The sequence below is a fragment of the Oenanthe melanoleuca genome, chromosome 28 (genome assembly GCF_029582105.1).
Source record: "Oenanthe melanoleuca isolate GR-GAL-2019-014 chromosome 28, OMel1.0, whole genome shotgun sequence".
Classification (NCBI taxonomy): Eukaryota; Metazoa; Chordata; class Aves; order Passeriformes; family Muscicapidae; genus Oenanthe; species Oenanthe melanoleuca.
Window position 1 is genome coordinate 2,388,080 of NC_079361.1, and position 218,770 is coordinate 2,606,849.

A 218,770-nucleotide genomic window follows, 5' to 3' on the forward strand; every position below is an offset into this window, starting at 1 on the left:
ACGGCTCGGGGCTGGCACGGCACGGGCATGGGGTGACATGGCATGGGGCTGGCACGGCTCGGGGCTGGCACGGCACGTGGCATAGGCTGATATGGCATGGGGCTGGCACGGCATAGGGCTGGCGTGGCACAGCACGGCACGGGGCTGACATGGCTCGGGCTGACATGGCATAGGGCTGGCACGGCGTAGGGCTGGCGTGGCACAGCACGGCACGGGGCTGGCACGGCACGGCTCGGGGCTGACATGGCATGGGGCTGGCACGGCATGGCACGGCATGGGGCTGGGGTGGCATGGCACGGCATGGGGTGACATGGCATGGGGCTGGCACGGCACGGCTCGGGGCTGGCACGGCACTGGCATAGGCTGACATGGCATGCGGCTGGCACGGCATAGGGCTGGCGTGGCACAGCACGGCACGGGGCTGGCACGGCACGGCTCGGGGCTGACATGGCATGGGGCTGGCACGGCATGGCACGGCATGGGGCTGGGGTGGCGTGGCACGGCATGGGGCTGACATGGCATGGGTCTGGCATGTCATAGGGCTGGTGTGGCACGGCATGGGTCTGGCATGGCACAGCATGAGGCTGGCACAGCATGGGGCTGACGTGATATGGGGTTGGCATGGCACAGCACAGGGCTGGCACAGCATGGCATAGGACCCACATGGCACAGTGTTAGAACAGCACAGCACAGCATGGGGCTGGCACAGACTGAGGATGGCATGGCATGGGGCTGGCAGAGTACAGAGCTGGCATGGCATGGGACTGGCACAACACAGCATGGGGCTGGCATGGTACAGTGTGGGACTGGCATGGCATGGGGCTGGCACAGCACAGCATGAGGTGGTGTGGCACAGCATGGCCTGGGGATGGCACAGCATGGCATGATACCCACACAACCCAGGATTGGAATGACACAGCACAACATCAGACAGGAAGGCATGAGGCTGAAATGGCAAGGGGCTGAAATGGCATGAGCCTGGCACAACATGGGGCTGGCATGGCATATGGCACAGGACTGGCACAGCATGGCAGGGTGTGGGGGTGACAGGGCATGATACATTCTGGGTTTGGCACAGTCTGCCTGGGTCAGTACAGCCTGGTATGGCACAGTCCAGCATGGCATGGCACAATTTAGCACATGATGGGTCGGCAAAGGCTGGCACAGTCTGCCTGGCTCAGCACATCCTGGCACTGCTGCGTCATGGCACAGCATGGCAGAGCACAGCCCAGGCCAGCACAGCACAGCATGGGACAGCCCAGGCCTGGCACAGCCTTCCTGGCTGGACACAGCCCAGCACAACTGCTCTGGCACACACATGATGGCCTGGGACTGGCACAGCCGGCATGGCAAGGCCTGGGGCTGGCACAGCAGGGCGTGGGGTTGGGAGCTTGGTGTGGTCCAGCCCAGGTCTGTCCTGGTTGCCACAGTGTCTCACAGAGCGTTTGGCCTGGGGCATCACTGCCCGGTACAGTCCAGCACGGCACAGCCCAGTCCAGCCCAGTCCAGCCCAGTCCTGCTTCTGTTGGGGCACAGCAAAGCCCACACTGTCCAGTCGGCACGGCTTGGTGTGTGCCCCCACCCCGGGCAGGACAGGGGGACACGCAGGGAGGGTCAGGAGGTGCCAGGGGACTCTCTGTGCCCCCAGCCCGCCGTGCCCACGCTGTCCCAGCGCAGGGACACTCCCGCCACCGCCGCCCTCCGGCCCCGGGCAGGCGCCACACAAGGGGCCGCTTTCTGCGGGAACAAGGGCACTCTGTGCGCGGCCTCGGTGCCACCCGGCCCCGCGTCCCGGCTCAGCCGCCCGTCACACGGCTCTGGTGCCACCGCGCTCTCCTGCCTCACTGCGCCTTTGTTCTCCGCCGCAGGCAGCACAACAGACGCCCCCCAAAAATCCCAGAGAACCCCAACCTTGGAGCAGCTGCTGGAGATCCAGTCAGTTACGGGCAGAGGACCAGAAACATAATGTGTGGGAAAAAAAAAAAAAAAAAAAAAAAAAAAAAAAAAAGGAACAAACCACCCACCAAAAACCCCAAGACTCATCTTTCGCTTACCTTGCGCTTCTCCTGTGCCGGGGCACGTGGCGCGGCCGGGACATGCGGTGGGACAGGGCTGGCCTCATCCCGGCAGCCGTGCCGGCAAAAAACGGGGATATTTTGGTTGCTTTCTCTTTTGTTTTTGGTAAAAGTGGGGCATGCACTCACGTCTAGGGCTCTGCCCTGCCTGGGAACGGCACACTGTCAGCAGAAGAGGAAACCCCAAGCGCGGGAAGCTGCGCTGAGCACCGGGGCTGCCGGCACGCCCGAGAGGGGCACCCGGGGGTGCCGGGGGACTGGGGGGCAGCCAGGAAGGGCAGCGGAGCACGGATCCGCTGCGGGACAGCCCGGCTGGGCCATGCTGGGGTGGCTGCTGGCGGCGCTGGCGGCGCTGGCGCAGGGCGGTAAGTGCTCCTGCGGTGCTGGGAGATGAGAGATAACTTCAGAAGACTTTCAATGAATGATTCGGGGGTGATAAGACCTGGGGAGCTCCCAGAGAGAGATGGAGATACTCACCCAAAACCACAGGGACGGAGTAAAAATGCTGAATCCCCGCTGGCAGCGAGTGGCACCGGCCAGCGCCGCATCACCGGGGAAGGGGAACACGAGGGGCTTGGGGTGACAATCGCCGGTACAGCTGCTCTGATTCCCCATTTGAGCAGCATGGCAAGCACTGCTCATGGCACCACTGCTCCCTCCACGCGCGGGATGGGGTTTGGGATGCAGGAGCCTCCAGCCACTGCCCTGTCCCGCAGGCGCCGTGGCAGCCCACGACATCTCCTGCTGGAAGAAATGCGGCACCCCCAAGCTTTTGCACTGCTCCTGGCCGCCCCTCGGCCCCGCCGGCAACACCTCCTACGTCCTGAACCTCTGGTGAGTTGGGACAGTGCCGCGGGGAGGGGGAGCCCACGGGATGTGCCCGGATCTCACCCTGCGCCCGCTCCCTCCCCAGCTCTGAGAAGCGCAGTCAGTGCCGCCGGTTCGAGGTGGGCGCGGTGACCAACTACAGCCTCCCGCATGGCACAGTGTTCATCTTGGAGAACACCACGGCCTGGGTGGAGGCACGCTGGGGGGACCAGGTCCACAGGACCCCCAACCACACCCTTTACAGCAAGGCTGGTGAGTGCCCCAGGGACCAGGCTGGCAGCCAACACCGGCCCTAAAATCTGCCAGACCACCCAAAAACGCCTCATCTTTCCAGTCAAACTGGATCCACCTCCTAGTGAGATGCCCTTCTCCAAGATTGGTGGCCAGCTGAGAGTGCAATTGCCAAAGCTACGGTGCTACGGCTTGGAGCAGCCGCCACAGCATGAGGCTCGCTTCTGGAGGGTGGGAAACAGCAGCTGGACACAGGTAAAAACTGCACACAGGTAAAAACTCTGTTTGCTGGAGCTGGCAGTGACTGACAGGACAGTCAGGAGCACCACAGCAGCCCAGGGAGTGTGGGGGCTCAGTGATGTCACTGTCCCCCCCAAACCCAGCTGTGTCCCATCTGCTTCTCTGCGTTATCGGCTCTGCCTTGTCCTCTGGCCGTGGGATCCTGCTGCTGCCCATAACAGGATTCTCAGGGATTACACAGACAAAACCCCAGATTATACTAATGACGACAACAGATCAAATCCGGATGCTTGTCCCCAGTGAAGCTCTCACAGCTGGGGACCCCTCATCCCTCTCAGTTGCTGCTGGGAGGGTCCCAGAATTGAGGGGACCGCTGACCACCGTGTCCCCTGCACTGTTTGGCTCTCCCAGCCCTGGGGATGGTTTGGGATCACAGGGCAGCACTGATGTCCCAGTAAAGCACTGGTTTTACTGGGTGGGTGTCTTCATGCTTGGTTCTCTCTGCAGGTGACATGTCAGACTGTGATGGTGACAGGTGGAGATGTCTCAGGTTGGTTTGTCCTGTGGGGTTGTTGGGACAAGCATCTCCCGGGGGTGCTCCTCAGCCAGCAGCCTGTGATGGCCAAAAGTCGGGGAAAGGAGGGGTCACCCCCCAGCTGACCCTGCCCCCCCTCTCTAGTGACCTGTGCCCTGGGGGTCAATGGCTCCTTCGTGGTCCAGCTCCGGCGCAAGTCTCCCCACTGGAGCAGCTACTGGAGTGACTGGAGCAGCAACATCTCTGTTCCCGAGGGTGAGGAAGAGGAGAGGAGCCTGGTCAGATCCCAACAGCTCCCAAAAATACTGATGGCTCAGTCAGGCTTGTTCCTCCTGCAGAAATCCTATGGAGCCCAGTGCTGAGCTATCACCTGGGCAAACTGGGGAGAGATGGGCAGCGGGTGCTGAGGTTGAGCTGGCAGGTACAGTGGCATCCCCGGGGGCCCTCCTGCATGTCCCCCACAATTTAATCCCCTGAGTCACCCCCTTTTCCTCCCCAGCCAGTCCTCAAGGAGCAGAGGAATGTCACCTACAAGCTGGACGTCCACATGTTGGCATGTGGCTGTGCAGAGTCAGATGAGGAGGAATCCGTGGAGCTGGACTGGGAGGAGACAGAGCACAACCTCACCCTCTCCGGGGCGGAATACGAAATCCTGCTGACCGCGGTCAACGCCGCGGGGCCGGGGCCGGCGCGGCAGCTCCGTGTGCCGGCAGAGCAGCGAGAGGGTACCTGCCCCTCTAGAAATGCTGAGCTCCCCTGGCAGCCCTCAGGGCGTTATTTCTTCCATCTACCCCGATTATCCCCTGTTTCATCCCAGATCTCAGCTTCAAAGAGATCAGAGTGGCCGGAGGCGCCGTGACCGCGCAGTGGGAAGCGCCGGTCCCTGGCGATGCTTTCTGCTTCGAGCAGCAGACGCTGCCAGGGCCTCCGAAACAGGGAGTCTGCATCCAGCAGGAATTCCCTGCCAACAGCAGCCACGTGCAGAGAGGCAAGGGAGCCCCCCAAGCCCCCCGCTGTCCCCCCAGCCGGGGGCAGAGGGTGTAAACAGAGCCCCGATTGCTCCGCAGGAGCGCTGGGAGCGCCGGGCTGTCACCGCCTGGCCGTGCACGGCCGGGACGAGGAGCGCGGCTGGGCCACCTTCGCCCTGTGGCACCGCTACCACAGCAACGGTGCGTGTGCGAGCACGGGGCACCCGCGCCTGCCTTCACTCCATAGGGGCTCTCCTGAAATAATCCCCCGCGTTTTTGCACGCAGATTCGCTGTCCGTGCCCATCAACATCAGCAGCGGAGATGTCGCAGCTGTCCTGCAGTGGACACCGTCCCCACGTGCCGCCTGTCCCGGCGCGCTGGCCAAGTACCTCATCTGCCACTCGGCCGAGGGGGACAACGAGACCTGTGAGTGGGGCTCCCCATCCCAGTGGGGCTGGAGGAGAGTCTGCCCCCAGGCAGCCGCCAGACTGCCCCACGTTCCGTTTTGTTTGCCCAGACAGTGAAGTGAATGCCACGGCATCAAACTACACCCTCCAAAACCTCCAGCCTGGCACAGCCTACAGGGTGGGTGTGTGGGAGGTGCCAGAGGACAGCGAGGGGACCTGCAGGGCTTGGTGGCGCTTCCAGACCAAGGCGCTGGGTAATGGCTGAGACCTCGTGCCCTCCCCACTCCCCATGGGGTGTTCTCTCCGCTGTGTGCTCGCCCTCACCCCAAGACGTCTCCTGTGTCCCTGTTGGGGGCAGGGATGTCACCACCCAGCCATGCCTATCCCCAGGTCCCCAGGGAGCAGTGTGGACAGGCAATCTGAAGTACCTGAGCATCTCGCTTGGTCTCCCCGCCGCAGCGGCCATTTACCACCTGACCAAAAAGAGGTGACGGAGCACCCTCGTCCCCAGAGCCGCTCAGGCCACCCCCACCATTACCCACCCCCTCACCTACCGCTCCCTCCCCAGGGTTGGCCGCCTCCTCTTCCCACCCCTTCCCAAGCCCGTGGGCACCAAAGCCATCCAGTTCTCGGCCGCCGAGATGAGCCAGGTGAGGTGTAAGGTGCAGGAGGGGGCAGATCCCACAGCCCCAAACGCCCATGGCACAGCCCTGGCACGGGATATCCCACCCCAAATCCACCCAACCCTTAGGGCCAGCCCCGCAGAGGCCTCCTGGAACCCTCGGAGAGGTTCAGCCCAGCCGAGCTGCTGCTGACGGAGCCGAACCCCAGCGAGGAGACGACAGACACGGGCACTCAGACTGCGGTGCCACCGCCCGATGTGGCACAGCCCGGCCCCGCGCTGGAGCAGCCGGCGGCAGTGGCGGTGACCCCGCCGGGCTGTGCGGACGAGCTGCCCTTCGCCTACCGCAGGCAGGACATGCTGAGCCCGCTGGGATCGCCATCCTCCGGCAGCACCAGCTGCAGCGGGCACCCACCCGCAGAGGAGGAGGAGGAAGAGAAGGAGGAGGAGGGAAGGCAAGGGCTGCACCAGCCGCTGATCCCCATTGCCCTGCTCATCTCCGACAAACCCATTATCATCAGGGATGGGGAAGGATGGGATCCCTCGCCGCAGAAATCGGTGCCGTAGCCGTCGCCAGGCGGGAGCAGCGGGGCTGGACGGCAGGAAGGGCACGGGGGTGTCCCACGGAATGCGGAGTGGCTGTGTGGGATGCTGAGTGCCCAGTCCGTGGGTGGCACCGGCACTTTCAGAGGTTTTCTGGTTTCCAGGACACGGAAGGCGATGACTCTGGATGCAGCATTGCACCGGGACAAGTTTTGGCCACGCAATTTGCAGCCTCAACCTGTCCCCGGCGATGAAACCCGAGCGAAAGCGGCTGCAGAGTCTGGCCAGGACCGAGGGTATTTCCATGCCTGGATTGGGAAGAGAGGCAGAGCTCCATCCCAGCCGGCTGCTACCTCTGGAACCAGTATCCTGGTGGGGATGCAAAAAGCCCCAGCATCAAACACCAACTACCTGCAAAAAAAAAAAAAAAAAAAAAAAAAAAAAAAAACAGATTTCAAAAAAATAAATTAAAAAAAAATCAAATAACTGCACAAAGCAGCAGGGCTGAGATGGTTTTTCCTCGCCTGACCCGAGCAGATTACAGCAAACACTTAGAGCCGAGGTTCAGCCCACGGCACTGTGGAGGATGCAGCCAGGCAGCCGGGACGGGGGTGATCCATGGGGCCCCCCCAGCCCCTTCCCGTGGGGCCACGCCGCCGCCTCGGGCCTTATCTGGGACAGCACTGGAGATGAAAAGCAATTTGTGGTTTTGTCTGCCTGGCGCGGCGATGTTTACTTGCTGAGAGAGCAAAAAACCAACCTTAAAAACCTAAAAGCTACGTGAGTTTAGTAACACGGGGAAATCCAGGTGCAGCAGCGGCGTCTCAGCCACTGACACTCGCGACACTGACACTTGGCTGCTGCTCTTGGCTCCACTCGTGTCTTGCAAAGTATTTCGCTCAAACTGCGCTCGCAGCAGCGGCACCCGCGGGCGGAAACCGCGGCGGTGCCGAGCGCAGCCTCACCCCGGGCTCGGCCAGGCTGGGGCGGGGTGGGTTTATGGCCATTCCCAGCGCTCCAGGGATGAGGAGGCTGCGGGGCTGCGGCTCATCCCGATGGGCACACGCGGGTCCCATCACCGTGTCCGGCCCCGCGCGTCCAGCCCGGCTCCGCCGCCGGTGGAGCCACGAGGTGGCACCAGCCCCACGTCCCCAGGGCGATCCCGATCCTCTCGGCAGAGCGAATCCACCGCTCCCTCCCTGTGTGTGCCAGGAGTGTGTCAGTGCCTGTGCCCGGCCCCTGTGCCCCGCAGCTTTGCCTCTCCAGCCCCCCAAAATCCCTGGGGTTCGGCTGGAGGGGGAAGGTCTGGCACCCTGCCACACAGAAGCCCAGAGCAGAGATCAGATTTAGGGATTTTGTTGGGGTTTGAGCGGTGCCAGGCTCACTTCAGAGCACACCAGGCACACGTGGAGGAAGTATCTGGTTACGGGCACACTCGGGTTTCAGCCCCGTCCCTGTTTACAGCCGGTTTGGGGGGTCAGGGCCACAGGGAAAGCGCTGAGGGTCACTGAGAGCTCAGCACGGTTGGGTGGCAGCAGTAAACACAGCCAGAGCTGGTGCCAGTTAATCATTCCAGCTTGTGGAATAATATCACAGCAGGACAGCCAGGCCTGGCCCCTGCCTTAAAAACACTCTGGGCAGGGAGGGGACACCAGACCCCCCTCACTGTCCCCATGGGGTCACTCTCAGGGACCCATCCCATCCATGGTGCCACTCACATCCCCTCTGACACCTCAGGGATGGATGGCCCTGTCCCCACCAGTGGCTCTGCCCCCACATGTGCCCCAGGCTGGGCAGTGCTCTGCCAGGAGCACGGTGCCATGTGGAGCCACAGACGTGCTGGGGAAAACTAATCAAGCCAGGCTTGCCAATTAGTGCTAGTGAGCAGCTCAGGACTTGCTAATTAGTTTAAATTTCACAGGACTGGTTTCCAAATGAGTCCCCAGGCACCATGCTGAGCTTGGTGACCCAAGGACAGCTGCCAGGATATGACCTTGCCTGCCCCTCTAGCCCAGCACAGCACCCATTCGTGCCACAGGGCAGTGGTTAGGCCTGGCAAGAGCCACTGCCACCCACAGCCTGAGGACAGCTCATTACACCCAGCAGGGACTCATTACACCAAAGGGGAACTCCTTCCAGGACAGCTCTGGGACAAGAAGCCAAAATCCATCCCAGAAGGGAAGACAAAGGTCAGCCCAGTGCCATTAGTCACTCCATGGAGTCTCCTGTTCATACCCAACGGTGCCAGCACTGCCCACACACCACTGGCTGCAATGTCATCTGCTGGCATGAGTGTGGAGCATCCTGCCCTAAAGGGGAAAACCCCTATTCTCCCAATTCTCATGGGTCCCTGTGCTCTGTCCCCAAAAGCAAAGGGCACTGGGGACATGTGCACACGGATTGACCTGGCTCCACTTGCTCTTGTGGAGTGGAAAATTCAGCAGTGCATCCCAAGGAAGCAGGTGGGGCAGCCAGAAGGAGCTGCAGGGAGGTGGTGGCAGCCTGAGGGTTTGCTCTTGGCTCTGATTTTATAGAACCACAGGACTGGAGGTTGGAAAAGCCCTCTAAGCTCATCTAGTCCAACTACCAACCCAGCACTGCCAAGCCCACCACTAACCCATGTCCCCAAGTGCCACAGCCACACAGCTTTTAAATCCCTCCAGGGCTGGTGACTCCACCACTGCCCAGGGCAGCCTGCTTGACAATCACTTCCATGAAGAAATTTTTCTTAATAACCAACCTAAACGCCTCCTGGTGTGACTTGAAGGCATTTCCTTCTTGTTTTGGGGGATGAGATCTCAGATATAGAACATACAATAGCCAGAGGGGTTTGCACAGCCCTATCAGCATCAGCCCTTGGGGGGTTGGAGCCTCTGTAGAAGGAGAGGCCCATCCCTGCAGGCCCAGACTGATATTTTAACACCAGATTACGATGTTTTGCTCCCAGGTTGAGAAGTCTAACCTGTTTTCCAGTCTTGGGGAAACAGCTCTGCAGAGCCACAGCCTGGTCACAACTCTGCAACCCCCTCCCTCATTCATCCATCCCCTTTCCCAGCCCCTTCCCTCATCCATGCATCCCTCCCCCAGCCCTTTCCCTGCACCCAGCACCATTTCCTGCTCCTAAACCCCATCCTGGAGAAGAGCTGGTGCCAGTGAGAGGTTTGAGCCCAGCCTGACCACCAGCCATGGCCGGGAGCAGGATTATTTGCTGGGCAAAAAGCCATCGCTGCCACCACCTCCACAATGCCACCCGCTGCCAGGCAGATTAGGTGACTTAATCCCTAAGCAAACAAACTGATCCCTGGGATTTTTTTATTATCATTATATTCTAAGCAGAATTCAAGGGCTGCAGACAGCTCATCTCATCCACCTCCCAAGAACTGCAAAGCTCCCCTGGGCAGGATACCTGGCAGTTCCCTGTGGTAGGAAATCTCTGCAGATGGGGAATTGGGGCTTTTCCTCCCTAAAAAAGTCTTCTGAGATTCTTCTACCCCCAAAAAACCCCAAGAATTGCTGGTACAGACAGCCCAGTGGGGAAGGGGCTGCAGTGCCCACAGCTGGACAGCTGGACACATGTGGACAGACAGCCTCCAGCTACAGCTGGGCTCAGCTTGTTTTGAAAGTCACGGGTATTTCAGCGCCCGCGTTTTGCAACCATTCGGTGTCACAACAACAACAACAACTCGGTTCTACTTCGCAAACAGGCCCCGGGGCCGCCCCGGCTCTTTCCTGCTCACGTCAGCTGCAGCAGCCTCACCCGGGCTCGGCTATTTCCAAACCCAGCCTCGGAAAACGGCTCGAAGCAGCAGCGAAAGTGAATATTTCATCTTCCCCCCCCCCCGCCGCCCCGCACCGAGAGGGGCTCGGAGCTGCCCTCGGGCCGGCGCTGGATGCTCAGATCACTGCAAACCCCGCCGGGGTGCTGCGAGCCCCAGCACGCCAGCCGGGAGAAGTTGAAAAACCATCTTCTCCCTGCCCGGAACAGCCGCCCCATGGCAGGAAGCGTTTTCTTCCCTGCAGTTCGAATGTTCTCGGATGGCTGCTCGCAGCCCCAGGGGCAGCTCAGCCCCTGGCACGGCCGGAGCTTTCCAGGCTTTGGCAGCTCTGCAAAGCGACAGCTATTGAATTATGGTGGTATTTTTTTGGTTTTTTTTTTTTTTTATTTCAACGGAAACTTTATAATAATAGTAAAAGAAATCATAAACTCAGGGTGTCGGGAGGCGGGCGGCCGCCTCCGTGCGCTCCCCTGGGTATCGGGAGATCGGGAAGGGGAGGACGCTGCGCCCTTATCGCCACACGCCTTCCCTGCCCCCTTGGCAGCGGAGCCGGCCAGAGGTTTTGCAGCATAAACATATTTTGCTCAAGCAGACGGTCAGAGTTGAGCTAAGGACAACTCGATAACCAGAGAGCCCCCAAAAAATCGCCTTTTCCCAGCAGCCTCCCCCCATCTGTCTCATCCCAGCAAGGCGCCAGCCCAGCTTTGCAGCGATAAACACAGGACCAAGAGCAACCCCCCTTCTCGCAGATCCGCTCCCAGGGTGTTTACCAGCTCTGTGCAGGCAGATTGACTCTCCCTCATTTTTTCACACGCCAAAACCGCCGGGAAAGCGGAGGGAACCGGCTCGAGCCCCTCCGGGACCGGCCGGCAGCGCCGCACCGCCCTCCCCACCGGCACTGCCCGGCGCAGCCACCTCCAACCAGCCGGGACCCCCCGGGCTATCGCTGCCCCCATCGCTGGGCCGGGATGCGGTGGCATTTACACAGCTGCTCAGCAGGAAAATCCCTCTCCCTGCTCCACATAACCCCTCGCGCTTAAAGATAACGCCTTCAGGCTTGCTAAAGAGGCTGGGAAATGGGAGGGGGTCCATTGCAGGTGCTGGAGATGTGTGCGCATCCCTGCGAGCTGGCTCGGACCCTTCTTCTACTCCCAAACCGAGCTTGGTCTGGTTTATTTGTTTGTTTGCTTGTTCTTTGTTTTGTTTTGGTTTTGTTGAAATCAATTCAAATTTCCTGCTTCTTGCAGGGTGATAGGGAGTTAAAAAGGAGCACAACCCGGTTTCTGAAGACTTTGAGGTCGGGGCTTGGGCGGGATCAGAGCCGTGGGGTTTGACAAGGCTGCCCCATCAGTGCCGAGGTGACAACTGTGTCCCCACCGACACCCAGAGCAGCTCACCAGTGACCGGGGTGCCCCTCGCTCCTCCCTGGTGCCACACGAACAAGGTTTTATCTGCGGGGTCAGGGATGTCACCGTGCCACATCCCCCCGGGCACGGCGGGGGCCGCGCACCCACCCGGGGCTGGACGGGGACTTTTCTAGGATTTGTAGGAGGGACAAACCCAGCCGGGGCGGGGAGCGGCGCCGGGAGCAAAGTCCCGTCGCGCCACATCGGTGGCACAGGGCACGGCCGTGTCACCCGCAGGTGCCAGCCCGTCCCCGCGCGTGGCGTGGGAGCCGTGCCCCGTCCCCAGCTGTGCGGGCGCTGTCCCCACGCTCCCTGTTTGTGTGCCAACACATCACGTGCCGCCGCTGTATGACCCGGGAGGGGAGGACTTTTTTTCTTTTAAGTGTTGTTGTTTTGGTTTTTTTTTTTTTTTTAACAAAGCCAAAATATTTGCGTCCCCACGAGGACGGCTCTGGGTCACTGAGCATGGCTCGCCACACTGGGGTCCTGGCAGGAGAGGGGACACCCGGCTCCGTGAGGAGGCTCCGGTGCCGGCGGCTCCATCCCTGGCGCGGTCCCCAGTGTTTATACATAGACATGTTTGTGCGCGGCACCGGCCCCTTCCTCGCTCCCAAACAACTGGAGGAAAGTCAAAAAGTCACAAAAATTTTCCATTGCCCGAGGAGGGGAGAGAGCGAGGAGTGACTGTGCAAGGGACCGGGCAGTGCCAACAGCGAGGGACCCCAAATGCGGGCTCAGACCCGAAAAAACAAATGGCTAGTTTTGATATAGTGAATAAAGGTGCAAGTTTGCTGCAAAGACAACACCGGCAGCACCGATGACCATCGGGGTTTGTGGGGTGTCCCGGTGATGTCACCATGCTGCTGGCACGATGCTCACAGGAGACGGGACGTGTGGCACGTGCAACACGGTCATCCAGCTACTCCACACCCGTGTTTTAGCATTAAAAAAAACTGGTTTGGAATAAAAAAATCCTGCGGTTTCTCTGCAGGTTTTCCCCGCAGCCGGAGGGGCTCGCTGCCCGCACTAGGCTGGGGAAAAGCTGCGATTCCTGTCGAGCAGGAGGGAAAAGCCCCGGCGCAGCGATGCGGGGACTTTGCCTGCGGTTTCCGTGGGCGGGAGCAGCTCCGGCAAACAGGCGGCTGAGTCAGCGGGCGGAGGGCGATGCCGCCCCGGCATGTCGGGGTGCACGGCTGCTTCCCGCAGCTCTGGCAGAGCTCTGCCGCACGAACGGGAGACTCAGAGTCCCCGACCCCAAAAATGCTGCCAGGACCGAGCCCTGGAGCTTCTGAGGCTGGAGCAAACCCAAAGCAAGGCCTGGTGCTCAGGGACCCTGTAAGTCGGGCTGGGCAGGTCCCCGTGCCCCTCTGTCAGCACCGACTGCTGCCCCCCAGGCTGCGAGTGCTGCGAGCCCAGCATCCCACCGGTGCAAAGATGCTGAATTTGGGCGGTGCCTGAACCCCGACAGAGCGGGGCACTCCGCTTCGGCCAAAATCTGAAGTTATCATCACCGCCCGTGCCCCCTGCAAACAGATCAGCCCCCAGTGGTGCCCCTCGGCAGGTTCTGGGGTGAGCTGCACCCCGCAGGGCCCAGCCCAGCTGGGATGGGGGAAGGCGGTGCTTGTTTTGGGAGCTGGACGGGCGCCCGGGCCGGAGGCAGCAGCGGCGCAGTTAATCCCAACCTTCGCAGGGCTGCGCCAGCCCCGGCACATTCTGTCCCTGCCATAAGCTTCGCGTGTCACCGTCCCCCCGCCACCGACCCCCAGGCCACAGGACAGCAGCCTCAGCTGCGGGCTGGGGCCACCGGATGGCACCGAGCATCCTCCGGCGTCGGGCAGGGCTGGGGGAAGGGGGAGCCCCCCAAAATGCTGCAGAAAGGGGCCGCAGGACCGGGGTGTCCCAGCATCCTGCAGTGGGGAGAGGGTTCTCAGCAGCCCTGAGGCCCAGGCAAAGGGGTCCCACAATTCTGGGACTAAAAAACAAAAATGACAGGCTAGAGGAGCAGAGCAGGGGCTGGAGGTGTGTTTCCGTGCCCCTCGCAAAGAGCAGATTCTGACGGATGGTCTGGGCAGCATTTTCCAGCGCACGGGGCCAAGAGCTATAAATAATCGCGGCACTGTACTTGCATCACGCGCCTGCTGCCCGGGGTCGGGTCTCGGTGCTGCCGCAGGGCACGGGGCCGTTCCGGCTCAGCAGACCCCCGGGGAGCCCAAATCCCCCGTGCCAATAAACCTGGAACAGCCCGGGCTGTTCAATCAGGACTTTGGAGCCGGGGCAGATAAACAACAGAAGGTTGGAGGCAGCACTGCCAGCAGTTGTGAAAGCACTGCCTGGAAGGGTCTGCACCGTGCCCTGGCTCCAAATGTCCAGAAGAGGTATTTTTAGCCCCCCCAGGGTTCGGGATTCAGGAGTGCAGCCCTTTCCTGGAAGGAGCCCCAGCTTGGCCATGCCCTCCCAATCTCTCTGCGCTACTGCCCGACTGTACGAGAAGAACCTGGAGGCGTTCACAAGAATCCCGGCTGGAGAGATCGGTCCCACAGGCTCGGGGTTCCCCGGCCGGGCACGGCCTGTCCCCGTCACCGTGTGACGCGGGTGCACAGAAAGACGCAGCGCGACGGGCACGGGGTGCGGGGCGCTCGCCTCCCCCCCTGCCCGGGGAATAAACATCTCCTTGTGCAGCCGGGGCAGATGATCCGGGGCTGACCAGCAGCCCCCGGCTATCCCCGCTGCTCGGCGTTTGCCGGCACAGAATGGCTCCTTGTGCCAGGCTGGAGCTGGCAGGGACCAGCCTGGTCACAGGGCTGCCTTCGGGGCCATCTTCACCTGCGGGGTGCAGCGCTGGGCTTTGTGTCCCCTTTGATGTCACCAAAAAACCCTCAAGAGGCCACGGCTGCTGCTGCCAGCGGCAGATCCAGACATGATCCCCCCCAAACGGGGATGCAAACAAATTCCCTGCGAGGCGGTTAATCCTCCCCCGGGAAAAATTAATCAGAGCACCAGGGATGCCAAATAAAAAGCAGATTTGAATAAAGGTTGCAGGAGCACCAGGTTCTCACAGGCAAGCACAGGGCCAAGTTCTCTCCCCTGGCCCAGGGCAGGAGCACGTGCTCTGACACAGCTGCAGGGCTGAGCAGCTCAGCAAATAAAAAAAATAAATAAAGAGGGGAGGGGGGGAAATCACATTCCAGTGGCAGTATTTTTAAGCAGCACAGTCCGTGCAAGAGAAAACTAATGCCCTGATTCAAACCCTGCCCTGCATGCACTCAGATTTGCCATGCCCAACAGAGATGTGGAGCACAGAAATGCTGTGAAAAACCAAATTCCAGCCCAAGGAAGCAGGTGAAGCAGGCTCCCTGCTCTTCCCACATGTCAGCAGCTCCCAGCCAACACAACATGGGGCTGATCCCAACCCTCCTTGGGACTGGCTGAGCCAACACAGGAGTGTCCCAGCTCCCAGCCGGACCTGCTGGGTCTGTGCCAGGCTTCTGGCATGGAGGAAAATGTGTCTGTCCTCAAGGAGCCTGGCCACAAACAGGAAGCAAAAGTGGAAAAATACAACAGGTTTACTTGCAGCCCTGCATCCCAAGTAATGGGAAAAAATGCCAAATCTGCACAGATGTAGAGGAGCTGGAGGCTCAAGGGACCAATGCTGTGGGAAGCAGTGCTGGCCGAGTGACCCAGTTAATCCCAGTACAGGACTGGGAACAGGGTGGAGCTGGGTGCCTGCAGGGCTGTGAAGAGAGAGTAGGGAGCAATCCCACATCCCAACAGCCACAGCATGGCTCCAGACTACAGGAAGCAGAAAGAGGAACAGAAAACTATCCAGGCAACAGTTTGGTTTAAAGAATTTATTTCAGACAAAAAAAATTCCCCACCAAAAAGTTGTACAAAAAGAGTAGAGACAAAGAGTGGTCATTACAAAAGTGTTCACAGATAGAAAAGACTCATCTGAGCAACCCCAGCACAGAGCCCAAGGCACGCTGGCTTTGGTTGTGCATGGCCAGGGATTGTCTCAGTGAGGGAATGCAAAGGTCCTCGGCCCCCAAACTCTGCTCAGGTCCCCCTGCAGTGAGCAGGGTCAGCCCCTGGCTCCTCACCACAACATCCAGTTCACCCTTCTCACCCTGGTTCCCACCCCAGTGAGCACAGGCTGCTGCTGTGTCCTCACCCCACCAGGGCCCCCGAGCCCTTTATGGCCATCAAGGACTCCCAGCCTTGAAGGATTCATCCCAACTCTACATTTCCCACCAGTACCTGTGGCTGCCACCAGCCTTAGACTGGGCTTCCCTCTCTCTCCCTTGGCCACTTGCCACAAGTCCAACCCCCTGTGCTGGTACCACAGTTTGGGGGCTGGTTTCAGCCCCATCTTGGGCAGGCACCAGCACACTGTGCAGGTTTGATGCTGACATTCATGAACCAGCTTTCTTGTTCTTAGTAAATAGCACCAAAACACTACCACAGGTCATAAATTCACCCACTGAGTCCTTGTATCAGCCCCTGGAGGCTTTTAGAGTTTGGTTAAGTGGCTCAAACCATTCCCCCCGCAGGTACCCACAGGCTTGTGGCAAAGATTATCAGCAGTGGCTGAGCCCTCTACTTCATCCAGCCAGAAAAGGACCTTTCACTGCCTGGGGGACCTGCAGTCCTGGTGAGCCACAGGCGAAGGGCTGCACCTGCATTGCCCCGGGGCCCAGCCCTGAGCACCATCCAAACATTCTCCAGTAATCCTGAGAAATGCCTTTGAGCTCCTGTTTTCCACACCAGGAGCTGACAGAAATTTTGGAGTGTGGCACTGCAGGCAAGGGGAGAGCAATCTGGGCTCGTATTCCCTGTTCCAACCCCAAAATCCCGGGGCAGTTCTGAACCCTGTGTGTCCTGCCCAGGCACACACGGAGCCGCTCCACACGCCAGCCCCTCGTGTCCTCCCACCATGGCCGCGCTGGCTCTGGGCCCGTGGCACAGTCACGGCAGGAGTGGCCGAGGGCAGTGAGCGGGGTCAGGGTCCCAGTCCCCGTTTCCAGACCCAAGTGCTGTGAGGGTGCAAGCTGCCATCCCCAGGGATTGTCACGCTGTCACACAGCCCATGCCTTCGCGAGATCAGCAGGTCATGCAGCGCGGGCGGATGGTGTCTGATGAGGGGTTTGGATCCACCTGCAGAACAAAGTCCAGAGTCAAAAACCTCTGGTTTTGCAGAGGCACATCCCAGCCTCCAAGGCTGGAGGGATTAATCACCTCTGAATACAGCGGAGGGGGTCGGAAGCGGAATTCCTGGATGTAGGCAAAGAAGGGACCCTCCAGGATGTCCCCGAGCTCACTGCGGCACGGAGGAGCCAGGCTCTGCTCGGCCTCCGGGCTGGACACGACTGCCGAGTACTCAGGGGGGGCTGAAGAGAAAGGAGAACCATCAGGGAACAGCAAACACTCACCATAAATGGGGTTAAAAGGGCTTCAAACCCACTATATCCCAAACCCTCCCAGTTCCCTGAGGAAGGAACCCAGGCGATTCAGCGCCACAATAATAAAAATAGGTTAAAAAAACCAGCAAAACTGGCCCAGTTGAGAACTTTGCATCTCACTCTCCTGAGCAGGGGGTTTATCCCAGGGAGAAGGAGATGCTCACCCTCCAGCTGCTCTGGGATAGTGCTCAGCCAGTCCAGGTTGACGCTGTACTGGCTGCTGACGCTGGAGGTGCGGCTCCCGAAGGGATGCAGCGGGATGGTCCCGATGACAAGTGGCAATTCAAGGAGCAGCTTGGACGTCCCAGGAATATCCACACAAACCTGCCAAGACAGACAGCAGCAGGGAAGCTTAGCTGGTGGTGTTCTCCCAGTCTGGAGGGGCAGACATCTCCCCTGAGCTGGAGGAGAGCTGTGCAGGAGGGAATTCCCTCACCTTCAGGGAGTATTCCACCTGGATGATGCGGCACTGGAGGATGGAGGGCCCCACGGGCGGGATCTTCAGCGCCCGTCCATGCCACACCTCCCTCTTCCCAGCTGGAATGGGGTCCCCAGTGATGCTGGTCACCACTGACTTCTTCTGCTTCTTGGTGCCCCGGGCAATGAAGGTCTGGGTCTGGATTATGGCTGCCTTGGGCACCACGGCACGGCTCGTGCAGTTGTCGATCTCAGCGAAGATGGGGATGACCTCACCTGCCAAACGAGACACACACACACACGTGAGGAGGGGAGGCACAGCCCAGTCTTGCCTTGAGGAAATGCTGCACAGGCCCACCAAGGGTTGGCCACGCTGCCTGGCAGGGCAGCAGGTGGGTTCATCCAGGAGGAGCGACCCAAGAACGCTGCCCAGATCAGGTGCACACAGTGAAGATTTCCTGCCAGCTCACAGTGACCCAAAGCCCCTCCTCTGGCCTCTACCCCAGAGCCCACTGAGGTTCAAGGGCCCCAGCACCTGGTCTCACCTGGGGTGTAGCCTTTTCGGTCAATCTTGGCAGTCACAGATACTTGGCCACGGTTGCAGTACCAGGCACGAGCAAGTTTCTCCTTAGCACCTGCCTGGGGAGCCTGGAGAAAGGGAAATATTTAGGCTATTTAGTAACTAAGGATGAAACTCAAAGCAATCACCTCCCTGGCACCAAGAACCTGCCGGGGAGCATCAGCAACTTCTCAGGTATCTGATGTAAGAAGCTGTTGCAACGCATTAAAGTTTCCAAAAACAAAGAGGCACAGCTGACCTCTGCTCAGCCCAGGTAATGCTGGAGGGCACAAGTTACAGGGGGCAAAATATTCCCTCTGGAAACCAGGCACTGTAATGCTGAAGGGAAGGCAGACACTTTCCCCATGGGCTTCCTGGGTAAGTTTTGGATGCCAGAGCCCCGGGGTGGAGCAGGGGGAGCTCACCAGCAGTGCAGGGGTGTTTATGTCGATGGGTTCAATCACTGTGAACTCCTTCTTTGCTTTCTTCACTGTTGCCCAGGGTCTGTGCAGCTTGGCCTTCACCCAGTAGCGCACACTGCCGTGCTTCCCCTCGAAGGAGGTGGCCAGGGTCCTGGGCACAAGCAACAAACAATTTTAGAAGGGTTTCACTCAAAAAACCCCTAATTTTCAATATACTGTCTCCACCCAAAAATGCCAACTTACTCAGGGAGCTGGAAGGTGAAGGGGAACTCGTGCTTTCCTGCTGGCAGGACAGTGGCCTCACCATTGTCTGTGGACAAAACAGATTGAGCAGGATTAGCTCCCTTCCTGCAGAACTTCCTCCCCAGGCAGGTCACAGAGGTGTGCTGCACCCAGCAAGGAGCAGCACGAGGGCACAGTAGAGTTTCTGCCAGGGCTGAGCAGCTGTGACACAAGAGCTGGGCACTGTCTGCATTCCATGTGTCTGCATGGCCCAGGAGCACCTCCTGGAGAGCTGGGCAGCTGCCCCAGTTGGGCTCTGCTTTATCCTGCAGCCACCCTGCTCCACAGCTTTGGTGTGAGAGCCCAAGATGCCCAGCTGGAGGCAGAGTGGCCAGCCAAGCCCCCATGCCCCTCAAGAGTTTGCAGAGGGGATCATTTAGACCAACCCTTGATACTCAAAACAAGCTCCTGAACCTCCAGTTTTCCAATGCGGCTTCCCAGCCATGAACAGCTCAGAGAAAAGGGGGAATCTTGTCCCTAACGGAGGTGCCCTGATTTCAGGGTGCACTCAGAACATGTGTGGGGACCTACACAGCCCATTCCCAGAGCGCTCAGACCCTAAAGCACCCCATGCACCCAAATTTCAGCTTGCTAATGTGTCATGCAATCAGCAGCCAAGCTGTCCCTGGCCCCCAGATTTCTGCAGTTTTGGGGTGCCATGCACCCAAGCATCATCACTTGCCCCAGGCACCCAGATTTCAGCCGGCTGGGGTGTCTGGAGCACCCAACAGCCAGGGTGCCCAGGCTGCCCCTCACACCCGTTATTTCAGCCCCGGGGGTGCTGCAGCCCCTGGGGCAGGGGGTGCCGTACCCAGGGGGGTGCCCGTACCCGGGGGTGCCCCTCGGTCACACGGGTGCCCGTACCCCGGGGAGTGCCCCTCGGGCACACGGACACCCGTACCCCGGGGGGTGCCCCTCGGGCACACGGACGCCCGTACCCCCGGGGGGTGCCCCTCGGGCACGGGGATGGCCGCACCCGGGGAGGTGATGCCGTACCTGGGGGTGCCATCAGCGTGTCGCGGTGGCTCAGAAACTCCACCTGGTCGCTGTAGCTCTGCGTGTAGGCGGTGCTGGAGCCGGCGCTGCGGGACTCGGTCCAGTGGACGCGGGCAGCGCCCATGGCCCGCAGCCGCAGCGCCCCGAGCCGCGCGGCCGCCGCCAGCTCCAGCACCACGCGGCCCGACACCGCCTGCCCGGGGCTGAAGGCGGCCGGGCCGTCCCGCTCCGCGCCCTCCAGCACGATCGAGAAGCGTTTGAGGCGATCGAAAATCATGGCGCGGCTCAGCCCCGACCGGCGCGATGCGGCTCAACCCGGCTGGGCTCGGCTGGGCCCGGCTTTAAGCGCCCGGCGCGGCCGGGGGCGGCCCCGGCGGGGCGGGACGGGCCGGCCCGGCCCTGCAAAACAAGGCAGGGAGCATGTGCGGATCGGCCCCTCGCACGGAGCGGGGCTGCCGAGAGCTGCCCGGGGGGTTGGACCGTGCGGAGCCGGGGCCGGTCACGGCGGGGCTCCGCAACCCAGAGACATCGCCGGGCAACGTGAGCTGAGCCCTGCCAGTGACCCCCTGGTGCTACCTCCCCAAGACTCCCTGCACTCCCATCCTTGGCCCCCAAGCCCTTTTCCAGCTTCTGTCCTTGCCCCGCAAATTTCCCTTCCAGCTCCATCCTTGCCCCTCCAAATTTCCCCTCGAGCTTCATCCTTGCCCCCCAAAATTCCATTCCATCTCCTATCCATGACCCTAGAAATCCCCTTCCAGCTCCCATCCTTGCCCCGCAAACTCCCTTCTAGCTCCTAATCTTGCCCCCCAAAATCCCCATCCTTGTCCCCCAAAATCTCTATCCTTGCCCCTCAAAATCTCCATCCTTGTCCCCCAAGCCCTCCTCTAACTTCCATCCTTGCCCCCCCAAATTTCCCCCCACCTCCATCCTTGTCCCCCAAAACTCCTTTCCAGCTCCCATCCTTGCCCCTCAGACTCCCCCTGCAGCTCCAGTCTGACATCCCACCCCATCTTTGTCCAGAATCCCCATTCCCAGGGTCACAGCCGTGGGCTGTGGCCAGGGGGGATTCCTCACTGAAGCCTCTCTCCTTCCAGTGCCCCCAGGTCAGAGCCAAGGGCCACACCACACACTGACCCACATCCTTCCCTTCCCAAGAGCCATTCCCAGGGCTGGGAACAGGCCACAGCTGGATCTGGGCTCCTGACACAGCCAACTGGCGATGCAGTGATGTCTGGGACATCACTTCACTTAGTTCTAAGAAATCAAGAACTGGCTGGAGTTCAGCTTGTGCAACTGAGTGAGCAATCCTCTTCCCTGTGCTTGTTAACCAGGCGAGCGCCAGTTTTCCACCAGAGCCTGCTGGGATTGGTATCCAAAACCCTGGGATAAATTCCACCTGCATGGGCAGGAGCAGCACGGGGACTGCTCCATCGGTGGCATCCATGGTTGCTGGTGCTCAGCTGGGGTGAAAGTGTGTAAACTGGGAATTGATGATTCCCAGAGTGGACATCACTCTCAGCAGCACCCCGAGATGTTGTAAAAGGGAGGAGAAAGGAATCTCTGCCCCCCAAAAGGGTTAATGCTGACTTACAAACTTCCACTTAATGATGACTATCGTGTTTGCAGAGCACCAGAGAGAGCCCTGCACCCCTGGCACGGACGGGGGATAAGACAGAACAGGCATTAGAAATGTTACTCAGCATTTGGCTGCCTAAGTTTTGGGGATTTTTGAGTTGCTCACAGCCATGCCAGGCAGGACCTGCTAAACTGAACTTGGTTGATCATAGCCACTTAAAAATGGAGCTAGGCTGAAGCCTGGCACTGCTTTAGCTGTTTCCAAGGCTGGACTGGAATTGTCTGTCTCCCTCCCCAGGGGAAGGGGACTGTGGTTTGTTTTATGTGCAGACCATTTGCAGCCATGGGCAAACATGAATCATAGCAAAGGCTCTGAGGGAGAGGGAAAGAAGGAAGGAAGGCACGTCACAGCGCGAGTTAACTGGTGACACCAGCTCTGGGAAGGCGCCTGCTGTCCCTGCAGTGACATTCGAGGTGGGGAGGCTCTTGAGAGGGGCTGGAGCCTTGGCTGGGCCCCTCTCTTTGCTTGGCATCCTCCTCCTCCTCCTCCTCCCGCCTGTCGGCACACACCCCTGGGCCGTGACTCAGCCCTCGCCCACGGGACGATCCTGCAAACCAAACCCCAGCGCTCGCTCCCGTGGCAGCGCACGCGATGCCCTCGGCCGTCCCTCGCTGCCACCACGTGGGGACCGAGGCTCTGTGCCCTCCCTGACCCCTCTGGGACCCCTGCACACAGACAGGGTCTGTCCTCTCTCCTGGGGTCTGCAGGGGAGCACAGCCAAGGGCTTTGTTTTTGGTTTCACCCAGGAAAGGTCCTGGGTGCCCAAGGCAAAGCCAGCCAGGCCGGGCACAGCGCTCAGGGCACCATCTCCAACTCTTCAGCCCCATCTAGAGTCTGGCCAGGCCAGAGCTGCTCCCAGCAGGAGCTGGGACAGACAGACAGACAGACACAGACACCCTGCCTGGCTTGTGGGGAGCTGACCCTTCCCTGACCTGCTCTGGGACCTGGTGGTTTCTCCCCAGAGAACCAGGGTCACACATAGTGTCCTGGAACGCCAGGGAGAAGGGAATGCAGCAGGTGAACAGGTAAGGCAGCAGCCCAGTGTGGGGTGAGATGGCACAACACAGAGCCTGGCACAAGCACGTGCTCCAGACTGAGCAACTAGCTTCATCCCTGCCAGATTTGGGACTGCTGTGCATGGACAAGGATTAAGGTGCTGATTGAGGAAGGAGGGCCCTGATGCCATAACTCTCCTGGATGTCTCCATGAAAATAAGATGGCTTCTGGATGTTTGCCTCTCACCAGGGCAGGAACTGCACCTTTGGGGAGTGCTGCAGGATCCTTGGACAGAAAAGATCACTGCACAACAATTATTTATGTATCCTAGGGCACCCTCCCATCACCTCATGCAGAAGAGTCCAGGGCTGTCTTTGTGCTGCCTTTGCCCATTCACCCCTGTCTTTTCCTCTCCTCCTGCTCCCTCTCTCACATGATTACACAACACACGTTTAAAGGCCCTGCCTGAACATCCTCCTTGCACACTTTTTTCTTGTCTCTCAGTGCAGCACCCCAGTGCCAGCACTCACCACCCTGCCAGGAAACTGCAGATAAACTCAGCTGAGGGGAGAGCAGAAGGGAGGGCGCTTATCTGTGCCTGTCTTCCCTCCTCTGCACTGCCTTGTTACCATGACAAAACCTGCATTTCTTAAACACCACGCAGACACAGCTGATCTCGTGGAGAAGCAACAAGAAAGGAGCAGTCACAGGGACTGACTGTCGGATGGTGGCACGTTTCTCACCAGCTGACATCAGGAAGGCTCTCACGCTGCTGTTGGGGACAGAACAGGGGACAGCAGGATCCAAAGGAAGTTATTTTGGCTGCAGGACAGCCTCTCTCTGCTGTTCCCTTCCTTAAAACCCCCTGGTGATCACATGTGTCCCTCTCACAAGGCAGAAAAGGAATCTATGTATGGACAGAGACAATAAAATCGCAGCCCCCAAATTCTGGTGAGGCTCTGCTGCCCAGGCAGTCCAGCTCAGCACTGTGCACAAAGGGAGGGCCAGGAACCATCAGCTCTGGGCTACAGGTGAGCAGGGTGCCTGTGGGGCTGAGCAGCTCTGCAGTTCCTGCAGCCCTTGGCCAAGTGCCCTTCCCCTGATGGCTCCAGGGGCTCCTCTCACACACAATCCCAGCAGCACAATCCACACGTGCTGGCAGCAGCTTGTGGCTTCCCTGCAGACATTCCTGCAGGGATGATGGGGGATAGAGCTCATCCTGCCACTCAGAGCAGGTGCCAAGTGCTCAGCACCCTCACTGCTGGACTCCAGGGCAAGGGCTTAGTTGGAATTTGGACACTTTGTAGAGGTGCAGCTGCCAAGGGGACATCCTTAGGCACAGCATGGAAGAGCTGCTGCCAAAAGACAGAAACTCCAGAGCAGTGCAGGTGTTTGGAGCAGATGGCAGGGCACAGTCATCCAGAAATAGAGAAAATTACCTTCCCAGTGCAGTGCAGAGACAGGAGCACCTCCAGGAAGCCAATTCAGGCCCTCTTTCCATGCCTCCAGTTTATTCCTGCAAAGTCTACATTTGCCAGATTGGGCTGGCACCACTCTCTGGGTTGCACTTGGCCACTGACACAATAAAATGCCCTCAGCATAAATCCTAAAGCCATCTCCAGAGCTGGGCAACCAGGCCACAGGTAACAAAGCCATGAGAAACAGGGAAAGGGGGAGAAAAAGCAACAGAAGAATGGCTGTGACACTGTTATTGAGGGGAGGATAAAAGACATGCATGATCCTAAGAAAAGCCAGAGTTAATGAGTAGATGGACAGTTGAGACATCCCATATCCCTCAGCTCTGGATCATTTCATCCCAAGCACACAAAGAATGGCTTGTGGCATGCAAGTGGCCAGTGCTCTTGCAGATCTAAGCAACGTGCCAGCTGGGCACGCGGGGCCAGCATCAGGGACCCGAAAACAAACACTGCCTCAAGCACTGAGTGCTCTTTCCTCACTTGTGAACAGACACCCGTGTTTGCTCTTCCCTGTGCAAACACAACAACAGCCACAAATCTCTGGTGCTCCCCAGCCCTGGTTTTGCCAGCAGCCTCCTGAAGACCAGAGCCAGAGAGAGAAATCCTCTGCCGAGGTGAGAAGAGGAGCAAACAGCCCTGCATGGGTCAGCAACACCCACAGGGGCAGAGGTTCCTCTGAGGGGAACCCGCAGCCTGAGGGGTCCTGACCCACAGCCTGGCACACAGACCCACATAAGGGGGTTTCAACCCCACAGCCTGGCACACAGACCTATCCAAGAGGGTCCCAACCCCACAGCCTGGCACACAGACCCACCCAAGGGGTTCCAATCCCACAGCCTGGCACACAGATCCATCCAAGGGGGTTCCAACCCCATACCCTGACACACAGACCCATGAAAGGGGGTCCCCAGTCCCACAGCCTGGCACCCAGACCCACCCAAGGGGCCACAACCCCACAGCCTGGCACACAGACGCATCAAAGGGGTCCCAATTCCCTGCCCAGCCCCACAGACCCACCCAAGGGGGTTCCAACCTAATACCCTGACACAGAGACCCATCCAAGGGGGTCTCAGTCCCACAGTCTGGCACCCAGACCCACCCAAGGGGGTTCCAACCTCACAGCCTGGCACACAGACCCCATAAAAGGGTTCCAATCACCTGCCCTGGCACACAGACCCACCCAAGGGGGTTCCAACCTAAAACCCTGACAGAGAGAGCCATCCAACGTGTCCCAGCCCCACACCCTGGCACACAGACCCACCCAGGGGGCCCCAATCCCACTGTCTGGCACAGAGATGGCCCAGTGGGGTGCCAATCCCACAGCCTGGCACACAGACCCACCCAGGGCGTCCCAAACCCCCAACACCCTGGCACAGACGCTTACCGGGGATGAGCTGGCGGTGGCAGTGCAGGAAGGTCTGGTAGGCCGTGAAGTCGCAGTAGACGACGTTGAGGCCGATGCTGTGGCTCTCCAGCCAGTGCACGGCGGCCAGGCCGCGGGCGCACACCTCCAGCGCCCGCACCCGCAGCGCCCCGCGCAGCTCCAGCTGCACCCGGCCGTGCAGCGCCTGCCCGGCGCCGTGGGCACGGGCCTGCTCCAGCCGCACCGCCAGCCTGCGCACCCGCCCCGGCGGCTGCATGGCCGCGCGCGCCCCGTGCCTCAGCACGCTGCCGCCTCACGGGGGTTCGCAGGGAAAGGAGCAAGAGCAAAGGCTACACCAAAATCCTTGAATTTATCCTGGCCCCACCCTGCAGGCCTTCCCGGGGGTTGGGCTGAGCCCCTGCTTTGCAGCGGTGCGTTAGCGTTGACCTCGTGTGCGTGAGGCTGGCGATGTGTCCGTGGTGATGAGGGACGTGTTTTTAAACTAACGGAGAAAAAAAAAAAAAACGACGTGAGTTCATCTTATCTCCGAGGCGCAGACACTGGCGACGTGACACCGGGACTGCGCTGGCAGGGAGGGGTGTCACGCAGCTGGCAGATTTCACACAGCAGGGCAATCAAAGGAAGCCTGCTTGGCCTTCCTGGTTCAGCCTTCCTGGGGCACTGCTGGAATGGCAGAGCAGCTCAGAAAGCAGAGGCCTGCACTCCAAAAGCCAGCTTTGCTTTCCCTGTTTGAAGTTGTATTAAAATCCATGTGAAAAAGAAAGTGAATAATCACAAGGGACTCCCAGCAGCAGCTCTCCCACCCTCCAAGGGTGATTCCAATTCCACCACTTCTCCCTGTGGCTGTTCCTGCAGCAGCACAGGTGGCAGTGCCACCTCAGGGTCACATCAAAGTAATGGAGCAGACCTGGAGCAGATGCAAGTCCCTGTTACTTCACCAAATGATGCAACTGAGGTGTTTGACTGGAGGTGTTTAACAACATGCTGGCATGAAGGACTGATGTGAGTGCCTGTGTGCGCTTGGAAGATGTGAGTGCACAGTTTCTTTGAAGCACGTGTGGAGCAGAGACTGTCCCATTCCTGAAAGATAAAGAGTCAAATCCATAAAGGAAAATACAGGGCCTGTGGGCCCAGGCACTGCTCACACACAGACTGAAGCAGTTGTGAAACTTCACTAGCCCTGTGCCCACAGGAATCAAACCCTGTGCATGAGAAGAGCTTGTGAAGTGGGAGCTGTGCCACCCTGCTCGCTCAACCCCCACAGGAGGGGGCTGACCAGCCCCCACTGATCCCTCTGGAACACACCTAGATCCCAAACAGAGTTAGTGCAAGCTCAGCAGTCAGGACACCCATGTGAGTGACCAGCTCAACAAAAACACAGGGCTCACCTCTGGGAAAACAGCCCACTCATCACAAGCTGGGCAGAGCTGCCTCGCTGTCCTGCTGTTCACTGACCTTTGGTTGCAGGCCTTGACACCAAAATCCAAACAGATAATTAGGGAATATTCTATCCCCCACAGAGCCCTGATGGTGCCTCTCACTCTATTTGATCTCCTGCCCTTCCTCTGTGCTCCCTCCCACCCCACCTGCTCTGTTCCACCCGCTGCCTGCCCAGAGGCATTCCGTGGGTCCTGCCATCCTGAGGGATGTGTCACCCACGCCTTTGGGCTAATCTCCTAGTGTTTATTCTTGCTGTCACAACACCTCCTTGTGTCCTCATTCAGTCTGAGAAATAGATGTTCCCTGTGACAGCACAGAGACGGGCCAAGAGCAGAGCACAAGGGCGGCTCTGAGATCCCACGCCGTGTAGGCAGCTCAGAGTGCGTCAGCAGTCGCTGGAGAAGGGAGGACATCACCTTCCTCTGGGGACAGGGCCCTTGCAGGCTTCCCATGGGGACACAGATCACCTGGGAGTTTGCCTTTTGGATTTCAGTGGCCTTTGGGCTTGGGTGTGAGCTCACCTTTCTGCTCAGCCCTGCAGAGGTTCTGTGCCCTCCTGGGCAGCCCCTGGGATGAGCATTTCATCTGAGGAGACAAAACAGCTTTCAGCTCACTGGGATGGGGCTGAGAAAGGGGCAGGTGGCACCACTGAACTTGGCAGCCCCAAGACCTGAGCCCTGTTTTGTCACCCCACCCGGGCACTGCAGCATCCTCTGTCCCCCATACCTGGCAGACGCTCAGCTTTCTCTGCTGGTGCTACAGAGATGTTTACCCTGGCTGGGCACCTCTAGTCATGACAATTTTCTTCCTCTGACCCTCTGGGGGGAACTTTAGTCACCTTCTACCTCTCTCCAGCATTCCCTGGCTTAGGGATTTGGTTGCCTGTCCTTCCTGTCCCTTCAAAATATTTCTCATCTACGACTCTGCTCCCACCTGAGGCTGGAGCAGACAGGGTTTGGTGCTCACTGGTCCATCTCAAGTAGCTCAGGAACACACTCCAAGGGGGGTTAAGGGGAACTGGAGCTTTGCTGGGTATAAATCCATTCCCCTGTGTTAATCCAAGCCTGTTAAGGCTGGGCCTGCTGTAGCACGTCTTTTGGGAGTCCCCCTGCTGCCTGTGTGGCACCTGCATGGCTGGCATGGTCCTGACAGAACTTTCATCTGCTGACAGATGGAATCAAAATACAAATTAAATTTGAGGCAGTAAATTGGGAGGCAGCACCAGGAAAGCTCTGCAGTCACAGACACCTGTGTGATTTCCCCTGAAGACAGGAAAAGGCCGGCTCTGCCGTCAGCACTTTGCTGAAAACCTTCACCCAAATAGAAAACAACTCTCAGGGTGAGGAGGCAAATGAAGAAATTCATGTGTCAGTTACGGGAATATCACTCCATATGGTAGTTCTGGAGCTGCTCCAGGAGTTTAGGGCCAAGGAAAAGACCAATTCACTGTGATCTGTTCCACATTTAGCAAATCAAATAGCTTAAACACAGATCCATGGCATGAAGGGACGTCTCTCTTAACTTCTTGAGAAACAGGAGGGAATGTCAGAGGAGGATTTTCTTAATGCCTTCCATGACCAGTTCTAACCACATCCCTTCCTGAGGTTGCATAAGCACAGCTTTTGATCAAAATCCTTTCCTTCCTCCCAAAAATAAATGCAAAACAACTTATAAAAACAAACGTAGTGATGGAGAAAGATCAAGACACTGGTTCATATCCCAGAAATTATTCATTTTATTCATTTTACGTAATGAAGAGGCAGAGGGATTGACACCAGATTGCAGTGAGGTGAGTCATGAGGATGTGGTGCATCAGGTGGGATAACTGCAGCATCTGAGGGTACAACAAGTGTAGAACAATCAGAATCACTGAATATCCCAAGTGGGAAGCGACCCACAAGGATCTCAAGTCCAGCTCCCAGACTGGAGAGGCTCTGCTTAGTGCTATGAACCTGTTCCATGAAATCAGATTGATTTACTCAAAAGCTTGATTTACTCAAAAGGTTCTTCCCCAGGAGGGTGCTGGGCACTGCCCAGGCTCCCCAGGGAATGGTCCCCAAGGCTGCCAGAGCTGCAGGAGCGTTTGGACAGCGCTCTCAGGGATGCTCAGGGTGGGATTTTGGGGGGGCTGGGCAGGGACAGGGGCTGCACTGATCATCCCTGAGGGATCCAGCTCAGGATATTCCAGGATTCTGTGATACTCGGGTATAAAAAGAGAAAATGAAATATCCAAGTAGTTCTTACAAACTTAATTATGACAGCAGTGTGAGTGTGACTCTGTGCCGGGCACTGGAGCCACTGGAGCCCGGGAGGAAGCAGGTGGGACCCACGTGCTGAGTAGGGAAGGTGTAGGAGGATGGAGAGATTTCACACAGAATGTTCCCCTCCCATCACTCAGCCGGGGGCTGGGAGGGCTCTGAAGGTGGGACAGGGAAGATCTCCCTGTTTCCCAGGTGACACATCCGTGTGCAGGGGAACACGGGACCCTCGGGGAACAACGGGACCTCTTAAAGTAGGGTTTCCCAGATTTCTTTGAATCAACCCCGGCCCGACCCAGCACCCCCGCAGCGGCGGGGCCGGCCTAGAACCCCCAGAGCGGGGAAACCGGGCTGAGAAAAGGGCTGGCGGAGGATTCGGTGGAGGGGTGAGGAGGCCGTGAGGGGCAGCGGGACCCTGCTGGGCACCATCCCCGGTCGGTCACCAGCCCCTGGTGGGACCCAGCCCGTTTCGGGCACCATCCTCGATCGGACACCGGCCTCTGGAGGGACCCAGCCCCTTTCGAGCACCATTCCCTGGCAGGGCCCGGCTGGACCGCAGAGCAGCCAGGCCGCGTTGCCATGGTGACGCGTCCGCCTCCTTCCCGGCGTGCCCCGCGTCCGCACGTGACTTCATACCCGGAAGTGTTGCCATGGCGGCGGGCGCGCTCGGGGGGCTCGTGGCCGCGCTGGAGACGCACCGGGGCCGCGACCGGGCGGTGAGTGAGGGTCTGATCCCTCCGGTACCGAGCAGTGAGTGAAAGTCTGATCCCTCCGGTACCGGGCGGTGAGTGACAGGAGGGGTTCTGCACCCTCCGGTACCGGGCGGTGAGTGAGGGGTCTGATCCCTCCGGTACCGGGCGGTGAGTGAGGGTCTGATCCCTCCGGTACCGGGCGGTGAGTGAGGGGTCTGAACCCTCCGGTACCGGGCGGTGAGTGAGGGTTCTGCACCCTCCGGTACCGGGCGGTGAGTGAGGGTTCTGCACCCTCCGGTACCGGGCGGTGAGTGAGGGGTCTGATCCCTCCGGTACGGGGCGGTGAGTGAGGGGTCTGAACCCTCCGGTACCGGGCGGTGAGTGAGGGTTCTGCACCCTCCGGTGCCGGGCGGTGAGTGAGGGGTCTGAACCCTCCGGTACCGGGCGGTGAGTGAGGGTCTGATCCCTCCGGTACCGGGCTGTGAACGACGGGAGCCGACTGTGCTGTAGCGACCCACCCTTAAAGGGAAGGAAGCACCTGAGACACCCGTAAGTGCTTTCCACAGCGGTGGGAAGGAAGGACAAAAGGCAGAGAGTCCACAAACAATTCAAGTTGAACCGGTAAATGACGCGCGGGAGGGAAATGGGAGTCCCGGAGCACAGGGCAATGGGGTTTGGGTAAAGGGAAGCGAAGCTGGGGAGGGGGGAGCGAATTAGAGAAAGGAGAAGAGAAAGAAAGAGGAAAAGAGGGAGAAAAAGAGCTCAGCAGCGCTGGTTCCAGCATCACCTCCCCTGGTGCCCGCAGGTGCGGGCGCTGTGCTACGGCTGCCAGCTGGCGGGGGCAGCGCTGCCCGGGCCCGCGGGGCTGCCCGGGGGGCTGCTGGCCGCCTCCGCCCAGCTCAGCTCCTGCCGCACCGCCCTGCGCCTCTTCGACGACCTGGCCATGCTCCGGCACAGCTGCAGCTACGGGCTGGGCCCCGAGGTGAGCGCGGCCCCGCGGCCCCGCAGCCCCGGCCCGTGTGCCGCGGCCGTGCCCCATGTGCCGCTCCCCGCAGGGCGAGGACGCGCTGGTGCGGGGGCTCTCGGTGCTCTGCAACGTGGCCAACCAGCTCTACTACCCCTGCGAGCACCTGGCCTGGGCGGCGGATGTCGGCATCGTGCGCGCCGGCTCCCAGAAGTGGTGGAGGCGGAGCACGGCGCTGTGGGGCTGTGCCCTGCTCCTGGGCATCCTGCGGTACGGGCTACAGCAAAGCTCTGGGAGGCTCCTCCTCGCTGAAACAATTGGTGCAAGAGGAAAAAAAGCCCCCCTGTTTGGTGCTGTATGAGAAATAACTCTGTTCTTTTCAGATCCCTGAGAATCTTGTTCCAGTTGAGAAGAAAACTGAGCCAGCACAAGTGGTATGGTTTCCTTCCGTGGCTGTAGAGCTGATCGTGCAATCCCAGAATGGTTTGGGTTGGACAGGACCTTAAATCCCATCCAGTGCCACCCCTGCCATGGCAGGGACACCTCCCACTGTCCCAGCTGCTCCAGCCCCAATGTCCAGCCTGGCCTGGGACACTGCCAGGGATCCAGGGGCAGCCACAGCTGCTCTGGGCACCCTGTGCCAGGGCTCCCCACCCTCCCAGGGAACAATTCCTGCCCAATATCCCATCCAGCCCTGCCCTCTGGCAGTGGAAGCCATTCCCTGTGTCCTGTCCTTCCATGCCCTTGTCCAAAGTCCCTCTCCATCCTTCCTGTAACTCACCCACATCTGTCAGTTCTCATGTGTAGCCATCACAATTATTAGGATATTCTGGACTGTCACTAATATCACCTTTCCTTCCAGCAGCACTTCTTCACCTCAGAGCCAGCAGAAGCTGAGAGCCCAGGTGAAGGCTGAAGTTCTGAGCATCCTCATGGAGACAGCAGATCTCTCCAATGCAATCCACTGGCTGCCTCCAGGATTCCTCTGGGCAGGAAGGTTCCCTCCATGGTTAGTAGGACTCCTGGGGACCATCTCCTCCCTGATTGGAATCTACCAGGCATCAAGAGGAGCAAATTCTGAAGCTGCTTAAGCCACAACTGAGCTTCACAGGCCCAGTTTTCACATGGTAAAAGTGCCTTTAGTGAGGCAGGGTGTATTTTAACTTTCCTGGGTCGATAATTGTCATGCCAGATATCCCATAATTGGGACTGGAATCCAGATGCCTATTGCAGAGGGGATTGTTTGCAGCTGACAATTTTTATCACTCTTCATCAGAGAAGTAATTCAGGTGAATCCTCTGAAAATCAAGAATCTCCTACAGAGAGGGGAGGGGAAAAGAGTTGCTCCTATCTGTCCCAAAAGACAAATGCAACCTCCCAGTGTTTTCTGCCACTTGAAAGAGCACAGTGGGCACGGTTCTGTCACAGAGAACTGGTAAGGGATGAATCCTGTGAGTTCACCCTCTGAGCTCATTTTTTGGTGCTGCATCTGAGCCAGGGATGGGAGTTCTCCAGGTATTTTGGGGTTTGGGCTCAGAGCTGATGCCCAGAGCTCAGGTAGGAGTGAGCAGGGGGGCTGTTTGTGACAGCTGTGTTTCCTCAGAGGCGAGAGGGGCAGGAAATTGCCACTGGGAGCAGCCTGAACCTTCCTAGCCTGCCTTGCCCGTTTAAGGAGAAATGTTGGAAGTGGAGACTTCCCACAGAGCTGAGGCTCCAGCTGTGCCTTTGTGGAATGCCACCGGGTGGAGCTCTTCCACCAGGCTCCACCAGCTGCCAAAGGACCTTTTTTTTAATTTAAAAAAAAAAAAAAAAAAAGCAGGAAATGTATTAATCACCTTTCAAAGGAGCAATCAAACCAATGCCGAGGTGGGGTTTGCAGTTACAGTTCTGGGCGTTGCCAACAATAAACGACACAAATACTTCAAAGATGGCCTTGAGTGATCATTCCTCCTGATAACAGGGAGAAGTTCTTTATCTTTGGTTCTGGAAAGCTCCAAAGCATTAGTGCTGTGTGAGCTGCAGCTCCACATGTGTCACCAGCCTTCCTCCTGCTGAAATAATTCCCAGCCCCTGCCTGACTGCCATGGAAATGCATCCCTTGAAAAGAGTTCTGCTTAGTCTGCGTGTCCCTGCACCCAGCATGGCACGTGCTGCACTTCCAGGAGGTTTGACCTTGGTTTGTGTTGTTGTTTTTGGCCTGGACACGGGGAGCCTGTGTTCAAAGAGCAGAGTGAAGCCTGGATACTCTTTATCCTTTGCCCTGTCCTTGGTGTTTATCTGGACCTTCACCCTGCAGAGTGTCCCTGAGGAAGCCTTGCTGGCTGTGCTGGGGATTTGCTGCCACACTGACTGGTTTTGGTACAACTCAGGGCTTACCTGGAGGAGACTCTTGTTTTCTCTCTCATTTTCTCAGTCCTGTATCTGAACAGGGGGAGCACCCAAGTCCTGCCTAGGGACAGCTCTGGCTGTTGCCTGGTTCTGTCACCCACTTTGGTGGCTCCTGCTGCAGTTTAGTGCTTTTTAATAATAAACCAGATTTATTTTGTATTCTTAATTCCACTGAATCATTCCTCCAGGATGCACAGTACTGCTCAGGACAATATGTAGCTCTGCCAATTTAAAAAATAAAACAAAACAAGAAACCCCACATAACCTCTAATGCGAAATTAATAAAATTTTTAACCATGCATTAATTTTAGTGTAGAGAAAGGACATTGTAAACTGCTCTAAGTGGATTTACTTCATCAGTACCTCAGCAAGTGACCTTAATTTGCAGCTGGTAAAGCTGGAACGTGTAGAGATAAATCAAAACTGGTTAATTCAGAATTCCTGGAATTTGGGTTTTTTTTTTCTTGAGGTGGTTTTGATATCTGCTGACACACAGTGTTTAAACACCTGTGGTGGCTGCTGCCGCCTCTCCAGGGCAGCACTCGCTCATTTTTAGCACAAGATCTTGTGCAGGCAGATCAAATCCTCCCAAAACTTGGTGGTTTTTTTCTCTTTTCTGTTGTGACCATCAGCCCAACTCTTGTCTTGCTTCTGAGAGAGGGTGACAATTCCTTCCCTTGGCGAGGAATGCCCCCTGTGCTGGTGCTGCTGGTGCAGATGATGGGCAGGGCTCCGCTTCTGCGAGGTGGGCTCCATGCAGGAGAACATTTGCTGAGCAGGGCTGGTTTGCTCGGCCGGGACCTGCCTTTGTCAGCAGCCGGGATCCAAAGGCCGCTGATCCCGGCGCGCTGTCCCGTTTATGGCCCTTTATGGCGGGGTGAGTCCGTCCGCAAGGCTCCGCCGCGCTCCGGAGCCTCAGATCCGCCGTCCCGGGCCCATGGCGCAGCTGGCCCGGGCCGTGCCGCGATGTGGGAACCGGGGGACACCGGGGGGACACTGGGGACACCGAGGGGACACCGGGGCCACCGCACACGTGGGGAGGGGACACGGCCACGCTGCCCGCGGGCAGGGCGGGCACAGCGCGCGGCGCATGCGCGCGGCCGGCCCCGCCTCCCATTCACAAAGAGCGAGCGCCGGGCAGCGCGGCCGCTGATTGGCTGCGGGGCGGGCGGGGGCGGGGCCAGCGCGGGGCGGCCACGCGGCGGCGGCGGGGCGGCGGCAGAGCCGGAGCGGAGCGGGACCGGGCGGGACCGGGCACCGAACCGGGTACGGGATAGCGGAGACCGGGTACGGAACCGGGTACGGAACCGAGTGCAGGATAGCGGGGACCGGGCACGGAACTGGGCACGGCACCGGGTGCGGAATAGCTGGGACCGGCTACAGGATAGCGGGGACCGGCTGGGACCGGGTGCGGAATAGTGGGGACCGTGCGGGACCGGGTACGGGATAGCAGAAACCGTGTACGGAATAGCGGGGGCCGGGCGAGACCGAGTACGGGACTAGGTACGACACCCAGTACGGGATAGCGGGGACCGCGCGGGACCGGGTACGGGGCTGGGTGAGGAACCAGCTACGGGACCAGGTACGAGATAGGACGGACCGTGCGGCACAACCGGACCAGGTGTGGGACCGCAGGGCCGGGTGCAGAATACCTGAGTCAGGCGCGGAACAGCGGAGCCGGGTGGGACACGGCGGGTCCGGGTGCGGGACCTCTGAGCCAAGTGGGAACCCGCGGAGTTGGGTGGGGACCCTGAGCTGGGTGCGGGACCGCGGGGCGGGCTGGGCGCGGGCATCACCGGCAGCGCACCTCGCCCCCTCCCCGGTACTACGCGAGGCACGGGGGAATTGTGCACTGTTTGTGCAAGCTCTGTACACGCTGGGCGGGTGTTTATGCGCGGTTTGTTCACGCTTTGTGCACGGGAGTTTGTGCACGGTTTGTGCACGCTGCACGGGTGTTTGTCCGGGAGCTCCCGGTGCCCCGTTTCGGGACTGCCCGTGCTGACTCGCCGGTTTTGCCTCGCAGAGCAGCCTCAGCACTATGTCCGTCAGCAGCCACGAGAACCGGAAATCCCGCTCGAGCTCAGGCTCCATGAACATCCACCTCTTCCACAAACCGGGCCACGCCGACAGCCTGCTCACCCAACTGAACCTGCTCCGCCAGCAGAACCTCTTCACCGACGTGGTGCTGCGGGCAGGGAACCGGAGCTTCCCGTGCCACCGCGCCGTGCTGGCCGCCTGCAGCCGCTACTTCAACGCTATGTTCAGCGGGGGCCTGAAGGAGAGCAGGGATGCCGAGGTCAACTTCCACGACTCGCTGCACCCCGAGGTGCTGGAGCTGCTGCTGGACTACGCTTACTCAGCCCGGGTGCTGATCAACGAGGAGAACGCCGAGTCCCTGCTGGAGGCCGGGGACATGCTGCAGTTCCAGGATATCCGGGATGCTTCGGCTGACTTTCTGGAGAAGAATCTCTACCCTGGGAATTGCCTGAACATGCTGCTGCTGTCCGATGCCCACTGCTGCGAGCGGCTGCTGGAGCTGTCCTGGAGGATGGCCTTGGCCAACTTCACCTTGCTCTGCAAGACTGAAGATTTCCTCCGCCTGCCCAAAGACAAGCTGCTGGAGCTGGTGGAGAGCGAGGAGCTGGAGGTGGAGGATGAGACGCTGGTCTATGAAGCCGTTATAGGCTGGATCCGCTATGATTTGCCCCGACGCCACGAAGTTCTGCCCGAGCTGCTGCGCTCCGTCCGCCTGGCCCTGCTGCCCGAGTCCTACCTGCGGAAACAGGTGGCCTGTGACAAGCTGGTGACCAGCCACAAGCTGGGGGAGGAGATCGTGGCCGACGCCGTGCGGTGCAAAATGAAGATCCTGCAGAACGACGGCCTGGTGACGGGGTGCTGCGCCCGGCCCCGCAAGGTCAGCCAGGCCCTGCTGCTGCTCGGGGGCCAGACCTTCATGTGCGACAAGATTTACACGCTGGACCACAAAACCAGCGAGATCATCCCTCGCGCCGACATCCCCAGCCCCCGCAAGGAGTGCAGCGCCTGCGCCATCGGCTGCAAGGTCTACATCACCGGGGGCAAGGGCTCGGAGAACGGCGCCTCCAGGGACGTCTGGGTGTACGACACGCTGCACGACGAGTGGGCCAAAGCTGCTCCCATGCTGGTGGCGCGGTTTGGCCACGGCTCCGCCGAGCTGGAGCACTGCCTGTACGTGGTGGGGGGTCACACGGCCATGAGCGGGGCCTTCCCGGCCTCTCCCTCCGTGTCCCTCAAGCAAGTGGAGCACTACGACCCCCAGCTGGACAAGTGGTCGCTGGTGGCTCCTCTCCGGGAAGGCGTGAGCAACGCGGCCGTGGTGGGAGCCAAGATGAAGCTGTTTGTTTTCGGGGGCACCAGCGCCAACCAGAACAAGCTGCCCAAGGTGCAGTGCTTCGACCCCTGCCAGAACCGCTGGACGGTGCCCGCCAGCTGCCCCCAGCCCTGGCGCTACACGGCCGCCGCCGTGGTGGGCAGCCACGTCATCGTCATCGGCGGCGACAGCGAGTTCTCCGCCAGCTCCGCGTACCGCTTCCACAGCGACACCTTCCAGTGGTCCAAGTTCGGGGATGTCACCGCCAAGTGCATCAGCTGCCGCGCCGTCACCTCGGGGAACCGGCTCTACGTGGTGGGGGGCTACTGCGGGGCGCAGCGCTGCAAAACCCTGGACTGCTACGACCCCTCGTCCGACACCTGGAGCAGCGTCACCACCGTGCCTTACTCCCTCATCCCCACCGCCTTCGTCAGCACCTGGAAGTACCTCTCTGCCTGAGGCACCTGCAAGGTAAATGCTGGTGGGTCAATCTGAGCTCCTCTCCATCAGGTTAAACCCGAGGGGCTCACATGGCTCTGGGCTGGAGCTGTCCTAGAGAACAGCCTTGTGTGAACAGCTCCAGAACTTCCAGGCTGGTAGTGTGGGATCTAAAACCCCTGCAGGAGAGAGAAGGTGCTGGAACGCTGCAGGGAGAAATTCAGTATAAATAACAAGACTCTTAACCTGGCATCTTGGGCTGTGCAAAGATTTTGGGGAATGCTGTGTGTGAGGATTGGGTGTCGCCCTGGGCCAGCAGGCTGGAGCAGTCAGTGTTTTTGCAGGCAGGCTGTCTGCAGGAGCTGGGACAGACCCCGTGGTGCCACCGGCTCCAGCTGCTGCTTTTAGCACAGCCTCCTCCTCCTGGTGCCACACTTAATCTGCCAGTGGCACCCAAATGTCTTGTGGGACGCCAGGGCTGTGAGCTGGTGCCAGAACAAGATTATAGCTGGGATTTAGTCCCAGAATGGTGGGTAATTGCATTTATAAGACAAGCCTTGTCTATGTATAAACACAGGGTTTCTCTGCTTCTAATTATTCCCTGGTGTCCCTTTCATGCCATTGCTTTTCTGCTACACAGAGATTGACTTTCAACATTTGCAACTGGAATTAAACCTTTCTAAAGGCTTTTGGCAGAAACTATGCCAGTGAATCATAGACCCTGCAGGGTTTTCCTTTTCTCCTTCCAAGAGTTTTACTGCCTAAATAAAACTATTTACTGTAATAAAATACCCAGTGATACCTTTAGAAAATTCCTGGTGTAGATGGAAATCATCAGGCATTGCTGGGATTTCTGTGGGATTTGAGGCTGAGGAGTGGGGCTGGGGTTGCTGTGCCCTGGTCTCACAATACTCTGCTCTGCACCACAGGCTTCACACCTGATTTTGCCAAGTGCCTTCCTTGACTGAGGATCCAGATGGAGCAGGCAGGCAGCAGGAGCACCTCCTCCCAGCTGGAAGTCTGTGAGCTGGGAGCCAGTGGAGCCCATCAGCACCAGCAGGGCTCAAGCAACTCAGTTTTGGCTTTGAATTGCTTCTGCAAATCCATCCCTTGGTCATGCCAGGGAGGGAACAGGCACAGAGGGACCTCGTTGGGCTGGCAGCTTGTGCTGTCCCTTGAGACAGCAAAAGGTTTCCAAGTTTTCTCCTAACTTATGTGATCCCCAGAACCAGAGGGATTATTTTGGTTTCAGTGATATTAGAAAGGAGAAAGGACACTCCTGACCTGCTGCAGGACTGCACTTCTGGGACTTGTAGCACCCAAGCAGCAGCCTGGAATGGCAGAACGTGTGACAGTACTTTGCCCATGGGCTGGCTCTGTACATTTATTTGTTTTTTATACAGCAGTTTTGTGTGTTTATTACTCAGCCTGGAGCTGCTTCAATAAATCTGAATAAAATCCACCGTGTCCCTTTCCTGTTCTGTGTGCTTGAGGTGCAGGTTTTCCCAGCCTGGCAGAACAGTGAGGAGCATTCCCTGCTGCAGTCCAAGTCAAGGGCTCAGATCTTCTGTGTCTCTGTACCTTGGGACTGAGGAAAGTTCAGATCTCACACTGCCTTCTAGCTTTGAAGGAGACACAAATCTCTTCAAAGCTTCAAAGATTAAGGTATTCTCTGCCCTTTCCTGGTCACTCTCCACAGAGTGGGGTTTCCTCATGATCCAGAAGAATGGGAGAAGGTGCTGCCCCTTCTGTCCCAAAGGGCTGTGTGCTCCAGGTGAGGACAGGCAGTGCCTGGGAAAGAAAAGCTCTGTTAAGGGGAGGAGGTGAGACAGGAACCAGCATGGTCAGAGGAAACAGGCACCAAAGGTACAAGCAACTGTCTCACCACAGAAGCATGGTTTGGGTGTGATCCATTATTTCAGAATTAAATAAATCAATGTCACAACTCTTCCGAGCTGCTTGCACAGGCAAGAGCTGGCAGGATGGAGAGGAAGGGAGCTGCCCTGCTGCTGGGGGCTGGAGCAGATGCTCCAGCTTCATTTCCACCCCCTTTTTTGATGCTTTTGTCATTTTAATCCCCCAGGCTGGGCCTTTTTTCCTGCACCCTTGCTGTGCCTCCTCTCTGTCACTGGCTGAGCCCAAGGGGAGTTCATCAGGCTGCAGGGAGAGGAGCCCAGAGCCTGCCTGGAGCACACAGGCAGCAGCAGGGAGACTCCTTTTGATGAGAAAAGGCTGTCAAGATCATGGGATCCAACCATGCAGCAGCTCCCTCTCCAAGGCTGGCTGTGCCTTGCAAGCAGGGAAAGTCACAGCACAGGACTCTGTGGGACCAGCAGCTGTCTGGAAGTGTCTCCAGCCCTGTTACCCAGCCAGGAGCTGCCTCACCTTTGTCACATCTCCAGCTACTCCTGAGGCTGGACAGAGTCTGACTGCGCTTTGGTTTCATTCAGGTTTGAGCAGCAGCAGCTGTTCTGTCGAGCAATAATCGCTGGCTGCTCGCCACATCCGCCTCCTGCAGCAGCAGGGCCCGACTGCCCGGCTCCTCTGAGCCTGGGGAACCAGCCCCAGCCCTGCTGCAGCCTCTGCAGGGGCTGGGCATTGGTCACTTTTCAATCCAACCCCTCTCAGGGAAAGCCAAGCACACCTGGGCTGGGCTGGGCTGGGCTGCTCCCTGTGCCGGCAGCAAAGGCAGCCCGGGCTGCATCACATCAGTTCATCCTCCTTCACCTGGCACAGAGCCCCGTGTCCCTCCTGCTCCTCCTCCTGGCAGGAACCAGCTCCCAGCTCCAGGAGTACCCTGGGGAACACGAGGGAGCCTCACTGGTGCACGCCTGAGCTGTCCCAGCAGACCTGTTCTCCCAGTTTGACATTTCCATGTGTGGATCCACTCTGCTGCTTCAGTGCCAGGGCCAGAAGGTTCAGGCCAACTGAGCTGTAGGTGGATTTGGTTTAGAGGTGAATTTGGTTGCTGGGGTAGAAGTCCTCATGAATTAACAGAATTCATTTGGAATCTCAGCATAGGTGGAACCTAGACCTCTCCTAGCCCAGACCCCCACATTGTGTCTGCACCTCCAACTGCATAGTTAGACCCCAGCCCAAAGTCACATCTGGAAGAGGCAACTCACATGGGCATCACTTGGCTCAAGGGCAAAACGATCCTAGTGTGATATCACTGTCCCATGGGATGTCCCTCTTCTCACACAAAGCTTAGAAGCCACTACAGGCAGAGAAGTTTGGAATCAGACTGATCACCTCCCTCCTGGCCACAAGACAGACAGGGTTCATTTTAAGGGAATTGGTGCATGAGTTCATAGGTACCTCCTGCTACCAGACCACCAAGACAGCATCGTGGCCTTTCTCCTTTCCAAGCACAGCAGTGGCTGAGAAATTCTCCTCCCTGGTTAAGATGGGATATGGATCATGAAAATGTTCTGCAGCACATCCACCATACATCTAGCAAGGAACTATTACAATGATAATTCATGGCAGCCAAGGAAAGACAAAGTTTTAATTACACACAATGTGGTTTTGTTCATGATTTCCAATGTTCCACGAGTGAAAAGGGATGTTGCACACCTGAAATTCCCTGGCAGACCTGCATTTCATGTGTAGTCATCTGGGATGGCTTCAGGTCTAGCAAGACACTGTGCTCCACACAGAGAAATGACACAGAAGAGGCACATCCACACTGAGCTGTCAGTGACGAATTTTCATGGTCCTGTGCACAGGGAATCCTGGAATGGTTTGGGTTGGAAGGGACCTCAAAGCTCATCCAGTGCCACCCCTGCCATGGCAGGGACACCTCCCACTGTCCCAGGCTGCTCCAGCCCCAATGTCCAGCCTGGCCTGGGACACTGCCAGGGATCCAGGGGCAGCCACAGCTGCTCTGGGCACCCTGTGCCAGGGCTCCCCACCCTCCCAGGAACAATTCCTGCCCAATATCCCATCCAGCCCTGCCCTCTGGCAGTGGAAGCCATTCCCTGTGTCCTGTCCCTCCCTCCCTTGTGCAAAGTCAAGGAGCCCCAGAACAAAATGATGCTGCCCTGTCTGAGCCTGCAGTGCCTGTGATAGTCCCAGAGCTGGGGACCCTGTGTCCCATTGCTCCAGCACTGCCAGCTCCAGGAGGGTTTGGCTTTTATCCTCTGCCAGGTCCCACGGGCACAGCAGCAGCAAACTATGTAGGACAGGCCCCACATCCCTGTCTGCTGAGCCTTGGGCTGGCCCCATCGCTGGGATGAGAAATGAAACCGGATTTGAGTCACAGGGCTGAGGAAAGGGAAAGGCAGCAAGCAGCACATTCCCACTGCTGCAGCACACTGTGGAGCCAAGATCCTTTGTGCATGTTTGTCCTCGAGCATCTGGCTCCCAGATGCATGTATGGGAACCATCAGCCTTGTCTCACCCACATGAAAGAGAGAGGTTTAGCATAAAGCTGGTCATTGCCGATGGCCTCGGCGTGATTCATCCACAGAAAGAATGTGGTTTGGGTTTCGGGTTAATTAGCTACAGATTGGAGAGAGAGACAAGGCAGGGCGGAGCTGCTGGAATATCGGCGTGAGCAAGCGAGCAGCTCTGAAGGCACCGCCGGTGTGTCCTCAAGTCACACCCTGCTGAAATCACACCTCGTGTCTCACACAGCAGTGACAGCCTTATCAGTGCCACTGCCAGCCAAGGTGTTTGCAACCCCCAAGGAATGTCTGCCCCGCTGTTGTGGCAAAAACTGAACACAGCAACACCTACACACCTTTGAACACGGATGGCTGCAGCAGCACCAAACTTCTAACAGATGCAAATTCTGCCCAGGATTTCAACTTGCCTCTGCTGAGCTCTGGGCTGCTGCAGCTGGGCAGTTCCCAGTGGGAATCTGTGCTGCAGGGATCCCTCCTGGCCATGTTAACCCTGGATCTCCCTGATCCAGGCTCTTCTTGTCTTCCTGGAAACAATTCTGCAGGTCTGACATGAAAACAGCTGCACAAGAGTGCAGTGCAGCTCCTCTTAGCTTCTACCCTAGACTCTCCCTCAAAAAACCGCTTTGATTCCACTTCTTGCTGCCAAAAAATATTTAGAAATGGACATGGAGTGACTGGCCTTGCTGTGGTGACACAGACACGAGGTCTGGAAGCACAGAGACAGTGACTGATCTCCAGTGGGCACTGTGGCTCGGCTCCCAGGAGCTCCACAGATGGAAGAAATATTTTCCTAAAAAGAGCACAAGCAAAAGCTTCTACACACACACACTCTGAGACGTCATTCTCTCACATGACAGCCTGTTAGCCCCCATAAAGACCAAATTTTAAACACTGGTCTGCCTAGAAGTCTTTGATTATTTATGTATGTGGAAAAGTAGAAAAAAAATTGTTTTTCCAGTGGAGTTCCAGTTTGTGTCACAAGCCAGATGTCACATGCACTTCAGAGGCTGACAAATGCTGGCTTGTTTTACTGACTCCTGCACACAAAGGCCAAGAGTCCTCACAAAGCTGCTTTGATAAGCCCCAAAGGCAGTGACAGGCAGACCCCACTGCTGGCACTGCCACCAACCCTGGCTCAGGGTTTTCCTCACCCCTGGCTGCAGCCAGGATTCCATGATCAACCCCTCCCTCTTCCTTGAAGCACCAATCCAAGGCCCAGTTCTCCCACTGTCTCCCTGGTTTTGCATGTTCTCCTCTCTAGCAATGATTGGAGGTTACAGCTCTTGCATTTGCTTGCCAGCTGTGCCACGGGTGGGGATTTCACCAGGAAGCTCAGCCTGCTGCAGCTCTGGGAAGAGCAGCCCCAGCCAGAGGCTATGGGATGGTGCTGGCAGCAAGGGCTGCCAAACTGGCACGAGCACTAGGGAGAAAGTTTCTATTTTTGTTATCCTTGTTCCAAGTGGGAACCGATACTGCCTGGGACAGAGCCAGGCATGTCTCAGGCTGGCACCATGCAAAGCACCTCCATGCTAATGTAAGCAGCTTAACCAAGCTCTCTCTCTCTCACCAGCAGAGTTCAGATGTTTGGGAGCAGCTGATCTTTCCCTCAGGTGTTCACCTCACTGCCAAGGGCTGCAGCTATTTGTATTCTGCACTGAACTCCTCCTATGCTCTGTACTCTCCTTCAGGAAAATGTCACAGATTTGCTCCTGTGGCACATAATTTCTGTCCAGGATAGAAAATGAGAAGCACGTGAGAAGTGGCAGCTGCTTTGATCTTCATTCAAATAGAAAACAATGAATAATTATACAGATATAAAGGCAGACAATTTTTAAATGTTCTTTTTTTTTATTGCTAGAAGTTGGTTTCAGTCCTATTGCAGCTCTGAAATCCTTCAGTGGAGAAACATTGCAATCATTGTAAAAATCATCATTTGGTGTGCTAAGATCATGTTTACAATTAATCAAGAGTGCACAATTCAACAGAATATTAACATTTAACCATCAACTTTACAAATAAAATAAAGACTACAGAGATGTTGCTACTGCAGTATCAACAGTAAAGGAAATATTTACAATGTTTACACCCTAACGAAAAAAACAAAACCAAACTCTTCCCCAACAAAATGGTCAATTTAACCATGGACCATGATTATTTATTAAATCTTTACAGTGCAAGGTGGCCCTAGAAACCAGACCTAAGACTAAAGAGCGTCAAGAGAGTTCACAGCTCTGAGTGAGATGCACAAAGTTATGCCAACAGGATCTACACCCATGAGAGATCTCCTTCTGGCTACAGACAGAAATGGAATTTGAAATCAACTTTTCTAAAGTGCTCCAATTTCTTTCAGTACAAAAATATAAAAAACTGATTTATAAACATGGCACAAATGTATGAACCAGAGCTCGCACAGATGCTGTCTGTGGAGGATGGTGGATGAGGAAGTCGCCAGTGGTTACGAAGATGTTGGGTCTGGTCTCGAAGAGAGAGCAGGGGGAAGGCTTTGCTTTGCCTACAGCACTTGTGTAACCTGGCATGCAGATCTGTTTCCTGGTAAATGTGAGAACTGCTGGGGAAGACAACAAAATCTCCAAACTCCCTTGCATGGGGGGCACAACACACAGGGACTCCACTGAGCAGCACCGGGGAGCCTCGGCTCCCATTCCGCAGAGTTAGAAGTAAAATGAAATAAGTATTTTTAACCCTTTCCTAGTTTAAGTTTCGACTCTCATTGTAAATGCAAATGACAAACACCAAGCTCCATGTATGCAGAATCATCTGACCACTACTCAGAAAGACAAAACTGCCTGCAAATTATTTAGGATGACTGCTAGCTGTGCAGGAAGGCGAGCGTCTCTAGGAACACCAATTCTGCCTCACGCTGGGGGATGATCAGCGACCTCAACTCGTGGGACATGCCACAGCTACAATCCACAGACAGCACAGTTAAAAACTAGGGAAGCACCCACAACACACACAGGGCAGCTGTGCTCAGCACTAGTGGCCATGGAGGCATCCTCAGCCTGGAACATGGAACCTCCACACTCCAGATGGGAAGAGAAAGAGGAAGCCTCCTTAACACCAGAGTTCAAATTGAAATCAGAACCATAGAAACAGCCTCTACACTGCAACATCACAATACTGAAGCACAAACAAGCTGATAATTTTAAGGCTGTGACACCAAGCAAGCATGGTGGCAGTTCAAAGCTCGTGCTGGCATTTCCTCCACACCCCAGCTCAGAAAGAAGCCAAAAGGCACCTGGAGGCACAGAATTTTGAACTGTCTAATCCTCAGAAATCACTTAAAAGGAAAGTTTTTTATCTGAAGTGATCAAAAAGTCCAATAGAAGGATATGACTCAGAATCAATAGCAGGTTACTTAGCCCAGGACACAGCAGTACTTTGCAAATTAATTCACCTCGAAGAGTTATTTTTCTAGGAACAAGATCTGAGTGAAGAGTCCAAAACCAGTTCACTCAACTGGAGTGATTTGTTAACAATTTCACAGATTCAGTTTTGCACAAGTGAAGAGACCCATGATTCATTTAAAGAAAGTCATATTCATTAAAAGAAAACAATTCACTTGCTTCCCTCAGCCTTCTACAGATCCCCTGCCCACGCTCTGGTAGCATTGAGGTATCACAGCACCTGCTAATTCCAAAACCTCCTCCAGGCTGACCCCAGTGACAGAGGGCACTGCCTCTGCTCAGGGTGCAGACAGGTTCCATAAAGGCAGCTGCAGCCAGACACTGAGGACAGAGAATGATTTCTAAGTTAATTTCTCAGTTACAGATTGAAGACCCATATTCCAAGGAGCTTTTGGAGTTTGAACCAACAGCCTGGCCTGTCACAGGCCTGGGTCCATTTATTATCAGCCAAAACTTATTTCAAGCACTGCTGACAAGAAGTATTAAAAAAGTTACATTTCAGTTAAAACATTAAAATAAATGGGACCTCACTGCAGACTTCATTTTCCACATGTGACTGTTCTATATTCGAATTCATCCATTGCACAGGAGAAGAAAGCAGCCAATGAGCTGCTCCAGCCCTTCCAACACTCCCTTCCATACTTTGGGACAGGCACAAAATAAACCTAAATAAATGTTTCCAAAAATTGCTTCCAAGCACCCAAACTGACATCCCTTTTTGGCTGAGGTGATTTACTGCACTGATGCAACAGCTTTAGGCTAAAACTCCTAAAAACCTGGCAATTTAAGGCAGCAGGGACACTGAGTTTTCACTAGGAGTGGCCCAAACCACAGCATGAAGGAGAGATCATCCTGTGCATTCCTACTGCTTCCCTGTGTGCTTCCAGGGGAAATTACAGGGGACCAGAGGTGACTGGAAGCTGCACATCATCCAGTGGAAAAATCAGTGCCAGTCCTACAGAGCTGCTAGATCCCACACTGCTGCATGGATCAGGAGTTACACTGATTTTAAGAATTCCCCTCCATTCCAAACTAACTTTTTGGAATGCAAAAACTGAATGTGGAATGGAACTCTGTTCTAATCACCAAAGAAATGGTATCCCAACACCACCAAATCATCAGTGGAACAGTCCCACTCTGTTTCCTGCTGACAATCATTCCAGGCTCTGCAATGCTGCTGATTTACCAAGCAGTTCTTTGTTATAAAGCCAAGTGTGTCCAATTTCACTTGTTGGGGCTGGGGGAGCATCCCCATGTGGTGAGGAGCCAGTTTGGAGTTTCCTCTCACTGAACTCAGTGCCAGGTTTGTATAGCACCACTCAGCTAAGAAAAAGACCCTTAAACCCAAGAACTGTTCCAGCAGGAGTGCTTGTCCCTAAGACCTGTTTAGTATTTTGTAGCTTATCTTTCCCCTGACCAGTAAATTTGGGTTTTTCAATTTCTCATCTGAAGGCAATAACCCAAATTATCACCACTTAAAAATATAAACTGCTGTTGTTTTCTGCTGAAAATTGATAAACTTTCTTGCACTTTAACTACTGAAATAATTTTAAAACTCTCAAGAAAAGAGAAGTTATGGCCTTAAAGTCATCACTAACATCACACAGGGCTTAATCACAGGGACAGATCAGTGATTTGAGGAGACTGGCAAACACACTGGATCCATTGCCATGAGACTAGATGGAGCTGACCAGGCCTTCCATTCACTGCTGCTAAAATCACTTTAAATCAGTTAAAGATATTAAAAAAAGCTATTATCAATCATGTCCTGAAAGGTATTAATCCAAGATTTTAAGCTTTGAGATCCTGATTCCTTTAATTCTGTAACAATACCCCTAAACAATCTCTCCTGTGCATCATTATCTGACCAGGCACATTCAACACACACCAGAACACACATCCTTGGGTGAGGGAGGGAAAGGAATCTGAGACAGAATGAAAAACAATACAAAATGACTGTGCAAATTACTACAAAGGGAAATAATGCCTTTTCAGCAGAACACTTAATGTCACCACCATTTCATGATCAAGAACTGACCCATTTCACAAGAGGTATCAAAGCTGGTTTAGCTGAAAGCAGCTAAACACAGGTTTAGCTCAGAGTACTTTTTTATTATAATTATTTTTAATTCTAAAACCAAATACCTCTTATTCCCTTCATTCCTAACACGATGCTGCAGAGCAGTCTCTGCAGTAACAGCAGCTTTGATATCTTCTGGTACTGGGAGTAAAGTCCCAACAAATTAACAGACAAACAAAGGATGCAGAAAACAGGATTAAACAAGACAATAAATTACTGCATTTGAACACTTCTTAGACATGTCTTCAGCAAAGAACAAAATCCAAATCTCTAAGTTCATTCTGAACCAACCCACGAGTTTGTCTGGGAACCTGTCCTGCTGTCCCCAACAGGGACAAAGGATCCCAGTGACGCTGGTGGCCAATGAAATGTGCATTCAGTCCAACTCTTCATCATTACTGTGACTTCTCACAAGTCCAAACACAAACAGGTGGAGCTCCTGCCCCTTGAAGATGCTGTCAGAAGCTCACCTTACCTTCTCTTCCACTGTACCTGGCCATGGGGTTTGTGCCACTGGGTTCACGGTGCCTGGCACACCTGGCTGGGAGGGGACTGGCTTGCTGTCACCTGGTTACCAACACACAACCCATTACTGACCTGGACCTGGGAAAACAGATTTAAAAATTTGCAGCCATTTTGGGGCCTACTACTAAAACTTTTTACATAAAAATCAGGATGGTTCAACATCAACGACAACAATTTACAAGATGGTGCCCATGAACAGTTACATTCTCCAAAAAGAGCACATTATAATAAATGTCAGAATTTTAACATGCTCTGAATTGATATAGCCATGCCTTGTGTCAATACACTGGAGAATTTAAAAGCAAATTGTTACTACTGTGCCCTCATTCTGAGCTGCTGGCAGAGAAGCCAACAAAGCAGGACAGGAATCCTGGTTTGGTCCTTGCTTGTAGTAACTGGGCAGGGATCAGAAGACATCCATGTTGGGTCTCCATCACGGTGTACACTGGGGCCTGAGTTCTTGAAACAGTGTGTCAGGTGATTCATCTTCAAATGGAAACAATTAGAAGAAAATGACATCTTCTTTGCTGGTATCATCTTGCACATTCAACAGGCTGGGCTGAGAGGGCACCAGGGGCTGAACCTGAACGTTATTAGGCTTGAAGAGAGTCGCTGAGGCAGATGAAAGTGCTTCTGGCTGAGCATCTGTAGGGCCATACAGTTCTGGAGTGGAAAAAATGGAAGAAGACACATTGATGGCACTGCAGAGAGAGCCTGAGGCACATCCAAGGACAGGCAGAGTGGGCAAGGCATACCTGGCTGGAATGCAGTGGTCTGGCTGCTCGGGAGGGACGGGCTGGCTGAGCGCCGGCCTCTCAGGACAGCCTCCTCTCGCCCAACGAGCCTGGAGGGAAGCAGCTGCTTCTGATCAACAGAGGCTGAAGAAAATATTTCATAAATTAGCATTTGAGGCGAGCAGCACTTTGCAAATGTCACTACTTCATGCTGGCACCACTGGACTGACACCTTTACACACCCAAGAAAGCTGTAAAACCACAAAGAGCTGGTCCTACTTAAATTTTCTCTTCAGCTGTTTAAACTATGACACTCAAAACTTTTCCTTGAGACTTTTAGTTCAGTTACTGGCAGACCCTGACAATCTCAGATTTAAAACCCAGTATTATCAAGCACAGCAGAGAGAGAGAGAAAAAAATCTTTGTCTGTAGAATTCAAACAGCAAATGGCCATTTGTGCTACTTCTAACACGCAGAGCTGTGATGAACTTTTGTCTCTGCTCTCCATCTGTCTCACAGCTGCTCAGCAGCACAGCCCACTGATTCTGGCATAACACCCTCCCACTTTCTTAGTTTCAACAATGAAAGCAGTTCATGAAATGACTATTCTGGATCTAAAGAACCTCTCTCTTTCAGTACACATTCCTTACATGTCACAAAACCCAAATTCAATACACAGCATTTTGCCTCTGGTACAGAAAGTTTTGTTCCATTTTATTCTAAGATCTACACATGGGCATAGCAAGCATGAAGCCCACTAATGCTCACAAGAGAATAGAGACCAATATATTTGTGGTTTATACCTTTCATATAAATTACAGAAAAACACCATTAAGTCCATTTCCACTGCAGAGACCATTATGTAAGAGCTATTAAAAATAAACAGGGGAGATGTGGCATTAGAACTTTATATTATCAGCATTTGGCATGCAGACTAAGAGGATACATGCTTCATTTATGTGCAAAAACCACAAGCAAGTTTGCAAAGGCACTAAACTTTATGCACGACAGAGACAGATGTTTGTGCAATGTGCCAAAGCCCCTCCCTCTGCTCTCTCTCTCAGGTTTGGCTTGAGTCCTCTGTAGCAGTGCAGAGTGATGGACAAGTTTGCCAAGTCTGAATCCAGCACAATGCTAAGAAGACAATTTTGTAATTTAAAATTACAGGCTATTCCCCTAAGCTGGCAGTGGGGCAACTTTAAGTGGTAAAGATAAAATGGTTTTTAGTGTGTCTGTCATTGGCAAAGATCACTACTCCAGAACCCAGCACTTAGAAACAGAAATTACACCAGAACAGGGTGACTGCATTCTTGCTTCTATTTGTGACAAAATTAGCCCCTTTCAACTCTACAACACACACAGCATCTCAATTTTGGCCTGGAGATCTGTATTTAATGACGGACTCGTGCTAAGAAAAGCACTGCATTCAATGTCACTACAACTCTGGACAGACAGCAAAAAAAAGGCTAAGCCAGCCTCAAAACATTCTACTCATGCACAACAGCCTTTTTTTTTTTTTTTTTTTTTTTTTTTTTTTTTTTTGGTTTTGCTCTTTTTCTTTAACACTACAGTTAGACAAGAAGATTTTACATCCACGTTTACAACCTCTTACCACCATTCTGCTGTGTTGGAATACATAACTCCATTTTCAACATTATCCCTTTGGGTTATAATTCCAATTCCAATAGCACAGACATGGAACTCCTAACAGGATTTTAGGAGGTTAAGAGATTTTAACTGCAGCAAACACACTAATAACTTGCAGCTTATTAATTTCTGGGTTTCATAGAGAGGTCTAAGTGCAGGGTTCTATCTCCCTGTGATCCTGCTGGAGATCAGAAACGCATTTAAACAGACTTAAAATCACACATACCTGAACTGTCTGTCCTATGAGATGCTTTGTTCTTGCCACCTTTTTCCTTGCTTCCTTTTGTGAAGGTGGCCAGCTTGGTGGGGATCTGCTGCTGGACTGCAGCAGGTTTCTGGATCTGGTTGGTTGCACTCAGGAGATGTATTGGCACTTCGTTCTTGAGGGAGGCGCGGCTCTCCAGGCTGGTGCTGTCCCTGCGCACCAGCTCCGGCCGCTCCAGGAACTCCAGCCCGGCCACCGAGCTCACTCTCACTGAGGATTTGGAGCCAGCTGCTGAGGGTTCCACCCCTTCTCCATTGAAGCTGATGGAATGGCTGATCATCTGGCTCTGCAAGAGGAAAAACGCATTCTAAGTCAAACTGGGATTTCCACCCTCTCCAGCACAAGGAGGAGAGACCATCCCCAGTCCTGAGAGCATGAAGTGCTTCCTAGTGCAAAGCAGAGCAGGGTAGACAAAGCCTAAAGGTTCCTGGGGAACAGAAAGAAGAGCAAGAGTGGAAGTCCTTGGACACTGAAAAGAACCTCAGCAGCTCCAAACTGCTTAACAGTGCACCTAGGAAAGAGCAGACTGCACAGGGTGATGACAGAGTGGAGAAAACAGGACTTTCAGAAAGCTTCAATGAACCAACTTAATCAGACCTCCAAATTTCTATTTAAAACACAAGAAATGTTTTAAGAAATCAACTGTACAAAATGCTGTTGATGTAGCACAGTTTCTGCAATCACTTGCCTGCAATAGGATAGCTCCTGAATTTGAAAACTACTGTCAGCCACAATTGAAAATAACTTATTTCTATCATTTTAACTCATTTCTATCTTTTTAAAAAATATTCTCATTGCCAGGCATCTGGGTGGAACTTCACAGACACACTGGGAAACTGCCAAGCTCTGATCTCTCTGTGTAGCCATCACCAGCTACTTCAGGTGATGGTCCCAGGAGGCCAGTGAAAGGCAAGAACAGGTTGGTGGTACAGCAAGTGGGTTAATAGGAATAAAACTGGGAAAACCAACCCCTCACCTGGCCCATTTCTGGGGAGAAGGTGCCTGACACCGTGTTCTGCTTCTTCAGCTTCTTCAGCTGGTCCAGGCGCTCCCTCTCCTTCTCGACAGCTCTCTGGGCCTCCCGCAGCCTCTCCAGGTCGTGCTGATAGGCCTCCCTCTGCCTCTCCAGCTCTTCCCTGTCCTGGCTCAGCCTCTCCTGCAGCTGCCGCAGATCCTCCGCGCGCTCCTGCTGCCGCGCTTCCGTCAGCTCAAATTCCCTCTGCTGCCGGCTGCGCTCCCGCTCCAGCCGCTGCTGCTCCAGCTTCAGCTGGCTCTGGAGCTTCTGCACGTTCATCAGTTCCTCCCTCTGCTTCTCAAAGTTCCTCTGCTTCTCCTGCTCCAGCAGCAGGTTCCCTCGGGTGGACTGCAGCCGGTACTGCTTCTCCCTGTCTGCCATGGTGGCTCGCTGCACCTCGATGCAGCTGTCCTGCTGAGATATCACAGCCTGGAGGGGATAAAAGTCCAGCATGAGGCATCCAGATTCAAAAACATGCCCAGGTAAGCAGGAGACAACAGCATCTGCCAGGTGAGGTCACAGAAACTTTTTCTTCCAGAGTGTATCTTAATTCCAGCTCTTACAGCCCATGGTGACTGACACGACACTGAAGATGGCCAGGTAAATAAATTATGCTTATGTGTGTTAAATTGGACATTTCTTGTACTTAGAATTGTTACCCTGAATCAAAACAGTCAAAATATTGTTGATTACAAGGTAACAGTAAAAACAACTAATCCATACACACGTGTATGAATAATGAGCACAGAGAGCAGACAGAACCCAAAGCAGGTAAAGAATTAAGTGAGCAGGAAAAAGGAAATAATTACTTAAGACAACACTCTAACACTTCCTCCAAAATATGAGGCACAGCTTCCTTGAATCTCAGGTCTAAATTCTGCACTTCACTCCAGCTGCAGGGGGTATTTTCAAGGTAGCTCCTCTCCACACCTGCATAAATTTTATTATATTTAGTGCCTAACAGATCTCTTGGATAGTAAAGAGTGGTTTACCTGAAGACTGAAGAGCAGCTGTAACAGTGTCTGTATCCTCTGGACAAGCTGAAGAGGAGGAAAAAAAATTAGGCACTTGAGCTTCATACTTTTTTATACTTTACATTTTTTTTTTATTTTTAAGCAGTGAGAATAATCCATGGTATCAGTACAAAAACACACACAATGGAAGCAAGGCCACCAGAGTACTCTAGCATAGCAAAGGCCAACATCCAGGCACAAAGAATTTCAGTTTATTATCCTTGTGCAGATGTGAATCAGTGCCCAGCAAATCTCCCTGGGATTCCATGGAGAAGTCCTCATCATCTTCTCTTCACCTGAGTTATTTAACCATCACTTCCTCACATGCCCCAGCACTGAATCATTGCACAGGTCCAGACCTCACAGGGCAAGTTTGGCCAGTGAGCTGTTAATGTGCTGGGTTCCACAGACATTACAAACACTGAGTTTTGGAGGTAGTTTGGTTTGATTTTACATGCTATTATTATACTATGTCTATTTGCCACTGGATTTCTTAACAGCAGAAATATCATACCTGAGACTCTATGGTGGGCTGAAAACCACTGCTGTCATCCAGCCTCGTCCCATCACTCTGTAAGGGAGACAAAACCAACATTTGTGCTAGAGACACTTGTTGGGCACTGGCAGTGCTGCCAGAAAAAGCTGGGATTGCTCCCATGCACTGAAGGACATACATCAAAAATACTGAATTCATAAGCCAAGCTGAAACAGCAGTGTGGTAATTAAAGCCTGTGTTAATGGCACAGCATCAAATGAGTAAATGGAAAATGGAACTATCTTGCCTCTCAAGTGCTGAGCTACCAAGAGGCCCCACAAAACATCCTTAATAGAGTCAAATAAATTTACAGACAAAGCTGTTCCAGTCCAGCCCTGCCAGCTATGACAACTTTCAACTTTGTGTGATTTGTTCTGCACCACTATCATGATGAGGAACACAAGGAAAAGCATTTAAATCCCTCATAAGCTCAACATACAGTTTGAGATCCTTCTTCTGCATCAGAAGAGAGCTCATGGAGTTGCACATCTGAACTCAGTGCAGGGCCTTTCCAGTCCCACTGCCTCTGGTCACCACCACTGTTCTTCCTGCCACCTGAAAGAGGAGAGGAGGATGAGGAGCTCACACCAGCACAGGGCCTGGGATAACTTAGTGAGTGCCAAAGCAAGAAAAATATGGTGACTTTGAAAAAATGCAACTGCATGGCTTCTCCATGCTGATCCCAAGTGGAAAATCAGGCAACAGTGACACACAGGGCTGTTGAAAAAAGTTTAAAACTTGAGAAGACCAGGTTAAGATAAATAGGGAGGGTAAGTTCAAATTACATTACACTATTTTAAGTGAAGAATGAAAACACAATGTCTGCATGAAAATACACAACTCCCAAAATTGCAAGTTCATGACATGGAATACTGGTCAGCAGGAATACTGCAGTCACAGCAGCACCACTGTGAATGTGGAAGGAGGTAAGGGGAGATGGAACCCTCTTGTAAAAAGTACATGACAGATGTATGGAGCCTTCCAGAGACACCAGAAACTGTCCCAGAGATTAACTGCCAGTGAAATAAGGGCCATTCGCATTTTCACTTAATGCATGAAGCAAAAATGGAGATAAATAGTATCTGGTCTTTCCTCTTATTTCATTAATTAACTGATAAATCATCTGTGCCAAAAGGACAATTAATATTATCTAAGGATTCAGCAAACCTCTAGTGACTGTGCAGATACAAAGTGGAAAAAAGTGTTCATGACATAATGAAAGCAGACAGCTGAATTCAAATTTTCTAGGTTACTAAGTCAAGCTTATTTTTTTTTAACAAAATTAAAGTCTTGTGTGGAATAGTGGTGATTATAAAGAATAGGTTAAAGTAATGCCCTTAGCATAACACTGAGAGCCCTACTCTGCTCTCTAGTGTTGGTATCAGGAGTAAAAGATCCAACATGCTGGAGATTTGCTCTGATCTTCCTTTTAGAGCCTGGTGAAGCTTCCTTATATGAGAGCCTCAATTCCTTGTTCTTATTCTCTGTACAGTAATCACAGTAAAAGAAAAACGGTGAATGTTCCCTTTCTTACTTTTATTTAAAACTGAGGGACTACTGTCATATCCTCCAAAGGTCTCTGCTCTCCGGGGCAGTCCTGAGCCATCCTCAGGCTGACTGGATGCACTGCCAAAGTGAGTGAAGATAAAGTCCTGGAGATTTTCAGCTGGGGAACAGGAGAACACATCATGTAAACAGCCATGGTTATGCAGCAATACAAGTTATCATGATAATGAGTCTAACAAACCATTTCAACCATCAAATCCACTAAAAGTTCAGCCAGTCTGAGATGTCCTGCAGGGCAGATGAATTTTCCCTTGTGAGTAGCTCTGCATGACAGGCTCTTCATATGAAGATGAGCTCTTCCTTAATTGCAAGTTAAGATTATCAAACCTTGAGTGTTTGTTTTTTGTTTTTTGTTTTTTTTTTTTTTTTTAATAGAAACTATGTTTGGGTTTATTTTCTTTCTAAACATACTATATTTAGACAGGCTGTTTTTAATAGATAACCCTCCTATAATATTACACTTCAGGACTTTGTATTATTAGAGCACTCTGTTACCCTTTCTGAACAGACTAGTTCTAAGATTCCACTGGTTGATCCTTAAAAATAAAACAATCCAAGCTGTGCAGGTCTTCTGCCTAAACCCACAAATGCACTTCACCTTTCTTGCAGATGGGTTCTGAGAACGAGGAAGTCTGAACTGTGTTACATAAAAGCATTATGTTATTACAGGATGATTTTCAGAGCCTGTACTTAGATCCTGGGTGCTGATCCCCACACCAGCACCTGAGTGAATGCCCATACATTCCCACATTCCAGTCACCTTCAGTCACTGCAGACTTCAGAATGGCCTCTCCTTGCAGATTCTCTGAGATATCCCCCCGAAGAAGCAGCCTGGCCCGGGATCCTTGGGAATGGTCTTCAAAGCCAATCACCTCAGACATTTCCAGATAAATCTGTTGCTTCTCAGTGAGACTTTGCAGAATCAGGTCATCTTTCATGTTCAAACGCTCTGAAGGATGAAACAAATTCAGTCCTGCCTTCCTTGTCACTGTCACAGAACCATGTTCAATTTGGGAGATTATAGTTCATTTTATGGCCAGAGCATCAAATGCAGAGATTTAATTAACAGTTAAGGAGAAAACTTATGCAGCAGACAAAGCTTATTAGACTTCTTTAGCCACTATTTCTACAGAATCTTACACCACCTTGAAAGACTTACAAAGGAGAAACTTGATCATATCCTGATAAAGAATTAGACAGCCATAAATCACAAATAATGCTGAGAAGCAGCTTGTGGAATATATAACTAAGTCATTACCTTGAAAATCCTTTAACTTTGCAGCTCTTGCTTCAGCCTGCCTCCTCTCTGCTTCAGGTTCATTAAATGTTCCTCCTTCCTCATCAGGACAGCTGTCCAAAGGGAAAGACAGATTTATATTTGATCTGCATGTGAGATAATTTAAAACTATCTCAGGACTCCAAGTTGAAGCTTTTGCCTCAGTTGTGGTTTATCCTGGGTGTCAATCTTCCTCCTTTTTCCAAAGCCCTGTTGCATTTGACATCAGTGAGCTTTTTTTTTTTTCCTTTTTAAATAAAAGCAGGATGAAGTCTTTGACTACTTTTTATTTCATCTTTACCAGTGGTTTCTTCCCAATGAACACAAACAGAACTGCACACTGAAGAACTGCACACTTTCTTTTACAAAGAAAGTTTAGGGCGAGTCAAATGGATTTTAAAGATAAATTTACACCTGTGAGTGCTGTGAGAAGAAACTAGCAAGAAATTGAGCCCTCCTGCTTTCCCTCCTCCCTTACCTCTCCACAGCCCTGCGGATGTGTGCCATCCAGGAATTCCTCTCCTCTTTGGAGCTGGTGTGAATTTCATACATTTCTGGTCCTTTTAAGGAAGCACTAATTAAGAACATTGCCTTTTCCTCATTAGCTACCTCTCTCACAATCAATTTTTGCAGTGAGATAACCGGTGGCTTAGAGTCCTGTAAAATAAAATACAGTACAAATTGCAGTACATTAGATGTGTTCTTTAGGAATTGTGTTTCCTAGCTGCCCCCTCTTCCTATTTATCCAGAGCCACCAGGAGCTGTAACATCATGAGATAACTTTGACCTTTTCACAATGACACTTTTGATATTGTAATTTTTTTACCGTCAATGAAAACACGGGATGAAGAATGTACATGTCAAAAACAAGAGGTCTTGATACCTGATTGAACATCAAAGCCTGTGTCAATTTAAAGATTCCCACTGAGTCCCAGAAGTCAAGAACAGGCTCAAAAATTTTTGCTCAAAAGGAGGCAAACCCAAAATTTGAAAAAGAAAGCAAAATTGACACAATGTGAAGTGAAAGGAGAGAACAAGAGGAAGTATTAGAGGTGTTAAGTTGGCTACAAAAGAAATAAAACAGAGGTGTTAGAGGGTGTCAGGCCCTGATAAAAATGACACCAGGTGACAGGTAGTGTATTGTATAATGAGGATTAACTGGATTAGCTGTCAGCCTTTGCAGTGAAAACATTTACAGGAGGGATATTAGTTACTAAAAACCTGTCTAGGCTTCCTACAGCATAGCTTCAACATATGCAGCCTAGAAAGTTCCTTCCCAGGAGAAAGCAGCTCTTTGTGACTGCTGAATCTCCACAGAATAATCTAGAGCCATGACAAGAGAGATGTGAAGCAAACACCAGGAACACCAGGAAGCTTCTGCCAGCTTCTCTGAGCAGCTGTACTGCAATTCCAGCCATGAACAGAGGTCACTGGAAAAACAGAATCACTGAGCAGATCCATTTGCTCCCTCACTTGATTTATTTATGGAGAAGCGATATTAAATTTCAAATGAACTGCATGCATACAAAGATGCAAAAAAATTGGTCAGACTAAGTGTAGAGCACGTTTCCAGAGGGAAAAAAAATCCACCACACAGCACCCTGTTCTGTGCATTCAGAGAAGGGTAATTTGAAAAGCAGTTGTTTGTACAGCCCTGAGGTCACCTAAATAGCTTTTGCCATTAGAATTCAGCTCTAATGTTAATGTCCTGAAAAAAAAATACATCCAAGAAAACAATTACATAAAAGAGTTTCTCTGTTACAGGTTTGACAACAGCCATCAGTGAACTAGATCAGGACAAAATGTACAAATTAACTTCTCTGAGGACACCTGTGGAAGTGCCCTGGAAAAGCAAGTGAATTCACTGAATGTTCTGGAGTGCTGCAGTAATAACATCTGCATTAGTGCTTACTCCATGTATTTAAGGAAACTTCTCTGCCCCTAGCAAATCTCAGAGCACTGTGACCACAGTTACCATGTCCCTAACTGAGATGGCAGATTGTTTCCCTGCACACTAAACAGAAGCAGGATTTATTTGCAAGTGTTTTTCAAAGCACACTTCTGGCATGTGCAATGTCCATGACTTGTACAAAATCTCAGCCTAACAAAATTCAGTGTAAGGGAAAGTCACAGCACAAGAAGAGAAACAGTGAAAATCATGGGAGGGAGACGTGGCAGCTACAACTTGTCAATGAAACAAAACACTGGTTTGCACTGGGAGAATGGGGAAAGGATTCAATACTTGGCTGGTTTATTCACTTAATTTTCTTACTGAACCTCCTACAACAAGTATCTAACATCCCTAATTGTGTTTCTTCTGTAGTTACTGTCATTCATAAATCCTCTAAGTGCATGTATTAAATAAAGAAAACAATACCTACCACAGATGCAAATGTGTATTTTTGGTCCTTTTCTTGTAAGAGCAACAGTACATCAGTGAGCAGGACTGCCAGAATATCTACAGTAACAAAAGAGACAGAAAAAAAGGAAAAGAGAGTTGTATTTTAAAGCAGAAAGATGAGTCTAGACTCAAAAAATTACTTAACTTATATTTCCTGCAAGCCAGGGAATAGCATGTCACCATTTGCAATACTAGGTCTGTAACTGCCTTCCACTTGGGCTGCCCCCAGCCAGGCTGTACCATACAGAATCAGCTGATTTAAACAGAGCTCATTTAAAGCCTGAGAACACCCCCACACACATCCCACACATGGGCTACAGAGGGAACACATCCCTCCCAAAAGCAGATTCTTCTGGAACTGCAGCCATTCAGGATCCCACCTACTCCTGGCTGCACTTTCTGTGCCACTAAAACTTCTCCTTGAACACTTGAGCAATGAAGCTGCTCAAATATTCCCTGATGGCCATTGCTTTGATTTCCTGGCAATGCAGAATTAAGAGTCGTGAGGCTGACATGACACAGGTTTTGCAAAGTGTGAAGCAGAGCTCGCACAAGATAATGCCTTTCCACAGGAGACTAAGTCAGGATGACTCAAAGCTTTGTCATCCATCTGAAGACTTCCCTCTTGAATTGGGAAGCAGATCAGGCAGATAATAAGCAAACAGCATAAGGAACTTATCATGCACCATTACAGAGATGCTTATTGGACAAGCCAAGAATAGAACAAGTGCTATTTCCTCCAATATCCTATTAAACAAGCAGGTTATTGTCATCTTATTTTATACGCAATCGATCAGTAATAAACAGTTACTAAAAAAAAAAAAAATCCAACATAAATCTTGCTTCCCAGTTGTGTTTTTCCCCTTGCTGGTGCTGTACCTTTGAGTCTCCCTGATGCAGCTTTCCAGTAGAGCATCCCATCCAGGAGCAGCCGCCTCTGGCCCATGTCATCCTTCCGGAACAAAAGCCCATTCTTGCATTTCCCTGATGATTTCAGCTCCATTTTGTGCATGATCTCCTTGAGTCGCTGTCCCTTCTCACACTCATTTACCATGGCATCTACATGGGTGATGGTGTCCTTAATTAAACCAAGGGCCTGGGTCAGCTCTTCATAATCTCTAGTTCCAACTGAGGGAAAAGAAAAGCAGTCAGGCACACTTTCAACTCTGGAATACAAGACATGAGCCATTCAAATGCATTTTAGCATAAGGGCTCCATACTGGACATCTAACAGTACTTTCTAAGAGCTTAAGTTTAAAAATAAAATATAATAACCTAAAGCTCTGAAAAGCTAATAAATCAACAGGTTTAACTACTGTGGGTTTGTGGTTGCAGACTTTAAATGCTGTTCTTCTCCTCTGAGGAGAGGCTGGGAGAATTGGAATTGTTCAGCCTGGAGAAATTTCAGAAGTAAGTGTGGCCTGAAGGGAACCCATAGGAAAGATGGAGAGAGACTATTTAACAAGGGCCTGGAGTGACAGGACACAGGGAATGGCTTTAAGCTGAAGAAGGGCAGAGTTTGATGGGATATTGGGAAGAAATTCCCCACTGTGTGGGTGGGCAGGCCCTGGCACAGGGTGCCCAGAGCAGCTGTGGCTGCCCCTGGATGCCTGGCAGTTCCAAGGCCAGGCTGGACATTGGGGCTTGGAGCAGCCTGGGACAGTGGGAGGTGTCCCTGCCATGGCAGGGGGTGGAATGAGAGGAACTTTAAGGTCCCTTCCAACCCAAACCATTCTGGGATTCTCTTGACCCTCTGAGGTGAGACTGATCTGGCATCATCAGCCAACACAGAAGTGAGAAAGCAGCTAACAGGCTGTCTGAGATAAGAACATGCAAAACATGGCAGAAAAAGGGCCAACAGAGAAGTGTGAGGCTCCCAGGAAGCATCCCACCTTCAGTGTTCTGAATGATGCGCTCCAGCAGCACCGGGTACTTGGTGATGCGCTGGGTGACCAGGAGGATGCACTCCTGAACACCCAGCCTCCTCACAATGGAACAGTTCCCAATTTTCTACAAAACAAGACAAACTTGTCACACCCACTGTGCATGGTGCTCTTCTAACTCCCTCCCCACTCACATGCCTTCTGCCCCAAAACACTTCTGCACATTAGACACAGCACCTTGAAATTAGCTGCAGTCTTCTACTGAAGCAAAACTCCTGACAGCATTCCAAAAATTGCCTTTATTACTGGAAAATAGCTTAGGTATTGTCTTCAAATACTGTTAACTAAATGTGGAGTCAACCAGGGAAACTTCCAAATCTGAACTGACTGCCTGCTGCTAACTGATCACCCCCTATAACAGGGTCAGACCTTTCATACATAGAAAAGTTCTGTGGTTTTAAAACTAGACCCAAACACCTACCAGTCAAATTAGATCAATAATGAAGAAATCTATGTTTATTTTACCACTGTGTGCTTACCAATAGCCTGACCTACAGAAACACATTCCTGTTTAGAAAGGGAGGACTGTAAAGCACCAGTTAATCTGACAGCAGGTACTGCACACACCTGGCAGCAGAAAAACACAGTACCAAGATCTTTCTCTACAAGGACTGAAATTACATGTTTTAATACTCTGGTCACTTATTTAACTCTTTGGAAGTGAAGGACTCTCACTTTAAAGGCACCTGGCTAAGACGAGCTATAAATACAGAGCTATGCTGGAAAGTTCACACAGTATCACTTACTGGTGACTGGAAAATGAGAATATTTAGGCCTCTACAAAGCCATCTGAGATTCAGGTTACAGCTTCCACTTGGGCTGTCTCTCTTCAGCCCTTCCTGTTAACTGCACATTAGAGTGTGCAGCAAACCACCCTGGAGCAAATCTTCTGGGTTTGGAAAGATGATGGTGTGAGCAAAATCTAAGAGTCCCTGCTTTTCTACAGCAGCTCATCAACAGCATTTATCATTGATTTAATTTATTAACAAACCAATCTACCCTGATGGCCTCACAGCAGGACAGAGCTCTGAACAGAACAAATATTCTATTCCCCAGTCCTAGGTGCTCTCAAGAGCCTGACTCAAATGTAACACTTGCTAATTGTGGTTTTGTCTCCAAGTAACTCAAAAGATCTAAAATACAAAAGCTCACAATCCACCAAATAATGAGAATATGTCTGTAACCCTGCCCATTAACATCTGAGGGATCTTCAAGTACAAAACAAAACTCAAAGCAGTGAAATATATTTTGCATAGTCAGAATAGGAGACTTCTGGTTACTGTTTACCTTTATTAAGTTTTGGAACTTCTTATTGCTTTGGAGCAGGTCTTTGTAATGGCTAACAGCTTCATTGTGTCCACAACAGAACACACCATATTTTTCTCTCATTCTCTCCCCATTTTCACCTGAAAACTAATTGGAAACAGAAGAATGAAGAAGAAAGAAATTAATCATTCAGAGTAAGCCTACCTCCACCATAAACCCCAGGTTTAACATAGTTTCTGAGACATTTTTCCTGTGTTTCAATTTCTTCTGTACCAGAAATGAGAGATTTATGCAGTGTGACATGTGAGGGCTTGGAATACCACAAGATAACCAAATATTAAATGATGGTTGTAATTTTTAAAAAGGATTTCTGGACCTCTGCACTCAAAAAGTCTGTGAGCTGTAAAAGCTGAAGGGCCAAAATAAATGGTCATGATGTATGATAGAAATTGTTGCATCCACTCCATGCCAGAATAGTGCTAAAGCTGCCATGAGTTTAAAGTATCCTGACTGTATTTTTAAAAGAGCAGAATGAAGAAGTTTGGCTTTATCTGAAGGAGAGCCAAGCTTGGAATGGACACTGGGAATATGTTACTTTACTCTTGGAATAGATGAAAAGTAGAATCAAACAAGTCACAAATCCCACAACATGTATGTGCATGCCCAAAGAACATTTAATGACCATTTCATGGTATTTGTAATTAGATATATTCCTGGGAGTCATGCTCCCACATTACCTGGGAAGAGAACCATAAACCCAGGATGAAATCAATCTCTGTACTACATAACTTTACCCTCACAGGTAGCTTCTTAGAAGCTTTATAGTGTTGACATCATTGGTAGGATTTAATTCCCACCTGTTTTACCAAGAGGTCTCCAATGTTCTGGATTATATAATTTCGGTCACTGCCTTCTTCCAAGGATTCCTTTCTTCTCTCCTTCAGCTGGAGCAGGAATTGCCCATGCATCTCCAGCAGCTCATCCACACAGGGAAAGAGCTTGTTGATGACTGCATTTGAGAACTGCAGCTCCTCTCTCATGGCTTTGGAGTACACCTTCAGCATTATTTTCAGTGTCCTAACATGGTGCATTTCAGTCTGCATTAGTTCTGGGAGAGGCGAAATACAGAAATAAAATCAAAAGTCATTTCTATGCTGTGCAGTGAGCAGTGAGACATAAGAGCAGGCTCTGAAAGCCATCATTATCTTCTTCACTGCAGTCTTTGCATCACTCATGTGAAGCTCTTAAATTTGCCTTGCTAATGTCCCAACCCAGCAGTGACTGACCCTACTCATTTAAGGACATCTCCCAGTGGCACTTGAGCTGCTCCCTAATTGTACAGCTGGGCTTTGCTGCTTACAGAGCCCCACTGAAACCCATGGGCTGTTTAAAGGCATTCACACAAGGAATTACACACATAAATGCAGGTAACAGACTCAAAAACCTTCACCCACTTTTAGTTTTCAAGCACAAGTCAAAATGGGAACCAACAAAAATGTTTTCTGCTTTGTTTCACAACAGTGGCACCATGAAACAGAAAAAGTTTTAAGAATAACAAATACTCTTACCATAAATGACATCTTGCCTTTTTATAACATCTTTCCTTTGCCTCTTTGCATAAGGCTGTTCCACTGCAACACTCCAAGATTCTGCCTCAAACTCATGAGCATCTGTTTCTATTTCACTCCGGAGGGACACAGAATATGCATCTAGACCAAAAGCACAATTTCACTTATTATTAAACACCATATCCCTCTTTACCATCAGGAAAAACAAGAGCAAAACCACCTCAATGCTGCTTTCAAACCCGTGGGAGATGTTGCATAACAATCCTGAAAAGCACAGAAATTCCATACCTTCCAGAAAAATGGAGTCTGCTGTTGAAGGTGCAAGCGAGACAACGTCATCTGAAGTCTGCTTAAATTTTATAAAGCCTGAATCCCCTTCATCCATGTCTCCTGAAATTATCCTAAATGGCCAAAGAAATTACACCAGAACAATTAAAATTTAAAAAAAAAAATCCAACTTCTTTAACAAGCATCTTTCCTAAACTATAGTGCAATTATCTTACAATAAATAAATAAGATATCACTGTGCTCTTTAAACAGTTAAATCAAATTAGCAACTCCAACACTGAAATCCTGCAGTTTAATTAGAGCAGCATGAGCAAAGCTTGTAACTTCTGGTATGACAGTTTACAAGGACATCACCTGGTGACAAGCCACAGCCAGTTCAGAGTACAAAGGGCACTTTCTCTAGGAAGGGAGGATAACTGGGGCACATCAAAAGTAAATAGCTACTTAAAACAGTAGATAGCCTTGAGTTTGCCTAGTATTTTAATGAAGGTATTCAGCAATTTAAAACACTGCTGCCTCCTACACCAGTCAGCACCAGCCCAACCTAGAATAGCTGAACTCAGATGAGAATTTCACAGCAGCTCTCAAGACAAATACACCCATGAAAACCGTAATCTAGACAGAAACATTAAAATACTGCACTACTTTATACAATAACTTTCGTGACATAGGACAGAGGGAGTAAAGACACAAAAAAAGGAGAAAAAAAAAAGAGCATTGTTCAGGGAAACAACTTTCAGAATTAAAACTCTTGAGCTTGAAAATAAGACATGAATTCTCATTTTTCTTTCCACACTGGGGAGGCGGGGGGCATCTGAAGCCAGTGGATTAGAAGAGAAGCATTTTACTCACCCAAATTTATTCACAGCTCCAGCAGCGTTGAGTGAAGGCTGGGAATGTCCTCTTTGGGCGATAGTCATGCCGAGGTTGCGGGACAGGGCTGGGGTGCCATCCGCTCCCAGGAGGAGGCTGCGGGGCTGCTCCTTCAGAGAGGTGGCTAAAGAGGCAAAAATGGAATTGGTACTCAGAAAATGAGGCGTGCACTGCAGCTCGCCTGCTCTCAGCCCTCGCTCGGAATGCGGACGGAGAACTGACAGGATCTTGGATGTCAGGAGCTCGTTGTCCAAAAAAACATTCTCATTCCATTTTCTTGAAAAGGAACCACAAAAAGACAGCTCGGGGTGAGCTGGAATCGCATTGCTTCTGCCGCTGCTTTTTGAATTTGTATTCCCCATGCTCAGCACTGGCTGCCCTCAGACCTGGCACAGTAAAGTGGCCCCAGAGATGCTCTGTTTTTATACTACCTGTGATCCTTCTAGAAATGTAAAGCTGCCACTTAACTTACTGTATTGGCTAAATCAGCAGGTCTGAAGTGCAGGAAATTGGTCCCTACTGTGCCCATTTAGTGTGGAAATTGCAAAGTATCTTCTCCTTTAGTAAAACACCAGAACCTACACACAATTATTCACACCCCACCGTATAAGGGCACAGAACATTTCATGGCAAACAAGAAAAATCAGAGATCACAGAAAAAACCCCACAAGTTCTTTGCAATGCTTATTGCTCACAGCGATTTGTATCTGCATGCACACACACTGCACATAATAGATACCAGAGCTAAATTTAATTTTAATACTACAGCTTTTTAATGCTTTTTAAATCTAGACAGACTGTGAACTGGAAAGATATTTGAAACTTTAATCACTATTACACAATACGTGGAAGCCTGTAATAGACTTATAAAAAATGGATACAATTATTTAGTACTAATGTCTGTAATAAATGATAAGGAACAGGAGACAAAATACATCCTTTTAAAAAAGGAACTTCAGGGAAGTCAAAGACGAAGACTCAGCCAGACAATCTTTAGCATTGATCTCTGACAAGGTCTGTAGCTGCCCTTTTTCAAAGAGCTTTTAAGGACATGGGAGTGGGATCTCACAGATCCCTGAGCCCAGGGCTCTGTCACTACAGGGAGAGACCCAGCTCCTCTCCCAGTCCCACGTCCAGGAGGCTGCTCCAGGACCAGGGGGCTGCTGCTGCTGCTGTAGCAGCTCAAGGGGGTCTCCAGCTCCCAGATAAGGCTCATGTATCACTTTTCTAGTAAAAACACTGGTGTCCACCCAGACCTAAAAGCTCCCCTTTTTCAGCCTGCCTTCCTTAGTGTACCTTCACTAATAATTCTCTCTCCCACTTCTGCCTTGCTCAGTGAAGCACAGTTAAATCAAGGTATTTGTGGTTCCTGTCATGAAACAGGTTTTTCCACATTTTTTCATATCCCGTGCTCTATACCTGCTTGTCTCTCATTTCATCTTCATTGACAGAAGAATTGTTTTGGGGCTGCAGGGGAGGTTTCATCAAGGACATTTAATAGAAATTATACCACCACATCTTTTCCTGCTGGAAATACCTTTCCCAAAACCTGTTTGGGTTTGAAATCTCCTGGCTACACACACAGTATACTGTCAGTCTACAGCAAACTGGGTAAACTGAGTCCTTTCCATCCCCTCCAAGCCCCAAAAGGAGACAAATATCTGAAAGATTTGCCCAGTCAGATTTCTTAAACAAAGGCTTAATAACCAATGTCCCTGTGTTTCCATTTGGTGAAGTATTGCAATTACTGGCCATCAAGTTGTCTTTTTGTGCTCCACAAGCCAGGAACATAAAGTTCTCTTACACAAGGATAGGCCAGACCTAAAAATCTCCAGAGGCAAAACAAGGGGAGAGGGATGGGGACACACAACACAGTTTATACCTCTCTTAAAATGAATTTTTCTTTTACATTGAGACAATATCTTTGGGTTATTTTGCTGGGCACTGCAGTCTGCAGGATTATGCTGTGGCTAACAACATACAATGCCCAGGCTATTAGCTGTTCCTTTAATTTCCAGCTCCTGCTTTTGACTAAGGAAAATGAGTACTGTGTGCCTAGCAGAGCCTGCATGGCCCACAAGCCATTTTCTGAGTTCAATTAGCACTGTCTGCACACTGCTGAGCCCCACATCGATCGCTGCTCCCCTCACACACACCAGGTACCACAGAGCTCCTCACCAACCAGCCCTACTGACTGCTGCTCCCATCTGCATCAGCCCTTGCTTCCTATTTTAGTCTCTGCACTTTCTCCTAAATGCACAGACCCATTCTGGGTAACACAAACAGCCACTTATCTCCTTATAACAATTATCCCCTGTGCTGCCTCTTGGGAAGGATCATTTAATGAAGAGGACACCCTGCAATGCAAATGGTACCTGAAAGCACCTGAAACACCCAGAGTGATGCTCAGACATTCAAATCAGCTGTGTTTGACACTCACCTGTCCTGTTAATGCACACCTTGTAACATCTTGTAAAATTAAAATGTTATTTAATACACCTCTGACTGGGATGGTCTTTTCCAGGAGCAAAAAGATATTTCAAAGCCTATGCTGAAATACAGATGTTCTTTCTTCTTGCTTTTTTCCCCTCCCAGATCCTTTTTTCCTCACTTTGTTTCAACAAAGATTTATGTTCAGACCATTAGTGCTAGCTTGTCTTAGAGATTTCTAGCAACCACTAGCTGCAGGCAAGTTTTAAATAGACAATTATGAAAATCTGATGTAAAACAAAGTTCACAGTTCTAGTCTTTTCAGAGGCCAGAGAATAGACAATCAATGAAAAACGAGCTTATTGATCCCTTTTCACCATGATATTTTGAGGTTACACAGCAAGAAGGTATAAAGAAAAATAAAAAGATAAAAAGATAAAAAGATAAAAACACACAGGAGATTGCTAGGAGCCTCTAAGCCATTCCCAATAGAAAAAAAAAATGAAACCATCTTATTAAAAGAGACCTTCTCTATACTTCAATAACACACAGTGTATAGCCTTTAAAACATATTAAAGAAAAAAAATGCAATAGAACAGATAAGCCTTGAGCACAGAAATCATTCTTTAGTACAAACCTGGGGAAATGCACTGGGGCGAACTTTGTGGAGATCCAGAAGGTCTGTGCTGCAAATCTTTCTGCTACAGGAAAAAAATACAATATTCTTATACATCCAGACCAAACTTTCAGTCCAAAATGAATCAGATTTTTCCTATCCTATAGCATTTACTGTAAGTGAAGATGTTCACTGAGAATATAAAAGATTTAACACAATAACAGCTTTGATTCTTTCATGTGCCAGACAAATGACATATAGACATTAACACTTTGTATTAAATTCCACAAAGTATAAATCAGGCTGAAATAGAACCAAAATTTAAACTACAGCTGAATTAAAGCTATTGATAATTAATTTATGAGAAGAAAGCAACCCCTTCATGTTCACAGTCTTCACTGACACTTTGCTGTTGTTTAGTTCCAGCAATACTGACTAAACTAATCCAGCCACTTTCAACCAAAATTCAGACTGTCCATTTCAAATTGCATCTTTGGTAATCTCTGCTAAACTTCATCCTTCTTGCAACACTAGGGTATTAAAAACCATTGAGATACAAGTTATCAAAGATGCAAAGAAATTAAATTAATAATACAGGCTGTAACAAATGGCTTTTGGGGAACCTTTGGGGTTCCCATTTCTGACTGAATTCTTCACCCCATTTTGTGCCCCCAATCCTTCTCTGCTCTCTTCAGGAGTGGTTTGTCATGTGGTGCTAAAGAGTGGAAATGAAAGCATCAGAGCAAGTGAATTTCTTGGTTTAAAAGGAAAATTCACAATGCCCTGAGATGTTTAAAATTATATATCAAATCCCCCACAAGATCATTTCTGCCCTCAGAAGAGTTCCATTCTATATCACCAATGCCTGAACACACTTCCTCTAACCTCTAATTGCTCAGGTTTGAGCTGCTCTGCTCTCTCTTTTCCCCCTCACAGTACTCCCTAATCTCCTATCAGTCTCTGAAACCATCAGCACTTGCAGGTTAAAACAAACTAAAACTCCCTCAAGTATTATTAGTTATAAGGAGAAGGAAATGATTTTCAAAACCAATACCAGAACAAAAAGCCCCAACAGATAGACATCTATGTGAAACAACCTGTGACCTTACATGCAATCACAGGCACCAGGGTGACAGAGATAAAAAATAAACATAAGCATAGCAAGACCAAGTTCATCATAGGTCCCAAATGAAATCACTTATTCTGCATTTTCCAGTTTAGCAATCATATTCAACAGCCAAATTCTCCTCCACCCCTCATGCTCTGCCATCAGCTTTGAGATGGTACAACATTCAAAGGTACCACATAATTCAATTATATTCCCCAAAAAAGTGATAGGTTTGAGGACTAGTGCTAGTCACAGTTCTGGGACACAGGCTAACTAGTTCACAGTACAGCAGTAAAATATTTCACTTTATTTTCCCTCCATACATTATCATTAATTACTGTAATAACAAGTTAATAACTACTCGATGCCTTGAAGATGTAGGGCAAGATTCTGTGCTGATGTAAACTAAACCACTTGCATAAATTAAACTTATTATGTCAAGCCTTGTTATTATAAAAGAAGAACAAATGTTAAAGCCCACCTTGGGTCTGATGCTGCTGCATTCAGTCAGCAAACTCTTGCAGTTCTTGTGGACATTCACTGCACAATCTGAAATGCACGCACACAAAAAAGTCTTAATTATTCTTCTTTCCTGTCTAGGGAAAGGAATAATGGCACACAAAGGATCTTAATTTTGAAAGAGGTGCAGAGTAAGCTCAGATGTTGTGGCAAGCATCCTGGCTGTGCATGTTCTGGTCTTGATTTTACACCAAACCCTTTCAGCAAGACTGCACCACTGAGTGCAATTCACACATGGAAGAGCCAAGAGCCACTCTGGAATGCACCAGCAGATTTCTGCCCAACCTCCACTCAGTGGAGCACAGCTTTCCTCATCTTTGCAAAGGCCATTTCCATGTCTCTCCATCCAAAACTGACACCAATCAAGAGGGCAGCAATTCTTTGGCTCCACAGGAATAGCTGCCTTTCCTCACGGGCTATTGCTGGGAGCTGCAGTAACTACAGTAAATTAAAGATCAAAACACTCTCCAGAATCATCAGAGCATTACCAGCACCACAGCATTACCACCCTTCCAGCTGCACAAAGGAATTATTCCCAGATACAGGAACCAAGCAGCCCTCTCACCCAAAAGCCATAAAACAATTAACAGTATAATAAAATCCAATCTCTTTTATTCCCCTCCTGATAACTATTTATTAAGAAAACAGGAGGGGAACTGACAGTACCAAAATTTTTCTGCAACCTTTCTGCCCATCTATAAAATAAGATCTTTCATCAAAAGCAAAGCAGGACACCCACAACTCAGTAAAGGACATCAGAATTTATTTGCCTTTTGCCAGACATGCCTGTTAAAAGAGAAATAGAACAAAACTGGAAAGAAGAATACTATATCTGCCAGAGAAAAGCCAATTTATGTTTAAAGCACAGAGGAAAAACTATTTAAGGTCTCTTCAGAACCACCCCCACCTGGTGCCAGGACTGGGGATCTGCTTTAAGGCTCCTGGATAACCTAGAGATGCTCACTTGTGTTTTCCATATTTTCAGCAAAAACCAGAGAACAGGACCAAAATACTTACTTGGCTTTAAACACAAATAAATTAATAAAGATATTTAAAAACAAGACTGAAAGACTGAGTGCACAGACCTGCAAGATGCTCACATGTCATACAACTTCCCCAAGTGTGGGACATGAAGTGCAGAGCTCTGCTCCCAAGTGCATGCCACAAACACAAAAAAAAAAAACCCTCCACAAAAACTATCACCTCCCACAACTTCTCTTATTTGGGATATTCTTGCCACTACCCCATGCCACAAACCAAAAGGCATCACATCTAATTTCAGATGTATGTGCCTCTGCAAATGCACGAGAAAAATGTAGCAAAATTATCACTTATTAAAACTGTGTAGAGGATAATAAATATATTCATTATTTCAGCAATGAGAAGGCCTCCACCTACCACAAGGGAATGAAGAGCTTATTAAAAGACATGCCTCAACAACAAACAAATAGTTGACAATAGAAATCCCTTTTCTCCTGAGACAAAGAAACAAACTGTAGGACAAAAATCACCACACAAAAGGAAATAGAGAAAATTCTCCATGATGTCACGCTGGGTTGGCTTCAAGTCCTGCTCACAGATGGGTTCCCTTAGGGGCAGAACAGCAGCCCAATGGATGCCCCATGTTCCTACAGCCACTGCCTTCCCACACAGTCCTGAAATCCATGGAAATCATCTAGAATTCTGTGATATAGTCATCTAGCAACATCAAATTTCAATTAGATATTCATATTTCCTGATATGTACCCATTTTCAGTGATTACATTCAGTAATTCTATCAATGATTAGTAGGACCAATTCTACTTGAAAAGCTTGGTTTCCTTGTTAAGGTAACTGTAAAAGGGATTTCACTTAAAAAGATATTTCAATTTTAAAATCATGCCCTTGCTCTGTTAAAGATAACAGCTTGTGGCACTCTCAGTAGGCATTCTTCACTTAATCAGCTGACATATCTAATAGTGCTGTGTATGACTTCCCTCCACTGCTGAAAGGTTCTTTACACAACACAGAGAACATGCTAGAAAACAGGAAAATGCTACAGAAAAGCTGCAGGAAACTGAAGCTGAATCCAAGGATCTGATTCTCCACAGACTATCTGAAATGCATTCATTTAATGATTTCAAAGTGGCATTATTTTTGCCCACATAAGAGAAATCTGAAACCTGCCAGAAGACTGTTTTATAAGCATGCTTCATTTTATAAAACATGCTCCAGCTTCCTCTATTCAACACTTTTGCAGTGCTGAAGGAAGGCCACTCTAATTCAGGATGAGAAGGAGCTTTTGAATACTAGTGACTGTGGTTTCCTTTTTATGCATTTTATGCTTTTTATGCATTTATACAGATTTCTGCATTTATTCCTATTACTCTGCATTCTTGTTAAGCTTCTCTAAAAATGGTATCAGAGAACTGCAGGGGTGGAAAAAACAGCAAAGAGAAAATGAGGGACATGAGGGACAGGACTCTGCACACATGAAGGCTGATGTTTAAGAGCAGAGATACACATGCAGGGTTGTTTGCAGGTGTAGAGAAATAAAACAGATCTTTAAAAGGTGTATAGAAATACCAGATTTCTACCTCTTCCAGTCATCCAGAGTAAAGCAGCATCAGTAAACTCAAAATGACAAAAAATCAATTTTGCATTTACCATCAGTAGAATTTGGTCTTATTCAGATCAAGAATTCGGTGGGAGGGGGGAAGAAAAAAAAAAAAAAAGACAGTTCCATCAGCAAGCTCTTCCCAAACTGCAGAGGAGAGAAGATATTCCTGAGAAAGGCAGAGATAAAAACTCAAAGGACTGCAGCCAGGCTCTTCCTTGTCTCCTCCTCTCTCAACCACTCACTGAACAGCAAGAATATTAAAAACAGACCCTCCAAAGGATGTCATCTTGATGCAGACTATGCAGAAGGGCTGCAGCTCTGGCCAGTGCTGACAATGTCAGACAAAGTGCCAACACACTGAGAGGGTCCCAGGGTTTGGGTCACCTTGACTGGATGGGAACAGGAGCACCACTACTACAGCTGAGGGTACCAGAGCAACTGAGCCACACAGCGTGGAAACAGAGCAAACCCACCAGGGCTGCTCCTGGGCTTTCATCAACAGGTTTGGAATTCAGGCTGAGAATCTTGGGAGCATCACATTATCCCAGATCAGGGACTGTCACTCACTTGAAGCATTTTGCAGGGGTCTGTGCCAAAGATGAGCTAATGAGTGACTGAAGCAAGGACCTCAACCAGCAATGAAAGATTTAAAAGCCTCATAAATATCAGAAAAGATCCTATTCATGACTGAGGGTAATGAATTTACTACCTGGTATAAGAAAAAACCTTCCCTTACTAATGAGATGTTTTCCCAATAGCTCCCAGAAAGTAATTTACAACCTAGGAGGATTTTACTGGACAGCACATTACAACACCCAAAAGCATCACCCTGTTCACAGTATGAGAGGGCAACAAACCTGGCTGGAAAGGGGCAGGCAAAGACATTTTTTTTCCCAGCTGGAATACCTTCCAGGGGATCAGACACTGCCAATGTCCTATAAATGTCTTCCAGAATTGGATTTCAGGACAAATCTATGACTCACCAGACATTATGAGCACTATGACCCTGACCTTTGGTCTGGAACGGTGCTGCCAAATAAAATAACTCTTAAAAGACCATTTGCAAACAACAATTCACAGACAAAAATGCTGTGATTAATATAAAATTCAACTATTGACTTTCTTTATCTCAAAGATTTTTTGTTTATTTTTTAAATGACAGATTAGAAATACCCAACACTTTAGAGCAGCTAAGTTCAAACAGGGACAGATTTTAACAGTGGCTCTAATGATACAAGGAGTTCAAGGATATATTCACCACCTATGAAATCCAACCAGCTGAAGAGAGCCAAGGACAAAATAGCTTCCTTGTGAAATTAGTAATTTTAATATTTTTTTCCTGTTTTCAACTGTCCAATGCTTCAGGGATCAAAGAGAATCTCTTCCCTCCCTCCTTACCCTTACAGCACACAAGGAACTCCTCCCTCTTGAACTGACAAAGGAAACAACCCTCATATGAATGATTAACACTGAACATAAACTTTGCATTTATACAGAGATGCACAACACAACAGCCAAGAAACATTTCAAACCACCACAGCATTCCAGAAAAAGCAGAGTGACTGCAATAAAACTTCTCAGGAAAGAGGAGGAGTTTCAGTGGAACACGAGGAAGTTTTTGTATTGGGTAAATCCAGGTCAGGTATCTTGAGGAACTCGGAGCAGATTTAACTTTGTCCTAGTGGCTCCAGTGGTCGGTGTTTACTTGTTTTCTCACTTGTCTAATTACGCAGAGGCAGAAACTAAAACTGGAAGGGTGCAGGGAGAGGAGATACTTCACATTCTGAAATAGAGACAGTCCACGCCAGAGAGCAACAGCACCAAATTATCAAGTTTCAGCCTCCCTGTTAGAGCATTCCTCTTTGTCTCCAGAACAACCTATAATTACTTGCTAACTATATCTGATTCTTTTGTCAAAATATCAGTTGGAGGAAGCAGAGGGGTTGTGTGATTCCCAACAGTGCAAATTCCAACAGCCACAGGGTTATCTTTAGGCACAGAAATACATTAACAACCAATAGTTCTGTTTTTTAAACAATGCCAAGTAAAATCTGCATGTTATCCTGAAAGAAATCAGAGTCCCAATTCAATTCCCTCACGCTGAACCCTTCCCCCAGTCTACGCTACAGAACTGAAGCAGCAACTATGACAATCATAAAAGGTATTTAAAATATTTCATAGGTAAACAGTAGGTGGAACTACAACACACAATGTCTGATGGCTCCTGTTTGAGAGCCATGTTTCATGGCTCATGGGTTTCTTTTATTTTACCGTGCCAAAAAGAAACTATTACCTTCATAACTTTAAACAAGAAAGGCCAAATAAAAAAGCCTCCCATAAAACTCTCTTATGAGGGAGTGTAAAAGAACTAAGAAGCAGCCTTTTTTATCTTGGTGACACACCAAATCTTCAAATAATCAGAAATTATGCTTATTTATTAGAGCAGCAAAACTAAATATAGTACCAGAAACATTCAGAAAGCTGTTCGAATCACTGCCTGTTTCCCTGCTCCTCCTCCAAAATCCATCACCACTCCTAGCTCCTGCTGGCGTCTCCTTTCAGCACACACAAGCTATGCTGATACCATCTCCCGCTCCTCTCCCCAAGGAGCCAGAGCCGTGGAATATTTAAAATGGGTCAGTCTTCGCAACTGTGGACAAAAGTTTTCACCACTTTTTCCCTAAGGCATTTAAGGTCCCTTCACGCACATCCCAGACTTTTCTCGCTGCTGCAGCACCAGTACATACAATGTGTAATGACCGAGGTGCGGGATTTAATGAACACAAGGATGCTCAGACTCAAGCTGCGGCATAAACAGAGCTGGTTTCACACAGGCTACAGCCGCTCGCCTCCCTACCGCACACAGCAACATTTACCACTCCTTGCGCAGCCCATGAAAGAGCTTTCTATTGTAAACACTGCATCTTTCAAGCTGCGTCCCGTCCCGCAGCTGAAGCCCTGAGCTGCAAACGTCGGGACGGCTGCAAACCTGCGGGATCGGTGCAAAGCGAAAATCAACCCGCTGTCCCGGCCAAACGCCGGGACCCCTCGGAGCCCTCGCTGCCCGCACAGGGACTGGGGCAGGGCGGACCCCGCGCCGCGGCCCCGGGGAGGGGGTGCCGGTGCCCGGGGGCTCGCTAGGGCCGGGGGGAGCGGAGCTGACAGCCCGGTCTCTTACCGGACTCCCCGGGGAGCCGCCGGTTCCCTCTCGGTCCCGGGAGCCGCCGCCACAGCAACAGGAAACGCCCCCGTGTCCCGGAAGGAAAAACGGGGAGCGGGGTGCGCGTGCGCGCCGCGGCACGGCCGGGCAGGGTCCCGGCCCCTCGGGGACAGCCGGCGGCCTGAGGGAGGGCACGCGGACACCCTTAACCCGTGTTTTCCCCTCAGGGAAGGCACACGGACACCCATAGCCCGTGTTTTCCCCTCAGGGAAGGCACACGGACACCCATAGCCCGTGTTTTCCCCTCAGGGAAGGCACACGGACACCCATAGCCCGTGTTTTCCCCTCAGGGAAGGCACACGGACATCCTTAGCCCGTGTTTTCCCCTCAGGAAAGGCACATGGACACCCATAGCCCCTGTTTTCCCCTCAGGGAAGGCACACGGACACCCCATAGCCCGTGTTTTCCCCTCAGGGATGCCATCAGTACCTGCAGCCCGTGCCCGCTCCCCATGGAGAGCACACGGCCATGGAGAGCACACGGCCACCCTTATCCTGCTCCTTCCCTCGGGAAGAGCACATGCAGCCCTGACGGTTTCCCCTCAGGGAGGGCACAAGCACCTATAGCCCACACTTTCCCCTCAAAGCGGACACATGGCCACCTTAGCCTGCGTTCTCCTTCAGGAAGGGTACAACTACCCACAGCCTCTCCCTTTGAGCGAGGGCGTTCCTCAGGGTGGAGCAGCGCCCTCCATATCATCCTTTGACACCCTCGTTCCCCTCATGGAGGAGACTGCCACTCCAGCTGCTCCTGCCCCTCAGGGAGGGCAGAGCCTTTCACAGCTCTTGCTTTCCCCTCAGAGAGTCTCCCCTGACCTCCCATTTTCCTTCAGGGAGGGCACACTGTCCTTCCAGCTCTGTGCTTTCCATCAGGGAAAGCAGAGCCACTCACAACCCTCACTTTCCTTCATGGCCACCCATGGCCTGTTCCTTTCTTCTGCAGGGAGAGCACAGGGCCCCCAACACACATCTCCCTCACAGAGGGAGCATCCTCAGCCTCTGCTTCATCCTCATGGAGGGCACACCACCATCCATTGCCTGCTGCTTCCTCCTGCAAGGAGGGCAGAGCCACCCATAGCCTGAACTTTCCCTCAGGAAGGGCACAGGGCCCCCAGCCTGCATGTCCCCCCTCAGGGACACCATGAGCATCCTCAGCCTGCACTTTCCCCTCAGGGAGGATACCCGGCTGCCCAGAACCCATGACTTCTCTAAGGGAAGACACATGGCGTCCCAGCCCATGTTTTTCCCCTCAGGGAGGGCACATGGTCACCGTTAGGCCACACTTTTCCCTCAGGGCAGCCTCACAGTTCCTCCCAGACTAAAGAGGACTCTAACAGATGGGATGTGGCACCCCAGTGGCATCTTCAGCATGGCACTTCATGTGTGTTTGCACATTGCCTGTGCCTTGAAATACATAATTTGTTATTAAAAGCCTGGTGGGACTTGCCAACCCAACGTGCTGGAGTGTTTATGAACAGCCTGCCAAGGCAAGGCTGCAGTGCCTGGAGGGTTGGCAGGTGCTGCCTTCCCTATCTGCCGCTCAACAGCGAGTGCCTGCCCAGGCCTCTGTCAGTGACCCCTGCACAGACAAACGAGAGCAAGGGGGAATTATCTTCCCTAGCAGGAGATCCATGCACTGACTCACAGAACCAAACTGCTTGCTGGAAAAAACACCTTTTCCCTGATACCAATACAATTTGATGTACTAGCAGGAGGCTGCTGGAGTACTCAGTGTAGGCATGAAAACTTGGAAGAGCTCACCACCCAACTTCCCCTCCTGATTTCACTCTGAGGATTTAGAATACTGATCGAAAGTTTGTCATATTTTAAATTTTTAAAACACACATATCCTACTTGCCTGTTGAACTTGAAAACACAACATATGTGATTACAAAACAAACTTCCCTCTCAAAATCCACCTTGCCACTCTTTGGGCTGGAGATATGATGAAATCCTGCCATGGGGCCAATGTGATCTCTAGTTTTCACACTGCCACCTGTTTAATCGATTTTATTTTTATCTTCATCTCATAGTTGCAAGCTTTTCCAAAATGTTCCCTTTTGTGCTGCTTCTCTACACGACTGAGTACACTGAGGTCCCAGTTGTTTATTGGGGCCTGTCAGCACTACAGAGAAATGATCATTACATAAAGCAGTTTGGGGGTAAACAGCTGGCTGTCACTTGGTGACTGATTAATCCTTAGAGACTTCAAACTTCGTGCTTTGCTGTAATATAAAAGTAAAGCATTGCAGATTGCCCAACTGCAGCTCATGGAGAGAACGTGCCGTGCTTGTGCAGCCTCAGGGCATCGCCACAAAATCAGTGCAAAATCTGGCACAGCAGCCAGCTCCAAGACTCCATAGCTTAGAGCTAAGGCTTGGATTGCAAAGAGAAGAGTACCAGCTGTCTAATCCTGTGTAATTCTGTAATAGCAAAAGATTTCTTGCTGAATGTCTCGGGTTGATTACTGTCCTCATGCATTTGTCAGCCCAAGTGTGCAAGATCTCGAGGTTTTATCAGGGAAAGGAAGGAGCAGCATTTGGAGATGCTCCAGATCAAGGTAGTACTGCCCAGACACAAAAAGAAAGTAAAAAGCAGAAAAAGAGAAGCACTAAGAATAGGATGTACTTTGGTTTCCTTTTCTAAGCCCTCTCGAGCTGGCTGAGCCAGCTCTGTGTCAGACACTCAGCTCAGTCAGTGTTTTCTCTGCAATCAGCTCTGCAGCCGCTTTCACATTTGCTTCAGATCCTGCTCCATTGGCTCAGAACCGTCTCAACCCACAGCCCGACTCAGCTGCTCTGGTTTTGCCTCTGTTTATTTGGACTCCTGTCAGTAATAGTTTATTCCAAGTGGGACTCCTAGTCCATTTATCACTGTCATCATGTTACAGCACCCAAATCTCCTTTTCCCCCCCAAAACAGAAGATTTTTGGCAGCTGTGCCTCTCTACGGAAATGCAAAGTTCCAGGTTGCCTGCTGCTTTTCAGATTTCTTAGTACTCTGTGTGAGCTGTGAACAGAAATTTCAGGATAGAAAATCAAGTAATTCTCCTTATCATGAACCAAAATTATCCTTCACCTATAAGCTTATTGGTACTGCACTGGGAATCCAAAAGCAAAACCCTGCACGTACAAGTACTGAGTGAAAGGTGAATTTCACACCAAATTTCAGGTCTAAAGCAAAAGCTCTTCTGGCCTCTCCTTGGCCATGGGTGGAGGATGTTTGCCTCACAAACTGCAGAAATCTACATCCTCTCCCTTTTTTGTTGTGAGAAAGGAAATGGTTTTCCAAACCTCTTTCACAATGCGCCTTAAATAAATCCTGGAGACCAGTTGTTACAGTTAGAGATCAGCCAGTGCACTGAAGCAGCCAGCAAGGGTCAGCCTAGGACAGGTGGACAGTCCAGCACAGCCTGTATTGTTCAGGAAGATTCATTAAACTGAGCCCCTTCTCTTAAAGAAGAGGAGCCTGCTAAACTTTGGTTGCAGCTATAGGTTTCCTTAGAAGAGGATGATCAGTCTGACACCCCTGTGGGGGCTTGGGCTCTGTCTTTCCCATGAAGTAATAGAGATTGACTGTCAGCTAAATGTGGAAGACCCACCTCTACCCCAGTGCTCAAGCTCAAGGGAAGCAATCCTCCTTCCATCTGTATTCCACAGCATAGCCCTGGCTCGCCTCCATGGCACAGCCTACTTGGAGAGCTCTCCTCCTGTCAGGGCTTCCCTGGGACTCATCTAACTCTTGTTGCATAAACTCTGGAAGCATGTTTATAAGAGAGGATTAATTTAGGCACAGAACCTTCTCCACCCGTGATAGCAAAGGCTCAAGAGGAGCTTTCTCATTTCCAGGTGAACAATAAACCCAGAGACTCACGGCTCATAGTTTACGTAATGGCAGAGTTTGGGTGGCCACTGTTGTCGAGATCCCTGTGACTGCAATCATTCCTCTTTGTTTTTCATCCCTACCAGGCTCCTGACTGCACATCCTGAGCTGCAGAGTCTCTCCTGAATCTCTGCTCTCGCCACACAGCACAGCCTTCTTCTCCTGGGAGACTCTGTGTGGTGTGGGGTGAGGATAGATGGGAGGACTCAGTGGGAGAGAGAAACAAGTTACCATGTACCAGGCTATCCAAGCTGCCCACTTTCTTCACAGCTCACACACATGTTTCTAGCAGAACAATGGTTTTTTGTTCTGACTTAAATGCAGAATTCCTCCTGCTGTTAGCATCGCTAATAAGAAGAGCTCTGCTCCTGCAGCTTATCACAGCCATGGAAGTCACCAGACCTTTTGTGTCGACTGGACAGTGAAAAGACCTCAGGCTTGCAATCATTCTTCCATCCTTCTCCGCCTTCAGCCTATCCCTTTCTTTAACCACAATCTTTTCCTGTGTTTTGCACTAGCCCGTTTTGTCTTGGACCACGTGGTGGTGCTGCAGTTAAAAATACCACGGAGACAACAGCAGCAGCAGCACCTGACCAGCGATGGGCGAGGGCTGGCCGGGGGCCAAGGCGAGGGGATGGTCAAATGAGAGTTCACCAGGAGAAAACAAGAGGTGCAGCCAAATCTCCTCACAACCTGGCAGCAGCCACGGCTCAGGCCGAGCCTGACAGAGCTGCTCACACTTCTGAAAAGCAGGCCTGCTGCTCTGGCTTCCCGGTGGCCCCGGAGCTTGCTGCTCCAGAGCTCTATCAGGGACTGGTCAGGAGACCACACACTGCTCTGAGCTGCAGTAATGGAAGCTGCTGATATCAACTACCAGCTCAGCAGCAGCTCACAAAGATTTCCGCCCAGCATCATCCAAATATAGGCACTCTCAGGCCATCAGCTGTCACACCACAAGTCCCAGCCCAGCTCTCACCACAGACAGCCATTAATTTTAATGGACATCTCAGAACCTTGCTCGATTGTTCAGCCTCACTTCAAGCCTCTGCAAAGGGAACATTACAAAACAAGCTGTACTGCTCTGCTGTCTGTGTTAGCCTGGGCAGCCAAGAGCCAAAGGAGATGTGACAGAGTCCCAAACACAAACCAGTGCCTCAGCCACCTTGGAGTTTTTCTCCTAAACGTTCACAAGACAGAACAAGTGAGAGGGCTGGGAAGGTGAAAGTTGCCATAACTCATGTCCAGTCCCTGTGTATTTATAATGGACAAACCATGCTGAGCCACACTCTCATTCCAGCTCCAGATCACAGATCTCCATAGGGCTGTCCAGAGGAGAATCACTCACACTAAATGCCCTCAGAGTTCCCAAGACCATATGGAGCATGCCTCCATGCTCATGGCTATCAAGGACTGTCTGTATCCTCCCAGGTTAAGGTATTTTTGTAAAGCAGCGTGCAGGACTGCAAACAGAGCCTCTGGCTGGGAGAGTCCTCCCACAGGAATGACAAGGCACAGCTCTGCCTCCTCCCATATTATTTTGGTTCTCTCTAAATATCTGCAAAGCTCTTATTCAGCTCCCTGCTTCCTACCTTTTGCTGTGATGTCTGAAAAATACTCACTAATAGCCAGCTCTGTGCCCCTTTTCAATTTCCCTCCAGCTGCCCTGAAGGGAAAATGTATTTCTCATCACACATGTCCGAGGGCAATCAGTCCCTTTATGCCCCAGAAAGGTTTTACTGACCTTAAGAGCCTCTGAGAGATCGAGCATTGCTTGAGGGTACAGGGTGGAGAAAGAGAGCAATCCTTTCATTTCCAGAAAATTTTCTCTGCCCACAGACAATCCCTTGGGAATTAAAACATTCTTCAGTGCCCTGAGTACCTGCCCCAAAGAGGAGGGACAGGGTTTGTCAGCCAAAGCCATGCCACAGTGGATGCAGTGGGAGCACATAGGCCCATGCATGCTGGCACTACTTAGAGCTGAAAAGCAGCAGGCTCACCCATGCATGTCCTGGAAGGCAGCATTTGACCTTTTGTTAGTTAATAAAGTTTTTGATGCTCTAGAAATCCCTAGAAATGCCCATGCACAGAACTGAGCTGAGACATCACTGCAGCTGTGAAAAACAGCCTAAAAGGTCCAGCTACACTCAGGCAGTTGGGATATTTGTTCAGGCAAAGCAGAACTACATGGTTTAAAAAAAAAAATTAGTAAAACAGAGGTTGATCTAGAACCCTCCTTGGGGGAAAGGGGCAGGAAATGGTCAAGTGGCCAGAGAAAATAAGGATGAATTATTGCCAAGCAGGATTCAGAGATCATTTAGACTATTTGGAGAAACATCCAAGCCAAACCAAGCAGAGTGGTGGGGTAGAGTCAAGCCAGGCAGAGAAGTGAAGCAATCCAGGGGGCTGGTTTAGGCAGGAGAACAGCCTGGGCTGGAGGGCAGGCAGGGAGCACAGGCTGGGGCAGAGCCAGGCAGTGACAGCCATACTCACTCAGGCACTGCAGACCACTTTTATTCCCAAGAGGTTTGGCACACAGTGAGCAGCTGGTGCAACTGGAGAAAACTCCTGGCACGAGCTGGTGCCCATTGATATCTTTACACCTCTCTTTTGTCTCCTTTGTCTCTTTCTCCTTCTCTCTCTCCTTGACTTGCTCTTTGTTCTTACCCTGGAAGGAGAGAAGAACACAGCTCAGTCACAACCTTGCACTGCTCAGACATTCCTTTCCCCACTGGGACAAACGAGCAGAGAGCTGCTGGGCAGCAGGTACAGTGGGATGGCAGTGCTTTTCCCAGATGCCTTCCCAAGGCTTGGGCCAGTCTCTCTAGTCTAGGTCCATTTGTGGTGAAGGGCAGGACACACTTGGCTGTCCCTCTGCAGGCTCCTCCTGCCATAAAGAGTCATCCAGGCAGTCACCCAGCCAAGGCACTCTTCTTGCTGTGCACAAAAGTGCCAAGGCAGCATAAGAGCATCCAGAATGTGCCCTGGAGCAAGGAGGGTTGGAATTCAGGGATTACTCAGTCCCACACACTAGTACTGCTTTAGGGGTCACAGTGTATCTACTGATCAGCATAGAGGCCTCTTCCACCCAAAAGCAATCCAGCTAAATGTTCCCTACTGATCCCCTTTTCTACTTGAAGAATTTAACAATTCCTTCCACAAATTCAACATGTCTCTCTCACCTTATCCTTCCAGGATCCAGTGACTCGGCTCCGCAGGGAACTCAGGCGTCGCATCACCTTTGTGCCTTTCTCTGCTTTATCGCTCTTGCCACTGTCCTCATTTCTGAAAGGAGACCAAAATATCTTAAAAAAGGGAAATGCATTACTTTAGGACCCCAAGTGTGAGCTTTCCATCTCCTGGAGGATCTGGTTTGGCATCAGCCTTGTCATTTATTAATGAGGCACTTGGAAATAAGGAGCTGAACTTTCATGTGTGCAGGTTTTGTTCTGTGCCACACTCCTGGCTGAACCCCTGCAGATACCAGTGTCCTGCACACATTATTAGTGGGGCAGTAGAGCTTTGGTGGAGGGGAGTCAAAATCAGTCTGCTCTCAGAACACAAAGTGTGTGTCACCTGCTGTCTCACTTACTCATTAGACAGGAACTCAAACCAAGTGAGGTTCTGCTGGGAAGAATCGCTGCCTTCTTGCACACAAGCTCTCTGCTTCACCCTGGGCAGGGAAAAGGCATCAGGCACAGTAAAGAACACAAAAACAGAATTTCTGGGTCAGCTGAAATTCTCATTTTCTAGATGGGACAGGAACATTTTTAGAGTTACCAAGGAGGCACATGAAATGCCCCCTCTCCTTGCAATTCTACCCTGGTTTCACTGGAATAAATCAGTGATTCTGGTACCCTGGGGAATTTGCCCCTCAAGAGACCAAATGTCCTTTGCCAGGTGTGTCTTAGGCAGACCTGTGAGCTCCCCACACATCCCTGTGCCAGACACACTTACCCATGGTAATGTTTCAGCTCCTGAAGTACCTTCTGGACAATTAACCTACCAAGGATGGGGCAAGAGAAAAGCAAGGGATTAGAAAATATCATTGCTCAGACATTCTGCATCCCACAAGGCCTCAGGTGCTGGTTAATAACCAACTGCTCAGCTGTGCCCCAGCACAAATGGGATCTCCTTTGCTGTTGCATCTCCAGTAGCTCAGATACACTCAAAAATCTCCCTCACCTCAAACCAGCCAGGACTGACAACACTTACACGTGGTCTGGGGACACATGGTCCTTCTCCAGCATCTCCAGAGCAGGGGGTTCAACACCTGGAACACAGAACACTCTCAGCAGGGATCCTGACTTGCCTTTGCAGAGCATCACCTTGCAATCTATGCAACTGGACCCTGTTAATCTTGCTAGACTCCCACTCTGTCTTAATTGGCAAGGAAGAAATACCAGGAGCAGTAAGGGAAGGAGATTCTGCTCTACATTTCTATGAGGGAAGTGAAGGCTACATCATCTTTCTGTGTTACCCGTCCCCTCCCCAGCCTGTATTATATTTGCTGCTGAGGGTCCTGCTTGCAGTATGGCAGGAGCTGGTACCACCCAGAGCCCCTCCCCATGACAGCCAGCCTCCTCTCCCCTTCCCAGCCTCTGAAATCACTACATTTTTCTCCAGGGCAATCCTCACAGGTGGGACTTGAGTAGGGAGTGACCAATGCAACAGCCACAGGGAGGTTATGTGGCAATGTGCTACTGGGGATGGACATGTATGAGCTGACACTGCTCTGCTAGCCAGGGCCAGACTCAGAACCAGCCTGGCTTTGTATTTCAGGAGCTCCTGGGACCATGTGGAGGGGAAAGCAGAGGCTGTCCACACTTCTGGAGGCTATAGCTCCAGTTTTTTATCTTCTTAATTGCATCTTGAACCCATTTAGTGGCATAAAGTCTATACCAACCTTCCACAGCTGGAAGAGAAGTGTTGAAACTGTGAGGTATCTGGGGGGAGGCAATGGTCTCACAGGCTGATGGGACAGACTTGGACCTCAATCTCTTCCCATTGCTGACACATTTCTGGAGAAGTAAAAAGTCACATAAATCTTTGGTGCTTTGTGCACCAAGGGAGCCTCCACCATGGCTGATCCCTCACCCTTTCCCTCTTGTTTTGTCAGGGTTATGATGCAGGACACCATTAGGCCCAGCTGTTTGTTGGCTTCAGGAAGGCTGGAGCAAGTGACACTTTTACTGGACATGTAGCACTGTGATGCAATTGTCCTTTTAATATTAATTGTATCTAAAGGTGTTCCTCAGAGCAAAGCAGTGTGTAAGGGGTGTGTGTGTGACACTTTCACTACCTGACAGAGGATTAGAGAGAATATAGGGCCAGACTCTTCTTAGAGCTGCAGTGACAGGACAAGAGGAACAGGCATAAGGGCAGGGAAATTCCAGCTAAATATATGGGAAAATAGGGCTGTACTTCAGGCAGCTCCCAGAGCCTTTATCCCACAAGATGGGGCAGTTTATCTGAAAAAGCCCATCCTTGCTGAGATTCCTGCAGACCTCCTGGTTCCTTGCTGGCATTGAAGGAGTCCAGCCTGCAGTTGACACCTGTGTATGCTGCTTTCTGCACCCCCAGCTTGCCCTGCTGCCCCCATGCCCAGCCCTCCACACTCACCACCTCCTGCAAGCTGGGGCTGGCCACAAGGTCTGGGTGCAGTGGCTCTATCTCCACTTTGATCACTGTGCCATGCCGGCTGCTGCTCCAGGCTCCCTGTTCCCCTTTGGGCAGCTGAAGGGACACGTGAGGCTGGAGGCAGGACTGGCTCCTCTTCTCCACATCATCCTGCTCTGGGTCACTGCCCAGCTCTGTGACATCCAGGCTGAACCTAAGCAGGGGACAGGAAGAGGCCTCAGAGCAGACCTGAGCAGACCTGCCCAGCATGGCAGCCCCTGCAATGTCCCTGCCTGGGTGGTCCTAACAAGCTCATGCAACTGGGACAAGGATGCTCCCACAGCAGACACATGGGAAAGAAAATGACAGGAAGCATCAGCCTGGACAGCAAGTCCTGAGCCTGTTAAAAACAGCTGCTCTGGCTGCCACCAGAGTCCCCAGCTCCCTGGTCACCCGGGATGTTTAGTGCTGGATGGCTCACACTGATCTCTTAGCAACCCCTGAGATTGTGCAGCCACCCTGGCAGCAGCCCGTCCTGCCTGCCCCAGAGCTGCTGCCCTGTCAGCTGCCATCCAGGAAAGTCCCTCTGGGCGTTTGCAAGTGGCAGATGATGTTGTTTATCGCATCACCACTGTGGCATCATGCTCTCACCAGGGCCCAGATTTGAGGAAGGAAAAAAATTATTTTCTAAGAAATGAGGGGTGGACCAGCTCCCCCAGTGCCTCACAGTGTCCTGCACATTGAGCACTGCTGCAGTGACAACAACACAGGAGCAAAATGATGGATAAAGCTCAGTGGAAAGTCTTAGTGTCTGCATGGGTTCTGTCTGCAGATCACTGTCACTTCATTCCTGCTGCCACAGGCAGGCTTCAGGAAGCATTTGCTTAGGGAACAGTGAGGTGTATTCCCCTTCCCTGGCCTCCTGCTCACACGTGCTTCATCACCCAGTGAGGGTACAGAACGTGTCCCTGACACCCACAGCCACTCCATGCCACTGCTACTCATGTGCCTGTTACAGCATAAACTGTCAATGATCCATGGCACATGGGACAACAATAGGTCTGAGAACCAAAGTCTGAGCTCAATAGAGGACTGCCAAGATTTCAGGCTAAGATAATTTTAGGGTACCGTATAAGGAGGAGAGATAAAAATAGTCCTTGCTGGCTTGCACCTAAATCCCAGTCAGCTGGGAGATCAATACATTTGTCAGCAGGGAAAGCATTCCTGGAGGAACCTGGAGCTCAAGGCATTCATGTGGCAGAGGATGGCAGGAATGCCAGGCCTGACTCTGCTCCCAGGAAGAGCTCAGCACCATGCTACAAACACAACCCCTCTGCAGCCATGTGGACGGCAGAGGGCTGGAGGAAAGCACAGTGCTTGCAGGCACACGCCCCACCAAGCCAACTCACAGACAAGAAGAAAAAGGATTTGACAGAGCTCTCTTAATCCCCCTTTGATGGAAAAAAATTCCCTTTGAGCCAGAAGGTAGAGGTCATTGGGGCAACTGATGCTGTTTAAGATTCCCTCCAGACAGAAAAGAGAGATCCTCTTCCTGGCCCCAACACCAGGAAAAGAGGATCTTCCTACTTCCAAGGAGACATTAAAGCCTCTTGCTGCTCTAGCACTTCCACATCCCACCCAACATGAGCAGTGGGTGTCCAGCTGCTCTGGCAGATGCTGACAGGCGAGGGAGACCACCCAGCAGCATCTGGAGCTGCAGGCAGTGTGATGTTCAGCCTCACACCTCCACTGCCTTGTGTACATCAAATATCACTCACAGTCCTGCCATACCTGCGCCTGCACTCCACGGGTGACAGAGGGCTCTCCCAGCTGTGCCTCCGGGACGTGGACATAGATCTCACCAGCGTGGGGAAGGAATCCTGGGCCTCCTGCAGGTCCAGCTCATTGTCTGACTCTGCAGGATGCTCAGAAGTGCTGCTACCATCATCTGGCACAGCTGCACAGGAGCACAGGTGGCCTTTGTTCAGAGAACGACAGTCAGCCTGGCCGTAATGTACCGAGCAGGAAATGGGATTGGAAAAAGCAACATCCACAGACAGTTTGCTCAGAGCCCTTGGTCTCTCTTCCAGTGAGCGAAGGGCAGACACAGTCTGGGATCCTTGTTCTGGCTGTGCTGCCATGTCTGGTGCTGTTTTGGCAGATGGCAGGCTCAGGAGTCCCAGATCTTTGTAATACTCTGTGCCATGGAGAGCAGAGTCTGAGAGGAGATCCTCCGTGCTGCTGTGCAAGTCTGCTGCTGGCACATCCAGCTCTGTGGAAGACGAGTCCTCCTGCAAAGGCAGCACAAATCCTGTCTGAGAGCCTCACACCCACCCTGCAAGGGGACACCACCTATGCAGAAATTGGGGTGCAGAGCAGGGCCAGACTTGCAAGTGGCTTTCTAATACTCACCCTCCCCTGTTGTCTCTCACAGCAACATAACCTTGTATTCCTTGACAAGCTGGGTCAGTACCACCTTCCCCCATTCCTACTCCACCACAAACCCCTCTGGATATGGTGCTGACCCCCCAGTTTGCTGTCCCTGGCCTCTGCCTTGCATAGTGGTAGCAGCAGGAAAGAGGACACTTGCCTTCTCTTCAGCCATGCTGGTGCAGAAGGAATCATCCTCAGCGATCAGGGATGGGAGGAAGCTTTTGGGGGTGGGATACTCCAAGGCAGGGCTGTGGTGGTCAGTGAACTCCCGTAAGCACGGCTTGCAGTCAGACCCTGCAAGACAGAGAAGGTCTCAGCAGGTAACCAGACATCTGGGAGGGATGGGAAACCAGCTGCACACCCACAGGTGACATCAGGCAGTGCTGAAATGCTCCTCATGCCCTCTGCTCCTTCACAGACAGGCAGTGCCAGGCAATCTCCTGACCACAGCAGCCTTGCTCCTGTAGAAATCTGGTGCTGGGGTTTCCTGCCAGCAGAAACCTCATCCCTCAACAGAAACCTCATCCCGCAGGATGAGCAAAGGGACAGACCAGGTTTGCACTGTTCCAGTCAGACCCTCTCAGGGTGTTCTATGCTGCCGAGGCTTTTTCCACAGTACAAGAATTAAGCATGTTTTTATGTCTGTTATTTACATTATGGACCTTTGAATCAGAAATCCAGGAATAAAAGTACTGACGGTGGTTTTATTTTCATCCATAAGGAATAAATGACACCTGGGTGGGTGGGTAATAAAGGTTATTGGGAGGCAAATTGATGGCTCCAGACAACACTGAATATGCAGAGCAATATGCAGAGCAATACCAGGAGCACATAATTCTCCTGGCTCCAGATCACTCCTCTGGATTTTCCCTAGGCAGGAGTGTGAACCTGAGTGTGTGCATACCATCTGATAAGTCATTGAGAAACCAAAGGTCTGGATGTGTTCTGTGGCACAATGGATGGTCCAGCTGACTGAAGCACATTCCTGTGGAGCGAGACATGCTGTAAACCTTAGCCACAATCCCTGAACCATCCCATGACTCATGGAGGCTTTTTATTCCTTCGAGACACACACAGTTGAGGCAAAGGGAAAAAAGCCAGGCTGTTGGCTGAAGCACTGTGGTGGATCTCTGAAGATGCAGAGATCAACAGCAAGAGACTGTAAGCAGCCGTACCTATCCAATGGGAAAAACCAGCAGGAAACTGCTAGAAACCCATCACACTCCAGGAAAATCAAGCACAAAAACATTAATGCAAGGAAGACATTGTTTAAAAATGCACTCTTGGAAAGCTTGCATCCTGCTGTGGATTATAAAGCTACACAATTCAGCCAGGAATTGTGTGGTGCCAACTAAAAAAAGGCAGCAAACGTGAGGGAGAGTTTGGAGGTTTGTTCCTTGGAACCTGCTGCACACTGCAGATGCCAGATTTTCTGTTTTAAGGAGCATTTGGTGTGTTCGAATGTCTGTGATGGTTTTAAGTGAAGGACTATAAATAATATAGAAAGAAAACACTTCTGAAGGCACTATTTTAATTAAGGGGTTTCTTAGACCAGGGAAAATTTGAAACAGGCTTTCTAGCAAGGCTGTAAAATTTACTTCACATGACATTTTTAATGAATAGACCAATTCTTGCCCAGGATGTCCCTGAGCTGCATCTGCAACTGGCAGAGATTTAGTGAGCTATTAAACATCACCTTTTGCTTTCCTCAGTGCACCTGGATTCAGCTTACAATCAAAAATCAGCATTTTGAAGTGAATACACCCTTGAACCAGTGCAGATTTTGGCATGAACTTGGAAACAGCAGCCAAAGCTCTTGGTGGGCAGTGAAAACAACTGAAGCCCCCAAAAAGGCTGGGATGATGGCTAAGGTAGAATGGACCCACAGGAACAACCAGGAGGTGGGGAGCATCCCAGGGAGGCCAGACAGATGGTGCTTCCCCTCATACAAATCCAAGGAAGGAAGAAAAAGGAGATTCCCTGCTCTCGCCATCCCTTCAGCAATGAACTACCCACAGGGAAAGCAGCAAAGCCCTGGGAGGCAGCAGGAGCTGCCAAGGGCTGTGGCCTGACAGAGGCCAGAGCCCTGGACTGAAGGTTTAACTAAAACAAGGAGTTTTTTCCTCCCAAGCAGTGTCCAGCCATCCCGCCAAGGCTACTCCAGCCCTGCACCAAGCTCCATGCAGCCCTAAAGTGGATCCCTGGAACAGAGTCAGCTCCTTGGAGGCCTGGAAAATATTCCCTGTGCTCTGCCTGTGCCATGCAGGGCTCAGGATTTGGCCAAGGCATAGGCTGCAGTCAACAGACCCAGTCCAGACCCACCAAAGGACTTAAATCCTCCTCAGAGGTTTCAGACACTCGGTTCAACACGCGATAAATCAGCGGGGTCGGGGCAGCGGCGCGCGGGCGCAGCCCTGGGGCACCATTTTAGGCAATGTGTGAGCACCAGCCACTGCTCAGGCTGGGCTGGCACCCTGCATGGAGCAGGTGCTTGGGCAAGGGGCTGATGGAGGAGCTCATGGGGAAAACACCTTCAGGTGCCAGGCTGTGGGATGATGGGCAAGGAAGTTGGAGCATGGAGCACACATAGCAAGGAGGCAGGTCTGGGGGCTGTGAGCATTCCCATATTTGTGATCAAGGTGGTTGCCAATGTGTCAGCAAGTGTGGCAAACTCTGGAGCACCTTGAGTCTCCCATGCTCTGCCCTCAAGCCTGTCTGGAAGGACCCAGGCTCCAGCATGGTGGCAAGGGGACAGGGAATCTTGGCCCCCCAGGCTCTGGCAGACAGCAGCAGTCACCTTTCCTCAGCTGAAGCTGGAGACGGGATAACAAAATGACACTTTCAAGAACAAATGCTGTTTGCTTTAGAAGAACATTAAGCAGATTAGGTATTGCAGTTGCTTAATTCGTCTCTGGCTGGAAACCATAAAAGGTTATTGCTGCAGGGAGCAGCCTCCTCAGAGGAATTCCCAGTGCAGAGCTGGAGAGGAAGCATCCCTCGCTGGGCTGGGATGGTTCCTGCACTTTGCCAGAGCTTCCCACGGGTGAAACATGATGACTCTGGGCTGCTGCGTGGGGAGGAAGGAAGCAGTGACAGGCATCCATGGCATGTGACAGTCTGGGATAGTCTCAGGGGGTTTGATGCTGTGGGGAGAGCAGGATCAGCTGGCTGAGCTGCTCTGGCTCAAGGAAGAAGCCTTCGTGCTCTTCTAACCATGCCCAAGGCCACTGGGATCCCAACAGAGATTTTCAAGATTCCAGTTCAGACCTCCAGTCAAACTCTCCCCCCAGTCACTGGCTGTGCTGATTTCCCGTGGACAGGCTGGTCACTGGAGCTGCAGCCACAAGTGTCACAGGAGGTGACAGCACCAGAGCAGCCAGCACTGGAACAAGCCCTGCCAGCAGTGTCCCATCCTCACCTGCCTGTCCCTTGGCTTGGTGCAGGATGCTGCATGTCCCCAAGTGACCCTGCAGCCAGGCTGGCGCTGGGAGGGGACACATCAGAGGAAAACATGGATGTGAGTTCTGGCCACACCAGTCACATCCTCCAACATCAAACACTGTCTGCATTCCCACTGGGGAAAGACCACACTAAATGGACAAAGGCACTGGGCAGTTCTGCTCCATGAAACAATCCCAGGAGGAAGGAAAGACAAGAATGTCTGGGCATTTCCCAGCAGCCAGGGATAGAGACTGTTGGGAAACCATGGAGAGCATCACGGACAAGAAATAAAAATAATTCCATCTTCCCCTGACCCACCCCTGCCCTCCTGGCCCCATACCAGCTGCCCTTCACTTATCCTGTTGCAGGGTATCCAGAGCTATAGGGAAAAACCTCTGGGAAGCAAGTGCTGAACTCCCTGTGCCAGGACGGGCTGAAGTGCCGTCCCTCGCCTGGCGTGGGCCCCTCGTGGCCAGCCCTGGCAGCAGTGGGGATTGGCTCTGGCAGGACAGGGGAAGATAAGCTGTCCCACAGTGTGACACTCTGTACAGAGCTGCTGCCTTATCACTGTGCTGGGGCCGGGCTCCTGGGCACAGAGGGCAGAGGAGAAGGGAGCTGGGACTGTTCTCTCAGCTGAAGGGTCTCAGCAGGGCTCAGGGGGGTTTGCAGCCCCTCTGATTCCCTCCAAGTCACTGTGCAGGTTCCTGCAGTGGCTCTGGGGGGCACTGAGGGAAGGGCCCATGTGGACCAGTGAATGTCACACTGCAGCATATCAGTGTGGGAGAGGAGCTGAGTGACACCTGAGCATTTTGTGCCCAAGCACAATCCCCAAGAGCACAAACTGCTCTGCAGGTGCTGCTGAAGGGAGCTGGCTGTACCCAGGCCCCCTCCAAAGCAGTCAGTGCTTGGGAGCACAGTGAGGCTGATTCATTTGTTAGAGAAATGAGCCCACCTGAGCCTTCCCAGCCAGCCCATATCCCCCCAGCTGGCATGGCACAGCTGGAGCAGGGTGGGGCTTGGGGGAGCTGCTTGGGGCTCACCACACATTAAATCCTGCAGGACCCCCCTGCCTCCTGCTCTGAATTAACCTTCCCTCAACTGTTCAGTTTGGATCTTGGTCTGCACATCCACAGTAGAAGAGAACTGGGAGTGGAGTAATGAAGGAGAAAGAGGAGCAGGAGCTCTGATGCTGCAGTTAAAGGTACCCAGAAGCATCAGCCTGAAGGCAGTGTTTGCTCCCAAGGGCACAACAAGTGTCTGGCTCCTCCAGGACTGCAAGTGTCCTGCTTCCCGGGGCTCTCACTTCCCTCTTTCCAAGTCACGGCACCGCATGCACAAACGAGGCCAGTTCACACCAGTCACTGCCATTTCCCACCCCTGCTGCTGGACACAGTGAAGCCCAGCCAGGGCCACCCAGACCGCCAGGGCTCGGGCACGGGGGCTCTGCTCGTCAGCCCTCACTGAAACACTGAAGGAATCTTTTCCCCCACATCTGCTCAAACACCAAACTCTGGCCAGGCAGCGTGCAGAGACAGCTGTCTGCAAGCACCGGGACCTCCAGCTCACTGCCAGCCACGAAACAAACTTATTACAAAACCAAAAGGCTGATATTTAACCCATTACCCAGCTCCTGGAGGCAATTACATGCCTTGAAAAGAAGACTAAATGGAAAGAAAAGTGTTTACCACCACTTAAGGCAGTGTTCCCTGCAGGGAGGAGCGGAGGGCACCTCAAAACCGGCTCTGCCCCAGCCCCGGGTTCTCTGGTACCTGCCCAGTCCAGGACAAGCTGTCCCTGCCACAGCCCAGCTCCCACCACACGCTCAGCCCCCATCCCCACAGGCCATTACCTCGCTTAAAGGACCATCTCTTCTTCCAGCGCTTGGAAAACGATGGCCAGGAGTGGTTGAGCAGCGAGTCTGACATTTGGGAGCCCCGTGCGAGCTGAGCCCCGAGCAGGAGACGCACGGCAGAGCTCAGCGCGCTCTAAGGCAGCGCTGCAGGCTGCAGCCCAGGGGCTGCCAAGGGGGGAGTGGAGAAGCCAAGTGTTTTGTCAGAAGTATCAGCTGATGGAAGCTGTAGCCAGAGAGAAATTCCTGGTCCCTGGCGTTCCCACCTGTGTGGCAGGTCAGTGACTTCCTACAGCTGGGCCTGGGGATTAGTGGCCTCGGAGCACACACAGCCCCTGAGTGCTGCTCGAGGCTTGCAGACAGAAACAGAAACCAAGCTGTTAACACACCACAGCCCCCGGCCCTCTGCCAAAGCTTCCCTGCTCCGTTCATGGCTGTGAGCATGACACACCATCACCTTTCAGGCACTTCTTGTCACCTGGCTGAGTCACCTCCACCCTCAGTGAAGGGTGAGAGTTGATACTGTCAAGGCTTGATGTCTTTACAAGACATTTATGAAAGCTCACTATTTACACTTTTTTTTTCAAGTTCAAGTGCTGTGGCAGAGCCTCTGCAAAGGACTGCAAGAGACCTCATCCACCCACAACATCAGCATCATCCTGCAGCTCACAGCAAGTCCCAGTCCTCCGGCAAGGGCGTTTCTCCAAGCCCTCCTCAGCTCTCCCACACAGGGAGGCAGGTGGGAGCAACCTCAAACTCCCCCAAGAGACCCAGCTCCCTACCCTCCAAGCCCACTCTTCCCAGCTGGCACCAGCCCCACAGCCCAGACAGGCTCCAAACTTCACTCCCAGCCCCTCAGTTAGGCTGAAGAAACCAGGTTTTACCCCAGGGCAGCCGCTGGGCTCTGGGGCCAGACCAAAACTCGTCCCTGCTGTTCAGCTGATGCCCTGGCCTTGCTGAGCAGAGCCCAGCCAGTTTGGGAATGACCACAGGTACCTTAACAGCTTGAAGCCCAGGCTGGGCAGGCCATACACAAAAGCAGGAGTCAAAAAGCATTTTTCCTGCCTGGCCACAAACCCCAAAGTGTCACCTGCCCAGTACAGCCCTGTCTACATCCCCTCTTCCTGATAACACTGGGGACCAGCCCTGGACTGGGCAGTCCAGAGTGGAATTTGGGGGTTCCAGGCATGGACCCCTCTTGTGCACAGCCCAAACCCAGCTGTGGGCAGTGCCAGGGTGTCTTTGCAAACATTCAGCAGTGGCACAGGAGCAGCAGGAGCCAAGAGCAGCACCCAAAGGGTGCCCAGCCAGCCCAGCCCTGCCCCAGAGCCCACCACGATGACTCCTGGGGGTTAAATCCTGACCTCATCTTCTCCTTTCACTCCCAGCAGAGCAAAACCCCCTGCAGGCTGAGCCTCCCCAGCCCATGCAGGAGGGAGGCTGCACCAAACCCAGCGCTGGGAACTTTTGGCTTCAAGACAAGCTGCTTCCTCACAAGGCCTTGAGGAAGGTGAGTGACAACCCCGCTGCTGCGGGATGGAGCCTGTGCAGAGAGCGACTTACCCCGCGGGCTGGAGGCATCTCTGTGCTGGGTTCAGATCAGGCTCCTTGTGCCGCTGCCGGGGCAGAGCGAGGAGCGGAGCCCGGGCGGGGAGGCAGCGGCCGTGAGGGCGGTTTGCTCGGGGGCCGCAGCTCTGCCCTCTCACCGCTTCCCCTTTCCTGGGGCGCAAACAAGCGCGGCCCTCCCGTGCTGCAGCCCCGCCGCTCGGCCCCGCCGCTGCTCGCTGCCACCCTCACCGGCTCTGCGCTCGGGGAGGCTCCAGCAAAGCCTCCAGGAGGGCTCTGCAGCCCGAGGCAGCCATGCAGGGCCCTGGCAGCCCTGAAGTCAGGATGGCTGCGAGGTGCAGCTATTGCTGCAACTGCTTCCTGTTCCCTTCGGAGAAAACCCGCTGTGTGTGCCCCGAGAGCCCTGCACGCCCAGCCCGGCCCGGCCCGTAGGCTCCTCAGCGGCTCATCAGCCTCCTGCACACGGCTCCTCACAACCAGCCCCTGGCCTTCGCTGTCATGGCTTGACTTGTGCAGCAACAGGGACCACAAAGCCCAGCAGGTCTGTCTTGGGCAGGGTGAAGTGATAGCACAGCACAGAGATGCCTGAACTGACCATATTCACCTGTACAGGAGAGAGACAAAGACTTCAGCTCCTGCCCTGCCCTTGGCCAGCAGGCAGAGCCCCTGGCACGGCCCAGCTCGGGTTTGTTGGCACAGCCATTGCCTCCTTCCCAAGCCCCGTGGGCTGAGGCACACATGCTCCTCATCCCAGAGCCCCGAGCACTCACCAGCCCCAGCCAAACCTTAATCAGAACAAGAACCACTCACACTCCAATTACTCAGAGACCGCAGCTTTGGCAGCACTTAGAGTAGCAATTACCCTGTGCTCCAGGAAACCACAAGAGCAAAGAGGAATTAAAGTTTTAATTTCTCTGAAGTCCACAAGAGCTCGATTAGCATCAGAGATCAGGGCAGCTCCTAAACACCAGGCAGCTGCTCAGGCTGATGGGATGGTGAGTTGTCCTTGGCTCAGACAAGGATGAGCTCTTTTCCTCCTGCCACGTGTCTGACACGGCTCAGGGGGTGCCGAGGCTGAGCTGTGCAGGCAGCCTGGAAGAGTGATGAGGGATAATGGCACGAGCACTATCCCAGCCTCAGCAGCCTCCCCACAGCATCCCAGAGAGCCCAGTGGGAAGCAAACCTCCTGGGACAGCAAGGTCAAGTTTTCTGGCTTTGCTTATTTTTGCATTTTAGGATCCCCAGAGAACAAGCCTATGCGAGAAACAACTCCAAAACATCTTAAAATACCAGTTTGTTTATGATCATTCTCACAGTGAGAGAATTCTGGATGGGCTTAGAAAAAAGTAGAACTGGTGGGGCCTTGAGTGCTGTGTCCAGTTCTGGGCCTCTCACTGCAGAAATCCAGAGGGGCTGGAGGGTGTCCAGAGAAAGAACAGAGCTGGGGAAGGGGCTCAGCCTGGAGAAAAGGAGGCTCAGGGGGATCTTTGGGCTCTGCACAACTCCCTGACAGCAGGGGACAGCCCTCACCTCACTGGTGCAGCTGATCAGGAGGGAAATCTTGGCTCTGGGGAAACAAAACCAGGTTTAAGATAGAAACACCCCCAGAGGGGCCTGGGCAGGACAGGAGGCTCCTGATGCACACCTGGACAGCAGCTCCACCACAGGACAGGGCTGGGGCTGATCCTCTGCCTTTGATGCTTTAAAACTGGCACTGAGAAGGGAACACCTGGTCCACACCCAGGAAATTACAGAATTACAGAAAATGCACAGGAAATAACAGAATTACATCACAGAGCCACAGCTGTTGATGCCCCAGAAGGAATCCTGGCACCAAAGTTCACCTGATGGCATCAGAAGCATCACCCCAGAGCCCTGAGGTGAGGACAGGCATCACCAGAGCCATCAGGTAGAGGAATTCCACTGGCTTCACACTACAAGCCTACAGTTGGTTGAGCTGTGGGTTTTGGTTTTTTCCTTAACACCATTTATTTTGCAATTTATTCCAAGGTATGAATTTAGTGCTTTCTCCATGGCAAAGCAGCCTTTAGTGCTGCACAGACAGCAGACACAAAATGACAGTTATTCTTGGATAATTTATTCAGAATTTTAATATAAACAGTTAATTGTTCAATATTCTGACACACAGCAAGAATATTTTTTTACTATTCAAAGATTTTCTATACATGTCACTGCTTGGCTCCTAGATATGAAAACACTGAAAAAATAAATCAAAGGGGAAGGTTTTTCTCCTTTTTCTTCCTTTAAAAAAAAAAAAAAATCATGGCACATTTGATCCTTTATTTCAAACAAGAGGTATCTGCAGTACTATTTGAATTCTGGAACCTTAGATACGCAGAGGGAAAAGTGGGAGCAGCAAGTATGAACTGGGAAAAAAACAAACCAAAAACCCAAGACTTCACAGAACATCACCTAACATGTAACTGAAACTATCTGTGGTTTATTTAAATGAAGCAGAGAGTGTTTGCTTTGGGCTGTGTTGGATGAAGCTGATGTGCAGTTCCCCCATCCATGAGTGTCCTCAAATGCAAACCAGTTTTGATACTCCAAGAATAAAATCATTCCCCTAACTAAAGCAAAAGGTAATGCTTCTCCTGCTTAAATAACACTCTGCAGATTTAGAAGTGGCCTTTCTAAAATTCTCCATCAGTTTCCATGGGACTTGATTACAGAAAAGACTTGGAGGTGGGGATGGTGGAAGCATTGGAATGCTGCTGGGAGAGTCTGGATTTCCAGAGCTTTGGTGTCGAGCTAAAGAGCCCTCAGCTCAAGATTTACTGGTGCTGCTGGGACTGACCAGGGGCTGGGGCTCAGCTAAGCAAGAGCCCACATTTAACCTCCACTGATGGCTCCTCTTTAGCTGCCAGGACTATCCCAGGTCCTCCCAGCCACCAGACCCTGTTCTCAAGGGATCTTTCTGAGAAAGGAAACTATTTAACACCACCAGTTGGAACACTGGAGTGGGAACAAAACCACTACCAGGAACAGAATTTCTGTCTGATTGCAAATCTGTTGGCAAAAAAATAACAACACCATAGGAGTTAATACTAACTTTATTATACAATATTTAAAAAGTCATTTCTCTACCTGTCCCCTTACAGCTTGCATTGTGCTGCAGTGAATTTGCCCAAACTGCAAGAATAAGTGCTTCCTTTCAAGAAGGACAAGCAAATTCATTTTAAAAAGAAATACACATTTAATGACAGCAGATTTGCTAAAAATGGTAACTTTAGAGTTGCTTTTCAACAGTCAGGTTCCTCCAAAAGTCAGCTGGATGATTGGCTTCACTCTTGTGATGCTCCTAACAAGGCTGAACACGTCGAGGCTTTACACCAACACTCACGGACAGAATTCAAGCAGAGGGAACACAGAGCCAAGCAGAAGGTAATAAAAAGACCAAATTCCATTAAGTTCATACAAATACCAAACTAATCTTATGTTGAATTTCACAAAGTAACTATTTCTTGATTCCAACCCACTCAGCAGTTCCTTTCCCTGGACCACAGGACACTCCGAGGGGTGGCGGCTCTTTGGGCCGGGCTCCTGCGAGTCCCCGGCTCCCAGAGGATCACAGGGTCCAGCTGCAGCTCCGAGCTCCCTCCAGGCTCTGAGCCCATCCCACACGGATCACAGGAGCACCTGGCACAGCCTTGACAGTAAGGTTTTATGGCACAAAGATATTTTACATTCTGGCTTGTAAAAACAAGGTTCCAGTCTTGGTAGCAGGAAGGGCCCAGGACACCTCAGGTCCGTCTTCGTGTCACAGTGGCTTTGAGAGGGAACTCGTCTGCCTCCCTCCCTCCCTCCTCTAAAGCAGAGGCTCAGCACCCTTCTCACTCCTGTCATTTCCTATTTGCCTTCAGCACAGTCAGCTCAGTAACACAAGAAGCGACTTAGAGATTTTTTTTTCCAAAGAGATACCAACACTACAGCCAACAGACTAAAATTAAGCAAAGTGTCCCATCACTATAATACAAATTTAGGAGGAAAGAGATATACTACCCATAAATTAAGAGTACCCTTTAGCAACCTAAAAGCAGCCTCTTCATTTCCACACAGCTGCTTTACCATCATCGCTGCAGCATGGTCTAGTTCCCATCACCTTTCCCAACCCAGTGCTGGCACAGAATTTATGTCTGAGCTCTTCTATTTTACAACACAATAGAGTATTTACAAGCAGCCAAGTCAGACACGTTCCTAACCCAGCAGCCAAGCTTTGCAGCGCTGCGCTGGCCCTCCAGAGAAGTTCCAGATTGGCAAGAGCCGTTCAGGAAGTGGCAATCGAGTTTAATGTGGAAACCTTTCTGAGAAACCTCTCCAGCCTCACACTTCAGACATTTTCTCTGTGAAAGCTCAGCAGAGATCAGATTCTTACTCCTCCTGATGCACCAGAGTGATTTCTGGCTGTTGCTGGTGCCAGGCTGTGCCCAGGAGGCTCCAGCTGCTCCTGGGCAGGCTGAGGGTCTGTCCTGCTGCCTTGTGCTGCGAGCAGGACACTCTCTGCCCAGCAAGGGCAGGAGCCAACCCTCCAACAAACAGTAATGCAAGGAAAGAAAGAACTTCCCACTGCTGGCTGCCCTCCTCCAGCCATCCCACCTGCTCTCCTGCACCAGTGTTTGGTTCCTCCTAAGCAGCAGCAGCAAGTTTTGTGCTTCCACTGCAGCTGGGGAATTCTGCCCCATAAGGATGTGGCCAGAGCAAAGAGCAGCAGCTCCCCCAAGGAAGGCTCAGCACAGCAGCCCTGCCCGGGCTGGGGTCCCTGGCAGCACCCCAGAGGTTTCAATAGCACTTGAGTCCCCACTTGCAGGAATTCTCTGAGCAGGAATCAGCGAGATCCGAGTGAGGCATTCGGGCATCCCCAGGCGAGGATCTTCCAGCAGCAGAGACCAAAGTGTCGGCTGTGAGCCAAGGAAGGATTTTCCTGCAGTGAGAGCTGGGCTTTGTGGGTGATGCTCATTTATTCTTCCTAATTCTACAGCTGAGTGTGATCTATAACAGCCACGAGCAGCAACCACTAGTGTTATTTTACAGAGGAGAAACACAATACCCTCCCCACTGGTACCACAAGCCTTCCCTCCCCCTGGGCACAAGGTAGGAAGGATGAAAAACCTTCACACAGTGCTGGGGACAAACAACTGCTCCGTTTGGTGCAGGGTGAAGGTGACACTGAGCCAGGAGGGGACTGCCTGTCCATGCAGCAGCTCCCTGGCTCGGCCATCCGAGTGTTCAAACCATGTGTACTCACAGGGCCAACCAGTATCAACCACGTGGAAAAGCCAGACCCAATACAAGGTTCCAATGTTCCTTCAGGTAAAAGATCTTCTATTCCCACAGTTATGATCACTGCCATTGGAAATGTTATCAAAGCAAGGGTGTGCTGGGAAAGGTTTGTTTCAGGAGGTCACTGCCAGGACCTTGGGTCACCTGTGCACAGCAGGAGGAGCAGTGACCAAGTCAATGCAACCCCAGGGCTGGTCCCAGTCTCTGCTCCACACTGGCACATGCTGATCCAGGAGGAAGCAGCCTCTCCTTTTAGGTCATGAGTTCACTGAAGTCCAAACATTTAAATGGCTCTTTTGTTTTTGTTTTTCTTTTAAATCACAACAGAACTAAGGGATGAGATCAGATCCAAATTTGTAAATGGGTTCATTGGCCACTACTGTTCAGATTAGGGATCAACAGTGACGAGCCATTCTCCTTCCCATTCCCTTCATGAATGGTCCCTGGTATTGGAATCAGCTGATACTGATTTTCCCTGATCCACAATAGGTCCAGACCAGAATATTTAAACAGGTTTAGAGGTGCGTAGTATTAAAAAATATCCTTAAGAAACACTGAGGTAGACTGCACCAGAACAGGACAAAAATAATCCCACCACATCCACCTGCCAAGATTTTGCGGATACAAATTTACATGTTCTGTGTGTTTAAGAAAACAAATTGTTTGTTGCTTTTTTTTTTTTACAGTGTTTTATATATTAAAATAAATAAAAAAATTCTAATAAGAAAAACTTCTCTTCCTTAGAAAAGTGTGAGAATATGTCTTCTTTCCTGCAGTGTAGTATAGAGCTGCTAAACAGTTACAACTTTGTAAAGCAGAAGAAATGTAAACGAGGCCTTTTGAAATCCAAAGGTTCTCACCTATGTCTGGACTGTGTTTTCCACCCAAATCTGTGGAGCAACCTGGGCTGAACCAATCCCTCCAGCAGCAAAGGGCCCAACAGCTCCCGGTGCTGCCCAGAGTCTGTTGCCCCCTTTTGTGACTCTGGCAGTGCTGTTTTGGCCAGAAGCAGCTGGGGGCAGAGGCTCCCAGCACCAGCTGCACCCCGGGCGTGGGTGGAGAGCTCTTCCTTAGGGACTGCAGCCCCTGTGCCTCCTCCCAGCAGCTCTGCCCAGGCTGGAGCCACAGCCCAGCCCAGCTCTGCCAGCCAGGGCCTTCTCCTGGCAGAGAGCACAGAACACATCTTGGACTTCTCCAGGAGCAAGTGAAGAACTGAGCATCTCTCCCTGCTCTTCAAGCACCTCCTGCACGACACAGGCCTGCAGCATCCATCATCTTCCTTCCTGCTCCCGTGCTGCTCCCGCCAGCTCCGTGCTACCAGCCCCGCTGGAGTTTCACCATTTCTCTCCAACATCAGGTGCCCATCAGCTCTGTCCTTGCAAACAGCAGCACAACAAAGCACAGTCCTGACAGTGAGCGCTGACATCCCAGGAATTCTGCAGCAGGAATCCCAGGGAACACAAGGCTGGAGGCCTGGGAGCAGCAGAGAGGCAGCAAACCACAGCACCTCTGGTGTGCAGAGCCCAGAGCTTTGTGCTCCCCCTTCAGTGTCCCTTCCTCAGCTCCAGTTCGTGCTCGTCCTCTCTGGCAGGGAAGGCAAAGCGAGGGACACGGGGGCAGAGCAGGAGCAGGACTCGTGTCCTGCTGTGTCCTTCAGGATGTTCTGTGTCCTTCAGCTCCCAACACCCAAGATGGGGCTTCGACTGGAGCCAGCTGACTGTGTTGTATAAATCATGAAACTATTACAAAGCCTTGTCAAGTATGAACTGAACATGTGCTTCATCGCTCCTGCAAGGCTAAAATTAGTTCGTTCTGAAATCTTTGGACCACTTTAAGACCAAACAATCCCCCAAAACTCTCCCCGCCCCAAAAGGATCATAAACAGTCAATAATTTATATGAAGTTAAAATTTAAACTAAAGACATCTTTAAATATGTTACAACAAACAATATATATACTCAATGCTGTAAGGACAGAAAACTCCGTGTCTCAGGTCAGGGGACTCCTACTTCGTTTGGTCTTGAAAGTACCCACAAATCTCAGAGTTCTGCTCATTTAGCTCCCAGCACGTTTTCTTCATTTGTTAATGAGAGAAAACCTGCTCCCAAGAGTCCTCAGTATAAAAATAATCTGTTTAGGATTCAGTCCCTCCAGGGAAATGGGGAAAAAAGATAAGTACACACTTCCAAGAAGAGGAAAGCTCCTGTGAGAACAGAGAATCATAGAGTATGCTGAGTTGGACAGGACCCACCAGGATCATCCAACTCCTGGCCCTGTGCAGGACACCCCGAGAATCCCACCATGTGCCTGAAGGCGCTGTAAGTTGTGTACAAAACCAGAAATGTCTCTTTTGCTCTAGGGTACCCCACATGTAGATACTGCACACACACACACACACGCCCACGCACGCACCCGGGGGTTCCACCCCTCGAAAACAAAGTATGAAAGCAGCAGCTATTGGTCAATGTGAGGATCTGGCGACTGATGTGCTGAATCCTTCAGCTGTAGTGGAGAGGCTTCCTGAAAGCCTGGAATTCTACTGGAAATGCTCTGCTGGGCTGGAGCTCAGGCACCAGAGAACTTCACGTCTTCTGCTGGCAAAGGCGGATGCTTCTCCTTCAGCTGAGCTCACACGGTCGCTTCCTGTTGTGAAACCATGGTTACAGAAGGGACAGCAGCCATGGAAACCTCTTCCATTTATGTTCACAGATAAGTCCACTGACAACCAGTCAACTTGGCAAAAAAAAAAAAAAAAAAAAAAAAAAAAAAAAAAAAAAAAATTAATCGTAAGATGATTAAAAATCTGAAGAGTTTGTAGATGTGTGTCATACACTGTGGCAGCAATAACAAGAGTCCTGAGATTTGTGGAGGGGGGAAAAAAGCAGACACAACCCTTGGGCCAAACAGGAAGTGTTAGGAAGGACTTGACCTGGGCATGGAGAGAATCCGCCCGTTTTTCTTGCCACCGTTCATGTGAGTGTAAGGGATGTGCTCCTCGTAGTTGCCCTTGAGGGCCATGGAGGGTCCATTGTCCCTGCCCAGCACTTTGTCCCTCTGTGAGTACGAGGAGGGGTCCAGGGGAATGCTCTCCATGTTCTCAAAGTCCATCTCGTACTCCTCCGTCTCCAGGGGTTTGTTCTCCTCGCTGTAGAAGAAGGAGACCTCCTGGAAGCTGGGGTGCAAGTCCTCCTTCAGCATCTCGATGATCTCAATGAAGGTGGGGCGCATCTTGGGGTTGTACTGCCAGCACATCTGCATCAGGCTGTGCCTGCAGCAGCACAGAGCACAGTCAGGGCAAACAGACACAATCCCAAGGCTGGCACCCCTGGCAGACCCCCCACCACCCACACTACACCTCTGACACCCCAGGCTGCTTGTTCTCTCTCCAGCCTCCACATCTGCCTGTAGATCCTGACATTCCTTTTTCTCTATTTCTGCCTAGATTAAAAATTCCTTCCGATTCCTTCAATTGTTCTTAACTTGGCTGCTGAAGGAAACAGGGCTGTGGTTCACAGACTCTGTGTGTGTGTGCACATGCACTTACAGCCAGGTCATCCTTTTCTAATTAATTCCCTTTTAATTTTAACTCAGCCTGAAAGATAACTAAGCTCCCAAAACTTCAAGGAAAATGAGAGGCAGGGCAAAGGACAGAGGTCCTGTAAACATCCCACCCAAAAGAAAGGCTGCAGCAAGAGGTCACATGTTATCAGACACCATGGAGAAAGAACTCACAAATACAAATAGAGTTTCAAACTGGAGTTTGTAACTGGCCATCAGACAAATGTCCAGCACAGCAGGCTTCTTTCATAGGGATACTCACAAAACATGTTTATTTTCTGACTCTGGAAGTGCTGTTTTGGCCAGAAGCAGCTGGGGGAAAAGGCTACCAGAACCAGAGAGTTACCATCTGTGCTCCTTTTCCAGCCAGAGCGGCTTTCCCTTACAACTGCTCCAGTCTGACTCCTCGCACAGAATCCCAGGATTACTGAGGTTGGAAAAGACCTCCCAAGATCATGGAGTCCAACCTTTGACCCACTTCCACCTTGTCACCCAGCCCAGAGCACTGAGTGCCACGTCCAGTCATTCCTTGGACACCTCCAGGGATGGGGACTCCCAACCTCCCTGAGCAGCCCCTTCCCTTGGTCACTAAGGATGCTCTGGTGTTATTTCTGTGGGAGGTGCCTCACTAAAATCTGTTATGCTGCTCCCCAGCTGAGGAGGGGTTAAGAGGTGCCCCATCTTTGTTGGCCACACTTCAGGCAGAGTGCAGCTGGGCTGGCTGGCCCTGCTTGCTCACTTACAGCCTCTCTGGGCAGTTGTCTGGCTGATCCAGGTATCCTCCATCCATGACAAACTTCAGCACCTGCTCGTTGGAGAGACCCTGGTACGGCTGCTCTGCCAAGCTGCTGATTTCCCAAAGGACAACACCAAATGACCTAAGGGAGAGAGAAGGCTCCTGCTGAGAACAAAACATCCTGGAGCCCTCCCAGTGACAGAGTTATTTTGGAAAATGCACACTTCAGAAGAACATGGCTGTATTTTTATGGGAGTGTTTCAAAACAACAGCTTTGTTTTGTCTGTGCTCTGAGCAAGTCGGTTTAAACTATGAGTGCTACAACAAGGAGCTGCTGAGCTGGAATCCATCTGGGATTGCAGAGGACAACTTACCACACATCAGAGTAGGTGGTGAACACGCCATCCTTCAGCGACTCGGGGGCCATCCAGCGCACGGGCAGCAGCCCCTTGCCTCCCTTGCGGTAATAATCCGTCTCGTAGATGTCCCTGGTCATCCCAAAGTCTGAGAGGAGAAATGGGCGTGTGGTAAATGCCTCTCCCTCCATCCTGCTTTTCCATCTCCAGATGGATGTTGCCTTCCCCCCACTGCCAAAGCCCAGCCTGCAGTTATCTGTCACCTCGTGATTAATATTCAAAACATTTCCCTTTTCCTGCATTTTTTACTACAGAGTCACAACAGAGACTCCAGAGTTAAATTTTTTGGTGACAGCTTCTATTCTAAACATTATTTTATTCATCCTCTGTAAGTAAAACAGAGCTCCCTTTGCCTGAAATCCCACTGCCCTGGCTTTAACTCCAGAGAGCTCTGAAAAATCACCTCACAGTGGAGTTCCAGGTTATTTTTGAATGTTGTAGTTACTTATTTCTAAAAGGGTTTGGCTTAAAAATTGGGTTAAATTACTTTTAAAAGCCACCTGACCCAATGACAGGATTATCAGCACTGGGTTTGTTGTACCTAACTCCTTCTTTGTCTTAATTCTCATGGAAGCAAAGACCAGTGAGACAAACCCAGGCTGGAAAGGTAATGAACTTTTAGGACAGAGGTTTGGGAATAGAGAAGTTAGAAAAGCTGCTCTGATTCTATAGATGTTGTTCTTACTGAAGTCCACACAATTCTGTCACAGGGAAGAAGCAAAGGGAAGTGCTGAATTTCCCAAAGGCAGACAGTGAGAATGAAATTTTATCAATCTGCTTTTAGCACAAACACAATGTGTGACAGAACCATCTCCTGCTCACAGAATGGCCTGGCTGCAGGGCCCAGCAGTACCCACCCCCGATTTTCACAGTGAAGTCCTCTGCCACCATGCAGTTGCGAGCTGCCAGGTCCCTGTGCACGAACTTCTTGGCGTTCAGGTAGGCCATGCCGTCCGCGATCTCGGCCGCCATCTGGATCATCTCCCTCAGCGTCGGCGGCGGCCGCCCCGGGTTGTTCTGCAAGCAGCAACCACAGCCACAGAAAGGTTTGGCTTAGATGTGACCCAAAAGACCAGCCAGCTCCCTGCCATGAGCACTGGCACCTTCCAACCTGGCCCTGGACACTTCCAGCTTCTCTGAGCAACTCCAGCCCTCACAGCCAAGAACGTCTTCCCAATATCAAATCAAATCTACCCTCTTTCAGCTTAAAGCCATTAGGTAAGTATGAAACCCCAAATGAAGTCACTCTGTTCCACAACAGACTGCCTCTCTCCTGCCTTACCTCAGCTTCAGGTCTCAAGGAGCGCAGGTAACTCTTGAGATCCCCGTGTGCCATCAGCTCCATGACCACCAGCGTGGGCTGTCCCTTGGACACCACTCCGAGGAGGCGAACCTGGAAAACGAGTGAGAAATTCCCTCCAGGCTGTGTCCAAACAGAACAGGCAAAGCCAGCACCCCTGAACCAGAGCTGAGAACAGCCCCACAAGGCCTTGTCAGGGATATTTAGAGAGATATTTAGAGATTATAAATGGCAGGCAGGCAGGCAGGGATTGTAAAGATGCCATACATGCAAGTGCTAGAGCCTGTGGTAGTTTAGGTGTTCTATCGTTGCTGGTTACCTTATGGACAAGTGACTTGCTGGTACCTACTAAATGAGCTTTAGAAAAAGCAGCAGTGAAAACGATTTGGGCAGAAGGGGTTCTGTGGAACCCAGCAGGGAAAGATCCCAGCCCTGACGGATCGTGCCCGGCTGCTTTGGGCTCTGAAGGCACTGCAGAGCTGAGCTGTGTGCTGAGGCAGCCAGCACTTACCACATGATGGCAGCTGAAGCCTTTCATGACCGAGGCCTCGTTGAGGAACTCGATGCGCTCGCGCAGGCTGGCCGACTCGTTCACCGTCTTCACGGCCACGCGCGTCTCGGGCTCGCCCTTGACGATGTCCTTGGCGATGCCCTCGTACACCATCCCGAAGGAGCCCTGGCCCAGCTCCCTCAGCAGCGTGATCTTGTCCCGTGGCACCTCCCATTCGTCAGGGACATAAACTGTTGGGCACAGGGGAGCAGCTCTGAGCTGAGCATCTTCCCTGCCACGCTACAGGGCGAGAATTCTACAAAAGCACCAGGAAACTCCACAAACACAACTCCAACCCCATCCTGCTGCACTCACTGCACGACCACACCAGAAACAAGCCCTGGTTGCTCTCACCATCACTGGCACTGATGTACTCGGGGTTGGAGGATGCATACAGGGGTCCCGTTGGTCCCTCGGTTTGTCTGCAAGACACACAAATTCCACTCTGCAGCCTCTGAGGTGAGGGCACTTTGATTAATCCCCAAAGCATGCAGCAAATAAACTCTCCCCATATGGCTCAAACGATTTCCTGCACTTAAAATTAATGCTGCAATCACTATGGAAATTAGAAACTAAACAAAAACCGACTCCCAACAAAGCAGCAAAACTTTTGGATGAAGTTTTAGATTTAAGTTTCTGGTGAAAACAAGACAAAATTGCACTCACCTCTTTTTCACAAGCACATAAGCAGCTCCAATAATTCCAGCAATTATTATGGCAAAAATAATTGGTACAATGATAACAGCAATATTTGGCTGAGCATTCACTAGGAGAGAAAGAGAGAGTTGCAGGTATTACACAGGTCCAAAATACAATTTTTTTCCTCAACAAAATCTCCCCCTTCAATATATTGGAATAAATACAAAACTTGAGGCTATTTCAGATCAAAATGTGGGGCTGGTCAGAATGAGGACTAATAAACAAAAGCCATATGTCTCCAAGTGATTTCAGGTTCTTGACAACCGATGTATTTGGTAAATATTTAATGACTCTCTGTGGCTCTGCTCGCTACACCTCATCCTCCAGAAATAACCCGAGTTTCTGTCAGGGATTAAATGCTGAAAATGAAAGGAACTCACAGTAATCAGCCACGTAGAAGTAGGTGGGCTCTGTCCAGGAGCCGTTGCCGGCCAGGGAGGTGGCTCGGATCCGCACGCTGTAGTTGCCGGGCTGCAGCCCCCGCAGCCGGCAGCCGCCCTCGCCCGCAAAGTGCTTGCGGGACACGCAGAAATGGGCCTCCTGTGGGGACAGGGCAGTGCCAGGCTCCTCCTGCAGCACCCGGGCTCCCTGACAGCTCCTGGAGAACTCCCTGGCAGCTCCTGGGGGCTCTTGGAGCACCCAGGGGTTCCTGGCAGTGCCCAGAGGCTCCTGCAGCACCCAGAAGTTCCTGAGAGCTCCCAGGCAGTTCCCCAGGGCTCCTGCAGCACCCAGGGCTCCCTGGCAGCTCCCGGGGGCTCCTGGAGAACTCCCTGGCAGCCCCTGGGGGCTCCTGCAGCACCCAGAGATTCCTGAGAGCTCTGTGACAGCTCCTGGGGACTCCTGGAGCATCCAGGGGTCCCTGGCAGTTCCTGGGGGCTCCTTGAGAGCTCCCTGAGAGCTTCTGGGGACTCCTGCAGGACCCAGGACTCCCTGAGAGCTCCCTCAGAGCTCCTGCAGCACCCAGAAATTTCTGAGAGCTCCCAGGCAGCTCCCCAGGGCTCCTGCAGCACCCAGAGATTCTGAGAGCTCCTGGAGGCTCCTGCAGCACCCAGAGCTCCCTGTGAGTACCTTGAGGCTCCTGCAGCACCCACAGCTCCCTTTGAGTTCCTGGAGGCTCCTACAACACCCAGGGCTCCCTGGCAGCTCCCACAGCTCCTCCTGGGGGCTCCTGCAGCATCCAGAGCTCCCTGAGAGCTTCTGGCAGCTCCTGCAGCACCCAGAGCTTCCTGAAAGCTGCTCAGGACTCCTGCAACACCCACAGCTCCCTGTGAATTCCTCAGGATTCCTGTAGCACCCAGGGCTCCCTGTGAGTTCCTCGAGGCTCCTGCAGCAGCCAGAGCTCCCTGAGAGCTCCTGGAGGCTCCTACAGCACCCAGGACTTCCTGACAGCTCCTGAGGCTCCTGCAGCACTCAGAGGCTCCCTGGGGCTCCTGCAGCACCTCCCTGGCTGGCAAACACACCCCAAGGGCTGTCAGTCTGCTCCAGGTTAGTGGTTCATGCTGGATTTGTGCTTTGCAGGGCAGTAGATCAGGTTACAGAGAGCAAGTGCCATGTGCTGCCCTGCTTCTCAGCACTGACAGAGGGCCTGCACTGGGGAGTGCCACTGCCACCAGCCCTGTCCCCATGGCACTGACACCAGCCCTGTCCCCAAGAGCTCATGGGCTGCTCATTGCCTTCCTAACTCCTCTATGCAACGAATTTCACAGAATCACAGAAACACCAAGGTTGCAAGAGACCTTCAAGGTCATCAATCAAGTCCCAGCAACAACCCAGCACCACCATCAGCCCAAAAGTCCCCAAATGCCACATTCAGACATCTCTTGAACACTTCCAGAGATGGTAACTCCACCATCTCATTGTTCAACTTATTCCACTGAGCACTCCTGCAAGGAATTTTCTTTTTCTGGTGTCTAATCTGAAACCCCCCGTCTAATTTAAGGCCTTTCATCTGAGAGACAGCAATGTGGGATTTCTGTCCTTCTGTGAAATAACATTTCTACAAAAGCTCCATGCAGAAAGTTGGCAAATCAGCTAAACTTGCTGAGCAAACAGGCACCAGAGGCAGATTATCTCCTGGTGTTATCCCAGGCTTCCAGAGGACACAAATTCACCAGTGAAGTTTGTATTCCATTAGCTCTGCACCATGAAGCCCACCCAGACAGGGCACTGTATGCACAGGGACTGCCAAACCCTGAAGACCCTGGGCTCCCAGGTGCAGCCACCTCTGCAAGGTGCTGTGAAAGCAGAACCTCTCACCTCTGCCTCCCCAAGCCGCCCGTAGTTCACCTCGTAGAGCACGATGAGCCCGTTGGGCTCCTTTGGCTCCTGCCACTTCAGATGCACAGTGTTCTTCTCCACCAGCTCATGGGAAACTGGGCCAACAATGTCATCAGCTTTAGCTAGAACCAAGTTCAAGATCAGGTTTAGTTCCACATCTTTAAGTAAAATTCACACCTGCCAACACCTCATCCACCCTCCTTTCCCACCGGGACACAAGGACAGCCCTGCTCTTACACACTGCAGCTGCCTCCCACGGGAAAAGCAGCACTTTGGGAACAGCCCCCAGGCCAGAGCAGGGCTCAGGGAGCCTGTCAGGGACAGAATCACCTTCTGGCATGGTCCTGGCACTGACATAAGCTGCCACGCTGCAGCGGGACTCCTGGGCGTCGTGGTTGCAGGCGTGCAGCTCGATGCGGTACCCGGTGAAGTGCCGCAGCCCCGAGATCACCAGCGACTCCTTGAACATCACTTTCTCAAAAGGTTTCTGCTCCTCTGCACCCTCAGCTGCTGCTGAGTTGTTGGGGGAGGATGGGATGGTGGGTAACACCACGGTGGAGTTTGCCACAGAGCCCAGGTCTCTCCGTTTTCTTGATGGCCTGTTAAACACAGTCACCACGTTAGTCAGTGTCAACACATCCAACTGAAAATGAAGAGGTAATATGGGAAAGTTCAGGGTTCAAATTGAACCCTGATTTATGCAATGCAACAAAGAAATTCAAAATTATTTTTTTTTAACCAAGACACATGTCTTTACAAAATTCTGTATCCCGCAGACTCTTCTCCCCACACAACTGCACACAGCGAGATAAAATAAAAATAAACCAATCCAAGCTTCAAGTATTTGCTTGAGCATCCAAGTTCCCCAGGATCTCTCAGCTGAGTAACTTTACCAGGTTGCCTCACGGATGCCTGGGGCAGGGTTGCAATGCTTTGGAGTCCAGCTCCCACTGCTGCAGCCCCGAGCACACATGGTCACTCAGTGACCCCACAGTGCCACATATCCCAAGTGTCACCAACCTGCATTTCTGAAGCCAAAGGCCACTGTCCCAGCTCTCTGGAATACATTTGCCACTGTCCCAGCTCTCTGGAATACATTTGCCACTCTCACCCCTAAGGCTGAACCTCAATGGATGCACAAAGCATTTTAACCTTCTCCCAGGAGATTGAATCTATTAAGTCTTTTTTCAAGGCATGCATTTAGAACTCATGATTCTGATTACATATTCATTTGTGGTTTTGTTAATCAAATGTTGCTCATTGAGTTATTGCATTTCAGTCTGGAAATCTGATTTTTTCACTTGGAAAACCAGCACCTGTAGTGTGACCACATCACCTTCCCTAAGTGCCACCAGCCAGCTTTAATGGCAGGTTTTGTCAGCAAAGAAACAGAATAAATTCAACAGAATTAAGAAGCATTCAAAAATTTCATTTTCTTAGCCAAAATAAAAAAATAAAAAAGAAGAAGGGATCAGTACCAAATCAAAAGTGCTCAATCTAACACTTTTATGTGCTGCCACACATTTGCCACGGGGTATTCCAGGTCGGGATCTAACCAAGGTGGTGAATCAGTAACTGTATTCAGTTACACAAAAGAAATTAATGCCACTTGAAATCCAGACCATGTATTTTAAGGGGGTGATGATCTTTTTGTGTGTGTGTGCATGTGTGTGCAGCTATTAAAGGGTACAAAGAGTGACCTGATCTGAACCTACACTTGAGGCATCTCCAGGCTCTAAAAATGTAACAAGCTGTTGAAGCAAATCTTTGCTGCTGAACTGAACTTTCCACTGCACCTCTGACCACCAGGCCATGGCCATGGCCAGCCCCAGCAGGGACTGCTCTGACAGGTCTCTGCCACCTTCCCTGGAGCTGCTTCTCCTCCTGCAGCAGAAGCCACCAGGCAGAGAGCAGAGTTTGAGATGTCCTCAAACTAACACTGGGCTGCACACAACACAAATATTCACAGAGCTGCCATCATCACAGAATGGTTTGGGTGGGAAGGGACCTCAAAGCCCACCCAGTGCCACCCCTGCCATGGCAGGGACACCTCCCACTGTCCCAGGCTGCTCCAGCCCCAATGTCCAGCCTGGCCTGGGACACTGCCAGGGATCCAGGGGCAGCCACAGCTGCTCTGGGCACCCTGTGCCAGGGCTCCCCACCCTCCCAGGAACAATTCCTCCCTGCAGAATATTCACCCACCTGATGACAAAGCAGGATGGCAAACAGAAGGCTCAACTAGCACATTCCAGTTTTTAAGTTTTCTCTTTCTTAATTATTAATTAACTCCTTTTGGAGCTGCTGTTCCCTCTGCCTGTGTGGTGTGTGAGCAGTGTCCCCCCAGGATGGGGCAGAGTTCAGGGACCCAGCTCTGGGTCATGCCACCTCCCTCCTTGGGAAGGATTCCTTATGGTCAAACAGGACCTGGTTTGCATAAAAGCAAAGCTACACCCTCTGTTTATCAAGTGTGAATTCAGCTGATCCTCGTGTTCAAGGGAATTTTGTTTTTCACAAGTAAAAAACAGTACTTTGACCACTGCTGCAACACAGAGTAAAATGCAAGAATTCCTTCATTCTCAAGTCACAGCAAGTTAAGAAAAGCTTTTGAAGCTGTAAATCCCCAATCTTCCCCTATTTATTATCCTGGATTTGCAGCAATTTTTGTGCCAAATTTTCTGTATTTTCAAACATCTGATTCTTCTCAGAGTTGTTCCAGTGTAATTTGCATTGAGGCCATCTCAGCAGCTCCAGGGAGTTCCCTGTGAAACCCTCAGGTCCAGGTTACTCCTGCTCTCACAGGTGACCAGGGGTGTGAGGGGGCTGGGGGATTCCAAAATTGCCTTTGGTACCTAAGGCCAAGCTTTTCTACACCCCTGAAACCACCCCAGGTCAGCTGGCCTGGCAAAAGCATTTTAGATTTGTCTGTACAATTACTTTTAAAGTGAGTCATTCCTCAGATCCTGCTCCCCAGGAATACTGGGAATGGCACAAATGTGTGTGACAGAGGACAGAGACAGAGAACTGGGGCTGCTCCTGCTCTTGCTGCAGTGGTGATGGAGGGAATACCTGAATGACACTCTGCACAGCAGCCACTCAGCTCCCCTCTGCCTCTCAGGACTTTTCTGCAATCTTTTCCTGCTCCCCAGAGACCTCTGGGGATTGTCTGGCCCAAAGCAGGGGCAGCTGGAGCAGTGGCTCAGGACCAAGCTGGACCATCTCAGGTCATCTCCAGGGATGGAGACTCCCTGGGCAGCCTGTGCCAGGGTGAACCAGCCCTGAGCTCCAATCTGTGCAGAACTCCTCCAAAATGAGAGCAAGTAACACAGGATCAGCTTCTGATGGCCACTTTGTCCAGCTCCAAAGGGGACCTGGTGTGGGACACTGCCAGCCCTGCCTGTGCACAGGAACATTCCTGAACTTCTACTTTGGTTTTTTGTCACTGCCAGAGAAAACTGAGCCCCAGGAGTTGTGACAGTGGCTCCTGGAGTGGGTGATCATGCCCCAGGAGAAGGAACTGTGATTTCCAGAGAGGTGAGATCAGCCCTGGACTGAAGCTGGATCCTGCCCAGGGATCAGATCACTGGGAACAGGGCAGGAGGGGAGAAATGGCACATGGAAAACAAGGAGACATCAGGGAGAAACTGCTGTAATTCTGCTCCCCTGGCATCTCATGTTCCCTGCTGGCCTCATCCCTGAGATTCCTCCCGTGACTGGCAAGCTCCTTCTCTCCAGGAGAGGCCACACAGCACCTCAGGAGAGGTCACTGAACACTCAGAAGCCACGAAAAAAGCACCTGAAGTAAACCACACTCCCTGCTCTCTGCCAGGCTCTGTGAGCAGGTGATAGCACAGTATTCACAGCAAAAAGAATTCTGATTTATGTGGTGACAGCCTGGGGCCTGCCAGGGAAGACAAGCAGGCCACGTGGCAGCAGGGAGGTCTCTTCAGCACTGGCTTGTTGTAGAGGATTAGTTGGCCATGGGATGTGGGGATTTCTTCCCCAGCAGGCTGACAAGGTGGCACATCCTGGTGATTGGTTTCTTCCAAAAATACATATACCAGAAACTGGCCTGAGCAGCATCCTGGGCTGGCTGCACAATAGAACTGGGGGGGAAGGAAAAGAATTGTCTGCCTCCATCAGGAGGAGTTTGGCTTCTGCACAAGGCTTGGTTCTCCTCTGCTTTGGAATCTGTCATGTCCTGGCATCCTCTGGCACACTGGAGCTCATCCTGATGGGCACCAACAGCCAGGGAACAGCAAAAGAAGGGGCTCTGCCCAAGGTTCAGGTGAGGACTGCAGGCACCAGGGAAAGGAACACCAGGGATGCTTTAACAGGGCAAATGCTCAGTGCAGTGACCCAGCTTTTGTCAGGCAGCTGCAGAGCACAACACACACGAGAGGGAAGAGGGTAAATCAGCAGAGATTCTACCCTGCTCCCCAGCACTTCCTCCCCAGGCTGCAGATGAAGTGTGAAGACATTCAACACCACTTAATGTGGCACCAAGTGTGCCACTCAAAACAGGACATTCACCTCCCACAGCACTCACATTCCTCATGGTATTGGAGCTATTTCCCACACTAAGTGAAGGGAGACCACAAATACCATGCTGAAGGACGAGGCTGTGGCCTGGTAAACTGCCCTTTTCCTTTCTTTTCAACTCAAAGAAAAACTTGACCACAAAATTTCAAGACAGGAAAAGAAAATCACTATTTTTGGCATCATCCGATGCCAGATGAGCTGCAGGCTGTTTGTTAAGGATTCTCACTTTATTCTTGAGCTGGGGAGAATTCAGGAGCAGAAAATGAAAGCAGGATCTTCCAAATCTGCAGGAACATCCGTGGTAGGTGCTCAGCTCTCCCCATTCCAACACCCATATCCAGCTGGACTAGACAGGCTCATGGAAGCCTGGCAGTGTGACTGTGTCCAACTTGGTATTTTTATTTAATCCTCAATTACATTTCCCTCCCCCTGACCCCTGAACAGTCCTGTTTGATGTTCTCACCTGGGCACAAACACCTCGTTGTGGAGATAATTCTCGAAGGTCTTGCGGAAAGCAGATTCCTCCAGCTCCTTCTGGATCTGGGAGTCTGTTTTAGGACAGGAACAACACTCCCCACTGACATCCTCAGCTTCACTCTGATTATACTTCTGGGGGTCTTCAGATTCAAAAGGAGGAGACCACGTCCTTGAGGGCAGCTTTAATCCTGGGGACAAAACAGTTTCAGTGTCACTCGTGCCCATCTTGGCAGAAGATGTTTGATCCCACAAAAAGATCCCAAACCAGTGTACACAGGATTCACGGCACATTTGGGCATCTCGTATTTCACATCCAGGGCTGAGCAGTTCCCTCTTTTCTGGCAGGCCTTTAATTCAAAAATGTTATTTTTGAAATGGAGCTTGGATGCTGCTTTATCCCAGTTCAGGTAACACAGAGCAGCAGGTGAGATTTTGGAAGTCCTTGGTGAAATTCTGTGTTCTCAAGGAATTCCAAACCAGGCACCAGCTGCCTTCAAAAATGAACTTTGCCCTGAGCTCCAGCAGCACTGAAACTTTTAACTTTTCTATCTCCATTGCTGCTATTAACTTAAAATTCAGTTTAAAAGGAGGAGGGGCAGAAGGGAGATCCCCAAAGGAAAAAACATGTGATTACTCTGTAAAAAAACGTTTTTAGACCTTCTGCACATACCCTGGCAGTAGCACCTAATGTAACAGAACAGGGAGGGACCGAATTGGGCCCCAGGCAGCTCTGGGAGAGGCTGAAGGAAAGGCCTGGAGGGAGAAGCACCCACTCACCTTTCAGGCAGTAATCGAGCTCATAGAGCTCACTGTCCTCTGCCTGCTCCTGCCAGTACACCAGGTAGTGTGTGATGTTCCCGTTGGGCTCCGAGGGCGGCTTCCACTTGAGGATGATTTGGGATGAGGAGTTGGACACGGAGATGGGATCCAACGGGACCGACGGAACTGCGAGGGAGGGGAAGGGACAGATCACTGCACTGCCCTGCAGAGCCTGGCAAAGCAGGACAGCACAGGCTAATTCCCATTTCCCTGGGAATCCAGCATTCCCGGCACCCAGAGGGCTCCTCCAGGCTGGGCTGGATGATCCTGGAGTCTCTTCCAGCCTTAATGATTCTTACACAAGGCCACACCAACTGCACAGAAGAGATGCCCATGTGCATCACCTGCAATCACAGCCCTGCTTTAGGAATTCCTTCCTACCAAAGCAGTGGGAATTCCTGGATATGGGAGCAGACAGGATGATTCAGGGCTGTTCCCAGCCCAGGACCGAGCTGCACTGACCTGTGGCGTTGGTCTGCACGTAGATGATCTCGCTCTTGGCGCCGTACGTGCGCCGCTCGTCGGAGAAGGTGACCAGGGTTTTCACAAACACTGCATACTGTGTCCAGGGCTTCAGGCCCCTCAGGAGCCACCCTGGCTGGGCCTGGGCTTTGGGCTCGTTTGAGCGTGGTGGGGGATCAACATCCACGACTGTCCAGCTGTTGGAGCCACAGGCGTCCTGGCCGTCGAACTCCGTCACGTTCTGGTAGGGACTTGAGGAGAGAGAATCAACAGAATCCTCAGTCAGGCTCTTAAAAACATTTCTAAAGGCACACTGGAAGTTATCACCCTTTACCCTTCAGAGAAGTAAAATTAACTCACTGAATTTATTCTGAAATGGAGGCATTGGGAGCTTTGTTACTTAGGTCTCCAACAGCATCACAGAGCAGGATCTGTGCCACACATGACCCCAACAACTAAATCCAGACTGATTATTGTCAGCTTTATGAAAATCAGCTTGGTTATCTTGATTCTATAAGAATCCTTCTCACCTCAAAGGGGATAAAACCCTCAGCATCCCATGGAGATGGTGGGGAGATGAGGAACTCCATGGTTTGAGTATGTGTGTCTAGAACAGCAGGAATAACTGAAGTTTTTTAATTTTTTTTTTTAATTTTTAAATTTTTTAATTGCTCTTAAACAAAGAATTGTGACTGTGCATGAGTTAGAGATCTTAATGAACACTTTTATAGAAGAGTACTATTAGAAACTTTAGTGAAGGAGCCACAAAATCAGAGAATAAAGAGCTTTGCCTGCAGCAGGTTTAACATGCACCTTTCAGTGGCAGCCCAGCAAGGCTCTGGGACCTGGGGAAGGGTCACTTACGCCTCCTTGTAGAACAGCATAAACCCCAGCAGGTCACGGAAATCTGGGGGCCAGTAGGGCTCCCACTTCAGCAGGATCTTGTCATGAGAAGTCCTAATGGAAGAAAATTTCAGCAGTTCGTTTTCACCTGTAACAAGTGAGAAGTGACAACAGTTTCATTAATGCTGAAAAACAAAATGTTCTGTTTTTAATTATCTTAGAAGTTCAAGATAAATGTGAGGAATACTGAGAAGAGCTGTCCAGTAAAACTTTATCTCACTTGGCAGCCATTCCTACCTCAAATCAGTGGCTGGTGTTGGTGCCCTCGTAAGGTTAAATTTTTCTATGATTTCATGAAAATTACTCTGTAGAAGAGCTGAACTAAATTCTAAAAGTAGGAAATCTAAAGGCAACACATCTCACAATTTATGATCTGCACAGCTGAACCCAGCAATATGGTTTGCACAGAAGGCAAGAGGCCACAAAAATGAAGCAGAAGAATTTCCAGCCTTGCCCAGGAGTAGTGAGGTCCCTCTGCCAACAGGAGGGTGTTTGCAGGAGGATGGAGCTCCAGGGACAGGGTACAACAAGTTTTGTGCCCCCAGCCCAAGTGGCTCTGGCTGAATTTGCTATTCCTGCTGCAACAGGAGGAAGAACATTCATTTCACTGGCACCATATCCAGAACAAACAGGGGCTTTTTTTTTTCCCCTATTTTTTTTTAGTAAACAGGATGCTGCCAATGTGAAAGCTGGGCTTGAAATGTAAAAGCAAACAAAAAGCCAAACAACCTGGCAAGCTGTGGTTTGAGGTGGGGGTGGCACAGACACCAGCTCAGCAGGGTGAGGGTAAAGCTGGCAAAGAGAAATGCAACTGTCTCCTCCAGCTGCCTTCACACCAAACAGCAGCCCAGGAGCTGCTCACAGCCACAGGCAGAGCTGCATCTGCCCAAATCCAGGTTCATCCCCAATGTGGGAAGAGTTTTTTAGTGTCCCATGGGAGGAGATGAACTTTACAGACAGCTGATTCCTTGTGCTCCTTCCCTGTGCCCAGGCTGGGGCTGTGATGCCCCAGAGGCTCCCTGTGTGTTTTTCACTGGTCCTGCCAGTTTCAGGTCACAGCCATTGCATTCCCTTCTCCCACTGTGCTGGCCTGGCTGCTGTGTTGATATGTGGGAAACTTTCAGCTGAAAGATCCTCACTTTTGAGGTCTGTTCACAAACATCAATGAGGGGCAATGAGGACTGGAGCAGAGATCACAGAACCCTGGAATGTTTATGATGGGAAAGGACCTTGGGCTCTTCTGGCAGTGCTGTCCCCAAAAGCAGAGGGACAGTGAAGCCACAGGATGACCCAAGCTGCCTGCAGGTTGTGAGCCAGGATCTGAAATCCCAGTTCAGTCAGTGCTGGGATTTTTGGTGGCAATCCCTGCCCGAGCATCTTCCAGATCACAGCACAAGTCTGGAACACTGCAGGGATGGGTCACTGCCCTGTGCCCATGGCACCTGTCCTCCACAGAGCAAACTGAGCTGCAAGGGGCCCATGAGCACCTGCACATGCTCCTGTTCCTGTGTGCAGGGGAATCTCAGTGGGGCTGAGCAATCAATCAGAGCAGAGACCCCACCAGCTCAGAACAAAGCTGGGTTTTTCCTGCCCCTGATTCCTTCCACAGCCTGGTTTAGCACACAGCCCTGGTACAAACAGGGAAAGGGACACAGAAAGGGAACAAACAGCAGGACTGGGTGCAGAAGGACTGCATTTATTGCAGTATTGCTGCCAAAATAAGTGTCTGCAGAACCCCATCCTCAGTAGCACAACTTCAGCGAGAGCATAAAGCCAACCCTGTGCTGTTTGCTGACACAGGCACTGTCTGATCATTTTCCTGAAGAAAGCTGTTGGATGAAAAACCTCAGGGACACTGCAAAAATTGTTGGGAAATTTTCCCTGCCTGTTGTCATGGCAATTGCCTCACGTGGCCGCAGGGATGGGTGGAAATCCCGTTTCTCCCGTGTTTATTCCCTGTCGCCTCATGACATGGGAAAAGCAGATTATGACTATTAATCAGGTACTCAGCAGTAACACAAAGTCCCAGCCTGGGCCGAGGTTACATTGTGCTAAACTCTTCAAAAAGACACAATAAATGCACTCCCAGCCCCAAGAACCTCCCAGGGCTGTGTGGGACCAAGGCTGCCAGAGGGAGATCCCGTGGCACAGTGACAGTGTGACAAGGGGCACATCTGCTGCTTCACCAAAGGGATGAGGACAGGCCATGGAAAAACATCCTGGGCTGGGCTGGGAGCAACAGGAGTATGAGGAGAGCAAGGCAGAGGGAGAGGAAAGGGAAGCAGGGCTGAGTTCTGAGACTCTTACACGAGGCCTGATCCCCGTTGGTTTTCAGGGCTATGTCATTCCTCTCCTGGCGCCCCTTAGTCCCAGAGATCTCTTCCATCTTGTGGATTTCTGACAAGCACAGCTTGGGATTGTAATGGAAGAAGAGTTTGCCCCGTGCAATAGTGAGGTTGTGTTTGCTCCAGTCCCAAAGCTGGCGGAGATTCTGGTTGTCCAAGGCATAAAAAGAATAATTCCTGAAAGCAGAAGAATAAAAACATGGGTTGGGAGGGGATGCATGAAAAGCTCTTTTTACACTAATCCAGACACCAAAGAAAAATGAATGTAAATTGTCTGCCCTGGCAGGGCACAAGCCACGGGCAGCGGAACATTTAAAAATAACTTGGGAATTGTTTCCCAATACAAATCACCCTGATAGAACTGGCACTCCTTGTACTTCAAAGCATTCAAACAAAACATCATTTGAGAGGACTCACCCAGCTTCGAGTGTCTCTCCTCTAATCAGATGGAGTTTCCGAAAAAAAGAGAGAGAAACCAAGGCATAAGAGCGGCGAATTTTTAGGTAACCTGAGATTTCTTCTATCAAGCCAAGGTTTGCTTCCAGCTCAGCTGCTATGTTATCTGCAGAGAAGAAAACATTGGGAAGAGTTTTCTGGTATCACAGAGAGAAACACCCACATCAGAGCCCAAACATATTAAACAACTGCTTTATGTTAATCCACGAGAACCTGCAAAAACCAATTAACAAAAACCACCAAATGAAAGAAAAACCTCTGCTTTGTGCTGATTTCTCTGGGTCCCTCTAGAGAAGCAGAGCCCCAGCTGGGGGCAGGTTTTTTTCAAATTGATCGATCTTTCTTTCTCTCTTCCTTTCTTTCTCTCTCTCTCTCTTCCTTTTTGTCTCTCTCTCTTTCTTTCTCTCTCTTTCTCTTTCTTCCTTTCTTTCTCTCTCTCTCTCTCTTCCTCTCTTTCTCTTCCTTTCTCTCTCTCTCTCTTCCTCTCTTTCTCTTCCTTTCTCTCTCTCTCTCTTCCTTTCTCTCTCTCTCTCTCTTTCTGCAGGAGACTTAGCTGAGGGGGAAAAAAAGCATCCTGTTTTTGAAGATACTGAAGTGTTAATACTTCATTTCTAAATTCATGGCTGGGGGAGGACTACATGTAATTTCTCCTAATCACTGAATACCTAGTTCAGAATTCTGGGTACCAATAATCTAAGGAAACCCACTTTGAAAATTATTTTCTGTGTTGACACTCAGTGTTGACTGTCTTGCATGCCCGTGCCTATTGCCAAAGCCAAGGCTAGTTTTTGCTCTCCCCTTGCCCCCCTGGCCACTCACTTCCCCCGCGGATGTTGATGACCAGGCTCCCGTTCAGCACCGTGCAGCCCCGCAGCTCCTGCGCCGATGTCACCGAGTCGATGGTCTTCTCCTTGCCGAAGTCACACACCTTGGGGCAGGGCCCTGCACAGGGAGTGCAGTGCAGGCTGCAAAACAGCACAGCAGGGTGAGCCAGCAGGGCCCAGCAATGGCCAGCAGCAGTGAGGAATCTGAAGTGAGGATACACCATGGGGCTCACTCATTAGCAACTCCAAAGAGAGTCATGGAATGGTTTGGGTTGGAAGGGACCTTAAAGCTCACCCCTTTACACACCTTCCACTGGACCAGCTTGCTCCAAGCCCCATCCAAGCTGGCCTTGAAAATAACTGCTGATAAATTTAAATGGGCTTAAATTGTCACTTCCACACTTCATACACAAATCATTTCACCCTTCCTACATAATAAAATGAAGTGACCTGAATTATTGTGAAGAGGAAGCTGGCCACAGTGCTGCCCAGTGTTCTCCATCCCAGGGCTTTCAAATGACAAACCTCAGCCCAATATTCATCTCAAGATCATTAACCAAACACACAATTTATGAGTGGAGAGCTGGCCTTTCATCTGGGAATCCTCTGATTGAGGACTGCACACAATGCTGCTTTAAAAAAGGCAAGAATGTGCTTAGTGCTCTGGGGAAATACTGCTTGAATAGCATGAGCTGATGGCTTGCCCTGGTCACACCACCACAAGAATGTGTTCCCAACTAGTTCAGAGAAAGAAAAGCTCTAGGAAAAGCAGGGAGCAGAGCTGTGAGATCCCACTGGCAGCAGCCTGGAACAGCACAGGAGAGGCCACGGGGCTGTTGCACAAGCAGCACAGCTACTTTGGGGGATGCTTGTTTGTTCTTTGGAAAAACAAAACAGGAAATGGCATAAAAAGTCCTGTTAAGAGTGAATTCCCTGAAATTATTATGGCAGCAGCAAATACATGCGAGCACAAAGTGACCAATATTCATAGGAAATCTGACTCACCACAATATAGAATGGTATTGAGGGACAAACAACCAAGTTTTCAGTGATAAACAGCTCAGCAACATAAATTATTTAATTCCTTTATCAAAACACCCTGGGAATAGACAGAATGGCTGTTCCCTGCTTTGATTCGTGCTACACTTGTTTGTTACATTGTGCGTTTATGTCTGGCACAGCTTGAACCTGCTCAATGAAAGTAATTACAGGGATGAGGGACAGATATTCTGAGAAAGAGCACTCCGAGGACGCTGTGCTCTCTTCATTAGCCACGACCTCTCCCTGCTGTGCTTTTCCAGCCCAGCTCCCGGCCCGAGGCTGCTCCAGAGGGGAGGCAAGCAGGGCTGCTAAAGCCCCTCTGTGCCTTCCAGCTGGAGGATGCTCTTCCTTGTCCTCTCTCCATCTCCCTTTCCCACTTTCTCCCAACTTGAGAGGAAGCAAGCGAAGCCAAGCGAAGAATAAACTACCAACCCATGGCAGGGAGAGCTTGAATTAGCAAGGAATTACTCTGTAAACCATATTAAAGCAAACCAGGTGATGGCCACAACCCCTCCAACGCCAGAAACTCCTCCTGGCTTTGACACAGCACCCAAACGCCGTGTCCAAAGCGGGGGGAAGAGCCCCAGGTTGGGCAGGTACTCACTTGCTGGAGTTCATGATGTAGCCCGAGGGGCACTCGTGCACGCACTCGTTGTTGTGGATGACGTGGCAGCCCGACTCGCGGGCGCTCCGGCACTTGTTGTGCAGCTCCTGGCAGAAGGCGAAGGTGACGCAGCGCCAGCCCTCGAAGCGGTAGTGCCCGGGGGGACAGCTGCCCACGCAGCGCCCCTCCAGGTACAGGTTGCGGCAGGCCACGCAGCGGCTCGCGTCGTTGGGCGCCGTGCAGTCACCCAGGCACTCGCTGTGGCAGCACTGCCCGTCCGGGGTGCAGCCCTGGGACTTGCAGGCAGCGGGGCAGACTGCGGGGAAAACACAGGCAGGGTCAGGGGAGAGACTGGGAATGGGAGAATGGCATGGGGAGAGACTGGGAATGGGAGAATGGGCATGGACAGACTGGGAATGAGAGAATGGGCATGGGGAGAGACTGGGAATGGGAGAATGGGCATGGACAGACTGGGAATGAGAGAGACTGGGAATGAGAGAATGGGCATGGAGAGACTGGGAATGGGAGAGACTGGGAATGGAGAGAATGGGCATGGGGATAGACTGGGAATGGAGAGAATGGGCATGGACAGACTGGGAATGAGAGAATGGGCATGGGGAGAGACTGGGAATGGAGAGAATGGGCATGGACAGACTGGGAATGAGAGAATGGGCATGGAGAGTGTGGGCATGGAGAGACTGGGAATTAGAGCATAGGCATGGGGAGTGTGGGCATGGAGAGACTGGGAATGGCATAGTCTGGGCATGGAGAGACAGCACGGGAGAGATTTGGCATGGGAGAGACTGGGCAAGGAGAGCATGGGCATGGAGAGAGTGGGCATGGAGAGAGCGTGGGCATGAGAGCATGGGAATGGAGAGCATGGGCATGGGGATTGTGGGCATGGAGAGAGCTTGGGCATGGGAGAGACCGGGCATGGGAGACAGACTGGGAATGGAGAGAATGGGCATGGACAGCCTGGGCACAGGTGACCCTCTGAGGTCAGAGCTGGCACACCTGCTCCTGCTTGCCTTCAGAGCTTCCTCTGCCAAGGGGCAACCATGGAGCAGAGGCATCTGACCTATCTCCATCTCTCAGTGTAAACTCTGCCCCATCTCCACCTTTCACTGTCAATTCTGCCCCATCTCCACCTTTCACTATCAATTCCACATTTTATGAACATTTTTGAGGAGTCTTATCACTCATCCTCACACCTCATCAATGCTCATCTTGAAAAGAAATCTGAGTTTTCCTGTTCCCTCTGTCCAGCACTAAGAGGCTCCAGGAGAGCCTTGGTGATTCTGATGTTATTTCTGAAGCTCAGCAGTGATGTGACTCCACAGCAAGAGCTTCCCACCCTGGGCTCAGCCAGTTTCAGCCAGAAGATTCTTGTTTTTCAGTTTTTTAAACTGAAGTTTCCTACAGTAATATTGCAAATAACATGTCCAACAGCACTTTTACACAATCCTTCAGCTTTATCAGGATTTGCTTCCCATGTGTCTATCACTCTGTCCCTGCTTTCCTGGAGGAAGCCCTGTACCAAGATGAGCTCTTCAGTGACTCTCCCAACAAGTCCACAAAGAAAGACACCCACAAGTGTTATTGCTTGAGGTTTTTATGGTTTTCTATTTAATTACTCATTACTTAGTGCCCCACAACACCTTTAACAAGTGGTTTGGGCTTTGAACTGGAAACCAAGCAGAGCAAACACGGTGAGTAACCTAACCTGGGGAGGAGCAGGATGAACAAAGCCAGGGGAGCTCCAGGGGAAGGACAGTCCTGCCCCTCAGCATCTCCACACTCAGTCTGAGAGGCTCAAACAAGGCTGAAATTATTAAATCCAACTCTGTGACCCAGAACACACCATGGAACTTCATGTCAGGAAAGAGAACAGAGCTGAAATCAGCACCCCAAGAGGCAACACCAATGCCAAGCAGGGCTTCAGCAGCAGGAAGAAAGGTTTTAGATGGGGACAGGGACCTGGATTTATCCTCACAGCCTTTGAGATCCAGCTGTGAATTGCCAAGATCAAGACACCCCCCTGTCCTCACCAAACCAGTGTTCTGTCTGAGGAACACCTGAGCAGCTCCTCTTGCCTGAGAAACAGCAATAAATCCTGAATTAACACATCTGCCTCAGCAGCTCCCAGCTTTCTGTCCAATACTCAGTGTCCAGGCAGGAGGGACTTTATTTGGGGAGGTCCTGACACAGCAATGCCCAGAGGTGAATTTTCTCTCTAATTTCTGGTTAAACCTGAGCAGAGCAGCAGCTGAACATGGTCTGGTTTACCCAGCCAAAGGAGCAGCATGTGGCATCCACAGCACAACATGTTTGGATGGTTCAGTCCCCAGCTGTGTTAGGAAGAAAATCCCCCTCTGCCCCAAGTTAGGAGATTGCAGAATTAAGTGTGTTAAAGCTGTTAATGCCATTCTTGGAATAAGCAGCAGTAGATGAGGTAGTAAAGATGAGAAACCTCTGGTCTGATAAATCCCTTGAAGAAATATGAAATGGATAAAGCTGAAATTTTTACACAAGGACAATTTAATCTTAAATATCTTACTCCTTCACTGCAGGTATTTTCTCTGTGCATTACTCACCCATTACAAAAAGCACAGGAATGTATTTCAAATTTATTTCCTTTCAGGCTGATGAACTTTATGCCCTTTTCTAGCAACAGGTCTTATTTTGTGAACCTGTCACAAATAGATTGAAATGCAACAGCCAAATAGCAGCAACCTGCAGGTAACACCTTGCATTAGACTAAATATAAAATGGGAAGCTTGTTTTAAAGCCAGATTTTACATGGATGTTTTAAATGGTTATACATTCCTTACCAGAGCATAAATGAGCACAGTCTAGCAACAGGTGTCCTGCAGTTTATTAGAACAGAAAATTCCAGAATTTAGTCCAAAACACTATCAAACTTACTAACTGCAGCCTGGAATATCAAGGTTTATGAACAGGGGGAAAGGCTGGGCTGTTCCTCCCACATTCCCCTGAGACAGAGATGTCCAGCAGGGAATCCTGCAGGTTCTGTTTGGTCCTGGAGCAGGGTCAGCTTCCAGCTGGGAAGCAAAGCACTGCAGCAAAAGCAGGAATGGTTTGTGGGAGCTGCCAGCACAATTCCCAGTGTTCCTCACCAGCATTTCCTCCACAAGGGAGTTTTCCCCTGCCTCTTTCATGCCCAAGAACTACAAAGTCTCAAGTATCCAAAACCCAGGATTTGTTTTCCAAGGAGCAGACAGGTAATTGGGAAAAGCCAGCACCCATGCAAAGCACCCGGTGACACATGGCACCTACTTAACATTCTGTCACACAATATTTTTATTTAATTTGTTATGGAAACTAATCTTCAAAGCCCTGTGCTTATTTACACATTTTGAACTCAGCTGCAAGTATTCACAGGGCAGAAACGGCCTAAAGTCTCCACTCTGAAGGTTTTCAGAAGATACAATTAAACTATTTTTAAACTGTTCTTAACGTTTCTCTTTTTCCTGTTCCACGAGCTTTTGATGTCTCAAAGACAGCTCAAAGAAAGCAAAGCACCCAAGGCAACAGCTCTTTTTCCACTAAGCACTCAAGACCAGAAATTGTCAATCACCATTTTGTGCAAATCCTCATTACCCAAGATCCTGAACAGATGTCATGACATTATCAAAGTCTGCATGCTAGAGAACACCTCAAGTCGTGTAAAACGTCTCCAGAGTATCTTCACTACGGCTTTTCACAACTGTTACTCCAGGTTCTGTGACTCAGAGGGTGCAGAAATACGGGTTTTGTTTGGGTTTTTTGCTGCTCAACACTGAATAGGTTTGTGCACCTCGTTACCTTTCTCCACCAAGGTCTGTAGACCCCAATTATTGCCATGACCACAGAGATTTGCTTTTTTACACAAAAGCTTGGTTCCCCAGGGAATGGTCTTGGCCCCAAGGCTGTCAGAGCTCCAGGAGAGTTTGGACAGTGATCCCAGGGATGCTCAGGTGGGATTGTTGGGGTGATCTCTGTGGGACCCCCCAGCTCAGGACATGCTGTGATATTCTAAGGTGTCCCTTTTGGGAGCTCTGGCATGTAGGGAGGCTCAGACACGACACCCACAACCCCCAGCCTCTGCTTAAGGCTGTGGGAGGTTTTGGACACGGAAAAAAAACGACTCCCCCCATTCTTCACAGAAAGTCCAAGGGGAACTCCACAAACCCAAGCAAGGGCACAAAGGAACAGCTGCTGTGGGCAGAAGGCACCACAAAAGCTGCTGTGGGGCCATGCCAAGCTGCCCAGCACAGCCACGACACCTTCAGCACATCTGGAGCAGCTGGGAGCTCAAATCCCTGTCCCAGAGCTGCCACCAAGCCTGACACTAAAAACCCGGCGAGCAAGGCAGCGACACCAGAGGCTCCAACCTGCTGCTCCAGGGGGATAAATATTTAACTGGCTGCTCCCAGGACTGAGGAAACAATGCCTGCTCCAAAGCTTTCTGATTAGAGATTCAAATGGACATTTCTTCGTGCTGCTGAGGCCCAGCTGGGGGGGGACAGGCGGCTGCAGAGTCAGCGCCAAGGAATTTCCACCTCGGATCGCTCCCTGCTCCACTTCCCGTGCTCCAGGTGCAAACAAAACACAGGGGCTGGAAACACATTCCGAGCCAGCACAGGTAACCTGGGGATTGGTGTTTAACAGGCAAGTCAATTAAGCATTAAGCTGTTAAAAACTTTGGTGTTAGGTCTTTTTTTCTTGTTTTCTGTTGTTAAAAAGGTGATTTGTCTGAAAAAGAGGGGGAAAACACCACTCAGGATAAATTTTGTTGTTCCTTTGGGATTCTCTGCCAGTTTTGGGATTGTCTTTGGGTTCCTTTGGGATTCTCTGGGTGGGTTTAAATAGCAACACCCTGGGTGAGTTGAACTAGCTGTTCATACAGTAAGAGGAACTCAGTACATTAAGGGCAAATTCTAAACCATGCATACAAACATCAAGATGCTGCACACGTGCTGTCCAGGCACCACATGGGTTTGGGATTGATTTGTTGTGAATAAAAGTGATATTTTTAGGGTGCAATAACAAGCCCTGTGTGTGGGGGGGGGGTCAGTGGAGGCAACCTGGGCCACCACGGTTCCCTTTGGCCACCACGAGTGTCCAGCGTCCAGCGGCGTCTCCTCACACACCAGCTCCTCTCCCCTGGCTCACACAAACTCTATTCTGATTACAGACAAGGCAATTAGGAGGCTCCAGATCCAACGGGAGTCCAGGACACAAAACAACTGCGGCAGGAGAACCGCCCTCAACCTCAGCCAATGCATTTGCTGCCTGCGCAGGGGAGGCATCCAACCCAACCGCCGCTATCTGCACAAGGCAAACACTTAACCCTGCCAGCTCCACCAGCACCCAAACCCTCTGCAATGCCATCTCATGCCATCTCATGCACTGAAGGGCTGGCATGGGCTTGGCAGCGTTGAGCTGTTTGTAAGTGGAGGGGAAGGTGGCGCTGGCACGGCTGAGAATGGCTCGTTGTGGCCCTGGCATGGGTTGGGACCATGGCAAATGCCAAAACCCAAAGCCAGAACCCCACAGAAACAAGATCTCAGCTCCCTCACGTCCTCGTGGCTTTTCCCCCTCCTACTGTACATGTAGATGTGATATATAAATTTATCCCCACACACACACAGAGTCCTGCTTGAGTCACGGCTGCACAGGGAGCTGGAATTTCATTTCCTAACGGTGCAATGACCTCTGCAGCAATGGGTTCTTGTGGTTCTAAACAAAAACAAAACCAACAAGGAAAGGGAAAAAAAAAAAAGGAAACCCAAGGACTAATCACCCCCGGCAGTAACTCCTCAGTGTGTTGCAAGCATGTGATCTTAATTTAGTACTACAGAGCCTGGGCTTGTTTCCTGCTGCAAGTGCTGAGCAGCACTGCTGCTATGGAAATCCATATGGGTCTTATTCCTCATAAAATCATGTATGAAATCCTGTTGTACACACACAGTATTTTTCACTTGATCGCTTTTGTTCTTTCACTCATTCTCTTCCAGCCAAGACTCCTAATTCAGGCAGATGTTAAGTACCATTTGTCCTATAAATGTAATTTTTATCCCTAAACCAATTTTTCATTTTTTCACTCATGATCATCCACTTTCTTGTGAGCATTTATTTGATCTGAACACATCAAGACAACACCTAATCTCAGTGCATTAATGTATCATAAGGCTGAGAACAGCCATTAAATTAAGCAAAACTGTATCTGGTGAAGACTAAGTAAAAAATAAATCTGAAAGAGAGGATTGCTGCAAGAAAACCAACGTATTGCAAACTCCACTGCACTGTGCCTTAGTCCTTCAATTATTCCTTCATGTCACAAGAGTCCAAAGAGGCAGAAACCTAAACCCCAAACCCCACCAGCAGCAGAAACGTGCCTGGGAGGGACAGGGCTGGAGAGCTCCAGTGGACTGTAAAAAGCACAAGGACTTTTGATCGCCTTGGTGACAAACAACAGCAGCTCCCCAGCCCTTCCTGAGCCTACAAAATAAATGGAGTAACTAGAAGAGGAAAAAAACCAAGAAGTTAACACAGTGATACCAAAATCCTGCTGGCAACGCCCAGCGTTGGCCACAGTGGTCAAGCAAAATTCAGGAAATAATCACAAGATGCTCAAGCAAATTTGATGTCACTTATTCCCAGAGCTCAGCTGCTCTAACAGCTCTCATCCCTCCCTTTTCCCCAAAGACAACCAAGGAACAGCCCTTCCAAAAGGCATCCACTCAAGTGCTGCAAACCACAACAAAGGGCTGCAGTTCTCAGCACCAGCTCGGGAAGGAGCAAGTGCCAAATAAATCCCAGATTTTACAATCAGCACTAAAATAAAGTGTTATTTATAAAATAAGATATTACAGTACATAATGCCATGACCCCTCTGAACTGTGAGCTGGGAACGTTAAGAGGTCTGTATTTACACAGGAACAGATAAAATTAACTGCAGGTGCCTCCCTTCCCATGGACAGTGACTTCCAAAAACAACACACTTGCTACAACGTCAAGGAAACTCTTCCCATTGACATTTCTCAGGACAACATTACACCTCTTATCTCATCTATCAGAAAGGACAAGGAAAAAAACTGTTTCTCCTCCCAACCCTTCCACAAATTACGTGCTCGACCGGAGCTACATGGAACGTCTCAGATATTCCGAGCCGGGGTTCGGCCGCTTCCCGCCAGGAACAGACAGAGCCCACGGGGATGCTGGACCTGGGAGGATCAGCAAATGTGAGCCCAAACAAGATAAAAGAGTTTGGAGCCATGTGCCACCTTGTCCTGTGATAGTGGAGCTCTGTGGAAGGAGTTGTTGAATGGAGATACGGGAAAGGTTGAGCTCGGCTGTTTACAGAGGAGAGGGGCAGATAACAGGAGATCTCTCCAGAAACAGCCTCCTCTGTGCCAACCTTCTGCTGTTTAAACTGAGGAGTAATTCTTTATCTTCTGCACTACACCTGCTGGTGGGGCATTTTTCTGGAAATACATATTTACTCCAATGTGAATTGTGACAGGCAATATGGGAAACGTGGGACGAGTTTACGTATACGGACACATTTCACTCATGGAATATATAAAATATATGTAGGTCATGTCAACATGGTGAAGCCTGGAGGAGTCATCAGCCTTCAACTGTTGACCTTCAGTCATTCATTCTTCATCTCCTTAGGAAGTGACAGCCTTTGCAAATGAGCTTCTGCAGCTCCACACCAAGGCACAAGGCAGGGCTCAGGGGTGCAAATTCAGACCCCATGGATGGAGTCTGACAAACCAGTATCATCTCTTGTTTTTGGGGACAGGACTTCTTGGGCTACAAACCTCAGCTATGGAAGGCCCTCATCTTCCACTGAACCCTCAGGACAGGCTCTCATTTTCTTGGATTTTTTTAGACCTTTCTGTTTTCCTTAAAGGTTTTCACTTCTGCTCTACTCTTCACAGAGAGAACTGGATGTTTGCCCCCCAAGTATCCCTAATATTGCCCAGTCAGAACAAAGATCAAAGAAACATTTTCCTTTTTTGCATTTTAAGCAGTGGTGTTCACACCACGGCTGCAAACCCCTCGTGAACAGGACTTACAGAGCAAAGCACCTCACTCTGAAAAAAAAAAACTGAATTACTAAAGAAATTACAACTCAAGACTAGGTCTGTTTTTATTCTCCTGGCACCTTTCAGTCGAGCTGATTGCCCATGCAGGTAAAAACAACTTGCAGAAATCAAGCAAAGCTGTTGGCCATTGAGACCAAACTACCAAAACACAGAGTTTGATTTGAAAACACAGCAGCAACTGTTAAAGGTGGGACAAGTGTCACAAAGGGCACACCAGGATAGCGACCAGGAGCTGTAAATACTTTACCCAGTGCCTACAACAGTGCTGTTGTGCCATTCTCTGGCAAGCAGGTCAAGCCTGCTCCTTGTACTTTGTGTTCAAAATTACATGGCAGCTCAGTGTAAGGGATCAGAAATAACCACCCACCTCTGCTTGGCAGATGGGTTTTTTTAATATGCCAGCCCCAAAACTGACACCACATCTTTAGGCAAAACATTGTACTTCATTCTGTACAGAAGAAGAGACAATTTGTAATTTACCAAGACCAGAATCTTCAACATTAATTTGGGGCATTTCCCTGTAAAGCTTTGATTGTAATTTTAATCACAACAATAAAGTTGTTATTTTGTTGTTATGGTTTGTTAAATTTCAATCTTTATTACAACCCAAGGATTTGGTGTTATCATCCAACGGTTGATGCCACCTGGGAGCCTCCTGAAAGCTTCATGTTAATATTTAACTATTTATTACTCTCCAATGTACAGCATCTTGTAAACATCCCTGTTCACTTTAACCTGCTCCTGCCAAAGCTGCTCACTCACTGCAACCCCAAATCACAGGAAAGTGGTCCAGGCATATCATGAAAATAAGTGATGGTCCTTGAGGACCATCCCAGCTCAGGACATTCCACAATTCTATGATTCTAGAGAGAAACAGACAAATGGAGATACACACAAGGACTTGGTGATGGTTTCAGACCAAGGCCCATCTGATTTTTCCAAACACAGGTTATTACTTTTACCTACAAAGCCCATCCTGAAAATAAGGAGCAGTGACAGGATCAAGGCACGAGGCAAAGCATCCAACTCTGCTTTCTGCAGAGATAAGGGAGGGACAAGATTCCTCTCCTCAAGGCCACGGGGAAGGATGTTGTAGTAAACAAGGCATGAAAGAACGAAAGCTATGCTGACACGTGGGCACGAGGAAAGATGGAATTTTAGATACGTTATATAAACATAATCCTGACACAGAAAACAACAAATCTACACCAAAACAGAGGCACAGTTTGCAGCAGGAATGGAGCTGTCCATGACTGAGAAAGGCAATGGAATGGGCGGAAGTATAAGATTAACCACAAGGAGATTATGCTGATAACTAATGATCTACACAGAAATGTCAGGCAGAGGTTAAGATTTTAATCTGGGCAGATTTCATGGCGAAGTCATGAATTGTAAACATCGATACTGAAACCCAATTTGTGCTTGTGGGTGACGAGACTGAGAACAAACAGAGAGGGAAAAGGAAGGGGACTCACTCCAGATCCTCCTTCCTTGTTCCAGATCCTCCTTCCTTGCTCCAGATCCCCCTTCCTGCCTCACCTCCCAGAGAGGATGGGGAGAGACAGAAAGGCAAAGAATCATCTGAAGGCCAGCAAAGAAAAGTGGATTTTCCTGGGAAGCAGAGCCAACTGGCTCTACCAAACACTTTTTTTTTTTCTGAAATTACCAAGGTGCATGGACTGCACAGTCACTTAGCCCAAATCCAGGAGCACTGATCCATCCCCCACTGTACTGTGCTTTCATACACTTCACAGGTATCAGTTTTTTCTGAGCCTACAGTAATTTCTTCCAAAGTAATGTGGAAAGGAGAAATGGAAGCAGTATCTTGTTATCCAGCATCAAATCCATCAATCCTGTATAAAATTCTCTCAACTCCTCGAGTCCTTGTGGCCTCCTCAGCTCCTGCCATTCCTCTGCTCACCCTCCCCTGTTTGCCCAAAGCTCTGTGCACGCTTACCACGGTTTATTTCGAGGCAAAAGAATTTCCTTAGCAGGACTGAAATAGATACTGTTTGCCTGCAGAGCCAAGCAATGTGCAATGTATTTTTATTTACTACTCGCCCTCGTCATCCTTGGCATACCAGCAATGCCCATTTTCAAGTAATTCACTGTATATGAATATGTGGCACTGCACAAATTATCCAGCTTGGCTCTTCCCAGATATCCACTGGCTTAACAGCTTCTCCTTACAAACACACTGATCCCTGGAGTTTTTTGTGACTGTGCTACATCCCTTTGCTGCTCTAACCCAGATGCCAAATGAGAAATGATAAAAATGACCAAAAGTCACACAAACACAACCCTGAGGAAAACCAAACGACTGGAGATGAGTACAAAAACCATTAACTAAATTGCACAAGCCACCCTTGGAGGCCATTAATCTATCTCTCCTTGTAAATTATGCAAGAGAAAGTTGTAATCTGAAGGCATTTAATGCCAAACTAGTTGTGCCATCTCAGCAAGGCCAACACCAGGGGAACTGAATCATCCAAAGTTACACTGAACTCAGGGGAGATCTTGGATTCTCAATCCTCCTTCCACAATAGCTGATGGCTTCAACAGTCAATGGTCAGAATTGTGAAAATTCTGCTTTATTTCACACTCTTAAAATAAAACTGACTGCCACTGAGGTCACAGGGAAGTGCAGGAGTAGCAAAAATCCCATTATCCATGGGTGAAGCTGGGCTGGGCCATCAGGACCAACAGGATCTGCTGACATCCCCCACCCCTGCAGGCGTGTGCCACGGTGCTAAAAACCTTCACTTTATCAGCACAGCACTCAGATATGGTCTAATCAGCAGCTGCCATCAGCATTGTCCACTGCAGAGCAATTAGGATTATTCAGAGCTCTCTAATTGATGCCACAGCCACGAACCTGCAGATCCTCATGGGGCAGCTACTGGGTGGGAATCACCTTACAATGGAGAGAGCCCTCTGGGGGGAAAAAAATGACACAAATCAGCATTACATAGCAAGAAAAAGAGATGGGATTCCCCTCTACAAGTAACCTGAAGCTGTATCAGTTTCTCCAAGGACAAAGAGTCTTTTTCTTCACCAAACTCTGGAAGTTTTGAGTCTCAGAGCTGCTGGCACTGGAATGAATCTGCCAATGGAAAGGAGCCCAAGGAGTTTTGGAGATGCCACCCAGTCCATCCATCTGTCCAAGGCCATCTCCAATACTCTACCTAAGACATTTCTGATGGTTGTTTGTCTAAATCCATCCTAAAGTTAAATTTTGCCTCGAAGCACCTCCTGCACCAGCTGAAGATTATGGAAGTGACAAAGTGGGGCTCAAACTCTGTCAGTGCCAGGAAGAGACTGGCAGCATCCCAATGCACATCCAGCACTCTGAGAACACCCAGAGCTAAGCAAAACTCCTGTTTCAGCTGATTGCTGAGTCCTGCTCAGCCTCCTCCAGCACCAAAACAAGGCGTGGGTTTGAACCAGAGCCACTCCAAATCAGGCTCTGGCTGGAAGGTTCCCACAGCTGAGAGAGCCACTGGCAAATCTGAGCACCGAGAGACCCGCAGCACGTCTGAAAAACACAATCTGGAGTTCTTTTTGTTATCACAGATTAGAGCATGTGGAAAAACAACAGCTCTTCCCTGGTGCTGGTGAGCGTCACGAGGCTGCTCCTCCTCTGGCCGCCGCAGCCATGCAAAACACGGCGACGTTTTTCTTATCACACCCACCAAACTCACACACTGTACAGCCTCAAAGCAGAACACTGCATATTTCCCAGAACAAAAACTGACGTTCCATGCAGATACCCAGCTCCAATGGACTGGTTTTGTGGACTAGAAACTCGATATCCTAGCACTGAGAGAGCAGCCAAACACTACAGGAATTATTTAAGCAGCTCTGGAGATAAGGTTATTGGAGTGTGGAAGAGAAGCCTAAGGAGATCTACACATGGCATTTATTTTGTTAATTTAATAATTGTAGAGATGCTGATGAGGTGAGAAGTTATTTCAGATAAAGCACCAGTTTCTATATAAACCACTTTATCCTTAAGTCTCCAGGTAAGACTGTCCTGTGTGCTAGGCTCCCCTTGCCAGGAACAGTGCTCAGATTCCCAGAGCCTAAAATCCACAGAACTGAATGAACAGAGAACAAGTTTATTGAGCTTTAAAGGCTTCCCTTCAAGTACTGTTTTAAAACAAAAGCCTTATTCCTTTAAGCCCTGTTAAGGCTCCACTGGGCGAGACTTTCAGACACTCAGACATCACACTGAGCAGCTCCATTTCCTCTCTGGCTTTTGGGAGCTTTTGAGGGGTACTTAGAGGGAGCTCTTGGACTCCTCCATCCCAAACTGAAGCTGTGTAAACACATCGGTGTGATCAGCCTGACTTCAGAAAGATGACATTCAGAAAAGACTGAAGACCAGAAAAAAACAGTCCTGCTCATTTCATTAAACCACTGCTCCATGTCTGCACTACCCAGAGAATAGAATTGGATTGTCTTTGCAGAAAAGACAAGAAGAACATTTGTCTGATACTCAAATTTTAATGAATCCTTTCATTGCTCATGAAGTATTAAAATCCTTGCAGTGCTGTAACGCGACATGAATGTGCTTAATGAAGTTGAAAATGGAAACAGAAAAATGCTTTGTTATCCTGTGATGCCTGTGGAATTGCACATGCCTTATTCCTGGGAAACCAAAACACAGGGATAAGGCTTCCTGCACAATTCCTGAGATTTTCTAATCAAGCCCACCTTCAAGTGCAAACATTCTTTATGTACTTTATCAATCATAAAACGCTGCTGATACGACAGAGTTTGTCTGGAGCCTCTGTGTGAGGGATTTCCCAGTGCCCAGGTCAGTGCAATAGATGAAACTTGACTGTTTTGCTGCAGGTTGCTGAGTAAATTCTCAGTTGTTACTGCAGATATTTCAGAACAAACAACTCAGAAGCTGATGATGTCTCACTCACATTATTGGAAGTGACACTGCAAAGTTCAGCAGCTCTGCCACAGACCCCAAATAATCCATCCCTGGAAACCCAGTGTCAGACTTGGGCTCTTCACATCCATGGGGGGAATCAGCCAACAAACAGCCCCATTTTGTGTCACCAAAGTGCCAAGTGAGAATGTCACATCCCACCACCCAACTCCTTTCTCTCAGGGAAGGAGTGTCTGCTCCTGCACCTCTGGAACACTGTGGAGAGCCCAAGCTCCTGCCCTGGGCCCTGCTCACGGGGTTAGAGCCTTGCAGTGCAGCTCTCAGCATAATTCAACTCCTACAGATCCCAAACCAGAGGAAAACATCAAAAATTGGGCTGGAAATTACAGCTACACAACTCCAAACACGCCAGCTCCCCTGCCCTATGAACTTTCCCTGCCTCACACCCTACATCCAAACAGACTTTGTTTTGATGAACACACTGGGACCAACCCCCTCCCTCCCTGCCCCAGACAATTCACATTTTAAAAACCACTAAATAGGAATCATGCCCAGGGGTCAGACCAAAGTGAGCTGAGAGGAGCACGAGGGAGCAGAAAGGCAGGACCCAGAGTGGCTGCTCAGCTTGCAGGTGTTCTCTCTGATCCCTGACAAACCTGCTCCCTAAGCTCCCTTAACCCTGACTTTAAAACCATCACTCTTGTGCTGTAAGCTGAGCTCAGGCTCAGCTCATCACATCAGGGTCCTGAAATTCCAGTGTGGCCACACACCAGTACTGACCCTGTGGGAGCCCCAAGTGACCAGTGCTCAATGTGTGCAGCTCCAGAAGCCTCCAAATTGCACTGAGAACAGACTAAAAAGACCTTGCAAGTCACACACTCTTCATCAGACCCATCTTGCTAAATACCTGCCACCCTCTTATGCCTGTGAACAAGGAATAATTCCTGAGAAGGGTCCCAATTCCTGCCAGTGCATCAGCAACTGCAGAGTGGGAGCTGAGCTCTGAAAAGCTGAAGCTGAGTTATAATTCCAGCAGTAGTTCTTGGCATTCTTGGAAAAGGGCAGCTCTGACCTGATACACAAGATTAAAATCACATTTCTCTTTCTGGAGTGCACCAAAACCACACACACCCTGGGTTCTTTAAAAACATGCTGAAGAGAATTAACCCCAACATTCTGCTGAATGCTATTCTAACTGGACTTTCCAACCTTTTGGTGAAGGGATTTCCTTCAAAACATCATCTTCCTCAGAGCCTTCACCCCTCAAGGTGCCCAGGAGACAGTGAAATAAACACAATCTCAAATTAAGGAATTCCTGCTGAGGGTACAGAAGCTCCTTCTTAGTACAGAGCATCCAATTCCAACAGTGAAACTTTCTGGACAAGAACAGGTGCTGAGCATCCTGCCCTGTTCTGTCAGTTCAAACCCAGATTTACAAGGAATCCAGACTCTTCATAGAAGCCATGAAAGCACTCAGCCAGTATTTAAGCACTGCATGGAGCCAAAGTTGATTCTCTGTTTGTTTTCCATGTCACAAGCCAAAAGAAAAGCCAGGCCGACAACCTGCAGCGACGTCAGCCCGGTGCCCCCCAGTACCCTCATCCAAAACACAGAGATAAAGACAAGGCAATGGCTGGCATCCAGATCTCCCTGCTCACTTATGCAATTCCAGACAAAATCTGGGCTCAAAGCAGGAGCTGGAACAGCCACAGACTTGTCCCAAGCAGTCAATCCCAGCCAGGACCCCACAACTTCCCCTGACCCAAAGTTTTTTTCTTTCCCACCTAACCAACAGCTTTAATTAAGCAGCATAAACATCCCAGTAAGTTCATTCACATCCCTCAATGGGAATTTGCAGACAATTATAGGATATAATTGGGAAGCCTAATCATTGAACTTGTACCCAGCTATTGTTACAAGCTGAGAGGAGGGTGAGTGTTGCTTCCTCCAGGACACGCTGGTTATTCCCCAGCTCTGTCATTAATCAAAGGTCCTGAAATCCTCAACCTTTCAGTCAGCAACAATCTGTGCTGGTCACACCTGGGGGGGTTTTGACCTTTTTTTTTTGTGGTTTGTTTTGGGGTTTTTGTGTTTTGTTGGGATTTTTTTTTTTTAGTATAGTAATTATTTACAGAGGCAATCCCTGTCAAATCCAATTCCTGATAGGGAAAGATGTTTCAGAGAGCTCTGCCAAGTGACATATTTCAGTTGGTCTGCTCACACACTCTGAATGCACTTCTTTGTACAGACCCAACAGTTCACAATCCCTTCACAGCCTTGAATAACAAAGATTTCCAGTCCCTTCCCTGTAAAATCAGAGACTGTTTTCCCATCACACAGCTTACATTTATTCTGCTCATTTTGCCTAAATCTGGGAAGGGGCATCAGAATTGCACTCAATGTAGAATATTTTTACAATAATTAAAAGATTTAAAATGCAGGATTCCATGGCCCTGCCTCCATGAAGGAGGTGTACAGGGAAGAAAACATGCAGAACACACAAACTGGCTAATTTCCCATCCTTGCTTACAGCACCTAAGCACCCTGAACATCCAGCAGGATTTGCTCTGAATGAAACACATCTGCTCCTCCCTGAGCAAACACATCACAGCAGGTGAACCATTTCCTGCTCTCCCATTCATGCATTACCAACATGTTAACTCTGTCACTCACTATTATTATTATGGTTTTTTACATTCTGACTTCCCCCTTGCACACCCAGACAGCAGCGTTTTCCAAAGAATGTCTCTGCCAGGTCTCCTGGCTTTTATCTAATTTTGCTTTTGTTTAAGCAAAAAAAGGTAACTTGGAACTGCTCTTGAAGGGGAGAAAGTTCTACCTGAAGCACCCTTGGAACTCCCAAGGAGTCAGGGCTGAGGATCAGAATTTAAGAACACTTTGAGTATTCTCAGTGCTGAACCACTGCACTCAGGAACTGAACTCCTCTCAGCCTCCTCAAGGGCCCAGACACCAACCCAAATAACAAGTGTTATGGAGAAAGGTGAAAGAATTAAAACAGCAGCTTGAACCAAACAAGGTGAAAACTTTCCCAGGTTTTATCCTATCAGCAGCAAAATACCTCTTTGCCTTGACAAGTCTTTTGTACAGGAATTCAGATCTCTTAACACTGGGGAGGAATTCTCTGTATTTACTGTGTATTTACATTTCTAAAGATGACATGGGTCAGACAGCTGCTTCTGAAGTGCTGGTTGGGAACTGGGGCAGAAAGAGAAAATCTTCACTTCCCACCCCCAAATTTAAGTAAAGATGCAGCAGTGAAGAACCTGATGGAACATCAGCTCAGCTGCACATGTGGGGATTTCTCAGCAAGTTGAGACCCTGCTATGGAAATCCCACAGCCTTGCATCACCCCAGCTCAGTGGAGAAAAGCTGCTCCAGATCCTTCTTCCCCAGTTCTGTTTGGTGCTTCCAAAGGAGCATATCCTTAAACAGCCATTTGTTGGAGGGATTGTTTCCACCCCTTCTCCCCCAATTCTGGGCTGTATCACAACCCCAAGCACCATAAATCTCTTAACTACTCTTAATAAGCTCAAGTGAATTAGTTTAGGATGTCTCAGTGCTGGCAAAGTGTCACCACTGCCCCAGCTCTGGGCCCTCAATAAAGCTGGAGCTTGGCAGGGTCAGCACAGACACCCCAGTGAGATTATCCGGTGTCAGCTTCCATCTGGCATTTGTCAGAGCAAGGGAAAAGAAAAAAAGCAGCCCTTATCAGATCTCCAAATAAAAGGAGCACTTCCACTTCATGTAGTAGCAACTGGAAAAATTTCCTTTGTGTTTGAAGCTTTAAAAATATCTTTGCCCTTGAGGTTGGCTGGGTCTGCTCAGTGCTTCGAGACCCCTTTCCCATACAAAGGTAATAAAACCAAGCTCATGGTTACAGAAATTCCCAGCACATAAAAATTACAGGAAGCTGTTGCTAAGTAATATTTCTACCTAAGTAAACATCACAAAGTGTTTCCCACACACACCTCTGAACTTTGTTATTCAAAGCTGCCTTGAAGATGTTCAGAGTTGCAGAATTTCTGCTGGCACTGGTCTTGCTGAGAGTGCTCAGTGCTGTTTCACAGCAGTTGAAAGACATTTCAGGCTGAGCAATGTTTTTCTCAGAGCTTTGTTGTGCTGCTTGTACTTGGGAACAAAGCAACTCCTCAGTTCCTTACCTGTCCCTTATCTGTCCCAGAATTTTCCCCAGATAAATCACAGGGAAATTAAAGAGAGATCCTGTTGCATCCCTTTGTCTCTAGACTTGTTTCCCAACATGAGAGAAAAAAACAAATAAATCACAGAATGTCCTGATTTGGAAGGGACCCACAAGGATCACTGAGTCCAGCTCCTGGCTCTGCACAGGACAACCCCAAAAATCCCACCAAAACTGGGAAAAACATCCTTATTTTCACAGAGCACCTTTCTTTAGCAACTTTTTGCATGTCAATTATTCCAGACTGTCATCCTTTCCATCTGCTACTTTACATCCTCTTCAATGGACACAAACTGTTTCACCTACTTTCTACAAAGTCAGTATTCTGCCACAAATTTTAAATTGCACTAATGAAGAAACAACTTTTGTTTTTATCATAGAAAATGAGATAATAGATGGAGAAAAGGAGCCTGAAAATGACCCACATGCATAATAACTCAAATTTCCTGGTAGCAAGGAGCCCCAAGATCAAGAGGATAACAGATTCCTACAAAGGCTTCATTCAGGATGAGCAAGGGAACTTGAATTTTATCTTGCCTTCTAATGAATGAAGCCTATAGTTTACAGAACTATAGAATTAATCTCAGGATGGTTTAGCTTGGAAAGGACCTTAAATCCCACCCAGTGCCACCCCTGCCCTGGCAGGGACACCTCCCACTGTCCCAGGCTGCTCCAGCCCCAATGTCCAGCCTGGCCTGGGACACTGCCAGGGATCCAGGGGCAGCCACAGCTGCTCTGGGCACCCTGTGCCAGGGCTCCCCACCCTCTGACAGAGAATTTCTCCCTAACATCTGGCCTAAATATTTCCTCTTTTGGTTTAACACCATTCCCCCTTTTCCTATCACTACTTGGCCCTGTAAAAACTATTTCAGATATCCATCCTTATATTCCAGGAATGTGGCCCTTCAGTGCTCACTGTCTGATATTGCAGATCATTTTGCTGGTAACTTTGATTTGGCCATTCCACTTTTCCTTCCTATTGCCTTACTCCACTTCCACATGACCTGACATGCAATAAAAGCTTTTATAATTAGCCTGTCAAACCCATCAGGCTGCTCCAAGCTCTGTATGGACAGAGCAGCCTGACTGCAGGGAGAATTGGCAGGAAATCCTATTTCAGAGGGAATTGTTCCTTCCGCAAGAGGAGTGACAGACATATAGGAAAAAAAAAAAAAAAAAAAAAAAAAAGACGTGGAAAAAATGTGAAATATGAAAATCATGTTTGGCAGATCCAGGCTGAGGTCTAGGACGTGGCATTTCCAGCATTTTTGTTGTCTGCATTCTTCAGCAAAGGCACTCTCTGCAGTGCAGGACCAAGAAGCCAAGAAGTGCATTTTGATGGCAATAAAATAACTGTGTATGTGCAAAAAAAACCCTGTTAAAAATGTCAGTGAAGAGGTACAAACCCCCAGAACAGGAACAGCACTTGGCTGCCATAAACAGCAGCAGGCTAGACCCAAATTCCAAACAGACTACACATTTCCCTCCCTGCCTACCCAAAATATAACATGAGTTGGCCTTAACTGAACTGACTTGGTTTTCACACCCAACATGAGTGATTTAAGGAAAAAAAAAAGAGAAAACTCTGAGGAAACACATCCCAACAGATCTCAATCCTTGGTGCATCCACCTACACATCCCTGCACTCAGACACAGAGTCCTCAGCACTGCCACTGGTTTTTCCAAGGGTACAGCTGCCCACAAATTATTTCAGTTCCTCCCCAGTAGTTTCATCTCCAACCTTTGCTCCAATGTCTGTAACAAGATCCTTTACTTTGTTGTCCTGAACATGTTATCACCAACTGAAAAAAAAATAAAATTCCAGGCTGGAATTGTAGCTACAGGGATGATTCAGAGGCTTGGATGTGTGCCTTGGAGATAATTCCATGCTATAACTGAAAAGTTAATTTTGGAGTCAACCGGGATATTTACACTGATTAAATAAGGAATAATTAAATAATGGAGGGATAACATGAAGAAGGGCAGGGAATGGTGTGGAAGGGATGGGGGACACCAGGACCCCACTGCACTTTGCCACTTCCCACACACTCAAAACCTTTCAGAGAATCACAGAGCCCTGAAGGCTGGAAAAGACCTTTGAGACCAAATCCAACCATCACTGTGTTCACCCCAACCCCTGTCCCCAAGTGCCACATCCTCAGTGCCCCTGAGCACCTCCAGGGATGGTGACTCCAGTGATTCACAACCTTTTCCATGCAGAGCTTTCCCCAATCTCCCATCTAAACCTCCCCTGGTTTCCTCCCATCCTGAGCCCTGCCCCTGGGAGAAGAGACCCCAGGCTGTCCCCTCCTGTCAGGGAGTTCATTTTCTGTGACATCTTCGAGCTCTCCCAAATTTCTTGCCCATCTCCCAGTATTTTCCAGCCAGACTCCAAGCTGAGCAGGCTAGAAAAGCCAGTCAGCTTGGGACTTGTCTCTGTCAATTGACACCCACTCTGTAAAAATCAAAACAATCAATATTTACATATCCTTTAAGGGTTTTTCCCAGTCCCAGGGCAGCAGTTTAGACAGCAACAACTTCCCATTCTGAGATGCAAAAAAATAAAAAAAAGTCCAGAACCAGGAGATTCTACACCAAGTTTCATTAAACAAACCAAGGGTACAAATAACCTGGGTTAAAAACTCCACACAAAACCAAACTTCCCTGTGAAAATGATACCGAAATTGTTAACATTTAATTCTGGCTAGAAGATAAAGAGAAAAAAATAAAAGAGAATACACTTAAATCCAAAAGCCAGGAGACTTCAGCACTACATTAACTGCTGAAGATTCCCAGATAAGCTGCAGAAACACAGAGGGAAAGATTTCATGACATTAATACCCTGGGTACTGGGAGCTGCTGCAAGGCTCTTCAGGCTAAGGAAAGCCAAAATACAATTCACACAAGCTTTTAATAATCTTGACAAAACAATTACACATGCTAAGGATACATTAGGGCTGGCACGAGAACAGAGGAGGCAGCGATTGCACCGGCAGGTTCCTAAATAAATGTCACTTAATCTCCACCATCGGCGTGTGCTCAGAGTCTAAAGGCTACTCACAAACAGACAAAAAAAAAGTCTAAAAAACCTCCCAGGCTGTCAAAACAACTGCAGAAGCACAGGGGCAGGTGTCACAAGGCACGGGATCACACAGATCCCAGCCTGTGCAAAACAGCAGCTACCAAAAAATTAAAGTCCAAATCCCAACGTTCAAAACAAAGATAAGCTGGGCTTGTTAAGTGGTTTGGGAAGTGCATTCCAGTCACTGCACAAATATGCAGGAGCACAGCTTCCCTACTGCTCCTTCTGCAAGGGACACACAAAACCACAGCATCTGTGTGCAGTGCCTTTTGAAACCATTTTCTGATTAAAATCTCCATTTCTGGGTCAAACAGACTGAGCTGAGGCAGGTACTGGACAGGTGCCCTCCAACAAACTCTTGCACAAGAGACTCAGGAGCTCAGATTTCTGTCCCAATGGTAAAATATTATCATTAAAATATTACATTTCTCCAGGTTTCATGGAATCAAGCAGTTTTTTAAAGGAGAGAAAAACATCCATTCCAGTCTGCTGCAACACAGCCCCAGAAAATTCACAGGGATTTTGGGGCATCTTGGTCTAGGCATTAAAAAAATGCCAATCAGACCTTTAACCTTCTGAAACAGCAGAAAACACATGAAATGCACAAGAAACCAGGTTTCAGTGCTGATGTAACTGCATACCTGAAAGTTTATAAATAAAATGCTTTACAATCTTATTTTTCATTTTAAAAAAGGAACACACGTACACACTTGCATCTTCTTGCTCATACCCTGTTATTCTGGCCACAAAAAATAACCACTTTCTTTAAAAGGAAGCTGGACGATTTTGGGGTGAGGAGTAGCAGAGGAGAAACCACATTAATTGCATTAGTTTGTGCATACTGGTAGGAATTCCTCCTCAAATTTGGCACTTAGCACTCAGAGCTGCCCTTTAAAGCTTGGCAAGAATTTCACTCCAGCCCACAAGTTTCCTAATTTCGTCTCAGGACACACTGGTTCGTTTGGATGCACGACCTCCAGAAAGGCAGACAACCCTAAATGTGTCACTCTCACCTCAATTCACTTTGCTCCCTGTCAGGTCAGATATAACATAAATCAAAGCCAATATATAATTAAAGCTAAGCTTAAGGTCAGTTCCAAGTTAGGAAAAAACCAAATCTGTATGAAATTAAAAGCAGCTCTAATACATGTGAGGACCGGGTGGCAGCAGCAGTGAGCTTTTTGAGCACAGCTTCTCCCCTGAACCAAAACCTGCTATTTCTCCCTCTACCCCATCCAGGTCCTCTCTCCTCCTTCTCCCTTCCCCTTCAGGTCTGACCTGGCCTCCAGCTTCTCTCATGCACAGATCTCACACCTTTTTATGGCAGGGAGGTTTTGGTAAAGAGGGAATTGCACCTTTCCAGAATGGGGTTTATTCCATTGAGACTTTTCCCCACTGCTGTGCTTCCACCTGCTGCAGTCTCTCAGTCAGTCTGGACTTTCATTCCCTACCCAGACCCCAAATAAACCCCAATCAACACACTCAGAGTACCAATTGTTATACAGGACACTCACAGCCCACTAAAATGGTGAGCTCTGGGCAGAAGGACCAAACACAGAATTCTGGATGCCTTATAAACACAACTGAAAGAATTGCTCCAACCCATCCCAAAGGTTTTCTCTTCACCTTCTGATGTCAATTTTCAGCTCTGCATTTAGGAATCTGTGCTTACAGGTAGTGATCAGTTGACACCTATCAGGCCTCCAATAATCCCAGAGTGGTTTGGGTTGGGAGGGACCTTAAATCCCACCCAGTGCCAGCCCTGCCATGGCAGGGACACCTTCCACTGTCCCAGGCTGCCCCTAGCCCCATCTAGCCTGGCCTTGGGCACTTCCAGGGATCCAGGGGCAGCCACAGCTGCTCTGGGCACCCTGTGCCAGGGCTGAACAGGTCAAAATTTGGCAGCAAAGCCCCAGCTGAGACCCCTCAGTGAGCACTCACCTCTCTGGCAGCGATCGTGCGTCCAGCAGCGCTCGATGAAAATGCCGTTTATCACCGTGGGGGGACAGCTGCTCTTGCCTTTCACAGTGCCTGGGCACACATCTCCACACTCCTCTTTGTCATCCTTGTTGGCCACGATGTAATTGTCTTCTACAGAATCCAGAATCCTGGACCAGTCGATGGTGGACAGGTAGCAGAGCTCGTTGTTCTTCTCGATGCGCACGGCGCCCCGCGTGATGTTCATCAGGTTGTAGAGGCCGATCTCCTTCAGGTGAACCATCTCAAAGATCACCAGGGCGTAGTTGAAGAACAGGTGAGTCCCTCTGATCACAGTGAGGTTGGGGAAGAGGCCCTTCAAGCTCTCCAGGCCGTAGACACGGAACAGCAGCAGGTAGTCTGTGATCATGGTCAGCTTGGGGAAGCTGAGCTCGCGGAAATCCTCGGGCTTGGTTTTGAACATGAGCAGGATCTGCAGGTGGCCCTCGATCACGGTGCAGTTCTCCAGCATGTTCAGCCGGGTCAGGTTGTTGCGGATGTCCATGCTCCTGCAAACTGGGAGGCAAAGCACAGTTGGTTTATTGAACAGAAGGTTCACTGCTGTCCTTTTCTAAACGCTCAGTTTCGTCCGAGCTCTGCTCGGGACACGGGGCCCTCTCAGCAAGGCAGGCTGCAAGAGTTAAGAAATCCAGTGTGGGGAACATTCCCTGGTATATGGTTACAAAACAAAAGTATTTCATCATTTTTTCTGCCATCTTGAGTCCCTGCCTGTTGCCTCTGTCACGACTGCAGTGGTAACACCAGCCCTGGGACATCATCACCTGGCACTCAAAGGGAAGAGATGTCTGCACTGCTCTCTCTAGGTAGCTGCCAGAACACACCTGCCTCATCTCTGTGCAATTAATGCCAGGGATTAGAGGGAGTCACTCTGAATGGTTGCAGGGAGGGGAAGATAGGAAAAGAATAATGGCCAGAGATGGTAGTGCTTGGGAAGAGAGCAGAAAAACCTGGAAATGCACAGGAGCACAGCCCACGCTCCTGCCCAGACTCTGCTGACAGCAGTAATTTACTACATTAGTAATTTTTTGCCCTGAGCATTCTTTTCAGATGAGGTGTTGGGGCTTTTTTGTTATTATTTTCTAAAGGGTGCAAATCTCCCTGTCTTGACTATCCAGGCAGTTTATTTCACAGAACCAGTAACCAAAGAACTGGCAAAGTGAACAAATACACGAAGCACAAATTAGAAGGTAAAGTGAATAATAGGAATCCAGGCCCCACCAAAAGTTTGAATAGGGAAATACTTTTTCAGCTCTAAGCACAGGTAAGAAATCAAGAAGGAAATTTGCAGCCTCATGCCTCTAAGCACAAAACTCCCTATGACAACCCTTTTGAAACCAACTCCATAGAAACATCAAGCAGGCCTTAATGTTCAAACCCAGGTAGATTCTTCCTGAATTTTCCCTTTTTGAAGACTGTATCCACTCAAAGGATTCTCTCTTTTGTCTACAGCTGGGCCAGTGTCTTCCCTCCCCACTGAAGAACAAAAAACACAGGCTCTTTCCCCTTTTTTTTTTCCTCACTATATGTAAAGTTCACCAACCATAAAACCACCACATCACAGCTCCAAGGGATCACCCAGCCTTACAAAACTGATGTGGACACAAATATTTCACCATTAGGATTGTCTGACTCCCCATGGTTTAACACAGACTACTGCTGTAGGGGTTAAAACCAAATTCTATGCAAATATCTTAATGATTATTCAAAAATTTGCTGCACTGACTGCAAGACAAAAAAAAAAAAAAATTGGCAACACTAACATGGGATTTGAAGCAATGCTATTGCCCAATGGGATTTTTTGGCACTATATCCAAGTCATTTCATAAATTGCTTTCTGGAAGAAAAAAGCCAATGCATAGTGCCTCAAGGATTAAGGATGTACTTGGAAAAAGTGGGAAAAGGAACCTGATGACCAGCCAGCAGCAAACTGTACTGCTGCACATCCCAACTTGGGAGAGCAACAGATTCAGCTCCAATGCCCTGGATATTTATTTGCAATAAATAACATTGGTATTTCCAAAGAAGCAAGTGTGTGGTAGGTCAGGACAGCGAAAGGAGAAGTACCAGAAGGACACGTAAGGAAATGAAAGACTGAATTCAACGTACAAGCCACCAGTGCAGCTAAAATTACCAGATAAACTCAAAATCCAACATCTTGGTTCTTATTTATTCTTGGTTGTCATGTCTGTGGGGCACACAGGCAGTGCTGGGGTGGCATCACCCCAGGATAATGCACTGCCTGCTGCAATGGACAGCTGACCTTAAGGAAAAGGAAAGGTCAAAAAATACAGACCAGGAATTACTTCTGAGAGCCAGAGCTGCAGGCTATTGCTGTGGCTGAAGGCCACGAGATGCATGAATACCCTGAGCACAATTGCCTCTGTCTCTCATGGTTTTGGGTAGAATGAGGTGAGTCACCAGGGGCTGCACACCCACACTGCCCCTGCCCAGCTCCCTGCACAGGGCACCTTCAGCAGGGGGGAAGATCTGCAGCCAGGCATGGTCAGGACAAACCCTCTGAGTGCTCTGGCTGCTTTTCAGGCTGTGGAAATCTTCCTTTTCTGCAGGAACAGAGCTGAGGAGCTTGGTCTGGGGGAGCTATCTCAGGTGGGCAGCAGCTGTATCACACAGTGCCCAGCACAAGGAGAGTCCCAGTCCTGTCTGCCAGGGGAACAGATCCACAGCCAGTAAGGATTCAGAGAGGATGATCTGAGCCCACAATGGTTTGGACTGGAAGGGACCTTAAAGCCCACCCAGTGCCACCCCTGCCATGGCAGGGACACCTCCCACTGTCCCAGGCTGCTCCAGCCCCAATGTCCAGCCTGGCCTGGGACACTGCCAGGGATCCAGGGGCAGCCACAGCTGCTCTGGGCACCCTGTGCCAGGGCTCCCCACCCTCCCAGGGAACAATTCCTGCCCAATATCCCATCCAGCCCTGCCCTCTGCCAGTGGCAGCCATTCCCTGTGTGCTGGCTCTCCTGGTCAATGCAGTTCTGGAGCTCACAGCTCTCACCCCTTCCCTTAAACACTCAAAACCAGTTTAATTACTCTGCTCCTGAACCTTTCAAGCTTCTGGAGATCACCACTAACATGAGCCATGCTGCTCCTGGCCCAAACAACCCAAAAGCTGCTCAAAGATCTTCCAACCTCCACAAAAAATGAACCCATCTGAACACCCCCACAGGGTACAAACCTCCCTCCCCCCAGCTCTCCCCATCCTGACACAGATTCCCCACTGGAGGCTGCAGGAAAGGTGACCAAAGGCTAACAACTGCAAATAGTCTGAAAAGATGTGTTAAGGAACAAAGGTTAGCTAAAGGTGGATCTAAAAAGAGATGAGTGAAGCTTTTGAAGAGTTAAAAATATAAATCTACCAGAGCTGGAAGTACAACATCCATAGCTCATCAGCTGCTTTTCCCCACATTCAGAGAAAAATCACACTTAATTATTTTTCAGCTTCTACTTCAATTTAGTTTTTAAGTGATAAATGATATCTAAGCTCCTTCTTTTTAACACCTCAAAGATCAAAGAAAATACTAAGAAATTAAGAAATCTGAAACAAAACGCTTTTTACTAGGAGGTTTCTCCATCTTTTTGTGCCTTTGAATTTTCAGCAGTTTATATCTCCAGTTCATGCAGTAGCTGCTTAAGTCACCCCATAAATTTATTGTTACCAAGACAACAAGAAGCAGTGTTAAGCAAAGTAATAAGTGTTTTTCCACAGCTTCTCTCGATAGTATTTCTTCTGCAGGGACAGGAGAATTAATCAACCATTCAGTAGGAAGGCAAGGCAGGTTTGATCCCAGAAGAAGGAGAGCAAAGTTGAGCCATCAATTATAACACAGACAACCTGGTTTCAAAAAACACATAAATCAGCTTTCAGGGAAATAAAAAAATCACAAATTGATCCTCCAGTAGTAGGCCCAAAGCTGCTCCTGTGCAAACTACTGGCAAAACCTTCACTTCACATAAATTCCTAAATTTCAGCAGAAACAGCAACACAGCTCTGAGCTGCCAGAGGAAGCACTGCTCCATCCCTGCTACCAGGAGACTCACTCAAAAAACTCCTAAATCATCCTAGACATGTTCCATCAACCCCTCCAGAAAGCCAAGATGAAGCCACACTTTTTAAAAAACAAACAAACAAACAAACAAACAAACAAACAAACAAACAAACAAATCCCAAGATGCCAAAGCCTCTTGGACAAACTGGTTTGGTAACAACCTTCAAGAACTGAATGAAGAAACCAGATCTGATTCCAGAGGTTAAGTTTTCAAGATAGAGTCTAACCAGGGGAATAGCTGGAACTTAAACTTTTGTTTATAGTAAATCATGTGGATACCAAACCTTAATGATTCACTGCTTCAGAGCTCTGGCCTTTAACAATCAAGACCAGTGTAATCTGGCACAGAAGGATCACAAACCATTTGAGGTAACTACTAGTTAATTCTGCTTTTTTTGTAGTGTTTGCTGCCTACTGAATAAACAAACTATTGCTGAAAAATTACACTTGCTTGGGCTGGGTCAAATGCATTGCAATTTTACATATGGCTGATTTTAAAAGTGGCTTTAGGAAACTGGGAAAAGGATTTTTGAGTGTTTCTTGGGATAGCTGCTGAGACAGGAAAACATCCTGGTAACAGCTTAGAGGGAAGGACTGTGTGACAGCTTCTAGCCCACTGCAGCAGTTGTTTAATAAACATAAAAAACATCTAATCGTGAAAAATGGACTTTTAAGCTTCAGTTCTGCACCTCAGGTACCTCGAGCTGAGTGAACTGGATATGGACTCAAAATGAGCCCCTATAAACCCCCAGCCCCAGGGAACATCTCAGGTGCCTGTTACCTCCCACCCTCAACACAGAGGGCAAACCCCTCCAAGCCTGGTTTGGGCTGTCCTTGTGCTCCCCTCCTTTGATTCAAACCCCAAACATGACTCATCCTGCCCCGTTTCCATAACCAGAGCTGGGGTGGCAGCACCCCAGGGCTGGGGGCTGACACACCTGAGCACCCCCCTGCTCCAAAGGCAGCAGGAACAGCTTCTACACCTTGCCCATACCAACATCATTCATATCCCTCAAGGCAGCCACCCCAAAAGTGACCTCTACAAAGCTCTGGGGTTTCACACTGCTCAGAGACAACCACTGTGCTGCCTCTCCCCAAAAAAGGGACAGGACACGCTGGGGCCTGGGTTTGGTACAGCCCTGCCCTCCTGCACTCATTTTTCCTACTTTATCCTCCCAGGAGCAAAATTTCATTCTAGACCAAGTCTCTCAACATAAAAAATTAACACGGGTTTGAGGTGAGACAAGGGAACAGTTTCTTAATGAGTTTACAAGCACAAAAATATCTCTATCAGCCAGATATGAGACTAACTAAGAAACAACCTATTTAAAAGTGTGTTACTACAGCAATACACAGTGAAATCTGTCCCACAGGATGACTTGGTAGAGATCTCTCAAGTGCATTCCCAACTCCCACACCAGCAGCAGGTACTGGAGCTCCTGTGCAGCTCCCAAATTTAGGGGAAGAGTTCAGAAGGGGAGAAGAGCACTCTAAACTCCCATGACTGCATTGATCAGTTTTCTATTAACCAGAAAAGGAGCCCAAAGAAAGCTGCTCCATTAGCAGATGCCTAAAACTAGGTGAGGTAAATCCCACCCCAAATACCAGAGCTAATGAACTGACAGGCATGAGTCATGTGCGAGATTTATTTCAAGAAGTTGCATTATGTTTACACAGTGGTAAAAAAAATAAAAATACACAAACCTGTCTTTCTTCCCAAAACAAGATATATGGATCTTCATTTTATGCACAGGTCAGTCCTTAACCCTTTCTTCTACTGCTGTCAGTAATTTCTGAACTCAGCAACTACCTCTAACCACATGTAAGAAAGAAGAGTGCTCTCACATGAAGTATTCCTAAAATATTTAGGAAAATGGGATGGATTGAGGAGAAAAAGCTCATAATCTGGATGTGAACTAAACTATAAATGTGAACTTTACCATGCAGCACGTCTGTCTCCTGAACCACCTCCACCTACCTGCTGCTTGCCCCCAGCTCTTCCCCAAAGCTGCCAAAGGAGAGAGAAATTTATGGGGCACAAGGAAAACCAGGGATGGGGGAACATTGTCCTGGAGAGCAGCGTTACCTGGGGCCTGTCTGTGGGAACACATCCCAAGAAAGCTGCCTCCATCAGACCTGTTGCTCAGGGAACAACTTGTTTGCTTCTGCAGCTCTGCTCCCTGCATTTTCCCCCAGCCAGGCAGTGCTGGCCCTGCGTTATTTCGTTGTTTGTTTTTGTTTTGTTGTTTTTCATCCCCACCGTGGTGCTCCATGGCCTCACCACCCCCAAAAAACACAGCCAAGCCCCCAGAAAATAGAACCAAACATCACAGCAGCTGAAAACCTTTCAAATCAGGGCCCTGATGGTCCAAACTGCCTGCAGAACACTTCATGAAGTATTTACACGTAAAAATGATACGGAAATGTTCCAGCCCACGCTTTGCTTTGCTGCCTTGTGCCCCTGTTCCTCCATCCATGAACTCAAGAGTACATTTTCCTACCACGCTGCAACACAGCAAAGATTAGGGAGTTTAGAACATAAACAGGCTTGAACCCCAAAAAGCAAATATGATTTAAACAAATAACCAAATCACAGGCTGTGCTGTGGCAGTAATAATAGTGTTTTCAAATTAGGAACTGCTGGACTCCAGTTGCACACGTATTTATTTATTATTAGTGCTATATGTCAACTCCCTTTTCCATCTCAGTTGGAGGCAGGCAGGTTTGCCCACAGCAGCTGGGACTGACGCTCCCAAGGTAACACAGTGTCACCAGCCTCTGGTGAGGTTTCAAAGGTAAAAATACGTGTGAGGGAAGAAACTGGGTTATTTTTGAAATATGTGACTTGTCCTATTGCTGGGAAAAGAGGCTGTTTCACAGGAATCCTGTTTTATTTCCTGAATCCCATACATATCCCAATAATGTCCATGGCTGTATTGTCTGTACTTGAACTGATTCTCCTGCTCTTGCTTTTTCAGATGGGAAAGCCAACAGGCAGATTGTCTATGGGAGACATGACCCACAGATCCAGCTAGCTGTCTTTAAATAAATATTTTCCTTTTGTCAAAAAATTTGTAAGAATCACCCTAAATTGAAGAACCTCTCATTAAAAGGATTTCCTGAGCAAGTTTATTTAACGTAACCCATCAAAACAGCTCGTAAGGCTTAACCTCGAGCCAGCCGTGGGTTTAACAAGCTTGTGACCTCCAACACAACTTTATACCCCTGCCTTGTGTTTTACAAGCCCCGGTGTACACACACAGCCTCCCCCCGGAGCTCTCCCGTCTTAATACCTGCGGATTTGGCACGCTACCTAAAAGTGGTTAAAGACAAAACCTCCGCGTCTGGCCACACTAAACCCTCCTGAAACCGGAGCCGGTTCTGAGGCAGCCGAGGAGCAGCGGGGGCACCGGGCTGGGGAGGGGACACGGGGCCGGGGAGGGGACCGGGGAAGGGACTGGGGAAAGGACCCCGGAAAGGAACCGGGGAAAGGGACTTGGGTAGGGAATCAGGGAAAGGGAAATGGGAAAGGAACCGGGGAGAGAATCGGGGAAAGGACCGGGGAGTGGATCGGGGGAGGGGCACAGGGAAGGGGCCGGGGAGGGTCCGAGACAGCGACTGGGGAGGGGACCGAGACCCTGGCAGGGCCCGGGGAAGGGGAACCGGGGAGGGATCGGGGAAGGGCCGCGAGGAGCGCCCCAGAAGGAGCCGGGGAGCGGCACCGCCGAGGGGCCCGTGCCCTTCCCCGCCTGCCCCGGGCGCGGCCCCCGCTGACCCCGGCCCGGCGCCGCCCGGGGGCCCCGCGGGCCGGGACAGCCGCTGCCGTCCCCAGGGCCGTGCCCGCTGCAATCTCGGCCGCCGCCGGGCCGGGGGTGAAGGTGACCCGGAGCGCTCCGGGCCGCGGCCGCGCTGCCCGCGGGCCCCGCGCAGGTACAAAGGGCACGGCGGGGCCGGGCCCGCTCCGCCGCCGCCGCCCCCAACCCTCCCGGCCGGGCCCCCACTCACTCTCGCCGCGGCCGCGGCCGCACCAGGCTCCCAGCACCACGGCCACGGCCAGCGCCGCCGCCGCCGCCGCCGCTCTCGGTCCCATCCCGCGCCGCTGCCGCGGCCGCCGCCGCCCGGCGCGAATCAGAGCCCGCGGGGCGGGCGCGGGGGCCGGGCCCGGCCGAGCATCGCCGGCGGAGCCCCCGCCGAGCCCCTTTATAGCGCCGGGCCCCTCCCTGCCCGCGGAGTCGGCCCCGGCCCGGCGGCCCCTTCCAGCGCAGGCCGGGCTGGCGGCGGCGCCCCGGCCAGTAAACAAGGGGCTGCCCCCGTCAGCTGGGAGCCGAGCGGGGCGGCCGCAAGAGGCGGCGCGGAGCGCGGGCACGGGACGGGACGGGCCGGGGGAGGAGCAGCGGCGGCGGCACCGAGCCGCCCGTCATCATCATCATCCTCATCATCATCCATCCCCTCATCATCCAGCCGCCCGGCCATCCCGCTGTCCGTCCAGCCATTGCTCTGTCCGTCCATCCTTCCATCCGCCCGCCCCCCATCCAGGCCGCCTGTCAGCCCTGCTGCAGCTGCCCGAGGAGCCGCGGTGGCCTCGGTAGCGTTCAGCGAGTAAAACGCAGGAGTTGAGCAGGCTCACCTCGCTGCATGTTCACATGGAAGGAGAGTAGGGTTAGGTTAGAGATTAGGGAAAATATTTTATATATTTAACATAAAATATATTTTTTATATATTTATTTTATATATTTATTTTATATATTTTATATATTTATTTTATATATTTCATATATTTTATATAGTTGTGACTGTCCCTTGATCCCTGGCAGTGTCCAAGGCCAGGCTGGACAGGGCTTGGAGCAGCCTGGGATAGTGGAAGGTGCTAGAATGAGATGGTCCCTAAGGTCCCCTCCCAACCCAAACCATTCTGGGATTCTGTCTTGCTGTCCCCAGTGCTGACAGCCCAGCTTGCTGCCCTGGCTGTGCCCGTGTCCCTCCTCCACCTCTCTGAAAGGATGAATTGCTGCAGAGCTGGACAGAGCTTGGCATGAGGATACCATCTACCACTGCCACTGCTTTCCGTATCACAGAACCCAAAGAGCCATTGCAGATTTCTGGTTGTTTTTCCAGTGGGATTCACCATTTGGTGCCTTTTTTAATCATCTCTGTGCTGCACTCACACTAAGCCATGACAGTACGTTTCCTGGCAACTTCCAGTAATTTTATCTGGCTCTTGCTTTCAGCCATTTCTGTGAGACAAATGAGTTATAAACTGCTGGAATAAAGCCTTTTTAAATTCAAAAATGCTTGGCAAATAGACATTTAACATTTTCAACCCACCATCTTTAGCCTACAACAGATATCTTGCTTCTGCATGACATGAAGGGCCCCTGGGCAGGCAGTGGTGACCAGCAGGTCACTGTGCCTTAGTCCCTCTGTCTGGACACTGAATTGCACTATGAGTTTCCCCTATTTAAAATACTTTGCATTGCTTTTCCAGGTAAAGAATCACTGCAGTTGTCCCAGGAACACGACAGAGTGTGAATGAGAGGAGGGCTGGTCAGTGAAATCAGGCTCTGCTGCTGTGATTCACCCCCGACGTTGTTTGAAGTTTCCCTCAGGACAGGGTAAGGCTGGCAGCCTGATTCGACCAGTGTAAGCAGGATTAGCTGGGATGGTACCTGTGCAACAATAACTACATCTTGCCATTTGCAGACTATTTAAATGCTGAGATGAAAGGCTCTCCCTAAGTGGGGATGCTTTCTCTGTCATCAGCACAGCAGATGTGTGTCTGCACAGCACAGGAGCTGTTGGTTCAGCCCATTGGTGCAGCAGAACCACAGTCATGGGAAAGCATTTCCCCCATTTCTGTCCTTTTTTCCCAAATCCACGCTGCTGCTGACAAGTGCAGAGAGACTCAGAGCTCCACTCATTCCACACTGCTTCAGGAAGTAAGGGCAGTTAAGGAATGGAAATAAACAACAAAAGTATGTGTTCTCTGCTTGCAAATTAACCTGCTTTATGACTGTGGACTTTGCATAAAACAGACAGAGCCAAACATCACCTGGACAGCTCGGGCTGTGTGGAATTTATACTGTGACTGTATCAGCAACCTGCTCTTGCTTACTCACTTATGTTCTCATTGCCTTTCATGTAATAATGATATCAGCTTACACATTGGCACATAAGGATTAAAGGCTACAGATTTATTATCTTTCCTTAAAATACTATTTTTAGTTTCTAATTACTTATTAAGAACATCAGGGTGCAACCTTTCCAGCATCTTTCCCATACATTCACTGTTCCATATTCATCACGCTCCAGTGCACTTGGTTTGCAATCAGATAAACCAACAGGAGCAATGTGGGCGCTTAGAAACTAAGCCAACACCTGCTTACTCTTTTTTTTTTTTTTTCCTAATAGCTGCAATGCAGGCTCTTCTTTAATTCCTGATTCAAGAAGCTACTAAAATCACCAGTTTGATATATTAAATATTGGCAACAGTCACATTTCTTTCTCTCCACTACAGATGTTTTATGGTTCAGTTAAAATAATTTGGGAAAAAGGGATAAGTGTCTGCTATGAACTGTGACAATCACAGACCATGGGGGTTCAGATCTGGATCCTCCTAAGAAAATAAGTACAGAGAGACTTGAAATACAGTGTTATCCATCTGTTTGAGTCTACAAAGACTTATTTGTTTCTGTTTGATGCATTCCTTACTTAAATTATAAAATGGTTTGGGTTGGAAGGGGCCTTAGAGACCATCCCATCCACCCCCTGCCCTGGCAGGGACACCTCCCACTGTCCCAGGCTGCTCCAGCCCCAATGTCCAGCCTGGCCTGGGACACTGCCAGGGATCCAGGGGCAGCCACAGCTGCTCTGGGCACCCTGTGCCAGGGCTCCCCACCCTCCCAGGGAACAATTCCTGCCCAATATCCCATCCAGCCCTGCCCTCTGCCAGTGGCAGCCATTCCCTGGGTCCTGTCCCTCCAGCCCTTGTCCAAAGTCTATTGCTCTGTCCTACAGATGCCTCCACATCAAACCTACCTAAGAGGACCAAGTTCCCAACAGATCCCTCCTCCAGATCAATGCTGCTCAGAATTCCTTGGAAGCTCATCCCTGGAGCAGGAACCAGGTTTGCACAAACAGGTAGGGACAATGACTTTGTAAAGCAGCTTGAATCAGCAGTGACATCCTTGAACTGTGACAAGTGTCTGTGGAGAGAGAACCCAGCTCAGCTCCCAACCACCAACACATGGAGCTTGCTGGAAGCTTCACACCTTGGAAACCAAATACATCCTTTTCTCTATACACTGAACACATGGGTGGGTTTTAGGCTGTGTGTCTTTAGCCATACAAATTAAAAGTTCCTCAATAATTAACCAGCCTGGGACTAGTCAAGGAACACAAACTTTGTGCCCAAAAGGAGCTTTGGAGCAGCTGACTCACCAAGAAGGTTTACTGGTATCAATTCTGTTTTAAGAACTAAATTGCTTGAAAACCAGCTCAGGAGCCAAAGCCACAGAGCAGCCTGGAGGCTGAGCTGAGGTCAGAATTCCCACTTTCTGCTCCACCAGTTCACTATGACCTCTTAACAACAAGAGTTGTGTACAAGAGTGGGTGAAGAGTTATCTCTTACCTTACCCAGAGCTACAGGGTTGCTCTGTTTTTATTGATTTACCAGGCACTCTTTCCTGCTCACACATTTCTCACCAGGCAGTTTGCACGTTTTCAGCCTCCTGCCCTTTGAAGATGCAGCAGAGCTGCTGTTGAAGCCAACAACAGCCAAGTCTCTGCATCACTGGCAGGATGTTGCTGTGAAGGTTTACGGGATTGACTTCTCAGTGACTAAAACTAAAGCTGAGAGTACAGGAGAGCTGACCTTGGAAAATTATCTCATCCTGTTTAGAGTCACATAAAATCCTTTGCCAAATGTCTTAATATAAAATATTTCACGTCATGGATTGACAGAGTTCCTTTCTTACCCTTCCTTCCGTCCACACCAGATCCGATAAGTGACTTTTCTCAGTGAGGAGGCTCAGAGGATGGAGATCCGGTCACTTTATGTGCTAAGGACAGATGTCTCAACTTTTTTGAAACAGGAAACATTGTCAGATCCTTCTGGAGAATTCTATGGTTACATGAGCAAATACAAATTTTGGCCAGGGTAAAAATGGCAGAGGGCATCTCTCTGCTACGTGCAGGTCAAAGACCCTGGAGATGAAGGATGCAAATTCCAGCTCTTCATGGCCAACTACAGCACTGCCTCATTTTAGCTTTTTTTTTTGTCCAGTTTCTGGGTTTGTGAGTTTGATTTTTGGGTGTCACAGAGGCAGATGCAATATTCAACTTATTTTTAATTCCTTGTCAGAATATTTTTGTTCTAATTCAGCATCAAAGTTTTCAACTTGAAAAAAACAAAGTACTGTCAGTGTTCCCAACCTGGGTCTGGCGAGCAGGGCCCAGATGTGAGACAGCCCAGACAGATGTGGCCTTCAGCCCCCTGAATCTCCTCACTCTCCATCCTCCCCTACAGCTTCTGCCTCTCACCTCTGGCAGCCCCGGGTGTGTTTTGCACTGCCGGGCTCCCTGTTCTCCATCAGCCACCACATCACTGCCCCCAGCACGGCCACGCCACCGGCTACACCAGTTCTGACCCACTGCTCACCCCCAGCCCCTCCTTCTCGGGTTATTCCTGACACTAATGCCTGTTTTTGTTGGATCCAGAGTCTAATTTGGAGGGAGCGCTGGCGCTCTGGAAGCACCAGGGGTTCACAAGCCCTGGCTCTGTGCTCCGCGCTGCTCAGGGTTTGCGTTTTGGACGAGCCAGAACTCCCAGTTCCCGTTTGATAACCGGTTTGTTCTGTCGCTGGGAGACACGCCCTCCCTCTGTAAATGTTACAAATCAGGCGTATCTGATCCATTATTCACTAACTGCTGCTGCTTCCCACTTCCAGCTCCTATTAGAGGGAGCGCTCATGCCAGAAATGTCACGGTGGCATCATGTGACAGGTGGTATTGATTTAGCGCCGTTGGGCTTTAATGTCACTCCCGTTCAGTGGGACACACGGCGAGTGCACACGGATTCCCAGCAGTGGGGCAGGTCAGGACAGGAGCTCCCAGCCAGCCCCGTGCCGGGCCCTGGGACTTGGGAATTGCATCGGGAACTGTGCTCAGACCGCGACATTTGAGTATCTGCTCCGAGCTGCTCTAGCACTGTCATTACAGTTTTTATGATTCACACAATGGTTTGGGTTGGAAGGATCTTAAAAGCCCATCCCATCCCAGTCCCTGCCATGGCAGGGACACCTTCCACTGTCCCAGCTGCTCCAAGCCCCATCCAGCCTGGCCTGGAACACTTCCAGCAATGGGGCAGCCACAGCTTCTCTGGGCAGCCTGTGCCAGGGCCTCACCACCCTCACAGGGAACAATTTCTTTCATAAAAGAAACTACATTGCAACTATAAACCACAAGACTCAATTCTGAGTTTTCACAGCAGGTTTACAGCAGATACTGAGAAGGGAGGTGACACTGGGTGTCACACAGGGAACAATCAGGAGCAGAACCCTGCTCTACCCACTCCCTCCTTTTCACTTTTTACAGGATATTCCCTTTTGGCAGAATAGCTGCCAGTTTGGAGAAGCTGCTCACAGCCTCTCAAGTCTGATGCACCAAGTGCAAAGAAAACCCAAGGGAACAAGTGCCCAAAACCTGGGACTGCCCAGCCAGAGGAGCCATTGTATCCAGTGCTCTGCTGCTGCCATTCCTGCACCCTCACCAACAGCCCATGAAGGATCCTTCCAGCACATGCCATCTGTGACAGCACACTGCTGAACACTGAGCATTGTAACAACAGCGTCCCTGCCACCAAGGATAATGTTCTAAGCCAGAACAGCTCAGACTGACCCAGTCACTGCTGCTGCCAGGCTCTGCATCGCTGCATGCACTGGCCTGACATGACCCAAGCCTCCAAAAGGGTTTTGGTTTAATTTTCCTTGCTGTCTCAAAGCAGGTAGTCTGCCAAGAAGCCAAGCAAGGCCCAGCCCTGTGACTGATAAACATCTCCCCATCTTGATTTCCCAAGCTTTTGGGAAAGTTAAGCAACTCTCACAGAAGGCCATTTCTATACATATTCTATATGTATTATTCTGTGGAGAGCTGCACAGAGCCCTGTGCCACAAAATGGAGCTGAGGGCTGGAGCAGCAGAGCATCCACCACCCCCCACAGGTCAGTCAAAAATAAAAACTGTCATTCATCTGGGAAATGTCACAAAGCCCTGAGTCATTGTTTATTCTAAATAGCACCGGCTTCCATCTTCAAAGTGGTGCTGAATGACTCCAATTGCTAAATGAACTCGAGAAAAGCAAAGACAACAACCCAGCCCTTGTGTGCAGGGGCTGCTGAGGCAGTGCATCCATTGGGTTGGGGGAAGAAGGGAACATTCTCCCACCTGGGAGAGAAGCCCCAGGAAGCAGAGGCTCAGTGCTCAACAGCCACTGGAGGTAACAAAAAGTGTTACAGGGTTCACTCCTGGCCATTCATTCAAAATAACAAACACCTACAGAATGTCAATGGTCAAAAGTTAAGTGGTTTCTGAACTCACTCCATGCAGGTTTCTTTGTAAATCAGTACCTGTGACTTGGGAGACAAGCTATCACTAGCAGCTCCCTTTCATGTCTTTCCAATCAAAAATTTATTAATTTACATGTGCCAAAAAGTTATAGGCAACCCATTTTGCTGATGGCAAAATTCAGTTTCAAACTTGTCTGCAATGATGCACCAATCTTTTGCAAGCTAGGGAAAAATTATTTCTTCCAAGTAATAAGGAGGACAATGTTATGGACAATGTTATGTTGGGGTTGCACCCTAAAATCTCAACACACAAAAACCATTCCAGCATCACATTCAGCCTCTAAGAGAAGAGCCTGGCATTGAAATGCCTGCAGGGAAAATAGTGTACAATTAGAATTGAAAAATGATTTGGTGACACAGCATTGACTAATGAAGCACAGTGAAATGTCAAACAGATTACATACAGATGAAGGAAAACAACTGGGAAAAGCAGAAGTGTTCATAAATTGATTCCTACAACAGTAAATTTCTCTAAGTTCAAGGTAAGTAAAACAGGAGTATATCACAGATATCTGAGTAGCTGGAATTAAAAGTTGTACCTCATAATATAGTTATTCATTTGATAATCTGTGAGTGGCATACTACATTGCAAACATCATGTGAACAGAAATACTTTGTGTAAAAAATGTTAAATGTGAACTGTCTTCATTAGCAGAGACAGGTTTGTACAGAAGAGAGCAGAGCTCTGATATAGAGCCTGGTGCTTTGGGACGTGTCCAGAGCAAAGCTGGACGTTCCTAACAACCCAGTTGTGACAAACAGCTCTTCCCCCACCATGCCCCGTCCTGGGGCTGTTGGGATCAGCAGCCAGGCCTGGAACACCCCATGGTTTGGTTCCAGACCAAAGCACAGCCAGGGTCACCTGCTGCCCCTCACCATGGGACACACCTGAGCACTGAGCAGCAGGGATGCAGAAGGGTTTGCTTTCAGCTTATCACAAGCACCTACAGAGGCTCTCAGGCTGTCACACAAACCCTGCTTTACTGCAGTCTCCAAGTTTTTCTAGCAGCAGCAGTTTTAAAAATACAAGTTTATTTTTTTTTAGTCAATTCTTTAAGACAATGCTTAACAGGAATAATTTGCTCAAAAAGAAATGCTAAATATTTTTAAGAATTATTTCTATCTTGAAGACACTACCTTCCTTTGCCCTCATCTTCCAGCACAAGCATGTTTGCACAGGTGAGGTCTGTGCCACCTGTGTGTACAGTTCCAAGGTGGCAGGGTCATGGTGTTTCCTTCACCAACGGCATCAACACAACAATGAGAGGTGAGAACATTTGCACACACAAAAGGGAAGTAAACACTGCACAGAAAGCAACTCCAGTCCTTCAGTAAGTCTCAACTGGAGAAGATGGTAAAGTCCCAAGTCCTAAATACTCATCTGGGCAAAGGGTGAGCCTGAGAAGAGTTTTACCTGTTAATACTCTGAATCTGAGCCAGGCAAGCACCTGAACAACTGAATTCTCTTCCTACACCTGCAGCTGTGTATGCACAGAACTGAAATTAAATATCCTGTTGGCAGCAGGCTCCTAGGTCAGTACAGAAAAGCTGTAAAGACAGGAAAGAGTGTAAGACTTCAACTGTTATTTAAATTTGTATTGACTAAACACCTTTTAAGAGTAATAACATTTGTCACAACCACATTAAAAATGACTGTATTTATCCACTAAAGAACTTGTTAGCAGCTCAGTGTAAATGCTCATTGTTACCTCAGCTCTCCCCTCAAGAGGCAACAACAGTCACCAAGTAAACAAGGATCCAAGTGTGGAAAGCCTTCCTCAGGAAACCCTCCACTGCCTGCCCAGGGAGGAGATCCAAGGTGGGCCTTGGACAGGCCTATCTGTGTCCTCTTTAAGGACACTGTCACAGGACTGTGACAATTCTCACACCAGCTGAGCTTTCCATTGCACTGCAGGCAGCTTTAAATAAAATGGAACAGAATCATTTCAGTTTGGGGAAAATCCTGATGAAGAGAATCATGCTGATGAATATAAAACAAACAACAATGAGCATTATCCACAGCAACCAGTTGACAGATTTCTTGGCGTGCTGTTCCAGGCGGTCAGACTCGTCCTTGAGCTTCTCAAAGTTCTGGTCTGCCATCCTGAGGGAGTGTGACAGTGTCTGTGGAGCAAAGAGAGCAAACAGTGTCAGCCTCACAGCTGCCACGTCTGGCAGCTTCCTCCAAGAGAGAGAAAAGGTTCAGCTGCAGGCAGGTGTTGCCCCCAGTCTCCCCACTCCAATCCCACCTGGAATCGAGCACAGGATTTCACATATCAGCCCTTGAGCCTTGTGGGCTGCAGAACTGAGGGGTCACAGCTCAGCATGCACTACCTGGTTGTCCTGTTTGATCACGTTCTGGGCAGCCAGAGTGTTGTTCTTGAGGCTGCGAGCCAAGCTGAGCATTTCCTCAGCCAGCTTCTCCTGCATGTCCTGGTGGTGCTGCAGCACAGCATCCAGCTCCACTGCTGACTGCTTCTCATCTGATGTGAGGCCTCTGCAAGAGCACAAGGGAAAAAATGGGAATTACACTTCCTTGTGGGGCAATCTCACAAGTTTTCTTAGATTTTGCATCTCTACAAGACAACAAGGCCCACTGAGTCAGCTGAAGCCATTATATATTGGTTTCTATGAGCAGACACTTCACCCAATTTAAAGCATATCTGGGATTTAAAGGTCATTGGGAAAACAGTTCCCGAAACACTGAGCACGGGAATGAGACATTTTCACTTACTTTCGCTTCCTTATGTTCAACTCCTCAGAATCTGGAAAAATAAAAGAAGTGTTTAGCATCTTATAAATTCCCATGCAATCACAAGCTGAAAAAACAAGTCTCCTGTAAGGGATTTTTGGATATCCAAACCCTACTTAGCCTCTATCCCAAGGAATATGGGTGTCAAATGCCTACCTGCTTTCTGCAGGGAAAAGAGGACACCCAACATGAAAAGAGGGGAAAAACCCCAGCTGAATCACATCCCTGAGGGCAGGGTTTCAGTCTCGGTGTTCTTTCAGGACACGTTGGATTGGCCCAGCTCCAGCCGCTCTAACGGTAGCCATGGGAACCTCAAATTAATTCCTCCCAGTTCCCTACGTGAATAACATGGCTGTGTATTCCAGAGGAACTGAACAACACCTACTCAAAGCACCCAGCATCACATGGTTTGCTCAGAGCAGAAGGGAACAGGCACAAAATAAATTGCCCCTGCTAATTCTGTAATTAGAATGTCTGTTTCTGCATGAATGCTACAAAAAGAGCTTCCTGCAAGTCCCTGCCACCATTGATAACAATACTTATGCCTTCATCTGTCAGGGCTTTTGGTTTAGTTTGTTTTTGAAATTTTCTGTCTTGAAAAGAAGTGAGGCACTAAATTAAAAGTACACTTTGGAAAATCCTGAACACTCGACCTCCCTCTTCCCCTCCCTGTAAGACAGGTTGACCACAGTCAGAGGAAACAACAGATCAAACTTACCATCAGCAGCCAGGGGATCCTGGGAGGAGAAAGAGAACCAAAACTGCAGATTACAAAGGGTGAGTGATAAAGGACAGCCCTGCAGGCCTGGCAGAGTGCCAGTGCCCAGGATTTAGAGATAACGAGGTGACTCCCCACCCAGCCTGGGACAGTTCTGAGACCCAGCTGAACACAAGCAGGACAGTGTGTAAAGCAGCAGCAGCACTGGACGTACTGTGCCAAGCAGCTCGCTCCTCATCTGGCCCGTGCAGCGCGCCTTGGTCTGCAGGTGGACGGTTTTGGTGGCCGGGGTTCTCTCCTTGGCTGTGGTCGGGGTGCGCCCAGGGGCCAGCAGCTGGTTTGCCAGAGCCTTTTCTGTGGATGAAGACTGGGAGTGGGGAGAAGCAGGGAACAGTCAGGGATATGAGACTCTGCAGTGTGAGGCAGCTGGGCTGTGATCCACAAGGATGGGGTGCAATCCCAACAGCCTGAACGGCAGTACTGACTGCACCTCACGGACCAAAACCCAGCTTATTGGCATTTCACAGCTCTCAGGTGCACCTGGGACCATCCCAGGGAGGGACAGCACCTGCCCTTGCATCTCCCAACAAAGGAGTGAGAAAGATGAATGCAATATATATTTTGCTTTTGAAAAGAAGTTTCACACAGTACCTCCTTTTAACAAAACATGAACCCAATAGATTTATTCAGGCTTTCACAAGGTGTGCCTAATAAGATTTTAACAACTGTTATTTGGAGATGCAAGATAAAAGTAAGCATAGGAACCAGGCACAGAATACTGTAGTCTTTCACAGTTGAACTAGTAGATCTTACCAATTTTTCAGCTTCTAGAAGTCCCTTTAGGAAGTCCACTTTGCGAGAGTATTCATTCAGCAGCTCAGGGGCTGGCTTGCTGTTGGAAATGAAAGATACTAATATGAAAACCAAAAGTTATCAGCATTTTCTAGTGTTCTACTTTCCAAATGAATTAATAAATTAAAAAAAACCCCAAACCCACATGGTTCTTCAAAGAAGCAGAAATAGCCTCAGGTTGGGAATACACTTACAACCCTCTGCAAATCACCTTTTCCAAGGCAGGGGGTGCTCAGGGAACAGGTGTTTCCGTAGGGAAACACACACTGTGGTGTTTGTGGACTATGGCTGACTTCCAGGTAAGAGATTATCGAATTACAGTGTCATTAATGTTACAAAAGTCCTCCAAGATCACCAAATCCAACCTTTGACTGAATTCCCCCATTTCCACTAAATCATATTGCTAAGTGCCACATCTGCTTTCTTTTCGAACACTTCCAGGGATGGTAACTCCACCACATCCCTGCGCACCCAGTTCCAGTGTTTTACCACTTCTACTGAGGAATTTTTCCTGGTATCCTCCCCTGGCACACCTTGAAGGGTTTTCCTGAAGCACAAACCCCACAGCGGGCTCAGAGCGCTCACCTGGCCTGCTTCTTCAGCTCCCGGAGCATGTCCTCCAGAGCAGCCACATACTGAGGGCAAAAACAACACTTTAAGCGACAGCATTAAGGTGAAACACCCTGTGTGGCGAAACCTGGGTTTATCACCACAGCGCTCCCCGTGTCGTTACTGAGGGCCGGGCGCGGTGCTGCGGGGCAGGGCGGCCTCACCTTCTCCAGCCGCCACTCCTCAGGGTCCCGCCGCTCCGCCGCCAGCGCCTCGCACCGGCTCAGGAGCCGCATCAGGTTCAGCTCCAGCCGCGTCGGGGCCATGGTGGCACCGGAACTCGCCTCAGCGCCGGGCGCCATCTTGGGGCGGGGCGCGGGAAGGGGCGGGAAGCGCCGGGCGGGCCGCGACCGCCCCGGTTTATTTAAAAAACCCAAAAACTTCCCGCAAATCCAACGCCCGCGCACGGGCACGGAGGTGGCTGCGGTTCGGAGCCGCTGGGGCAGCGCTGTGGTGGCTGCTGTGGGTGAGCTGAGCTCTTCCCTCGCTCCAACATGGCGCAGCGCCGTTAGGGGCCGGGGCACGGCCGCGGCTTCAAGGCGCCGATGGAGGATGGCAGCTCGCCCTCAGCTGTGTCCCCGCACAACACACCCAGTATGGGAGTCCCGCCTTGGCTCCAGGAGCACCAAAATCCTCCCCTGAGACACCACAGCCGTTTTAGCGCTTCCCCTTTCCCCGTTCTTTATCAGTACTCCATAAAAACTGTAACCCGACTAAAGACTTTCTTCGGAATAAACTGCTTGTTAGACAGACATCGATAAACTACCACATGTATTTTTTAAAAGTGCAATGTTTTAATAAACGTTTTTATACATGTTGGTCTCAGTTAAGGCTATTACCGCATTAACAGTTCTGTAAACCACAGAGAAAATTGTCATAAAATCATACAAAACATTAAGGCAACACACATTGACCTAAACTCACTGTTGGTCCCATGGGAGTCCATTGTAAGGCAAATGGAAAAGGCACAGCAGCGGAATGGGGGGGGCTTGTTTCCTGTACACTCAACCCATGTATTTTATTCAACATTAAGCTTTACTTTCTTTGCAAGATTTTAATTTAAAGTGGAGAATATTTGCTTAAAACAACCCTGCTTAACCCTTACAGTACTGTACATTTCGGCTGCCTTCCCCACAGCCACTTAAAAGACCATGAAGACGTTCACAGCCTTCAAAGGGTTAAAGCCAAAGCTGTGGTCAACTTCAAGAAGAGTCCAGAGAGCTGAGAATTTCACTTCTCCACACAGGGAATGTGAGAGTAAGGGTCTGAGAACCTGCGTTGGAGTTTTGCTGTGGGCTCGTATTCATCCCCGAGTTCCTGAGCGTGGGCCAGTGCAGACCCTTGTGCAATGTACACCGAGTGGATGCTGTCAGTCCGCCTCGCTGGCTGCTCCCTCCGCTGCACCCTCTGAGACTCTTCCTCAGCCAAAACCTTGTCCTGCGATTCTGTACATTTGAACAGCCCGGGAGGAAGTTTTATGTTTGCTGTTGGCATCACTGGAGTTCGACGGGGCACTTTAATCTTGGACAGTGTTAAGGAGTATCTGCGCCTTGAAGCCAGGGATGCAGAGTAAGAGTTTGAAGAGGTTTGCGGGAGAGAAGGCACTTTGCAAATGTCTTTGGCAGGCACGCTGGAGCTCTGAGCACAGCAGTGTAACCCAATAATTGCTTTAAAGAAATAAGATACTTAGAGACTGATAGCAGGCCTAAAATGTAACTCGATATGAGCCACTGTGACCAGTTAATGTTTGGTCACCTGGCTGTGTGCAGTGAAAGATGTAGAATAAAAAAAAGCACTTACTACCTTAATACTGACCTTCGGTATCCATCCGGCCTGGTTTGTCCTCCAGCAGGCTCTCTGTGCTCGCAGAGGTCTCCGAGTCCACGTTTTCCTCGTCAGAGCCTCGCTGGTCGAGCTCAGGTAAGCGGTAAGTGATGTCCTCCCTGCATCAAACACAGGCTGCTGCACCTCTGACACAAGCACCTTTATGCAGCTCGTGCTCAGAGGTAAAGCATGGAGTAACTATTAATGCTCATGGTATTTTCTCTCAGATAGTGCTTTGTGTTTTCATTTTCCACCTCACAAAGGCCTACAGAACAGAGTTAGATTCTTTTGGACAATCCTGCTTTACTACCTGTGCTGCCTCCAAGTGCAAAGGCATGGCCTGACCCAGTAAATGGGAACTTACTTTTCTTCTTTTATTGACTGTATGCGATCGATGAGAATCTCCTTCTCCCGGTTGTTGGCTTCAGAAACATCCTCCTCTTCGTGCACAGAGTCCAGCTCTGAGGTGCCACTGTCATTTCCTTTGACCTGAGAACTTTTACTCTGCAAGACAGATTCACAGGTAACACTGTCAGTCACAAGCAGGTACATCCATCTGCAAGTTTCAGAGTAGAAGACAAACGAGTAGGTCAAAGGAGAGGCTGATGGAATGAATTGAATGAGGAGTTGTTAGCTGTCCAAACAAATGTTTCAAAAAGTAAGAGAAGATTTCCTATTCTCCTAAATTCCAGGATTTTATTATCTTTTTTCATCTGTCAGGCTCAGCTTAGTTTAGTAGTCACTTAATGAGTAATATTATTACATCCAATATAAGTTACATACAGTGTCTATAAAACACCAGGTGATGACAGAATAGGCCAGCAGCCCTGCATGCAGTCTGGGGAGGAAGTTGCATCAGTAACATGCAGTCCTGATTGTTCAAAAGAGTGTTTAAAACCGAGTTACAACCCATGTAAGTATTTTAGTCATGCAAGAGGTACCATAAGAAAAACCCATGCACTGGAGCCAGGCAGTTGTACATACCAGCTTCCCCTCGTAAGGGGAAGAGAACCCAAGTTTTATAGGCCAGAGCTAGAGAGAGATGGAGACCAAAATTCACTATATGCAGCCTCTGATCAGACACAGTTTGGTTTATATTAATCAGTACAAAAACCCAGAAGAGTAATTGTATTTTCCCTCCTAGAATGCAGCATAATATTGCACACCAGCCATCTCTGGAGTGAAGGAACTTTTGCCATGTCAGATACTCAATCTTAGTTTCACTGACAGAATTACATGGGAATAGATTTTGACCAGCACAAAAGCAGATTCCCACCCCTGCACCCTTCATTTATCAGAAATTCAGTGCAGCTCTATGTTGAGCTCCTACCTACAGCTTTGGGCAGTTGTTTTTTTTTCCAACTGTTTTTGACTCACTGAATGGATGGGCAGAAGCAGTACTCTCTCCCTGAGAAGCTGGTGTTTTATTTCAACACTTACCGTGTTCTGCCGAAGCAACGAGAGCCGTCGGAAGGCAAAGCTCTCTGCTGCTTCCAGCTGATTGATTTCTTCCATTTTTATCTTGTACTTCCTTATCTGCTCCTTTATGAGCATCTCTACACACCTGTGAGAAAGGTAAGAGCTTATTGAGCTTCCTACCATGAAGGTTCTGAAACAACCATGGTGGGATGGGATGCTGCTCCTGGCTGGGGGTGTTTGTCACACACGTGGCTGGAGCGTGACCACAGCAGCACTGCACAGTCATGGGTGAAGAGTCCAACACAGCAGGCACAACAGGACAGGAAATGATCACAGGTAATGGCACATGTTCCTCCTGGGACCACCAGAGCCTCCCATGCTGGCTGGACACAGTGGTGAGCAGACAGACATTGCCATGGCTGCCAACAGCTCCAGCTGCTTCTACCTGCTGTCCCTGTGCTGGCACAGGCTGGCAGAGACACAACGAGCCTGCAACTGCCCTTCTCCACCTCTATGGCCCCAGGGATCAGTAAGAAGTTACAAAAAGCTGTCATTTTTCAAACTGTTTTCGTTGGAGGCAGAGACAAGGCCAGCCAAGCAGTGAGGATGGTGAGGGGCTCTCACAGCCAGAGTTGCTGGAGGGTGAGGAGAACAGAGAGGGTCAAGGACAGAACCTTCTTCAATTCAAAGAATAATTGAAGAGATCATCAGGGGGTTCCAAGTATGCAGGAAACAGCTTAATTCTATATCATATTGTTTATTATGTCCTGTATCTCAGCAAAATAGATGATTAGGGTACAAGCCCCCCAAAAATAGATTATCTTGATGTAAAACACAAACCTGATAGTTAAGACTTATAGATCATCCTACTTTATGCTTAGTAAAATGGAGACAGGTGGAAGGTCTGAATTGGCAGCACTGGCAGAGATAGAATTCAACTACTCTTGAACCTCAGCTTCTCAGCTCGATACAAATGAAGTTGTAACCAATACAGGTAGTGGTTCTGACCTTCCATCCCATTCCAAAACACTGCTGCTCAGCAGACTGCCAAAACTTACATGGTTGTTTTTGAAACATCCTTCATGCTGGTCAGGGGGTCAGAGGTATCAGGACAGCGCAGGAGGCACGGAGCAAACACGATGGCCAAGGCGTTGGGGGACATGCGGTTCACATCTTCTATCAAAGCCACTCTGCAATTCAGCATGCAGGAAAAGAGATTTTAAACAGCCCTTGCTAGAATACAAACACCCTGATCACACCTTGCCAGAGTTCCCAAATAAGATGTAAGGAGGCCTCTTGGACACTCAGTATGTACAGCAGTCCAAACAAGCTTTGCAATTATTTCATACCTACTAAGAAGACAATATGTCATGTATCAAAGGACCAGGGAGTCAACCAGGTTAAGCTAGTCTGGTAATTTCTCAAAAGCATGTCTGGTGATTCAGCATCCTCTCTTCAAAAGCCCTTTCTGCCCATGTTCAGAGGGCTGCTTGGAAAATCCTCAGGTTCCTTGGGTAAGAGCAGTCCCTTCACCAGCATCATTTATCTCTGCTCCTGGGACTTGCACATGTTCATCCTCAGTTCACTGCAAACCCCTGTCAAAATCCTGGTGCTCACATGACTGACCAAGGCTTTGCGATCTACCTTGTCTAAAATTGTTCTGACCTGGTTTGATCCAAATACATCAGGTGGTAGAAGTAACCACACACCTGTTCATGAGCACAACTACCAGCTTCAATTCTTTCATTTCTAAACTAGCAGCACAATAGATTAACACTTTAGAAAGTTTCCAGGAAGCATTCAGAATCCCATCTTCTCTACAAATGAAATAATTAAACTCATTACTTGACAAGATGGAAGATGAGTCGTTCCAAGGTATTGTGATTTGCTTGTGGGAGCTGTTCCAGGACACTGTAAATGGCATGGAGTTGCTCCTGTTTCTCTGGCAGTTCTGCACAAAGGAAGAAAACAGAAGATATTAATTGCTGTGCGAGGCTAGTGGAAAGCTAAAAATTCCTAAATTCTGCTTAGTCTTACTGTAATTTCATTTAGCAACTGCTATAACTGAATGTTAAAGTACCCCTCATGGCACTGCAATTACCCTGCATTTTTAGATGCTGCTGCTGTTAGCAATCATCAGGTGACACACTAAGACCTAAAACACTGTCTTGGGTGCCTTAATACCACTGAAGTTAAAAGAATCTAGGGATTTTAAGTATCTGTATATCTAGATCTGGTCCAGAATAACAAGAGGAGAAATCCTGCCTGAGAGGAAACTTATTCATATGCTTATACAGTTTTTAGAAAGAGCAGCTGTAAGTGACGCATTAAAAATAAAAAAAGAACCCTGAAGTAAGATCAAGTAAGCTAGAGGAGAAATTCCCTGTAAAGTGTTTTATGTAAAATGTCTGAAATCATTGTTGTAAGTACATTGGAAGGAACTGTTTAGTCAGCATGAGCAGCTTAAAGAGTTTCTTTTCCCAAGGACACAATGAGTTAAAGAAGAAATGTTTAAAGAATGGTTTTAAAACCTACCTACAGCTCTGAGAAAATCATTGTACTGTGCCGAGGTCATCAGTGGGTCTGGCAATTCCCTCAGCCACTGCTTAAGGATCCCTGTGATGGTGTGAATAGGGTAATTCTCCAGTTTCACTGAGTTTGGGTCTGAAAAGAAATGTTTTATTTAGAGCAGTTGAATCCGTTGATGCACACAATGAGACTCCATAGAAATAAGATTAGAAACATTCAAAACTTCTGTTCACAGAATCCAAATGGCAATTCAGAAGTTAGAAATAGGCAAAAGATAGTAATTTAAAGATCCTAAACAGCTTTAGGCAGCCAACAAGAATAATGCAGCCTGCACAGTCAACAAAAAGCTACTTTTAAAACACTTAAGAAGTGACAGACACTTTCAGATAGAAGAGAATTGCAGGGAAAACTGATATCTTGCAATGAAGTGCAAAGGGTGGACAACACTGCCTGACCTTCTTGCAGCAACTGCTTCAGCTCCTTCATGCGATTTGCTGATCCTGACTTCCTGTAGATGCCCTCTGTGTAGAGCCCGTGCATCTCCACGTACTCCAGCAGCTTCTCCATGACCACAGGCACCGAGTTCCTGTCGCTGGTCAGGGCGCTGACACACACCCCGAAGTGCCGCGGCTCCGCGTCCTGCTCGCCCTGGGGACACGTGTGAGCCCTGTCAGCTCCCCTTCCCCAGCTGGACAGGGCCATGGCTTCCTGCTACAGCTACCCTGTGCTTCCAGAAACTGGAGCTGAGTGTTCTATTCTGGCTTTGGTCATAAGGCAGATTTGCTGAGCTGCAGCAATAAAGAGTCTTTATGGTTCACACTGTAGGATTTATCAGTTTGGCCAACACTGTACACACACTCTGTGAGAAGGGTTCCTAAATTAGCTCAAGCAGCACCTCCTAGAGTGCTCTGCTTCTGCAAGTGCAGGGCCCTTCTCTGACTACATGCAGACAGAGGAGGGAACTGTTTAAGCAGTTTTTATTCAGTGCCTGGACATTCCCTGTTCATTTACTGAGAAATAAAGACAGCATTTTGCATGCATCACTTCTGGTACCACAGAACCCCATCCTAGATCCATGAGCCTTACCTTTTTCCCACAGGAGGTACAGCTGCTCTGGATTTTGGACATGCACTTCTTGTGACAAGTCAGTTTGCAAACTAGAGAAAGGAGAAATTGTTATAAGCATCTAAATCATACTGAAACACTTTACATCTTGAATTCTCACTTTCTATATGGCCTGTTCCCAGGGCCCATCTGTAGCAGGCAGAGTCACAGGCAGTCTGCACAGCTGAGGTGTTCACTCACCACTGCACAGACAGGCCTTCTCCATGGGCCAGATGTAGGAGGAGCAGTGCTCACACGACTGCCGGATGCTCACTTGGTAGTTGGTGAACACGTGGCCATTGTGCTCTTCAATCTGGGGAGAGACAGCAAGGAACCAGTGAAGTCCTTCTGCCTTTTAAAAATTAAAACCATCTACCCTATCTCAGATTTTCACTTTTTATTTTACAATTACAGCTGAAAGCTTTCACCCTGAAACCAAATTTCACCCTATCTTAAGGCAGTTAGGTTGGCTGGAACATTTCATAATTGACTTGCTGCCTTAAAGTTCATCAGTACAATACAAGAGCTATAGTTTTGTTAATATTTAGTAGTTTTTTTCTTTTAAATAGCCAATGCTTGAGAAAGCCTTTACACTCTAACAGGAGCTATGGACAAGCAAGAAAATGCTTGAGTACCATCTGTCACTGCATGAGCAAGATTTCTGCTTTGTGAAAACCAGTTTTATACTGTCATATTTTCATAAAAGAGAAGTGAACGAGCATGCCAAACAAACCAGAATGTCAGTACAAAATCAAGCTCTTCAAAGGGTGTCTGTGCTCTGTGAGTGCACCTGAGGACTTGGATTATTGCAGAAAGAAAGCACTTACTGCACGATCTTGTTTCCGTTTCTTCTTCTGGGCTTTGGTTTGCTGCAGTGGGAAACAAACTGGCCTTAGTCTTTGAAATTCAGACATTCCATTCCTTTTTTTCCTCCCCTATTGAGTTTCCCAGACTTTACTTCACCTCCAGACATTCGAGACACTATCCTGTAGCTTCAGCTTGGTTTGAGGGTTGTCTCACACTACCAACTTCCTAAAAACCAACTGAGCTCACTGCCTGATGACAAAGCAATTCCATCTCTCAAACCTCCAGAGAACTCCTATGTTTTCACCAAAGAAAATGCACACTTTCAGATTCTGAAAATATTAAGTTAAAAATTAACAATTCCATAAAGGTGTAACAGCAATCAGAATTTGTTACACACGTGTGTATGACCAGTGTTTCCCAAGTAATAAAGAATGCCATGGAAAAGGTTTCTGCTCCCTTATGTTAAGAGAGCAACTGTGTTTCACCATCCCATAAACCAATAACACAATAACTTTCATACCTTGGGCTGCTCAGATTCCTCTTTCTTTGTATATCCTCTGATGAATTCATCCAGAAGGGATAGAAAGAGATTCAAAACCAGCTTGACTTCTTTCTCTTCCCTTTTTTTGGCCAGGTTTGTAACTAGGAGCTGGTAATTTTCCACCAGATCTTTATAGCCAACATGGATTTGTCCATTCTAAAGAAGGAAAAGTACTTGTCAGACATTCCTTTTTGATACAGTTGAGACAGTTTCATATTTTCATGTAATTAAGTTCAGAGGTGAAAAAGTACAGCCATGATCAAAGTCAAAGATAACAGCCCATGACAGAAACAAGTGAACACACTTCCCTCTGCACTGTCCAACAGCACTTGGCTGACACAAGGCAGTGTCAGAAGAATATTGGAAAAGCTGTTGGCTCTTCTCTTTGGTGTTCAAACACAGCAGCATTAGGAGGCTGAAGAAAGCAAAATCCATCAATTTCTAAAAATAAATTTATGGCTGAGTGAATGAGAAAAGGAAAACAGAGTAGGCTGCTTGAGATTACAGCAGAACTGTAAAATGAGTCTAACATTCAGCTCTGAATTCTGTGCTGAGAATTGCTGAACTGCTTTGTTGAAGAGCTGCAGGCCAAGCCTTTAACCTACACACCCAACTCATTTACTGCCTGCCAACTTTCCTTTATTGAAACTTACTACTTACAGGAGCAGAGTACATGGTCTTGATGTTTCCTCTGAACTTCTCTGTGGCTTCAAAAAACAAACATTCAACACCAGACTTCTGGGAGCGTAAGTCATTGATCTAGAAAAAAATACATCTGCATCAGATTTTGTTAAAAAAAAAGAACATCTGAACAGAGTTAAGCTTCAGTGGCTGGGCTTAGTTATTTGTGACCATTCCAATTATTTAAAACAACATTTTTTTAATGTGCTGTGCTGATGATACAAAATGGGAGTCAGGTAGCTGGGCTTTAGAGAACTCTCTCTTTATTTACAACTCCTGCTTTTTTTTAATACAAGTTTTGCTGCCCACTCATTTGTAAACAAAGAACTACCACAAATACCCTGTATTGTATTTAATACAAAATTATGCATTCAGCAACTCGAGGAAAAGAATAGGAAGTGCCCTAATGCAGACCTAACTCAGACAAACCATCCAATCAATTCCATTCTGCTAAAGATTATAACACAGACTTGCACTGAGACCAGCAGGCTTTAAAATTCTAGACAAACAGTGAGCAAAGACTTGAATTTCATCATGGCTGGGAGCCTTTCACCTTGTTTAGGAGGAACTCATCCAGGTGTTTCAGCTCGTTGGCATTGGCGATCTCCCGGACCATGGACGCGCGCCAGTTCTGGGACACGCTGGAGATCTTGCTGATCTTTATGGTTCTGTTCTTCTTTGCTTTGCTGCTCTCCTTCCCAGCCTGGGGCCGGCCTGGCTGCCCTGAAGAGCCTGCCAAAGAAATGGATTTGGACATTAAAGCAGGGAGAGGGAATCCTGCAGCATTTGTTTCCTCACACAAAAGATGTAGGTTGTTGAGGGTTAAATCACCAAACTCACCTTCTGGAACTCTCTGGGTTCCTCCTGTGTCTGTGAAGAGCACACAAGACACCAGGGAGAGGCCGTCTCCTTCCTCAGTCACATCAGAACTCTCCTTTGCAATTTTCTTGTCTGGCTTTTTCCCCAGAAGTCTACGCAGAGGGCTTTTGAAAGCAGACCTGAATACAAAAGCAGATACCAGTCTGTCCCATTCGTAATGGAAGCTGGCTCTGCCACAAGAACAGGCTCTTAACAAGAACCCACAACAGGATTCACAACTGTGGGGAATATTTAAGGCCCAACCTCCAGAAAAACTGAACAGCACAAAAAAAGGCAAGACAATGTTAAAGCACACCTGGACTTTCTAGTATTTACAAGATCAGACCTTCAGCACACACAGACAACACCTCACATATCCAAAACATCACTCCTGGCTCAGGAAGTCCCTGGGCTGCAGAATGCCAGAGGCTGGAGCAGGCCAGGGAAGCAGCATTACATGCTTGCTGGGTTCTTCAGCTTTTCTCTTGGTGTTGTATTACACTACATGAACCTTTAATCCCAGCTGTAAGTTGGTTCTTATTTTAAAAACAACCAGTTCACAGAAAGTGTTATGCAAGAAGCAGAGAACCTGTTCCTCAGCAGGGTCAGATATCATGCTCAGAGCAATACGAAGCAGCAACACAGCCACTCGTGCAGCTGATGCCAACTTGTTCCTCTCCACAATCAGACTCTCAAAGTGCCCAGCTCAAGACCCAATGGAAAATCTTTTTTTTTTTTTCTTTTCCCAAAGACAGGCCAGTCACACACACAAGCCATACTTGGCATCCCCTTGCTGACTGGCTGGCTGCACGGGAACGGCCGAGTCCGAGGTAGGGAAGTGGTCACTGGGCTTCTTCTGCACAGGGTATTTCTTGTTGCCTTTTTCTTCTTCTATTGGATCTGGTGATTGCTACAGGAGAGAGGAAGAGTCAAAACTGCATTTTGAGTGACACAGATTCTTTAAATGGTTTTAAAAGTTAGAATGGTGAAGTTTGCTATATCAAGACAAAACACTTCACCCAACAGATATTACCTTCCTAATACAAGAGCCAAGAATATTTAATGCTTTGATCAAGGATCCATTTAGTAAAAATTAGGTTTTCAAATTACTGTATAATACTTCCTGATGACTGTTTTTACATGGGTATTGAACAAAAAGAAAATCAACCTGAAGGAACACAGAAACACACTAAAGACAATTATTTACAAGTCTTTAATATTTATAAACAGTGATAATTAAGTATAAATATGCACAATAGTATCAGTACCTGGTTCATGGCAACAGTCTGGGCCAATGTTGAGAGGTCACTAAATGAGGCTGAACTCCCCTTCTTCCTGCAGTAAGATGAGTTTCAGAATATATATTTTAATAAAGTCTGTGGCCTCTTTATATCTTTTAAATAACCCACATATCAACACTACATCTGAGTCAGAACCCTGATCAGCTCTTGCAATTTACTTTTAAATTAAAATGCACTACACTGAAAAGCATGGGAATGTCAGATTTCCTGCCATATCAGAGGGATGATGCTTGCAAGCTGCAGGTCACTAAAACCTTGTTCCCCATGGGCAAAAAACACATGAAAATAAACTCCAGACACTATTTCAACTAATGGCCTGACTCTCCATTTTAACAGAGCCAGGCAGGCTTTGCCTCTTTTGTGAGCTTCTGAAAACATTCTGCCCATACAATTCACTGCAGGACTGGGAGCCAAGGAAAAACAGGAATTGTTCAACCCATAACATGGCCCAAATGTGCAGGCTCTCAGGAGTTCTCCACTGATTTTTAAACATTACAGATACCTGTTTTCTGTGAAGTGAATAAAAAGAAGCTGCCCTTACTCTAGGTGATCCTGAGGAGACTTATCCACACGTATCCTTCCATCCAAAGACTGACTCAGCACATCATTCTGGCCAGCATCAGACTGTCTCTTTCCTTTCCACTTCTCTCTCTTGTACTTTAGCTTCTCTGGGTCATCCACATATCTCTGGATGGCAGAAGTGGGGCTGTCCAAGTCTCTGGTTGCCCTCTGCTGCCTGTTTTTATCTGCCCACAAGTCAGCAGGGCCCTGAAAGCTGCAAGTAGCAGACAGTGTGTTTCGAACATTCAGTGCAAGATCTTTTGGCCTTTCAGAGCAGGTAAAGCTTTGGCTGCCTTTTATTTGGTTATTCTGATTCCCTTGTGTTTTTGTTCTATCAGCTGCTGTGTCCTCTGCTTCTGATTCAGGTGGCTGCTCAGGAACAGGACCACTTTCTTTTATCTCCTTTGATGGTGGAATGTCTGAAAGAGTTTTTTCGTCACTTGGGCTTTTCTCTCCCTCACTGCTCTCCTGAAGGACATTATCTTCTTGTGCTGTGGATTTCTCTGGCTCTGGAGCAGTTTCCAGGGCCTCTTCAGAAGCAGTTTGCTCCTGGTGGCCCAGCACAGATGGTTCCTCAAAGGGCAGGAGCACATGCTTGTTCTGCAGCTCGTTGTGCTCCAGCCCCCTCTGCCGACGGGACTCCCGCTTCTCCCGGCTGTTGGTTCCTTTCTCTGAGCCCTCCACCGTGTGCTGCTGGAGTAATGTGGCTTTCTCAGATGAGCTCAGGTTTTCAGCTTGTTTATTTTGAGTTTGATCTTCACCCTCAACAGCTTGATCTGGCTCTGACTCCTGTTTCACAGGCAGCTCATCTGTTGTTGGCTTACTCTGCTCATCCTTGCTTGTATCATCCTCTTTGTCTTCATCTTCCTGCATTTCTCTCTGCTTTTCTTCAGCCTTCTGCTTTTCTAGAAGCATTTTCTGGTATCTGTTAAGTATTTTTAATACGAAAACACAAATCCTCAATGCCCAAGTGTTAAAAAAAAACCCATTAACTGCTTGAATGCAGCCGAAATAACAGTAAAGACCAAACTGCATCTATGGTCCCAGTGGAACTGCAGGGAGGTGTCTGCTTGTCAGGACTGGCAGCACCATTGCAGCTCAGCTGAATAAAGCTCAATTCCTGAGCACTTACCCAGTGTCCACACTCCACTGCCCACTTGATACTGACTGAAATATCACATGGCAGTAACTACCTTAAAGTTCACACAATCCCAGAATGGTTTGGGTTGGGAAGGACCTTAAAGACCATCTCATTCCCATCCCCCTGCAATGGGGATGGCACACCTTCCACTAAGCCAGGGTGTTCCAAGTCCCACCTAAACTGACCTTGGACACTTCCAGGGCTCTGCATGACCTCCTTGGGCAACAATTTACCAAGTTGTTTACAAGTCCCCCCAACACACAAACTGAGCTTGGCAAGTGAAGCCAGCTGACTGAACATAAGTTTTCATGCCACATTGCTCCTGCCCCAGTACCTGTTCCTCTGCAGGTGCCCCCTGAGCAGGGCCTGCAGGAGACAAACTCTCCTCCTGAGCTGCAGGAAGCGTTTGCGCTGCCGGTGCCGCCTCCAGGCCGCCTGGATCTCGATGGCAGCGTTGTTCCTCTGCAGAGCCATCCTGACACAGCGGGAGCGCCAGCACGCCTGCAAACCCAGGGGGAAGTGAGGGAGGGCTGCCTCAAGTGGGAGTGATGTATGACACTGTTTAGTTGTTTGTTTGTAAAATAAAGTTTGGAATTCTCAAAGTACCTGTAGAACAACGGCCGCCTGCCGCAGCCTCAGAAAGCGTCTCCTTTCCAAAACCATCCTGAGCCAGCTCTGAAGGAGGATGATTTTCCTGATCACTTCTTTGTGTAGTGTATCCTGCAGTATCTGCCGTTCAGCTTCTTTCATAAAAACCTGTTCAGTTCAAGGAAAGTTAGCAGGAGCCTTTCAGCCCCCACTGGAGCTATAATAACATAACAGATAAGGTAACGGTTTGGTACCACTGCACCAAATCTTTCCGGCTGACAGCTTGCCCAAAAAAATAAAAGCCTTTTCAAATATCAGCGTTCAGATTCTAAAACTTACACCTGTGCTAACAGCCTTCAAATCACAAAACCTTTCTAAAATGCTAACACTGACCTGTTTGACAAATGCCAATAGCAACAATTTCCCAAACTATATATAAACATGGATTTGTACTGTAGTCAAGAAACCAGGTTGGCACAAAAACCAAGGGGTCAAGTATAACCTCTGCGTCACCACTTGCAAGAGTTAAAATGGCCAATTTAGGTACAAAAAGCAGAGAAAAGTAACAATTGTAAATGAACTGTACTGAATTTTGCAGTGTACATCAGTGTTTCTTACTGCCTTACAGATAGTTTCACACACCTTGGTCTTCCCTATTTGATAGTAGTTTTCATTCAGTTTTAGTTTGTTCAAATAAGCACAAATGTCTTCCTTTGAGGCTTTGGCATTTTTGGGTAGTAACACCTGAAACTGGTCGATGAATTCCTGTAAAAAGCAGAGACAACAAGAGACCAAAGTTAGAAGGCAACTCCCAAGTTTAGAGTTCTAGCTCTAAAATAGAAATCTATTTAAGACATTAAAGCTACAGGGATCTGAAAATTCTTACCTCTCACTCCAAACTGAGCTATTTTTCCATGTAAAATGCAGGCTACAGTCAGCCTCATGTTAACAGGAAAGATCACCTAGATGTGATCTCTAAACCTACACAGTGTTTTACAGAAAACTAATTCCCACATGGAGACAGCACTGTGCAGCCCTGACTGCTGCACTCACAATGTTTTCCTTCACACAGCCAGGAAGAATTTACTGGCAGATGACTCACAACAGTTTAACTATGACGTTTTACCGTGCAGGCTCTCTCAAAACTACAGTGCATTTTTACAACTCATCCCAAGTGGTCATGAGGCTCATATGAAGAGACACACAAGATGTGTTTTCCCAAGAGAACAGATATTCCTGAAAGCACAATCCCCTGGCAGTTCCCACTGTACCTGGAATGTGTATTTGGCACTGTAGCCAGACCTCCTGATCCGCACAGTTTCCAGCATGCCCGTGTACCGTAACTGCTGCAGCACCAAGCTCTCATCAAAGAGCATCTCCTTCTGTAAAACATCAGCACAGAACAGCCACTGAGAGCCTGAGGAGCCCAGCTGCTGCCACAGGGACAGCAGATTTCCTCCCACACCTTGGTTACCTTTCACCTGCACACAGAGTCATAGTGAATACTTGAAATAAAGGGATTGCCAGGCTGGAGCCCTGGGTCTCAGCAGGCAGCTCAGCCTCACCTTCTCTGCATTGGAGCGGATGCAGCGGATGAAGAATGGCTCAGCTCTGCCCAGTGTCTCCAGCAACTTGTTCAGTGAAGCCTGAAATGAAAGTCACAAAGGCTTTTCTTCAGGTATCAGCATTTTGAGTGGTGTTTGACAGCAGGACAGCTTCTGCCTCAGGAATCAGGTTGTTTTAGGTCTCATGGCTATACAAAATCCAAACAGACTCTCCCTTATTGCTCAGCACATCCCTGTATTTGGTATTTGCTTTTAGCTTTTCTCAAGAGAGTTTAAAGCAGGGTTTGGCTATGCTCTCACAGTAGCACTAGATCTGTACACAAGAATGATTGGTACAGAGAACTGACACATTCCATGGCATAAATGGCATCTCAAAATGTACTCTGATTTTAACCAAGTAATAAACCTCACTTCAAAAAAACCACAACAATAAAATCCACTTGGTTTTCCAAGCAAGACCAGCCCAGACCAGCCCAGAAGGGCCTGTGCCATGAGGTGTGCCACCTACCTGGAACTGGGCACTTATGCTGGGGGGTTTCTTCTTCTTGTGCAAGTGCAAAAGGGACTTTGTAGTCCGATCGTGCAGGGTCATGCTCATGATGAGCTTCAGAGATTTGGAATCCAGCAAGTTCTACAAGAAAATTTTCTTAATCAACAAAGTGCAAGTCATTCAACTACAAGGGAAATATTTTGTCTGAAATGAGTCAGAATGACACCAGTTACCCAGAGTTCCATATTCAGTGGCATGTTATATTTAATGACTATTTCTATTTTGGGCCAAACCATTTCTTAAAAGTGAAACTGTTTCACTGCCCTATGCCAAGAGTGTAAGGTAAGCAAGGGGAATCACATAATCACTGCATTTGCTTTCCCTCTAATTAAATAATTCTTATTAAAGTGAATGTTCACCTATTTTTTGGCTTGTCAGGATAAATAACACAACTTTCCTACAACACAAACCAATTCTCAAGTGAGTTCTGTCAATCAAAATGAAATTCACAGTGCAAAAAAGCCCAAACCCAAGAGAAATCTAAATTTTTCTGATTACCTTGGGAATTATCTGCTTTTGCTTGACACCTTTACTTTTCCTGTTAAAATATTAAAGATAATTTAAGAAAAAAAATACACATGATTTTTGATTATTTCAGCAAACCATAAGTTGATGCAATTTATGAGGCAAGGTGAAGGACAGAAGAAAATTAGCACAACAGCATCAGAGTGTGTTCATGCACATTTCATAAGTGATCAATGCAAGAAATGCAAACTGCTTTGCAACAAGAATTTTGTTTTTCTTAAATAAACTCTGTAGGTATTGGAAGCCTTCAAAAGTGAAACATTTTTCTGAAATCAAAGCTATTCAAAACTACTCTGTTGTACAGACTACTGGGGCGTGAGTTGTTCTCTTTAGCAACTGTATGGTCATTAAACTCATTATAACACAAAGGCACTATCAAATAAAAATACTCAATTCAGAAGTTACAGCTACTGGCAGCAGAACCTCTGTGAAAGCACCCAGCTGCTGCCAGGAGGACAATGCATGCCCCAGCACCAGGAACTCTGCAATGTCTGAGCAGGGCACACACCTCAGGCACAGCTCTCATCCACACACAGAAGGGGAAGAAGTGGAAGCTCTCAGAGAGAAGGCTGCAGTTCACATCCTGCTGCTTCTGAGCATATTAACTCTGTGATATAGGGCAGGTTCCTGCTCTGAGCCACCCAGTTCACATTTACTTATCACACAGCAGAGCACAGATTCATTTCCTTACACATGCACAGAAATGCAGATGTGAAGACTAAACCCAGGAATACATACAGCACCAGCACTCTGAATTTCAGGAAATGTTTTGTCACACCTTGTAGGAGATCTCACTATTGAATATTTTGCAACAACAAGCTCATAGTACATACTTGAGGTTTTTAAAGCAAGTTCACATGAGATGTAGGTTTAACTCTCAGGTAATGCAATAAAGCAACAAGGTGTTCTCTACAGCCTATCTGCAGAAGGGATATTTTATTTTTAATTGTCTTGTTTAGTGTTTTTCAAAAGATAAATTTGGCACAAGCATAATTTTTAGGGATTGGAGTAACTGCTTGGTTCTTGTTGCACTTTCAAAGCAATACCCAGAGCACTCACAGGAGGTGGGAGCGGTGTTGAAGCTGACTGAGGGACCGAAGCAGCTCACAGGGATCATCACCCTGCCAGGGCAGTCCTTTAATACTGGCGATGATTTGTTCATGCATGTCTCTAAAATGATCCACAGCAAAACACAGGTGGCAAACAGAGATACACAGCCATGAGAGAGGGGGAAAAAAGGAGTTAAAAACCCCAAAAGGTTCCATCACCAAGTGTGCTCCAAAAGGAAGCAGGTCAATCCCAGGCTACTTTTTCCTAAACATGAATGATTTTGATGACAAGAACTTCCTGCTCCATCAGGAAAATTTAATTGCTGGGGTCTCAACTTACTACTCAACTTACTCTGATTCTACTTACTAAGGCAAATTCTTGAGCCATCAATTCAGAAAATGGAGGGAAATTCGGCAAAATGCACTTAACAGGCAGGGAACTCTTCTGGTTAAGCTTTTCTACCTTTTCAGGTAGATACAAGCATCTTTATAACCAACAGTAAACACTTTTATAGAGAGATTTGACTACTAAAATGAGGCTACTTAAACAGACTCATATCAGAAAGGTAAGTTATGAACAAGCTGTTAGAAGGATACTTGAAGAAATTTTGGGTTTCATCTCCATTTCAAACTTATTCACGTTTAGCTTTTTAAAGTAAGCCTGGGATGGTCCTTGATCTGTGATGTGTGTTACATTCTTCAAGCATGCACTGTGCCGGTGAAGTGCTGTGTCCTGGCATAGAACTTACCTTCTTTACTCTCCAGAGAGGCACAAACCAAAAATAACAGAAGTGTAAGAATCACTTCTGACTCTCAGATGCTCTCCCCATTCTGAGCTGCTCACAGAAGCAGCAACATTATTACACAGGCTTGTTGCTTCCCTGAGTACCTCTGAACTTTTCTGAATATCAAGATTTAAGATATGCCAAGGAAACAGATCTGGTAAGCTGTGACCAATCCTTTCACCCAAATTGGATATTTAGTTCTTTGTTTACCCAAATGACAGAGGCTTTCCAGGATGCAGTAATTAGAAAGCAGCATGAAGTCACTACTTTAAGTGCTCCATGGCTTAACTGTCACCCAGAGCACACTGAGAAAGTCACTGTGTCCTGGAAATGTGCCTCCCTGGCCTGGGAGTTCAGGCCTTTTGCTACTTACTTCTTGTTCTCACAAAAAGAAATGATGTCTTGAAAAGCATTTATATCGAAATCCTCAGAACAATCAAATGAGAAATCGAGCACTGAGCGGCTGCAAAAGGAACATGTACAAAGCCTAAATATCCATGGAAAGGCAACAGATACACTTCTGTAAGCCTGGCCCTGCCTCTGCCCCCTTCAGTGACCCAGACTGGCTGCAGAGGAGCACACAATGCTAAAATTTTCACACACCAACCACACAGAACTCAAAAACCCAGTGGTAAATGGAACTGAGGCTGTCCACAACATGTGGTGGCATTGGCTCTTACATAAAACAAGCTCGAGTGTTATTTTGATGGTATTAAAAAGGCCAAAGAAAACAAGACAGAAGAAATAAAACTTGCTTTCCTTGTGGAAAGATCTATTTGAGATTTGATATGTGAAAATCCAACTCAGCAATTCGGCTGTTCCCTGTAGGGGTTAAGGATGTATTTCTCACCGATAAACTTTTTCTACCGGCGTATTCGATCTCTGGAGTTCTCCAAGGGGAACTCTGGGTCCTTGACGTATCACTCCTGTCAGGAAATTACCAAACAATTGCATTTTGACAAAGATATGAGCAGGCAGAAAACCCCAAACAAACCACCAACTTTAGCAAGCAAAGTATTTACCAAGGGCCTGGAGTTTTTATCCAGTCCTTCATCAAGCTACAGTACTTTGCTGCTCAAACTCCCTTCTACTAGAAAGGAAGTTGCAGCTGCTCAAATTTAGTAGTTAATCCTGAATACTCATTTGATATTTCACAGAGGTCTAAGCAGATCAAAACTAGTGATAAGATGAGAATACCAGAACTATCACCCCCAACCTTCACAAACAGTCCTTCAAGTCTGTCTCAGCCTGCTGAAAATGCTGCACTGACTGGAGGAGGAAAGCTGAATGACCTCAGGTGAGAACAGTGACAATCTCCTCCATGTGTGAAAATTAAAGCATTTCCACACTCTGTGTGCCTTTAGCACCAAAGATGGTGTCTGGTTCATGAGCTTTTGCCACAAACTCATTCTGCCAGCAGAATAATTGTAGAGTATTAAGCATTTTCAGAGCAGTTTTCTGTTTCATAACTGCAGTTTCCCAGCCATACCTGCAGTTACCTGTTCCATCCCTGCCGTTCCCTGTCCCAACCCTGCTGATCCCAATCCCATCCCCACCGTTCCTTGTCCCATCCCTGCCGTTCTCAGCCCCACCTACAGTTTCCCATTACACCCCTGCTGTTCCCAGCCCCATCCCTGCCATTCTGTGTCCATCCCTACTGTTCCCCAACCCCATCCCTGCCATTCCCAGTGCCACCTGCAGTTTCCCATTGCATCCCCGCTGTCCCCCGCCCCATCCCTGCCCTTCCCCATCCCATCCCTGCCATTCCCCAAACCCCTCCCAGCCCCACCTACCATTCCCAGCCCCATCCCTGCCCTTCCCTATTACATCCCTGCCCTTCCCCAACCCCACCTGCTGCTCCCAGCCCCATCCCTGCCCTTCCCCATTACATCCCCACCCCTCCACAGCCCCATCCCCGCCATTCCCCAATCCCATCCCCACCACTCCCCATTACATCCCCACCCTTCCCCAGCCCCACCTGCCATTCCGTGTCCCATCCTTGCCCTTCCCTATCCCCATCCCCGCTGTTCCCAGCCCCAACTGCAGCTTCCCATTAATCCCCGCCACTGCCAGCCCCATCCCTGCCCCTCCCCAGCCCCACCTGCCGCTCCCAGCCCCATCCCTGCCCCTCCCCAGCCCCACCTGCTGCTCCCAGCCCCATCCTCACCCCTCCCCAGCCCCATCCTCACCCCTCCCCAGCCCCACCTGCCACTCCCAGCCCCATCCCCGCCCCTCTCCAGCCCCGCCTGCCGCTCCCAGCCCCATCCTCACCCCTCCCCAGCCCCGCCTGCCGCTCCCAGCCCCATCCCCGCCCCTCCCCAGCCCCACCTGCCGCTCCCAGCCCCATCCCCGCCCCTCCCCAGCCCCATCCCCATCCTCGCCCCTCTCCAGCCCCACCTGCCGCTCCCAGCCCCATCCTTACCCCTCCCCAGCCCCACCTGCCGCTCCCAGCCCTATCCCCGCCCCACCTGCAGTTTTCTGGGCCCTGTCGCGGCCGGCCTGGGCGAACACGGCCATGGCTCGGATGGCGGCTCGCAGCACGGCCCAGCGGAACACGGCCACCGGGTCCATCCCGATCAGCTCCCGCACGAAGGCGCTGTCGCTGCTGCGCAGCAGGGCCACGATGTCAGGCCGCATGTAATCCATGTTCTTCTCCCTGAAATCCTGCAAAACAGGCACGTGGGACTGTGAGCTCTGGGGAAAGTTCCCTGTGTTTTGTTTTTTCAGAATAATAGTGATGGTTGCCCTCCAGCCAACACCACCACCCTAAAGCAAACCCAAGGTACCTCTGAGAACCCTTCTGATCCAGCCCATTCCCAGCAAATTTTCTACATCCTGACAATAAACTCCCAGAAAAGGCAAGGAATTTTTTTTTTGTGCCCATCAGATCTATCACCTACTTTGATCTGGTATTTCACTTTGCCAGCAAAGTGGCGAATAATAAAAGCAGGTTCCATCACTGGGGTTCCGACAAAAAACTTGTTCTCCTCATGCTGCTGTTTGAATTTTGCCAGTAGAGTTTGGTTGGTGGCATGTGGAAAACTGGGAATGCAAGACAAAAAGAGGTCAGCTATTTCTCAAATACAGGTATGTTTATTAGGGTGACAGAATGAACACCTAGTGCACCTTGTAGAAAGTATTAATTGTCCAAGACCTCTACATCTGCTTTGAGTTTTAAAGGTGGGCTCAAACCAAGCAGCTCCACACACAGCAGGATATTCTGAGGTTTCAAGTATACATCAATCTTTGCTCTTCCTTCAACAGCCAAATTTAGTTAGCACCACATTAACTACTTACCACACTTGCTACTTAATGCTCCAAAGACTTACAGACATGCATTTTACTTTAACTGCAGTTCCATGGTAAGCCACAAACATGGAAGTTTCTAAGTTTGCATAAGCCAAAGTTCAGTTTTAGCATCAATGTATTTTTACCACCATACTGGAGTCATTAGAAGCAAACTCCAATGTAAATCATAGTCATATATAACCCTTTGCTTCCCACAACATTCCTCTAATTTTTCAGGGGCTGTTTTTCTGTTCCCTTTCACAATCCTTCCCTCCCCCCTGCCACACATGCTTTTTCAGAAGATGTTTGTTGCTTACTTGCTTTCTTCATCCAGAAGATAGAAAAGGCCAGTGGGCTTCTTGCTGATTAAGTGAATGCAGGCCACATTATCAGTATAGTCAATATTGTGCCAAGTGATCCCTTCACTCTTATATTCCTCCTGTGTAGCTCAAGAAAATTCCCTTATCAGTACAGTGCCCTGACCTTTGATGTCCTGTGGTCTAAGTGCTTAAAACACAGCCTTGGATGGCTACAGCAAAGGGAGTTTGTTAGTTCAGGCAGCAGAGACAAAAATAAGGAGAATTTATAAATAAGAACAGAAGAACAGGCATAGTGGCACAGATCAAAGGTCCTCAGGCATGTCACTCAGCAGGGTCTGTTTGAAAAACTATTTCAAAACCAAAGCTGTGAAAGGAATGTTCTGCTGTGCTCTGCCTTCCCAGCTATCAGTACAACCCTGGAGTCAGACATTACATCCACAGCACTCCAGTAAAACTGGGCTGACATAAAGGAGTTCAAGTCTATTTTCTCTTCCATAATTTTTGTATTATGGGAAATGAGAATAGTTAAATATCAAGTTCCAGAGTTTTCATATTGCACTGTGAGAGAAAATAACAGAAGTTCCTAAACAGGCAGTTAAGGCCTCCACAACATCAGCACCAGAACTTCCCTGAGGAAGCAATGGATATTGCTTAGGCTCAGAACATTTGGAGCTCCCTGAAAAGAGAACATAAAGCTCTCCTGCTAAAGTGACAATCCCTCTAATGCTTGACAAGACAAGTTTCCACCAAGATACAGAAGCAAAATGCCAGATTTTCTCAATGCTATAAATACCCACAAAAAAGTTAACGATAAGGTAATAAAGTAAAAAAAAATGATAAAGTAAACAAAAGAATCACACAGAAAATTAAGCAAGTTTTATGTTTAACAAAGGACAAAGAACACCTCTCATGTTCTAGATGCTGATGATAAATGCATTATTTTTAAGTAGGTGGAATTCAGTCTGCCCAACACAGTGCACACCGTGTTACAGAACTGAAATGCCATTTTCTACAGACAAAAAAGCCTTTCTTTAAAAAGATATAGAGATCCCCCTGAGGGCCCTCAGGCTGCAAGAGATACAGGAAATGGGTCATTCAAGGATTAAGCTTATTTGGAAAAATGGCATTAGAAAAAAAAAGAGAAGACAATGTAACTATTTACTGTGGCCAGCCTGGATAGCCAATTCTGTCCTAAGTTACAAAACAGAGACCTCAACATTATGTTTACACACCAAGTTTGGATGTTTGGTAATTTTATTTTCTTTAAAATGCTTGCCTAAAGTTTTTGACAAAATACCACATACTAGAGAATGACTCCTTTCAGCAGTGACCTGAGAACTACACTTCTGCACAAAGCAGAAAAAAACCAAGTCTGGAGCAAACTCCCCTCCAAAACCCAGAGCAGGAACAGGATCTGTTGGCTCCTGCAGCACTCAGAGTGCTCTGTCAGATGACACCATCTGCAAACAAGTCAATCAACACATGCCAGTGATAGCAGGACTGCAGGACCACTGCCAGGATCAGAGCTCAGCTGTACCCTAATGCAGATGGGTGGGAGAAGCAGCAAAGACTGGTTATTAAATACTTACAGACTGACAAAAATATCAGAAGCTCTTTCCCAACCATTTAAACAAAAACACCTGAATCCAACCCCTCACCTACAGACTTCCAATACCAAAGTTCACAGTTTTAGCTGATTTCTGTCTGGGATCACCTGAATGTTATCTTAGTTTTTGCAGTCAAGCAGAAACTTAGTGCCAGCCCTCTGAAGAAAGACCCCGTTAGTACAAGAACAGCAAGAGTGAAAGAAGAAATTTTAAAGTAAAGACTTCCAGAAATATTTAAGTAATTATGCCATGGAGTTTTGCAGAATAAAGGCTAAGTTTGCATAATACATAAACACTATATAAAAACAGGGTTCACATCAGCCACTCTCATTTCTTACCTGCTCCAATTTGAAAATGTGCTGATTGAAATAATACTGAAGTTGTTCATTTGCATAATTTATACAGAACTGCTCAAAACTGTTGGTTTCAAAATCTTCAAATCCAAAAATATCAAGTACACCAATGGACAGACACTAAAAGAAGAAGTGGAAATCTAGTTACCAGCCTGTCAGTGCTTTAACCCCAACAGATAAACAGTCCAGAAAGCACTGCAGTCTGTGCTGAAAGATTTTAAATATTTAATAGTTCTGTCTACTGTGAAAACAGAGATGAATAAATATTACCAGGAGATTTACCATGGGCTTGAGAAGTATCAAAATTTATCCCAGATATCAAAACACATCATCTCTAGCATTGACTATTAGGGCCAAACACACAAGTGCCTGCAAAGACTTGGTTTTGTGAGAGACTTACTGTAACAGATTCTTCCATGTCCTTCTTGTTAAGGAGTGCATGATTGATTCTCAGAACAATCCAATCAAACAGAGCACTGTACAAGGACTTGGCCATGGAATCACGAGCTGTTATTGCCTGCAGATCAAACAATCTTCAGAATTTTGTTTAAAAAAAAAAAAATCATCATTTCCGTTTCAAACCAGGGTCACTCACAGGTTACAACCCAGCAGAGATAAGTAAAACCACAATTTGCTTTTAATTCAAACTTCTAACTTTCCAACCATCACTCACAAAATGTGAAAGTGTACCATAACAGCTTTTTTAACCCAAAACAGCAAGTTTCAGCTATTCAAAATCATTCTACAAGTGTTCTTTTACTCACCTCATTGAGACTATATGGCAAAATAAGCTTATCATTAGCAGTCACAGTTTTTCTTTTTGTGAGCACTTCTACCAGGATTTCTCGTTTAACCTTCAAAAGGAGAGAGAACAAGAGTTGCTGTCACCATCAAGCTCCTCAATGATTAATTTGACTGCAGCAGTGGACATACAACTTCTTCAGAGAAGCTCTCTGACAACAGCCACATTTATCATCCATCAGTAGCATTACAAGTCCTACAACTTGTTTAAATTATCTTGTTTACATTCATTCAGATGTTTGCCTGTGGTGGCAAAGAACACACCTACACTGAATCTGTTCTTGCTCATCTCTGTGATTGGTGAGTCAACAAATTCTATTTCCATGCTATAGGTTATATTCTATCTCTAACCCAAATAATCTCACTAATTTCATGCTTCCCCTCCCACAAGATAAATTTTGTGCAAGTATCACAAAGGAGATTCAGATACAGCAATAGGGATATCTGAGGGAAATGCTGAGGTAGAACATGACAAACAGGTGCATCACACATTAATGCTAAAGAGAAACACCTTCAACAGCTGGGAAAGAATGTCCAACACTTCAGGAGGTCCCACGTCCAAGCCTTCATCCCGACCTGTGGCTTTCTTCTTGTATGTGACATTGCCCAAATACAGAATAGCTGAAAGTATTGAAAAGATCCTAAGGAAGAAAAATTGAATAATGTCAGAATTTTTCTTCAGAGAGTTCATTATACCAGGTTAGATCTCATTCTGCCTCAAGAATTAGTCTGTAAGTCCTCAAACACTCAGCTCTCCTCATTCCCTACAGAACCACATGTGATCCCAGCTGCTCACTGCAACCCATGAACAAAAATTGCCAGCAACAAAAGCTCACAGAATTCCACTTACTGTTTCTTTGTTGCTGAAAGGAAGCCAACCATCTCCATGGCTTGTTTCAATCTCTCGAATTCATGTCGGAGATCTTCCCCATCTTCAATTTTCAAGTTATGCTGCAAAGAGAAATCCAAAAAAAGGCAAAGAATGAAACCTAAACATCACAAAAAGCCCAGTATAATCTATTCCCCTTCCTTTCATCTTTGACACAACACACAGAAAGCCCATACCAATGCATTGGTAAATCACAGATTACCTGGTTGAGGTAGAAATAATCTTCAGGTTGCTTGAGGTGAAATTCTTTACGCTCTTCCTCATTGACTCCAAGTAGCAAATAATAAAAGACATGGTAGTTCCTGCAAAGTCAATACATTTCTCTCATGAAAATATAATGGATTTTCTTTTATTCTGTATAATCCAGATGCTCTTAAATTACTGCATTCAATTACTGGTTTTAATTCTCTTAGAAAACTATTTCTCTCTTACCTTTCATCTTTTTCTTGAGAAACCAGACGAGACTTTTCAAGCAGGTATTTTTCAACCACAGCCCTAAGGAGCCACAGAAAATGAAATAAACATGAGGACAAAAAAAAAAGACTTCAGAAAACATCAGACAGCAACTGCCAAGAGAATTCAAATAATGATATCTGTACTGAAATGTGCTAACTTAAATCTCAAGCAAGAATTTCAGGGTCTCTGTATTGTGACTGGAACAAAGAAATACCCAAGGAACACCTCTCTGCAGTGCTTGGGTTTAGTGAAGATAACTTAAAACAGACCAAGCAAGGAAAGTGCTAGTGAAAATTGCCACCAGAAACAAGACCCCCAGAGTGGTAACAATGAGTTATCCCGGAAGTTTAACACTTATCTGACAAGGCAAGACCCCAGAAATACCCCAGATATCTGTCTGATCCTCATCCCAACAAATCTGCTGGATTTTTCCTGTCAGTGAAGATGTCAGCCCAGAATGGAAGCCAGCCAGCAAACCCCCTACAGAGTGACAAAGTAACCTAAACAATAATTCCAAGTCCTTGATAAGGGGTGCAATGATTGAGGACAAAGTTTGAGCAACTTTTTCTCAGGCTGAAGACAAAACAAGTGTATTCAAATTGTAACAATCTCCTGAACTAGTGTGACTTCGAGTGAAAATAAGTTAAATTCTTTCAGAATAACACTCAAGGCACTCATGTTACTGCAAATGAGAAGGAATTCAAAGAAACTCTGGAGCATAAAGGTCAGGGATTGCCCATGACACTCCACAGTCCCTCAGAACCAGCAAATGTAGGCATTAGGTATCTCATGTTTTAAGACCTTCAGATATAAGCACACACATTTGATTAAGAAATTTTATTGTTTTCTTTATCTCTCCAACTGATGTTTAAACTGTTTCTTTAAAATGGCTTCCTCAAATCTATTTCACTTCTCTCCACTTCTGTTAAAAATTCAGATCTTCTGGTTTTAAATGCAAAATGGAAAGGACAGGAGGTGCTATGCAAAAGCCTCATTTAGCATGAAGGTGAAGATACAGCAGCAGATTCTTAACCTGAGCCAGCTGCAGCAAAATCTGCTTACAATTCCACAAAGCTCAGTTATAGAATTTTAAACTCCACAGCATCAAGCTATTCTCATATGAGCAGAGTTCAACAAGGCAGCATTTAATGTATAACAGAGGCTTCCCAGTTGCTAAAAGCACAGAGATCTCCCCCAGATCAGCTCACCCTGTACTTACCCCCTGACAATACCATTCTCTAAATAGTTGACTTGAATGAACTTCCCAAAACGACTGGAGTTATTGTTATGTGCTGTTTTTGCATTTCCAAATGCCTGCAATAAAGCAAAATGAGTTAATTTGCAATCAAATTCAATATGTCAATGCACAGCTTCCCAAGCTCTTTGTTCATTGTTCAGGATCCCTCAGCTTCCAGAATAAATTGGAATATTGGGGGAATTGCAGCACACAAACACCAAACAGGCAGCCTAGGAAGCCCCCATGCTCCTCACAGAACTATGTGTGCTTATTATTTCACCCATGCAGTAATGTTTGTGGGACTGAGGGAAGGAAATAATACCTTTAGATATTTTTAGGGGTACAAGACAGGTAACCACAGGTAGAGAGTGCAAATCAGCCTTAATCAATAACAATTAGGACCTCAGAGAAGACACCCAGCAGGGTGAGGATGATGCCAAAGTGTATCCTTTCAATAAATGCCTATTTTATTCCTTTTGCTCTGTTAGTCTCTGTTCCAGGTCAGCCTTTCCAGGCAACAAAACAGCACAACCACCATGAAATCACCTCTTCCATACAAAAGTCACAAGCCACATCTTATTCCCCCATGTGTCACTACCACTGAAAAAAATTCCCATTAAACACATCTTTTCTTCAAGAGAGGCAGAACATTAATATCTCCTTTATAAAGTGGGCCCAGGAATTTTCAAAGTTGTGTATTCAACAAAAACAGGAAAAGGACAAACAGAAAAATTTTGGTTTACAGAACAACTCATTGGGCAGCTACTCTGCTACACAACACTGAAAAATGGAGGTTTATGATGAGGTGTTAGGAATGAAAAAATACATATGGCACAAATTTTAACTGTGCAGCTCTAATTCTTCCATCAGATCATGAGTCCTCTAACAGCTGCTAACACACACAACACAAAATCCACTGCAGGAGCCACACTTGAGAACTACAAATGAAACTTTTACATGTAAAATCCAGTACCATCAGCTGTTGGGAATGTCTTTATCAACTCTTAACTATGTGTTCCAAGGGCATGGGAAACTTGTCACCCACACAGCACCTAAAGAAGGAAACCTCAGCAAAATGCAATTACTTGCAAAAACACCCTGCTGGGGGTAGGCTACCCCAGCATCTCCTGCCACAGACATTTCCTCTTAAAGCTCCAAGCAATGAAGTCTCCATCAGGAAATCCTCCTCCCTAATGCAGAACCCTTGTGAAATGATGTGTGAAATGATTGCACAGAGCTGTGTAATCTCTTCCCCCCCACACAGCCACACTCACTGACACAAACAGAGCACAATGGGGATGTGAATGCACAGCACAGAGCTCAGAGCTGTGTGCACACCCAGCCGTGCTGTGCACATCCACTCAGGAGTATTTCCATGGAAAACACTGGAATTACCATTATCTATATGTTCAAAGTCTTCATTCTCTTCTGGTTTTGGTTCTGTTTTTTAGATTTCCGCCACTATCTACATTCAGAGGATCTGAAAAACCTCCTATAAACTGGGAGAATGTCCATAATTCTTCAGGCATCTGTTATTCCTGACCAAAAGGAATAAGCTCAAGGAGCTTTTCCTATGCAGAGTAACTGTGCTGCAACTTCAGAAAAATCAACAGGCTCAGCAGGGAGAGGGTTTAGATCCAGAAGTGCTCACACAAGGCTGAAGGGAGAGGATTTGGATCCAGGAGTGCTCACACTAGGCTGAGGCTGAGCTCCAGCTTTGGATTTTCCAAGCCCAACCACACATGTTACATTGCCAACAGCAGCCCCACTCAGATTTTTCAAGGCAAGAATTGCCCAGCCACCACTATATGTTTGCAGCACTTATCCACCAATGTAACACCCAGATTTCCTTTTTTTAGGGCCCATTTTGCACACATATGCAAATTAACAGATGCATAAAATGCAGGTCAGCTCCTTGCAGTTGCCAAACCAGCAGTGAAAGTCCTGTGACATCAGCACAGTGAATTGTGAGTACATCAAACCCTCTTCCTCTCCAGGACAGTGGCTCAGCTCCTACTCTCTGCAAAACACCATCCAACTTCCCATTCTGGCCTTTGGGAAATCTGCTGCAGTGAACTCTGCCAGGCTCCAGAGCAATGGACATGCAAAATGATCCCAGAAAACATTTTTATCAAGTTTTCCAACTGAAACCACCAGTGAACTATCAGTTCACAGTCATGTCCAAGAAGCCAAACCACAGTACAGCTATTTTGATTAATAAATATTTTTGGCATTATAGAGTTAAGAAATCCCATAACTCAGGCTTCCTGAAAAACTTTTCTTAGTGATTACTCATGTAAGCAATGAATACAGTTTAAAACTAAAGGCTCTTATGATCTCATGTGTCTGGTATTTAGTCAAAGCATACAGCAAATTCTTAAAAGCTGATCTAATATTAACAGTTTTTAGGAAACTTTTCATGTACTGGTTTCCTCAGAAGAGCCTTTAACATACACAACTTTTTAGAGAACATTTCAAGCCAGGTAACATTTTGGGTAGTTTTTTTTTTTTTTTTATAACATTTAACTTCAATGATTGTTACCATGTTCTTCAAAATACTTTGAAGAGTACAAAATAAATTCAGAAGATCTGAGGGGACAAGAAAATTTCAGCTACAGATAAATAATCCTTTTTATAAGCATTATAAACCCATTCACTGTTTTCCCTTGTGAGTTCATGAGAAGGCAAATAAAACCAAAAAAACTAAATCATTCCAATGCACAACACCAGCTGTATAAAACAGGGTGAGTCAAAAATAGCAGGAATCAGAGCTGGGATGGCCTATTCTGGGAGGCAGGAAGTCATTCAACCCATCCTCTTACCTTGGAATGCAAGAGGCACAAACTGGAGCCTGACACTTCAAACTCTTACAACAGGGATAGATAGAAAAGGATGCAGAAAATCATCAAATTTTCCTTTTATTTGTTAAAAAAACCCCAACCATGCTCTCAGCATGTACCTCAGGAACACAATAAAAATCTCATTTGTTTCATAAGAATTGCCAGAATCTGGAAAAGCTATTGGGAGTTTTCACTCAGCTCCATGGCAGAAGCAGCACTGCACACAGCCCCAGCTCCAAAGGACAGGGGAGACTCCAATTCACACCCTGGCAGAGGAAATGGCTCCTTCAGAGCTGAGCTGGGTTTATCAGTGTCCTTACAACCATGCTGTGAAGTATCCACTCACCAACAGGAAACTGCAGTGGTCAGGGTAATTCTGCAACTCCTCCTGCTGGGGGATGTCCTGGGAACTCCAAGCAATCCCCTTGCCAGGACTGAATGAAGAATAAGGTGATTTTTTTTTTCCCCAAGAGTTGTGTGCAGCAGGAAAAGCAGGCAACATCACATTTCTACCAGAAAAACCAGTGCCATGCAAGCAAATGGAAAAAGGAAGTTCCATTCCTCCTTTGATTACAATTCTTAAAGCAAACCCATGCAGATAATGGCCTCACAACAAGCACTTTCCCTGGAACAGAGCTGGCTACACCATGGGGTGCATGTGCAGGCTTTGATGGCAAATAGAAATAAAAGCCAGAGCTGAAGCTCCACTGAGCTCCAGCCCATCTCATCCCAAAGCCATGAGCACAGGGGCTTGTCATGAGGGAAACAGAGCTGGCAGCAAATTGCTCTGCTCTTCTCCACAGAACTTAAAGCATAAAATTTGATGTGATTAAATGTTAAAGGTTTTTAAATATGGTAAGTTCTAGAAAATCTGACATTGCCCCCCCCCCCACCTGATTGTGCTGTCAGTAATTATTCTTCTTTAGAAGATAAATTAATAAAAGATTCCTGTTGGAATTTCCTTTTTACTTGGCCTTAATTCTTTCCAAAGACTGGTTTAGTGTCATTGAGAAATCAAGAACACATCCAAATGGGAATAAGCCATGATTTGCAAAACAATACATGAAGAATTATGACACTCCAAATATTTTCATCTGTTCCAACTCTCCTCACCTCCCATTTCAGAGGGAAAAGAACTTTCAGCCCATTCAAAAAGGAAATTCTGTAATAAATGGGGGACACTGAGGGTTACAATTTAACAACAGACAAAGCCAAGGGGAGCTCTGCTGCCAGAAAACAAAGCTCCCTTTCCTCTGCTCTCTCACCACATGCTCCTATCCTCTAACTCAATTTTCTGCCACTTTACTAAATTAACTGGCTTAAAGAATAAGTTAATTTTAAATTTCCAAAATAAATTCAGAGTCTTAGATAGCACACTGTGCATTTTATAGCTGAAACATGCAGTTAAGCCATTTTTCCCTGATGAGAGGAAAATACAAATTTATTGAAAATTTCTTCAGTGTTTATGGAAAGGTTTAATTGTCTTGTTTGAGCCTACAAAATAAACAAAGATTTGATTCATTATTTCCAATTTGACCCAAATAATAGTTCCCCAAGGCTGGATTCACTATTCCAAATTTGAACCCAACAGTTCCCAAGTGTAAATTCCTTCTTAGGATTTCAATCCTAAGTAACTTGAACTTATACAAGAAGGCAAAGCTTCAACTCAGGGAACTATATTTTAGTTACTAAATTTAGAAAAGGTTGAAAAAGCCAGGAATATCTTAAAACAGAGCTTATATTTATCTTCCTACCAGTTTTAAAGAAACTGCTCTTCACTAGAGATGATCTCCCTTAGCCTGGAGATACAACTAAAATAAAGAAAACAACAACCATAATCTGAGAGTAACTCCTACATAGGAAAGGCAACTGAATGCCCATGAACTGTTAAAGACCAGCACAAAACTCATCTTTAGGCACCACTGTCCATGCTCAGCCTCCCTTCCTGATCCTTCTTCTCTGGAAAGCTGCAAGCAGCACCAAACATAATCAGAATTATTACAACAGATCTCTGCTTATGAGCTCCCCTAAATGATCCTTTTAAGCTGAAATGGGTGCTGGGATGGAGCAGGAAGTGTCTGAGGTTCAGAGCTGCCCCATGACCACTCTCCTCTCACAGCCCATGTGACAGCAGTTGTGCTGATATCATGGTTAATTTTTAACTACACTGCCTCAGCATCAGGGCTTGCATCTCTCAGATGTTTGACAAGGCAACATCAAGCAACATTTAACATCAAATATTTCATGGCCAAGCTATAATTCCATTCTTCAGTCCAGAAATTGCAATCAAGGAGCAAAGATATTAACAATAGTTTATCTGTAAACTATTTAGAGATTTGAACTCAGATTAATCAGCCAGCTCAGAAACAGGATTCAGTAAGAAATATTTCTGATTCTTTAAGCATGAAAATATAAAATTATAAATCCATCTCCATAACACCCTAATTGTGCTCACCCCTCTGTCTAGAAACAGCTGTTGTAACCCTTTGAACTTTTGCAGAAGGTCAGCCTACAAACAGCTCCATTTTACTTAGGTAGCAGGAAAGTAAGAGATCACTAAAATGAGGAAGTTCTGACCCAGAATGCAACTCATTTCTACATCATGGAAGTTTTCAGTCAAGAATATATTTTCAACATTGATGTAGATTCAGAATAAAACTTCAAAGTTAAACAGAGCATTCTCAAATAGTCTGGGCATACTAAAACTGTTTGTGCAAAAAATCCCCAGAAACATCCATTTCAGAAAAATTCCCTTGTAGCACTTCAGTTCCTTTCAGTAAAACCCAAAATGAGTCACCACGGATGGATTTAGAAGTGACCAGCCCTAAGAGGAGCCTGCAGTCAGTTTAACTTCCACAAAGCAATGTAAGCTTTCTGTGCATCCCTCCCCAGGACCAAGAATTGACTTTTTTTTTTTTTTAAATTATGCTTAGTGAGTGAAATTGGGGAACATGGAAGCTTCACTGTCAGCTGAATCAAGCTGACATCAAGGCAGGATAACTGCATTTCATCTTTTGTGTTCTAAGCTTACCTTTTTGATGCACACTGAATTTACAGGAATATCTATTCAATTCTGAAAGACTATTTTCTCATGAAAAGTATTACTAAATGCTCAGTGGAAGTCTGAGGAAACTGTGGTACTTAAGACAACCAGTCCTAGCATAGAAAACCACAAATACCTCTTTATGAACATGCCCAGATTTACACAACAGCCTGTGACTCCAGCAAAGTCATGAATTTTAGTTCTGAGCCCAGGAAGAGATGCATTTATCACTCAGCAGACAAAGAGGCACACAGGACTTTAAATCCCTGCCTGGTTTGACACAGCTGTACCAGGTCTGTAGACGAGGATATGAAACACTTAAATTTATCAAAGGCAGAGAGATCAGCTGATCAAACAGGGCTTTCCACTGTGACCCCTTCCTGTTTTCTGTTTAGAACTGCAAACTTGAACTCCAGCAACCAACAAGCCTCAATTTTACTTCTTCTTTCAAGCAGCTGAAAGCAACACCAAAAAAGAACTTGCATATATTCCTCATTCTTTACAGACGAGCTTTAAAAAAAGCTTGAACTTTTTTTATGAAGGTGTTACTACATTTGAAACTAAACCTAAAAATTACGATGGTGGTGTTCAAGTTCTTTGCTGTTGAAGATTTTGTCATGGGTGAGAACTACATCCATCCATGCTTCCAGAGTTTTTCCTTTAAGAGAGTAAAAGGGCCTAACAGATCAGTTTTAGTTTATCCCAACAATTACCTAATACAAGGCCAGCTGTACCCCCTCTCCTTCTCATATGTTTAGTTTTGCTTTCTGCTGGAAATGCTGTAATAATTAAAAGCCAAAATTGACTCCCACTTTCTCCCCAACTAAAAATGTTGCTCTCTTCCACAAACAGCTGTAGAAATAACTCCCTTAAAAAGTGAGTTCAGTAAAATGCTCACACACAAAGGCAGGATCACACCAAGCAGTTGATGTTTCAGTGGAACAATATTTATGAAAAATGTGCTTATGATTTGCTTCAAATGCCATCAAAACTTTCAGATGGAAAACACAGGTAACATCTGCCCCAGATTGTGGTGTTTAGTGGTGCAAAGTTAAGTCATACACAAATTACAAGCAACAGGAAGTCAAGTGAACATTATAAGGAAAATCAATTAGAAGCAGTTGGGTAAGGCTGCCAAGCAGCACTGCAGCCCTGTGACATTTAAACCTACACCAAATGACAAGCCTAAACCAGTGACATTTTAAGCCTAAACCAAGCAGATGACTCAAAAATAGCATTCAACAGCAGTTATTTGAATTATTTAAAAAATAAATTAGCACAGAAGGCAGCTTGAGCATGGATTTACCTCGAGAACTGGTCCAGCTCCCAGGATGGTTCTCTCCACACCACTGGCGTACCCTTTCTGGCTCAGTGCCGTGAGGCAGTGAATTAAGAAGTTTGTGCTTTGGGTTTTCCCAGACCCACTTTCACCTGATATAACGATGCACTGATTAACATGTTTTTTAAGCATTGTGTGATAGGCCACATCAGCAATGGCAAAAATATGAGGCTCCAGCTTCCCAAGCTGATGGTTCTCATACATCTTGACATACTTGGGGTTATAAATGGGCAGGAACTTGAAGGGGTTAATTGCAATCAGGATACTCCCTGCATAAGTGTAGATTCTGTGCTTTAAGAAGCGGCACTTGAGATTCTCCAGGAGCGTTGTCTCTGTCAGATTGGGCAGATTGCAGAGGTCATCAAAGTCCTCCTGGTGCCAGGGCAGAAATCCCCTCTCCACCAGGCGCCGGGCATCCGTCTCCTTGGACAGCAGCTGCATCTGCATGTACTTGATGGTGCCATCAGAGTTCCTCTCCTGCAGCAGGAAGTAGTACCCGTCCTGCTGCGGGTGCTCGTCCTGCGCGCGCCGCGGCCACAGCAGCACCCTGTGCACGGGAGAGTCGTTTATGTCAAGCACCCATTCTTCTCCACCTGATTCCTTCACCTCCACCAGCACATAATGTTTGGAGACATCCAGGTTTAAGATGTTAATCACATCCTTGATGACATCTGATGATGTGCTGTCCTTGGTTGCTGTCACTTTACAGCAGGGAGCACTTTCTGTTGAGAGTTGGGGGTAAATATGAAGATTATAGGCTGCCTTTGCCTGGCAAACTGCACTGTCAGCATCTTTTAAACTCATTCTGTCCCCAGATGGGCTTCAGTCTGCTACCCCTGCTTAATGTGCAGTGCCCATTGTCTGAAAAAAAAAGGAAAAATTAAAAAAATTAGGTGTTAAAACGTGTGTACAACAGATGTTACTTTCTGCAGGATGAGAATACAGTTATTACATAGTACATTTGTTTTTTAATAATTTGCTATCAGTGATATTATTGCAAAAAGTCTGTTTGGGATATTCTATGCAGTAGAGAGCTGCCACAGCACCCAGCCTCCTCCCACTTTTCCTTCTATTCCCATGCCACCCCTTCCTCCCTGTCATGGCACACAAGAATTCATACAGCCAAGCAAAACAAACCAGGATCAATGTCCAGACTAAAACTTCCTTGTTTCCCCAGGTTAGTTTTAGCCCAGATGCTCTCCTTGACCTGGTTCACACAAACATTTATCCACCCTCCCACAGATACTCTTCCTTAAAGCTGCACCAGCAGCTTGAGGCAGAAACAGGGTTTGGTCACTTCTTAATTCAGCAGTGAGGGTTTAGAGGAGCCATGAGCTAAAGCAGAAGGATCAGAGCACACAGACACAAGGAGGAAAATGGCTCTGACACTGAAACCCACTTTTTTTTCCCATTATTTTCCCTAACTAAGCTCCTTCCATGAGAGGTACAAGTCAGTACAGCATGTACCCCATGGAGCTTTCAGGAGCAGAGCTCCAGCTGCCTGGAGCACACGCTGCTGCTGCTCCCTCTCACACCACAGGGGTTTCTTCACCACGGATCATTTACACAGCCAAGAGACTGCTCATTCCACTTGAGTGAACCACATCCTTGCTACACAGGGTTTAACATGACTTTTATCTTCCATCTTAGGCAACAAAGTAAAGTCAAGCCTTACTGCAGCTACTTTTCAGCATCGAACAAGATCCTAAATACCCCACTTCATTCACAAGCCTTTATACCCATCACATCAACTCCTTCCTCACTGGGTTTGGGAACCTCATTCACACATCTCTAAAAACCATTCATTGCTTTTTGCTCCCTTCAGCCTTGGTGCAGGCCAGACACGTAACTCCAGCCTACCAACAACCTCAGAAGGCAACCTCTTCCTCTCTGCCAAGTCAAGTCTCTAGACTCTGTTACCATCTGTGCCTGTGCCTTTCCTCTCATCTGCAGTTTGGTGTCACCAGAACTAAGTTTGCCCAGGCTGCTTCAGCTCCACAGTTCCTTTCCTTATCAAGGGGTACTAAAAGGAGAAGGATAATGAAATACCCCTTTGTTTTAGCAGTCTGTAAAACTTCACACTGAGAATAGCAGTTCAATTTTTGCTCCAAGAACAAAGTGTTCTAATTATACATTGACATGCCAAACGCATTTTTTAAAAAAGAGGAAAGAGGCAGAGAAATGCCAAAGAAGTTACTTTTTGCCACTAAACAACTGCACAGGAACTTGCACAAGGCCACAGAGAGTAATCATTTCAAATTAAAATCAGTAGAGTTGGAGGCTTTTAGCTGCCACTTCCAGTGCAAGTAATGAATCACTTCACAAACCATACGACAGAGCTGTGGCTCATGAACAGCCTCCGAGGAGGGAGCTGTGCTTTCAGGGACTCTGCAGGCAGCTTACACAGACACTGCCACACAGGCTGGGTCATTTGTAGTGGCTACTCATCAAAAGGAAGGCTGAATAAGCCACAGATGGCAAGACAAACCACAACACATCTCTGATCAAACTGTATGATCCACCCAAGAATGTTTTTCCCCATTAAATGTCATTCTTCATTCATTAAGGAGGGCTGGTTCCAAGAAATTGGCCATACAAAAGGCTGGAGCAGTGAGCTCCAAGTGCCCTCTCCATTTCCTGTAATTATCACTGACCAGTCAAGAAGTCTGAAGCACCTTGGAAGTAATTAAGCAAGTGTTAAGCATTCTTAACATATAAAAGCTCAAACCTTGGCACAAAGTAGAATGTACAGCAAACTGCTGCTCATGAGGAAGATCCATCTGAGCACAGACAGAAAAACAGAACAACAGTGACCATTTTCCTCTCCAGCTACTCAGCCAGTTCAAGGGACATAGCCTTTTGCAGACTTCCTTTTTTCACCCCCCAGCAATTAGTTTCAGACACACTGAAACTGTCTGAAAGTCTGCTGAGTTAGAGGAAGTCCCCTCAGTAAGCACTTTGGCCAAAACAGCTCCCTAAAAAACGTTGCACCAGCTTTTTGCCAACACAGAAGAGCTGAGCCTCGGTGCTGACCTGTGACTTTGCTAACACACATTTCCTAACCTTGTCTCATGTCAGCCACCAAAATCTGGGACATTGCTCAAGATTCCAGCTGACACTTTCCAAAGGGGAAATCAGAGTGCAGGTGCCACTTCTCTACAAGTGACAAACCCAGTAGGGTCTGCTCAGGTGTGTATGACTGGAAAATTCAATTTTTCCATCTGAGAATGTCCAGGTATTGCAGAGGTTTGAGGAAAATCTGCTGGTCTCCTCCTACTTGTGATTTTCTTAGAAAGGATATCAAATTTACTTGATGACAATACAGCTCTGAAAGAGACAGACTTCAGGCTTCCCACTAAACAATTTTTCAAGCCACAAATTAGAACATAAAAACAAAAGAGCATTCACTGGACAGATTACAAATTGGTTACCTAATGAGTCCCAGTATTCATTTAAGGACAGGTATCTTCAAGCAATTGGAGGATGAGTTCCTAGTGAACTTGGATTCCTGGCATCAAAGTAAACATTTTCATGGTGATTCTAAAAGAAGGGGGAAAAAAAGAGTTACTGAGAAAGAACATATCATAGAGAGATTGAGAAGGCAGAAAGTGAGCAAGAAGTTAAATCAATTATACAATTCAGTAATATAGGAGCAAGAAAACAACTGCTAAACAAATTTCAGCTGAGTTTAGAGATACATAAAACTTCAACTTTATCCAAGAGCCAATCCATACCAGAGGGATGGAAGGGGAGCTATCCTGAAACGTTTGAAAGCATAGCAAGGAATTATTTGAACAGAATATTCTACCATAGCACCACAAGCATGACAGTGAATGCAATCTCCAGATGAACATCAACTAATATTTTGTTAGGCAGGCATATTACCCTTGTGCTCAGAAGATACATGACCAACACAGCATCTAGAATAAATCCAAATTTCAATTAAGGAGCTAAGGGCAGCAAGAACAAACTGAAATGTGTTAGAAAATACCCCCCTTACAACCAAACACTCTGCAAGCTTTGTCTGTGAGGAGCACACAGAGGACACTGTTATCAGTGCAGGCCTTGCACAGGACCTGCACTTGGGTACAATCACCAGCACAAAGCCACAACACAAGGCAGAGGCTGGAATTCACAGCTAAACAAACCCAGGCAAACATAAGACATAAACATCACCAGAAGGTTCAACTGCACTGCAAAAACTGAACTGACACCAACAAGGCCTGGTTGCCAAACCTCTTTTTAGAAAATCAGCCAGTCCCCAGGAACCAAGCTGCCTGCCAATTAGAAGAGTTAATTACATATCACCCTCTTCTTTATGGCAAGAGCAGTCTGAAGAGATGATTGCAATGATTCCTTCTCATTTTATGATCTCAAATTATTTAGACAATTTTTAAGCAATTGAAATATTTATTGTGATTTGGCTTGTCAAGGAAGCACAAGCCTGAATTCAGGTACAGACAATACTGGAAGTAAAAGGAGAAATACAAGAAAGAAAGTAATACTGAAACCATACAGGTCAGCATGCAAACCCTGCAGCACAACCACCACTGCTGGGTGCTGTCTGGAGGTAGAAATTCTGCAGTTACCCTCAAGCTCTTTCAATACCCTTTCTTAAAAGAAATCACTTTTCAATGTATGGAAGAGGAAAAAAAGATATAACTTTATTTTTTGCTCATACAATTTTAGTAACAAAACCAAAAAAATCCAATTCTAGATGATAATTTTGATGGTATTTGTAAGCATTTTCTAGACTCCATTAAGCCATTAATTAATTTTTTAATAGGCATTAAAGCCAACAGTGTCCACTCAGCAGCAGAGTGCAGAGAGCTGTGCCCCAATCAGTGCAGGGTATCTCTTTAGTTTAAATAAGGCCATAATTTGAAGCCACATTTTTAGTCAATGAATCACAGAGAAGCTAAAAAGGGAAAGTTACCATTACAGCAAAAAAAAAATCCCAGTTCCTCACATTTTCATGTGCATTTCCACTGCTGCATCCTTCAAAGGGAAAGATTCCAGCTTCTCCCACTGCTCACCAAGCAATGCTCAACACAAAAGCTGAAATACTTGAGCTCTGATATTCTTAAATCCCAGAACTGGCAGTGGCCATCCCCAAAAGAGACCACTCTGTCTGGTCAAATTGAAAACATTTAGCAATTTCAAAAATAATCAGTTATTACTGACCTTGATTTCCAAAGCAAGGAATTTCCAGCAAATTGGGCTATAGAGACACCTGAAGTTTCCACAATTAACTGTGCAATTAACAGGTAAGGTAAAGATCCTTGTCCTACCTCATGTCATAAAGACATGTGATGTTAATTGAGTATAATTGATTTAATTTTTTTCAGTATTCCAGGCATTTGTAAATTACCTGAAAATCACTTCAGGTTCCAGTCACACTTCAATGTTTTCCTTGGTTATAAAAAATTCAGCTGCACTAAACAACTTTAGATCTTTGGTTTTCTTTAACTAAAACTCTTGAATTTTCTGCTCCAAAAGGAGTTTTGAATGGACCACACAAAAATTACAACACATTTGTTACTACTCTTTGCAATCAACCCTGCAGGGAAGTTACTGCCCCAGAGTGCCTGGCAAAGGAGAAGTTGGGCTGCAATGTGGTGTAACACAGGAAAAAGTCAAAGAAATCACTTTTGTTACAGGCAGCTCCTTCTCAGTTACCTGCTACTGGGACCCTGATGCCAATCCCCACCCCAAACCACCCCTGATGCAGCCTCCACTTCCTCTGAATGACTCAAATGCTCAATTTCACCTCAAAACACAGATACCTTATCAGGCTTTACAGTAATGTTCAATGTCATTACCTTATAAAAAGTGTGATGTCACAGAGTTACAGATGCACATCAGAAAATGTGGCCCAGTTGAGGAATCAAGGCAAAGCAACTGAAAGAGTCAGAGGTGAAAAATGCAAGCCAGAAGAACCTTGGGGGCCATTCTACCACCTTTTGTAATTTTCTTGATTTTTTACCTTAACAGCACTACAGCTGTCAACAAAAGAAATAAAAGTTTTCTTGCTTTAATATTGCATTTACACTGATGAAAAACTTTTTAAAGAAACTTTAGGCTGAAATTCTGTGTGAACAGAATGTACACGTCAAAAATAGCTTTAAAAACACTCTTCTTGTTTAATATCAATGGTCTTTACAGAAAGGGCAGATTTTTCTGGAATCTGCATTGAGTTTCAGTTGGTAATCAGAGACACACAAGACAATAAAGCCTTGATAAAAGCAACTCCACAAGCCACGCTTAAGTCACTTGATACACCAAGAAAACACAATATTCTACAGACAAGACCTCTGAATTTCCATTTTGTGAAATAAAGGCATTCCTAGCCCTTCCTATTAGAAAAATAAACCCTTATCAGCATCTCGTGCTTTACTTCTCCTTGATATTAGCATAAACAGGCCTTGTTTGTTAGAAATGTGATAAACACCTTCAGCCTTCAAATTCACAAAAAAATGCACTGAGCCAAAACATTTTGCTGATTTAGTCTTTCACTCTTTTCCTTGACTGTTGAGATAGCCAATACTGTTGCATTTTTTAGGAATTCCTCCTTTTAAAATGCCTAGGATATGCAAATCCTGCCCTTTGACCTCCCAGCAGAGGAAGGGCCATATTTAGCCTCAGTGTGCATGTGAGTCAAACATGTTATTCATGCACAGGATTATTCAAGAGGTCTAATGCTTGAATCACTATGGGTCAGAAAACTGTCTGCACAGAGTATTCCTTTCTAGGTGAACCTTGTTTAAATCTTTCATTAGTTCATTTACTCTTCCTAAATTATTCAGCTCCATGGGCGTTTTGGGTTCCACAGAAAAGCCCAGAGCTGGGAGTCTTCCCACTGGGAATGCACAGTTTGTGCAGGCAGCTGTCACTGCAGGAGCTGCAACATTCAGCTTGTGAAAAAGCTTTTTGTTGAGACAAATGTTCAAGCATAGTAACAAAAAGAAAAAAAAAAAAAAAAAAAAGAAAACCAAGCCCCAAACTGTACAGTTCTACAAAACACTTTGCATTACTGCAGTAACTCCAGAGTTTTATGTGAACAATTAAGGATTAAAGATTGAGGAAGTGGCCTTGGATGCATCATCCTGAAAAGCACAATATTATCAGACTTCAGATGTAGGGCAGGCAGAAAACCCCATAGCAGTACAAAGACAAAAAAACCCCAAGATGAACTCTTTTCTAAAAAAAGCCACAATCAATTTTGGAGTTAATATGAACACACATTAAAAGCACCCCAAGCTGCTTCCCCTGCATTTAATGGATTTGTTTCTGACAAGATTCTGAGTTAAAGACACCCAGGGCTCACTAAAACTCGCTGGGTGTGACACCAGCATCCTAAACCGGAATGCAAGGTTGCCCCACGCTGTTACTTTAGGGCAAGTTCTTCAGCCCTGGATTCCAGCTAACAGGCCTGAAATCAAAGAGCTCCTAATTACCCATGACAAACTTATTTGCAAACAGCTTGGCAGACGCAGCGATACCGATGAACCTCCAGGAGCACCGTGGGAGGATGCTGATGACATCTCTGAAAGGCTAATTGCATCTGCCAGGAGCTTGAGATCATCTCCAGCCCTTTGCTCCACTGCCACCCATTTCCAGAAGGTGAAATCAAAGAATGCTGAGCTCATTTGCATCCAAAGTGCTTCTCGCTTTTCACAAACACGAATTGCAAATAAAGCTGGGCAAGAATTTTGCTAAAATACAGAGTAACAGAAAACAAAGCTAAAATGATACTGGGAATTCACACATACCTGTACCAAACCCACGGTCAGAATTGTCATGAGTCAGGATAGAAGCCCGATACTTTCAGTCTAGAAACATGTAACAAAGGATGTTCCTAGCTTGCAAAAGTTTTACTTCCCAGAGATTGCAAAACAAAGCTAGCCAAAAAGGCAGAGCACTATCGATATGCAGACAGCAAGAGGCACGATTCAATCGGGCAATGACAGACATCGCGACAAAGCACGACCTCAGCACAGCGGCAGCACCAACTGTCAAGAGCTGCCCAAAAACAACACAAAGAAACAAAAGAACCCTGAGAGCTTTAACGAATTTCTTGAAAGATCATGAGATATTTGTCTGAAAGATTACAGGCTGATCATACCGAGAGTCACACGAAAAAGCAGAACACAGTGTGACTGAAAAATCACAAGCGGGAGACGGAAAAGAGCAGGAGCTGGAAGTAACAGCGAGCCCTGCTCAGGCTCTGCCCGACAGACGGGAGGCACAGCGGCCGTGGGACACTTTCTGCCCTGGGCACGGCTCCTCGGGCACAAAGTCAGTCAGCAGAACCGCACAGCCCCGAGCGGGCACGGCCCCTGCCCCGAGCACACCCCAGCGCGTCCCGGGAACCGCTCCGGCCCCGAGCTGCTGAGGGCGCCTGGAACCGAACACCCCCCGAGCTGACCCGCAGTCACACCCTCAGAGCCGACCCCCCTCAGAACCGCCTCACAGCGCTCGGAGCGCACCCGCTCCCTGCGAGGCACGGCCACCGCAGCGCCGGGCAGCGCGTAGCGAGGGAGCGGGAGGGATGCGGAGCGGGGGGACGAGGAGCGCGGGGCCCGTTACCTGCGCCGGTGTCGAAGCGCGGCCGCCCGGCCCCGCCGCCGCCACAGGCCCCGCGCGCGCCACTTCCGGGTAGGGGGGGGGGCCGGGGCGCGCCCATTCAGCGCCGCGCTCGCTCCGCGCATGCGCCGTCCCAGATGGGGCGGGCAGCGGCACCCACGGGCTGCGGGAATGGAGGGGATGCGGCGGGCGGGGATAGGGGCACCCGGGTTCGAGCCCCGAGCCCGCTGCTCGCCCCCGCGGCGGCAGCCAGGTGCTGTCTGTCTGTCTGTCTGTCTGTCTGTCTGTCTGTCTGTCTGAGGCAGCGGGCGTGGATTCTTGTCAAAACCCCGGTAGGGTAGCTGGTGCGCGGTCTCTCAGAGCGCTGGGGTACAGAATCACAGAATTGTTTGGGTTAGGAGACCTTTGGAGATGACCCAGTCCAACCCCCCCCACCCCGTCCTGACACGGAAAGTGTCCGGGTGGGTTTGGGATGTCTCCACAGAGGGACACTCCACGCCCTCCCTGTGCGGCTGTTCCAGGCCACCCTCAATGTAGAGAAGTTCTTCCACATGTTGAGGTGTTTGTCTTGTGTTTCAGTTCATGCCCATTACTCCTCGTCCTGTCCCTGGGCACCCCTGAGAGGTGGCACCATCCTCTGAACATCCCTTAGAGATATTTGTATATTTATATAGGATTGATGGGATCCCCCCTCAGCCCTCTCTTCTGTTGACTAACCAGGCCTAGTACCCGCAGTCTCTCCTCATCAGAGATGCTCCAGACTCCTCCGCATCTTTGTGGCCTCCGCTGGATTCTCTGCAGCAGCTGAAGCTACCTCCCACCAAAGGCCTGAGGCAAGGAGCACTTTTAGGTCCAGCCGTTAATCTCTTTACTTAAAAGTCAGCGCAGCCCCCGGGGCTGAGCCCCGGCACCCGGGCTCGTTTCAGTCCTCCGCGCCGCCAGGGGGCGCGCTGCCGCCCCGCCCCGCTCCCGCCTCAGCGCGCGCATGCGCGGTGATTCAAACGCGATGGCGGCTGGGGCGGCTCGGGGCTGAGGGGGCGATCCCCGCCCGCTGCCGCCTCGGCGCGATGTCCTCAGCGGGCAGCAGCACAGTGGTGGGCGGACAAACGCCTAAAGCTAAGCGGAGAGGTAACGTGGGGTGAGGGCGGACCCGCGCTGGCTGAGGTAGAGCCCGGCCCGGCTGAGGCTGAGGAGGATCCGAGCCGAGGCGGGAAGCCCCGCGCTGGGCCCGGCTGAGCTCTCTTTGCCCTCTCTCAGGAGGAAGAATCGTTCAGTCTCGCTACCTGCAATTCGATAAGAAAGACAGCAAGAAGGTGCCGAGAGTGCCGAGCGCAGGCGTCTCTCAGCCGAAGGCAGAAAAGGTGTGAGGGGAAACTTGGATGTGGCAGCGAGACCTGGGGAAAAGCGGCTCAGCTGGGGTTGTGGGGATTTGGGATGTGTTATTTGGTGGAGATTGGGACTGTGCTCGGCTGACTTGCACCAAGGTGCCCTGGGATTTAGTTGTTAATTGTCAGCATCTAAGTTGAAGGCAAGATATTGTTGTTTATGTTCTGTCTTAGCTATTTCTTTATTTTCAGGATGCTTCATCGAGTTCCTCTTCATCAAATACTTCTCTGCCGTCTTCTAGAGCTAAAGCAAGATTAGTTCTCTCTCAGAAACACGAAACTTATGCTAGTAGGTTTTACCAGCATTTAAAAGCTATTATGTATTTCCAGCCTATGAAACTCTTAACAACTCTAAGATATTGATGTTTTGTATTATTTGCATCACTAGCAGTTATTATTTGTATGTAAAGGAAATTAAGAAACTTCATGTGTAACTCAGACAAATCAAATCCTGGTTCTGGAATTGAGTGATTGGGTCTTTCCTGCCTTTTGTACAAGGTTTTGAATGGTCCTTTTCCTATATCATCACCATTACTCTGCTTTTTTAAATTTGATCCTTCTGTTAAATCAAATGTGAGTGACTGAAAATCTCTGTCTTCAAAATCGTCTATTTTATTTTTTTTTGTTGTTACCAGTGATTCCTGTCTGGAATTACTGACAGTCCTTGGTTGTCTCCACAGATATCCAGTTGAGACACATTATTCCCTTGTTTTCTGTGAATTGGGACCCCAAAGGATCTCACTTTATGGGGACCCTTTAGAGAGAGTGGGCTTTAGTCACAATAATTTTCCATTCTGGCCACAATTCCAGTTGGTAAATTTCTTTGGAGGTTCAAGAAAAATAAGTTTTTAAGGCTGTTTATTAGAAAGCAGGTGCTCATTATACATTTCTAGGAAGAGAGAGTGTTTGTGATGAGCTCAGAGGGGCCTTGTCCAGGTGCAGCTCATCAAGGCCTGAGGAGCATTTCTCAGGTCACAGTGGGGTGTGAGGGGAGGGATGTGACCAGCTCAGCTTCCCTGGGCCTCTACAGCTTGGAATTGTGAACTTGTGCTGAACCTAATTCTTCTACTTCTAATTCTTTTAGTCTGATAACAGCTTCTTTCTACAGGTGTTTACCACAGCACGTTAAATCAGAGTGGTTTTGAGAAGGGTGACTTGCAGTCCACTTTATTAGGTGAAGAAAAAGTGAAGCTACCAGACTTTGATATTTCTGCTATTAATGGTAAATTTCCATTCATATGCAATTTCTGGGTGTTTTTTTTATTTATTTTTAATATATGTGCTGAAACTTGGGGATAAGAAATTGTTGTATTCTTATATATTCACAAAAGTATTTTAAGCAGAGGGACTAAGACCTTTGGGTTTAAATTAACCTTGATTTGTAGTATCTTTTGGGTGCTCTGGTTTTTTGTAAAGTTAAAAATTAAAGAATAAAGTACTCTTGAGTCTTTGTTCCTATAACAGATGGATGTCAGCCTTTCTGAAAAGTGGATCACATTGTTTGTCACTTAGAGCTAGATGTTCACGTGTTCCATATCTGCTCATGTGTATATCAGAGCTAGAAACAGAGCACAGATTTTTTTACTGGTACACACAATAATTGTGAAATTATCTGTGCCTTGGAAGAAGCTGGTGGTCTGTTGCCCCACCCTACAGATCTCAACAGATTAGCACACTAACGTTGTTCTTGTGATACAGATAAAAGTGACCCCAAGGAGAGTTCTTACTCAGAATCTGCTTCAGAAGGAGCGAGTGATGAGGTGAGTCTCACTGCTTACATTGGTAAGGATATTTATTTTGAAATGAACATTTTCTTTTTATTTTTAATCTGAATTACAGCTGAGGTCCTGGGAGGATCTAAATCCTCCTTGCAGAAGTCAGTTGTATTGCTGGCAATTGTTTGGTGTGTTGATCAGATGTCTGGACACTGACCAGAACTTTCCTTCATTTTTTGTGGTAAAGAATCTTTTCCTATTATTGCATCTCCTCAGGTGGATTCTTCTTGCATTTCTGCTCATACTCTATAATTATATCACATTATCTTTAAGTATTTTCTGCCATTTTTGTTCTGAGAACTAGCACTGATTTGGTATAATATAAAGTGCCTTATTTGGGGATTTCATTCAGTGTAGCACTGAAACTTCAAATGAAAATCTGCTATAAGTATTATAAAAGGTGGTGGAACAAAGAGATGTATTTAAATAACATGAGTGTTTAAAAAACAAACTTGTCTCATTGAGTTGACTTTGATTCCAGGCAAAAACTGGACTGTTGGTAACTAATTTGACCACTGAAAAAGCAATTGTTTTAATACCAAACTGAATCTAGAGTATTCTTTTCTTTTCTGAAGGAAACTGATTCTAAGGATCCGACAGCAGAGCTGGAATCTGAGACACTACTTTTAACTACCCTAAGACTGAAGGTAAGAGTTGGTCAATTATTTGCTATCTCAGATAGAACTTGATATTGAGGAATTGTTTACTTTTATAAATGCTTCCTGACCTGTAAAAGTTAGATTTTTGTGACTGTATATGTGTATCATTTGTAAAACCATAAGACTTGCTATGAAAACTCTCAGAGTGCATTCAGTGCCAGTTTATGAAGCTAGTGCTGGTTCTTAGCAATTGGGGGGAAATTCTGGGAGAGCTGTGAGTCTGTCTGCAGTTGAAGGTTGTGTCAGTGGCTTTGTTCCCTCAGTGCTCTGTGTGTATATTTTCCTTTGCAAAAAGAAGCAGGGGTGGGGCAAGAGTCTTGAGAGGGTCTTTAACTGATTTTCTGTGCTTACTGTGTGAGGTCTCCTGTTCATTAATTGAAACTCTTTGGTGTGGTCTGAGGCTTGCATTTCTTTATTCAGAATATGTTAATTGCTCAGATGTAGCATTACTTTCATTGTGAATATTTTTGGGATGTAATAGGTAGGAAAAAGCGTTGCCAAGATAGAGGAAAAAGCAGAAAAAAACTTGCTAAGGTTGTGTGAAGAAAAGCAGAGACAACAGGAGATGCTCTGGGAGCTGAAACGGGAAATTCTGCTTGAGGAGAGAGAGGAGAAGCTCAACAAAACATTAGATAAACAGGTGAGTTTTCATAGGATTAATGCTTCTCTGACAGTTGCACAAACTCATTTATGAAGTAGTCCTTTATCCAGGGGAGATTTCAATGCTGCTGTGGCCTGCAGGGTACAATTCTATGCATCTTAAAGTAAACAAATATCTCCTTCCTGTTGAGGCCTGCAGCACCTGAGCAGGAGCCTTTGTCACTGTTGAGTTGCCTCTCATGGACAGGCAGGAAGGAGAAGCTGGAGCTCTTGGGCAAGGGCAGAGATTGCAGTGGCTGCCAGGGCAGGGTCTGGGTGTTGCACAGGAGGTGGAAGTCCCCAAACCCACATGAACACCCCACACTTAGGCAACTGCAGTTATGGTTAGAGCTGAGATGCCACCCCTTAGAGAGAAGTGAACATCTTGGGTTGTTTGTTTGTATGTGTTACCTCAAAGAGTTCTGGCCTAATTGTAAGAAGACAGGTTTCTACTGAATAATTAATGTTTGAATAATGAATTTTCAAAACTGAATCTCTTTGCTTTTTATCAAATATACATTGCAAAAATTGAACAAGGTTTTTGGAGAACAGGCTTATTAAATACAGTTAAAGGATCTGATATAAAACCCTTTGCTGGCTATGTTGCCAGTATCTCTGAGCTACAGAAACAGGGGAACTGGTACTGAGGACAAACATAATGGACAGTTTGATAGGATTATTGTACCACAGGCTTCTTGTGTTCCTCTGTCAGTAAGCATTTCAGAGTGGTATTTGGTTGTATCATAAAGTATTTTTTGTAGTGGGCCAGGTGTGTGATTACAGATCATTTGGAGAAGTGTTGTTCAGTGTGTGCTCTTTCAGATAGAAGTGCTGCCTCCCCTGGTTCCTGTCTGTGAACAGTTCAAAGAGCAATACAAAAGCTTTGCAGCTTCCCTGGATGCTACGAGACACGAACTGCCCATAAAGAACATTCACATAGAAGGAGATGAGCAAACCTGCCTTGGTATGAAAATTTAATTTATCAAATTTGCTTTCAGTTACAGTGGGTTTATGCTGAAAAAGTTTCTCACAGTGTCACTGCTGCATCTGTCTATGGCCACTGGAGGAACTTTGTGTGCCCTTAGAGCCTGTGTGGGCACTGGGCTACAGCAAAAATCACGTGTTGTGCTGTGTAATTCTTATCTCTGTTTAACCACTTAACTACACAGTTTTTCATCTTGCAGCAGAGAAGAAATTAACTTTGTAAGTTATCTCAGTCTTCATATACACCTTATTTAGCATGTTTCTATATATTTTAACTGTATTCATGGTATTCCTGCCCTTTTCTTTTTCCTACTGTGTAAACAAGTTGTAGAAATCCTGTGACCTTGTTTCTGTGTTTGAGGGACAGAGTCACCTGGGCAGACTTGCTCATGTTTCCTTGAAGAGCTGGAGCTTAAGTACTACTGTGTGCTGTCTTGAATCAGAGAATGTTTAATGAATCAGTACATGCTTTTTGTATTGAAGTCTGGACAAAAAAGTTACATTTTTTAAACTGCTGGTCTGCAAAAATCAAGATTCTTGAATCATTTACATGATCTTGCACTTTAAGACAAATGAAAAATGTTTATTGAAGAACTTAGAATTTTGGTAAGAAGACTAGAAAGGAATAAGTCCATTTTCTTGTTTGTGAATGTTAAAGGAAATGACTGAATAAATTTAATGGAGGGGATACATGCCAACAGCATTACATGAAACTGGCCAGGGAATTTTGGATGTCAAAAACTTGTTTTTTCTCTTACATTACTCTTAAAAATCTTTGACATACTCTAAATGAGAGCTTGATGAGCAATTTTAATAGCCTGTTGCTGGTGCTAGTCACAACAGTGAAAACTAATTAGGCTTTCATGGTTTTTTTTGTGAAAGCTGAACAGTGTTTTTTGTCTAGTTCATCTGTCTCTGGGTTATTCCAGCTGTTAATATCTTGTGTTAACTGGTGCCACTCTAATTTTTAATAATATTTTTAACTTCTCATCTTCCAGATGAGCTGGAAAAGCAATTAATGATCACACAGGAGCTTCTGACAGGAATTATGCCAAACCACTCAGAGGATAGTGCAAAAGCACTTGGTGCACTGAAAGAGCTTAATGAAGTATCTCAGCAACTGAGTAAAGGGCTTCAAAGGTAATCATAACAACTGGGTGGAAAGATTTGTTGACTAAATATTCACAGGAAAATCTCTAGTCCTTGCCAGAATATATCCAGAATTCAGACTGGAGGAGGGTTAACTGAGGGTTTGGTAGCACTAAGGGTAATTCTCTTCATAGCAGTCATCTGTATTTCTGTCCCTGCCCTGCCTACAGTCAAAGAAGGATGTTTGGGGTTGGGTTTGTACTCCAGGTGAGCCACTTCAGTGTGCCATTCTCTGACACTTCAGCTGAGAATTCCACTGAACAAGAATAGACTTGGTAGCTGTAGATATGTAGGAGTGGAGAAACCCAGGAGACAGAAAAGTGAGCTGTAAACTGTCTTAAATAACAACCCTGCAAATGTGTCATCCTTGAGAAGGCACAAGGAGCCTTCTTTTCTCCTTTCAACTCTTGTGACAACAAATACAAAGCATTACAGGGAGGATGAGGAAGAGATAAAGCATGACTAATGTCCTTCCCTTCTTTCATTGCCCCAGAAGAGATTAGAGTTAAAATCTTTGAAGATTAAGAGACCATGAAGCCACTCATCCCCCCCTCCTTCAAACTGCCCCATCTCTCCTCCCAGTTCTTGTTTTTGAGAAGAAAATTCACATTTTACATTTCTTTCCTTCTGGTGGAGCCAGAGTAAAAGAAAGATGCAGATATCCAGGCATGTAGCCTTTGGACTAAAGCAGAGTTATTGTCCTTCAGAGTCACTGATTTAGCTTCTTGTGTTCCAGGAGCTTCACAAATGTGCAGAACCTGTCGTTTGAAGCCTGTAAAGAAGTTTCTCTGCATAACCAATACGTGTGTGAAAAGAATTATGGAGTAGATGTTGTGAGACGCTGGTATTTCAGCTGAGTTTCTGTATTGTTTTACTACTGGGTAGGTACTAATTCAAAGCCAGCAGACTTTTTATCCTTTTACTACTTGTGTGGACATACAACTTGCCCAGTTTTTCAGTGAAGCCAGCAGCAGGGGTGCTCACTGCAGGAATTGGAGAGTTGTTCTGCAGACTGTCCTACAGGGAGACATCGCCCACTTTTAATGGGGACTTCTGTGACAGGTTTTCCATCCCCTTTCTGCCTTGACAGTACTGAAAGGTAAATGATAAAAAGTGCTATTCCTGCCAGATTTGACCTGTGTGGTAATCTATGGACTGAGGTTGCTCACTGAGCAGATTCTGCAGGAACTCTTAATTTGTCCCATATTTCTGGGTGTGCTGTGTGGATATAAAGCACTTGGAAGGAGCCTGATCACTTTTAACAATTGAGAAATTTTGGTAACTGGTTGCCTAATTGCCTGTAAATAAATTACTGGAATAACAAATGCTTTTGTATAAACATGACTCTTCCTTAAGGATTTTATTCTTTTTAATAATAAAGACTATTTTCCACTGCTCTAGCAGTAGCCTTCAAGTTTGAATATGTTCACTGATCTCCTGCAGCAGCTTTTGTTTCCATCTGGGCTTTCTTAGGGCTGATACTGCACATCCCAGTGATGCACTTGTACACACCACGCGGTCCCAGTGGTCAGCCATGAGCACCCCTAGTACTGAGGCCAAAGGATTGGGAAAGGGCAAAGAAACTAAAATCTGATTACTGAGTGCATGTGCTGTGCTAGGAATATACAGGCCACATCTTGCAAATGTTTCTTCAACATCCTTTCCTTTTCTTACATGGAATGCATTTTGCTCTGGAAGATGTGCTGTAACCTGTGTTTTTCAACCTGTGGAACCTTGTTCTGTGATGGTTTTTCACATTTCTAGCTTAAGATGTGTCTATAAGGCTTTTTGGCCTACTCCTAAGATACCTGGATTATTATCCTTGCACTCCTTCAGGTGCTGTTCAGGCTTTCTTCCTGCCACTACTCAAGGTCTAACTTGATTCTTTTCTCCTTTTATTTAAAATTAGTAAATTAAGTGACTGGATCAGTAGATGTGCCACACCCATAAAACAAACTGTTCAGACCCTCCTTGCATACAATATCAGTGTGATTTTTTTGCCAGCAGCTTCTCTGTGAATCAGTTATTTCAGGATATCCATCTGTTATTTCTTTTTTCTCACATGATCTGCCCTTGGTAGTTCAATCCAGCAGATCAGCAATAGGTGCTGGATGCAGCTGGATCAAGCTCTGGAGCAGGAGCTGCATCCATGAATTTGGCCACTGGATGGGGAACTTTGCCCAGCAAAGTCAGCTTGGCTGTAAATGTGTGGGCTGGTTAGTTTTGGTGGATGGAGATGTGGGTAGAAAGGCTCCAGTATGATGAAACTGGTTTGGATTATTGCTGGGCTGTGTCCCCTCACACCTTTAACCTCTTTATGATCAGTGTGTCAATTCTGAAATTGGAGGTTGGGAAGGCTCGTCTTAAATGTGAGAGGAGGGATGAAATTGAAATCAATGTTGCAGCGTTTTGATAATAATGTCTCTACACAGGCACATCAGAATGTCTTTCCTAGGATTCCTTAATGGTGCACCTCACTAATGGTCTGAAAAAGTTTTGTTTTTTTTTTTTAAGAAATACTTCTAAATGAAACCCATCCTTTTCAGTCAAGTGCCTTTCTGCCCTTGAGGTACTATTGGATGTGTATACCTACACCCAAACGTTGCTTAAGCAACAGCCAGCAATGCAGATTTTCCCTCGGAGCAGCAGTGGAATGCTGCTGGTTCTCCCCCCGGGGCGGTGCTGCTGGGAGCACAATTACGGGCTGTAAATCTTGCGGGGGCAGCAGTTCAGCCCCGCTGCTGCAGGCGGCACTCGCTGCTCTCATCCTCCCACGAGGCAAAGGGGAGTCCTGGGGCTGGAGCCAAACTGCTGCTGCAGAACAATCCTGTGCCCGGGGATGTGCACTCATTGTTTCACAAGAATCACAGGCATTCATTTCAGCGTTCTGGCCATTCTTTAAACTGAGCACTTGTGTAATTCTTTGTACAAATGGTACAACAAGTGTTAGCTAAAGCAGCTCAGCCTCTCCAGGAAAAGATTTTAAACTAGTTTGAACTGAGACCTTTTTCTTCTTGATTTTGACCAATGTTTTTTCTAAGTGGGCCTGTTCTGGCTCTTTGCAGAAGTGTTTTAGGCTCCTCCACCTTGAAATAGCCCCAGAATTGGCTGCTGTCGTATAACACTGTACAAACAACAACAAAGAACTTCAGAATCACTGGAGCAGGAGCTAAACAGATGTGACACCACTTATTTTGTATTTTCCACTTATTTTCTGACAGTGTCACATGCTCTAAATCAGTTGGAATCCTAAACAAATTAAGGGCTCTTTTTATTCAGGTTTTGTGTCTTTTCTTCCCCTGTGGGATTAATAATGTTCTCCCTGCTATAACTTGTATCAACGTAGATTTAGTTTTGTTTTGTCTGAACTTGTACAGTACTTATTACCTATTTATTCATTTTTTAGGCCAGAAATTCTTCTTGACCAGTTGTTAACATTCCTGTGTGTTAAGATGCTTTGTGAGGAAAGGGATTTTTTTTTTCTTCCTCAAAAAACTTAAAGCAGTTGTGAATTGGACCAGGTGTGTAAGAGCCTGGGAGGAAGGGGGAGCCCAGAAATGGAAGCATTTGTTCCTTGCAAAACTCTTGGTTGGTTAAGAGATTGGCAAAGCTTTGGGTCTGGGTTTGCCCTGCAGCTTGCCCTGCCTGTGTGTCTGGGGGAGCTGTGGCCACATTCTCAGTGCTAGACCCTGACCACCAGCTCGGGAGGGCTGAGTCAAGGCATTTTTTGCTGTAATTCCTGTGCTGCCTGCCATGGGGGCTCCGGGGTCAAGGTAAGGCAGGATCCCTCCTGCCCGGGCTGCTGTGGGGTGGAGCTGCAGCTCTGGAAATCACCGAGGTTGGTTTGTCCCCTCCCCACAGCCCAAACCCTAACTCTTTGTTCACACGAGCTGCAAAAGGAGCTGAGCCTGTGCTCATCAACAGCAAAGCAGCTCATGACCCCAGCAGATGTTTCTGCATTTTAGGCTAATGAGAACTTATTGGATTACTGCAGTCTTCCCTGCCTCGGAGTAAATACCACTTTGTTGGAGATCCGGAAATTCATACTGAATATGATAAACAAACTGCTGGCTGGGCTGGGATTGCCAGGACATGAAAAGAGTTCCAGAGCGGCAGAAGATCTAACAGCTCTGAAATGCACCACTGAGCCACACCAATTAAGAGCATTTCCAGTGATTATGTGAGCATTCCTGTTCAACTCACAGAAATGATTTTAGGTTGTTTCTTCCGCTGCATTTGTGTGTGGTCTGTACAGCGAGCACGAGGTTTGCAGAGTGGGCTCAAATGCCTCTCATCAGTTTCTTTTAAAATATTTCTGTGATGATGTATATGCAAAAACTGAGTTTCCTGCTAATTCAGGATCTTAAATTTTCTATGTTATGGTTGCCCCTTCAGATATAACTAATTTTTTTTAGTTTATATACACAATGTATGTTTGGAGTTGGCCTGCAGGATATAAAAGCTTAATTCCTTTTTTTAGTATCTCTTGCTTATGGGAGGTGGCTCTACTCTTCAGTCAGACTATGCACAAATTGTATTTCACCAGTCCATGTAGGAGCTGAGAAGAGAATTGGGAAATTATTTCTGACTAAACGTGTGAATGACAGCCCCTTCTGATAAGCACAGCACTCTTCCTTCTAAATCATTCAAAATCTTCCATTTCAATGCTTTCCTAGTAGTATTTCAGTCACTTTGTCAGGAATTAAAATGTTATATTACTGTAAAAGATCAGACTCTCCTGCTCTATAGATTAATAATAAGCAGTTTTGACAGAGCTATTTAATAGTTATGTTCTCAATATCATTATCCTGTTATATGCTACTAAGGTTGCAGTCTTAGTTGAAAAGTGCTCTTTAATTATCCTTTCCTTATAATTTCTTTTAGAGATGTTTGTATTTCTGGGGGACAGGATCAATCTGGTTTCTGCCACTCTGGCTGGACTGATGTAGTTTCTGTTAAACCATTTTCCTCAGTGCTGGTGAGGTGCAGGAGTGTGGCAAAGCCTGGACACTTTTGGTGTTATCAGTTTCTGCTTTTGCTATCTCTGGCTGTCACAGAAACATGAAGGGAGAACAAAACTCAGAGTTAAAGAATAGGTGTGGGTTTTTTTACCATGAATATAATGCTGTAAAAATTAACTAAGGCCTTGTTCTTGTCTGGTGGTGTGTAATGACTGAGATTAATGTTTTTCCATTGGGAAAGGGGGAGAAATTATTCTGGAAATCGATGATGTTTTTATTTTTCACCCACCTTCTACTGAAATCTAGTGTGTACAGAACTTAACACAAAGCTCAGTGATTAATAGTCTTGGGTTTAGTACAGCATGTTTAAAGTGCACAATTTACATGTATTAAAATCTTTAAACAAGTGAGAATTACCTTTTATACCTTTGGATCTGATCATCTGAGTGACAAGTTAGTGACACCAGTCATGCTGGGGCACTTAGCAAGGGCTAATTATGGATGGCATGGTCCTACCACTTGTTTCCTGTTAATTGAGTTGTCACTGATTTCAATCTGCCAATTGAGGTAGGTGGCAAAAAGCTGAAGGATTCCCAGCTGAGAGTGGCAGTACTTGAGAATTATTATTATTTTTTTAATTATCCCCGTCTGATAATTTTCACATTGCACAGGTTTTTTAATGAGGTATTTGGGGCATGGGGAAGGATTCCTTCTCCTGATGAGGCTGTACAAGCGATCAGGGTGTGAATTGGAGCCAATACAGATGTGTTCACACCTTGTTCTCTAAACCCCTGTCCCTCCCTCACCTTTCTGCCACCAGCATGGCCAACACCAATCCCCCACATGCTCTCAAGTGCCTGAGATTCCTGAGACTTTATGAGGAGCAGAATTACGTTTTCTGTAAACGAAATAAAAATCTGAGCTATGCACAGTGCAGGCGGGTGGGTGAATATGGCCCATAGATCTGACTGATGAATAGTTTTTATACATGAGCAGCTCTTACAGAACTTCCTTTTAACTCCTAACCATTACCAGATGTGGGTTGCAGGCGGCTGCTGGAATTCCAACACCTGTTGCATCACACTGAATGGGATTCATTTTGGCAAGCACAGAAAATTCCATTTCAGTAAGTAAATAGTTTGAAATTATATCTAAAGCCTCCTTTTTTTTTTTTTTTTTTTTTTTTTTTTTTTTTTTTCAGATCAAGCTGATTCCAGCCTTATTTACAGGATTGCACATACCATCATAATTAGAAGATGGTTTGGAGTCTTCAGAGGCTGTAATTGCCTGAAATTTCTTGTAGTCAGTAAATACCAAATGGAAAATCTTCAATCTAGGAGAAATCTCTCCTTTAAAAGAGTGAGCAACTCAAAAGGGCTGGACTGCACATTAGGGTGATTTCTATCAGTGCATTTTGATATGTAGAAATACACATTTGTGTCTTACTCTGAGGATGATGGAGCTCCATTTTGGAACTGCACTTTGCTGTGTTCATCAGTCCATTGCTGAATCCTGTTGCTTGTTCAGAGCCCTCACCCAGAGCTTTTTCAAAGCTCTTTCCTGTGGTTGGCAGGATGGGTGTTTAGTGGCATTTTGAGGGTTTTTTGGTACATTCCCCATAGACCTCACGTATGAGTCTGTAATGAACCATTTGTGGTTTGCTCTAGAAATCTGTGGATTGAGTATAGAGGTAATTAATATTTTTGAAAGCATGATGCTGTTTCAGCCCAAACATTCCTGATCTCTGCCATGCCATGGGAACAGCAAAGGTGCTTCTTTTTCATGTTGCCTCCTTTAATCTTTAATCAAAGGATCCCAACATCCCCTGAAGTGTCACCCTGAGGAGAGGCTGGATCAGCAGGCTGCTCTGCAGACAGGGAAACACTGAGGCAGGCAGGGTTCTGTGTGTGGAGCTGAGAATAGGAAAAAACTGGAAAGCAATTTGGAGTTATCAGATTTTTTTCTTTTCCTGGTCTCAAATAAAACCCAACCAACTAACCCACCAACCAAATAAAATCTAAACCATTCCACATGAATGTACTTTCTAATAAGTTCCTTCTCATAGTTCATCATTTCTTTGGGAAGTGACCCCTGTTCTTCTAGAGTCTCATCTAATTTGTTGAAAAGCATTTGTTCTTTTTCTAGGTTTGTTCTGCCTCCTCAAAAAATGAGACAGTGCTGGTTTAGGATAGATTTAAGTAGGGTAATGTAGCCACATCTCACAGCATTAGCCATTGTTAAAGATAATCTGAATTTATCAAAAAGCTGCTGAGTTAGTGACTTTATTTTTTAGATAATACATCAAAATGAGTGTCAGTTTCACACAAGATAAAAACCCAAGCATTGTCTGTGTGTGTAAGCCAGGTGTATTGGGGGAAAATGTTATTCAGACTACCTACACTGAGGGTTTTCATTTATTGCTGGGGCAAGAATTCCCCTCTGAAACGCATCTGGGATCCTGGTGTGCCTGGGATCAGAGGAATCATTCCT

At 48.3% G+C, this 218,770-nt stretch overlaps 9 protein-coding genes across 31 annotated transcripts; 4 read left to right on the top strand and 5 right to left on the bottom strand.

Moving 5' to 3' along the window:
- The first annotated feature begins 2,060 nt into the window (after positions 1–2,060).
- On the top strand, positions 2,061–6,662 carry IL12RB1 (interleukin 12 receptor subunit beta 1). The gene is made up of 15 exons (XM_056512705.1): positions 2,061–2,440; positions 2,792–2,909; positions 2,989–3,155; positions 3,238–3,389; positions 3,882–3,924; positions 4,054–4,164; positions 4,248–4,330; positions 4,409–4,634; positions 4,727–4,897; positions 4,977–5,078; positions 5,164–5,304; positions 5,396–5,539; positions 5,676–5,772; positions 5,854–5,935; positions 6,037–6,662. Exons 1-15 carry the CDS (start codon positions 2,395–2,397, stop codon positions 6,472–6,474), a joined length of 2,121 nt encoding a protein of 706 aa, XP_056368680.1. The 5' UTR covers positions 2,061–2,394; the 3' UTR covers positions 6,475–6,662.
- Positions 6,663–15,465: 8,803 nt separating this feature from the next.
- On the bottom strand, positions 15,466–28,340 carry ARRDC2 (arrestin domain containing 2). 2 transcript variants are annotated; one of them, XM_056512780.1, is made up of 8 exons: positions 25,259–28,340; positions 18,730–18,796; positions 18,490–18,637; positions 18,051–18,153; positions 17,525–17,781; positions 17,253–17,412; positions 16,865–17,016; positions 15,466–16,783 (listed from the first exon to the last, which is right to left on the bottom strand). In XM_056512780.1, exons 1-8 carry the CDS (start codon positions 25,512–25,514, stop codon positions 16,730–16,732), a joined length of 1,197 nt encoding a protein of 398 aa, XP_056368755.1. In that variant the 5' UTR covers positions 25,515–28,340; the 3' UTR covers positions 15,466–16,729. The 2 variants fall into 2 exon arrangements, with proteins under 2 accessions (XP_056368755.1, XP_056368754.1); XM_056512779.1 differs by lacking the exon at positions 25,259–28,340 and adding an exon at positions 19,765–20,139.
- A 1,226-nt stretch (positions 28,341–29,566) lies between these two features.
- Positions 29,567–32,538, top strand: PEX11G (peroxisomal biogenesis factor 11 gamma). Of its 2 annotated transcripts, none has more exons than XM_056512936.1 (5): positions 29,567–29,672; positions 30,454–30,630; positions 30,704–30,882; positions 30,996–31,046; positions 31,475–32,538. In XM_056512936.1, the coding sequence occupies exons 1-5, from the start codon at positions 29,607–29,609 to the stop codon at positions 31,701–31,703; spliced, it is 702 nt and encodes a 233-aa protein (XP_056368911.1). In that variant the 5' UTR covers positions 29,567–29,606; the 3' UTR covers positions 31,704–32,538. The 2 variants fall into 2 exon arrangements, with proteins under 2 accessions (XP_056368911.1, XP_056368912.1); XM_056512937.1 differs by having other exon boundaries at positions 31,478–32,538.
- Positions 32,539–34,226: 1,688 nt separating this feature from the next.
- Positions 34,227–38,249, top strand: LOC130264600 (ectoderm-neural cortex protein 1-like). 8 transcript variants are annotated; one of them, XM_056512907.1, is made up of 3 exons: positions 34,227–34,299; positions 35,024–36,820; positions 37,717–38,249. In XM_056512907.1, the coding sequence occupies exon 2, from the start codon at positions 35,039–35,041 to the stop codon at positions 36,806–36,808; it is 1,770 nt and encodes a 589-aa protein (XP_056368882.1). In that variant the 5' UTR covers positions 34,227–34,299; positions 35,024–35,038; the 3' UTR covers positions 36,809–36,820; positions 37,717–38,249. The 8 variants fall into 8 exon arrangements, with proteins under 8 accessions (XP_056368882.1, XP_056368884.1, XP_056368879.1 ...); XM_056512909.1 differs by having other exon boundaries at positions 35,029–36,820; XM_056512904.1 differs by having other exon boundaries at positions 34,227–34,287.
- A 4,773-nt stretch (positions 38,250–43,022) lies between these two features.
- Positions 43,023–91,439, bottom strand: ARHGEF18 (Rho/Rac guanine nucleotide exchange factor 18). 2 transcript variants are annotated; one of them, XM_056512649.1, is made up of 31 exons: positions 91,331–91,439; positions 86,198–86,334; positions 85,399–85,898; positions 83,611–83,821; positions 82,895–83,009; positions 82,204–82,261; positions 81,946–81,990; positions 81,581–81,661; positions 81,171–81,273; positions 80,482–80,656; positions 68,255–68,322; positions 66,687–66,750; positions 63,599–63,743; positions 62,747–62,859; positions 62,459–62,599; positions 61,748–61,998; positions 60,912–61,037; positions 59,574–59,691; positions 58,561–58,809; positions 57,662–57,738; positions 55,759–55,937; positions 55,263–55,354; positions 54,765–54,953; positions 53,973–54,104; positions 52,878–52,993; positions 52,418–52,474; positions 51,883–51,930; positions 50,852–51,319; positions 49,837–50,161; positions 47,985–48,107; positions 43,023–47,892 (listed from the first exon to the last, which is right to left on the bottom strand). In XM_056512649.1, exons 1-31 carry the CDS (start codon positions 91,404–91,406, stop codon positions 47,732–47,734), a joined length of 4,743 nt encoding a protein of 1,580 aa, XP_056368624.1. In that variant the 5' UTR covers positions 91,407–91,439; the 3' UTR covers positions 43,023–47,731. The 2 variants fall into 2 exon arrangements, with proteins under 2 accessions (XP_056368624.1, XP_056368625.1); XM_056512650.1 differs by lacking the exons at positions 80,482–80,656; positions 81,171–81,273; positions 81,581–81,661; ... (5 more) ...; positions 86,198–86,334; positions 91,331–91,439 and adding an exon at positions 74,070–74,142.
- A 4,513-nt stretch (positions 91,440–95,952) lies between these two features.
- Positions 95,953–154,726, bottom strand: INSR (insulin receptor). 2 transcript variants are annotated; one of them, XM_056512957.1, is made up of 22 exons: positions 154,563–154,726; positions 153,625–153,791; positions 142,469–143,020; positions 120,204–120,519; positions 118,554–118,699; positions 117,696–117,840; positions 117,241–117,455; positions 114,895–115,021; positions 114,031–114,281; positions 113,527–113,694; positions 112,736–112,937; positions 108,064–108,332; positions 107,713–107,855; positions 105,837–105,996; positions 105,424–105,523; positions 105,112–105,179; positions 104,719–104,948; positions 104,190–104,300; positions 103,765–103,924; positions 102,866–102,995; positions 102,499–102,633; positions 95,953–101,465 (listed from the first exon to the last, which is right to left on the bottom strand). In XM_056512957.1, the coding sequence occupies exons 2-22, from the start codon at positions 153,692–153,694 to the stop codon at positions 101,111–101,113; spliced, it is 4,053 nt and encodes a 1,350-aa protein (XP_056368932.1). In that variant the 5' UTR covers positions 153,695–153,791; positions 154,563–154,726; the 3' UTR covers positions 95,953–101,110. The 2 variants fall into 2 exon arrangements, with proteins under 2 accessions (XP_056368932.1, XP_056368933.1); XM_056512958.1 differs by lacking the exons at positions 153,625–153,791; positions 154,563–154,726 and adding an exon at positions 150,595–150,921.
- Positions 154,727–158,785: 4,059 nt separating this feature from the next.
- Positions 158,786–162,473, bottom strand: USE1 (unconventional SNARE in the ER 1). The gene is made up of 7 exons (XM_056512973.1): positions 162,306–162,473; positions 162,118–162,167; positions 161,494–161,572; positions 160,681–161,047; positions 159,945–159,975; positions 159,545–159,707; positions 158,786–159,334 (listed from the first exon to the last, which is right to left on the bottom strand). The coding sequence occupies exons 1-4, from the start codon at positions 162,441–162,443 to the stop codon at positions 160,793–160,795; spliced, it is 522 nt and encodes a 173-aa protein (XP_056368948.1). The 5' UTR covers positions 162,444–162,473; the 3' UTR covers positions 158,786–159,334; positions 159,545–159,707; positions 159,945–159,975; positions 160,681–160,792.
- A 440-nt stretch (positions 162,474–162,913) lies between these two features.
- Positions 162,914–204,805, bottom strand: MYO9B (myosin IXB). 11 transcript variants are annotated; one of them, XM_056512961.1, is made up of 44 exons: positions 204,732–204,771; positions 203,915–203,974; positions 199,574–199,682; positions 196,110–197,003; positions 188,903–188,997; positions 187,660–187,722; positions 187,430–187,529; positions 187,189–187,289; positions 186,850–186,979; positions 186,302–186,391; positions 185,938–186,054; positions 185,523–185,657; positions 183,575–183,696; positions 182,870–183,011; positions 182,438–182,633; positions 180,820–180,895; positions 180,343–180,432; positions 179,195–179,305; positions 178,109–178,148; positions 177,569–177,691; positions 177,061–177,141; positions 176,767–176,877; positions 176,138–176,260; positions 175,514–175,663; positions 175,242–175,408; positions 173,747–174,691; positions 173,173–173,239; positions 172,684–172,814; positions 171,887–172,044; positions 171,600–171,778; positions 171,026–171,124; positions 170,345–170,521; positions 169,845–169,886; positions 169,219–169,330; positions 169,000–169,070; positions 168,369–168,561; positions 167,920–168,048; positions 167,230–167,335; positions 166,443–166,574; positions 165,406–165,529; positions 164,950–164,997; positions 164,330–164,469; positions 163,957–164,084; positions 162,914–163,808 (listed from the first exon to the last, which is right to left on the bottom strand). In XM_056512961.1, the coding sequence occupies exons 4-44, from the start codon at positions 196,944–196,946 to the stop codon at positions 163,372–163,374; spliced, it is 6,618 nt and encodes a 2,205-aa protein (XP_056368936.1). In that variant the 5' UTR covers positions 196,947–197,003; positions 199,574–199,682; positions 203,915–203,974; positions 204,732–204,771; the 3' UTR covers positions 162,914–163,371. The 11 variants fall into 11 exon arrangements, with proteins under 11 accessions (XP_056368936.1, XP_056368934.1, XP_056368937.1 ...); XM_056512959.1 differs by lacking the exon at positions 203,915–203,974 and having other exon boundaries at positions 204,732–204,800; XM_056512970.1 differs by lacking the exon at positions 203,915–203,974 and having other exon boundaries at positions 163,721–163,808; positions 163,945–164,084; positions 204,732–204,800.
- Positions 204,806–205,705: 900 nt separating this feature from the next.
- On the top strand, positions 205,706–217,612 carry HAUS8 (HAUS augmin like complex subunit 8). Of its 2 annotated transcripts, XM_056512833.1 has the most exons (11): positions 205,706–205,856; positions 205,986–206,089; positions 206,306–206,402; positions 207,222–207,335; positions 207,812–207,873; positions 208,464–208,535; positions 209,029–209,187; positions 210,009–210,150; positions 211,169–211,310; positions 212,056–212,200; positions 217,482–217,612. In XM_056512833.1, the coding sequence occupies exons 1-10, from the start codon at positions 205,796–205,798 to the stop codon at positions 212,174–212,176; spliced, it is 1,074 nt and encodes a 357-aa protein (XP_056368808.1). In that variant the 5' UTR covers positions 205,706–205,795; the 3' UTR covers positions 212,177–212,200; positions 217,482–217,612. The 2 variants fall into 2 exon arrangements, with proteins under 2 accessions (XP_056368808.1, XP_056368806.1); XM_056512831.1 differs by lacking the exon at positions 217,482–217,612 and having other exon boundaries at positions 212,056–212,719.
- The last annotated feature ends 1,158 nt before the right edge of the window (positions 217,613–218,770 follow it).

Coding starts and splice junctions, on each gene's coding strand:
- PEX11G (XM_056512936.1), top strand. CDS start 29,607: ATGGCGGCGGGCGCGCTCGGGGGGCTCGTGGCCGCGCTGGAGACGCAC. Junction 29,673..30,453: donor ACCGGGGCCGCGACCGGGCG/GTGAGTGAGGGT, acceptor TGGTGCCCGCAG/GTGCGGGCGCTGTGCTACGG. Junction 30,883..30,995: donor CTGCTCCTGGGCATCCTGCG/GTACGGGCTACA, acceptor TGTTCTTTTCAG/ATCCCTGAGAATCTTGTTCC.
- MYO9B (XM_056512962.1), bottom strand. CDS start 196,946: ATGAGTTTAAAAGATGCTGACAGTGCAGTTTGCCAGGCAAAGGCAGCC. Junction 177,692..178,108: donor AAAAGCAGATAATTCCCAAG/GTAATCAGAAAA, acceptor ATTTTCTTGTAG/AACTTGCTGGATTCCAAATC. Junction 164,470..164,949: donor CCCCTTACGAGGGGAAGCTG/GTATGTACAACT, acceptor TCTGTCTTGCAG/AGTAAAAGTTCTCAGGTCAA.
- HAUS8 (XM_056512833.1), top strand. CDS start 205,796: ATGTCCTCAGCGGGCAGCAGCACAGTGGTGGGCGGACAAACGCCTAAA. Junction 209,188..210,008: donor ACAAAACATTAGATAAACAG/GTGAGTTTTCAT, acceptor GTGCTCTTTCAG/ATAGAAGTGCTGCCTCCCCT. Junction 210,151..211,168: donor AGATGAGCAAACCTGCCTTG/GTATGAAAATTT, acceptor CTCATCTTCCAG/ATGAGCTGGAAAAGCAATTA.
- USE1 (XM_056512973.1), bottom strand. CDS start 162,443: ATGGCGCCCGGCGCTGAGGCGAGTTCCGGTGCCACCATGGCCCCGACG. Junction 162,168..162,305: donor AGGAGTGGCGGCTGGAGAAG/GTGAGGCCGCCC, acceptor TTTTGCCCTCAG/TATGTGGCTGCTCTGGAGGA. Junction 161,048..161,493: donor TTCTAGAAGCTGAAAAATTG/GTAAGATCTACT, acceptor CCCCACTCCCAG/TCTTCATCCACAGAAAAGGC.
- INSR (XM_056512958.1), bottom strand. CDS start 150,679: ATGGGACCGAGAGCGGCGGCGGCGGCGGCGGCGCTGGCCGTGGCCGTG. Junction 120,520..142,468: donor GCACGATCGCTGCCAGAGAG/GTGAGTGCTCAC, acceptor TTTTCCCCGCAG/TCTGCCCCGCTGCCTGCAAG. Junction 118,700..120,203: donor TACATCATGAACTCCAGCAA/GTGAGTACCTGC, acceptor GCTGTTTTGCAG/CCTGCACTGCACTCCCTGTG.
- ARHGEF18 (XM_056512649.1), bottom strand. CDS start 91,406: ATGTCAGACTCGCTGCTCAACCACTCCTGGCCATCGTTTTCCAAGCGC. Junction 82,262..82,894: donor TTCTCTTCCAGCTGTGGAAG/GTTGGTATAGAC, acceptor TCTGTGTTCCAG/GTGTTGAACCCCCTGCTCTG. Junction 68,323..80,481: donor AAGTGGTCTGCAGTGCCTGA/GTGAGTATGGCT, acceptor CGTGCATTTCAG/ATTGTGCAGTGAATGTCCAC.
- LOC130264600 (XM_056512907.1), top strand. CDS start 35,039: ATGTCCGTCAGCAGCCACGAGAACCGGAAATCCCGCTCGAGCTCAGGC.
- IL12RB1 (XM_056512705.1), top strand. CDS start 2,395: ATGCTGGGGTGGCTGCTGGCGGCGCTGGCGGCGCTGGCGCAGGGCG. Junction 3,156..3,237: donor CACCCTTTACAGCAAGGCTG/GTGAGTGCCCCA, acceptor TCATCTTTCCAG/TCAAACTGGATCCACCTCCT. Junction 5,773..5,853: donor TACCACCTGACCAAAAAGAG/GTGACGGAGCAC, acceptor CTCCCTCCCCAG/GGTTGGCCGCCTCCTCTTCC.
- ARRDC2 (XM_056512779.1), bottom strand. CDS start 20,041: ATGATTTTCGATCGCCTCAAACGCTTCTCGATCGTGCTGGAGGGCGCG. Junction 18,797..19,764: donor CACGCTGATGGCACCCCCAG/GTACGGCATCAC, acceptor TTTTGTCCACAG/ACAATGGTGAGGCCACTGTC. Junction 18,154..18,489: donor TAAACACCCCTGCACTGCTG/GTGAGCTCCCCC, acceptor CCCTTTCTCCAG/GCTCCCCAGGCAGGTGCTAA.